We start from the raw sequence: 260,617 nt of genomic DNA, 5'->3' as shown, positions 1-260,617 counted from the left end.
GAACACTATAATGACCTTTCACTGTCGGTCATGCCCCAGCTCTGCGCGCCGATCCTTCTGGGCCTCAACTTCCAGAGTCAGTTCAGGAGTGTGATGATGGCTTTTGGAGGCTCACAACTGCCACTCACTGTGTACAACCTACAACTCACTGACCCCCCCCCCCCCCCCCCACCACCACCACAATCCCCAGCACCAGCCTGCGGCCTCTCCACTCTTCGGATATCCCTTCTATCATTATTTACTAACCTAACCCTGGACTGCAGACTCTTAGCCACCAAAAGCAAGTGCTACAGCACCGTGGATATGGCGTTCATCTGGGCCACGGTCCGGCTACTCCTGTCGGAGGGGATCATAGTCTCCAGCTTCAGTCCCTGGAGAGCCCAAGTATTGGTAGTCAGGGGTGGGAGCAAGCCCCGTATGGTAATAGACTACAGCCAAACTATCAACTGCTTCACGCAGCTAGATGCATACCTTCTCCCCCGGAGAACTGACATGGTCAATAAGATCACCTCATACAGAGTGTTCTCAACCATTGACCTCAAGTTGGCCTACCACAACTTCCCCTCTGCCCAGAATGACTGCATATATATGGCCTTGAGGCAGACGGCAGGCTCTTCCATTTCTTCAGAGTCCCCTTCAGTGTCACAAACGGAGTCTCTACCTTTCAAAGGGTGATGGATCGGATGGTTCCTCAACTTGACCTATAATAAGGACAAGTGTGTGTTTAGCACTAATTGCCTGGCCCTGCTTGGATGAGTCGTGGCATATGGTGTCATTGCCCTGGACCCTGACCGCATGCGACCTCTTATGGAGCTACCCGTCCCAAACAACCTGAAGGCACTGAAGAGGTGCCTGGGGCTCTTTTCATACTATGCACAATGGGTGCCCAATTATGTCGATAAAGCCCACCTCTGGTAAAGTCCACAACCTTCCCATTATCGGCAGAAGCCCAGGCTGTTTTCAACCAGATCAGAGGAGACATTGCTAAAGCCACGACGCATGCCGTGGATGAATCCATACCCTTCCAGGTGGAGAGCAATGCCTCCGACTTCGCACTGGCCACCACACTCAACCAGGCAGGCAGGCCAGTAGCATTTTTTTTCCCACACCCTTCATGGCCCTGAGACACGTCACTCCTCTGACGAGAAGGAGGCACAGGGAATCATTGAGGCAGTGCGCCATTGGCACCGCTATCTGGCTGGTAAGAAGTTTACCCTGCTGATGGACCAACGAGCCGTCGCCTCATGTTCAACACAAAACTGAGAGGTAAAATAAAAAACGACAAGATCCTTAGGTGGATCTACAACTACGACATCTTGTACCGGCCAATCAGAGAACGGGACCTCGATGCCCCCTGGCTGGCAACTCCGGGTCCGGTCCTTCTCCGAAAGCAATGAGGGGGGGTCATAAGACGGACCCACTGGTTGAAGAGGTATAACTCTCATATGCCAACCCCCAGTATGCTTACGCGCTGTATCCCGACAGTCATGAGGACCCAGTCCCCATCCAGGATCTGGCACGGGCTGGAGAAGCCGAAACCACCCCACCCATCCCGACCACCCCACCTTTAACATTGCCCTCCCCCGATGGGATTCATCACCAGGGACCGAGATGTCCAGGACACACCTCCTGAAACACACCTCAGCAGCCCCCACACACAATTTTTCTTATACACCCCTTGCACAGACAGTCCTGCCCCCAAAGCAGCCCCATCTCCAGACACTCGACCAGCAACAGAGCAAACAGAGCAAACAAACTCCACACCCGCTCCACGCCGGTCCCCCAGACAGAGGAAAACGCCATCACGGCTAAACCTCTAGGAATGAGGTGATTCAAACACAAAAAGGGGGGGGGGGGTGGTTCTGTTTTTAAAGAAAGGGTGAATGTGGTGATACGTATTCTCCTTGTACATTATTCCCTACCTGTGCTGTTGTATGTCTGATGCTGGCTCGCCCACTAATGACTCTTCTCCTTTGTCTCCGCCCCTTATGACCTGGCCATAAAAGTCGACCTCCCTCCCTGCCTTCCGGCATTCCTGTACCTGGATCCGGGCCAGCCAAAGTCTTGTGTTTATTAAAGCCTATCATTCCCCAGCTCTAAACTTCACGGTTATTGATAGAGCCTATCAGTACCTCTTCAAGAAAAGACAGCTTGCTCATCTGCAATCAGTTTAGGGCGCATCAAATGAAGAATGTGGTTGATGAGCTTTGATTACAAAACATTCACGTGGCTGTAATTCCTGGCAGACTTACAAGTGTTTTGCAACCAATGGATGTTAGTATCAATAGGCCATCTAAGAACACGATGTGAATAAGGTGAGTTACTAGTTAAGGGAAGGAGAGAAAAACATGCAAAAAAGGAGGCTGCGTGCAGGCTCCATCACAGAGTCAGATCTGCGACTAGATTGTTGAATGAAATGAAAACTGACATCATTGTCAAATCATTCAGGAAAGGTGGAATTTCGAATGCATTGGAAGGTACAGAAGATGATTGTCAATGGGATGATGAAGACTCACAGACTACAACACGGAGGATGAAGATGAAGAGGATTCGAACTATGATATCATTCATACTGTGAATGAAAACTGACCACTGGCAATTATTTTTATTTAGAGCAATGGTCCTCAACCTTTTCCTTTCCACTCACAGACCACTTTAAGTAATCCCTATGCCATAAATGCTCTGTGATTAGTAAAGCATTGCTTAAGGTGGTCTGTGAGAGAGAAGGGAAAGTTGAGAATCACTGCTCTGGACCCAATTGTTACTGAAATATTTTGCTTGAGAAAAATTGTCATTGGCCCATTTCCTTTGGAGTTATGAAACTATGCACATAACGAGTCAATTAGGTACGATTAAAACAGTGGTTTTCAAACTTTTTCTTTCCACCCACAGACCACCTTAAGCAATCCCTTACTAATCACAGTCCACCGATGGCATAGGGAATGCTTAAAGTGGCCTGTGAGTGGAAAGAGAAAGGTTGAGTACCCACTGATTTAGGGAAATAAGATGCATTGAAATTTGTAGCAGACGTTTTATCTGAAGGCTGCACCTGGCAATTGGAGTCAGGTGACTCAGGCAGTTGGAGTTGAAAAGCTCAGATCAGCAGGAGATCAAGTGATCCAGGGAACCTGTGACACAGGGCGTGGTATTAATTCACTTCAACTCAGAAGTCTGGGGAGTTGGTACTATTGACTGGAGTTCCACACAGTACATGCAGCAGTGAGTAGGAGATTTACAATGAATTAGATTTTTTTTTCAACAAATCCATTAAAAACGAAAATGCAGTAAAAATAATGATACTGTAGTCTTGAATATGAAATTGTGGTTAAAGCTTGTGTGATTTAAGCAGGTATGGTACAGTTAAGGCAGAGTATTAATGGTAGTTTTGATGTTTTAGCTCTTCATTATTTTAGAGATCATTTAGAGTCTACTACAGACATGGTATTTTGGATTCTTGTGGGAATTTTAGCCCCTTAAAAGTGTGAGCCATATAATAGTGGACATCGCTCTCCTCCATTTTTGTTTTTTGGCCTGAAAAAATGGTCCAAAAAAATTTGACATGAGCATACATGGTATTTAAGGTGAGGGGAGGTAAATTTAGGGGAGACATCTGTGCTTTTAACACAGAGAGGTGAGTCCTTGGAATGTATAGGGGGGTAGTGGTAGAGACTGGCACAATGGGGACATTCAAAAGACTTTTGGATGGACACATGGATGAAAGAAAATTAAGAGGGTTATGGATGAGGGGAGGGTTGCATTATTGTGCAGTAGGTTTATATAGGTTGGCACATTGTGGACTGAAGGGCCTGCACTGTGTTATAATGTTCTCTGGTCTATGTTTATATTTGTTAGCAAAAACTCTGGAGGCAAGTATGTGAGAGAAGGAGGTTTTGGTGGAGAGTGCTGGATGAAAATATATGTGATGCCAGGATTCTGAGCAGAACCAATAGTGTATTTGTGAATGTGTACCACCTTGTGGTGGCATGATGCAGAGCAGAACTGAAATGGTAACTAACAGAGTGAAACACAAAGGTCTGCAGAAGCTGTGTTGTAATGAAATACTGAAGTGGTGGAGGAACTCAGCAGGCCTTTCCATGAAAAAGATACATTGCTGTCATTTCAGGCCCGAACCCTTCTTCAAGAAATAAGCCAGAAGCAGGAAATCTCAGAATTCAAATAACGGGGGAGGAATCCAGACCAACAAAAGGGGTAAATTGGACATGATAAGGGACGAGGTAAGAATTTATTGTGTTTGAGTGAATGGAGAGACAGAGTTAAGGAAAGGTGACGGTCGGCCTGGATTAACCATTAACCAAAATAAGCGCATGCTTGGGGCACCCAGGGAACACCGGAAATTTTGACACCCGCAGTTTGGCGCTAGATCCTTTGGCACTTGCATTTGGTGACTGTCATGGCATTTAATTTTTTTTGTATAATTTTAATTAAATATAATAAATATAAATATTAACAAATATTAAATATAGCAAATATGTGGTGACATCTCTGCACTCCCTACAGTGATGTCTCTGAATTGCCCTCACCCCACGGTGACCTCCACCTGTTAGCGCCAAAATGTCCAATGTCAGTTTTTTTTTCCCTCGTGTTGGATTTACCATGGTACAGCTGAACTAGTTGTGGGGTCTGGCCTGAATATTTAATCACATTCAACACTATAGAGTCTCAATGTCTTGTCAGTTAGACAATGGAAGGGTCGAGGGGGAAACCATTGTGGGGCTGTGCTTGGGGCCTTAATCTGGCCAAAGGTGATGGGGGAAGGGGGTGGGGATTTAGTGAAAACCGGAGAAATCACTATTAATGCCATCCAGTTGGAAGGTACCCAGTCGAAAGATGAGGTGTTGCTCCTCCAATTTGCCGGTGGTCTCAGGCTGGCAGTGCATGGGTCCATGGACAGACGTGTCAGCAAGGGAATTGAAATGGGTGGCCACTGGCAGATCCATGCTCTTGCAGTGGACAGAGTCAGTGATCATTTCAGAATATAAATAATTCATGCACAGTTCACCTCAGTGGTACCAGTCATGCACAAAATGTTATTACTGAAGCATAGGCATCTCCTGAGCACCGAGGATGTGTACATTTGATGAGATATCAAGTTAATTAGCCATGCATTCAAACATCTAAGCATATCAAAAGAAGGAACTGAGTCCATTGCTATTCCCACAATGCAAAACTCACCAGAGTCAGTAATTATAGCCTTTTAATTACTCCAGAATATTTATATTTTTGATGATGATCTCAGTGAACTTTGTGGTGCAATTTGATCAAGTTTCAGGTTTCTCAAATGGCAGAGGACAATTTCTGGGTGCGTGCATGCATTGCATCCTGTCAGCATATGAACTCCATTACCAACACAGCACTATTTTAATAAAACTCTCACTGATTTCTGGTGGCAACATCTTCCCTCTATTCATCACTATTGATTGAAGGGTCTTGTATGATGAAGTTCATACAAAATTCTTATGGATGGGAACTGGCCCCATAAAATAATAGTGAGAAAAACAACATTTCACCAGCCAGCAGGAAGTACAATTTACAAAGATTTGGAATAGAGACTCAAAGAAGACAGCAGGGGAGAAAGACCCAATCATCTCTCTCCCACAAATAACACAAAAAGAATTGGGAGACGTATGAATTTAAAATTGGGCACAGTATTACATCAGTGTGCACAGGCCCAATTATAATCCACTGTGCAGTCCTCCTTCACCTGAAAACCACTCTTGACTCTGATTTTCCCTGAGGGTTGCCATGGGTGACCTGCCCTCAGTCGTTAATTCAACACTCTTAATATTGCAATATTATGCACATGAGGTCTCTAGGTTCAAGGACAGGTTTTCTCCAATAGCTATTAAGCTCTCGAAGCTCCCCTCACTACCATAAACATCTCTGGGACCACCAAAAGGAACTGGCTGCACTATTAAACTAAGGAGATGATTGTGGACTTCAGGAGAACACAATCTCGTCCTCATCGAGGGCTCAGTATACATCGGAGGGGAGGTGTATCACCCCACATATACATCGGGGGAGGGAAGTTTATCACCCCCCCCCCCCCCATATACATCTCACAGATGAATTCAAATAAATCAACAGGGCAGGATGGTCTTCCTGCTGAGATCTACAAAGCTCTAAGCCCAAAAGCCCAAGACATCCTGGAAGACATCTGGATCACAGAGGAGATGTCTGACAACTTCCACGATGCCCTCATCATGGCTCTCTACAAAAATAAAGGAAGCAAATCAAACCACAGAAACTACACAGGCATCTCACTGCTCTCCGTTGCAGGCAAGATTTTTGCCCACATCCTCCTTAACAGACATCACTGTCTCCAAAAGGAATCTCCCAGAGGAGCAGTGTGGCTTTCAGCCAGAACAGAGCGCAGTGGACATGATATTTGCTGTGAGACAAGCTCAGGAGAAGTACATCGAGCAGAACAAGCCTCTTTACTCTGTCTTCATTGACCTGACAAAGGCATTTGACACTGTAAACAGGGAGGCTCTCTTGACAATCCTGAGTCGTTACAGATGCCCAAGGAAATTCATAAAAATGATTCAGCTGCTCCCTGACGGAATGACAGGTCAGGTCTTCTGCAGTGGTGACACATCAGCTGCATTTGCCATTTCTAATGGGGTGAAGCAGGGATGTGTACTCGCCCCAGTCTTGTTCAATCTGTTCTTCATTTGCATGTGGTCACATGCTGTCTAAGGTCTGGAGGAGGGGGTGTATGATGAGACGGCTCTCTGACCTTTGCCGAGTTGAATGCACAGAGAAAGTGCCTCTACAGTCATTCAAGAAACCCTTTTTGCTGATGACTGCGCTCTTGGCGCACAAAGTTAGTGATCTACAGTTATTACTGAACAAATTCTCAGATGCTGCTACACTCTTTGGCTTGACCAGCAACCTGAATAAGGTTCTCCATCAGTCCCTGCCAAACTCCAATATCATAGAACCAAAAATCACTGTTGACGACACCCAGCAGACAATTACTTGGGGAGCATCATTTTGAGTCACATCAACTGGAGAAATTCCACATGTGCACCCCCCCCCCCTCCGTTCCATCCTTGGCATCCGTTGACAAAACCGTGTCTCCCACCTGGAGGTTATGGGTCGCGTGAAGTCCACCAGCATTGAGTCCCTGATCATCAGAGCCCAGATGCGGTGGGTGGGACACGTCATCAGAATGGATGACCACCGTTTGCCTTGCCAGCTGCTCTATAGTGAATAGGTCCAGAAGGAGACCTCAAGGTCATCCATGCAAGCACTGGAATAACGCTGTGAAGGAAACCGTACACTACTGTGGCTTCCAGCCAAGAGAACTAGAAGCTGCAGCTGCTTACAGATCCCGTTGGCGAGCCCTGTGCGATGAAGCCTACACCAGTTTTGAAGACGGATGCTTCCAAAAAAACTGATGGAAAACCATGAACGGCGTCACAGAGCAGCAGCCATAGTTATTACAACAACTGACTTCCAGTGCCCCCATTTCTGCGCTTCCAGACTGGGACTGCAGTCACCTTCGTGTCCACAGATAAACTGCACAACAACGTGTCTTCTTCGAAGCGAAGGACCACCAATAATAATACTCAGAGGGGAGGTGTATCACCCCTGTATACCCAGGGTGGTGTGTCACGCCTGCAGTGTGCAGGGAATTGTTTTGTGCCTTCACACTCTACCTGCTCCTTGCATACATGCGCCATCTGCTGGACAATTCTCAACCACAATTTGCCTCACACAAGTGTAATGAGTTGCCTTTAAGTTAAAATTCTGCTCTGCAAGTCTGTATAAAGTTCAATCAAGCATCGATATGGGAAAGTCAGACATTTCTGAAATTGAATGTGCTCTTTACAATGGCATTGGTGAAGAATTGAATAGCCTTCCTCGTCATTTATATTTTGCATATATAAATGAGCCAGCATTACCTTGAAGGCCCAATGGCCACCTTGCATGATTCGCTGAGCAAATGATTTCCTGTTCTACCTTGACGAATAGTTCAGGACCGAAATGTCGGTTATATATCTTGACCTCCAATGGGTGCTGCAAAACCTGCAGCACTTTTTTTTTAACCCATTTCTGACCCCGCTTGAGACACAACCAATTTCTGAATTCACACTCTGGGCAGGTGGAGTTACTGGGGAAACTCACAATGTGCACGTCCTGAGCACATGAAGTCAGAAAATTATCCCAGCCATGTGAATGACATGTTGGGATGGACATCTACTCAAACACAGCACGGATAAAGGAGAATTTTGAAGGCAAATAATTATTGTTGGAATGGGTTTGTGACACATTTGACATTTTATAGTGGACCTTAATTCTGGAATGTGTTGATACCTGCAATCAGGATGTTTCCTCCAAAGCTCTGTAATCAGTGCTGGGTCCAGAGTTGTTCTTCGTCTCTATTTGATAAGAATGTGATTGACACGGTCTGTCACTTTTTTAAAAAAATACTTACAGCACGGTAACTGGCCATTTTGGCCCACAAACCCGTGCCACCCAACTTGCACCCTATTAACCTACTCCCTGGTACGTTTCGAAGGGTGGGAGGAAACCGGAGCCCCTGGGGGGAAAACCCACACAGACCCGGGGAGAACATACATGCTCCTTACGGACAGCGTGGGCTTTGAACCCCAGTCCTGATTGCTGGCACTGTAAAAGCATTGGACTAAAATGCCAGGCCAAACGCGATGCCCTGGAAGATGAGGATGACAGAGAAAAATAGCTGTCTCAGATTTCAACAGGATCGTCTGGGAAAGTGGACCAAGAAAAGGCAGATGGACCTCGAGGGCAAAGTGTCATATTAAGGGAAGTTGAACTGGAGTAGGACTTGCACAGAAAGTAAATGGCAGGAGAGCAAAAGAGGAAGACCAAAAGGAGGTACAAGCACATAGATCCCTGAAAGCGGCACGACAAGCAGAGAGGGCAAAGCAGGGAGTTCCCACACTTGCTTTCCTTGGACAGAGGGTTGAGTGCAGGAGTTGGGACATCATCTTTCAGCTGTACAAGACTTTGGTGAGACTCATTGTTTGCAGCTTTGGTCACCCAGTTGTAGGGAGGAACTGCTGTTGGAAACGGTGCAGAAAAGATTCTGAAGGATGTTACTGGGACAGGAGGGCGAGAGTTATAAGGAGAGACTGGAAGGACTGAAGTCTAAGGTGAGAGGGGAAAGATGTAGCAAAGCTGAGGGGCACCGTTTCCACAGACAGTGATAGATGAGTGGAACGAGCCACAACAGGAAATGGTGGAGGTCAATGCAAAAGATTTGGGCAGGTGCATGGGTAGGTGAAGGTTTTGAGGGATATGGGCCAAATGCAGGCAAGTGGGACTAACTCTGATGGACCTTGGCTAGTATGAACCAGTAGGGCTGAAGGGCCTGTTTCTGTGCTATTTCACTCTCTGACCCTAGTGCTGAACGGAATCGAACTTGCTGCTGTTTCCTCCTCAGCCAGCAGATGGGCCACTTCTGTCAGACGGAAGGAGAGGGCCTGCAGAGTCCAGACAGGGGTGGGAAAGGCATGCAGCGTCTTGGGGCCGGACATTGAGGGTCAGAGCCCAAACAAGCTTCCCGAAACTCCAATGCAACGGAACCTTGGCAGAGGTGTAAGCAAGGCTTCCCTGGTCACGCCCTGGACCGTGTGGTGGTGGGAGGATATTGGAGCCGAGTAGTGCCCTGTCTCAGGTTACCCAAGACAGGCCTGCCATGTCCTGGGCCTGACCAGCCAGTGCGACTGATGTGTGGGACCTTTCTGGCCCTGAATTTCCTCCCATTCCTCTCCAAGTAATTGCAAAGCTAAACCTCAGTGGGATGAGCAGCACTCCCTGGTCACTTACTGCACGCTTACCTGTGCTTCAAGCTGCTTTATTGCAGGTGATTTGTCTTCAGCAGCCACGGTAATGCATTACATAATAATGAGTTTATTGTCATACACATTGGACAATGTACAGATGCACTGAGACTTGCAGCAGGTGAACAAGTTTGTTGCTAAAAACAACCACACAAAACCACTACAATAGTTAATTGAATTAAAAAGAGACAATAATATAGAAAAATAGTTAGATGATAAAAATTCACACTTATTCTTTTGCAAAAATAAAAGTGACTGCCCTTTTGAGGTGTCAAAACAGTCCCTGATTAGTGTGACAAGGAGACATTTCAGGGCCTGATAGCTGTTGGAAAGAAACCGCTGTAGGAATGCTGAAGACTCTCAAAAACGTCTACAGATGTACCGCGGAGAGCATTCTGGCTGGTTGCATCACTGCCTGGTATGGAGGTGCCAACCCTCAGGCCCAGAGGGTTGTTCACTCGGTCTCCAACATCACAGGCACCAGACTTCACTCCATCGAGGACATCTACAAGAGGTAGTGTCTCAAGAAAGCAGCCTCCCCACCACCCAGGCCATGCCCTCTTCAGTCCGCTACTATCGGGGAAAAGGTACAGGAGCCTGAAGATAAGCACTCAGCGGCACAAGGACAGCTTCTTCTCCGCTGCCATCAGATTCCCAAATAATCAGTGAAGCAGAGACACCGCCTTACTTTGACCGTCGTGCACTATTATGGTATGGAGTTGAAACTGAGCTCATTTGTTCTGTCAAATGTTATGTTTACATTGGACCTTCAGGTGTCTAAAGACAAAGATGGGGAAGGATTCAGATACATTTGTTACCATTTACTTCCTAAAGGTGCTGTGACCTGCTTTTTTTCCTTTTTAAAATATTTTTATTAATTTTAATAAAGAACTTATACAAACAAAAAAGGTACAATTCAATATGATATGGACAGTTACACAAACTAAATAAGGTTTTCTGTATAATCACTAACACACATGAATTGTAAATCATATCCATAGTTCATATTTTCTAAATAGTTACACTACAACTCCAATTATCTGAAATCGGATCCTCCAAAATCCTCATTTATCTGAAAAAAAAAATCAGAAATCCTCATTGATCTGAAATTTTTTCGGAGCTGAACTGACCAGGGACGTCGGGCTGCTGGTGGCAGGAGCGGGATCCTCGGGCTCCCGGCATGAGAGGGGCCTCAGTGGGGAGGTGTCAGCAGCCAGCATTTTTTTGGTGAGAATGGAACATGATTTTAGTGATTTGCTGTTGCTACTGGGCGATTTAATTTTTAAAAAATTATTAAATGACCAATTCCCCGGGGGAAAAAAAAATATATATATTTATCCAAACATAGGCCTGGACCTGACCATTTTGGATAATCGGAGTTGTTCTGTATATACCTTTTTTAGAAAAAAAAACTCGAACAACACATAAAAAGAGAAGAAAATAGATTAAGCGAGAAAAACTCAAATCCCTTATGCCAAATGCCGGTATTAAAAGAAAAACAAAGGTAGAAAAAAAAATTAACATAGAGAATGTGGAATGTTTAATTACAGCAAACTGCATGACCTGTCAGCATGTTTGTGTATTACAATCGACCCCAGCGCCAGGCCGTGAACACTGACAGGCCTCACTATCAATGGGAGAGGAAAGAAGGAAGCTTTGATGGTGAGATGACTGAGGAACTAAATGCAGGCACAGCGGTGGAAAGGTTCGGGTGCGCTTTCTCCCTTGAAATTTGATAAATGTACCAAAAGTTGGGGAATCTTGGGGGGGGGGGGGGTGGTGGTGGGGGGTTCAAATGGGAAAATAGAAGCGGAGGAGAAATGTGTTCACACAGTTCTATAACAGGCCCTTCAGCCCATCTTGTCCATGCTGATCACGCTTGCCCCTTTTGCCCTTATCCCTCGAAACCTTTTGCCACATGTGTATCTGTTTAAATGTCCTTTGAGCATTCCCAGTATCCCTGCATGCACCACTTCTCTGGCACCTCAGTCTATATGCCCACTACCCTCTATGTGAATAAGCTGTCCCACTGGCTCCTTTTAAATCTTTCTGCTCTCACCTTAATTAAATCCATGCCCATTTCTACTCTGGGGGAAAAAACAGACCGACTCATCTTCTATCTAAGGAACACCCTCGATCCTCAAAGACCCCCCCCCCCCCACCACTCAGGCCATCCCCTCTTCTCTGTTATCATCGGGGAAAAGGTACAGGAGCCTGAAGACGAGCACTCACTGGCACAAGGACAGTTTCTTCCCCTTTGCCATCAGATTCCTGAATGATCAATGAACCAAAGACCCTGCCTTGCTTTTCGTGCACTATTTTTTAAATGTATTGTTGTAAGGTGGTTTATATGAATGTTTGCACTATAATGTTCCTGTCAAACACTGTATTTTGTCACTTGTTCATGATAATAAATTCTGATTCCCTTTGCTCCCTTCTATTTTCTAAACTTCCATAACATTCCCCTACCTCCACCCCTTAGCCTTCTATTCTCTAGAGAGAACAGTCCCCCCCCTATCCAGCCTTTCCTTCTAATTCAAGCCCTCCCCCCACCCAGCAATGTTCCCATCAAAGCCAAGGACATGTAGGTTGCCCAGGATGAATTTCTAAGATGCATTGAAAGGAGCTGCTTTGCAAACAGACCCATAGATACCTTGTATGAGTAAGACACTGTGCAAAGATGCAGTTACAGAGAGAGATCAGTTTGTATGGAGCAAAGGCAATTTTGGGGATTTACTCAGGAGAAGGAACTGTCCTTGAACTCTCTGACTGGAGGGAGGAGAAGAGTGTGTGAGTGTAAGCCTTTTAATCTGTTTTTCCAAAGCAGCAGGAGTCGTAGATGGAATGGATGGAGGTGGGGGGGGGGGGCGGAGGGTGTGTGTGGCCTGGGCCATGTTCACAGCCCTGCGCAGTTTCTTGAGGTCTTGTGCAGAGCAGTTCCCATCCCACACAGTGATACACCCTTCAGACAGGAAGAGGATCGATGGGTGGCAGGCAAGAGAGGGAACAGGGAGGCAGAGCATGGTCCTCTGGTGGGTGTCCCACTGAAAAAGAGACAAAGTTCCCGAGACTGAAGGCTTTTATTTGCAAAGAGATGGACGGCATCCCTGTGTTGGTCACCCACACTGATCCGGACCTGAACTGGGGGCAGGGTTGTGGCATGATCGTCTTTATGGGGAAGAAAGGGGGGGGGGGCATTATGAGCTGGCCATTGAGAGCAGGGTCAACCAGGAAAGGTTGTGCCATTTACATATGATGAATATGTACAACAGTGGTTTCACCACATTCACCCCCTCTTTTAAAAGAGACTCCTGGGTATTTGGGGTGGTCAGCCATTCCTCATGTTCAGTCTCTCTGGCAGTCTTCTTTGGTGTCGTGACCAGCGAGTTCCCATCCGGGGTCTGTTGCAGTCTCTGATGGTTTCCTGGTTGGCTTGGTGGGAGCGCTTGGCTGGGCCGGGGGCATGTGTATCAACTTTCAGATTGGCAGGAGTGGTGAGGGTTGGGAAGGTGGTCCCTAAAGATCTGGGGGGAGGGGGCATACCTGTCAGCTGGTTGGGGGTGGGGGGGATGTTGTCCAGATGCTCCTGCATGTGCCAGGTCCTGGATAGATACCAAGTCCTCGCGCCTGTCCAGGAATGCCACGTAGGCATACTGTGGGTTCATGTGCAGCTGAACCCTCTCGAGTAGGACCGGCCCGGAGAACGTCAGCCAGGTTGGTTCGGTGGTTCCTGACGCCGATCTCCTGGGGAATGTAAACAGTCTTTCATGAGGTGTTTCGTTGGTGGCCGTACACAGGAGGGACCAGATAGCGTGGAGCACTTCTGGAAGGACCTCTTGCCAGTGGGGGGAAGGGGGGGGGGGGCTGGGGAGGCCCTTGGACTTTAAGGGCAGTCCTACTGTCTTCCAGACCATGCCATTCTCCAGCTCCACCTGGCCATTCCCTTTGGGGGTTATAGCTGTTGGTTCAGCTAGAGGCAATGCCCTTGGACAACAAATATTGGTGCAGCTCATTGCTCATGAAGGACGAACCCCTATCACTGTGGACGTAGCAGGGGTATCCAAAAATGGTGAACAGTTTGTTCAGAGCCTTTATGATGGTAGCTGCAGTCATACCTTGACAGGGGATGGCAAAGGGGATCCACAGTACTCGATGACGTTGATGAAGTATACGTTGCAGTTTGTGGAGGATAGGGGTCCTTTGAAGTCCATACTTAGATGTTCAAAGGGGCGAGATGCCTTGATCAGGTGTGACTGGTCAGGCTGGTAGAAGCATGGTTTCCACTCCATACAGACCTGGCAATTTTTGGTCAGCGTCCTGATGTCCTCAATGGAGTAGGGGAGATTACAGGCCTTGAAATGTCAAAAAAGTGATCCCTGGGAGGCAGAGGTCATCGTTCAGTGCCTGCAGTCGATCCATCTGCACACTGGTGCAAGTCTGCCAAGACAGGGCATCAGGGGGCTCATTGAGCTTTCCGGGCTAGTACAGAATGTCATAGTTGTAGGTGGAGAGCTCGATTCTCCACCTCAGGATTTTGTCATGTTTGATTTTACCCCGCTGCTGAATGTTAAATATGAAGGCGGCTGCCCATTGGTCAGTCAGCAGGTAAAATGCTTACTAGCAGGGTAATGCTCCAGTGTGCCGTATCACTTCAATGATAGTCTGGGCCTCATCCTTGATGGAGGAGTGCTGGATCTCGGGGCCCTGGAGGGTGTGCAACAAAGAATGCTATGGACCTGCCCACCTGGTTAAGTGTGGCGGCTAGGGCAAAGTCCAACACATTGCTCTCCACACTGCGTGCATCGTTGCCTTGGCAATGTCAGCTTTGAACCAGTCAAATGCCTCGCGGGCTTCTTCCAACAGGGGTTAGGCTTTCTCCGTGGGGACCCAATAAGCGTAATAAGAGAAAAACCCAGGCACCTTTCCAAGGCCTTGAGGCAGTGGGGGAGTGGGAGTTCTAACAGGGAGCGCATGGAGTCGGGGTTGGGGGCTGATGATTCCATTCTCCACAACACAGTAATTGCTTGGCTTTACTAGTGCTGAAGTCACACTTCCTTGTGTCACATTGAGATATTTTGTGGTGTGGAGGAATTTCTGGAGGTCCCTATCATGGTCCTGCTGGTCATGGTTACAGATGGTGACATTGTCGTGGTTTGGGAAAGTGGCTTACAGGCCATATTCATTCACCATCCGATCCATCTCCCTCTGAAAGACTGACCCTCCATTCGTGACTCCAAAAGGGACCCTCAGGAAATGGTAAAGCCAACCATCTGCCTCGAATGAGGTTTACTGGCGGTCTTCAGGGTGGATGGGGAGCTGGTGACATGCAGGTGGTGAACACCTTGTATTGTGTAATCTGGTTCATCATGTTGGCTATGCGAGGCAGGGGGTTCACATCCAGCTGGGTGAACCTATTGATGGTCTGGGAGTAATTGATTACCATCCGGTGTTTCTCCCCACTCTTCACCACCACTACCTGGGTTCTCCAGGGGCTCGTACTCTGTTCTATCACCCCCTCAGCAAGGAGGCATCTCGCCTCTGACTAAATAAACGCCCTGTCCCCGGTGTTATATTGCCGACTTTTGGTGGCAATGGGCTTATGGTCAGGGGTGAAATTGGCAGGGGAGGGATCTGGAGCATGGAGAAACTGCATGTCGGACATGGTGCTTGGGTTTGGGGCTGACGGTTGGCCACATGGTGCGCGGGGTGGTGGGCAGTTTAAAAACTGTTCATTGCAGACCGTGAGGGGATGGTGGGGCCCATTGTGTCCATGGTGTCGCTCTTCAAGTTGCTCTGGAGGTCTAATCCCAGAAGGATGGGTGCAGGGAGCTGTGGCAGTACAACTCACTATATACCATGCCCTGGACAGTCAGTGTGACTGTGCAACTGTGACAAATCTCTGCTGAGTGAGATTTGGATGCCATAGAGACACTGTGGCTCGCGGGCTTCACCCCAAGGGAGTGGTGCTGTACAGCGTCTGGGTGAATTAAGCTTTCGGTGGTTTCACTATCAAGCGGTGGGGCAGCTGTTTACCTGAATGTCCATCATGGCTCTGGAGAGTTGTTGGGGTCTGTCCTGATCTAGGGTTACTGATGCCAACATCACCTTGTCATCTGAGGAGTTCCATTGACTGCAGGTGGTCCAGTAAGATGGTGCCCCCCCACCCAACCATGGCGTGGAGGCGGACCCATTCACCGGAAGAGAAAGGGGAGAAGGCGAAAGTGACATCATTGCAGATGGCGGTCTCCATGGTGTGCATGCGTGGCTGTCCTAGGTCCCCAGACATAATGGCGGAAGTGAATCATCAAAGATGGCTGCCCCTGCTCACACGCAGCGCTGCAGGAACTTGGGATTTGTTTGGACTTGCAGACTTTCACGGAGTGTCCTTTCTTCCCGCAGTTGGTGCAAACAGTGTCCCTGACAGAGCAGCGTTTCCTCAGGGGCTTAGCCTTCTGGCAGAAGTAGCACGTCGGATGGTCGCTAATGGCAGTGGTGGCCACCTCAGAAAAGGAGGGGGCTTGTGATTCCGCCTCCCAAGATGGCAGTCCCTGTGTTCGCTGGAGAACGATTCAGCGTTGTGGATGGCTACCTCGAGAGTGTTCGCCCGTTCTATGGTTTGAGGTTGGCTCAGTTGTCTCTGTTCGAGTAGTCTCTGTCTCACGTAGTCGGAACGAACGCCGGTTACACAGGCATCTCTGATCAGCAGCTGTGTGTGCTGACCTGCACTCACAGCCTGGCAGTTGCAGTCCCTCACAAGCTCCTGCAGAGCCCTGACGAAGTCATTGAAAGTTTTTCCCATTGCTCCCTGCATGAGTGGAGTATGTGCCGCACATACATCTCGTTCACCTGAACTTTAGGATGGCCATTGTGGCTCTGTATGTCTGGCAGTCCTGGACCATCCAGTAGACCCAGTGCCCAATGAATGAGTATAGTAGGTGGAGCTTGTCCTCGTTCTCCTGGATCACTGCTGTGGAGGCTGAAAGGAACTTTTCGAAGCAGCGGCGTCAGAGCATAAACTTGTCGGTTGCCTTGGGTTCTCTTGGGTCGATTTGCCGACGACCCAACTTTTTTTGTATTGAGCAGGCTGTGCTGGAATGTCTATTCATGGACGTGATCCAATTACTGATGGGCACAGGGGCTTTGATCAGCTCAGTTTCTGACCTGGGCTGATTCACCCCTCTTTACACCACCTAGTGGTGGTCAATTGCTCCGGAGACACCATACTGGTACCTAACTTAGTGAGGACACTCGCTCAACACAGGCCACAGCAGCTCAGACCTTCCGATCTCAAGCGATCCAACGGCCTCAGCCTCCGAGTATCTGGATAACAGGTGTGCGCCACCGAGCCTGGCTGAGCAATCCGACTTCATGTACCTGTCCATGTTTTGCAAAAGAATTCTTGCAAATACAATTGATGCACAACCAATTACACAAAGACTGAAGTTGCTGAGACTGAAGTGATGGACAACATGCCTGTGTTGGTCGCTCACACTGACCCGGACTTCAACTGGGGACAGGGACTTGAACTGGGGACAGGCTTGTGGCATGACAGCCTTTATGGGGAAGAAAGGGGGAGGAGTCACAAGCTAGCCAGTGAGAGCAGGGTCAACCAGGAAAGGTCATGACATTTACATATGACGAATATGTACAATAGTGGTTTCACCACAACCATTTTGGATACCGTTGAGGGGGTGATACATGCCATGGCGATAAGGTCTCTGGCATGGAGTCAGGTACTGTGGCTAAGAAGGGAAGCGGTGGGGGGGGGGGGGAAAAGAGGTGAGCTGTAGTGATAGGGGATTTGATAGTTAGGAAGGTAGATGAGAGGTTCTGTGGAGGAGACTATGAATCCTGGATGGTATGTTGCCTCCTGGGTCCAGGATATCTCCGATCAAATTCATGATATTCTTAGGTGGGAAGGTGATCAGTTAGATGTCGTGGTCCATATAGGGACCAATGACATCGGTAGGAAGGGTGAGAAGGTCCTGCACGGAGAGTTCACTGAGCTAAGTGCAAGGTTGAAGAAGAGGACCCCTAGGGTAGTGACCTCAGGATTGCTTCCCATGCCACGTGCTGAAGAGGTTAGAAATAAGAGGATAGGGCAGCTTAACACGTTGCTGGGAACATGGTGTAAGAGGGAGGGTTTCAGGTTTCTGAATCACTGGGCTCGGTCCCAGGGAAGGTGGGATCTGTACCGACAGGACAAATTGCATCTGAACTGGAAGGGGATTAATATCCTTGTGGGTAGTCTAGTTCCGATGGGTTTGAACTAGATTTGCGGGGGAGGAAAACCAGAATATTAGAGCAGTTTGTAAGGAGAAGGAGGATAAAGGTCGTGCTAGGACTGCATGTATAGACAGAAATCGTGATAGAAAATTTCTTGGGTGTATTTATTTTAATGCAAGGAGTATTGTTAGAAATAATGACAAGCTTAGGCCATGGATTGACACATAGGATTATGATATTATTACTATTAGTGAGACTTGGTTGCAGGAGGGGCCTGGCTGGTATCTTAATGTTCTGGGGTTCCATTGCTTCAGACATGATAGAGGGGGAGGAGTGGCATTGCTAGTCTGGGAGAATATCGCAGCTGTGTGGTCAGGACAGCCAGGAGGGCTTAACTACAGAGGCCATATGGGTGGAGCTGAGGAACGGGAAAGGTGTGACCGCACAGATAGGATTGTATTACGGACCGTCCAATAGCCAGAGAGAATTGGAGGAGCAAATCTGTCGAGAGTGTGTAGACCGACACAAGAACCAGAAAGTGGTGATAGTGGGAGATTTTAACTTTCCACATATTGACTGGGACTCCCATACTCTAAAAGGGCTGGATGGCTTGGAGTGTTCAGGAAAGTTTTCTAAATCAATATTTCAAGGTACCAATGAGAGAGGATGCAATACTTGATCTCATATTAGGGAAGCAGACAGGACAGGTGACAGAAGTATGTGCAGGCAAACATTTTGGGTCCAGTGACCATAACGTCATTAGCTTCAAGAATAATTATGGAAAAGTATAGGTCTGGTCCTCAAGTTGGGATTCTGAATTGAAGGAAGGCAAATTGTGTGGAAATGCGAAAGGATCTAGGAAGAGTGGATTGGGATAAGTTGTTTTCTGGCAAGGATGTGTCCAGTAAGTGGAAGGGCTTCAAAGACGAAATTTGGAGAGTGCAGACTTTGCATGTCCCTGTTAGGATTAACGGCAAAGTTAGCAGGCACAGGGAGCCCTGGTCTTCAAGGGATATTGGTGATCTGGTTAAGAAGAAGAGGGAGTGTAGAGCAGGTATAGACAACATGGAGCTAATGAGGTACTTGAAGAGTATAGAAAAAACAAGAAAACACTCAAGGAGGAAATTAAGAAGGCACAAAGAAGACATGAGGTTTCTCTGGCAGATTCTTTGGCTTGGCTTCGCGGGCGAAGATTTATGGAGGGGGTAAAAAGTCCACGTCAGCTGCAGGCTCGTTTGTGGCTGACCAGTCCGATGCGGGACAGGCAGACACGATTGCAGCGGTTGCAAGGGAAAATTGGTTGGTTGGGTGTTGGGTTTTTCCTCCTTTGCCTTTTGTCAGTGAGGTGGGCTCTGCGGTCTTCTTCAAAGGAGGCTGCTGCCCGCCAAACTGTGAGGCGCCAAGATGCACGGTTTGAGGCGTTATCAGCCCACTGGCGGTGGTCAATGTGGCAGGCACCAAGAGATTTCTTTAGGCAGTCCTTGTACCTTTTCTTTGGTGCACCTCTGTCACGGTGGCCAGTGGAGAGCTCGCCATATAATACGATCTTGGGAAGGCGATGGTCCTCCATTCTGGAGACGTGACCCATCCAGCGCAGCTGGATCTTCAGCAGCGTGGACTCGATGCTGTCGACCTCTGCCATCTCGAGTACCTCGAAGTTAGGGGTGTGAGCGCTCCAATGGATGTTGAGGATGGAGCGGAGACAACGCTGGTGGAAGCGTTCTAGGAGCCGTAGGTGGTGCCGGTAGAGGACCCATGATTCGGAGCCGAACAGGAGTGTGGGTATGACAACGGCTCTGTATACGCTTATCTTTGTGAGGTTTTCAGTTGGTTGTTTTTCCAGACTCTTTTGTGTAGTCTTCCAAAGGCGCTATTTGCCTTGGCGAGTCTGTTGTCTATCTCATTGTCGATCCTTGCATCTGATGAAATGGTGCAGCCGAGATAGGTAAACTGGTTGACCGTTTTGAGTTTTGTGTGCCCGATGGAGATGTGGGGGTGCTGGTAGTCATGGTGGGGAGCTGGCTGATGGAGGACCTCAGTTTTCTTCAGGCTGACTTCCAGGCCAAACATTTTGGCAGTTTCCGCAAAGCAGGACGTCAAGCGCTGAAGAGCTGGCTCTGAATGGGCAACTAAAGCGGCATCATCTGCAAAGAGTAGTTCACGGACAAGTTTCTCTTGTGTCTTGGTGTGAGCTTGCAGGCGCCTCAGATTGAAGAGACTGCCATCCGTGCGGTACCGGAAAACAAGAAAACACTCAAGGAGGAAATTAAGAAGGCACAAAGAAGACATGAGGTTTCTCTGGCAGATAATGTGAAGGTAAACCTGAAGAGTTTCTACAAGTATATCAAGAGTAAAAGGATAGCTTTTTCATATCAAATGTCAAATAAAAAAATCATTCATTGTAAATGGAAGAAGTTGATTTTGTCTTAATGTCAGTTGAGCCAACTGATAATTTCTTATACCATTTTCTACATGTATCCCATTCAGAAAATTCATGTATACAGAAAATTTGAGATTGTTTGAGGCTCAATTTTCATGACATTTGATCAAATAAAGGAGAAATATGAGACATCACAAAATACAATATTTATATAATCAAGATCATACTTGAAGAGGAAAATAGGAAAAGATTTGAGACTTGGAGCAGAGTCAATTTGAATATGTTATAACATACCTTTCTTATTTGAAGGTTCAGAAGTTTAAGTCACTAAGTATCCTTGGAGAGGTTGTAAACTGGATTGTGGGAGTTGGCTGTATGGGAGAAAACAGAGAGTGGTAGTGGATGGTTGCTTACCTGACTGGAGGCCTGTGACTAGTGACATGCCTCAGGGATCGCTGTTGGGACCATTATATCAATGATCTGGATGATAATGTGGGAAATTGGATCAGCAAGTTTGCTGATGACGCAAAGACAGAAGGTGTTGCGGACAGCGAGGAAGATTTTCAAAGCTTGCAGAGGAATCTGGACCAACTGGGAGAATGGACCAAAAAATGGCAGGTGGAGTTTAATGCAGACAAGTGTGAGGTGATGCATTTTGGTAGGACATACACAGTAAATGGTTGGGCACTGAGGAGTTCGGAGGAGCAGAGAGATCTGGAGATAGATACATTGTTTACTGAAAGTGGCGTCTCAGGTGGACAGGGTTGTAAAGAAAGCTTTTGGCATCTTAGCCTTTATAAATCAAAGTATTGAGTACAGGAGTTGGGATGTTATGTTGGAAGTTGTTTAAGACATTGGTGAGGCCAAATTTGGAATATTGTGTACAGTTCTGGGCACCTAACTACAGAAAGGATTTCAATAAGATTGAAAGAGTGCAGAGAAGATTTACTAGGATGTTGCCAAGTCTTCAGGAACTGAGTTACAGGGAAACAAGTTAAGACTTTTTTCCTGAGAGTGAAGGAGAAAGAGGGGAGATTTGATAGAGGTTTGCAAGATTTTGATAGGTATTTTGAGAGGCTTTTTTCACTTAGATTAGGGGAGATAAATACGAGAGGTCATAGCTTTAAACTGAAAGGTTTAGGGGGAATATTAGGGGAAAGTTCTTCACTCAGAGAATGGTGGGAGTGTGCAATGAGCTGCCATCTGATGTGGTGAATGCAGGCTTGATCTTAAGTTTTAAGAATAAATTGGATAGATACATGGATGGGAGAGGACTGGAGGGTATGGAATGGGAGCACGTCAATGGACTAGCGGAATAATGGTCAACACAGACTAGCGAGGCCGAACGGCCTGCTTTCTGTTCTGTAGTGTTCTATGGTTCAGTGGTGCACCTGCAAAAGTTGTTAAGGCTTAAAGGTATTGCTCACCAAAAGGGAGTGACAAGCAATATTCCTACAATCACAATTATTGGAAGCTTTCAAGTAACATTACTCTGCACCGAACAAAGATCTTACGGGGCAACATGGTTAGTCAATGCTGTTACAGTGCCAGCAATCGGGACCTGGGTTCAAATCCTGCGCTATCTGTAAGGAGTTTGTACGTTCTCCCCATGTCTCTGTGGGTTTTCCCCGGGGGCTTCAGTTTCCTCCCACTGTTCAAACCGTACCGAGGGTGTAGGTTAATTGGGTGTAAATTGGGCAGCATGGGCCTGTTACCGTGCTGGATGTCTAAACTCAGTTCTGTGATTTCCCACCTGGTTTATTGTTAGAGCACACACAAGTTCCAGAAGTAATTTGTCAGATGTTTAGGCTTTGGCTGGGGACTGTTCAGCAGGTTTCAGACCAGAGCAATCGAATGAAAAGGACAGAATTCACACACAGCTTGACTGAAGTCAAACTAGGCCAACACTTGGTGAAACGAGACACTCGTTATCAAAACAGATCAGAAGGGCTTTTTACCACCCAAATGCACCTGAAGTTACAGGAGGGCTCTCTCTGGAAGCCACATCATTTCCTGTTATTGCCACAATGCACTGATAGAAACATTTGCCAGAACTTACCTAAAGTATTTTATTGCAGAAACCTTGCAGTTTTATTCGCCTTTTTAACATTGAGATGTCATTAAAAAGCAAGGAGTTACTGTTGACTCGATGAAAACATTCCAAATCAAGGTAAATAGAATTTGAAAAAGCACGTCGACTGAAATACAAGCTGTGACAAATGGCCTGTTTCATTTTTTTCTTTTGCTAAAAACTGTGTCGCCTTTATTTTGTGACTTTATTGTATAGACTCACCTCTGGGCATGAAGTGAACAATGGAGACATCGCGTCTACTTCCTCAGGAGTTTGCGACCGTTTGGTCGGACATCAGAAACCTTGGCAAATCTCTCACAGACCCGGAGAAAACGTGCTGACCGGCTGCATCACGGCCTAGCCATGGGGGACACCGGTGCCTCCGGGCAGAAAAGCCCTGCAAAAGGTAGTCCAGGACATCACAGGCAACAACAAAAAAAACCCCCAATCTGCCAAGAATCCACACCACCCGAGGGAAGAATCACTGCTCCAGACCCAATTCTTTCTGAAATATTTTGCTTTGAGGGGAAGAATGGTCATTGGCCCATTCCCTTTGGAGTTGGGCAACGGTGCACATAACGAGTCAACGAGGGGCGATTAAAACAGTGGCTTTTCAAACTAATCACAGATGGCAGAGTGGGAAGAAAAAGGTGCTCTAAAAGATGTTAACCATCATTTTATTCACAAGTCCAGTGCTCCTTTTAAACTTGCCCACCTGCTCTTGGCACAGAAAGTGTTTAGAACCCGGACGCCCCACTTGGCTTCACTGCAGGTTCATCCGATCGTGCAAGCGCTCCCGAAACCGCGCTCCCGGATCCTCTGCGAACGTTAAACGTGGTGCCTGAACAGGCAGCAGAGCCCCCCCCACCCCGGGAGGGGCTGCACCAGCTGCCGGGGGAGGGAGGGGTGGGCGCTGCACGGGGATTGCCAGCGCTGCCCCGGCGCGACGGGGAATGTAGCAGAAACAGCGCGCAGCGGAGCCCCATTGGCTGCCGGGGCCCCCACGTGGTGTCACAGCTGATTTCCTCTCGCAATGTTTATGTCAGTTTCCCGAGGCGATCGGCGAAGATGAAGCCATAAAGAGAGAGGGGGAAGCGGCGGCCCGGAGCCGAGATGGGCGAACCCAGTGCGATCCCGGTGCAGGACGAGAACGACTGCCCCATCAGGGTGGTGCACGACCGCCGCAGAAGGCAGTTCCAGGTGCGGCTGAACGGTGAGCAGACCGAGCCTCCCTGGCGTCACCCATTGTTTTCGCCCGATAGGAGGGGGAAACGATGCCCCCCCCAAGTGGGCAAGCGCCTGTTCTCACACGCTGCTCGCTCCCCACTCGGAACCTGACTTCCTTTGTAGCTGGGTGTTCTTGCATTGTGTGTGTTCAAAGTTAAACCGTGTTATTGACTAAGCTATTTATAACCGCACGGGTCGACGAGTTAACTCTTTATTTGCCCACTTCCTAATTAGCCACCTCGCCCCATAAAAAGGTAGCCAGGACTCTCTCTCTCTGTGCATTGGGTATAACGCTGATGCCTGACTGCGTGCCAGTTGATCTAGCCTTTGTGGTCTGCAATGTTTCTTCTTGAGGTGGCCACGGTTCAGGCGTGGAAAGGCTGGCAATTCATAGGGCCTGTGGCCACCCTTTCAGAGCCTCCCTGAACACCCAAACGAAGTACACACCAACTCTCCACAAGCTTGTCACAGGCAGGGGAAACCTGCTGGGAGCAGAGCACAGGAAGGAATGACCAGCAAGTCGGCTGTGAAGGCAAGGGGTCCCACCTCGCACTCGGTGATGCTGCCATCAAGCACAAGCCAGCCCCCACCCCTCCGCTGAGCCCACGGCCAGGTCAGCTGTGATCTTGTGGAAATGGCGGAGCAGGCTCGGTGGGCCCAGTGGTCTGCTCCTGCTTCTTGTGGTGGACAGCGTGCTGGCCTCGCCTTTACAATGACTTTTGCCTCACCGGCGCGGAGATCTGGCAGCGACACATATCCCCAACGAGGCCAGCGCAGCCCCTTTGTAAATGGTGGTCATCGATTCCTTCCCCGACCAACAAGTCACAGCACACAGTATCAAATAGAAGGGGGAATCCTTACCCTGCTGGGCACCTGAGGACACCATGGTCTGGAGAAAAGTGGATTATAGGTGCATAGGCAGATGATAATAAACTTGATCTAGATGGGCATTGGCATCAGGCAGAGCATAGGCCCTGGACAGCTCAGGCCTGTATTCTTTGCTAGACCTTTCCAAGAATGTTTGGTCTAAATCAGTAATTTTTCATACCTTTTTTTTCCCACTCTCATCCCACCTTAAGCAATCCCTTATTAATCACAGAGCACTGATGGCATAGGGATTACTTAAGGTGGGATGTGAGTGGGAAGGGAAGGTTGAGAATCACTACTCGAGTCCCAATTGTTCCTGAAATGTTTTGCTTGAGAAAAATTGCCACTGGCCCATTTCCTTTGGAGTTATGAAACCATGCACATAATGAGTCAGTAAGGTAGAATTAAATTTTCAACCTTTTTCTTTCCACTCACATACTACCTTAAGCAATCCTTGACTAATCACAGAAAACCTATGGCACAGGGAAAACTTTAAATGGGATGTGAGTGGAAAGAAAACCACTGGTCTGAATGTACATGTGTGCTGGCCATTCTGTACCCCCTATGGCCTGAGTCTGTGCTGACCATTAACAGCATGCCCACATTATCCTTGCATTGATCTTGGGTTTTCCCCTGCCCCTTCTTCTCTCCTCTCCTCCACCCCTGCTTTTTTATTCAGGCCCCTGCCTGTTTTTGTTTATACCCGACGAAGAGCCCAGGACAGAACTATTGGTTACCCTTTACTTCCTATGAATGACCCACTGAGTTTCTCCAGCATGTTTGTGTATTGCACTAAAGCCCAGCATTCTTGTGCAATGTTTCAGCAGACATTTATTACTTTTTATAAAAATATCCCTGTACATGATCCTTTAACCGGAACCCTTGGGGGACTGTGTGTTCCGAATTTTGGATTTTTCCGGATTTAGGAAAGCCCACCCGAATTGTGCTGCCATATCCACCCCTAACCCCTTCCAGTCGCCCGACCGCCGGTCCCTCGGCCGCCTCCCCCGACCGCCGGTCCCTCGGCCGCCTCCCCCGACCGCCGGTCCCTCGGCCGCCTCCCCCGACCGCCGGTCCCTCGGCCGCCTCCCCCGACCGCCGGTCCCTCGGCCGCCTCCCCCGACCGCCGGTCCCTCGGCCGCCTCCCCCGACCGCCGGTCCCTCGGCCGCCTCCCCCGACCGCCGGTCCCTCGGCCGCCTCCCCCGACCGCCGGTCCCTCGGCCGCCTCCCCCGACCGCCGGTCCCTCGGCCGCCTCCCCCGACCGCCGGTCCCTCGGCCGCCTCCCCCGACCGCCGGTCCCTCGGCCGCCTCCCCCGACCGCCGGTCCCTCGGCCGCCTCCCCCGACCGCCGGTCCCTCGGCCGCCTCCCCCGACCGCCGGTCCCTCGGCCGCCTCCCCCGACCGCCGGTCCCTCGGCCGCCTCCCCCGACCGCCGGTCCCTCGGCCGCCTCCCCCGACCGCCGGTCCCTCGGCCGCCTCCCCCGACCGCCGGTCCCTCGGCCGCCTCCCCCGACCGCCGGTCCCTCGGCCGCCTCCCCCGACCGCCGGTCCCTCGGCCGCCTCCCCCGACCGCCGGTCCCTCGGCCGCCTCCCCCGACCGCCGGTCCCTCGGCCGCCTCCCCCGACCGCCGGTCCCTCGGCCGCCTCCCCCGACCGCCGGTCCCTCGGCCGCCTCCCCCGACCGCCGGTCCCTCGGCCGCCTCCCCCGACCGCCGGTCCCTCGGCCGCCTCCCCCGACCGCCGGTCCCTCGGCCGCCTCCCCCGACCGCCGGTCCCTCGGCCGCCTCCCCCGACCGCCGGTCCCTCGGCCGCCTCCCCCGACCGCCGGTCCCTCGGCCGCCTCCCCCGACCGCCGGTCCCTCGGCCGCCTCCCCCGACCGCCGGTCCCTCGGCCGCCTCCCCCGACCGCCGGTCCCTCGGCCGCCTCCCCCGACCGCCGGTCCCTCGGCCGCCTCCCCCGACCGCCGGTCCCTCGGCCGCCTCCCCCGACCGCCGGTCCCTCGGCCGCCTCCCCCGACCGCCGGTCCCTCGGCCGCCTCCCCCGACCGCCGGTCCCTCGGCCGCCTCCCCCGACCGCCGGTCCCTCGGCCGCCTCCCCCGACCGCCGGTCCCTCGGCCGCCTCCCCCGACCGCCGGTCCCTCGGCCGCCTCCCCCGACCGCCGGTCCCTCGGCCGCCTCCCCCGACCGCCGGTCCCTCGGCCGCCTCCCCCGACCGCCGGTCCCTCGGCCGCCTCCCCCGACCGCCGGTCCCTCGGCCGCCTCCCCCGACCGCCGGTCCCTCGGCCGCCTCCCCCGACCGCCGGTCCCTCGGCCGCCTCCCCCGACCGCCGGTCCCTCGGCCGCCTCCCCCGACCGCCGGTCCCTCGGCCGCCTCCCCCGACCGCCGGTCCCTCGGCCGCCTCCCCCGACCGCCGGTCCCTCGGCCGCCTCCCCCGACCGCCGGTCCCTCGGCCGCCTCCCCCGACCGCCGGTCCCTCGGCCGCCTCCCCCGACCGCCGGTCCCTCGGCCGCCTCCCCCGACCGCCGGTCCCTCGGCCGCCTCCCCCGACCGCCGGTCCCTCGGCCGCCTCCCCCGACCGCCGGTCCCTCGGCCGCCTCCCCCGACCGCCGGTCCCTCGGCCGCCTCCCCCGACCGCCGGTCCCTCGGCCGCCTCCCCCGACCGCCGGTCCCTCGGCCGCCTCCCCCGACCGCCGGTCCCTCGGCCGCCTCCCCCGACCGCCGGTCCCTCGGCCGCCTCCCCCGACCGCCGGTCCCTCGGCCGCCTCCCCCGACCGCCGGTCCCTCGGCCGCCTCCCCCGACCGCCGGTCCCTCGGCCGCCTCCCCCGACCGCCGGTCCCTCGGCCGCCTCCCCCGACCGCCGGTCCCTCGGCCGCCTCCCCCAACTCATGCTGCTGTCTCTCTCCCCACTTGCCAGATTTTGGAGCTTTTCGGATTTTAGATGTCCAGATGAAGGATCATGTACCTGTAGTTAGTTATAAGATCAACAAAATTTTTCGTTAGCCCAGCTAACATGTATCAATACACCTACAAGGCTAAAACTCGATGCTAATTTACTTTTTGAACCTTCTAATGTGCTCTGGTCAGAGTCCCATGTGTGCTCTATCCCACCCGCCCCCCACCTCAACCCAGCTCAGTGCTGTCACTGCTACCACGGACATACAAGAAACACACACCTGTTTTTTCTATGCTCGGTACACTCAATCCATTGGAAGGGGGGTGGGGGGAAGTGGAACACCATGAGTTACGGCACTGGGTGGCACCATCCCTAGTGACACTATCCTTCGTGACACCATCCTTCGTGACACCACTCCTGAAATCACTGTAATCACCAGTGCGTTACTGAAGTAATCAAAAACATCTTTTGTGAAGTCTCCGGCTAGGAAGGGTGCTAAATAAACTGACTCTATCGTTGTTCTTTCTCAGTCACTCCCATTGTTAACGTCCTTTACACTTGCCAACAGTTTTGCTTCCATTCATTCTCATAGCTAAAACTATTTTGGATGGAGGGAGGGATCTGAATCATTTTCCTTTGGGAAAACGGTCTGCTGGCCTTGACTGCAGGAGCAGTGAAGTATTGTTCTAATTGTATAAAGCCCTGGTGAGACCCATCTGCCGTTCTTTATTAAGAAGGAGCAATCCTATTCTTCCACTTGTTTCCCTGGAGCTGTTCTCAGGTACTGCCCCATCAACTCCCCTGTACAGACACAGGGCAGCATACCTTTCAGCACAGTACAGTCCCTTCAGCCCATTATCTACGTACAGTGTATCAACCTACTCCACAATCTAATTTTTTTTGCTACCTCACGCCCATAACCCTCTTGAGTCCACTTCCTTTTGCTGGGCTTGGGGTTTCCATACCAGGCTGGTTAGCACATTTTCCACTACACATCTATAGAAACCTACCAAACCTTCACAAATGCCTGAGGAAGAAGAGACACTGATGTGGTTTCTTCACGATGACATTAGTGTGTTGGGTCCTGGAAAGGTCCTCCGAGATAATGACTCCCTTTTCACCTTTTCCACTGCCGATCTCCTGGATCATACACCTTTGGTTTTTCCCTTCTTCAAGTCCACAATCAGCTCTTTGGTTTTGGTGACATTGAATGCGAGGTTGTTGTTGATGCACCATTCAGCCAAGTTTTGTGACTCATCATCCCATTTTATACAACCCGTGTCTGTGATATTCTCAGCAAATTTGCAGATGGTGTTAGTTGTCGTACTGAGCCACACAGTCACGGGTGTAGATGAGAGGCTAATTGTGCAGCCCTGTGGTGCTCCAGTACTGATGGAGATTGTGGAGGAGATATTCTTACCAATCCTCACTGATTGGGGTTTGGAGTGAGGAAATCTATGATCCAATTACAAGTGGGCTGGGTATTGAGGCCCAAGTCTTGGAGTTTTCTGTTCAGTTTTGATGATGGTCGTTAAAGAGCATGTATGCATCCTTGCTGTCTAGGAGTTCCAGGTTTTTTTTTCAGAGCCAGTGAGATGGTGTCTGCCATCAGCCTGTTGCTGAGGTAGGCCAATTGGAACGGGTCCATGATGCCGCTCAGACAGGAGCTGATATGCTTCAACACCAGCCTCTTAAAACATTTAATCACTATGGATGTGAGTGCCACTGGTCAGTAGTCATTTGAGCAGGTTACCACAGACTTCTTCAGCACCAAGTCCTGTTTGAAACCAGTGGGTATCACACCTTGTAGAGTGAGCTGTTGAAGGTGTCTGTGAATACATTGGCAAGTTGGTCAGCACAGGGTTTTAATACTCACCCGAGCACTCCGTCCGGACTAGAAGCTTTCCTTGGATTTACTCTCCTGAAGGCAGCCCATGTTATCTTTGGACACTGATCAGGGGATGTGGGAGTGTGCAGTGGTTCTCCTTTGGTTCTGGTCATCAAATTAGGCATGGAAGGCATTGGGTTCATCTCTGCTTTGCTGTCTCCTATTGAGATGGATTTGGCTTTGTAGCAAGTTATGTCATTTAGGCCCTGGCACAACTGTCTGGTATCCTTATTATTTTCATCTGGAATCTTGGCTTTGCTGGGGAGATGGCTTTCCAAGGTAGCACCTGCTCCTTCTCTAGTGATCGGAGTCTCCGGACTCAAATGCCTGTGATCTGGCTCTCAGCAGGTTCCGGATTTCATTGTTCATCCAGGGCTTCTGGTTCGGTTAAGCCCTGAACGATTTGGTGGGGGCACACTCATCCGCAGCTACCCTGGTGTAATCACTTAGATCCTCCGTGGAGTCCTTTAACCATTTGTCAGCCTCCTGCGACCACCTTCTGGCTGTCCTGATCTCCGAAGCCTCTCTTTTTAGCCGACGTCTGCATGAAGGCAGAAAGATCATCGCCAGGTAATCTGACTTGCCAAATGGCAGTCTCAGGCCCTCCTTATCTTAGCGCAGCAGTGATCGAGTGTGCTGGGAACCCTGGTGCAGCAAGTTACGTGCTGGTGATAATTGGGCAGCTCTTTCTTCAGACAGGCCTGGTTAAAATCTGACTATGATTTGTAGTGTATCAGGGTCAACCATAGGAAGTCGCAGCTAACCAACGTCTCGGGCCTGGCCTCTATGTCAGGAATTTGTCCAAGCCTGCAACATCCATCCATCAGAGTCGACAGAAACACCACCTCACTACCTGGTCCTTAATTGAGCGGATGTTCATTAATGTTTCCTTTGCTTCCACAGCGGCCAGACTAAGGGGACTACTTGGAGCAGCCACCGCACAGTGCAAGCAATGCTGCTTCATTCCTGATCTCCCATGCTGCCTGTGTGGAGTTTTCATGCTCTCGCTGTATGGGCTCCCACCAGGAGCAGTGGTCTTCTCTTGCATCATGAAGGGGAGTGGATTGCTATGCCAATTGGACCCTAAAGGGTCATCCCACAACACCATCCCATTCATCAGGAAGGCGCAGCAGGGCCTGCACTTCCCAGGGAGGTTGTAAAGCATGACTACAGGAGCACAATTGAGAGTGTTCTATTCTGGTAGCTTCAAAGCATCGGACAGGAAATCAATATAGAGGGTCATCAAAACGGCAGGGAAGATCTCGGTTTCCTCTATTCCAGAATCCAAATTTATTGTCATGAACACCATGTCACGAAATTCATTATTTTGCGACAGTGTCACAGTGGTAATATTGCTATAAATTACGTTACAAAAATAAAAGGAATGCAAGGAAATAGGTGAAAGTGAGATAGTGTCTGTGGTTCATTCTCCATTCAGAAATCTGATGGCAGAGGTGAAGAAGCCGATTTTACACCACTGGATGTTCGTTCTCAGGCTCCTGTACCTCCTTCCCGATGGTAGCAGCGTGAAGAGGGCAGGGCCTGGGCGGTGGGGGTCCTTGAGGATAGAGGCTGCTTTCTTAAGGCACCCCCCCACCCCCATCCCTCCCGTAGATGTGCTTGATGGAGCAAAGACTGGTGACTGTGATGTCATTGGCCAAGGTGACAACTCTGTCGTTTTTTTTTCCTGCCCTGTGCATAGGCACCTCTGCACCAGGCAGTGATATGACCAGTCAGAATACTCTCCACGGTACACCTGCAGTAACCTACCAAATTTCCTTAAACTCCTAATGATGTCCAGCCACTGGCGAGCCTTCATCATGATTACCTCATGGAGGCCCCAGGACAGATCCTCAGTGATGTTGTCACCCAGGAATTTGAAGGGTTTTAAAAAATTTTTAAAGATTTTCTCAATCCATGCAGTAGCCAAAGATTAATAATGCAAATTGTAAAATAGAAAGCCAGCTAAAAACTACATACATGATGGTATATTTCCCCCATAACACCCCCTCCCAAAAAAAACCCACCCTTAAAATAATTAACATAAAAGATACAATAGAGTTATGTAAAAGATAAAGAAACTTAGGATTGCACAGAGGGATGTCGTCTAAACAGGGTTCTTTAATACAATTCAGAGATTTTCACAGGTCCAGAGTCACAGGAAGCAAAACATTACAAATTTAAACCCATGGTGAGTATGTGGGCACCACATTTGTAAAATTATATGTCACTTTTTTCCTCAAAGGAATACAGCTTTGAATTTCTGCGTTCCATCTTGCCGTACCCAAATGTGTATCTGATTTCCAAGTAACTGCAATACATTTCCTTGCCACCCTAATGCAACTTTAACAAATTCCAATTGATATATTGACAGATTTAATTTTGGTCTTGTTCCTTCAATATTTCCCAGTAAAAATAAATCTGGATTTTGCAGAAGTACAACACCTGTAACTTGTTCCAAAAAGTTCTCTAAACCCATCCAAAAAGGATTTCCCTTGGAACAAGACCAAGTTGAATATAAAAAAAAAGTTCCTACATTTTTCCCCCCACCTGATTTCAATTCATTCCATTTTTGTGGTGTAAGATATAACTGATGTAGAAAATTATACTGAAATAAACTCTACCTACATTAATAGCATTAATTACAATCTCTGCAAAAATCTTCCCATCTTTGCTTGTCAAATGAAATATTCAAATCTAGATTTATGAACTCCACATTCCTACTTGTAATGAAGAATACATTGTAGAAGTAAACTTCTTAACAATTCCTCTCCTAATAAGAATTTCTACTTCACTACAACCAGGCCACAACATGGTTGAAATTTGAAGTTCTTGACCTTCTCAATTACTGACCCCTCGATGAGGACTGGTTCAATTTTTCCTGAATCTCCCCCTCCTGACGTGCACAATCAGCTCATCGGTTTTGCTGATATTGAGTGCAAGGTTGTGGTGACACCACCCAACGAGCTGATCTATCTCCCTCCCATACACTTCTTTATTGCTGTCTGTGATTCTGCCGATAACCGTGGTGTCATTGACAAACTTGTAGACAGCATTTGAATTGTGTCTAGCCTCACAGTCATGGGTGTAGAGAGAGTAGAGCAGTGGGCTAAGCACGCATCCTTGAGGAGTGCTTGTGTTGATCATCAGTGAGGAGGAGACGTTGTGTCTCATTCGTACTGACTGTGATCGTTTGATGAGAAAGTCAAGGATCCAGTTGCAGAGGTGGGTGCAGAGGTCAAGCTTTGAAGTTTGGTGACCAGCACCAAGGGAGTAATGGTGTTGAAGGCTGAGCTGTCGTCGATGAAGAACAGCTGGATACATCTATGGCTGTTGTCTTGGTGATCCAGAGCTGAGTGGAAAGCTGTGGAGCAATTGTGATGGTAGGAAAATGGCAGTGGGTCCAGACCTCTACGTGTTAATTCTGGCCACGACCAACCTCTCAAACCATTTCACCACAGTAGGTGTGAGCGCTATGGGCGATAGTCATTGAGGCAGCTCACTCGGCTTTTTTTGGGCACCAGGATGATAGATGCCCTTTTGAAGCAGGTGGGAACTCCGACGGCAGCACCGAGAGGTTGAAAATGTCCTTGAAGACTGCGGCAAATTAGTTGGAACAGATTATCAGGCTCCTGCCAGGTACACCATCAGGGCCGGACGCTTTGCGAGAGTTCGCCCTCACGAATGACGTTCTAACATCGGACTCACACGAATGACGTTCTAACATCGGACTCAGAGATGGATATCACAGGACCTTCAGCCTCTGCAGGGATTCTCGTGGGCACTGCTGAGTTCTCCTTCTCAAAGTGAGCATAAATGGTGTTGAGCTCGTCGGGTAGTGAAGCATCATGGCTATTTATGGTTTTTGGCCTCATCTTGTAGGATGTAATGGCCTGCAAGCCCTGCCATAGACGGTGAATATCTGACTCTGTCCCTAGTTTCCCTCAGAATTGCTTTATTTTCACTGAGGTGGTCTTCCAGAGGTCATACCTGGACTCCCTGTCGAGATCTGGATCACCAGCCTTAAACACCCTTGATTTTGCCTTCAGCAAGTTGTGAACCTGATTCATCCACAGCTTCTGGTTGGGGTACTCACAGTATGCACACTTGGGCACACTCATCCACGAAGGTCTTGATGAAGCTGGTGACAGGCCTGAGGATGAGTCCTTGAATACGTTCCAATCCACTGATTCAAAGCAGTCCTGCAGACACTCCTCCGCCTCCCTCAACCATATTTGACCACTGATGCTGTGGTCCTCTCTCTCTGCTTGTACTCCAGGGGTGGAGGTACAGCCAAGTGATCAGACTTGCTGAAGGGCAGTCATGGGATGGGTCAGTAAGCATTCTTCATAGTGGTGGAGCCGTGGTCAAGTGTGTTGGCTCCTCTGGTCTTTCTGGTGATGAACTGTTGGCAGTTTGTTAGAGACTTCTTCAGGTTGGCCTGATTGAAGTCTCCCGCATGATTGGGAAAGCATCAGGATGTGTTGACTCATGGCTGCTCATCAGTGCTTAGCCCCTCCAGTGCTCATGTGATGCTCGCCTGGGATGGAATGTACGCTGCGACCAGGATGTTGGCAGTGAACTCCCTCAGCAGGAAGAATGGGTGACATGTTCCGGGTCAGGGGAGCAGGACTGGGATTTAATAGTCACGTTTGTGCACCATGATGAATTGATGATGATGTAAACCCACCTCCCCTGGTTTTGCACGCATTGTGGAGGGCGGTAGCACTGAGTCTGGAATGCCCTTGTTCAGTCATGTCTCAGTGAAATACATCCGATAGTTATCCCCAATGTTTCTCTGCTGCTGTAATCTGGCTCTGAGTTCATTGAGTTTATTACCTAAGAATTGTTTATTGGCCAGGAGGATGGTAGGGATTGGAGAGTTCAGGGTTCAATGTCTTAGCTTGACCTATAGATCTCTCTGCATACACATGGTAGGGTCTTCTTTAAAAGGCCTGTGGTCGGCTGCATGATCTTTAAATTGTCCATGTGCATGGCCGGCGCCAAGGGGTGGGGGGCATCCATGGGCATTTCCCCCTCAAATGAGGTGCTGTGACCCTCCCATACAGTCGCGGCCATCACTCGCCGTCAGACCAGCTCCCTTCCCTCCCGTGTGTCACTAGGGTCTGACTTGACACGCGAGCGACTCTCCACCTTCCCCTGGCCATGTCATTAGAGTGTGCCAAGTGTCCGCAGCATCTAGTGACGCTTGATGCGTCCCCCCCACCACCCCCCTTGCTGGATGAGCTCCCCTCTAGCATTATTTACAGGTAAGTTGTTTTCTGTGGCTGTGGGTTTGGCTTGTATTAGTTCTGAATGGGAAGATGTGATCATTCCCTTCAGATCTGCACGCAAAGAGTTGCCGCTGTAAGGCGACATTTTTTTTTTGACGAGTTCACCGGTGGGGGGGTGGGGGGGGAGCTGCTTAAACAGTATTCCAAGAACGATCAAGGACCCTTTCCATCCAGAACACAAGATCTTCATCCCGCTACCATCAAGAGCATCCACATCATCTGCTGGGCTAGGGAACGGCTTCTTCCCATCCTCTGTGAGATTGATGAACAGGTCCAAGCTATTTCTATATTTTACATTAGAGCATAACGTTTGTATGTGATTGTTATTTGTTGGGTGTATGTGCATGCACCATGGTCCAGAGAAACACTGGAGGTTGCATATGTACAGCCAGATGGAGTGTAGAATCTGGAGAAAGTCGATGGAAATGTGGGGAAAATGAATTGAAATTAGTGGGGCTAAGTGCTGCGGGTTGGCTGAAGAGCCTGTCTCCATGCCGAATGACTGGACAACTATGGGAATGCTACGAGATTTAGTGCATTCAGCAGTTTTGAAAGATACCTTATCCAAGGCTTTGTACATTTTACTGGTACTCACGGTCTCCACATCCTGCGCTGTGGTCGCGCCTTTTGCAACACTGCAGTTGTAGGAAGATGGTGTGGTGATATGTAATGACACCACTAGGTCACCAGGGATCATCTCGGTGACCTTGTATATAAAGCAGACAAGAGCTACAGTCTAGCCTTCCAAGTTCGTCTTGCAGAGAGACAAGACCTCTTAGTGTACATATTAATTTATTAAAGCTGTCTTATACTCGCACTGCTGGTGTGGTTATTGTAAGTACAGATGGATCAATGTCTTCTCATCCCAACGTTGGAGGTAGGGCAAGTAGAAAAGGCATAGCCTAAAGCACCCACGGTTCATAAAGTTTATAATGCACAATGGACTGGCCAAGTCCATCACTGGCACTGACCTGCCGTCCATTTGAAGCTATCTCAAGAAGGCAGGCAACATTACAAAGGGCCCCCATCACTCTAGGGTAATCGTTGCCTTCGGGATGAAGGTACAGGGGCCTGAAAGATCAATACACTAGGTTCAAGAAATTTTTTTTCATCAACAAGGGTGGCACGATTAGCTTGGAGGTTAACGTGACACCGTTAGAGCGCCAGAGACCAGGGTTCGAACCCGGCGCTGTCTGTAAGGTGTGTGTACGCTCTCTCCATGTCTGCGTGGGTTCCCTTGAAGGCTCCGGATTCCTCCCCCCATTCGAAAAGTACCAGGATTGTGGGTTAATGGGCGGCAGGGGCTCGTGGGTCAAAAGGGCCTGTTTACATCATTCCTTTAAGGTTATCTTTATTAAGTTTTGTCAGCAAAGAAAATAAATAGGTAATAAATCCATTGCATCGAGGCTATTACACATGTAAGATAAGTAAATTTAATTATCAGGCACTTAAATCTCCCCAAACTACCTCAACCATAAACTACTCTGGGACCACCAGAAGATGAGTCCTCACTATTGACTAACCACTTTATGTTTCCACATTAACTGCAAAAGTGAATTTTTATCTATCCTTTTATACTTATTGTCTTTGTCTGTCTCATGACACGATGGCCATTTCATTTATTGCACTGCTGGTGCAATTTTGCGCACCTGTGCATTGTATATGACTAGATTCTTGTATCATACTGTTGCATCTCCAAATTTGGGGCCTTGCCTGCACAACATGAAAGAAATGAGTCCCCCTGGCATTGGGAGTAACTGCTAATGGTGGAACTGAACCACCGTCATTTTGGGCTTGCAGGGCATCAACCTACTTGCAATGGTGACCTTTTCCACTGTTGTTCCTTGCCAGATTCACATGAGCGTGCAGTGCTGTTGTACGAGTATGTGGGGAAGAAAACCATTGACCTACAGCATACGGAGGTCCCTGATGCCTACAGAGGACGAGGAATTGCAAAGCTAATGGCTAAGGTATTGCATGTCCCAGAGGACTAGCAGCCAGCTACCTGGTGCTCGAAGGAGGAGGTTACTTTGGGAGCACCAGGAATGGTGCAGGAGAGTTGATTCTTTTTTTTTAACGGCCACATATATTGAGATACACAAAAAAGCTTTATTTATTGTGCTATCCGGGAAAGTCAACAGCAAGGAGTGTAATATTAACAAACAAGATAAACATTCGGAGAGTAGTGTTACAAGATAAATAGAGAAAAGTACAAGCACCGAGTGGATGGTACGGGGAAACGTACGAAAGGAGAGGGTGGGGGGGGCATGGAGAACAGTGCGAAAGGAGAGGATGGAGCACAGGGAACAGTGCAAAAGCAGAGTAATGGGTCCAGAAAAAAAGTGTACAATCAGAGTACGGGGCATGGGGAAAAAATACCGTTAAACTAGTGCCAGTGAGAGATCAATCTAATTACGCAGTAATAGACAGAAGGCAACTCTCTGTGAATCTGAAGGATTTGAGCTTGTGTACCATCTGTCTGTCAGAGGCAGGAGAAGAGTGCGTGACTGGGGTGGGACAGATTCTTTAATGGTGGTAGCTTTCTCAGTCCAGGTGGAGCTGTAGGCGGAGTCAACGAGAGGAGACTGAACATTCCTTAAACTTGTTGTTTTCCGATCAATAATTCAGTCATTTAATCGCAATCTGACTGAACCACAAGGTGGTTGATTGGGTGAGGTGATTCAGAATGTTTTGACATAGAATTGGTGAGGGCAATGCCTGGTTGTCTGGAGCATCTGAAGTCATTCCATGTTCATCATGTCTTGTTGATGGCTCAAGATAAACTGTGGTGCTCTTGAGCTCGTTTTTCTCTGAAAGAACATGTTCAGAGTGGGGAGTTTCCTGTGACATTGTGCTACCCAAGTTAATTAGGGATGGATCTCCTCCTCCTCATTTATCCACGATACTAACACTGTATGATTCAGTGCTGTTAATGGGGGCTTTGCTGTGCCCCATTCAGTGGCCATGATTTTCTCCACAATGCCATCAGCAGTGTTTGAAAAATAATTGGCTGTGGAAGATCTGAGGCCACGGGTTCTGTGGAGATGCTCAGGTTTCTGTACAGCGGCACACCTGATGGCATCTTGGCTCAGAGAGCAGTGCGACTGCCTCCCCCTTGCTACGGAGAGGCCTATTCAATCCTGACCTCGAGTGCTACGTGTGTGGAATTTGCACGTTCTCTCTGAGATCTGGGTGGAAGATTATTTGGCTCTGCAAGTTGCAGAATCTGGGGTGGGGAAGAACGAAATTGGGGAGCGGATGACCAGAGCAGGTGTGATGGGCTCAAGGGCCTGTTTCGTGTGGTAGGATCCGATGACTTAGTCTGTGTTTCCGCTCGATGGACATTAGCAGAACTCCAATACATGCTTGAGTTCTTTCCTTCCCGTCCTGAATCGCACAATACCTAAATGACCACCTTGTGGTTCAATCGGTTTGTGATTGTCAATGAATTGTTAATCCTAGATCACAACCACAGCTGGAGAATTTTGTCATATTCAAATATTTCAAAAAATTTGAACGAAAAGACTAGTGTTGTGTTCAAGAGTAGGTTCGACGGGTTCAAAGAGAATCAAGGCTGGACACGTGTAATGAACAAACACTGGTCTTTATTTACACACAGATTCCACAACTCTCCCACAAAATGGGGGCATCTAGAACCTAGTAAAAATCCATCTGATTTCTGAATGTCATTAAGGTAAAGAAGTCTAACATCAAATGTAGCCCACACGTGACCTAACAACCATCACTGTGGGGACGCCCAATGAACCAAGTTCAAGTTTATTATCATCTGACAGTACATATACAACCAAATGAAACAGTACTTCTTTTGGACCATGTGTACACAGAACAGAATAAGCACATGAGATTTAATTTAAACTAAGTACAGGGGAGGTGCCAGAGGGCTGGAGGGTGGCTCATGTCGTCCCGCTGTTTAAGAGCTCCAAAAGTAAACCAGGCAATTGTCGGCCAGTGAGTCTGATGTCAGTAGTTTGCAAATTATTTGAAGGATTTCTGAGAGATAGGAAATATAGATATTTGGACCATCAGCTGATTAAGGACAGTCAGTATGGATTTGTGTGTAGTAGGTCGTGTTTAACAAATCTTGTTGAGTTATTTGAGGAAGTTACCAAGAAGGTTGATGAGGGAAAGGCTGTGGGTGTTGTTTACATGGACTTAGTAAGGCCCTTGACAAGGTTTCACATGAATGGTTGGTTCAGAATGTTAGAACACTAGGTAAACATAGAAAGGTTGCAAACTGGATTCGAAATTGGCTTGATGGAAGAAAACAGAGAGGTGTTGGATGGTTGCTCCTCAGACTGGAGGTCTGTGTCGAGTGATGTGTCTCGGGAATCGGTGTTGGGACCGTTATTGTTTGCTATATATAAATGACCTAGATGATAACGTGGTGAATTGGATCAACAAAGATGACACAAAGGTAGGAGGTGTAGTGGACTGTGAGGAAGATTTTCAAAGCTTGCAGAGGAATCTGGACCACTTGGGAAATTGGGCCAGTAAATGGCTGATGGAGTTTAATGCAGATAAGTGTGAGGTGCGGCACTTTGGAAGAGTGAATCAGGGTCAGACGAACACCGTGAATGGTCGGCAATTGAGGAATGTGGATGAGCAGAGAGATCTGGGGATACGGATACATTGTTCCCTTAAGGTGGCGGCGCACGTGGACAGGGTTGTAAAGAAAGCTTTTGGCATCTTAGCCTTTATAAATCCAAGTATTGTGTAGAAGTTGGGATGTTATGTTGAAGTTATTCAAGTCATTGGTGAGGTCACATTTAGAACATTGTGTGCAGTTCTGGTCGCCCAGCAGCAGGAAGGATATCAATAAGATTGAAAGAGTGCAGAGAAGATTTACTAAGATGTTGCCGGGTCTTCAGGAGTTGAGTTACCTAGAAAGATTAAACAGGTTCAGACTATACTCCTTGGAATGAAGAAGAATGAGGAGAGACTTGACAGAGGTTTATAAGATTATGAGGGGTATAGACAGTGTAGATGTGAGTAGGATGTTACCACTTAGATTGGGGGACATAAAGACGAGAGATCGTAGCTTTAGGCTGAAAGGAGAGAGGTACAAGGGGAACATTAGGGGAAAGATTTTCACTCGGAGAGTGGTAGGAGTGTGGAATGAGCTACCCTCTGATGTAGTGAATGCAAATTCAATCTTGAGTTTTAAAAAAATAAATGGTTAGGAGAGGTCTGGAGGGTTATGGAATGGGAGCAGGTTAGTGGCGCTAGCTAGTTTTATGGGTCAGCACAGACTGGAAGGGTTGAATGGCCTGTTTTCTGTACTGCAATGTTCTATGTATAAATATTTTGGGATGATTTACAGTTACAGGATACCATTCATCAATCTCACAGCGTGTGGGAAGAAGCTAATTCCCACCCTGGCAGTTCTGATTTTGATGCTCCTGTACCTCCATCCTGATGGTCGTGGGTCAGAGATCCTGTCTGCTGGTTGGCAGTGTCTTCGATGATTCTTTGCAGCATGGCAGTTGGAGATGGAGGATAAAGGCTTGCCTCGTCTGCACGCAGTGAATAAATAATCTCGTCTCCCATTGAACCTGCCTGTGAATCCCAATCATTGCTACCCTGTTGAAATCCCGCCAAGCAGCTGGACTGCACTGATTCCTGCAGAATGATTACATGTCGAGTAAAATTGTCGAGAAACTCAAGCAACTGGCAAAAAAAAATTGCGGGAGATAAATGAGGTTTTTTTTAAAAAAGTTTAAAATTGGCACGCCTCGCCATTAGTTCTCCATTTACATAATCGCAAGCAACTGGGAAATTCACTTATCCTGCATCTACCAATCCCTGAAGATGCCGGCCTGTCTGAGGTGGGAAAGGTGTGAATCAAAGCCATTGTTAGATATGGTAGTTGCTTGCATGGAGGTCACTGGGGGAAAATGTATTTAAGTTGGGCTTGTTGTTGGATGAGGAACGATATGTATTGATGTACATTGGACACTGGCACCAGGATGGGGAGATGGCTATGAGTTGGGGTTCAGTCATTGGCCGTTCTCATAATAGCTGCATCGTTGAACAAATATTAAATCCACCCCACGTGTCTGATAGTCATCCCATGGGCACTAATTTCCCCACATTGCTACAGGCGCTGTGCCATGGCAGCACAGGTACCTTGCTTTGTTCAAGGCTGTCACTGTGGTCAATGGTCCCTTTCCTATTCATTGGATCCTGCGCCCTTTACGCTGCATGACTAGTACACCCCACCACCCCACTTCCTCCCTCATAACCATCTCTGATCAAAACAAGGCAAATCCCTGGGATTGGGGGTAGGAAGAATTTTTAGACAAAGGAAAATAGCCAGGAGCGATTTGGAGGAAAGGGGCGGCCTCCTGAAGCTCCACATGTTATAAAATAAAGGGAAAATAATTTACAGTAATTCAAACAGGAAGAAAAGGAAGAATATACCTTTATCGTGAAGATGCCGAAAAAGGATCAGCATCTGCCAACGACTTTAAACTCCCAATGAGAAGCAGTTTTTCTAATGGAAAAAGGGCCTACTTACAGTAAGAAACTGGGGATTGTGGTTTGTTCTGCCTCCCATGCAGTCAACCCGCCATCTAGGAGGAAACAATGGAACATCTTTGGCTTTGGAACCAAGCCACGTTGTGGAAGGAGATGAGAAGAGGCTGGGCATGCGCACAATGAAGGAGAACGGGAAGAAACAAGAAGGAGCTCCCTCCCAAAATGACTGTCAAGGTGCAGGAGGATGAACTGGTAAATGTTAAACCAGTGAGTCAAGTTTAAAAAAAAAAGTTAAAGTACAAACTAAAGGAAAATGTACGAATGAAGATATAATGAGAGTACTTTTATTGAAAGATAATACTAACAAGAAACTTGATCATATTTTAAAAGCAGTGACCAGGCTACTTGGGATTTTAAATAAAGAGAAGTGGAAGAAAAAAACAGATGAAACTACAGACGGAGTGTTTAAAGTAGAAAAAGAATTAAATGAATGGGCTACGGAAAAACCTAAAATATTGGAAAAGCTGGATTCTTTAGAAAATTTTACTGGACATAACAATGTTAAAATAGTGGGATACCTGCTGGAATCTTGTGCAAACAATGAGGGGTTGGGCCAGGGAGCATCCGTGGGTAGAAGTGGTTGGGTTTGGGTCGGGACCCTTTGTGGATAAATAGCGTCTGCGTGTGCAGGGGTTGGATCCTTCTTGAAATAATTAGTCTCACTTCACAGGGAGGATGGCCTCTGAGTGAGATTCAAAGAACGGCCATTAACAGAAATCATTTCTCCCCCATTGAATCCCAGAGCCCACGTTCGGGGTTTATGAAGGACCTTCTCAATTAGTCGATGCACCTGCCTCACGATGACATGGGGTCAGGCCTGACCTTGGGTGTTGTCTGTGTGGAGTTTGCAGGTTCTCCCTTTGACTGAGTGGATTTGTCGAATGGTAGGTGAGGTGGCCAACTGTAAATTGCTGCTAATGTCCAGGTGAATTTGAGGGCAGTTGATGAGAATGCAGAGATTTAAAAAAAATTAATGTAGGATTAGTGCAAGATCAAACGTGTACACAATCGAGAGAGAGAGGAATAGATCGGGTGAACGGAGAGTGTTGTGTCCAGAAGGAGCAATCAGTAACTAGAGGATATAAGATCAAGGTGAATGAGGAGAGATTGGCAAGAACTTGAGACACAGGACGGTGGGTGTATGGGACAAGCCGCTGGAGCAGGTAATTGAGACGGGTACTATTGCAATGTTTACATGGGTTTAGAGGAGATGTGGGCCAGACACAGGCAGTGGGACAAATATGGATGGTCAGTGGGGCCGAAGGGCCGGTTTCTCTGACTCTTTCTTGTATCAAGGGATGTTGTGGGAAGCAAGAAGAGACATTGCTGGGGCTCTAATGTAGATGTTTGTCTCTTCATTAGGTATTGGGTGAGGTACCAGGAGGCTGGAGGATGGTGAGTGGTGGGCCTTTATTTAAGAAGAGGTGCAAGGACAAACCAGGGGACTTCAGGCCGGTGCCAATGGTTGGTGAGATATTGTGGGGGACAGGGTCCATTTGTAGTTGGAAAGGCAAGGACTCATTAGGGGCAAGGCTTGGCTTTGTGCATGAGAGACCGATGGAGTTTTTTTTAAAAAAAGAGATGCCCTGGAGGATTGATGAGAGCAGGGCGATTTCAGCACATTCTTTGTAAAGCCTTTGACATGGTGGGCCGGTCTTGAAGAGTGGAGTGCATGAGTGGATCAAAATTAGATTTGTCACCTGGTACAGTGAGAATGGTTCTTCCACGAGCAATCAACTCTAACAGTCATTGTTCATACAGCCGTATAAAGTGGAAAAGCAAGAGCACAGTTACAGAACATGGTGTTGCAATCGAATGTATTCGAGGAGGAACATCTTTAACAATGAAAGATTTGCATTTTTTAAGTGCCTTTCGTGGAAGTTACATCCAATGCGGTAATTTTTAAAGGCCCAGTAGTTATGTGTGTAAAACAGTCGGTGGTTTGCATACAATGCGCTCCCTCAAACATCAATGAAATCTGAATTAAGGCAAAATAATTCTGTAAAATACTCAGCAGGTCAGGTCGCGTCCGTTGGACTGAAATGTTAACTGTGATTCACCATAGGCACTGTCCGGTGGAGTAAATGGTGCTTGGGGGCTGAGAAGGTAGTTTGGTTTGATGGGAGAAATGAGGGGATGGTGATGGAGTTCGGAGATGCAGTGGGTGATGGAGGGGATGGGTGTTCGAGGTGTGCGAGGGTGTGGGGAATGGAGGTAGATAGGTGTAGGCTTTGCCCAGGTTCCACGGCGGGGATGGGATTGGTGTCCAGTGATGTAAGCAACCCTAGTTTGGTCATCTCATGTTCTCTAATGCAGGCAACATCCTGTTAAATCTCCTTTGCACCCCTTCCATAGTTGCCACATCCATCCTGTATTGAGGTGACCAGCATTGAACTAGATACTCCCAAGTGTGGTCTAACCAGAGTTTTATAGAGCTGCAACATTGCCTCACAGTTCATGAACTCAATCCCCTGACTAATGAAGGTCCGCACACCATTTGCCTTCTTAATCACCCAATATTCGAAGCAAAATGTTGGAGGTTTTCAGCAGGTCAGGTGGCATCATTTATCAAGAGTGAGAAAGATTTAAAGATGAGCACAGGGGAAGGGAGAGGAAGATGGAGAAAAACCAGTGATAACCTAGGATAGGAAGAAGAGAAGGAGAGATAAATAAGCGATGGAATCAGGCAAAAGGCAATGGTAAAGTCACATGATTCGAGTCTGGAGAAGATGCACATATCAGAATCATTGTTTGAAAGAACTGAACTGGGTTGAAGGAGAACTACTGGAGAAAATCCAGATGGAAGGTTGGGTGCTAATCCTGGAACTCCAAAGGAATAGTGAAAAGGGCTTGGGACAGAGAGGTCCATGGGCAGGGAATCAAAGTGACAGGCAATTGGAAGTTCTGGATCTTGCAAAATGGTCATCCAGACAGGAGTGAGGACTGACTTATAGTGAGAGGAAGGCAAACAAACGGGATGGAGGAGGGTGGTGGAGAGGAGGGGGTGGATGGTGGGGGGGGGGGGTTGGAGAGGGGGCGGAGTTGGGGGGGTGGAGAGGGGGAGCTGAGAGACAGCAAAGTGGGAAAGATGAGAGAAGGAGAATCAACAAGAAGGGAGAGATGCGAAAGGGGATAAGAAGAAGGAGGAGGAGGAGAGAGAATGTGGAACAAGGGTGGGATTGTAATACAGAGAAAGAGAAGGAGGGTGAATGGGGATGGTGAGAGGAAGGGGGAGAGGGAAAGTGAAGTCTGTGAAAAGGAAAGTGAGAAGACTATGTTGGACAGCACGGTTAAAGTAGCAGTTAGTGCAATGCTATTACAGCGCCAGCGACTGGGTTCGAATCCGACACTGTAAGGAGTTTGCATGTTCACCTCGTGTCTGTGTGGGTTTTCCCCAGGTGCTCTGGTTTCTTCTCTCCCTTCCAAAACATACTGGGGTTGTAGGTTAGTTGGGGTATTTGGGAAGCACCGGCCCATGAACTAGAAGTGCCTGTCGCCGTGCTGTATGTAAATGTTATTTAGAATTGATGGAATGAGAAAGGAGAGGGAGTGTTGGGGAGGGGATGGATGAGAATCAGCTCGGCATCAGGATATCTGGCGCTCCTCCCCCCCCCATCTCTCATCCCTTCCTCCATCCATCTGTCACTCCTCCTTTACCCCCGTCTCTCACCCCCCACCACCTTCCGCCCTGTCTCTCCCCTCACCACTTCCCACCCTGTCTCTCACCCCCTCCACTTCCCCATCGCTCCCTCCCTCGCCCCCACTTCCCAGTTGCCCCCTCGACCCTCCAGATCCCCTCACCCCCCAATTTCCCCCATCGCCCCCTCACGCCACCCCGCTTCCCCCCCATCCATCTCTCATTCCCCCCTCCAAACACTCTTAAGCTGAGCAGCGAGGGCAGCCAAGATCTTTTCTGATGGGCCTTGAGTCCATCCATAGTGATAGTCTGTGGGGTGGGGGGGTGGGGGGAGGGTAACTGGACCCACACAGTAAGGCCGTCACTGCCATCTGAGAGCTGTGGCGTGGAAAGAGCTATAATGTGGTGACCAGAATTTAAATACAGTTGAGAATTTCACATAATATCATTGGAAATTAGTGAACAACTGGAACACAATTCAAAGATCAAAGGCAGAGCTTGTTGACTGTCAAAACTGCTGTTATTATTGTTCAACAATGAGATTTAAACCATGATTAATTCTGCCTGGATTCTTTAATCACTCAACAGCCATTTTAATTAATCTAATAAATAATTCAGGAGAAATGTCTCCAGCCAGAGGCTGGTTTGGATGTGGAGCTGTTCCCATGGGAAGGGTGCAGGAGAATATGAATATAAGAGGCAAAATGGTCACTCTTCGGAGCTTGCCATTAAAGGTTGGTGTTGCTGACCATGGGATGGAGCTCAGAACTGGCTTTTTGGCCAGTTGAGTCTGTGCTAACCGTCAAGCAGCCTTTTGCATCACGAATCGAATCAGTCACAGTCAAATAGTTCAAGCTTATTGTCCCACATCAAAAATGCACTGATAAAGGTTATTTTGCAAGCAGAGCAAGGCAGAAAAGTGTAATGTTACAGAAGAGATCAGTTGGTACGGAGCAAAGGCAACACAATTTCTGGCAGATCATCTCCTCAGCCCCTTCTCCTATCAAAGAGTGACATTTTGTAGCTCTCTGCCTTGTCCCCCGAACATACCCTCCCATCTGTTGGCCTGTGCTCCTCCCCCACTCCTACCCCTTTCCCCCTTTTCCTTCAGGCATCCAGCTGATTTTCAGCTCTCCTGACAAACGGCTCTGGCCCAAAACTTTGACTTCCTGGTGCTGCGTGACCTGTTGAGTTTCTCCAGCATTGCATTAGGTCCCAGCATCTGCAGGGCTTTCGAGCTTGCCTCCCATCCTCACATTCTCAACAGCGTTCTCCGGATCCTTCCACGCACCTGCGCAGGGGCCAATGAACTGATGTGGGAAGAAACCGGAGCACCTGGGGAACCCTGTGGGATCACCGGGGAAGATGAGCAAAGCCCACTATAACAGCGCCCAAGGTCAGCTTTGAACTTGGCTGACGAGACCTGTGCGATAGCAGCTCGACAATCTACACCACCCTGCTGTTGTTCAGGTTCATGAGGATCCCACAGTCTAAGAACCAGGCCAAAGTCAAGGTTCAAAGCACACATTTATTTTGTGGATGCAAGTGGGACAACAGGGTCAATATGCTAGGCAAACCTACACACACAATATGCAAAGGGTAAATATACACACTTTGGACAACGAGGGAGGAACCGACAGAGACTAGGGGAAATTACATGAACATACACATTCAACAGTCAGGATCAAGGTGATACTATGTTGCGCCCACCCCTTGACCTGTATGGACTTGGCTCTAGCAACTTAAGCTCGGGACTCACACCAACCCAGAGTGAAAGATGATACTTGTGTGCCACAAGGGGTCAAAAGAGGCAGAACAAAGGGGCATATGGACCTTTATAGTGCTTCAGGCAGTACTGGAGGGGGCCAATCACTCGGGGCAGGCTGGGCTCTTGGCTGCTGTGGCCAATGGCTCGAAGCCAAGACCAGGGGCTCAGCTGAGGTGATTCACCTGGGCAAATTGGGTGAAGGTCAGGGCTGAGTCTGGGCGGGCGGCCTGGATTGCAGTACCTGGTGATTTAGGTGGGCCAATCGCAAGGGTCACTTTGATGGTTTAGGGTGAGTTTTGACCTTGATAGTGTGTCCTCCGAACAGGAACGCAACAGCGCCACCAGGTGGTGGATGCTGCCTGTCCATTACACCTGCCTCCTATGGAAATTACAAGGGAACCATTTTCTTGCTGGCATCGTGGGATCTGAACATGTTTTTGGATCAGTGGTTTAGGTTCTGACTGCCAATCCAGCAACTTAACCGCTATTCAGCCACAGCAAGGGGTCCTAGAGCTGCAGGATGTACAGGCCACTTGGCCCCCATGAGTCGAGCTGACGAGCCTACGTCCCCCTTCCCTCACCCATGCCATTCCAAACCGTGTGCAGCCAGTCACACTGTCTCCATCTCTTGAGGGCTGCTTTTTGCTCCCATTGATGTCGATAGCTGCTGTGCAAACACTAGATCCACAGCAAGATCAAGTGTGCCGAGCTAATGTGAGAGGGTTTGTTTAGTGAACAGTCCAGATACTCAAACCATGTGTAGTAGAGCAGTTAAATACGTAGTGCAGAGTGCAGACGGGTCAGTTAAAACCGCTCAGTGGCAAAGTTATTTTACCAGTGTGGAGCAATTAGTAATCGTGGAGATGGGACGGTGAATGGAGGGGTGGGGTGGGGGGGAGCAAGTGGGCGGAGAGGGATGGGAGGGTGGTGCAGTTGGAGAGACATCTGCTGGGAACAGATCGTACAATATTGTCTTGAAATCTTGGAGGTTCAGCCTTCCAGGAAGGATGAGCAACCCAGGTTTGTCTGCCTGGTGAAAACCGAGTGAAGGAAATTAACGGTCTTCCCCCACTCCTGTTATTCTGGGAAACCTTGAGACTGAATCGACATCACTAAAGTAAACATGCTTGTTATTATTATTGATGAGTGTGGGAGTTTGCTATTCACATTACTGTTGTGTTTGCTGCATCACACGTGTCTACACTTCAAACACAGCTCGTAAAATTAATTCCCTTCTCTCCTCTTTGCCGAGCTGTGCCCACAACCTTACTGTTAACAACTCGCTGCTCATACCTGAAGCTCGATGGACCACTTAAGTGCCGTCATTGAGCCATATTGTCTCGTCCTATCACTGACATCCCCTTTGTTCTACGCACCCTTCTCTTGTACTGGAAACTAAATTTAAATGTTTTAAGCTTTAAATTTAAATTTAGACATAAACACGGTGACAGATCATTTTGGCCCACAAGCCCGCTCTGCCCAATTACGCCCAGTTAACCTACATCCCCCCCGGTACGTTTCGAATGGTGGGAGAAAACCAGAGCCCCTAGGAAAACCCATGCAGAAACGTGGGTACAGACAGCACGGCATTTGAACCCCGGTGTCCATCACTGGCGCTGTAACAGCATCATACCAACCGTTCCACCTAACCTAACTTGCGTCTCTCTCTTTCCCGGTCCTGACAAAGGGGTCAGCGACCTGAACTGTTGCTTCGGTTCCTGCAGATGTTGCCCACACGTGCCAGCTTTTTCCAACATTTGCTTCCCTCCTCCCCACTGCCCCCTCTCTTTGCCCTTTTCCCAGCTCACTTCAGCTGTGCTCCTCTGTACCCAGGCTGCCTTGGATTTCGTGGTTGAGGAGGATCTGCGTGCTCACCTGACCTGCTGGTACCTTCAGAAGTACATCAAAGAAAACCCACTGCCCCACTACATGGAAAGAATTCAGCAACGGGCACCCACGGATTTTCAACTTCGCTAGAATCCTGCCCACAGGGATGACTGTTACGTACTTGACCTTTCTTTTTTCATGGTGGGGGGGTGGGGATGAAGGTGTTGGTTGTCGAATTAGTATTCGCCGTGCAATTAAAAATGAAAATATATCTTTGAATGCGGGGACTGCAGATAACATTTTCCGAGCCCTCTGTTACATGGCACAGGGCGCTTCACCTCAAGTGGATTAGAATTCCTTCATCAGTCAGATCTTATGCTGCCCAGGATTTTACTCCCAAAGTCATTACTGAAAAGGATTTCTACTCCCTGCAAATGCACTAATGTGCTGGAGAAACTCAGGAGGTCACACAGCAACCACAGGAACGTTCCGGGCATTCCTGAAGGAGGGCCCAGGCCTGAAACGTTGGTTGTCCTTTACCTCTTTAGGATGCAGTGTGACCAGCTGAGGTTCTCCAGCACGTCTGTGCATTGCACCCAACCTCAGCAACTTCAGACTTTCCGGTTTAACATGCTACCTTCTGCACCTATCCCAGGGGAGTGGTGGAGAGGGATGATGTGGAAGGAGAGAGAGGATCGAGATGGTAAAAGGTGCTCCAGGTCAAGGTTAATTTTATTCAAGGGTTAAATTTAAAAAAAATAATTCAGCATCGACCACTCTGGGGCACTCGTCTGCATGCACAATGATGCAAATTGTGCTGGGGATCCAGAGCTTTGAAAGCATTGATGAGCACCCAGTTATTCAGAAGAATGTGTTTGTTGAGTAGGTAGATTTGGCCCTTGTGGCTAAGGGGATCAGGGGGTATGGGGAGAAGACAGGAACCGGGTACTGATCAGCCATGATCATATTGAATGGTGGTGTAGGCTTGAAGGGCCAAATGGCCTACTTCTGCACCTATTTTTCTATGTTTCTGTGTTGAGAATTGGATGACACAGGCACTCTGGAAAGGCAAGGCCGAAACCGAGACTTTAACTGAGGCTATACTGAATTACCTGTGTCTCATGTTGGAGAAATCTTCAGTTAATGATGGCCATCTGGTTGTTCCTCCTCAGTTCCTGTTCATTCTGGGGTTTGCCTTGTCCTTCTTGCTAAGTTCTTTATCTACTTTCATGTTTTTACTGGGGAACTGAGAGTGAACAACTCGCTGGCAGAGCAGACAGTGGGGGTGCCTGATGCAATGACAGTGAGTTTGTGAAATGTTGAGCCCCTTCGCTCCATCTGCTGCAACCTCCAGGACCTCCCAGTGGCCAGCCACTTCCCATGCCCATGCGGACTGTCCATGGCCTACTGTACTGCCTCATGTAATTTAGAGGAACAGCATCTTGTATTCCATCTTGGCAGTCTTCAATCTTCATCAACCTCAAATTTCTGTAACCTTTCTCAACCTCTCCCCCCTTCCCATCTCTCTCTCTCTGTCTCATCCCATTCCTCCTCGTCACAGAGCACCTTCCTTAACCCTCAGCCCCTTCCTTCGAGCTTTTTACCTCTTTCCCCTCCCACCTGCATTCATTTATCGTCTGCCAGTCTGTGCTCCTTATACCCCCTCCCCTTTCATTCAGGCCCATTCCTGATGAGGGGTTTTTGGCCCAAAACGACCACTGTCTGTACCCTTCCAGGGATGCTACCTGACCTGCTGAGTTCTTCCAGCACTTTGTGTTGCTGTGCAATGTCGTTGGCTTCTTGAATTCAACCAATGCCCCTTCACCTCCAATTGACACATTAAAAGCTCGTGTTTGAAGCTATGGACGTGAATGGCTACTTGACCCTTTGAACTTGATATATACAATGTGTCCCCCTTTACCTTCCCCTCTCAAGTAACACACACACACACAAAATCGCCTTTTTAACTCTTCCTAATTCCTTACACTTTTCACCCTGGGCTGATTAATGGCAGGAATGTGGGTTGGACCTTAGAAAGCTACAGCATAGAAAACAGGCCACTTGGCCCTTCTAGTGTGTACCGACCACTATTCCGCTGGGTTGATGGATCATGAAGTGACGTGAAATAGAGAAGTTTCCTTTTTCCCTTCAATGTAGGAGTAAGCCCCGATGCTAATCTGACAGTTGATGGGATCTCATTAAGTGGCTTTACTCTCAGTTAAAAGAGGGGTTTAAAATTTGCCACAGATAGCAGTTTAACTCAAAATTGTCTGGTTAACAAAACACCTCTCGTCACGGAGAGCTTCCGTTAATGATAGTCTAATTATTATGGAATTTCCCATGCTTTCCTTGCTAAACTCTTTATCTACTTAATATCACTGGATGGGAACCAATTTGTAGGATTCAATTTTGCCCTCCGAGCAGATGGGGGCAGGAAATAATTGCCTGCTTTGTGTTTAAGCCTCCTGAACTATGAAAATTGCCCCCGAGACCGAAAGCAGCCACGTGCTAGTTTCTTCTGCACGTGTAACGTGTCCCCAGGATTTGCCGCACATCCACTTTTTTTTTAAAGCTGAGATCAAGGGTAGAGGGGCTACCCTCAAATTGGAGCGACACCACCTTGTATTCCATCTGGGCACTCTCCAATCAGAAGGCATTACCATGTAACCTACCTCCCCTGGGGGGGGGGGGGGGTCCTCTCTCTCTCTTTCCTCCCCACCCCCTATCAGAGAGCTACCCTTGAGCCTCTCCCCCAACACATCTCAGCTTTTTTTTCCCTTCTATCCTTCCCCCGCCCCCCCCCCCCCACTCTATTCAAATACCTGCCCGTTTTTGCTTATCCCTGCCACCAAATGTTGGTTTCCTTTTACTTCCTATAGATGCTGGGTGACCTGCTGCATTTGTGCATTGCCCTCGATCCCAGCAGACGCAGACTTTCTTGTTTAACGGAGGTTTGTACTCATTTACTAGTTATTGTATCAAAGGCGGCGACAGCAGAATGGATTGATGGGGCTAGGATACAACTCAGGAGAACCCTGTTCTAAACAGGCTTCTCCACTATCTTGGCCAGCAACCCAGAGCCCGCCCTTCCGAAGCCCCCGTCCGTTGTGTACAGTCCCTCCAATCCTGCACACTGTTGATGCTACATCGTGTTTTCTGTGGTGAGATGATCTCTCCGATGTAAACTTTCTGAGCGTTATTTCATACCTTTTTATGTATCTTTTATGCACAGAATCCAATAATTTAGTCTTTAGTTTTTCAAAGAAAGCAAATAAATTTCTAGCAAAACTGCACCACGTTGGTTGTCCTGGACTTTATATCCGTCATGTAGAAACTTCTGACTGTGCCGAAGGAGCTGAGCGTCAGGAGGATGTTTCCCTAGCTGTTGGGTTTTAGAACTAGGGCTTAAGATCCAGGGCAGGACATTTGGGAAGGAGCTGCACAGAAAATGCTGGAAGAACTCAGTACGTCTGGCAGCGCCATGGAAGCTAAAGACCACAACGTCGACTGATCTCCTGACCTGCTGAGTTCCTCATGAGGTGTTTTCCAGCATCGGCTAGACTCTCGTTTGCCTTCAGTTGAGAGCGAGACACGCAGTAATGTCTTAATGGGTCTGTGGAATGCTCCACCGCAGAAAATATTGAAGACCATGGCACTGAGGGGATAGATCAATGTCTTGTGCAAGGATCGAGCAGTCGGGGGTGGGGGGGGGGGGGAGAGAGAGTGGAGCAAATGGTGAGGTGCTGAGGAGCTCTGCGTGCGGGGACATATCCATGGGTAAAATCTAGTCAAAAAAAAAACTTTGACTGATGAGGGTCCCAACCCAAACTGACTGAATGCCAGATGCTGGAAGAACTCAGTGGGTCAGGAGCATCCAGAAAAAAACCCAGCTGAGGAGTAAGAAAGGGACAGGCAGCCAGTTACTAACATCTGCAGTCTCTCGTTTAACCACATGAACTGGCTATTTCTCCCCAAGGTCAGGCTGATGCCACTGAATCCCTCCAGCAGCTGTGCTCCAGGTTCTGGCTGCTGCACTTTTTAATCTCACAGAGGGAGGGACTGAGGCAAAGGGTCAGCAATGATCTTATGGTCCTGCTACTCCAGCTAGTTATCTGATGCCAGTCAGGATCCTGCTGTTGGGTGACGGTTTAATCTGAGGATTAGAAAACAGTCCTCTCGTTCCAATAAGTCCACACTGACCATCATCCAGACCATGTTCGATTTTTAATTTATTTATTCCCACTTTCGAAGCAACTCTCCTTCTCCCCCCCCCCCCCCCCCCCCCAGGTTTTACCACTCACCCACACACTAGTGGCAATTAACCTCCCATCTGGCAGGTCACAGGGACTGAAGTGGATTGTCTGGAAGAAACCTGTGTGATGACAGGGAGAACGTGCAAATTCCACAGTCAGTACCCGAGGCCAGGAACCAACCCATGCCTCTGGTGCTGCAGGTCTACACGGCTGCCCACACCCACTGAACAACACGATGGAAGAAAGGACGGACTGGCAGGCGAGGTGGGCTACAACATTGAGTTGGGTGGTCCCGCCAAGAGCCTCCTGCTCTCAGGTCTCTCTGTACCATTGGACGCTGGGGTTGGAAGAAGCGACCATGGTCAGAGGGGCCCACCGCAGACTGGGATCCAGCGAGATTTCCTTTTCCCATCAAGGCCAGGGCTGCAAGAGGGACAGGTGAAATTTGGGGAAGGGCAGTAAGATCCAAGCAGGTCAGATGCTGAGCGGCAACATGTGCCTGGGTCTTGTGGCCTTCGTCCTGTGGATATTCAGTTAGGGGCGGGCAGGAGGAGCAGGGGCTCTCTACACCCAATAAAATACAACCAAAAGTATTCAGGCAGCAAAATCTATTTTGACCAGTGTAATCAATGTGACAAAATTTACATTTTGATTTGATACTTTAATTGCAGTGTGCATCAACATGTTCTGCAAAATTCACCAAATGATCTTTGGAAATTATTGGCCTCAAAGGCAGGGGAAAGGAACTACCAGACTGGAGAGGTCAAGTGCACTTGGTTCCTTTTCAGCTCCAACTGGAATCCAATAGCTGTCGGAGTCCAACCTCTGGTTCCAGAAGATGCATCTGAGCATGTTTGGAGAAGGAAGAAAATGCAGTGTTACAACTGCAAAGGTGGGTGACATTGGCAAGGCCAGCAGTTACTGCAGCTCAGTACGATCCACTGGAGGAACTTCATCAGGTGTACATAAAAATACAATGCTGGAGAAACTCAGGTCAAAACGTTGAACTTTATATAGGAAAGATATATAACCAACATTTTGAGCTTGAGCCCCATCAAGGTATGAGAAAAAGGTCGGCAGGCACCCGAACTGGGGGGGGGGGGTGATGCAAATAACACATTTCCCAGAGCAAAACTCAATGCTTGCATCACTCCAAAAATTCCACGTACTTTCCAATGTGAGTCATCAATTCCCTGGCCAATGCCCAATCCTGCTGGAGCACTGTGAAGGGAGACCCACTTGTCCCCCACAAGTGCTGATTGTTGGGTTCTTCTGGAGAAACTATGCTTGGCTAACCCTGCATTGTATTGGAACCCTTGTAAGGAGTGCCCTTAACCCACCCCCAAGAGTGAGGCAATGATCCCTTTCTTACCTCTGACCCTCCCAACCAGTCAAGGCCCAACCTCTGCTGCTCCAAAGAGGTTCACTGGAGTTTCCCAGGGCACAAGGGGAGAATCTGGGCAAGGGGTTGAAGAGAAGGGTTTTAAGGAATGTCTAAAATGCAAAATGCACGTTAAGAGCAAAGACATTTTAGAAGAAATGGGTCAGCTTGGGGAAATGGTAATGGTCAGTGAGGCAGGCAGCACTCATGGAAAGAGAAACCAAATTATACTAACTCTTCTGACTTGAAACAGTTTCTCTCTCCACAGAAGCTAAGTATCTCCAGCACTTTCTGTTGTCACTTGAGATTTCCAGCGTCCACTGGTTCTTGATCTTTATTTACTGGAGCCCACGTCCTTGGGAGTTGAAGACACCGCGGCCAACAGTTGAGCAAAGGCTGTTGGGTGTGGGGCACAGCTCCAAGTCATTGCTGCTGTAATTGAAGGCAGAGGGTTTTTGAGAGAAGACCCAAGGTAGCGGTTCCCCAGCAGAAGAGGGAAGGAGACTGGAAAACATGGCCCAAGAGTGTAGGGGGAGCACAGTCGCTCACTGAACACCGTCAGCGCCTCAACTAATAGAATCACTCAGGCTTACAAGGGCATCTTACAAGTGCTGGAAGATGGGGTTCATAGGGGTGAGTGGAAGCATGGGCATGGTGGGCCGAAAGTGGATTTATCAGCAACCCTGATTGCAATTTAGTTTTTGATCTCTTTTGGATGCACTTCCTCATTGCTCTACACTTAGAGATCACTTAATCCCGGAATTGGAAACTTCGACGCAAAGCTCTCCACCGCCTCTCTCACTTGAGTAATCTTGTTCTGATAGGTTTTGTCGGTCAGCATTTTCTCCTTGAAATCTTTCAGGGGAGCTTTTGACCCGATATCCTTCTGGATTTCCAGTGCTATCCTGATCCCTGTGGAGGGAAAAAAAAATGCTGTGAATTTCAGAATTCGGCAAGGGCTCTGGCTCCAAAATGCCAGGCTATCAGATACACAAGAGTCATACACCATTCTGCAAGGATCTTTAGCCCACCAAGTCAATCTGCCCACATGTCCACCATGGGTAACACTGCACAAGGTGCCTATCACAGAACCCTCCCCTTAGCAAGTACCTCGCAACTAGATTGACGTCGACTTGGACCACAACCTTTGCTGGGGTTAGTGCCCCTCAGCCCAACTCAATGGACTGCCAATCTCACCCTCATTTCCAGCTTCTCCTGTAGCTCCCCCCACCCCCCAACCCTACCCCTGCTTAGACTCCAAGCCCATCCCATTCGCTCTCCCTCCCCACCTCAGATTGGTGAACAACTAACTACAGAGCTGTCGGTTTTTCCATCAATGAGTACATGGTGAATGGAGATGGTCACTGCCCCAAAAAATCCAGATGCAGCACTGGGTATCTCACTGCTCTGCAGAGAATGCCAGAAAGCACAGTCATGATCTGGAGGATCAAATCACTCTGCTGGGGACCCTGCTCCCAATCCCGCCAATTTCTGCAACATTCCCTGGCATTACCTCTGTGAATGAAATCTGCCACCGTCTTGAAGTCCTCCTGCAGTAGCCCCCGGGAAGTGAGTGCTGGTGTCCCGAGCCTTAGACCACTGGGCCGCAAGGCACTCTTGTCACCTGGCAAGAAAACAGTGGGTAAGGCTAGGACATTCTTTCTTCATGGCCATGCACCTATTTCATTGTGTCAAAGATTTATCTGACTCTTGTGAGTCTTTCAGCTCAGGGACAGCCCTACTGCTTTGACTTTCAGGCCTGTTCCACCTTCAAAGGTCCTGTTGCTCCCATCAATCCCCTTGGTGATATTGCTCTTGACCACTTGATTGTACAAACATCAACCAGTGTGGTAGAGCAGAGGGATCTTGCATACATTGCCTTGAAAATGGCGTCACAGGTGGATAGGGTGACTAAAATGCCTTGGGCTTCAGAGTACTGAGTACAGAAGCTGGGAGGTCATGTCGCAGTTGAACAAGACGTTGGTGAGGCCTGCGAGGAATATTGTGTTCAGTTTTGGTCACCGTGATGTTGTCAAGCTGGAGAGGGTGCAGAGAAAATTTTTGATGTAGTTGCCAGAACTCTGGGGCCTGAGTTATAGGGAGAGGTTGAGCAGGCTGGGGCTTTATTCCTTGGAGCACAGGGGGATGAAGGATGATCTCACAGAGGTGTACAAAATCACAAGAGGAGTAGATCAGGTGAACGCAGAGAGTCTTTGGACCAGGTAGAGGAATTTGTAACCAGAGGACACAAGTTCAAGTTGAGGGGGGAGGGAGCCGGTGGGGTAACTTTTTTCTTTAAAAATAGAGGGTGGTGGATGTATGGAAGAGGCTGACGGTGAAGGTGGTACAGGCAGGGACTAATGCAACATTTAAGAAAAAAATGGATGCATACATGGATAGGATGGATTTAGAGGAACGTGGCCAGATGAAAACAGGTGGGACTAGAGTGGGTTGGACATTTTGGTCAGAGTGGGAAAGTGGGCTGACAGGCCTGTTTCCACGCTGTATGACTAACAGCAATTTGATAACAGAATTCTAGATGTGCTCTGCCCTGAATGCACACATCTGGAGGTGCTTTCCAATAGCTCAACAGTTTGGTGGATTGATCCCAGTGTAACTGTGATTGCTTTCTCCTCTACTGGCTATGGCTGCTTGCAGAAGAACCTGTGACACTAAACTTGAACTGCTGTATGCATCCAGGACTCCCCCCTCCCCCCGATCCTGCTTGTTTCTTTACCCTTCCTCATTACCCTACCAACCCCAATTTTTGCCTTCACTGATGTTCTTGAACCTCTCCTGCCTTCAGTGTGATCACCCTCCATTCTACCCCCCAGCTCCAAACCTCCCAGGAGGAGAAGGTCAAAAGCAAGATGTACCAGGCCACCATTCAATCAAGGATCGACTATTCGCACTGTCTGGTATCCACACAGAATATCCCAACTGACCACCAGGGTCCAGCAAACCTTTAGACTCAACCACCGAAATGTGGCCCATCCCACCCATGCTCAGCAGCCTATCAGGGCTCTTGTTCAAAACTCCATATCCCCAGCTTTCCCCATCTCTGCAGTTCTCTCCACCTCAAGCCCTTCCCTTTTTCACACCCAATAGCCAGTTGTCTGGGCATTCGTTCAGAAGCAAACCTCCTCTCCAACTTCCTCAAGTCATTCACCAAAGACTACATGGCAGACTGAAGCCTTGCCAACGCTCTAGGGCTTGGCTTCATTTCAGATTACCCTGCTTGCGCTTGATGATGTTTAACTGTGCTAACCCAAGCGGCAGCCTACCTGGACAAGTGTTCTTGTTGCAAGCAATGGCGCATTGTTCCAGAATCTTCTCGGCTCTGCTCCCGTCAATTCCTTGGTTCCGTAGATCAATCAGGAATAGGTGATTATCTGAACCACCTGCACGAGGACAAAACAATGCATAATAGTTTTCACACCACAGTCTGGTACAGTACCTAATGGATAAAGGTGTGGTGTATATCACCATGAGAATAGAAGGGCTGATTGGGTTGAGTAACTGAAGCAAACTGTGATCACACACACTATTCTCAAGAAAATATGAAGATTCAGTTTACAACCGTCACTCTGAAGACTTTAAATTAAAGAAAAACTTAAAACTAACAAAACCCCTCATAAGGATAAGCTTATAAATTTACTGTATATACTCCTGCAAATGTTGAGAATTTTGGAATAATTTGCCAGATCAAACTTGTGGGGGGGGGGGGGGGTCAACTTTTACACGGGTCATACTTTTGACTGCAGTAGGTACCTGCGTCGTTCAAGGAGTTGGGAGCTCGGATGGCCAGGAGCGAGCGGTAAGTCTGCATTTGGGGCATCGAGAGCTCAGATAGGCGGGAGGCCGTGGCGAGGATCTGCGATCGGATGGGCGAGTGGCTCGAGATATGTGGTCAGAAGCTCCTGTGGGCATGGGTCAGGACATTGGGAGCTCCAGTGGGAGGTCGTCCAGGGCGAGGATCTGCCATCCATGTGTTGGGTGCTCCAGTGGGCGTTGACGGTGTGAGGATCCATGGTTGGGGCGTCAAGAGCCAAAATTGGGGGGAGGTGAGGGGTTGACTATTACACAGGATCAACCACTACATGTACATATATGGTAAATGTTTTGGATAAATTTCAAATTTAGAGATACAACATGGTAACAGCCACTTGCAGCCCACAAGCCCATGCTGCACAATTCCACTGATGTGACCAATTAACTGATCATCCCATGTTTTTGGAATGTGGGAGGAAACCGGAGCACCTGGAGGAAACTCACGCGTACATGTCCAAAACGTACAAACTCCTTACATATGGCAGCAGACTCAAACGCAGGTTGCCGGCGCTGTAAGTGTTGCATTCATGATACCACCCTTAGAGTCTTCAACGATGGCCTCCTAAAGCAGGAAGACTGGGTGCACAACAAAACCCAGGGACACCCCTGCTAAACTGGAGACAGGGGAACAAAGTAATGGGGTCTGACTGAAACTCCAGTGGGTTCCCAGCAGTCAGTGCCTTTTAATGGCTGCAGCTAAAGATCCATCATGCCCAAGTCAACACACTTTCCAGGACCCTCCGATGGAGGCAAACAGCTCATTGGTCACTTCCTTAAAATGGCCTATTACCCACTCCTCCACAATGCAATCTCTTTACATCAACAAGACACCATGCTCCATGGCTTCTTGGGGGTGCGAGAAGGGACGGCTGAGGTGGAGGGGAACATGAGGGAGGGCTGCGAGGGGGGTTGATCTGTGGATGGGAGCGCTGAAGTTCGTCCGCTGCTCCCTATCCCTGTGATCTTCTCCAGCCCTGTAATCAACCTTCACACTCCAAACCCCAATTTTCCTGGCCATTTCCGATTTGAACTATTCCACCGGTGGCAGCTGTGGTTCAAGTTCACCTGTACAACCAGATGAAACAGCGTTTCTCCAAACCATGGTGCCCACACATAACACGTACTGGAACTATCAGATATATACACAATATAAATAATATATAAATATATTGCAATAAAAGATGCGAAGGCCCTAAACTCCAACATTCCCTTTCCAAACCGGCCCGCACTATCGACTCTCGTTTCCAAGAGCCTCCTTCAAGTTTCCCCGTACTCGAGCCCTCAAAGACCTAGTCCAATGTTTTATACACCACATTGTGGATTTTTTTTTTTTTTAAAGAGCCCTTGCAACCTGCTCCTGGGAATATCCACCTACAGAAGGCACAACGCAAATACAAGCTGCAATGGCCGAAGCCGGACATATTTCGATGGGACTATTAACCACAGGGAAGCGAGGGGCAGTCGTATAATCACAGTCTGTTTCCTCATCCCTCTTGTAGCCAGAATTTACCAACAGGTTTCTCCCTCAACTCCGCTCCCCACCCCCCCAACCCTATTGATGACTTCATTGCAACTACGGCCCAGCTTTTTGCCACGGACAGATTAGTCCAAATCGGGTCTCCAAAAGATGTTCCAATTCTCCCCATGGATGCTGTATGACATGTTGAATCCCTCCACTTCTCTTTCTTTGCTTGCTAATCCAAATACTTTGTTGGAAGCTCCTGGCTAATGCTTTATTTCATTTCTCTATTTACCAACACATCAGAGATGGCCTTAAATGTGAAACAGCACGGTTAGCAGTTACAGCAAATCCCTTGTTGTCTGTAAGGAGTTTGTACGTTCTCACCATGTCTGCATGGGTTTCCTCCAGGTGCTCTGGTTTTCTCACACCATTCAAAAATAACATACCAGGGATTGTAAGCCAAATGGATGTACAGTAATTGGGCGGCATGGGCTTGTGGGCCGAAAGGGTTGTTACCATTTTTAATAATTGAAAGCTTAAACTTAAACAAAATTAGATGATTGCAGATGTAAATCTGAAATAAAAATTAATAACGTTGCAAACATTCAACAGGGCAGGCAGCATCTGCGGAAAGAGAAACAGGACCCACTTGATTTCACCTCTGCAGAGGGAGCTCTACTCCCAAGGAAGCCTCATCCTTCCCTGGCTCCACTCACCGGTAACAATCTTGTATCCTAGGTCCATGAGGGCAGTCAAAAGAGCCTTGCAGTTAGACAGAATTTGCTGCTGGTAGAATTTGAACTCTGGAGTCATTGCCTGCTTGAGTGCCACTGCGACCCCTGGCCAAACAGACACGTGAAACGATTCAATTAGAACAGCACAAAGCTAAACCTCCAATGTTAAGTAACCGAGCAAATTGCAGAGTTAATCGGAACAGATCAAAATACAGTAGCTGCCATCAGGGGAAGGAATGCACTGATGGAAGAGAAGGGAGAGAGACTACAAGGGAAATAAACCAAGAGAAGCACATGTATAAAATGAGCATGCATTAAAATCAATAGACATCTGTGGAAAGAGAAACACTTAGTATTACAGGTCGTACTCAGTTTTCCTCTGCACAGATCCTTCAAAGTTCTTTAACAAAAAACAATTTACTGTTGTGGATTTTTTTTCAAGACTGGTCACTGTGTTTGAAATTAGAAACACAAATTCACTCTAAAGTACTGCCAGGAAATCTGTGTCAGCAATGTCTGTCCCACCTATGGAATGGGAATTGGCCGGAGAGCAGTGGGAATCTCTTCACCTGTGGGCCCTGCCTGAGGGCGGTGACAGCTTCAAGCCAGCCTCGGGCCACAGTGAACATCAGCGCCATGGTCACAAGCTCAATGGACAATTACCCGTGGGTTCTGTCGCCATTGATCCTGACAGACCAACACCAGACCATTACACGAGTGATGCCAGGAATTGATAAAGAGTTTATTGTCATACACATAGTTTTATTTCTGACAAATGGGGGCTCGTCCGGGATCTACACTCCAGCCGTGGGGGGAGGCGAGAAGAGGGACATCGGAGGCAGTGCACCCCGCTGAGTTCAGCGGCTCCTAGTCCCTTGCTCGTCGCTTCGGGCGGCTTGAGCGAGTGGTATCCGGACAAGGTGACACGACAAGACGGAGAGGAGAAGGGTGACGGTTCAATCCCCGGGAAGACACCGGTAAGTGACGACTTACGATTGTGGTGTGGGGATTGGGTAACAGGTGTAACGGGATACACCTGTTTGGATAAAAAACCTAACGTAATAGATCAGGTATAGAGCTTTTGTCGTGGCGTGAGGACCCTGTCGTGGGACTCTAGGATAGACCCCAGGGAAACCTCGGCAGTAACCGAAGGAGGGACAGCACCTCCGACGAAGTGCCGAGAAGAGAGGGGTCAACCCCAGGGAAACCTCGGCGGTAACCGAAGGAGGGACAGCACCTCCGACGAAGTGCCGAGAAGAGAGGGGTCAACCCCAGGGAAACCTCAGCGGTAACCGAAGGAGGGACAGTACCTCCGACGAGGCGTCTGAGAAGAAGGGAGTAGGGTCCAGAACGAGAGGGTCCTCAGCAACGATAAACAGATCTAGGTGGGAAAATGGGAGGATCAAAATCTAAGGGCTCATCTGAAAATTCAGGACAATTCCTGGGAGTTCCCCTTGACAGCCCTTTGGGGAGAATGTTTGAAAATTGGGATAGTAAAATATATCGAGACAAAAACAAGAAAAAGATGGTCCAATATTGTCTCCTTTGGTCGAAACAACCTATTAAAGGTTCCTCGGTCTGGTGGCCGAAATTTGGATCTGATGAGGATTGGGTTAGACAAGCATTAAACATATATGTAAATTCGAGACCAAAGGTGAATCAAGAAGAGTCAGCATATGCATTTTGTTGGGTTCCCTGGCCAGGATCCTTAACAAAATGTTTTAAATTGAGGGTAGCGGGAGAAAAGAAATGGGAACCTCTGGACAACCTTCCCCCTCCTTATATTCCCCCGGTGCCTACTGCGCCCGAGGAAAGCTCATTACCGGAGGGGAAAGGTGATGAATCTGATTGCCCCGAAAGGGGCCGGGAAAAAAAGGATGAATTAAGGGAGTCGGACCCTAAACTTCCACCGGTAAACCGACCCTGGACAAGATCCCAGACTGGTCCAGGACCATCAAAATTTTCAATAAGCCTAAATCCCCTGAGGGAAGTTCCTATGGGAGGACCGGGAGGGGGAACGGGATATGTGAATGTTCCCCTAACTAGTACAGAGGTGCGGGGATTTAAGAAAGAAATGAAAAAGTTATTGGAAGATCCTATAGGACTGGCCGAACAGCTCGACCAATTCCTGGGACTCTTAGGTTACTGTAGGTTATGGATAGAGGACTACTCAGCGTTGGTGAAGTTTATGTATGAAAAGCTAACAAATGAAAATGAATATCCATTGAAATGGACCCAGGAGGAGGAGGGATGGTTTGAGGACTTGAAGCATCGCCTGACACGAGCCCCGGTACTCACTCTGCCCTCTTTAAAACAGCCCTTCCAGCTATTTGTCACTCATAACCAAGGAACAGCTGTGGGGGTTTTAACACAGGAAAAAGGCGGTCAGCGACACCCAGTGGCTTTCCTTTCCAAAATGATGGACCCAGTGTCTCGCGGATGGCCGACGTGTATCCAGGGAGTAGCGGCTGCTGCTCTGTTGGTAGAGGAAGCACGTAAACTTACTTTTGGAGGAAAGATGACTGTGTACACCTCCCATTCTGTGAGTGTTTTATTAACACAAACTGCCCATCGATGGCTGACTGATTCTCGCATATTAAAGTATGAAACCATTTTAATGGTTGGAGAAGATCTACAGTTTGCAAAGATTAATAGCTGCAACCCAGCTCAGTTTTTATACGGCAGTGAAACAGAGAGAGAGGTGGAGCACGACTGTGTCGAGTTGACGGATCTTCAGACCAAGACCCGAGAAGACCTTTGCGATACTCCTCTGGGAGAAGGATATGAATTCTACATTGACGGCTCCGCCAGATGTGTTGACGGAATGAGAAGAAGTGGGTATGCTATAATAGGAGGAAATACTTGGAAAGTAGTAGAATCCACGAGACTACCCGGAAGCTGGTCAGCACAGTCCTGTGAACTATATGCCTTGCAGAGAGCCCTCAGAATACTGGCAAAGAAAACTGGAACGATTTACACTGATTCCAAATACGCATACGGGGTAGTGCATACCTTTGGTAAGATCTGGAAGGAGCGTGGTCTAATTACATCAAGAGGAAAGGAATTGGCACACGAACAAATGATTACTCTGACTTTAGAAGCCTTGACATTACCCCAGGAAATAGCAGTGGTCTACATACCAGGCCATCAGAGGGGAGATACCCCGACAGCAATTGGAAACAGACTGGCTGATGAAGAAGTCAAAAGGGCAACCATGCAACAAGAAGTCCGTTTGCTGACCTTAATCCCAATAAGACAAGGCATAAAGAAGGCTCCCATTTTCACTGCTAAGGAAGAAAAGGACATGGCTCAGCTGGGCGCAAGCCAGCTGCCTGATGGAACATGGAAGACACCAGATGGAAGAATGGTTCTAAATAAAGAAATAACTCGCAATATTTTAAAACACCTGCATCATCAGAGCCACTGGGGCACCCAAGCCTTATGTGACACAGTGCTTCGAGAATATGTGTGTAAGGGAATCTACATCTTGGCCCAACAGGAGGTGCAGAGCTGTCACCTATGCACAAAAATTAATAAAAAGGTAATGAGGACAGGGACCATGGGAGGTCAACCATTAGCCATACGCCCTTTTCAAAGTATCCAGATCGACTTCACAGAGTTACCTCAAGTCCAAAGATGGAAGTATCTGTTGGTGGTAATAGATCACTTTACCCGATGGGTGGAAGCCTTCCCAACAGTAAATGCTACAGCCTCTACAGTAGCTCGCCTCCTCCTAGAGCAGATAATCCCCAGATATGGTATAATGGATTCCATAGACTCAGACAGGGGTCCACATTTTTGTTCAAAAATCCAGCAATTGATTTGTAATGCATTACAGGTCTCTTGGAAATTGCATACCCCTTGGCATCCATAAAGCTCAGGGAGGGTTGAACGTATGAATGGAACCCTAAAAATGCAATTGACAAAATTAATGGTGGAAACTAAAATGCCTTGGATAAAGTGTCTGCCCCTGGCTTTATTGAGAATTCGTACGGCCCCACGAAAAGATGTAGGGTTGTCCCCTTATGAAATGATGTTTGGGCTTCCCTTCTGGAATACAGTTGAGGGGTGTCCCACCTTGGGGGAAGGGGATATATTTGTTAGGAACTATTTACAGGCACTGTCACGCTCTCTTGCAGATTTACGAAAGAGAGGACTATTGGCACAAACACCGCCTTTAGACTTTTCTTTACACAAAGTGGAACCAGGAGACTGGATTCTCATCAAGACCTGGAAAACTGAAAAACTCCAGCCCCAGTGGGAAGGTCCATACCAAGTTCTCTTAACTACAGAGGCTGCAGCACGAACAAGAGAGAAGGGGTGGACGCACGCATCCAGATTTAAGGGACCTGTAGAGGCGCCTCAGGACCCTGATACGAACTCAGATTGGACTTGTGTTCCTGGAGAAAAACCTCTTACCTTGCGATTTCGCAGAAAGACTTGATTCACAATGTTATTGTTATGTTCTTTGATTTTTCTTAGTTTGCCTATGTCTTTATCAGGTGTGAAATGTAAGAAATGCAGAGACACAGTGGTCCTGTTTCAGGACCACACTTGGGGAAGAAAGGAGGGTAATTTTATTTCCCATACCTCAGTTCCTGAGAAATGCTGGGCAGAAAATACCACCCAACATCCATATACCCCTTGTGTGGAAAAAGAAGGAAATAATATGGGTCATTATATACAGATTCCTAATACCACTCCTTTCCCTCTTAACGGTTGGAAGGGTGACTCAGGCCCACCATGCCCTGATGGACTCTGGTTTTGCATACACCAGCGTACTGTTCCAATGAGAAGTTCCACTCCACACTCGAAAGTGCCTGCCCCTTTAAGACAGCCGGACTTAGTTCGAGTCCATCCAAATAACCATGAAAGTTTCGGTCACGCAGTTGGGGGAGATAACCTTTTTGTTGATCTTGCAACTAGAATTGCAGGAACTTTTAATGTAACCAATTGTTGGGTCTGCGGGGGTCCACTTCAGCACGAGATTAATTTATCATGAAACGTTTCTCTTCCCCGAGTTAAAATCCCCATTCATATATATATATAATACACACATTTTAAAGAGAGAAAGGGGTGGATTGTTATATATATAGAATTTAGGTTAAAATGGCTTAAGTTAAAATGTGATGATTAATCATAAAAGGGGAAGCCAGAATAGACAGGGAGCTTACCATAAAAGTTCAGCTGGACAATGTTATAACAAACAGAGATCTTTCATGGTCACAAAGAGACATGTAGGAGCCAAAGATTGATAAAAGAGTGAAAAACAGAATTTAGTGTGTGCAGAGTTCGTAGTGTACTTGACTAACATGATAATTACAAATGCAAGTGTACTTAGAATGATTTTGCAAAAACTAACCAATTAAAACAGTGTTCAACGCTCGTGTCGGCAAAGACTCAGAAACCTGGCCAGGAATCCTGGGCAAGCATGGCGTCGGCAAGTGCAACGACAATGGGCGCCTCCTGTTGGAGCTCTGCGCAGAACAGCGGCTTGTCATTACAAACACCCTTTTTCAGCAGAGGGACAGCCTTAAGACCACCTGGATGCATCCCCGATCCAAACACTGGCACCTCCTGGACTACATCCTGGTGCGAGAAAGTGACAAACAAGATGTGCTCCACACCAGGGTCATGCCTAGCGCGGAATGCCACACTGACCACCGGCTGGTTCGCTGCAAGCTCAACCTTCACTTCAAGCCAAAGCCCAGGAACAATAAAGCCCCCAGAAAGAGGTTCAATGTTGGAAAACTGCAGTCAGACGAAGCGAGAAGAAACTTCCAGGCAAACCTCAAAGCAAAGCTCGACGTTGCAACCCGCCTCACGGACCCGTCCCCTGAAACCCTCTGGGATCAGTTGAAGACTACCATACTGCAATCCACTGAAGAGGTACTGGGCTTCTCCTCCAGGAAAAACAAGGACTGGTTTGACGAAAACAGCCAGGAAATCCAGGAGCTGCTGGCAAAGAAGCGAGCTGCCCACCAGGCTCACCTTACAAAGCCGTCCTGTCCAGAGAAAAAACAAGCCTTCCGTCGCGCATGCAGCCATCTTCAGCGCAAACTCCGGGAGATCCAAAATGAGTGGTGGACTAGCCTCGCCAAACGAACACAGCTCAGCGCGGACATTGGCGACTTCAGGGGTTTCTACGAGGCTCTAAAGGCTGTGTACGGCCCCTCACCCCAAGTCCAAAGCCCGCTGCGCAGCTCAGACGGCAAAGTCCTCCTCAGCGACAAGATCTCCATCCTCAACCGATGGTCAGAACACTTCCAATCTCTTTTCAGTACCAACCGCTCAGTCCAAGATTCCGCCCTGCTCCAGCTCCCTCAACAGCCCCTAAGGCTAGAGCTGGATGAGGTTCCCACCCTGGATGAGAATTATGAGGCAATCGAACAACTGAAAAGTGGCAAAGCAGCAGGTATGGATGGAATCCCCCCAGAAGTCTGGAAGGCTGGCGGCAAAACTCTGCATGCCAAACTGCATGAGTTTTTCAAGCTTTGTTGGGACCAAGGTAAACTGCCTCAGGATCTTCGTGATGCCACCATCATCACCCTGTACAAAAACAAAGGCGAGAAATCAGACTGCTCAAACTACAGGGGAATCACGTTGCTCTCCATTGCAGGCAAAATCTTCGCTAGGATTCTACTAAATAGAATAATACCTAGTGTCGCCGAGAATATTCTCCCAGAATCACAGTGCGGCTTTCGCGCAAACAGAGGAACCACTGACATGGTCTTTGCCCTCAGACAGCTCCAAGAAAAATGCAGAGAACAAAACAAAGGACTCTACATCACCTTTGTTGACCTCACCAAAGCCTTCGACACCGTGAGCAGGAAAGGGCTTTGGCAAATACTAGAGCGCATCGGATGTCCCCCAAAGTTCCTCAACATGATTATCCAACTGCACGAAAACCAACAAGGTCGGGTCAGATACAGCAATGAGCTCTCTGAACCCTTCTCCATTAACAATGGCGTGAAGCAAGGCTGTGTTCTCACACCAACCCTCTTTTCAATCTTCTTCAGCATGATGCTGAACCAAGCCATGAAAGACCCCAACAATGAAGACGCTGTTTACATCCGGTACCGCACGGATGGCAGTCTCTTCAATCTGAGGCGCCTGCAAGCTCACACCAAGACACAAGAGAAACTTGTCCGTGAACTACTCTTTGCAGATGATGCCGCTTTAGTTGCCCATTCAGAGCCAGCTCTTCAGCGCTTGACGTCCTGCTTTGCGGAAACTGCCAAAATGTTTGGCCTGGAAGTCAACCTGAAGAAAACTGAGGTCCTCCATCAGCCAGCTCCCCACCATGACTACCAGCCCCCCCACATCTCCATCGGGCACACAAAACTCAAAACGGTCAACCAGTTTACCTATCTCGGCTGCACCATTTCATCAGATGCAAGGATCGACAATGAGATAGACAACAGACTCGCCAAGGCAAATAGCGCCTTTGGAAGACTACACAAAAGAGTCTGGAAAAACAACCAACTGAAAAACCTCACAAAGATAAGCGTATACAGAGCCGTTGTCATACCCACACTCCTGTTCGGCTCCGAATCATGGGTCCTCTACCGGCACCACCTACGGCTCCTAGAACGCTTCCACCAGCGTTGTCTCCGCTCCATCCTCAACATCCATTGGAGCGCTCACACCCCTAACGTCGAGGTACTCGAGATGGCAGAGGTCGACAGCATCGAGTCCACGCTGCTGAAGATCCAGCTGCGCTGGATGGGTCACGTCTCCAGAATGGAGGACCATCGCCTTCCCAAGATCGTATTATATGGCGAGCTCTCCACTGGCCACCGTGACAGAGGTGCACCAAAGAAAAGGTACAAGGACTGCCTAAAGAAATCTCTTGGTGCCTGCCACATTGACCACCGCCAGTGGGCTGATAACGCCTCAAACCGTGCATCTTGGCGCCTCACAGTTTGGCGGGCAGCAGCCTCCTTTGAAGAAGACCGCAGAGCCCACCTCACTGACAAAAGGCAAAGGAGGAAAAACCCAACACCCAACCCCAACCAACCAATTTTCCCTTGCAACCGCTGCAATCGTGTCTGCCTGTCCCGCATCGGACTGGTCAGCCACAAACGAGCCTGCAGCTGACGTGGACTTTTTACCCCCTCCATAAATCTTCGTCCGCGAAGCCAAGCCAAAGAAAGAAAGAAAGAGGAGGGGAAGGACAAGCAAAAAAGGTATAAAAATCAATGCACTGTATGTATCGGGGCTTAACTGGTGAGAAGCCAGTTGAGTCCAACTCTGCAGACTTGTAAATAAAGCTTGTCGTGTCATCAGTTTTAAAGAGACTCATGTGTGAGAAGTTTTATTTCTGACACATGGTACAATGTTCAACCACCCAACTTTTCCCCGTCTTGATCCACTTTCCTCAAACTCCTGGGACAATAACAGAAAGCTGATGGACTTCACATCCCAGCAATGAGTAATGAGTTTAATGTCACAGACAAATACAATGTAAAGATGCACCAAAATTCCTACTTGCTGCAGCCTAACAGGGATGCAAGAAACACCAACTAAAATAATAAAAAGTGAATAGTAAAAGAGGTAATAAATATAAAGGATAGAAAACATTCACAGTTGCAGTTAGTGCAAAAAAGTGACGTTTCAAAAGTGCATGCAGATTTCTTGACGGTCGCAGACTAGCTTACGGTGAGGTTGGTATAGGGAGTTTCACAAATCTGATAGCTGTTGGAAACTATTCTTGAACCAGTAAAAGCACAATGCTGGAGAAACTCAGCAGTATACTTTATGTAGCAAAGGTAAAGATACATCACCGACGTTTCGTGCTTGAGCCCTTCATAATCACATGAGATGGGGAGGTTAAAACTGACCCCCAAATGCGCTGAACTTTGATAAATTGAATTGGCAAGATCCAGACGACATTCAATTAACACACATTTGACCATTTGTGGGTGGGCTCCCTGTGCAGTGTCTGGATGCAACACAGCTGCATGTGTTACCTGCAATGGCGTGGTTGTGGGGCCCACCTTGCAGCCCTGGGAAGACAGCCTGGTTGATGGCACTTTCCAGGTTGTAGACAACCTCCTTGCCCGTCTTTGGGTCGACACTGCGGATTCCTGAAGAGGGAGCAGAACCATACAGTGGTGTTCAATCATCCATCTTCGAATAGGAGTGTCGCCTGCAATATTCACTGAAAGGATGTTGCTGCCAACACTGTGGTAACTGCCCAACCCTAACTGACCCAGGGAAGGTACTGATGAGTGAAACAGGAAAGTCTGCAGATTGAGTGCAATACTCGAATGTTAGAGAGAAACTCAGCAGGTCACATAGCATCCTTAGGAAGTAGAGGGGCCCTTCGTCAGGTGTAAGAAAAAGAGGCAGGCATCTGAATAAAAAGATGGGGGTGGGGAGGGGGAAGGGACAGGAGGAAAGAGCACAGGTTAACAGATAAGAGATCACAGATAAGCCGCGTTCAGGTGGCCAGAATACCCCAATGTAAAGCCACCTAAAATACCCGAATGCGGCTGTTGGAAGGCCACCTGAGAACAGACTTACCCAAACCTCCTCGGGTAGGTGTTTTCTCCACTTCTGAGCACTCCCCCCCCCCCACCACCCCCGAGAAACCTGAAAGCAGACGGGACTACGACCACAGTCGACAGGAGCTGGCGTTTGCTCCGCAGCGCCTCTCCCCGCTGCGGACCTTTCGGGTGCCAGAACAGCGCCTTCGTGCACACCTGTAGCCAGCTGTGGAGACGTATTCTCCTGGCTATTCCACCTGAAAGCGGCTCTCGATACAGGTGGGAGAATAACAATTGAGAAATGATAGAGGGAGAGAGTAGCTCTTCAATAAGAGAAGGAAGGGATGGGGAGGTGGAGAAATGGAAAGAGAGAGTCTGGGGAGGGGTTAACACAAATTGGAAAGGTTACAAGGCGTTGAAGCTCTATAAGGCACTGGTGAGACCTCGAATGGAGAATTGTGAGTAGTTTTGGATTCCTCATTTAAAAAAAGAGATACTGATGTTGGAGAGGGTTCAAGGGAGGCTTATAGAATGAAAGGGTTATCAAACAACGAACGCTTGACAGCTCTTGACCTGTATTCATTGGAATTTATGAGAATGAGGGGGGAATCTCATTGAAACATTTTGAATGTTGAAAGGCAGACAGTGTAGATGTAGAAAGGTTGTATCCCACGGTGGGAGAGTCTAGGACGAGAGGGCATAACTTGAGGATTGAAGGGCATCTGTTTTGGACAGAGATAGGACCAGAGAACACTACAGCACAGAAATAATCCCCTACAGCCCTTCTAGTCTGTGCTGTACCATTTTTGTTTTGCCTAGGCCCACTGACTTGCACCCAGTCAATAATAGCCCTCCCGACCTCTCCAATCCATGAACCTGACCAAATTCTTCTTAAATTTTAAAATTGAGCCCACATTCACCACCTCAACTGGTAGCTCGTCCACATTCCCATCACTCTCTGAGTGATGAAGCTCCCTCTCATGTTCCTCCTAAACTTTTCCCCTTTCACTCTTAACCCATGCCCTCTGGTTTGCATCTCACCAGTGGAAAAAGCCTACCTACATTAATCTCCATTCATTCTTCTACACTCCAGGGAATGAAGTCTGAATCTGTTTAACCTTTCCCTGTAACTCAGTTCCTGAAGTTCAGGCAACATCCTAGTAAATCTTCTCTGCATTCTGTCTTATTGATATCTTTCCTGTACTTAGGTGTCCAAAACTGCACACAATTCTCTAAATTTGGCCCCACTAATGTCTAATATAACTTGACCATAACATTCCAATTCCTGTACTCAATACTTTGATTTACGAAGGCCGTATGCCAAAAGTTCTCTTTACGACACTATCCACCTGTGACACCACTTTCAGGGATTATGTATCTGTATTCCCAGGTCCCTCAGTTCTACCACACTCCTCAGTGCCCTACTATTTACTATGCATTTTTTTTTCTTGATTTGTCCTTCCAAAATGCAACACTTCACACTTGTCTGCATTAAATTTCATCTGCCATTTTACAGGCCATTTTCCCAGCTGGTCCAGATGCCTCTGCAAACTTTGAAAGCCTTCTTCACTGTCCACAACGACTCCAATCTTTGTGCCATCTGCAAAGTTGCTCATCCAATTTACTACATTATCATCTAGATCATTGATATAGATGACAAACAACAATGGTCCCAGCACTGATCCCAGAGGTGCACCATTACTCACAGGCCTCCAGTCTGAGAAGCCATCATCTACCACAACTTTCTGGCTTCCCCTGTCCAGCCAACATTGAATCCAGTTCACTACTTCACCATGAATACCTAGCGTCAGAACCTTCCTGACTAACCTCCCACGCAGGACCTTGTAAAAGACCTTGCTAAAGTCCATGTAGACAACATCCACGGCCTTTCCTTCATCAACTTTCCTGACAACCTCCTGAAAAATCTCGACAAGATTGGTTAAATATGACCAACCACGCACAAAGCCATGTTAGTTTCTAACTAACCAAATAATTGTAATTCTGATCTCTTAGAATACCTTCCAATAATTTACCAACTACTGACATCAGGCTCACCGGCCTATAATTTCCAGGGTAACTTTTGGAGCCTTTTTTAAAAACAATGTGAGCTACCCTCTAATCCTCCGGTACCACACCTGTGGCTAAGGATATTTTAAATATTTCTGCCAGAGTCACTGCAATTTCTACACTATGACTGAACATTAATTATTACGTTTATGGAATTGTTAATATAAATCTCAGAACTGGCTTGGTATCAGACAGGCAAGGCTGGGATTTTCTTGAGGGGAATATTTTATCCTTACCTTTTCTATAGAAGATCATACCGGACCTGCAGCCACGGAGGGTCTTGTGCGTTGTGGTGGAGACCACATCACTGTACTCAAAGGGGGATGGCACTAACCCGGCTGCTACCAAGCCACTGATGTGCGCCATGTCTGCCATCATATAGGCGCCATTCTCATCTGCAATCTGCCGCATCCTGGCATAATCCAGGTTCCGGGAGTAGCAACTGACACCTGGGAAGAGCAACCAAAAGTAGAGTGAGAAACCACAACATAAACCACAGCCTAGAGTGGCAACTCAAAGAAAGAACAAAAATGAAATACACAACGCTGGTTCAGCAGGTCAGGCACCTGTGGCTTTGTAGAAAGCAGCTTCCCCGACCACTATCCCTCACGAGATAACGTTGCAGCGCTACAAATCTCTGATGAGATTATGCTTAGAGTATTATCTGGTCACCTCATTATAGGAAAGAGGTGGAAGCTTTAGAGAAGGGGGCAGATATTTACTGGGATGATACCTGGATATGAAAATATGTCTTATGAATGAGGCAAGGATAGCAGAGTTTTTGGAGCGAAGGATGAGAGGAGACAGTAGAGGTCTACAAGATTATGAGAGGCATGGATAGGGTGGAGAGACAAAGCCTTTTTCTTTCCCCCCACAGTGGGAGGAGCAAACACCAGAGGACATCTGTACAAGGTAAAGGGAGGAAAGTTAAGGGGTAAGTTTTTCTTTTAAATACACAGAGCAGAGCATTGCAGGTGCCTGGAACCCATTGCCAGGGATGATGGTGGAGGCTGGAACAAAAAGGCATTTAAGAGACTCATAGACATGCTTATGGATGAAAGAAAAATAGGTTATGGGGTAGGGAGGGGTTCGTTTTTTTTGGTAGGTACATATGGGTCGGCACAACATTGTGACCTGTAATGTTTTATGGTTTTAACTATGGTGTCCACTCCTGGAAAGTTTTTTCCCCTCAACACCTCAGCCTCTCTCCTCCTCAAAGCCCACCTGGCTCGAGGGCCTCCTTAGGGTTCGCAGATGGTTCAGGCACCCTCAGCACCTTTGGCCTCAGACCTAATCTGTCATTTATAGAATCATGGAAAGATTGAGCACCAAAACAAGTCCTTCAGTCCAATAAATCCACGTTGATCAAATTTAAACATTCAGCACGATAACAGGCCCTTTCATCACCCGAGCCCGTAGCAACCAATTTTCCTAAATTCCAACACATTTTGAACTGTGGGAAGAAACCGGGACCCCAGGAGAAAACCCACGCAGACATGGGGAGAACGTACAAACTCCTGACAGACGGATCGGGATTCAAACTCTGGTCCCAATCGCTGGTGCTGCGTGGCGCTAACCCCTATGCTAACTGGGCTGCCCTTTAAAAAAAAAATCTCTACATTCTCATCAACTCCCCCCAAGATTACACTGCTCACTTACACACCAGGGCAGATTTAGAGCTGTCAATGAACCAGCCAACTGCACATCCTCAGGATGTGGGAGGATACCAAACACCTGAAAGACACCCACGTGGTCACTGGAAGGAAATGGAAGGTCCCACATCCCAGATTAGGACTGAACCCAGGTCTCTGGTAGTTTAAGGGAGCAGCTCCACCAACCTGTGATGCTCGTCAACCCACTTGCACAGGTGGCTTTGGACCTCTTGGGTAGCGCGCGGTTCCTTTCAGCCCACTTCGAACTGGGAACCTTGAGGAGACGTTTCCCTCCCAGCACTCGCCTAAAAGCCAAAGTTGCTGAGGATGCCGCGGAGGTCGAGACCTCGCCTTCTGCCAGTGACCATAACTCAGTGGGGGGGGGGGGGCTGTTACCTGCAATGATGAGTTTTGGGTGGAAGAGACGGGCGTTTTCAGCCAGCCTGTCATAGTCAATGTAACCAGTCTCAGGGTGCACCTGGAAAGAAGGAACAGCCAGTTATCTGTGAATGATAACCCCTGCAGCACGTTATGGTTGGATGAAAAGAGTTAAGAGTATTTGCATTTGTACATCCATGTAGCAAGTCCCAATGGAGCTTGTCAGGCAACCTGTCAGGCAACATGTAAACTCCATGGTGACATAGCATATACCAGCCAACTTACTGGGCTAACAAAGCAGGAATCCAGGATTAAATCCCTCCATTGCCAGCATGCAAGTTAAATTCAGGTCAACAATTTGGTTTGGTACCTACTCTCCAGGGAATGAAATATGTCATTCTCTCATGATGTCACCAACTGGAGGAATCCTGAAGACCCCCAGGAAATGGAAAACAATGAATGCAGACCCTGCAGTGCTGGCGACATCCCAAAGATCTCAATAAAAGGCCAGTATTTATGGTGGGCTCTCAAAGCCCACCCTTTCAGTTATTGGAGAAAGTTTCTTCAAAATAGTTCCATGGGCCTTTTGGAGAGATTTAGTTTAAATATGGGACTTCCAGTCATGGCACTGCCCTGATCTCTACCCTCAGGCTAGGACTGCAACCCTTCAGCAGGTCCCAATACGCAGTGGAAAAAAATTGTTTTGTGTGTAGTCAGGCTAAACATCTCGTACATAGTACAGCAAGTAAGACACAGATGTACAGAGTGACAGAGAGAGATCAGTTCATTCAGAGTAAAGGGAATGCAGTTTCACTGTGTGAGGCTCATTCAAGAGTCTGATAACGGCGGATCTGGTGGTGTGTGATCTCAAACTCACAAATCTTCTTCCCAATGGGAAGGGTGTGAAGAGAGTGTGGCTGGGCTAGGATGAGTCTTTTAACGTGTGGCTACTTTTCCAAGGAAGCAGGAGGTGTAGATAGAATTGATGGAGGGAGTGAGTGCACGATGGCCTCAGCCGTATTTAACTCAAAATTACCCACTGCCCAAGAGGAAATCAATGAAATTTCCAAATATCTGTACCTTCCAATTAAATTATATCTTAAAGTCATATTAAACAGTGGATGAGGGCAAATCCATCTTTGGTTGTTACCAGTAAATGTGTGCGAGATTCACCTGTCAAATGGAGGCACCAATTTACCCCCCCCTCCCCCCATCAGTCAATTGAACTAAACCCAGAAGTGAGAATAACTAGTGGCCAATAGACCTGTGGAAATTCATGACCAAAAGCTCTACATCATCCATTACATCTCGGCCTGGTTTTCTGGACTACGACGGCAAGTGACCACCCAGCCCCTCATGTCTGTTCTGCCTTCAGGAAGATCACAGATGATCCAATGCTGCCCTCAATGCTACTATCCTGTTCCACTCAGCCCGTTCCTGCTCTGAATATATTCAATGATTCCGAGTTCAGAACTCTCTTGGATAGAGAGTGAAAGGAGAAAATCCTCATCTGTCCGATTCTGAAGCTACGCCTCCTGATTCTAGATCCAACATTCCATTATCCTTCCTCAGCTGCCCCTTTCACATTTCCAGTGATCTTCTCGGCCATTTATTTGAATTAACAACAGCTCTTTGAGACCTCCTCCCAATCTGTGAATTTATGCTTCTTCAGCAAATCTGAATAGAGCATTTTTGGTCCCTTCATCTAACCTGGGAACGAGGCATCACTCCTCTGTGTGTCCAGTGCAAGCGAGGTTCCTCATGTTGAGCTAAATTAAGCCACGGGTCCCACTCCTGCCAGGGCCCTTCCATTAATATACATGTGAAACATTTGAATCTTTGCAGTGATCCTTGTGGTGTGACTTATTGCCAACCTGAAAAGGTTATCCTCTCTCTCTCTCTCTGATTTCCCTTAGATAGCCACTCCTGCATCCATGCCAATACATTACCTCCAATATTGTATGCTTTTAACTTGTGGATTAGCCACTTATGGCACAAATCAAGTCTTCCCGGAATCTAGCTATATTACAATTACTTGTTCCACTTTATGTACCCTAATTGTCAAAACCTCCAGAGAATTCTAGAAACAAAATGTCAAAGATGATTTATCTTCCATGAAACCATGTTCACTCTGTTTTACAATTCTCCAATGTCCTGTTGCTACCTCATTAAGAATGGAATCCAACAGCTCCCCAGTGGCACATGGTAAACTAACTGACTTAAAAGTTTCCTGCTTTTTTGAGTTATACTTTTGCTTTCCAATCCAGAATGCAGGGAATTTAAGATCACAAGAAATGCATTCACTTTCCGCAATCACCACCAATAAAATCCAAGGACGTAGTAGGCCATCTCGTTCAGGGCAGCGAGGCCCTTAGGTTTGCCAGGGTCTTTATCTCTACCAATAGAAATTATTTCAAGCTGTTCCCTCCTATATAAACAGTATGCTAACAATGGGCCTGGGGTGGGAGGGGGCTGTCCGCAGAACTGAATCAGAGAACAAGTTACAGGGCAAGGCTCCTGACCCTGAAAGCCGGGGTCAGCACAGGAGTACAAACAGTCTGCCAGAGACCTTCAGTGAGAGAATCAGCAGTAGCTTGAAACATTAGCTCTGAGGTTCTGTGGCTTCAAGTCCACAATTTTTTGTAAGTACAGAGGAGGTGTATACAAGCAGATGCTGACGGGTCTGGTCTAAGTCGACGTTGAGAGGTCACTTCCTCTTGTGGGAGAATTCAGAGCCAGTTTGCCGTTTAAAAGTAAGTGGTTGTCATTTAAGATTGAGAAGTCTATTCCTCAAAGAGCAGTGAAGCGGACTTTTAAGGCAGAAGTATTCAGATATTTATAATGGGGCAAATGGAAATGTGAAGCTGTAGTTGCTATCAGATTGGCCATGATCTCAGTGAATGGCAGAACAGGCTTGAGGAGATGATGGCCTCTATTCCATTCACTCGTGTACCTGTGACGGGAAACTGCCTTCGTAAATAGCAGAGTATGGAAATGGGACCTTCGACCCACTGTTTCCGAACTATCCTTTCTGTCCGTCTACCCCTAATTCCATTTGCCTGCTTTGATGGAATATTTGGGAATGTTTTGGGAGATAAATTGGTAAAATTAGAGTAGGTTACTTACATCCACACACTTTAAAACAGATTTTATTTGAAATACTGAAGAATTCATATTCGGTGACTTACAGAAACTATGGAGAATGCTATGCACATTTGAAATGAATGAACCATTGTCTTAGCACAACAACCAGAGCCAGGTTGTTTGCGTTGGACCTTTTTGCAAGGCTTTTGACCTCTCTGCAAAGTGCTCACTCAGAGGTCATTGAGAGATTATTGTTTACCTAAAACAACAGATGGGAGCAGAAGACTAACTTCTATTGCTTGATAGAGAAGGTCGGGGGTTTGCAAGTGAGAGAGAGAAGGACATGCAGCTGTCTCTCAGATAGAGAGACAGAAGGGAGTCTTTGACTGTGTGTGACACACACAGCTGTAATAAGCCAGGAGAAGCTTGTTGGAACTGAAACAGAAGCTCCAGAGTGGCGGATGGCTGGAAGTGCTATCTGTCTGATGTTTCTCTTGGAATAAGTGAAACAAAAAGAAACTCTGTGATAGCCTGAAAGAAAGAGGTTATCATCTGGAGAACCCTGATGGGGCAAGTTTCATCAGCAAGACATTGAGGTGACTAATGGTGGTACCTCAGTTGTGGAAATCCTGGAACCACAGATCTCTCTCTGCAAACCCTACGAGAACCTTCCAGAGAGGTAAACATTTACCTTTCAAGCAGTAAATTTATACATGTTAATGGTGAACTTTATACATGTTAAATTCTGCACAGTATAAGAATTGTCTGCAACCAGTGAACTTGAAAGAATGAGAAGCGAGATTAAACTGTGAACCAAAGAACTTTTCTTAAATTTACACACACATTACACACATGTGCGCTTAGAATTAGAAGGGGGTTAAGTTAGTTAGTTACGTTAATAGTGGTAAGTTAAAGTTTGATTCTGTTTACATGTTTAAAGATAATCAAAAACAACTTTTGTTTAAGTAACCATTTGTCATGGTGAATATCTATTGCTGCTGGGTTTTGGGGTCCTTTGGGCTCGTAACACTGCATTAGAAATAGTCTCCAGAGGAACCCCACCCATTCACATGAAGCTCCCACAAAAAGGCACTAGAGATTTTGCCAAACTGATATTGAGCAGAGGACAGAAAAAAGCATGGCCAAGGAAGGTGGGATAAACAATTTAAATTTTCTTTTTGTTCCTCCAATGTAGCTTCAACCTGGCAGCACATAAACCATGGACAGAAAAGTCAGTGTGGCAATGAGAAGTGGAGTTGGTGGTTGGCCACTAGGAGTCCTTGCTGTGGCAGCAGACAGAGCGAAGGTGCTCGACAAAGCAATCCTTCAATCTGTGTCTAGAATCCACAATGCAGTTTTTGTGATTCCTACTTCACGTTATGCTATCCAAGAATGCACTGTAGGGGAATTAAGGGTTAAAGGGGAAAGGCAGGTAGGTGGAGTCGAGTCCACAGCAGTGATCTTACATTGAAGATGTCTATGTGATGTGCTGCCTCAAGAGGCAATTCAATTTAGACGTACAGCATTGTAAAAGGCCCTTCCGGCCCAATAGACCCATGCCACCCAATTAATATGAAACCCCTATTCGTTTTAATCATAAAGGACTCCAATCACTATGGTCACACCCTCTTCCACTGCTGCCTTCGGACAGAAGGTACAGAAGCCTGAAGACCAGTACCTCTAGGTTTGAGAACATTTTATTTCTAACAGCTAACCTTCCCTCGTTACGCGAAGCAGGGAGTGCTCCAACACCAAAAGGGCTCCCGGCACTATTTGCAAAAGGATAACTGAATATTTATTATCTCCATCTTTTGTTTATTGACTCTATTTAATTCAATCTAGTCCACTACAGCAAGTTGTTTTATTTTTGTGAAGTATCTGTTTGGCTGCAGCAAGTATGAATTCCAGTGTATGTGTACAATGTGTATGACAATTAACTCATCATCATTCCAACTTGTGAAGTTGCATCAGATTTTGTGTTCCCAGATTCCCAGCCAGTCGTGGGGAAATGGAGACTGATGGCTCTCTTCTCATGTCATCACCTGCAGGAGTTGCTGTGATCAGGATTCATAGCCCCAAAGGGCAGAGGAACCAAATTCAATAAAGACTTTCTAAACTGCATTAGATTATGACCTGAAGAAAATAAAAACTGCTGGTAGGGCTACAGTTGGGGGTGGGGGCAGTGGAAAGGGGTGGGAGAGCAGCGGAGCAAGGCTGAAAGGATGAAGTAAAACAATTTGGAGAGCTACTTTGAAAATCTAACACATACATAATTGGCTGAAGGGTACTTTATAAGATGACTTTTAAAGGTCCATTGAGGTATTGACTGCCAAATCAGTGACGAGATGTTTCCAACTGTTTTAGCTTTTTAAAAAATGATACAGCATGGTAGAAGGCCCTTTAACCCATTAAATCACACTAGCTTACCAGTTCCATATGCTTTGGAGAGTGGAGGAAATCAGTATTCCTGGAGGAAACCCACATGGTCACAGGGAGAACATACAAGCACCTTACACTGGTATCTCAGTGGCGGAGACATCGCTGCGACCAAAAACAGCTTGTGCTCTCACCAAGGCAACGCCAGGACGACATCCGAGACGTCTCCAGACAAGGTGACAACCAATTCGCCCAGCAGTCGCAGCGACGTCTCCCCAGTCGCGGACAAAATTAGTCTCCGAGACCTGCTGAAGACTGGAAAAAGTCTCCAAACAAAATCGAGCATCTTTGAATTTCCCGCGACTCCCTGGAGACCCGGCTAGTCTCCAGGAGATGTTGCGGAGACTCGAGTCGCCATCAAGTCTCCAGGCCAATGAGATAGGTCCTTTACAGACAGTGGCAGATTTGACCCCAGGTGGCAGGCCTTGTAAATAGCTTGGCACCATCTGCTATGCCATCCGTGCTGCCCATCTCACCTTGTATGGCATGGACTCAAAAAAGATGGACGTGGCGGAGATTTTCTTCTTCTCTGTCATGAAGCCATGGGTCAAATGTCCACCATCAGGAAGGTCCAATCCCATGATCCTCCCATGTGGTTCCACAAGAGCGGTGTACACGGCGAAGTTTGCTGGTGAGCCTGCCAAAGATAAGAGTGGTGGCAGAGAATGCCATTAATTCACAACCTTACTAAAAATCTCCAATCACTTAACAAACTACCCAGGAGATTGCCCTCAGGTCTGGCTGGTTCTTCTAAAAGTGTAGTCTGCACTAGAGCAACCCCATTACTGCAGCCGTCATACTGCTGCCCGACTGTCCCTACACCATTGTGAGCAGCCCCAGCTGGAGCAGAGCCCTATCTTCAGGAGACTGATGGCCAGCACTCAACACCTGGGCTTATGAAGGAACTGTACCCAGTACACTTGCTGCTCTTAAATTCCACCCCTCTAGCAATGAAGGCTAACATTCCATTTGCCTTCTTGATTACCTGTAGCACCTGCAATTCATGTATGAATCCTCCCGTCCCCGCCTTGGGAATGGCATTATTCCTCGCATTAGAAATAGGAGCAGCAGTTGGCCCTCTGGCTCACCAGACCTGCCATCTAATTACATCATGACTGTGTACTCCCCTCCACTTTTGTACCCTTTCTCCACAACCCTTAATTCCTCCACTATGCAACAACGTAGCCATCCATGTCCTAAATATGTTTAATCAGGTAGCCTCTTCTGCTTCCTTTGGCGCAGAATTCAATTAGCCCCCCCCCCCCCCGGGAGAGCACCATTTAAATGATAATCTAATCATATTTTCCTTCCAAAGTGGATGTCCTCACATTTACCAACACCATGCTCCTTCTGCCAAACCCTCGTCCACTCACATAACCTATTGACGTCTTCTGCAGACTCTCCACATCCCTCCTGCACAATAAAGTTGGATAAAAATCACAAAAGGGCATTGAATGGGGGGGTAGGATGAACAATCAGAATCTTCAGTGAAACACCAAAGTCTGCAGACGCTGTGATCGTAGTAAAAACGCACCAAAATGTTGGAGGAACAGTCTTTTTAGTGTCTATAGGAGACTAAGATATATTGCTAACACTTCGGGCCTGAGCCTTTCTGAAGGACTCAGGCCTGAAACGTTGCCAATATATCTTTGCCTCCAATCAGAACCTTTACCCAAGGATAAAAGTATCACTCACTAGATGACATGAGTTGGGGGGGGGGAAGAAATTTAAGGAGATGGGGAAGAAATTTAAGGGAGATGTGCAGGGCAAATACTTTGCACAGGGAGTGGTGGGTGTCTAGAACAAGCTGCCAGGAGTAGTGGTGGTAGTAGATACAATGGTGGCGTTTGAGAGTCTTCGAGATAGACCCATAAATATGAAGGGGATAGTGGGACATCAGGTGCAAGCAGTAGTTTTAGTTCAACTCGGACATCATGTTCAGAACAGATATGTGGGTAGTGCTGTACCATTCTCGAGGTGCAGATAAGAGGTTACCTGAATATGGCTGGACATTGACACCCCATTTCTCTGGATCGAGGGAATACAGATCCAACGCTCGTTTCTGGCACAGTCGCTCCAACTCATCCACAAACTCTGTGCCGCCATAATACCTAGAAAGGTGATTCAATGGAAAAGATGTAATGGGGAAGAAATTATTTCTAGATAATGTAGACACACCAGTTCCTTCATGTCCACCACCTAATGGTCAGAAGAAATCTGGAACATCCTCCAGTGAATTTGCGGGGTGGTGATCAGAGATCCAGCTGTCCGTCATCTTTCACCCTTCTGACCCCTCCTGTCTTCTCCCTCCTTTCTCAGTCCTGAGGCAGGGTCTCAACGCAAAACATTTTTGTCCTTTCCCTCCATGGTCTCTGCCTGCCCAGCTGAGTTCATCCAGCAGCCTGCTCTCAGTTCCGACATCTGCAATCCTGTGTGTCAAGGGGGGCTCGAGATGGGTAGCAGAATCAGGGGATTTGGAACTTGGGCAGATAACTGCGACACAGTCAGGGGTCCTGGATCTGTGGAACTCACTGCCGCACAAAGCAGTGGAGGCCAGATCACTGGAAGTATTTAAACAGGAAACGGATAAGCATCTAATTAGTAAGGGTATCAAGGAATATGGGTCAGTACAAGTGTCCCAGACCAGTGCAGAAATGGAATTTATTGTCATGAACAAGTCACGAAATTTGGTGTTTTCTGCAGCATCACATACATCTTACAACATTAAAAAATAAAATAATATTAACAATAACAGTGGATGAAAAGTTAGGCAGTGTCTTCGGTTCATTGATTATTCAGGAATCCAATGGCAGCGGGGAAGAAGCTGCCCTTGTGCCGCTGAGTGCTTGTCTTTACACTCCTATTCCTTTTCCCTGATGGTAGCAGAGTGAAGAGGCTATGCCCTGGGTGGTGGGGGTCTTTGAGGATAGAGGCTGCTTTTTTAAGACACCACCTCATGTAGATGTTCTCGATGGAGTGAAGTCTGGTGCCTTTGAAGTTGCAGGCCGAGTTAACAACCTCAGGAGTTTATTCTCGTCCTGAGAGTTGGCGCCTCCACACCAGGCAGTGATGCAACCAGCCAGAATGTTCTCCACGGTACACCTGTAGAAGTTTGAGAGTCTTCGGGACAAACCGAATCTCCTCAGACACTTCACAAAGTGTAGCCACTGGTGAACCTTCTTTGTGATTGCATCAACGTGGAGGCTCCAGGACAGATCCTCGGAGATGTTGACACCCAAGAATTTGAAATTCTTGACCCTCTCCACTACTGAGCTCTCAACGAGGACTTGGGTTATGTTTCCTGACTTCCTCCTGAAGTCCACAATCATCTCCTTGGTTTTGCTGACATTGTGCGCAAGGTTGTTGTTATTACACCATTCAATGAGCTGATTTATGTCCCTCCTGTATGCTTCCTCATTGCCATTTGATATTCTGCCAACAACTGTTGTGTCATTTGCAATCTTGTAGATAGGAGAGGAATTGTGCCTGGGCACACAGTCATGGGTGTATAATGAGTAGAGCAGTGGGCGAAGCATGGATCCTTGGGGTGACCCTGTGTTGATGATCAGTGAAGAGGAGACATTGTTTCCAATTCGTACTGACTGTGGTCTTCCAATGAGAAAGTCAAGGATCCAGTTACAGAGGGGGTACAGAGACCTAAAGTTTGTTGCTTCTTGACCAGCAATAAGGGAATAATGGTGTTGAAAGCCAAGCTGTAGTCGATGAAGAGCAGCCTTGTGTATGAATTGTTTTTTTTTTTTAACTTCAGCAAATATGTTTACTTACATAGAAACATTAAATAAGTACATCATAAAACACAGTTCCAAACACATTAAGCTCTTCCATTGAACAATAGAAGCAAATACAGATTAGTTTGTGGCAACATGTCTTGCCAAAAAATAAGTACAGAAAGTTCCTGGAAGGCACCCTCTCAAGAAGATGCTGAATTGTCAAATGTGAGAAATATAAAAAATAAATTTATTTTACATTTGACTTTGATAACGTGAATGATGTAATTATTCAACATTATAAGGTAGAAAAATTCTTGTAATTCCGAAGCCTAGTTTATAAAACTAAAAAGTATCTCGAGTTACTTCGAGATTAAACATTCTCCTGGTATTGCAGCGATGTCACTGTAGGGTTCCCTTTGGCTTCTTGAGCATCAGGAGAGTGTAGAACTTTGCTGTAGCCTGTTTGCGATTGTTGTTCCTGCACAGCTCCAGAATGCGATGGGTTCGCAAGTTTCTCCAGCACCCTTCACACTTCTAGGTCTGGAGTGAAGCAGGGTAGTCCCAAGTTGGCAAAGAGTGTGTATGAATTGTTTTCAAAGTGATCCAGAGCTGAGTGGAGAGCCACCGATTTTGCATCTGCTCTGGAGCGATTGTGAATTACAGTGGGTCCAGATCTTTACTTAGGTATGTGCTAATTCTAGCCATGACCAGCCTCAAAGTATTTCACCTCTGTAGAAGTTAGTGCTACAGGGTGGTATTCTTGAAGCAGCCCACACTACTCTTCTAGGGTACCAGGATGATTGATGCGTTTTTGAAACTGTTGGGACCCTCGGACTGCCACAATGAGAGGTAGAAAATGTCTGTGAACATTCCGGCTAGTTGGTTGGCAGTAATTTTCAGTACCCTGCCAGGTACACCATCAGGGCCTGACCCCTAGTGAGAGTTCACCCTCTAAAATGATGTTCTGACATCACCCTCAGAGACCGACATCACAGGGTCCTCAGCCTTTTCAGGAATTCTAGTAGGCATTGTTTGGTTCTTCTTCTCAAAGCGGGCATAGGTGTTCAGTTCTATTGCAGCCAACTATAATGTTCACCTTCGCTTTATAGGCTGTAATGGCCTGCACTCCCTGCCATAGCTGGCGTGTATCTGTCTCTAGCCTCCTCCAGAATTGCCACTTTGCTTTGGAGATGGCCTTCTGCAGGTTGTACCTGGACTTCTTGTAAAGATCTCCATCCCCGCCTTAAACGCCCTTGTTCTTGCCTTCATTCAGTCGGTTGCAGATTCTCTGATTCATCCAGGGCTTCTGGTTGGGGAACACCTGGTATTTGGGTGTCGTCTTGATGAAGTCGGTGATACCTGTTGCATATTCATTCAAGTCCATGGATAAGTTCTTGAATATGTTCCTGTCCACCGAGTCAAAGCAGTCCTGCAAAAGCTCCTCTGGCTCCCTCTACCATACTTTCGCCATCTTGACCCTGGTGCTGTGGTCTTCAGTGCCTGCTTGTACATCGGGAGTAAAATTACAGCCAGGTGGCCAGACTTGCCCAAGTGTGATCGTGGTATGGCTTGATATGCTTTCTTCATGATGGTGTAGCAGTGGTCAAGTGTGTTGGTTCCCCTGGTCTCGCATGTGACATGTTGGTGGTAGTTGGTCAGAGACTTCTTCAGGTTGGCCTGATTGAAACCTCCCACAATGATCGGGAAGACATCAGGATGTGCCGTCTCAGGGCTGTTTATCACAATGCTCAGACCTCCAGTGCCTGCCTGATGTTGACCTGGGGCGGAATGTACACTTCAACCAGGATGATGTCGGTGAACTCCCTTGGCAGGTACAATGGGCGACACTTGATTGCCAGATGTTCCAGGTCAGGGGTGCAGGACTGTGATATGGCCATCATATCTGTGCACCACAATGAAATGGTGATGATAAATGTCGTCTCCCCGGTTTTTTCTCCAGATGCCGGTGTTCAGTCAGCGCAATGAAGGATGTAGCCCTTGGGCTGCAGTGCTGTGTTTGGAATGTCTGCGTTTAGCCATGTTTCTGTAAAGCACATCACACAGCACTTCCCGATGTCTCTCTGATGTTGAAATCTGGCTTGGAGTTCATCAAGTTTGTTCTCCAAAAGGAGGGGGGGGGGGGGGGGGGGGGAGAAAAAGTCACTGTATATGTGTGAAAAAGAAAAAGTGTATATCATGGCTAATGTGATTTATGGTGTGAAAAATAAAAAATTAAAAAAGTTTGTTCTCCAACGACTGTACATTGACCAGCTGAGCTCCTAACCAACATTCACCTGGTTCCTGTCACTCAAATTACCCAAACAGAGACCCTCCTCAACCCGACCGACCAATCACCTGACCAAAACAGTCCCCAACACCATCCACCCAAATTAAGTCCCCTCTGCCCCGATTCAGCAAACATCTGACCAAGCTCAAACATCAATGATCACTGGATGGAAACTCTATCCACCTTTGCTCCCCAAATCATATAAAACAGTACCAAGCAGAGCAAATTTCTCAGTTAATATATTTTTTAAAGAGGAGATCAGCTCCATTAATTCCACTCTCACAGGACAGAAAGTGTCCTATGAATCTACCCTGCTTTGGATTGTCACAGAGTGAGTGGATGCTCTTGCACCATTTACAGTGAATCGTCAGAAGGCAGATAGGAATTCCGTGAGGGCTTCTTCTCCATATATGGGGAGATTCTCCCAACCCCTTGGATCACTGACATCTGGTTGAGGGTCAGCTGATGGAACTAAACACCACAGCATATGCTGATTATGTGCAACCGATTTAAGCAGATATAATTAACACTTCAAATGGAGCATGCAGTGGAATGCAGGACTTCACACTAGGCAGATGCCCTGCAAAAAAAAAGCTATTTAAGGAATCGTTAAGTATTTGTTAGGGATTGAGTTACACTGAGCACTCTTCGTTAAACATACAAAAGAAGAGCAGGTGAAGATTAGCCCTTTGAGCCTGCTCCACCATTCAATACAGATTTTACGACCTCAGTATTGTATTCCTGCTTTCTCTCCACTCCCCTCGATCCCTTTAGCCAATGGAGCCACATCCAACGCCCTTTCAATACATCTAACAACTTTCTGTGGCAGGGATTTCCACAAAGCTCACATCTCTAAGTGAAGAAATTTTTCCTTATCTCAGTCCTCAATGGCTTCCCCCTTCTCTCGAGACTGTGAACCCCACCCCCCCCCCCCACCCCTTTGTCTGACCATCCTGAGAGATGGCAGTGGTGGAGGTGCGGTCAGTGTCAGGGTGAACACTGAGCTGAGGCTTCACAGCCTGGACAGTGCGACTATCTGTAATGGCCACACCTCAGAAGAGAGAGCAAGGTAGACTTGCAGAGGAGCCAACGGGCTCAGAGCTCAGGCTGGGACAGCCCATCCATTGGCAAAGGCTTCCAGGAATCTGCTCCATAAGTTAATTGAAAGATACAGCACAGAAAAATGTCCTAGAGCACATCGAGACCATTATCCACACTCATTCCACCTCAATTTCTTATTCTCTACACATTCTCTTCTATACACCCCTCAACTTCAGTCAGACTCTTCACATCTTGAATTGGGCCTTTCCCTTCCCTCAGGCACTCTCAACTCATACGTCTAACAACTTTCTGTGGCAGGGATTTCCACAAAGCTCACATCTCTAAGTGAAGAAATTTTTCCTTATCTCAGTCCTCAATGGCTTCCCCCTTCTCTCGAGACTGTGAACCCCACCCCACTCAATTCCTTTTATTAAGCAAACTTTGAATGAAATGAACAAGTTTAAATATATATGAGTCACCTGTCCGCAATGGAAATATTGACAGGTGCATAATTGACAATAAGATGGAATCGTGATGAGTATTCTCAAGTTTAATTTAATACACCTCAATAACAGAAAAAAATGGAGACATTTGTTCAGTCAATCTCAACAACAACAATCAGTGCAGGATCATTGAGGGCCAGACACAAGGAGGGTAAATTGACCCTAAAAGCTCCTTTCCTTTTCAACCTGAAATCACTGCTGACATCTATGGTTGAAGTCCATGCAGGTGCACCAAAGGTAGCACTGAATACAATCATTGATTTCTACCGTCACCGAAAACTGGCTGCTGAGATGGGAGAAGAGTGCTGGTCAAGAAGCTACAAACCTTGGGCCTCTGTATCCTACTCTGCAACTGGATCATTGACTTTCTCATCGGAAGACCACAGTCAATACGAATTGGAAACACTGATCATCAACACAGGCACACCTCAAGGATGCGTGCTTAGCCCACTGCTCTACTCTCTATACACCCACGACTGTGTAGCCAGGCACAATTCCAATGCTATCTGCAAGTTGTCGGCAGAATCACAAATGGCAATGAGGAAGCGTACAGGAGGGAGATAGATCTTTGAGTGGTGTCACAACAACAACCTTGCGCTCAACGTTAGCAAAACCAGAGATGATTGTGGGCCTCAGGAGGGAGTCAGGGGAAAACGCCCCAGTCCTCGTCGAAGGCTCAGTAGTGGAGAGAGTCAAGAACTTCAAATTCCTGGGTATCAACATCTCAGGGGATCTGTCCTGAAGCCTCCATGTTGATGCCATCGCGAAGAAGGCTTGCCAGCGGCTATACTTTGTGAGGTGCTTGAGTTGATTCGGTAGGTCACTGAAGACTCTCGGAAACTTCTACAGGTGTACCGTGGAGAGCATTCTGGCTGGTTCATCACTGACTGATATGGAGGCGCCAAATCTCAGGACAGAAAAGGAAAAACTCCAGAGGGTTATTAACTCCGCCTGCGACATCATAGGCACCAGACTCCACACCATCGAGGACATCTACATGAGGTAAAAAAGCAGCCTCTATCCTCAAAGACCCTCATACCACCCAGACCATGCCCTCTTCACTCTGCTCCCATCAGGGAAAAGGTACAAGAGCCTAAAGGCAAGCACTCAGCTGCACAAGGACAACTTCTACCCCACTGTCATCAGATTCCTGGATAATCAATGAACCAAAGACACTGCCTTACTTTTTGTGCACTGTTATTTTTATTTTTTATATTATTGTTGTAAGATGGTTATAATATGAATGTTTGCACTGTGACGCTGCCACAAAACACTGAATTTCACGACTTGTTTATGACAATAAATTCTTATTCTGAGATCTCCAGGATCTCACATGGACCTTGATTATCAGAGAGTCACGTTGTGCAATAGAGCAGTTGATAGAGAGCCTTTGACTTTTTAGTGCAAAGCCATTTTCCTTGTCCAGAAGGACTTCATGCCAATTCACCCAAGATCTACCACTAACCTAATCTGGTAGCTGAGATTTTCAAGACTCAACCTGCTTGGTCAACAGGGATGCTGACAAACTATTCTTCAAGGCAAAAAGAGACTGCAGAATATTGGAAGAAGTCAGCAGGTCACAGCATCTGTGGAGGCTGAGGGGTGATTTGATAGAGGTAGTTTATGAGAGCTATAGATGGGGTAAATAGTCAAAATCTTATTCCCCATGGCATCAAAAACAAAAAGGTAGAACTATGAGGTGAGATGAAGGAAGTTTAAAGCAGAGTTGAAGGGAAAAGTGATTTTAAGTGAATTATTTGAAGCTCACTACCAAAGGAGGTGGTAAACCAGACAGACAATAGACATTGAAGGTAATGGACCAAGTGTAAGCATATGGGATTAGTGCAATGGTTCTCAACCTTTTTCTTTCCACTCATATACCACCTCAAGTAATCCCTATGTGCTCTGTGATTAATAAGGGATTACTTAAGTTGGGATGCGAGTAGGAAGGGATGGTTGAGAAACATTATTCTACACCCAATTGTCTCTGAAATATTTTGCTTGAGAAAATTTGTCATTGGCCCATTTCCTTTGGAGTTATGAAACCGTGCACATAATGAGTCAATTTGGTACAATAAAAACAGTGGTTTTCAAACTTTTTCTTTCCACCCACATACCACTTCAAGTAATCCCTTACTAATCACAGAGCACCTACGGCATAGGGAATACTTAAAGTGAGTGGAAAGAAAAAGGTTGAGAACCACTGGATTAGTGTATGTGGCCAAATAGGTTGGGAGGGAATGTGCTGGGTTGAATGGCCTTTATCTATACTGTACGACACAATAGCACTATACACTGACAAAGCAACCAACACAATTTAAAGATGCTACCATTCACAGGCTTGTGCAAGGTTTGGCATGCCGCTTTCAGGTGGCCAGAATACCCGAATGTAAAGCCGTCTAAAATACCCCAATGCGGCTGTTGGGAGGCCACCTGAAAGCGGAAAACCCAAGGAGCACTTACTCAACCCACCTCAAGGAGGTATAATCTCTGCTTCCGAGCACTCACCCTAGGCACCTGAAAGCAGCAAGGCAAAGTGGCAAGCAGCTTTCAGGTGCCTAGCAGGGTGTAGGCTGATGACAGCCGGCAACCCAACTCCCCGCACCTGACAGCTCCCCTCCCTGTGCCTGACAGCCCCCCCTTCCCGCTGCTGACAGCCCCCCTCCCCGTGGGACTTCGGGGACCAAAGTCCTGCACCGGCCGCCCCAGCATCCCGTGCCGGGGGTCTGTCGGCGGCAGGGAGGGGGGCCATCCGGCGGCTGCCCCTGCCACGACTCAGGAGCCAGCGTTTGCTCCGTGGCACCTCTCCCCGCTGTGGACCTTTTAGGTGGCAGAACATCACCTTCAGTGCAGCCACCTGAACGTACCTTTGCAGACAACCGCAGCCGGCTCCGGAGCTTTCAGTACTAATTTGATTCAATTCAATATGAATTTCTAGCCCCACAATATCATCAATCAATGCAGTACAAATTTAAATTTAGACATCCACTACAGTAACAGGTCCTTCCAGTCCACAAGCCCATGCAACACAAATACACCAATTAACAATCCGTGTACTTTTTTTGAAAGGTGGGAGGAAGCCAGAGCACCCCAAGAAACAGTTCAAACTCCTTAGAAAAAGCGCCAGAGGCAAACCTGGGTCACGGGTGCTGTAACAGCGTTGTGCTAACCATTGCACTAACCGTGCCTCCCATCATATTTAGAGTTATAAAATATTACAAAGACGCTAAATATATACAAATGTGTGCAATATCTACAGTAACCTTGGGACTTTAGTGGTGCAGGACAAACAGATTATTCAGATGACAGGGTGTAACTCATGTTAATAACCACCACAATGTTCAATTTCATTTCTTTTATAAAACATGAAGCACCATAAATTACCTCGTGAGCATCGTGCATTTAAACGGAGCTGGAAAAGGACAAACACTCAGCTACAAGCTCCTGCCCTGAAATGTAGCCCGGTCCCTCGTGGTCCAGACCCTAACAGCACACCAAGCCCACAGTCTAAACCCCAGCCTCGATTCCAATCCTAGGACACTCTGCTTGCACCTTCGATGGCCCTGCTCACATTCAGGAGGTACTGGTCCACCAGGGTTCAAAAGAATTAGAAGCTGGATTATTAGAGTTTAACATGTTTGTGTTTTCATGGCATGGGGAAAGATTTGATTCAGCGCACGTTCCTTTAACTTTCACTATCAGGCAGTGTCACTCAAGGATGTTCCCATACCTCTGTCCAGGATAGCCTTCCGAATATTTGTTGTTCATGCACGAACCCAGAGCCTCCAACACCGCTCGGCTTGCAAAGTTCTCTGAGGCGATGAGTTCCAATCCCAGCCTCTGACGACTCTTCTCCTTCTTAATAATCTCGTACACCTGGCAAAGAGCAGATCAAAAATCAATATGATGGCCCTTTCTCAGCGCAGCTGGAAGGTCAGGAGCCCCTCCCACAGAATAAAGATTGTCCCATCTCATTCTCACTGATGATCCTGTTTCTCAGAGACTGTTCCCATGAATCAGCATGTCCTTTCTCCCTTAGGTGTTTATCCAGTTACCCATGTTCTACTCCCGAACTACTCCGGGTGACACTGTGTTACGTATTTCCATGACTCTGGGTAAAGACAAAATGGTACAGATGTGGCGAGATTTTGGGAGCTGCTCCCATACCAAATACAATCATTCCACTCTGCTTTTCTTGCACATCAAAACTTCCTGCATTACTATTGTTACGGGCCCAGAGGACCCCAAAACCCAGCAGCAACAGGAATTCACTAAGACAAATGGTCACCCAAACAAAAGTTGCTTTAAATTATCTTTATACATGAAAACAGGATCAAACTCTAACTTATTACTTAACCTAACTTAATCCCCTTCTAATTCTAAGCACACATGCATGTAATGTGTAAGGTTAGAAAAGTTCTTTGATTCACAGTCCAATCTCACTTCTCACTCCTCCAAGTTCACTGGTATCAGGCAATTCTTATACTGTGTACAGAATTGAACATTTATGAATTTCACCAGGCTTTGGTGCTTGAAAGGTGAATGGTTACTGCTCAGGAAAGTTCTTGTCGGTTTTCAAAGAGAGATTTGTTGTTTGCTGGACACAAACTGATCCCTTCTAATCAGCCACGTCAGTGTCTTGCCAAAGAAACTTGCCCATCAGGGTTCTCCAGATGATAAACCTCTTTCTTTCAGGTCACTATAGAGTTCCTTTTTGTTTCCCTGATTTCAAGTGAAGCATTAGGCAGCCAGTCCTCTCCTCTTGTATGGACCATAAGGGCTTTGACCAGGCTGAACTAAGCACTCACAACCCGTCTTCAAAATGGGGTTTTTCCACAAGCTTGCCAGCTTGTCCCATTCCAGCTGCTGCTGCTGAACTGAATTCTCTCTCAGAAAAAAACCTGTTTGCCTCTCTCTGATTGCAAAACCACATGACCCTCTTAGAACAGCAAACAGCACACAAGACAGCCTACAGTTTAATCCTCAGTTCTTTCGTCTGTTGCTTTCCAAAACAACAATCCATTAGTGAAGTCCCTTGGGCACTCCCCAAAGCTTTTGCAGAGGCACTCGGAGCCACTGTCTAGCTTGAGCAGAGTTTGGGTATTTTAAATGAGATCTGTTCTGAAATGTTTGTATGTGACCTACACTAAAACCCTTCCCCAATTTACCCTTTAAAACATATCTATACAATATAAAACACAACATAATCTGTCACACTATCATTTCTCTCTTAAATCTTCTTCCTGCCCTTTGTATGTACAAATTGATCTTTTCACTGTAACATTACATACCATAGCTTGCTCTTTGTACTGCTGTATTCATGTGGACTTGCTGAACTGCTCACAAAACGAACTTGAATTGTTTCTTCAGGAAGTACAGGTACACAATCCTTTATCCAGAACCCTTGGGGGTCAGTGTGTTCTGAACTTCAGATTTTTCCGGATTTCAGAACAAAAGCCAGCTGCCCCAGATTTAAGCCCACCCGAATTGTGCTGCCGTCTCTCCCCCCCGCCCTCCCGAGTCGCATTGCCGTCTCTCCCCCCACACCCCCACCTAACCTAGTTGCGCTGCTGTCTCTCTCTTCCTCCACTGTACCAGCACCAGGAAAAATTGCCAGCTTTTGGAGCTTTCCGGATTTTAGATGTTGGATAAAGGATTGTGTACCTGTATATTATTTAGTGATCATGTATTTGTGGCCCCTGGATTTGGACTTGCTTGAGTGGCCCACATTTGATCCTGCCCACAAGTTGCAAGTTGTCCCTGTACCCTGTGGGCTTTCTCGCACATCCCATTGACATTGTGATAGCTACCTAGCCTTTGGTGTCAGAAAAAAAACCTCAGAGAGGGTTCATTGGCATGCGAGAGGTTGTAGGGAAACAAGTCAGAGATTGCTCCAAATGACAAGGGGTTGACGGTAAAATCTTGGTGCGGTCAATGGGTCTCCAATGCCTCTGGGAAATGTGAAAATGCAACTTTGAACTCACGTAGCAACCCCAATTTAAAAAAATGTCTTCGCTGGTAGTTATCACTTCTGTTTGAGTACCCAGAATCTTCAAGTCAGATACCTGGATTCTGATGCAAACAGTAAACAAATCACTTCTCTGTAGGTATTTTTTTGACAATTAGGTTTTGTTTTATCTACCTCTGAGTCATTGGTGCAAAGGGGCTCCACCAGCTGTGCATTGTGGGATTCCCAGATGTCAGCATGGTCTCCAACCACATTTGCCATGATCAAAATCTCCGTTCCGAATCAGGACCTCTGCTGCTTTACATGTAAAAAAAAAATCACAAATGTAAACAGGTTTGAAGTTTACTTTGTCACGTGGCATCTTCAAAAATTTTTATCCCTAACTGCAAACAGAGTTTCAACAGTCCTGACTAATCATTCACAGGGCAAGGACACATCCAGTTTGCATTTTGCTATTGCAACAGTTTGACGCAAACCATGAAGATAACCCTCTCTGTCATAAACATCTCGTAAAAATCTTCCCATCAGCTTTGAGAGCACTGGAGGCCAGTCTGCCAATCCTGTGCACATTCATCACAGGACTCCTCCCCAGAAGCCTCCTTTTCAATATTTATCCTCATCCATTGAAAAATGTTTATGGATTCTGCTTCCAACTCAAGTGCCAATATTCTCTCATCTTCTGCAAGGAAATGAAGAATATGCCTCATCTGTAAGCACAAGACTTTGTGGGACCAAAGGCCTTACTTTGTGCTGTACTGTTCTACATAGACAAATCTCTTTCCTTTGATGTCCACCATCCAGTTGAAATTTCTTTTTTTTTCCAAGTCTACAACAATGAAACAAAATTAGCTTGAACACTTTTATCAAATCTCTCCCCAACAGTATATTTGCTTAAACAGGTAAGTTTTAATTAGCATTGTGAGAAGTTTTGAGGGTGAATTCCCCAACAGTAAAAAGTCCAGCCCACATCTTACCAGGGTTTTACAGCACAATTGAGAATGTCCTGTCTGGCTGCATCACTGTGTGGTATGGAAGCTGCAAAGCATTGGACTGGAAGTTAAAGAGGACCATCAAAATGGTTGAAAAGATCACTGGGATCTCCCTTTCCTCTATTGAAACATTCACTAGGAGAGTTACTTAAATAGGGCTCAACAAATTATGGAGGACCCTTTCCATCCAGCACAGTATCTTTGACAAACAACCATCAGGAAGGAGAAGGTGCATCAAACATCAGGACTGCCAGGCTCGGAAAGAGCTTCTTCCCACAAGATGCAGGATTGATGAACGGTATCCTGTAATAATCTCTTATTAATAATGTCAAGTGAATATTCTGGAATATTTATTAGAACCATATTCTACATTATTTTTCTATATAGGTATGTGACTATGCACTGTGCGAGAAATGTATTGTGCACACAGTGGTCCGGAAAAACTTCCGTCTAGTTGTATATGGAGTCAGTTGATCTTTTTTTTTTAAAGTTTATTTAAAATTTTTGCAATCATTTACAAAATTAAAAAAATACAAGTACAAAAGTAAATCCAGTACTTACTCTATGATGGTTGTACCCAAACCTCCAGACCCCCACCCACCCAAGAAAAGACCCCAAAGAAAAATATAGAAAGCAAAAAAAGATAAAGAAAGCAAGCAGAATGGATCACTGAAAAGTGCTGCACACTCCCACGGATTATATATTCTATTTAATTTTCTTTGGAGAAAATCAACACGGATCTCAAGGGTTAGGAAGAGTTATACATGAAAATTGTAAATATGGACACCAACTAGTAAAAATGTCATACTCATTTCTTAAGTTAGGTGATACTAGATTTGAACAAATTTCAAACTACATTTACAGAATGAGTCAACAAAATTGCGGTCAATCAAGCTCAGCTCCCATTATTTCCAGTTCAAGTTTTGTTCCCTGAACCTTACCAGACACAAGGGCGTGACATTCACAGTCCTCTCTGAAGGCAATTCTTCTCTGGCTGCTTGAACACTAGGCCTATTTCTTTACTCCACCATTGCATTCAAATCCCAAGAGAATTCACCCTCAAAACTTCTCACACTGCTAATTAAAACTTACCTGTTTAAGCAAATCTCTGTTCAAATGTTTCTGAATGTCCCTTGGTGCTGAATTGTTTAATGATGCTTCAGTAGGACCTCAGAGATTGTTTCACAATGTTAAAGATGCTACATTCATGCAAGATGTTCTGCAGACGTAATTTCCACGATCATCGGTGCTGCAGATCTAGCACAACGGAAGTATCTCTCCACCAGTACAACAATGGACCCAGTGTGCTCTGACTAAGATACAACTGCAGTTGGAGTCAAGCATATGTTCAGAACTAAGCCGTCAGTAGCTACATCAATTACTGGGAGGAATTCAACAGTTCACAGATCACATTTCTGTTGGCACTCCTTTTGTTCGAAAAAGCTAACTCTCCACACAGATTGGATTGCACAAGGCATGGGTAAATTATTGTTTTACCTTGCCACAGGAAAAAGGGAGTGTTCCTGCCTCAGCACATCTCTGCAATGGGATTCTGATCTGCAGGACGCAGTCCCCGAGGACTGACAACACCTTCTTCTCCACAATAATCTTTACCACCTGTAAGATGTGTACTCCGCCCCTTCTACCCGTGACAGTGAGCCCAAACACTGCTCCAAGATTGCAGATGGCACTACTATCACGCAAAAAAAATCTTACATAATGAGTCTTAGCATAGGCAGGATATTGAGAGCATGATGGCATGGAGTCAGGGATAACAACCTCGCCCTCAATGTCAGCGAAACAAAGAGACTGGTCATGGATGTTCTTTCCTAATTTCTGACATATTTGCCATAGAGTGTACCTGGTCTGGAGGCATCACAGCTCGTGACAGGAACTGCTTTTCCCAAGGCTGCGAGAAACTCTAGAGAGTTGTGAATCCCTGATAAAGGACTTGGCTTGAAACATCGACCATCCATGGACGCTGCCTGACCTGCTGAGTTCTGTCAGCATTTCGTGGGTGGCCACACAAACCAACCTCCCTTCCACTGACTTCATCTTCAGCTCCTGCTGGCATGTTAAAGGACACATCCCATGCTGGTCACACTCTAGTCTCCCACCCCCTTCAGGCAGAAGATCCAGGAATTTGAATCTGCACCCCTAGATTCACGAAGTTTTGTTCCTGCCATACCACTCTCACGCAGGATGATGCTGTGCACTGATTTACTCTCTCTCACTACATCCCGCACTTCTGATTTGCATAAGTTTTTATTCTTGCACTACCTTCTGTATCACGTAGAGGCTGACTTGGCTGGAAAGCATCCAAAATAAAAATTTCCACCATAATCACAGTACACGTCAATTAAGCAATTCAATGCAAACATGCAATAAATTTTTCACTGGGTCATTACCGGTCTTTAAAGAGCAACTGCGACCTGGTGAGGTGACCATGGGAACTCCTTAAAGAGAGCAGTCAAGCAAATCACAAGGCCAAGTCGCAAAACAAGATCTCAGGGAGGATCGTGAGCAATTTTATTATCCTCACAAGTTGCCGAATTAACTGCTCGATCTTCACTGGTGATGTATGCCATGGGTGACAGCAGGCTACTGCTCCTTGATGGTGGCAGTGGGGATTGATGGCATCTTCTCCTCGAGTTTATGGAGAGGTACAGCACAAGAACAGGCCTTGTTGACTTGATGAAAACAATTTACCCAATCTTATATCAACCCCGTTTATTCCCCCCACCCCCCATGTCCTCATCAACTCCCCAACAGGGCCAAATAACCGACCAACCTGCTGTCATCTGTCATAGGTAAAATAAATTATCACTCTTATTTGCTTAATCACAATATCCACCACCTTCAGAGAAGCATGGTTGGCGTAGCAGTTAGCACAATGCCTTTACAGCGCCAGTGATTGGGACCGGACCAGGATTCAAATCCTGCACTGTCTGTAAGGAGTTTGTACGTTCTCCACGTTTTGCGTGGGTTTTCCCCGACAGCTCTGGTTTCCTCCCACCATTCGAAACATACCAGGGGTTGTAGGTTAAATGGCTGCAAATTTGACACCACAGAATCGTGGGCCGAAATGGCTTGTTACCGTGCTGCATGTGTAAATTTAAAATAAAAATTTAAATCATTTTAAAATGTGTGGACATCCATATTTCAATCCTGTTGACACCTGATTGCCACCAAAATATATCCTGCTATTTCTTCTCATAAATCACTGTAACATACCCTTACTTTTTCAAATGCTTCAGAGCACAGGGGCAGAAAATGTGAGCATTACCTTAGCTCCAACACTGACACCTACCAGTCCTGGCAGTGTTGTTGTGGATCATTTCTGGATCCTTTCCATCTTAATCACACCTTTCCTATGGGTGATCAAGACTGCACACAACACTTCAAAGAGAACTGAGGGACTGGGCAGGTCAGGCAGCATCCATGGAAAGAAATGGTCAGTTGACATTTTGGGTCAGGCCACCAGGTTCGCATTTATTGTCACACTACATCTTGCACAACGAGAAGCGGTCTAGCAAGTCAACCGTAATCTGCATCCAGCCATTCAAACCAGAAAAGCAAGAGCACACAGTGTCACAATGAAAAAAAAAATGAATTAGTGATCAGCAAGTGCAGCATTAGAACACAGCTGTGTGCCTCCTTCAGGAATCTGATAACTGTGGGTAAGTAAATGTCAACCTGGTACACGATTTCTCACTCTTGATCAGAAACATCGACTACTTCTCCCTGTGGATGCTACATGATCTGTGGCCCTTCAGTTTCTCTCTGTTCATTCAACATTTCAGCATCTGTTCATCTCTGATAGATCTGGGCTATAAAGTTTGGAATGTCCCATGAAACTGCCGTGGCTCTGTGGGCATCCTGTACAGGCTTCCTTGGCTGCTTATTCCCCGGTGTTGGTGCCTTAGCTATCCTGACGTTACAGATTCATAAACAGAATTCTCACCCCATTCCCCCGAAAGTTACATCCACTGCCTCAAACACCAGCCTGCCTCCGACATGTAACTGGGGCAAGGACAATGGCAATCTGAGCAACTTCCAGGAATACGGGAAAGGCGCTAAAGAGAAGCTCCAGGATTCCTCCTCCAGCCCCAGTGAACCTGGACCCCCCAACCCCCATCCCATCCCCTGCACGCAGGCCCAGACCTCATTCCTACTCCCCCCAAGGCGGACCCACCTGGGAGGGGGTTAGGTCCGAGCGCAGCCCCCCCACCTCTCAGGAGGACCCGTGCCTGGACCCGCCTCCCAGGAGGACCCGTGTCCGGACCCTACCCCCCCAGGAGTGCCCATGCCCGGACCCTCCCCCCTCTCAGGAGGACCCATGCCCAGACCCTGCCCCCCCTCCACCTCCCAGGAGGACCCATGCCCGGACCCCACCTCCCAGCAGGACCCGTGCCCGGACCCTCCCCCACCTCCCAGGACCCGTGCCTGGACCCTCCCCCCCTCCCAGGAGGACCCGTGCCCGGACCCTCCCCCCCTCCACCTCCCAGAGGACCCGTGCCCGGACCCTCCCCCCCCCCACCTCCCAGGAGGACCCGTGCCCGGACCCCCACCTCCCAGGAGGACCCGTGCCCGGATCCCCACCTCCCAGGAGGACCCGTGCCCGGACCCCCACCTCCCAGCAGGACCCGTGCCCGGACCCCCACCTCCCAGCAGGACCCGTGCCCGGACCCCCACCTCCCAGCAGGACCCGTGCCCGGACCCCCACCTCCCAGCAGGACCCGTGCCCGGACCCCCACCTCCCAGCAGGACCCGTGCCCGGACCCCCACCTCCCAGCAGGACCCGTGCCCGGACCCCCACCTCCCAGCAGGACACGTGCCCAGACCCTCCCAGGTGGTCCCGTGGCCGGACCGCTCCCGCTCCCACTCCCACTCCCTGGAGGACCCGTGCCCGGACCCTGCTCCCCCCCTCCCAGGCGAGCCCTTCCTCACCCCAACATTAGCGATCGCGCCGCTAACTTACCCGCACCAACACGCTCCGCCTTTTCCAGCCAATCGTAGGTCCTGCTGCAACCTTACCAATCACAGGAGGAAACGGTTCCCGCACCCGCCCCAGAGCAGCCAATCACAGTTGAGGCCGGCTCTGGGCCCCCGTTTTGTGGGGACTCGCTGACATCCTAGCCAATCAGATCCAGGTTACTGGTGACTGCAGCCAATCAAGGATCATACGCAGAAAAGACGGTCTGAAGATCTCGGAAGAGTTGCGTTGTGACCCAGTTAACAAAGTGTTTTGATATCATGGCTCACGCTGGTTAAAATAATCTCTCTGTAACTTTGCTGCTCACTAAAGAAACTTTCTCACTGCATGCGAGCTTGGGTCAGCCGTGTAGCAAACTCCCACCAACATCAATGACATGCCACCAGGTTTTCTCAGTTGGTGATGTTGACTGTGGATCAGTGGATTATGATAAGACCATAAGACTTTGAGCAGAAATAGGCCATTCAGCCCATCCATTCTCCCACACCATCCAAGCATGAGTCATTTATTCCCCCACTCAGTTCTCTCCCCATAACCTTTGATGCCCCTAGCTAATCAAGAACCTCTGTCTTAAATACACCCAATGACCTGACCTCCACAACTGCCTGTGGCAAAAAAAAATTCACCATCCTCTGGCTAAAGGAATTTCTCTGCCCTCTTGTCCTAGACTTTCCCACCATGGGAAACAACCTTTCTCCATTTACTCTTGTTAGAAATTAAAGTACCTTTAAAGAAATTGCTCGAGACAAAAATTGAGAACAAAGAACATTTATTACTACAACAATGCAAAGTTGGGTGCTTCCCCTTACCCTAGGAATACACACATATACTGGGGCTCACCCAACTTTTATACAGTTGATTTCAGTATAGGAATACCCTCCCCCTTACATTCTTCTGCCTCCTGCTGGAGAGGTTTGGCATTAGGCAATCCTGCCTGCCTACGTGCAATTTCAGTATACTTGGAGGACCAGGGGGTATCCTGTCGGGGTCCCTTCATGTTATTGTCCTTATTCACACCTTCCTGATTCTCAGGGCTACAGTCTCTTGATATGCAGAGTTGGCTCATCCTGTCTAGGGTTGGCTAATTTAATATGTATAAATCTGTGTAAGGTTAGCTAATTAGATATGTAGGACTTGGTACTTCTGTCCAGGGCTAGGAGACCCTTATCTGATCCAGACTACCTCAACTTCCTACATTCTATTGTTCCTTACCACTCCTTATCTTAGTCTTATGGTCTTGTCACAAAGACTAGAAGATTCTTATGTTAATCGTGCTGACTCTGCTTTCCTGCATCCTAACCCCCAAGCTTATCCTGTTTGTACTGGTTACAGCCATTAACTGATGAACTTTAGTTTCTTCCATGTTCATAATTTTAGATCAATTTTCCCATCTCTCACACTCTGCTAATAGACAGTAGGCCAATTGGCTCATTGAGCCAGCACCACCATTTATCGGATCATGGCTGATCTTTATCTTTCAATAACCAATCCCAGCCTTATCCCCATAACCCTGAACTCCCCTGCCCACAAGAGCCTTATCCAACTCTCTTAAATCTATCCAGCGAATCTGCCCCCACTACTCTCTGTTGCAATGCATTCCACAGATCCACAACTCTCTGGGTAAAAAATATTCTCCTCATTTCTGTCTTAAATGGCCTTCCCTGTATTCTTAAACTATGCCCCCTAGTCCTAGTCTCTCCCATTACTGGGAACATGTACTCTGATTTAACCCTGTCAAGCCCTTTGATAATCCTAAATACCTCAATCATGTCTCCCCTCATCCTTCTAAACTTCATCACATATAATCCAAGTCTTTCTAACCTATCCGCATATGACAATCCTGCCATCCGGGAACTAACCTCGTAAATCTGCACTGCACTCCCTCTATAGCAAGTATGTCCTTTCTTAAATATGGGGACTAGAACTGGACACGATACTCCAGGTGAGATCTTATCAGGGCCCTGTAGAACTGCAAGAGGTCTTCTCTACTCCTATACTCCAATCGCCTCTTTATGAAAGCCAACATATTGTCTGCCTTCTTCACCGCTTGCTGAACCTGCATGCTAGTTTTCAATGACTGGTGAACAAGTACACTGAGATCCCTTTACATTACCTCAACTCCCTAGCTTAACTCCATTTAAATAATACTCTGCTCTCTTGTTTCTGACTCCAAAATGGACAACCTCACATTTACTCACATTAAACTTCATCTGCCATTTCTCTGCCCATTCCCCTAATCTGTCCAAGTCCCCCTGCAATTTCCTGACATCCTCCTCACACTTCACACTACCACCCAGTTTAGTGTCCATCCATGCCTTTCAAGATTCAAAATGTTTTAATGAGATCCCCCCCCCCCCACCCATTCTCCTAAATTCTACCAGGTACAGGCCAAAAAATCCCTTTCAACATTCATATAACATGCAGAGTCTGTATTTATCCCCCTTGCACCTCCCCAACCACCCTACCCCAATACATGCAGTCATATAAATTATACAGATACAAGTACTAGTGGGGTTCACGACCCCTGCAGAAACCTAGGAGAAAACCTACAGAAGCAAAAGGTAAGGAATGAAAAGAAAGAACCTAAAACAAAATTTATAAAGCACATCATCTGCGTCATGTCCTGCTTCCATAATTCCATTAATTTCCCTGCTGGGACAGATTGTTACAGTCTCCACATTTCAGTGGGTGAGGGGGTGGGGTGGGGGTGGAAGCTAGTCAAATCTGCATGCCAGTGTATTCAAATAGGGTTTCCACACTCTATCGAATGTATCAAATTTCCTCCTTAGATTATTTTTATTTTCTCTATATTCCATCATGTGGTATTTAATTGGAAGTTGGACTTCCACTTAACTCCTGGTTACTGACAGGCTGACATTCATGAACTGAATTTGATATTTGGACAATCTAAAACTCACATCCCCAATATCTCCCAGAAGATATAACTCCGGATCCTGAGGAAAATCCACCTTTGTGATTTTTTTCAAATGCCCCCCAGGCCTCCCTGAAGGATCTCACCTTTGTACGCAGCCAGGTGGAGTGGACAAAGGTTCCAATCTCCAAGCACACCTAAAGCACATTTCCAAAATTTCTGGTTTAGATTTAGGGTGCAAGAAGTTGTATTATACCAATCTGTATTTGGGATTGATGACTCTAGTCACATGTCCAGACACAGGTCTTTCCACCACTCTTCATTGATTGTTGTGTTCAAGTCCAACTCGTAATTGACCTGTGTAAGCCCAGGTTTGGGCCCTCTCTTTAGAACACGTAATATATCTTTGACCTAAATGTACACATGTTCTCCTGTCGAATTAGAATCTCCATGCTACTACATCTAGGTAGTGTGATAGATGGTCCCAATTTTTCCCTTAAGAAAGATCTTTAATGCAGATAGCAGAAGAATGTTTCTATTAGACAAATCACATTTGTTCCTCAACTGCTTGAATAACTTAAGATGCCTTCGCTTGTAACAATCCTTGATACTCCTGATCCCTTTCTGGCACCAGATGTCCAGTATTTTATTACCCAGAGTCAAGGGTATTAAGTTGTTCTGGCTCAAGGGCGTTTTGGGAGATATCCCCACCTTCCATCCAATACATTGGTTTATTCTTTCCCACATCTGAAGTACATTCTTTAGTATGGAGTTTATTTGTTTTCTTTGAAATTAACATGTCCCATTTATATATAAACTCTCCTGCTATCTTTTCACCTACTGCATGTGTGCCCAGAGTGGAGGGGGGGGGGGGGAGTCCCTCACAGAGATAGGTGATAAACCTTGTTTGGGCTGCCCAGTAATATTTTTTGAAATCAGGTAATTTTAAATTCCCCAAATTATAGTCCCACATCAACCTTTCCATGGAGATTCTTGCCACTTTACAACTTCACAGGAACCTTCTGACACATTCGTTCAGCATCTTAAAAAAGCCCTGGGGCAACAAAATTGGCAATGATTAAAAAAGATACTGGACCCTTGGCATCACCTTCATTCTGACACAATTAACTCTGCCCACCAGTGTTATGGGCAGAATCCCCCATCTAGCAAGGTCCTCCTCAATCTTCCAGAGCAAAGGGAGATCATTAACTTTGCATAAGTTGCACAATCTTTGTCCACTTTAACCCCAGATATTTAATGCCTTCTTGCGGGCATTTAAATTGACTTCTCTGTTGACATTTTCTATAATCCCCGTTCGTCAAAGGCATAATCTCACTTTTGTTCAGATTTACTTTATATCCAAATCCTTCAGTGTGGTCCTCAGCCTGGCCAACGACCTCCCTGGGGTCTGTCAAACATACAAACATATCATCAGCGAAAAGGTTGATTTTGTGTTCCACCTGGCCCATCCTAAACCCCTTTATGTCGGGATTCTGCTGAATGGCTTCTGCCGGAGGCTCATTTGCTTGTATGAACAGTGCTAGGGTCAATGGATAGCCCTATCTACTGGACCTTCTCAGTGGAAACACAGGAGACATCTGCCCATTTATAATAATTTTTGCTTGGGGTTTATAGTAAAGTGTCCTCGCCCAATTAATAAATGTTTGACCCAGTCCAAATTTCTCCAATACCTTGAACAAAAAGTCCCACTCCAATCTGTCGAAGGCCTTCTCAGCATCCAGAGCTACTGCCACTCCTGGATCCACCCTTGGCTGTGCCAGATGTACTATATTAAGCAATCCAGCTATGTTGTTTGCTGATTGTCTTCTTTCCACAAAGACGGCTTGGTCTGGATTCATTAATTTCAGCCAATGTTCTGCCAACCTATTGGCCAATGCTTTTGCAATGATTTTATAATCTGTATTCAATAATGAGATGGGTCTATAAAAGGTGGGCTTCAATGGGTCCCTGTTTTTTTTTGGATATCACCGTGATGATTGCTGTTGAGGAAGACCCTGGGAAGGAATGCGTCTCTGCTGCCTGATACACCACCTTCATAAGAAGGGGCATTAAAATATCTTTGAACACTTTATAAAATTCGCTGGGGAAACCATCCTCTGCCAGTGGTTTACAAGACTGCAAAGAGCAGTCCATGCAATCTCTTCTTTAAAGAAAGGGGCACTCAGCCCCTTTCACTTTTCCTGATCCAAATTTGGTAGTTCTAATGAAAGCAAGAAATCATCTATTTTGGTAGGATCTCCCCCTGACTCTGATTTATACAGCTCTTTATAGAACTTTCTAAATGTTTTGTTTATTTAATTTTGTTTATGCGAAATCTTGCCTTCCCCCATTTGAATTGCATTAAAGGTCGGGTCAGATACAGCAATGAGCTCTCTGAACCCTTCTCCATTAACAATGGCGTGAAGCAAGGCTGTGTTCTCGCACCAACCCTCTTTTCAATCTTCTTCAGCATGATGCTGAACCAAGCCATGAAAGACCCCAACAATGAAGACGCTGTTTACATCCGGTACCGCACGGATGGCAGTCTCTTCAATCTGAGGCGCCTGCAAGCTCACACCAAGACACAAGAGAAACTTGTCCGTGAACTACTCTTTGCAGATGATGCCGCTTTAGTTGCCCATTCAGAGCCAGCTCTTCAGCGCTTGACGTCCTGCTTTGCGGAAACTGCCAAAATGTTTGGCCTGGAAGTCAACCTGAAGAAAACTGAGGTCCTCCATCAGCCAGCTCCCCACCATGACTACCAGCCCCCCCACATCTCCATCGGGCACACAAAACTCAAAACGGTCAACCAGTTTACCTATCTCGGCTGCACCATTTCATCAGATGCAAGGATCGACAATGAGATAGACAACAGACTCGACAAGGCAAATAGCGCCTTTGGAAGACTACACAAAAGAGTCTGGAAAAACAACCAACTGAAAAACCTCACAAAGATAAGCGTATACAGAGCCGTTGTCATACCCACACTCCTGTTCGGCTCCGAATCATGGGTCCTCTACCGGCACCACCTATGGCTCCTAGAACGCTTCCACCAGCGTTGTCTCCGCTCCATCCTCAACATCCATTGGAGCGCTCACACCCCTAATGTCGAGGTACTCGAGATGGCAGAGGTCGACAGCATCGAGTCCACGCTGCTGAAGATCCAGCTGCGCTGGATGGGTCACGTCTCCAGAATGGAGGACCATCGCCTTCCCAAGATCGTATTATATGGCGAGCTCTCCACTGGCCACCGTGACAGAGGTGCACCAAAGAAAAGGTACAAGGACTGCCTAAAGAAATCTCTTGGTGCCTGCCACATTGACCACCGCCAGTGGGCTGATAACGCCTCAAACCGTGCATCTTGGCGCCTCACAGTTTGGCGGGCAGCAGCCTCCTTTGAAGAAGACCGCAGAGCCCACCTCACTGACAAAAGGCAAAGGAGGAAAAACCCAACACCCAACCCCAACCAACCAATTTTCCCTTGCAACCGCTGCAATCGTGTCTGCCTGTCCCGCATCGGACTGGTCAGCCACAAACGAGCCTGCAGCTGACGTGGACTTTTTACCCCCTCCATAAATCTTCGTCCGCGAAGCCAAGCCAAAAGAAAAAAGAATTGTTCTTGAGGCCTTTTCCACCCTCAAGACTTTATAGGCCCTCTCCCCCAGCTCATAATAGGGTTGTCAAGATCTTAAGATCAACTTTTCAGTCTTATATGTTTCAGTGTATTATATTTGAGTTTTTTATTCATTATTGGAGCTTTTTATCATTAAATTCTTGTATTTTTTCTTCTGAACCTGCTCTTTGATTGTCTTTTTTTCCCATTTGGGTTATTTCCTGAACCAAATTATTGATCTCCTTCATGTGCCCCTTTTTGATATCCAATTATCTGGCCCATTAAATAAGTCCCATATTTGGAACTTATTATCAGTAGAGGGACAGTCCATTTCAGAACAATTCTATCTGAGGTCTAAAAAAGCTATGAAATTCTGGTTTTTCCAACAGCAATGAGTTAAGGCACTGACACAAGCTTATCTGGCATTATAATGCACAGAGTCAAGGGTGAATGGTCAGACAATAGTCAAGCCATGTACTCAGTCTCCACTATCCTACCCTCCAATTGGGCTGATGCCAAAAATAAATCAATTTTGGTGTAGGAATCATGTTGCCTTGAGTAAAAGGAATAATCCCTTTCTCTCAAATTCATCCTTTTCCAGATACCTATTAAATTCAACTCTTTCATAAAGGCCAGGGTGGGCAGCCACCCTGGCCCTTGTTACTTTCTTTGCTGATGTCCATGACTGGATCCAAACCATGATTTGGCATATATTTGACAATTCATCATCCCGGCCTGATCGGTGACCACACCCCGGACCACCACTGGAACATTCTTCCCTATCATGATAGCCGCTCCCCTGATTCTGGAGCTAAAGGAGAATGATGCCACCTGATCCACCTACCCCCTCTTATATGTTCTTAATTTATAAGGTGGATTTCCTGTAAAAATAATATGGCCACCTGCATTTTTTAAGGTGTCTCAAAACTCTCTATCATCCCATTCAGTCCAGTCACATTGAAACTTACAAATGTAATTGTCTTATCCATTACCCCAGGACCCTTCTATCATTTTCCTCCCCTTCCTTCTTTTCCCTTGATACTTATCTTCCACCCCGTATGTCTGCCATGGATCTCTGGCACAGATGACCACACTCCAAACAAAACCTAAACAAGCTAAAAAAACTAAAACCAACAATTCATAAAAATACAAACATCCCACCCCCCGTGTCTACCCTTTTCCTTCCCCCCACCCATACCCGAAGTATTGATGCCAACTCCTCCACCAGTACCCCTCACCCCTTCTCCTCTTCCTTACTCTTCCCAGCACCCAATCCCACACAATTGGCACAAGCTCCCCCATTAATATGGAGTCTGCCTCCTGTACCCATCTACCTCTTACTCTGTTTCTCCCCTTCTTTTTTTCTTTTATTTCTTTTAAAAAAAAAATTTCTTAAATTAAAAAAACATTCTTCCCCCTCTTCTCAGAGCTCCCCATATTATTTCTTTATATATCTTTGACATTTATGTTTTTAACAATACAACAATAAAACATTCCCCTCTATGTTCTTATCCTTTACAGTATGTACAACCTATCATCTCCTTAATTTCTTTCCCATTTATATTTACATTTAATCCTGAGAGGGCGGCAGCTTTTTAAAATAATTAATTGCCTCTCTAGCATCCATGATGAATTTTCTCTCCCCTTCGGGCCTTGTAATTTTTAAAGTTGTGGGGTGAAGGAGGGTAGACTCTATCCCCTTATGCTTTAGATTTGTTTTAACTGGATCAAATTCCTTCCTGCGCCTTAATAGCACCTCACTAATATCCAGGAAAAATAGGACCTTTTGCCCCTCATATTCAGCTGCCCCCTTGCCGCCACCCATAAAATTCACTCCCTGTCCTAGCAGCGAAGGAGCTTGACCTGGACAGAGCAGGGTCTTTGATCAGGGTTCAGGTGGGTGGGCGAGAGACTGGTAGGCTATTTCTATTTCCAAATGATCCTCAATTTGGTCTCTCCCCAGTACATTTGGGATCCATTTTTTAAAGAATCCCATTGGGTCTCTCCTCTCTGCACCCTCCTTCACCCCCACTACCTTTATATTATTTCTCCTGTAATAATTTTCTAATGCCCATTTTGTCCCATATTTTTTCCTTTCCCTTATCCACTCATCCATCTCACTCTCCCTCTTTTCCAATCTCTCTCTTCCACCCTATCTAGATTGTCTTCTGTCACTGTTACCCTTTCAGTTACATTATCCAACCTTTCTTTAATTTCATTCTGGCTCACCACCAGTTTAACATTTTTTTTTAAAAATAGCTTCCATAGTGTCCCTGGTGGTGGGCACCAATCTGTCTGTCTCCTTATCCCCCTGCCTTTCTCTTCTCACAGCCCTTCTCTGGTTTTTTTCCTTCTCCTCTTCTTCTTTTGTCTCTTCCTCTTCACTATCAGAAGTTGTTGGGCTGGTGCTGTCCGCAACTCCCGACCTCTCCTCTCTCCACCGGGTGCCCACGCCTCCCCAGTCACGCTTGATGCCTCTTCCATCTGACTCTACCTCAATTGCTGTCCTGCTCCTGGCCCTCGCTTAGATCTTCCCGCAGCTTCCCTATCATCGTCGCCGCTTCCACTGCCGCTGCTTCTATGGGCCCAGGTCGCTCCTGCTGTCCGTGGGCCTCCGCCACCTCATTCCACTCACCCGCCGGCGCTCCTGCTGCCTCGGTCGCTGCCTTTCCCTGGCCCCCTCGTGATCCAACCTCTTCAGGGCCATCCACTCTCACCCTCCTGGGTGAATCTTCTTCTCATGGGGAGTTCCTTGGCTCCGCTGTAGCTGACGCTGCCATCGACATCTTAGTAGGCCCAGAGTCAGCCTCTGCACCTTCACTACGCAGTGTCCTTTTCCTCCTTCCAGATTCTTCGTTCTTTTTCCCATCTTCGTATTTCTTTTCTGTCTCACTCTTTCTTCTATTTGTATTTCTGGTTGTCTTCATTTTTTGGGGTTCTTTTTATTTTAGGGAATATCTTTTATCTTTCCTTTATTCTCTTTTCCTTGGGGAGCTCTTGGATCACCTTAGAAGCCCTTTACTGCCATCTTGGATCTCTCTGCATTTACCTTCTTCATCATTGTGTCAACCTGTAAGTTTGCCTTCAGGTTATCCTGCACAAGGACTCCCAGGTCCATTTGGATCTGGGAATTTTCAATTTTCTCCCCATAAACAGTCTGCCTGTATATTTCTTCTAGCAAAGTGCATGACCGGACACTTTTCAACATTTTATTTCATTTGCCACTTCTCTGCCCGTTCTCCTAATCTGTCTAAGTTCTCTGCAGCCTCCGTGTTTCCTCAACACTACCTGCTCCTCCACCTACCTGGCCATAAAACCCTCATTCCATTATCTAAATCATTGATGTACAACATAAAACAAAGCAGCTCCAACACTGACCCCTGAGGAACACCAGTAGCAACTGACAGCCAACAAGAATATGTTCTCTGTGTTCTAGCTCTCTGCTTCCTGGCAATCAGCCAATGCTCTACCCACGCCAGTATGTTTCCTGTTATGACCATGAGCTCGTATCTTGTTAAGTAACCTCATGTGCGGCATCTTGACAAAGGCCTTCTGAAAATCCAAATACACAACTTCCACTGCATCTCCTTTATCTAACCTGCTTGTCATTTTTCAAAGAATTCCAATAAGTTTATCAAGCAAGATTTTCCCTTGAGGAAACCATGCTATTTTTGGCCTTAACGTCGCATGCCTCCAAGTACTCCATAACCTCTTCCTTGTTATGTACTAAACCAGCAGCAATGAAAATATATACCAAGACAACAGTATTTTAAAAAATAATTTTTATTATTAATTATTACAAACACTTCTTATTTAACTCTAAACTTAACTCTAACTTAACCCTACTAAGTGCAAATGTATTTGTGTGGGCTTGTGGCAAAACCAAAACCTTTAAAGTTCAGGTATAACTCTGATTTTAAAGTTCAGTCTCAGAAAGCTTTTGTGTTGAAACTCAAAGCCTTTACTGTTGTTCAAAAGCAATTATGGAGTAAGTATGAGACCACAGCTGGAGTATTGTGTGGAGTTTAGATGTCCAAATTTGAGGAAGGACATTCTTGCTGTTGAGGGAGTGCAGCATAAGTTCACGAGGTTGGTTCCCAGGATGGCGGGACTGTCATGTGTTAAAGAATAGAGTGACTGGGCTTGTATATACTGGAGTTTAGAAGGATGAGAGGGGATCTGATTGAAACGTATAAGATTATTAAGGGATTGGACACACTAGAGGCAGGAAACATGTTCCCAATGTTGGGGGAGTCTAGAACCAGAGCCCACAGTTTAAGAATAAGTGGTAGGCCATTTAGAACGGAGTTGATCAGGCAGCGCCATTGCCTCAAAACTCCAAGGACCTGGATTTGATCCTGATCTCTGGCACCATCTCCGAGTGAAGTGAACATGCTCTCCATGTGATGAACTGACCACTGTAAATGACCTTGAGTGTAGAATGAAGTTCAGGATGAAATTGTTAAGTTACAGGGAGAAAGATTTGATGAGATTGCTCTGAGACCCAACGTAGACACAATACGACTGTCTGAATGTGGATCAAAACAATGGAGCTCATGTCACCATGTAGATATGTCAGTGTCATGGCAACCAAGATGTGTAAGACAGTACAGGTAGACCCCGACTTACAATAGGGCTATGTTCCGGGACTCACATTGTAAGTTGAAACGATACTGCGCTCTACTGTTTTTTATTATTTAAATTTAATTTAAACGCTGAAAACCTTTATTATAACACAATTTGACGTGAATCAAATTATACACGACATGAATTTGACGCGACATGACTCTGACTTGACGCGATGCAAAGTTGACGCGATGTGAATTTTACGCGACCCAAATTTTACGCGACGCACCGTGAATTTGACATGATGGCTGTTTTGCTGTACAGTGTAATCACGACTGCTAGTGTATGCTGAATGCTGCTCTCATGCGAGGCTGCAATTGCCCAGCATCAAGAGAGAGAAGCATCATTGCGTCTCTGTGTCACATATCGCAAGTGCGGGGAAACATCGTAACTTGAAGCCGAAAGTCCTGGAATGTGATTATCATTACTTCAAAATATCACAAGTTGGGGTCTATCTGTACACAGAGTTGTTCAGCTGAAGACAAGGAACAGATGTTGATTTTGTTTGGGATGTTTTCCTTGCATTTGCCTGGAAATGAAAACCATGCCCCTTCTGGAGGGAAGCTGTACTGGGTTTCTAGGTGGACCACTTCACTGATGGGATGAAGACTCTTCAAGGTGATGGGATCATGTAACAGATCGGTTTTTGTGTACATGCCACTCATTGTCATAAGAACCTAAGAAATAGGAGCAGGAGTTGGCCATCTGACCCATTGAGCCTGCTCTTCCATACAAACCCACGTCTTCACATGGAGGGGATGCTCACTGCTGAGTAGGCCATGGACATAGATCCACCTACTTGCCTTTTCCCCACAACACTTAAATCCCCTACTGTGTAAAAATTGATCTAACGGTGTCTTAAATATATTTAATGAGGCAGCCCCTACTTCTTCCTTGGGCTGAGTATTCCATGGATTCAACACTCTCTGGTGAAAGCAGATCCTCCTCATCTCAGTCCTAAATCTATTCTCCCAAATCTTGAGGCTGCATCCTAAGTCACGCATAACACTCCTCTTGATATTTGCTTTTCAAGGTGAAGCCTATTATTTAATACTGAATGGATCATTTACGGCAGTGACCTTATGTTTAATATTTTATGTGGATTGCAGAAGGGAACAGCATCAGGCATATCTATAAACAATGTGTACCAACTTAGTAAAGCTGTGTTAAAGGACTATTTGCATACTGAACAGGGGAAACAGGATGCCACAGATGATTTCATAACCAATCGATCAAATCAAAGTTCTTTCTAATTTAAACCAGGAGAGGTAACTTCTAGAATATCTGAAAGCTTAATAATGGCAGGGCCTAGGTTGTGAATATTAAGAAAAAGGATTCATATCGGGGGGCATGGCAAGATGGCGTAAGGATCAGACGTGCCTTCCCGTCCTCTCCTGACTCTATCTTATTGTTTTGTCTAGAAATGCCCGTTAAAATTCTTTAAAAGTTTAGATAATTTCAGTGCTGTTAATTTAACTTATGATGGTACAATTGGTGAAAAAGAGCAAAATAAAACGACAACAGATCATCAAAAAACTACATTTTCCAAAAGTTCAAGTTTTGGAGCCTACCTGCAGGAAAGACACCGGGACTCAGCGTGAAATGGATCCCAGGAGAGAGGTACAGTGTTCGGATGTAGAGCTCTATGTTACATCGGTAGAGCCCCCTAAAGAGGGTGCCAAACAGCCTTTAGAACAAAGAGTTACTCAAAGGCATTTGTCAACTGTAGAGGTGGCGATGCAAACTGCACCTCTTGAGATAGAAGAACCTATACAACTTGATGTACTGGGAGAACTTAATACATTATGGACTGGGGAAAACCCCGGGGCCAGCATCCTCCAGTCACTGCTGGAGAGGCTGTGGCTGGGGTTTCCACACGCAGTCATACTGTAGCAGCCAGAATGAAGGAAGGAACAGAAGATCCTTTGGTTATGCAGAAGAAGCAGGAATCTGTTGAGCCAAAATCTCTTCCAATTGAAAAGATTTTTGTGAATCTTGAATCTAAATTATCTTATACAATGCAGGGATTATCCAAGATTATGACTGAACTTGGTACTAGGTTTAATACTCTGGTGAAAATACATTCTCAACAGATGGCTGAGTTTGGAGCTTTTAAGCTTGAAGTGAGAGATAAATTTAATTCGTGTGAAGAAGATATAGACGAAATACGGGATCAAGTTTTTGATGTGACCAAAATGGTCGAAGACTTACAAACTCAAAATAAAAATTTGGTGAAAAAGATTGATTATTTGGAAAACCAATCCAGACGGAACAATATAAAGATTATTGGTTTTCCGGAAGGTATGGAGGGACCAGACCCAAGAAAATTTTTTACTGAATGGATTCCACAGGTGCTGGGTCAAGAACATTTCCCGGAAGGTATAATACTGGAATGTGCTCACAGAGCCTTGCGTAGAAGACCTATTTCAGGTCAAAGTCCAAGACCTGTTTTGGTTCGTTGCTTGAATTATTACGACAGAGAAATAATTTTACTAGTGGCTATTAGAAATGCACAACAGAGAAAATCACCCTTGATGATTCAAAATAATCGAGTTTTCTTCTATGCGGATTTGAGTCAAGAAGTTATGTCCAACGACGGGAATTCAATCTTGCTAAAGAGTTGTTGTGGAAGAAAGGTTACAAGGCAACCTTTAGATATCCAGCTGTTTTGAAGGTTTTTCAAGATGGTTACCAACCAAAGTTCTTTGATACTCCAAAGGAAGCTATAGCATTTGCTCAAGAGCTGTCAATTACTCAGTTTCAACAGAGACATAGTCCGCCGCGATCTCTAAGGAGACAAGAGATGGAAGAAAAGAGCCGTGCTCCAAGAAGGAATGGTTGTAATGGTGACTCGGCAGTTGGAGCTGATTAAAATAAGAGTTGTCTTTTTTTTTCTAATTTGTTTTTTTAAAAAAAAGGGATATTAAATAATGATGATGTTAGTTTAAGATGAAGTGAGAGTTGGGGGAGAGAACTGGATAGACACTATTTCCTGAAAGTCATCTGCTACGTGTGAGTTATCTAACACCCACTTTTTTTTGGGGAGTTACCACATTGCGCAGTTTAGATGGGAGGGGGTATTTTTAACCTCCTACCCGGTTTTTTTCCTTTTTTTTGTATTATTAGATTAAAGAGTGAAGGGGTTTTTTTTGTTTAAATATAAAAAAAAGCATAAGAAAGTATTTGATTGTTTAAAAAACTAAAAATTGATGTGGTTTTTTTTTGTAAAGTTTATTCAGTAGATAAGGAATATCTGAAATTTAAATGTGAATGGGATGGATAAGTTTTAAAAAAAAATTTTCTTTAACTTTAAGGTGAAAGGAGTGGTAATTCTGGTGTATATTATTTTGCTATTTTAGTTATAGAACGAAGGGAATAATGGTGAAAGTTATAAATTGAATTGTACAATTCTTTTTTTTTGTTTATATATTTATAATTTTTTATTTTTCACACCATAAATCACATTAACCATGGTACACACTTTTTACTTTTCACACATATACAGTGCCATATATTATTAACTTTATTAATTCTTCACTCTTTATTTTGGGGGGGAAAGGGGGGGTTGGACTAATTTGAGTTGGGTTATTAATGTGTAATAATTATTGGGGAGGGTATAGTTTATTTAGATTACTGATACTGTATTGTAATTTTATTATTTTATTCTTAATTTTTTAAATGTAATCCTATATGTTATTCATGTTATAAAATCTTAAATAAAGTTTAAAAAAAAAGAAAAGGATTCATAGCCATGTTCAGCTGGGTGATGAATCATCTTGGGGCAGCACAGTTAGCATGGCGGTTGGTGCAAAACTATTACAAAACCAGCGACGTGGGTTCAAATCTGCTGCTGTCTGTTAGAGGTTTGTATGATCTAACACTGTTCACATCAGTTTCCACTGGTTGATTAGTTTTCCTCCCATATTTCAAAGCCGTATTATGTGAGAAAGGTTAATTGGTGTCATGGATATATTTGGTTGCATAGGTTCATGGTTTGGTGTAGTTGGGTGTTGTCTGGGACTGGTGTAGTTGTGTGCTGTTTGGGTCCGATGTAGTTGGGTGTTTGGTCTGGGTCCAGTGTAGTTGGGTGTTGTCTGGGACTGATGTAATTGGGTTTTGACTTGGATTGGTGCAGTTGGATGTTCGGTCTGGTCCAGTGTAGTTGGGCATACGGTCTGGGTCCAGTATAGTTGGGTGTATGGTCTGGGGCTGGTGTAGGTTGGGTGTTGTCTGGGTCTGGTGTAGTTGGGTGTACAGTCAGGATCTGATGTAGTTGGGTGTATTGTCAGGGTCCTCTGTAGTTGGGTGTTCGGTCAGAGTCTGATATAGTTGGGTGTACGGTTAAGATTGATGTGGTTGGGTGAATGGTCAGGGTCCCCTGTATTTGGGTGTTTCATCAGGGTCCACTCTAGTTGGATGTTCGGTCAGGGTCTAATGTAGTTAGATATATGGACAGGGTCTGATGTAGTTGGGTGTTCGGTCATGGTCTGATGTAGTTGGGTATTCGGTCACGGTCCCCTGTAGTTGGGTATACTGTCAGGGTCCCCTGTAGTTAGGTATATGGTCATGGTCTGATGTAGTTGGGTGTACTGTCAGGGTCCCATGTAGTTGGGTGTACGGTCATGGTCAGATGTAGTGGGGTGTACTGTCAGGGTCCCATGTAGTTGGGTGTATGGTCAGGGTCTGTTGTAGTTGGGTATACGGTTAGGGTCTGGTGTAGTTGGGTGTACAGTCAGGGTCTGGACTGGTGTAGTTGAGGGGTGCATCGTCAGAGTCTGGAGTAATTGGGTGTACGGTTAGGGTCTGGTGTAGTTGGGTGCTCAATCTGGGTCTAAGTCTGGTAAGGGGTAAATTCTTTCTTTCAAGAGACTGATTCTCTCCAATTTGACTCCTTTTCTTGTTTCTTCCTACCTCTCACAATGACTAGCTTATTGACGCCATGATCAATTCATGGAGTTGTTGTTTGCACAGAATGATGTGGATGTAGATTGTGCGGGTGCTGCAGGTTGGGCAAAAGGACTTTTTCTTGGGATCATTACAGCCTTCTGAAGCGCAGAGGGTGGACCATTCTCTTGCCACCCCCCCCCCCCCCCCCCCCCCCCCCCCAAGTATGTGGTGCTGCACTGAAGGATCAACAAGTGTTTGAAACTCGTGTGTCATAGAGAGGGAGTCAAACTGAACCCAGCTGAGTCATGAACATATGACCAGGGCACATCCTCATGACAGTGCATTTTACACAGGAACAGGAACTTTCTTTGAACTTTGGTTTAATGAGTGACAGTGCACTTGGTGACGTTGCATTTCATGCATTGATGAAAAAGGGTGCGTTTTCGGCGTAAACGTCGGTGAACTGAGGCTGCCAGCGAATGGATGCAGATAAACTCCGGGCTCTGGATCCCTCACTGCTCCCAGGCTGGCCTGCGGCGTCAGCGGCGAGAGCGCGCGTGCGGGGGAATGACGTCATCTTTGTGACGTCATTCGGACGCGCCCATCTCGGTGCGCCGCTTCTTGCCAAATGGACGAACTTTGCAGCGGTTCCACCCTGACGGAGAGGGGAGGCGGAGGGCGGCGGCTGGCCTGGCCGGGTACCGCCCCGGGGCGGAGCCGTGCTCTGGAGCCCGGCCTGCGGCGTCATAAGCGTGCGTCGGCGTGTAGGCGGAGCGGCTTTCGAGGCGGCGGCCGAGGTGGAGGTAGGGTCGGGGTGAGTGGTGGTGGGGGGGGAAGACCGGGGCACCGGAGCTGGGAGGGGATCCAGGAGGGATTGGGATCCAGGAGGGATTGGGATCCAGGAGGGATTGGGATCCAGGAGGGATTGGGATCCAGGAGGGATTGGGATCCAGGAGGGATTGGGATCCAGGAGGGATTGGGATCCAGGAGGGATTGGGATCCAGGAGGGATTGGGATCCAGGAGGGATTGGGATCCAGGAGGGATTGGGATCCAGGAGGGATTGGGATCCAGGAGGGATTGGGATCCAGGAGGGATTGGGATCCAGGAGGGATTGGGATCCAGGAGGGATTGGGATCCAGGAGGGATTGGGATCCAGGAGGGATTGGGATCCAGGAGGGATTGGGATCCAGGAGGGATTGGGATCCAGGAGGGATTGGGATCCAGGAGGGATTGGGATCCAGGAGGGATTGGGATCCAGGAGGGATTGGGATCCAGGAGGGATTGGGATCCAGGAGGGATTGGGATCCAGGAGGGATTGGGATCCAGGAGGGATTGGGATCCAGGAGGGATTGGGATCCAGGAGGGATTGGGATCCAGGAGGGATTGGGATCCAGGAGGGATTGGGATCCAGGAGGGATTGGGATCCAGGAGGGATTGGGATCCAGGAGGGATTGGGATCCAGGAGGGATTGGGATCCAGGAGGGATTGGGATCCAGGAGGGATTGGGATCCAGGAGGGATTGGGATCCAGGAGGGATTGGGATCCAGGGTTGTTGTACGGATCTGGGGGGGATGAAGTGGAAATTCTGGGTGGTCGGGGGACCGGATATCGGGGGTTGAACGGGGTTCCGGGAGGTTAATGATCCAGGGGAGGTGAGTGGGGATCCGGGGGTTGAGTGGAGATCCAGGGGATCCCGGGGAGAATGGGCATCGTGGGGGGGGGGGGGGAGGTGAGATCCACAGGGTAAGAGGGGATCTAGGGGTTGAGCAGGGTCTGGAGGGTAAGAAGGGATCCAGGGGTTGAGCGGGGATCTGGAGGGTGAGTGGGGATCCTGGAAGGGAAGTGGCGATCCAGGGGGTGAGTAAAGATTGTGGGGGTGGAGGGGTCAGGAGGTGATCCGGGGTACATGAAGTGATTCAGGGGATGAGTATCCGGGGGATTGCTGAAGGGAATTGGATTGGAAGTGGACAGGGACGGGTGGCTACATCAAGAGGGGTATTTAAAAGATTAAGTACTGGAGGAGTTTTGTATGGAGCCAGGAACAGGTTAAATAAAAGCTGTTTACTGAATAGTCAGATAATCTGTCAGCCAGTACTCTTGAAGTGTGGCTGCAAATATGTCCTTCATAACAAACTCCTGAGAGATAAGTACTTGTCTCTAGTTTCATCCTTTCTTACATAACTCTTGGATTTGCTTCCTTCCAAAATGTTGAGATTGTTCCAGAACCCAGACATTTTTGAAAGATCATGCAGTGACATTGTGTATGTGAATGTTTGTGTCTGCATTGTTCTACAATGTATCTATTATGTAATAAAAACATAAAATACTTGTGCGGCTCAACTTGTCCATATTTTTATAGTCTCCAATCCTCAATTTGACTGTTTATCTTTCCACTGATGATGCCTATCTTGCTGGCAGTTTCCAGCATTTGTTTCAGATTTGCAGCCACAGTTTTCTTTCAAACTTTCTCATATTCTATATCTTCCCAAGATCATTATTAATAAACCAACCTTGAAAAGAGCAGGTGACCACTCACCTTATACTGAGAATCAGAATCAGACTTTACTGTCATGAACAAGTCTTGAAATTTGTTGTTTTGCAGTAGCATCACAGTACAAACATTCATGTAAGCCACCTTATGCAAAATAAATAAAAATAGTGCTCGAAAAGTCAAAGTAAGGCAGTGTCCTTGATCATTCAGGAATCTGATGGCAGCGGGGTTGAAGTTATCCTTGTGCCTCTGAGTGCTTCATTTCTGTGTTTCAGTTTGTGAGAGAGATGTGGAAGTGAGTCTGGTGATCACATGATCATAGAGTCAAGTTTATTGTCATCGGATGAAGCACCATTCTCCAGTCCTCCATGCAAAACATGTAGACACACAACCAGACTAAAAGCACACATGTAAGACAAGTATTTCATCAATACAAATAAATAAATATTGTTTTGGACATAGGGGAGGCTTAGATGGTTAGCGTGAGCTGTTCCTTTGGTCATTCAGCGTTCTCACTGCCTGTGGGAAGAAGCTGTTCCTCAGCCTGGTGGTGCTGGCTCTGATCCTCCTGGATCACTTCCCTGATGGGAATAGACTGAAAGATGCTGAGTGCAGGGTGGAGGGGATCCTCAATGATTTTGCACGCCCTCTTCAGACAATGATCCCGATAGATCATGTCGATTGGGGGGGTGGGGAGGGAGGAAGACTCCATTGATCCTCTCTGGCACTCTTATGGTCCTGTGGATTGACCTCTGATCCAATTCAAGAGCAACAGGGTTTTAAGCTCATGGTTTTTACGTTAATAATCTCTTGGTGCCTGCCACATTGACCACTGCCAGTGGGCTGATCTCGCCTCCAACCGTGCATCTTGGCGCCTCACAGTTCGGCGGGCAGCAACCTCCTTTGAAGAAGACCGCAGAGCCCACCTCACTGACAAAAGACAAACCCAACCCCAACCCACCAATTTTCCCTTGCAACCGTGCCTGCCTGTCCTGCATCGGACTTGTCAGCCACCAACGAGCCGGCAGCGGACATGGACATACCCCTCCATAAATGTTCGTCCGTGAAGCCAAGCCAAAGAAAGAAGAGAATCTCTGTGAATTCTGCTTGATGTGCGGAGTGTTCCTGTCATTTTCTGTTTTATTATTTCAAATTTCCAATGTCCACTTTTTTTTTTGATTTTCAAAATATGAAGTTCACATTTGCTATTAGCATTTAATGCACATTGTGAAGGTTCAAGCTATGACATTCCACTCCACTGTGGGAGCGTGTTCCAAAAATTCTGAATGTTGTATGTAATTTTGAAGAGGTCCTCTTGCTGGGATGTTGTGCAGAATAAAAACAGACCTTTGTTGATTGGATAATAACCTGAGACTTGCGCATAACATTTTTAACAGTGAACATTTGTAATTTTTTTTCTCACTGCATTTGGTTTTGCAATATGAAGGTAGCTCTGAATTCATTTAGGCTATCATATTCAAGTTGTTTTGGTCATCAAATTACTTGCAGCAGTCTGGGTGAATTATTTCTAATCTCAAATTGCAAACAAATAGCCTATATTGTTTAATAACTTTACACCATCACCATTTTCTACCTGTTCTCTTCATTTCCCCATGTGTTTGATTTTTAGACTGTAAGGAACTGTGGGACCAATTTTTATGCCAGGAGAGATGGTTGGGGCATTAGCACAACTGCATCAATCCTATCACCTTTCTCAATAGTGTCTCAACATTTGTGGAAATCTGGAAAAGCAAACCAATAAAAGGAAAGTAATTGGCTGCAAATTTGAACTAACCATGTTATTTTGGACTTGAAATAAGGAGCCTTAGCACTTGCAAGCTTTTGAATTTGTACATGTTTTTAAAATTGTGGGAAGCATTGGTTTGGGGAAACTTTGGAGCAACAGAAGGATAGCAGAATGGGAGTGGAGAGCACAAATGCAAGTCAGCATATTCATCAGTACTGTTCAGACATTTTGGTTTTAATGGCCAGTAAACACTTACTTTTATTCCTTTTGAGACTTCCAACGCTACTAGTGTTCAACTACGGATATGTTGTAAACATGTTTGTTAAAGTTGAAATTTTAGCTGCTACAGAGGTGATCGGCAAACAAAATAAACACTTAAAGTTCTGCCCACAGGTGCTGAGTCACTTGGCCACCAGAGTTCTAAGTTCCTCTGTATTTATGAATATGAGCAAACTGTTCGCAGTCGGAAAACAAAATAATAGTCAGATTGGGCAAACTTGTTATTCCTACAGTGACCTCTTTTATGATCAGCGTTGAAATGTTTGGAGTAAATGAAACTTCTGTCCAATGAACCACGTTGTGGTGGCATTAAACATTGACAGCTTGGAACATGGGTTCTTCAGCCCAACTGGTCCATGCTGATCAGCTTTTTCATCAATTCAGACCCATTTTCCTATGTTTGACCCACATGCCTCTAAATCTAATCTTTTTTTTTTGTAAAAATACAATGCTGGAGAAACTCAGCTGGTCAAACTGTCCTTTATACAGCAAAAGTAAAAATACATAACTGACGTTTCAGGCTTGAGCCCTTCATCAAGGTATGGAAAAATGTCGGTAGGCATCTCAACAAAAGAATAGGGGGCAGATGTGGCTGCAAAGGCGGGAGGTGATAGGTGGAGAAGGGAGGGAGGGGACAGCAGCGATCAAAGGGAGAAGGGATGGCTAGGTGAAGGGAGAGGGAAGGGAGGGAGGAGAACTGGGAAAGGAAGGGGGGGAGGGGGAGCAGGTTAGCAGAAACTGGAAAAGTCTATGTTAATGCTGTTTGGTTGGGAGAGTGCGGAGATGGAAGATGAGTTGTTCCACCAATTTGCGGGTGCCCTCAGTTTGGCGGTATGTGAGGCCAGGGACAGATAGGTGAGTATGGCATTTGGGCTGTGGAATGGTTGTCCACTGGGAGGACCTTGCTGTGGCAGCAGACAGAGCTAAGGTGCTCAATGAAATGATCTGCGTACAGACTCACTGATGTTTGGAACACTGGATACAGTAAATGCCTCTGCAGATTCACAGGTGAAGTGAATGATAATGAGGGCAGAGGTAAAAGTGCAAGTGTAATACTTCTTGGAGTCATCGGGCTAGTACCAAGAGGGTAATTGGGAGAAACATGAATGGATGAAGGAGTTGTGGAGGGAGCGATCTGTAGGGAAAGTGGAGAAGGGAGGTCTCTGGTGGTGGGATCCTTGTAGGTGGTAGTAATTGCGAGGAATAATCTGTTTGACGTAGAGGCTGGTGGGGTGGTAGATAAGGATGAAGAGAATCCTGTCCTTGAAAACCTATTCTATTACCTTTTGCCTGTTAGCATGTGCTGATTCCCCCTTCTGCTTCCTTCCTCTTCTCCTGCCCCTCTGTTGCCTTTTTATTCAAGTCTTTTTCCATTTTTGTAATGAATGGTTCAAGCCCGAAATGTTGACTGCCTTTTGTTTCCTCTGGATGCTGCGGGACCAGCTGAGTTTTTCCAGCAAAGTTCAAATTTGTTGTCGTCACATGTAACTCTTTTTCCTGTGGGCCAGGCAGAATTTATACTTACCGGTAGTGCAAAACTAAACTGTATTCAAGAAAAGATATGTATATAAAAGAAAGAAATGTAAACAAGAAGGAAGTGCAAACAAACATACGGAAAATAAATATTCAATAATGAATAAAGTGCAAAGTAAGAGCCCTTAAATGAGTCCCTGATTGAGTTTGTTGTTAAGGAGTCTGATGGTGGAGGGGTGGCAACTGTTCCTGAACCAGGTGGTGCGAGTCTTGTGGTACCCATAACTCTTTCCTAATGGTAGCAATGAGAACAGGGTGTGGATCCTTGATGATTGTTGCTGCTCTCTGACAGTAGCGTTCCCTGTAGATGTTCTCGATAGTGGGGAGGGTTTTGCCTGTGGTGTCCAGGGCTGTGTCCACTCCCTTTTGCAGGGTTTGCTGCTCAGAGGTATTGGTACCCCCACATTAAGCAGCCAGTCAGTACACCTGCAACTACACATCTGTAGAAGTTTGCTAAGGTGGTTGATGTAATATCCGACCTCCACAAATTCTTAAGGATGTAGAAGCACTGACGTGCTTTCTTCATGATGACGTTAGTGTGTTGAGTCCCAGAAATGCCCTCTGAAATAGTGACTCCCAAGAAGTTAAATTTGCTCAGCTCACCCTCTCCACTTCTGATCCCCCAGTGATCAGTGAATTTTATATTTTTGGTTTCCCTTTCTGAAATGAACAATTATTTCCTTTGGTTTTGGTGACATTGAATGTGAGGTTGTTGTTGGTGCACCATTCAGCCGAATTTTAAATCTCCCTCATATATGCTGACTTGTTTCCCCTTTTTATACAACCTTCTACCGTGGTATCGTCAGTGAATCTGTAGATGGTGTTGTTGATGCTGCCTTCAGAGACCAGCAATCATCAAGGATCCACACCACCTAGCACATCCTTTGTTCTTGCTGCTACCATCAGAAAAGAGGTGTAGATTCCACAGCTGCTCCCCCTCCAGCATCAGCCTCTTCAACAACAAACTCAATCAGGGTCTCTTTTAAGGACTCTTACTTGTGCACTCTATTTTTTTTCTCTCTCTGTATTGCTGTCAATTTGTTTACATTTTTTCATTTGGTTACATGTGTACATTAAGAACTGTTTTTTTTCCACTACCCGCTTCGCCCGCAGGAAAAAGAATCTCTGGGTTGTGTTTGATGTCATGTATGTACTCTGATAATAAACCTGAATTAAATAAATATATCTTGATATTGTTAATGCAGAAATTGTCAGCTGCATTGAGGCAATTTTACTATCAATTGTCCATGATTTTTGTTTATAAAATGAAATAGTAAGAATGTGACTGGAATTTTGTAATAAATTGAAACTTCCATCAGTAGATTTTATTATGATTTTTTTAATAAGCTGATTCATTGTTTACAAAAATGCCTAAACTTTAGACTTCATTCTCTCTACATCCTTCTCCAACTTTGCCTCCGTCCATCCCATGTGGTTCAGGTTCCCACACTCACAATGATCTAATCCTGCCTTTGCTCTTTTCCTTTCCCCATTACCTCTCTGAATACATAGTTCAATGTCTTGGCTGGATCCTTCCTACCATCAGTCCAATGCCAGGGGATGTGTATGCAAAGTGAAATTTTTCTGAGGTCTTCTGAACTTGTGTCGCTCACCTTGGAAAAATCTGAAATTCAGAACACACTGTCCCCCAAGGTTTCCGGATAAAGGATTGTGTACATAACATATAACATAACAATTACAGCACAGAAACAGGCCATTAGGCCCTTCTAGTCCGCACCGAACCAAACACCCCTTTCTAGTCCCACCTCCCTGCACAATGCCCATAACCCTCCATCTTCTTCTCATCCATATACCTGTAGTTATTTTCTTGGATCACTTTCTGTCTGCTGAAGTCCTCTGAGTATCTTATCCCAAACAACTTTTTGATTTTGTTTCAGCAAAGATTTAAGTTTCCCTTGCAAAATCTCCAGCAAAAAAAAGGGGTGTACATGCATTTTCTCATCTAGCTTCTGATAAACCTTTGGTTGAATGTTGGTCCATTACATCCAACTGTCTTTCGTCTCTGCTGCCATGTTAAATATTCTAATACATAATACTGGCGTAAATTGTGTAGTAATAATTAATGTTTCTTGCACTGTTGTAGATAACAGCCACGTCCATTTCACATTTGGATACACAAGTGTGTGAGCAATTGTACTGAGGGCATACAGTGTGAAAATGGAGTTTCCTGACCTGGGAGGAAACTGTTCTGAAAATTCCTGCAAACGGCTGGGTAAGGGTTAAAATTTTATTATTTATGTTCCAAGCATTGTTTACGCTTTGTTGGAAGGTGATGATAAAATTTTCAGCAGGACATGCCCAGAGAGGGGGATGTCTGTCAGATCTGTGTAAAGTGAGGGGTGTGTCAAGCAGATACCTGAAATAAGTGAAACATGGAAGTTTCACACAGAAATGCTGGATGAGCTCAGCCAGTTTAGCATCAGCCATAGGAGGTAAAGATATGTTTCAGGCCTGAGCCCTTCCTCAAGGAATAAGAAAGAACAGGAAGGTGTAAGAATAAAGATTGAAGAAGCCTAGATGGGGGAGGTGTCCAGACCAACAAGTTAATTGGATATAAGGGGAGAGGTGAGAATTGGTTATGTCTGTGTGAAAGGAGACGGGGGGGGGGGGGATAAAAGGGAGGGAGAGTTTGGGAAGGTGATAGGGGAAGAAGTGAGTGAGAGGGGATTTAATGAAAACCAGAGAAGTCAGTATTAATGCCATCTTGTTGGAGGCTGCCCAGTTTGTGGGTAGTCTTAGTCTGGCAATGTATGAGACCATGGACAGACATGTCAGCAAGGGAATGGAACGGGCAATTGAAATGGGTCGTCACTGGGAGATCTGCACTACTGCGGCGGACAGAGCCAAGGTGCTCAATAAAATGATCTCCCGGCCTGCGTCCAGTCTCTTTGACGTAGAGACCATAGTGGATCACTGGATGCAATAGATGACCCCTGCAGATTCACAAAGAAAATGTTGCTTCACTTGGAAGGACTATTTAGGGCTCCAAATGTGTGGGTGCAAGTGGAGCATCTCCTGTGGTCACAAGGGTAAGTGTCAAAGGGGATGATTGGTGGGAAGGCATGAGTGGACAGAGGGAGCGGTCCCTATGGAAGGTGGAGAGGGGAGGAGGGAGAATATGTCTAGTTGTGTGATCATGTAGTTGGAGGCGGAAATGGCAGAAGAGGATATGTTGGGCATGGAGGGTGTGATGTGGTAAGTGAGGATGATGGGAATCCTGTCCTTGTTGCACTTGGGTGCGGAGGTGGCCAGGGCCATGTGGGGGTAATGGAGGATATGTGGGTGTGGGCTGAGTTAATGGTGGTAGAGGGAAAGCCATATTGTTTGAAGGAGGAGGAAATCTCTAATGATCTGGCATGAAAGATCTTATCCTGGGAATTGAGGAAAAAGGAATGGAATCCTTACAGGGGACAAGGTGGGAAGAGGTGTAGTTGAGGTAGCTGTGGGAGTTGGTGGGTTTGTAGAAGACGTCTGTTGACAGTTTGTCTCATGTGATTGAGACAGAGAGATCAACAAAAGTGAGAGTTGTCCTGGAGATAGACCAAGTGAATTTGAGGTCCAGGTGGAAGTTGATGAGCTCATCATGGGTGCATGAGACAGCACCAAAGTAGTCATTGATTTGGTGGAGGGAGAGTTGAGGTGCCTTGCCCGTGTAGGCTTGTAGTATGGATTGCTCCACGTAGAAAATAAAAAGGCAGTCATAGCTGAGATCCATATGGGTGCCCATGGTTACTGCTTTAACTTGGAGAAAGTGGGATGAGTCAAAGGAGAAGTTATTGAGGGTGAGGACAAGTTTGGCCAACCAGAGGAGGGTGGTGGTGGAGGGGAACTTGAAAGATTGGGCAGTTATTAATTGCATTTTGTTTCTGCCACTTTTACAAAGAAAACTCTTCTAAATAAAGTTGGTTTGCTGAAATGCACAACTCTCTGTGCCTTGATGTTTCTTCACTTCTTAGAATTTACATATTCACATATTTCCTGCTAACATTTAGTTCCCTCTTTTTATTGTGATTGGCCCCATTTGAATCTTTAGGATATATTCCCTCCTCACAGATGTGTTGTTTCCGTAACCAATATTTATACATAATCTGTTTTTCTCCTCTGAAAACTCTCCAATTGTCTTTTTTGCTGCTAAACTTAACTATCTTTAAATCAAAATGTTCACAGTCCTGCTCATACATGCAAGGAATAGGTGATCCTCCAGAAAAAAATATTCCCCAGTTTTTATTTCTTTTGCTTTCCTCCACCTCAACTAATTTTAACCTCTTTCCTTCCCATCCCTTCACCACCTCCCACAACCTAGTTATCTCCCATATTCTCTCTCTCTCTCTCTCTCTCTCTCTCTCTCTCTCTCTCTCTCTCTCCCCCCCCATCCTGCAAGTTACCCAGCCATTCTTTGTACTGTACTTCTGGCCTTCTCCCCTTCTCCTCATGATGTTGGCCCCAACTGACTCTACAATGGAAGATGATTGAGGAGGAAGGGATTTAGATTTGTTTTGGATATAAATATATTTTGAAATGCCAATGTCTATGGCAAGGCCGGAATTATTTTTTTGAAGTGGTGGTGTTCTTCTGGTAAAGGATCTCATGTATTTTAATTACAGACCATACTTCAGACCTTCTGTTCTGAACCACCAGGTTTTGTTTGTCTGTCAAAGCATTGAGCTTTATTTAAAAAAGATATTCTTATCTTATTTCCCCTTCCTTCCAGCCCCCCATTCCCAAACTTTGTGTGATCTTTCAGCTATTCCCGTCCAATACCTCTTAAGTAATTCCTTAAAACCTGGTTCTGACCTACCTTTTGGTTACATAAAGAAAGAACATCTAGTTTTAGATTTCAGATTTGTAATCACATAAAACCCTGAGATTCTATTTCCTATGGGCGTGGCAGAATTACCACTTATTGGTAGTGCAAAAAATAAACTGTACACAGCATAAAACATGTAAGCAAACAAAGAACTGTAAACAAACTGCAATACAGAGAGAACAAAAAGAAAATCAATAAAGTGCATGAGTCCTTAAATGTGTCCCTGATTGAGTTTGTCGTGGAGGAGACTGATGGTGGAGGGGTGGCAGCTGTTCCTGAACTTGGCGTTGCGAATCTCGTGGCACCTAGACCCATTTCCTGAGGGCAGCAGCAAGAACAGAGCGCGTGCAGGGTGGTGAGGGTCTTTGATGATTGCTGCTGCCCTCCGACGGCAGCGCTCCCTGTGGATGTGCTCAATAATGGCGAGGTTTTGCCACTTAATTGGCAGAGCAAAAAAACAGACTCAATGTGCACATATCAATAAAGAAATGTGAACAACTGTGCAATACAGAGATGGGGAAAAAAAATCAATCACATGCAGAAGTAAGAAAAAAAAGTTAAATAACACACAATTACAATAGTGGTTAGTATACAGCAATCGGGACCAGGCTTCGAATCCTGCACTGTTTGTAAGGAGCTTTTCCAGTTTATTTCCACTGCTCAAAACACGTTCTGGGGGTTGTAGGTTAATTGGGTGGCACAGGCTCATGGGCTATAAGGGCCTAGTACTATGCTGTATGTCAAAAATTTTAAAAATTAAAACTAGTCCCTGATTGAGTTTGTTGTGGAGGAGTCTGATGATGGAGGTGAAGCAGCCGTTCTGAACCTGGTGATGCGAGTCTTGTGGCACCTACTCCTCTTTCCTGATGGCAGCAGCGAGAACAGAGCGTGTGCAGGGTGGTGAGGGTCTTTGATGATTGCTGCTGCTCTCTGACGGGAGCTGGTCCTGTAGATGTTCTCGATGGTGGGGAGGGTTTTTACCTATGATGTCCTGTGCTGTGTCCACTACCTTTTGCAGGGCTTTACGCTTGTGCATATTGGTGTTCCCATTTCCAGAACTTGATGCAGCCGGACACCACACTTTCCATCACACATCTGTAGAAATTTGCCAGGATTTCTGATGCCATACTCAACCTCCACAAAACCCTGAAGAAACAGAGGTGCTGACAGGCTTTCCTCACGATGCCCCGGTTGTGTGTTAGGTCCAGGAAAGATCCTCCGAGATAGTGAATCCCAAGATAGTGACACTTAAATTTGCTCACCTTCTCTACCTCTGATCCCCCAATGATCATACGCCTCTGGTTTCCCTTCCTGAGTCAACAATCAGCTCCTTGGTTTTGGTGACATTGAGTGAGAGGTTGTAGTTGGTGCACTATTCAGCCGAGTTTTCAATCTCCCTCCTGTATGCTGGTTCATCAGCCCTTTTATGTCACCCACTACTGTGGTATCGTCAGCAAATTTGTAGTTATCGTATCAAGCCGCACAGATCTAGGCACAGAGCGAGTAGAGCAAGGGAGGAACTCAGAAGATTGAGCAGTATATTTGTAGGAGAGAGAAGGAATTGCATGGTCAATTTTAACTTGTTCTAATCCACCTTACTTTGATTTTCTCAAATGTTGAAAGTTAGGAGTCGTACATTTGATTCTTTTTGAAGAAACTTGGCGACCTTTCATAAATTATTTCCACATGACTTCATTAGTATAATTATTTTCCCTTCCGGACAATATTTAATTTTATTGTTGGTGCAGACCAGATTATTAATTTTATTAATAAAGTCTCAGGATAGGCTGCCCAGTCTTTTTTTCTTAGATTAGTTGGAGTTTTATATAATTTTATTTTGGGGAAAATTTCAGTTTGAGGAGATGAGAATATATTCGGTATTTGTAGTGTATACAATATATTATATGATGTCATGTAGTGATGTTTTTTTCCCTGCTTGATTATGTGTTACTATTCTCCTCATGTCTTGTTTACCTATAATATGATTAATAAAAAGATTGAAAAAGAAAGAAAGAATTTTGATTTGGTCTGGCTGTTAGTTGTTCACTTGGTTAATAAGCATAATACAGAAAAAGTAGATTTGCATAATGCTTTTTGATACTGAATCTACATTCAGATTGTCTTGTTAAAATCACTCTTGTCTCATTTCAGATTTTCTTCCGATGAAGTGTGATGCATGTGTACAGATCTTCTGCAAAGACCACATCAGCTATGCACAGCATAAGTGTACCTCCTCTTACAAAAAGGTGTCTGCATTGTTCTCAAATATTTGCATATACATTCACATTTGTAAAGAGATCCTTTGTGTAATTTTGCATTAAATTATTTTGTTGTCGGATACTTTCCTCCAACTTATTGGCCTTCCTAAAAATCAACAGATTTTTGGATAATGAGATGGGATTAGAGGAAGAATGTGAGGTTAAAAGAACAGCCATTGAACGCCAGGACAGAGTCAGCATGTGGAACCAGTGGCCTACTCCTGCTTCTGTTTGTTTAGTTATATTTAAAAAAAAAATATTTAGCATGGTAACAGGCCATTTCAGCTCACAAGTCTGCTGCCCAATTTATACCAAATTAACTTGCAACCCCTGATACATTTCAAATGGTGGGAGGAAACTGAAGCCCCAGGGGAAAACCCACGCAGACAGGGGGAGAATGTACAAACTCCTTACAGGCAGCGCGGGATTCGAACCCAGGTTCCGGTTGCTGGTGTTGTTAACGTGCTGCACTAACCACGACGCCATGCGTGCCACCTGTGCTGTGTTCTTTTAATACTCTGGAATATGTCCAGGAAAATGGAGCCTGAACAGAATTTTTTAATTCCCTTTCCATATATTTCGACTGTGAATTTCCCACTGTAGTTTGTTTCCATAGATGCCTACAGTCCTTTGTTACCTTGCCCAAATGACATTTCTTACTGTGAGTGTTGAACTGAAGGGGCACCAATATGCTGACAGGGAGATTTGCCAGCGCACTTGGGAGGGTTTAAACCCGTCTACTTGGGGGATGATGGTGAAATCGTTAGTAGAGCACATGAGCAAGCTGAGGCTAACTTGGATGTTAATGTGAGCAGCTCGGTAGATAGGACAGGCAGGGGCAAGTCAAAGAGGGTGGAAAGCCTGACAGACTTATCTACATTTATTTTAAGAAGTCTGACAGCTGTTGGGTGAACATGGGGCATTGATTGATATATGGAACATTGATATGCATTGATATACAACACAAACATGGTGAAGAGAAGAGCAGGACTGACAGTTCAGTGTTCAAAGATACAGTTCGAGGTAATGGTGGAGTTCAGAAAAAAGGGGGGGCATTGTGTTTTTGATTGGGGAGAGCATCATGGCAGTACCTGGAGAGGATACTCTTGTGGCTACATGGATGAATACTTTCATGGGGCTTTATTCTAGGCCCCGCCACAGAAGTGGCAATTGGAGGAGCAAATGTGCAGGGAGACCACAGACAGCTGTAGGAATAATAGGATCATAATAGTGGGATTTGAATTTTAAATTAAATTTAGACATATAGTGCAGTTACAGACCCTTCCAGCCCATGAGCCCATGCCGCCCAATTAACCTACAGCACCCGTACGTTTTTGAAGGTTGGAAGGAAACTGGTGGACCCGACAGACAGCACTGGATCAGTCCCCAGTCACTGGTGCTGTAACAGTGTTACGCTAATCACTATGCTAACTGAGCTGCCCCTACGCAGAGGACTAAGACATGGCAGAATTTATTAAATGTGTACAAGAATGTTTGCCCGGCTGTACAAGAGAGAGTGCAGCTCTGGACCTCCTCCAGAGCACCAAGTCAAGTAAGTGAGGTGTCAATAGGATTGTGTTTTGGGACCAGTGACCGTAGTTCCATTTGTTTTCAAACTGTTATGAGAAATGATCCACAAGTCTTAAATTGGGGCAAAGCTAATTCTGATGGCAGTAGACAAGAACAGGGCAAATTTTAATGCCATTAAAGGTCGATTGGGAGAGGCTGATTGCAGGAAAAGGGATGCCTGGCTAGTGGGAGTCCTGAGAGATGGGGAGACTAGCTTTTTACTGTTAGAGTGAAGGGCAAGGCTGTCAGCAATAGGGAACTCTGGGTGATCATAGAAATAGGGGCTCTGATCAATAAAAAGGAGGCCATGTTAGTTATGGAGAGGTGAGATCAAGTGAATTCCTGAAGTACAGTGGGTCTAGAATTTCACTGAAAGGGGAAATGAGGAGGCTCTGGAAGTCAAGGTAAAAGGAGAATCTTAAGAGATACTACAAGTACAAAGTGTAACTAGTGAGAGAACCGGGCCTCTTCAAGGTCAACAAGGCCCTGTGTAGAGCCACAGCAGAGGGGCAAGATCCTTTTTCAGTATTTTTATTGGTTTTCTCAAATAAATGTTCCACGGGTGCATAACAATAAGATAAAGAATCTCGTATAGCAAAACAAATAGTACTGAGACCCTATGTTACATTAAAAAGAAAAACACGGCACTAAATATCTAATTCAATCCCCTCCCTTTAGAGGCTACTGAATAACACAAACAGTCCACTACTAATTTTAAAAAAAAGGGAAGGTAAACATTGGGTTCAAAAATCTTACAAATTTTGAAAGTAATTAAGTAAAGAACCCCATAAAGAAACAAAGTTAAGATTCAGTTCAGTAGTGGAACAACTAATATTTTTTCTAAAGTCAGACTTGTCATCATATTGGACAAGCATTGATTATGAGTGGGAGGGGCAGCTTCTTTCCATCTCATTAAAATGGCCCTGCTTGCCAAGGATGGCGAGGGCAAGATCCTAAACGAGTATTTCTCACCGGTATTTACCAGAGAACAATATGAAGGTGAAGGAACTTGGGAAGTAAATGTAGGGTTTTGAAGTTTACCTTGCAGAAGAGGAGGCACTGGAGGTCTTAAAAAATATAAAAATAGATAAATCCCTGAGTGCTGAAGGGTGGCTTTAACTTTTAAAAAGGCTGAAGGATAAGCCTCGGAACTAAAATCTTAACATGAGTTGTAAGTTTCTGGCAGGATTGTGAAGGACAGGGCCTACATCCATTTGGAAAGGCACAGAATGATCAACAACAGTCAGCATGGTGTTTATGTCTAGCAAATTGTTTATTACAAATTCGATCGAGTTATCTTTGAAGAAGTGATCAAGGAAATGATTGGGTGGGGAAGGGAGATAAATATCTACATGAACATTAGCAAGACGTTTGAGGTTCCACGTGATAGGCTGTTTCAGAAGGTCAGATCACACAGGATCTGGGGTGAGTTGGCCAATTGGATATGGAATTAAAAAAACAAAAACTATTTATTTATTTGTGGTTCAAGATTCTTTTATTTCAAAATTCTTTTATTGTCATGTTAAAAAAAGCCAAACTAATATTATATTAAATTTCCTCTAGTCTACTGTAAGGCAGATAAAGATTTACTGTTGGGAGAAATTGCCTGCTGCCCTTTAGTCAGAAAGGGAAGCAAAAGAGAGTCTAGGCCAGGGTCACTGAATGTCCATGGATTTGCCTCCAGAGCTCATTACAGCCATACAGTTCAAACCATAGGCAACCCGAGCTCCAGTTGGATACGGAATCTTGATGGTAGGAGTCAGATGGTGGTAGTTGAGATTGGACCAGTGATGTGCCACAGGGATTGGTGCTGGATCCATTGTTGTTTGCCATCTTTATTAATGACTTGGATGACAATGTAGTGAAAAGTTTTGAAAATGATATCAATATTGGTGGTTATGGTAGACTGTGAGCTAGCTTATCTGAGAAATTCAACAGGATTTAAGTGAAAGCTGGGCAGGACTTGCACAGTAAACCGTCAGTTCCTGGGAAGAGGTGTAGAATAGAGAGACTTAGGGTACAGATACACTATTCCATAAAAGTGGCAATACAGACAGACAACCTGGAGAAGGTGGCTTTTGACCTTCTGGTCTTCGTCAGTCAGGGTATTAATTACAAGAGCAGGGATGATGTGCTGCAACTGGACAAGACATTGGTGAGACCACACTTGGAATACTGTGTGCAGTACTGATCACCAAGCTAGAAGAAAGATATTAAGATGGAAAGGTGGCAGAAAAGATGTATGAGAATTTTGCTGGGACTGGTGGGCTTGAATTATAAGGAGAGACTGGATAGACCTAGAGTGTAGAAAACTGAGGGATGATCTTAGAGGTTTGCAGAGTCATTTACAGGCATGGATAAAGTAAATAATCATAGTCTTTTACAGAGCATAGGGGAATCTAAAACTTTTGGATATAGATTTAAGGCAAAGATTTAAAAGCACAGGGTGATAGGTATATGGAATTAAGTGGTGCTGAAGGAAGTGACAGAGGCGGGGATAATTGCAGTGTTGAAAATAAATTTAGATGTGGATATGAAAGAGTTCAAGGACTATGAGCTGAGTACAGGGAAATGGGACTAACTTAAGTAGGCAATGTGGTTGGTCTAGACATGTTGGGCCAAAGGGCCTTTTTCTGTGTTGTAAATTTCTTTGTATATAAAAAAAAAATTAGTATTGACGAGAGAGTTCTGACCAAATCTGTACATCCTCCAGTACTTGGCTGCAGTCATCTTTGGCTTGTGATTTAAAAAAAAAATCTCTTGTTCAAATGCTATTTGAGATAGTCTTTGGATAATTCATGAACAACTCCAACTAGCATGCAGTTTGTCTCCCTTCTGCAAACACTATTTAAGGGGGTGGAACACTTGGATGTTTTTCTTTGCTCCTTGTTTGCTTAATAAGCCTTATTTCAGAAGCTTGGTGATTTTTACTTGATTGCAATTAGATGGTGGTATCTGTGATTTGAAGCGGAGCATTAATTAGTCCTGGTTTAATATGTATGATTCATTTTAGGACATACAGGTACCCGTGTGTCCACTGTGTAACACACCTGTTCCCGTCAGAAGGGGAGAAATGCCAGACATTAGCGTTGGTGAGCACATCGACAGGGAGTGCAAGTCTGATCCTGCCCAGAAGAAGCGCAAAGTGAGGCCATTTTTCTCTATTTATATTCATTGGATTGTAAAATTAATCATTATTTTTCTACCACTGAACTAAAATGTGGTGTGATGCTGGTTGTCATCCAGAATCTTGCTGAGATTGCATTCTTTATGGGTGAGATTGGGTGCTATGTCTGAAGCTGGAAGCTGTTAGCTCAGTCTTTGTTCTCTTAAATTAGTTTAAATCCCATTTAATCAGGAGCTGATGTGAAGATCTTGTGACTATTTCAACATGTGGAAGCTCTACCCGTGTTCTGGCTGATATGCCCTTAAATCTACCATTTTTTTTTCAATCCGAGTCGTAAAGTTTCTCAGCACTAAAAACAGGCTATTCAGCCCAACTGGTCCATGTTGACCTTGGTATCTACTCGAGCTTGTCCCATTTTCCAGCATTTGGCCCACCTTTCCCATCCATGTATCTGAATAGATGTCATTTGAACTCACCTCCAGCTCATCCCACATTCCTCTGTGTGGAAAAGGTGTCCTCTCACCCCCTTTACTTAGCATTTTTTCTACTTCTGCCTTTAAAGAAAACATTTAAAGACTCTGCCTTCATTGCTTTCAGAATCAAAGATTTGTGATTCTCTGAGAGAAAAGAATTGCTTGCTCTGTCCTCTGGGCAATTGCTTTATTTTTAAACAGTTTATCATACAAAAGAAAACATTCTTTCCCTCTCATCACAAAACTTTTTTTTTGTAATTTATTGCACTATGAACCATATCAACCAATATATTTACAGATGCATCTCTTTAAATATTCACAGTGACATTTTCTCTTTTTTCCCCATCCCTCATTCCCCTTCCCACCCCCTCCAAAAACAGTAAAAATTGAACATATAAAACAATATCTTTATGCAAAAGAAATACAAACAAAAAAGACGTATCATCTACTTATTCACATTAAATCTGATCGTGTATCTTCTTATCATTTTAGGTGATGGTGGTCCTAGGCCTGCTCTTTCTGTTATGTTCCATATATCAAACATTGTAACTTTGTCTTTTAAATTATATGTGATTTTTTTTTTCCCAATGGGATACACTTAAACTTGGTAATATATTCCATTAATGTTTTAGTCATTTAGTCCAAAGTGACCATCTTATATCTTTATTTTCACTTCTTTTCTGCCTCTTCACCACTCCATCCCTCTTTTCCATTAGTTTTTTAAGTTTTCCTTTTTAATCTCAATATATGTCAACGCATTTAAGACATGAAATACCCCAACAATCCCCATAAGCAATAACCCTTTAACCCCAAATGAACCTCCCCTCCTTGGATTGCCCCTTGTCCCTTGACGGCATCCACAACTCTCCTTTCCATTCGTTTTGTGAACTTACTCGTAAGCGTCAACCGATTTCGTAGTGACCATTATTCTCCCCCCCCCCAGAGAATGCTATTTTCCTATACTTATAACAAAGCTCTCTTTTTTTTCCCTTCTTCCCCTTCTCTTATCAATCTTTAAATCTTTATATATACATTATCTTTACTTTATATTTTTACATATTTTTGTATATTTTCTTGCCGGTCATCCTTCTTGTCACTCCTCCTCCTTCTCCTCTCTTCTCCTGTCCTGCAAATGTTCAGCAAATTCTTGGGCTTTCTTTGGGTCCAAGAACAGTCTATTCTGTTCCCCAAGAATAAATACTTTGAGTACTGCTGGATGTCTTAATATAAAGTTATACCCTTTCTTCCATAAGATTGTTTTCACTGTGTTGAATTCCTTCCTCTTCTTTAAAAGTTTGAAGCTTATGTCCAGGTAAAAAAAATATTTTTTGTCCCTTGTATTCCAACGGCTTATTGTCTTCTCTAACCTTCTTTCTCGCCTGCTCCAGTATATTATCTCTTGTTGTATATCTTAGAAATTTTACCAATATGGATCTCGGTTTTTGATGTGGTGGCGGTTTCGGTACTAGCAATTTCTATTTCTTTATGTGAATCAGTCGTTCCCAGCACTTTTGGGATCCATCCTTTTATAAATTCCTTCATATCTGACCCTTCTTTGCCTTCTTTCAGGCCCACTATTTTTATGTTGTTTCGCCTACTGTAGTTTTCCAATACATCAATTTTTTGTGACAATAAATCTTGTCTCTTTAATTTTTTTTCGCTCTCTTCCACTTCCCTCTTAAATCATTTATCTCTATTTCTACAGCAGCTTCTTGTTCCTCCACATTTTCTACTCTTTTCCCTTTTCAGTCATGACCAACTCTAAGCTTTGCATCTGTCTTCAGCTCTTTTCATTTTTCTTTTGATTGAATTAAATTCTAATGATAGCCATTCTTAATGACCCCATTTGTTCTTTGAAAAAGGCTTTATCTAAACTTTGTTCTATTTTACCTTCTTCTTTTCTTTGAAATTCTTGGTCTTCTTCCTCTTCTTCTGTGTCTGTATCGATGTCTGTGTCATCTTCTTCTCTTCTCTGTATCTGTGTATCTTCATCCATCTCTGGTGAGCTGCTTCTGTATCCTTACTGGGCTTCCAGCTGCTGTGTCTCCTGCTGCTGGGCCCCCCGCCGCAGGTCGACCCGCTGCTGGGCCCCCCGCCGCAGGTCGACCCGCTGCTGGGCCCCCCGCCGCAGGTCGACCCGCTGCTGGGCCCCCTCGCCGCAGGTCGACCCGCTGCTGGGCCCCCCGCCGCAGGTCGACCCGCTGCTGGGCCCCCCGCCGCAGGCCGACCCGCTGCTGGGCCCCCCGCCGCAGGCCGACCCGCTGCTGGGCCCCCCGCCGCAGGCCGACCCGCTGCTGGGCCCCCCGCCGCAGGCCGACCCGCTGCTGGGCCCCCCGCCGCAGGCCGACCCGCTGCTGGGCCCCCCGCCGCAGGCCGACCCGCTGCTGGGCCCCCCGCCGCAGGCCGACCCGCTGCTGGGCCCCCCGCCGCAGGCCGACCCGCTGCTGGGCCCCCCGCCGCAGGCCGACCCGCTGCTGGGCCCCCCGCCGCAGGCCGACCCGCTGCTGGGCCCCCCGCCGCAGGCCGACCCGCTGCTGGGCCCCCCGCCGCAGGCCGACCCGCTGCTGGGCCCCCCGCCGCAGGCCGACCCGCTGCTGGGCCCCCCGCCGCAGGCCGACCCGCTGCTGGGCCCCCCGCCGCAGGCCGACCCGCTGCTGGGCCCCCCGCCGCAGGCCGACCCGCTGCTGGGCCCCCCGCCGCAGGCCGACCCGCTGCTGGGCCCCCCGCCGCAGGCCGACCCGCTGCTGGGCCCCCCGCCGCAGGCCGACCCGCTGCTGGGCCCCCCGCCGCAGGCCGACCCGCTGCTGGGCCCCCCGCCGCAGGCCGACCCGCTGCTGGGCCCCCCGCCGCAGGCCGACCCGCTGCTGGGCCCCCCGCCGCAGGCCGACCCGCTGCTGGGCCCCCCGCCGCAGGCCGACCCGCTGCTGGGCCCCCCGCCGCAGGTCGTCCCCCTGCCGGCTCACCCTCTTCTAGCCTTTCATTTTCACCACTCTTCTTTTCTTCTTTCTTGCTTGTTTCCCCCCAGCCGAACGCCCCTATACTGGGCATCTCTCAGCTGGCCACTCCCCAGCCGAGTCCCCCTCCTGCTGGCATGAACCTTTTCTTTTGCTTGTGCACGGCGAGAGCCATTTTCGGAGTGCTCCGGTCAGGAGGACACCGACCCCCTGGGGACTCACAAACATCGAAGCTCGGCCGCTCCCCTCCACGGTGGCTCTCTGCTCCGACGTGCAGGTAAGGGCTTCTTTTTTCTTCTCCAGTGATTTTCCTTCTTCCCTTTTCTCTGTTATTCTTACTTTCTCTCTTTTGGGTGCCATCTTCTGTCTCTTCTCTGTAACTTTATCTTTCTCTTCCTGTGTTTTATGTTTTTTGAGCTCTGCTTTTTCACACTTTTTTTCTTTTCTCTGGAGAGGGCTGTTTCCCCCCAACCATCCACTCCTCCATCACGTGACTCCTCTCCTCATCACAAGACTCTTCAGGATCATGTTTCAATTCACCACTTTCTCTTCTAAATTCCACCGATAGCAGCCCAGCTTGAGGCAATATGCCTATTCGAAGTATTAATCTAGTAAACCACCAGACTGCTTCCAACTGTTTATATGTTCAAAAATATTGAAGCCACACCACTGAAACTCGTAGCACAGATCTTGTTGTATCTCACCAGAAAATGACTTGTTTGTTCCTAGTATTCCTGGTAGTCAGCCAATATGGTATCTATGCCAAAATACTACTTCCTACACGGTGAAGATTTATTTTCTGCATAGCCTTTCACACAGCATCTTATTGATGCTGGAGATACACAGGAGAATGTAGGAATCTCACAGGAGGCAGCTGGAATCTGAAGCTCAGCGCAACCCAGAAGTTAAGCACATTCTCGATAAAGGGTTTCCGCTTGAAATGCCGACTCTTTTCCTCTCGCTGTTGAGTTCCTCCAGCATATTGTGTTTACCTTATCGAATTGTGTCTGGAAATCTAAGTACTGTGTTTGCCATTGAATAGGACGACCCTCGGAATTTCCACCTAAAATGTTGGTTTTGAGTGATACCCTTTGAACAAGATGACCCCTAGATCTGGCACTTACTGCTGACCACTGGATGCTATTCAAAGCAAATCACAGTATCTTAATAACAAATGATCATTTAAAAGTTTAAATTTTATTTGGATATTTTATAATAAACCACTGTCGGGCCCTGTAACAGGGTGTTTAAAGCCTGCACAGAGCCAACAGTTGTTGAACCGGGCGAATGAACCCCAGGAATAAATGCTGGGATTGTGTTGGAGCTGGCAAGAAGATGGCAGTGGTATTGCGACTTTGTCGTCAAGGCAAGAATTTTAGTCTCTTTGTTTAGGGCATCCCACTGATTTTAAAGTGAAATTTTTAAGTTTCGAAGATTGTCCTATACAACGGCATATACGGTACATCAGCTGTTTCCCCTTTATCCACGGTACAGGTGACTTAAAAAAATGCTAAATTGGTTAAGCACGTTTTGTGAAAGGGAAATGCATGTCTACTTTGACTGTCTTAAACATTTCGATGTGTCTGCAACTGCATTAAATGGAAATGTGAGCTAATTATTTTGGGATGTGACCAAAGAAAATGAATGTGTTTCAGATTTTTACAAACAAGTGCTCAAAGTCCGGATGCAAACAGAAAGAGATGATCAAAGTGATCTGTGACCGGTGCCACTTAAACTTCTGCTTAAAGCACAGGCACCCTTTGGATCATGCATGTGAAGCTGATGGAAAACCTCTCTCCAAAGCAGGGTAAGGAGCTATGGATGAACAAATCTTGCTAATAAAAAAAAAAGAGTAATCTAGTGAGGTACAGAGTGTTGTGTGAACAAATGCTCTTAGTTATTGAAGATGTTTACAATTCGACCACTTGTAGGATTCTACCCAAGCAGTATTTGCTCATTTAATAGATCTGGTTTGACAGCATAAGAACAACTGTTGAATTAAATCATTGCCTTGCCTTAAAATTGACATGGCAGAGCTGATGCGTGAGATGAGATGAGGGAATTTTTTTTCACTGAAGGCACTTGCTCTTTCTTCAAACTGAGATTCTTTATCTTTTAGATTTACCACTTGAAAGGCTGAAGAAGCTCATTATTCAGAAATACTGGGCTCTGATATCCTGGCTTATGGGACTGGTGTAGTTTGTTGATTTCACCAAAGATGCTTTTCTCTTGAAAATGCCGTGCAAGTAGCCAGGGGTCTCCTCATCGGCTCGATGCTGGCCAGTAGGGGGAGTATATTTTGTTGAATTTGTTTAGGCAGCTTTGCATTGAATCGTAGATGCTCTTTCGAAAGAACTTTCCTCTTGAATATACCTGTGCTTGAGTGGGCAGTTCTGTTTATCCGATTGGTATGTTGTCTTGAAGATTAGCTGCGGGAGGGGCCAAAACATTATCTAGGCTATTCCATTTTTGTTTTGTCTTGAGGTTGCTTTTGTAATGTTTTTTTCCTCAAGTGACTGTGTATAATTAGCACCAAGCATAGAATGCAGAGAAAAATAAAACTAATCAGTCCAAGGAAAGCTGATGGACAGGAAGGGTACAACTAAACAAATGTTTAATGGCTTGAATTTTGCTGTGAGGCCTGGCATTTGTGAGGAAAACAAGTTCAATTTGTGGACTTTCCAAAGTTTTTCTTAGATAACTTGCACACAATTGAAAAAATTTGACTGAATTTTCCCAATTGTGTACAAGTAATCTAAGAAGATTCTACTGTTACTTGAGGCATGCTGGACAATGGTGATGTTTACTGAGAGTCCATACGAAAACATATCCTGTGACAGCTAACATTACGATATGTGAAATAACCTCTTGTTTCTTTCTGAAAGTAATACTGCTGTTGTGAGAGCAAAGGGTGCACCAAAGCCTAGTGCAGCACCATCTACGAGCAAAGGTGCAGCCAGCAGCCGACCAAACAGACTGAGTGCAGCAGCGCCCGCACGCAACACCAGGTAGAGTCAGATTGGCATTGATGAATTTCGCTAACATAGTAAAGGGTATAACTAAAAAGAAAAACATGAAATGGAAGCAGGCTGGGTGGCTGAGTTGAGAATTTACCTTCTCTTGTGTGCACTATATTTCATCGGTGACCAGGTTTCCAGCCACCTTCGGCATTCATCTATTTTAAGATGTCCTGTAACGACTACCTTTCGACTTGTTTAATGCCACAGCTGCAACAGCAGTTCAGAAGCTGTGGGTCGTGCAGCGAATAACTCACGACCTGACGTCCCAAATCCATCCCTCCATCCACAGGGCATCCAGTTAGGAACAGTTCTCTTCACTTATCTAAATGAGTGCAGCTCCAACAAAACTCAGAAGCTCAGTACTAGTCAGGAAGTTCATCACTCTCCAGAGGAAACACTAGCCCTTTTGATACCTTGTCCAACATATTAACTGTTCATTTCCTCTGCCAATGCCCAGGGGCTGCAGTGAATGCTTAGACCCCTCTGGCAGGTTCTGCTCCAAGGGGAGAAACTCAGCATGTCACACATGGTGACATGTAAAGGGTAATGTTTTGGGCATTGGTTACCCTTTACTTTTCATAGTTGCTGCCTGACCGATTGAGTTTCTCCAGCAGATTTGTGCATTTCACACAACCCCAGGATCTGCAGACTTTAACTCTATTGCTGTTCCTTGATTCAAATCCTGGAATTCCCAACCAAACAGTGTTGTATTAATCCTTTCTCCAGATAATTTCATGTGTTCAAGAAATTGGCCTACCACCACCACCACCATCATCATGTGGGCAGTTCAGGAAAGGCAATAAATGCTGGTCTTGTTAGCAATGCCTTTATCCTAAAACATGAATCAAATCTTCAGTGCCTGGTGTGCAATTTTGTTTTTTAATTCCCTGAAGTTCATTTACTCTTGATTGGTTTTGTAAAGTTGCTTGTCCATTTAAACCCCATGCCACCCAATTGCACCCAATTAACCTACAATCTTGTGTGTTTTGGAGGGTGGGAGGAAACCAGAGCACCTGGCGGAAACCCACGTTGGCAGGGGGAGAACTTAACAAACTCCTTACAGACAGCGTCAGATTCGAACCCAGGTCGCTGGCTCTGTAATAGCGTTGTGCTAACCGCTATGCTCACCACGCTGCCCAACAACAGTTGCGTCCAATTTATACTGCTTAGTTATGCTCCAAAAAAGTGTATCATAGGTTTCAACCTTTTGTTCTTTACTGGGGAATATGTCTTAAATGATTTCCTGTTTATTCCTACCAGTCCACATGGAAATCTCTCTCTCAGTACTTGTAACATTAGGGTTTTGGGATCAATAACCTTTTGTGCTATAAACTGCTACTCTGCTTGTCCTTTACGGGGCTGACTTATGACAGATTTCAGAGACATTTAATTCAAAGGCCATGCAGAATATTTTCATTGAGCTGTCTGACGACTGACTTTTCAAATTTGTTTTGCATTGTTTCCCCATTCCTGCCCAGTCTTCTCCAGTCCAAGAAACGGAGATGTTCAATGTCAGTAGTAATGCACGCCTGCCCAATATCAACTAACATCGATCAAGATTTGAGACTTTTCCCTGTCAGCCCGACGTTGTATTGCAATTGACTGTACACATTGAGTCTTGCCTGATTTGGCAGCTGTCGCACTTGAAAATCTGAATGTCTTTAAGTTTAGCAATTAATCTTGCGCTTTCTCATTGACAGTAACAACCCACCGAGAAACATCCCTACATCTGCATCTCTGCAAGCAGGATTGGTGAGTTCATCATTTTGTGATGTATGATGAGCACTTTTGTTTCAGGGTTATGTGACTAATGCAATAGGGTAAAGGTTGTGCATTAGATATTGTTTGATAAAAGCTAGTGAAATTTCATGTCAATTTCCAGTGCTATGGCGATATAGTGGGGGAGTGGGAGTATACAGATTGCTTTATAAAGTGTGAGCATGGGGATAATGAATGGTCTCCAGGGCCATATCAATCTGTGGTTTCAATTCGGTGAGCAAACACTGTGTGTTTCAGTGCTATAAACACATATTCAATGTATGTTCATTGGTCTCACTATAGAAGTGGAACAAAAGCAAAATATTTGAGGTACAGGATATCTTAAATAAAAAATAATGCTGGAAATACTCAACTGGTCAGACAGCATCTATAGAGAGAGTTAGCTGGTAGTACTTCAGATTGGCTGAATCTTCAGGGTGAAAGGAGATAGTATTAGGGAACAGTGATGTTTTGAAGGAAGCATTACTGCAAAATATCATAGAACCATATAACAATTACAGCACAGAAACAGGCCAACCTGGTCCTTCGAGTCCATGCCGAACATTTTCTCCACCTAACCCCACTGACCTACACTCAACCTGTAACCCTCCATTCCTTTCCCGTCCATATACATATCCAAATTCTCCTTAAATGCCAACATCGAGCCTGCCTCCGCCACTTCTTCTGGAAGCTCGTTCCACACACCCACCACTGACTAAGTAAAGAAGTTCCCCCTTCAGGTTTCCTCTAAACTTTTTCCCCCTGACTCTCAACTCATGTCCTCTTGTTTGTATCTCCCCCTTTCTTTCTTTTCATATTTTATTTATAATTTTAAATCACACAACATTAATTATAACATATTGATACAAACATTACATAATTACAAAATAAAATAAAATCCCTCCCTCCTCCCACCTACAAAGAAAGAAAGAAAAAGCAACAAATAATCAACTTCTTGGGTGCGGAGACCGAGTCATCCACTCGAGCAGACCAGGAGATTTACATTTTAATACCGAGAATTTTTAAATATGGGCTCCATACTTGTACAAAAAATGATATTTGCCCTTCAAAATATACCTTATCTTTTCGAGAAGAATACAGGATTTCATTTCCACATGCCATCTTTGCATTCCTAAAACTAAATCAGATTTCCAAGTAATAGCCAAACATTTTTTTAGAAACTGCCAAAGCCAAACAAAAATTCAATTTGGTACATAGTCAATCTCAATCCTAAGAAATCGACTTAATATCCCGTGATAAAAATAATATTGGATCAAACGGTAAACTTACTTTTAATACTCGATCCAAAAACAATTGAACTTGTAACCAAAACTTCTTAGTCGAATGGAAAAAAAGTACCTATTTCTTGTCCACATCTAAAGCATAAATCTGAAGAAATTAATTCAAATTTCTTTAATTTCTGAGGAGTTGCATACAATTGATATAAAAAAATTATATTGTACTAATCTATATCTTACATTTATAATCTTAATCATACTGTCCTTGCACAAGTTAAATAGAAAGATAGATGAAAATGTTTATCTCCCCCTTTCTTAAAGGAAAAAGCCTCTCCACATCACAAGAAGAATTAATTATGCAAAAACAACAATTATTTGCACTTTTGAGATTTTTTTTAAGACTTGGAGCACAGTAACAAGGCATTCTGCCTCAAGAGCCCGTGCCACACAAATATCCCAATTAACCTGCGACCCCTGTATGTTTTGAACGATGGGAGGAAACTGGAGCACCCAGAGGAAACCCATGCAGACACGAAGAGAACATTCAAACTCCTTACAGACAGCACCTGGGTCGCTGGCACTGTAATAGCGTTGCGCTAACTATGCCGCGCTTTTTGTTAATTTGAGAAAACTATATAATAAGTAAAAGAGGAATTTCTGAACTTGTTTGAAGTTTAGATTTCAGATTTATTGTCAATACATAAATGGCATCACATACAACCTTGAGATCCTTTGTTCTGTGGGCGCGGCACAATTACCGTTAATCAGTAGTGCAAAAAATAAACTCTACACAGCGTATACACCTAAACAAATATAGAACTGTAAATGGATAACAAATGTAAAAAAACTGACTGTTCAATACAGAGAGAATAAAAATAATCAGTAAAATGCACAAGAAAGAGTCCTTAAATGAGTCCCTGATTGAGTTTGTTGTTGAGGAGCCAGATGGTGGAGGGGTAGCAGCTGTTCCTGAACCTGGTGGTGCAAGTCTTGCAACACCTACACCTCTTTCCTGATGACAGCAGCGAGAACAGAGCATGTGCTGGGTGGTGTGGATCCTTGATGATTGCTGCTGCTCTCCGACGGCAGCGTTCTCTGTAGTTGTTCTCGATAGTAGGGAGGGTTTAGCCTGTGATGTCCTGGGCAGTGTCCACTACCTTTTGGAGGGCTTTATCCTCAGGGGTTTTGGTGTCCCCATACCAGACCACGATGCAGCCGGTCAGCACACTTTCTACCTCACCTTTGTCAAAATTTGCTGGGGTTTCTGGTATCATTCCAAACCTCTGCCATTTATTGGTGAACTTTACAGGTTGGAGTTGAAGTGGAGTAGAAAATTAAATTTGGAATATTTGAAGCAATTCTCTGGCTTCCAGAAGTGGTGAAAGGGAATGAAGTTGAATTCCCTGCAGTTGCACAGGGAGGTGCTTTGGAGAAGGTTTTACAGTTGGTGAAAATGGGATAGTGAGCTAGTGCACCTTGGAAAGAATGGATGCTCATGTGATGAAAGGGAAAAGGAGCATCAGGTGGGATGTCATAGATAACCCTAATTGATCATGTGTGAAGTTCAGAAATTCCCTGAAATCTTTTGTCTCATTTTGATCCTGACTGTCCTTTCTTCACATCCATCCTTACCCCCACACCCTCCACTATGACCGCAAATAGGATAGTTATAACCTTTGAACAGATACTATTCATTGTCATATATTAAAAAAGAAATGTGATATTACACAAAATTACATTAGTCTGCCCTATGTTTGTCATTAGCATTGCCCAGTGCCCCTTACTGTCAGGTAGAGAAGAAAAATAAAAGACCCTCAGGGTCACCAAGTCTGTAGATTTGCCTCCAGTGCTTCCACAGCCTCTGCAGCCGCATCAGACTCCAGTTTAGTTCAAACCATCGGCAACCAGACCCCAGATCCAAATTTCTGACACGATGAGGAATTCTTCGGCCCCCAGGGCCCTTCGAGAACCCTCCTTGCCCTCTGCATCCTCTCGAATCCCTGTTCTGATAAGCCAGTCTCTAGCATCCTGCAGCCTGGCATGATCCTTTGACCTCAAGTCACCAGCAGCCTGTGTGGGTTCCTCGCCCGTAAATCACCCACAGCTCGACGCCTGGGTGTATCTTTCACCCACAGAGCCCCTCAGTGGTCTGCCACCATGTTTACCACATTTAGGGTTATCTCCTCTGCTTCTCCTTCTCTTCGAGGGGTGTTCTCCCTGTAACTAGTTCCCTGCACCAGTCTGCTGCTCCCCTGGAGTCTTCAACTACTAGAGGCTGCTGCCGAACACAGGCATCACCATCTTGGGGCCCAGATCCCACGGTTGCAGGATTTTAAATAAAATACCATCCTCTTCTTTAACAGCCTGTTTAAACCCTGTACAGAGCCGTTGGCAATTGGATTGGGCAGTAGAACCCCATGGGGGAGTGCTGTGTCTCCACTTCGGTTTCCTCCCACCCTTCAAAAAGCATACTGGGAGTGTAGGTCAATTGCTTGTAATTGGGTGGCACGGGCTCGTGGCCTGTTACTATACTGTAGATCTAAATAAATTTAAAAAAAATTAATTACCCCGGTGTGAAAGAGATGATGTATATAGAAGATAATAAATGTTCACAGTTACAGTTGGTGCAAAATAAAATACAGGAGATGAAATGGTACAATAATGCAGACAAGTCTTTTAGTGTGCATGGTGTAGTTTATGGTTAGAGGTGGTGTAGTAAAGGGAGATTCAAAAGCCTGATAGCTGTTAAGGGGAACAATACTGTTCTTGAAGCTGGAGATGCTGGTGTTCAGGCTTCTGCCCGAAGGTAGCAGGGAAAAGAGGTTGTGACCAGGTTGATTGGGGTTCTTTATGATGTTTGCTAACTTCTTGAGAGAGTGCCTCACGTTAGATGCAGCGGGACCTGATTAGTTTCCCCGCGCACTGTTGTGTATTAGCCTCGCATTAGATGTGGACAGTCAGACCCTGTGATGGACCTGGCTACCTTTACTACTTTTGCCTGGCTTTTGCATTCCTGGGCACTTGAATTACCAGGTTGAAATGCTTTCCATAGTGCACCTGTAGAAGTTCAGAGTATTCGACAACTTGTCAAATCTCCTCAGACGTCTCAGGAAATATAGATGATGCCTTTTTCCCAGTTACCTTCACGTGCTGGGTCCAGGGGAGGTCCTCCGATATGTGGATTCCCAGGAACATTTGCCAAATTTCAGGGCTCAGCATTGGACTAAATTGATTCGTGGTGATAGGATGCACAAATAGGGTTTCACTGATCTTCCTCTAGCCTTCACCCCTGTCCTCCTCTTTGCTCCATCAGCCCTGTCCCCCATTTTTTTTTTGCCTTCCCTGTTTTCTTTTTCCCCCTTATCTGCTGTCATCTGCCACCTGGATCCATTTGCCTGTCATCCTTCATTCCTCGGAGTTGAACACATACTGGAGAAACTCCACAATGTACTTTATAGAGCAAAGATAAAGATGGTCAATGGTCACATAACCATTGTTTTGGGCTTCAGCCTTTCATCTAGGTATGACAAAATGGTGGGCAGATGCCTGAATAAAATGGTGGGCGGAGGGGCAGGGGTGGGAGCACAGTCCCAAAGGCAGGCGTTAATAGATGGATATGGGAGGGAGGGCAACATCCTTCACTCCCTCCTTGGCCTACCTATCACCCACTGACCCCTTTCCCTCCCTTCGGTACTGCCTTCCTCCCCCTCTCATCCCTGAAGCAGGGTTTCGACCCGAACATCAACTATCTATTTCCTTCCACGGATGCTGCCCGACCCACTGAGTTCCTCCAGCAGTTTATTTTTTTCATAAATATGCCAAGTCAAGAGGCTGGAAATTTAACTTTCTGCGGGACTGCCAAATAACTGTGCTGACAAATCATTAATTTATTTCCTTACTCAAGATGCTGAAGTGCACATTTGATCTATTGGGTACATGAAGCCAGCAATTTAAATCACAATGGTCATGGCTCTGATTGTTGGTGGGATTTTCAATATCTCGGATGTAATGGAATTTCCCTGTAAATAGGGCTGTAAAAATGGCCTAAGCTGTTTCCATCTGGATAGGAAATGACCTGCTCCTGTTCTCTGCCTTGCAATTTGGTGACATGATTTGTATTGCAGTCAGTTGATGGGACCTTAAAAACTAGTATATTGGGGAAAAGGCAGCCAAAATGACCTGCTATAACCTTGAATTGTGCAGTAATTGTGGTTGCTGAAGTGTACACCCTTTTTATAAGTACATAGTCCCTTGGGTCAGGGCTGAAAAGTTGCTCGTTAAAATTCAGTCACTGAAAAGACATGGGAATTTGTGATATGGGTGGTTTGGAAGGAAGCATAAAAGAAACAAAGAAAACCCTGAAACTTCTCAGTGGATCAGACTGTATCTGCGGAGAGAGGGATGGAGTTAACATTTCAAACTGACCTTTTTTTTCCAGAAGTGGAAACAGGAATTGACTGATGAGACAGTTGCGCAAGATAAGAAATAAAATGTAGAGAGGGAAGGAATGGATGAATCCTTGCAGCCACTGGAGTATTTTTGTGTGAAGAAAAAATACCCTTGCAAACAAAATAGATTCTTGATATTGGTCAGTTCTGCCCAGTTCCATTTAGTTTGCATGGTTTCACTCTGTCAGCTAGCTAGAGGTTTTGGCAATAGCAGTTTCTGGTCTGACTGAGGCAGGTTGTATAGGTAATGTTGTACCTTCTTTATCGACAGTATCTCTGATATTCCCCAGACGTTAACTTTATTGTGGCCAGGTCGTACAATTAATACCAAGTATACCATGGTTGGCATAGTAATTGGCGCAACGCCTTGACAGCATCAGTGATCGGGACCGGGGCTTGACTCCCACGCTGTCTGTAAGGAGTTTGTACGTTTTCCCTGGAACTTTGTGGGTTTTACCTGGGGGCTCCGGTTTCCTCCCACCTTTCAAAACCTACTGGGGTGTAGGTTAATTGGGTGTAAATTGGGCGGCATGGACTTGTGGACTGAAATGGCCTGTTTCCGTGCTGTATGTCTAAATTTAAATTTAAAAGATGTACATTCACAATATTGAGTGGCCACAGAGTTTTACATAAATTCTGAACGATTTTAACTTTAAAGTAATTTTATAATAGGATTTAAAATTACAATTTGGAATGGCAAATTCAGAATACCTTTTGAAAAGAAACGATGTTTTACAAATTATTGTTCTGATTCAGCTCTATTAATCTACAGCTGCAGAAATTGTATTGCTGTAAGGAAGCAAATTAATGGGAATTAATCAGATTGGTTGGGTTTATTTCCTGCCATTGATTTCCAGTGAATGTGCCTGTTTTTGATTTTTATAGACGGAAGAGCAAGCCCTGCAGAGAGCTTTGGAAAGATCACTAACTGAATCTTCCAGAACTGCGGTTCCCAGGTAAAAAAAAAAAAGTTCTGAAAGCCACTTGTCACATTCTGGTCAGCCTTGAGGATGTTTGGACCTTGGAGTATTCTCTCTCTGGGCATGTGTAGTACAAGAAGTTCCTTGAGTGAAAAGTATTGATAATGTGTTTAAAACACTGCATATACTTGTGTAATAGTCAATCCCGTGTAACAGTCAACCTACCTTTTTTTGGCCTAAAAATGACTTATTTTCCAGATATCCCATGTAAAATTAAACCCCCCCCCCCCCCCCAATTTTTGGCCCCAACTCACCCATCTAAGCTCCTGACATGTTGAATGCCCTCCCATATGAGCTTCCAATGGCCCAACTGCAGATCCTCACCCGGCCCACTGGAGCTCCCGATCACAGATCCTCACTCCAGCCACCCGCCCGCTTGAGCTCCCGACGCACCAACCGCGGATCATCACCCCGGCCGCCCACTCACCAGAGCTCCCAACGCCCCAACCTCAGATCCTGGCCCCGGCCACCCACCCACCAGAGCTCCCAATGGGAGCTCTGCCGGCCATTTGCCCATCAGAGCTCCCAACGTCCTGGCCACAGACTTTCTTCTAGACACTGGCTGCCCGCCCATCTGAGCTCCCAACACCCCAAATGCGGATTTACCATCCGAGCTCCTAATACCTTGAACAGGTACTTACTGTGATCAAAAGTAGTATATAAGTCAACCCCCCTAAATTTGACCTGAAAAAATTTGCTCCCCAAAACGCAAGTATATATAGTAATTACCTGACTAATGCCAATTTTTGCTGACATTGTGATTTTATTACAAATGAAGCTTATTACTTGATAACTGAACCATCAAGGGTGCCCAATTTCATTTTCATAGTCACACTGCGCTCCTGCATTTTGCCTTCACTGTGAGACACTTTGGAGGTAAGAATCCCTGGATCATGTACATCCCTAAATGCTCAATATAAAATATTGCATCAACTGCATAGTAAGTGGCTGCAAATGGAGTAAAATTAGCACACAACTGTGGTAATAATTTCAGATTGATGGTGTAAAAATATTTATTGCTTGGGGCTAATTGTGGCCCAGTACCTTTTACAGATAAGTAAACAATGTTCTTCTGGGTGTCTGAACTGATGCACTTTGGACTGTTTCCACTTTCTCATTATCACATTGGGAAGAGGTGGGGTGCTCTGCCAACCTCAATTGAGAGGATCCACAGAGTTGGGAAGGCTCTGAGACTTTTAGTTTTTTTTTCAGCTGTCCATTTCCAGTGTGGTATAATCTGATTGGTGCACAAATAAGGCCTTAGTGTAGCTTCCAATGGGATTCCTGGATGGTGAGTTGCAAGCTTGATGTGAGGTAGAAGGAAAACACGGCTGTTCTATGTTCTAATTTCCCATTGCTGATTTAAGCAATTGCAAAAGTGAGCCAACACACAAATCAGGGTGAGGTGGAAAGCCTGAACAGCAAAGTCTTCATATCTTCACTTGTTCTAATTGGGAGGGAAGAAGAGAGAGCCTCTTTCTATTTGAATGTTTTGATTGACCACTTAGATGAAATGCCTTGAGGATAGCTAGTCCATCTGCCTCAGACCCAGGCTATGTACTTCCTGCTGAACCCTTTTTAATGGAGTCAGTGGTGTGTGCTGCATTGTCCTCTCAGCTGGAGTAGGTTGGTTTGGAAGAATGTGACTGAAGTTAGTTGGCAATGCAGCCTCCCTATCTACGAGTGACCGCAATTTATTTTAGTCCAAGTTTCGCATTTAGATTTCTTTATTAGCTTGTGCGAGACATTTTGAAAGCGAAAGGCTTGTGTGGTGAAGCTACCTGTGGAGCCTCCGTAGCATTTTGCTTGGGGCTGCATGTTGTAATTATGTGACTCCACACTGTCTAATTCAAATGCCCTTCATGTGCTTAATCAGACTAAGATTAATGTTGCAATGTAATTTGTATGTACGTGGACTCTAAGCGACTTCAAGTGGCCTGCTCCACTGTAGTAGTTTGTATTCCATTTTCAGAAGCATTACGCAGATCGGTACATTGTGCTCAACGTTCGGCATGAATATGTGTGATTGCAATGTTTCCTTTCTCATAATTAATGTTGCACCCCTCTCTCCCTCTCCTAATGCTGTGCATCCTGTATTTAGCCACCAAGAGCAGGACGATTTGGCCTTGGCTCAGGCTATTGCAGCCAGCGAGGAAGAATTTTGTCGACAACAGCAGCAGGTAATTATGGTGTGAAGGACTGCACTGTAACTTTGCCAAAGGCCCGTGAGACATGCAGGATGTTCCCTCTATTGCATTTAGGATGAAAAGATTACTTCCTTTAGGACTAGTCTAGTATATAAAAATAATTTTCCACTTCTGTATTTTTTAATTAAATTCACAGGCACAGTGCAATTGTAGGAACTAATTTAGAGTTACCCAGCATTAATGGCTGTTAAATTTGTTTGGCTATGTGTGCAGTGCTACTAAAACACTCCATTGGTCATCTTAATGACCAGATCAAGTCCCAGCCACAATTGGCCATTTAATTTCTACCCTACTCGCCTATTATGTAATTGGTAACCACAGTTTAAACAAAAATAATCCAAAGTAAAGCAAATCTTGAAGTTAATTACTTTTTAAAAGGCTCTGATTGAAAATCAGGCTACATTTAAAAATGCAAAGGGAGGAAGGATGGCCAGAAGATGAAGGCTTTTTCTCTTTCTGTGTGTAAATCATGAACAATTCCCTGCTAAGCTGCCCCAGCTGCCTGTCAACTACGTCCGATAATTCTCCGACATCAGTGAAATTCACTGAAGCGTTAAATTAATAAAATCAAGGAGTCTAGTTTGAATTTCAGATGACTTCAGGAGCAGGCAAAATTCAACTTAAATTCTTCTCTCATTTTCCATGTATTATGGGCAATCAAAAGCTTAGGGAGAGAAGTTTTGGTGGTACATTTTAATGATTTGACTTTGTTTTGTACTTTACCTCTTGCTTTATCTGTGTGATACCAAACATTGATATGCTGTGAGATGCTTTCCTTTGAATCTGAAATGTGCGTATTGAAGAGTATCAATATTCACATGAATCTAATATTCAAAAATCCATCTGCCCTCTGGTAAACCTTAAGGAACTCCAGGGATATGAGGGTTAGTGCAGGAAATTACTACTGAGGTGAAAGATCATTTAGGATTTTATTGAATAACGGGCAGACACAGGGGTGACTGCCCATTCGCACTTCTGTTTCTTATATTTTGATGAGAATTTAAAATATAAATAAATCAAACCATATTGCCAGTCATGCTGACATTATCTTGATATTTGTTCACAGCTAGCAAGTAATACTAGTTGTAAATCTAGCTCCTGGCTGGAACATGGCTAAAAAGTTGGATCTGATTTGTCTTCCATTTCTCACACCTGACCACATTGTCTCACCTGAAGCCTGCATGCCAATAAAAGGAGTGAAGATTGCCTGAGACACTGACGTTGGGGTGAGGTGTTTGTCCAAGATTCAAGACTCCATTTATTGCCACATACATGAAGTGCACAAATTTTGCTTTCCTTTGTTTGCCCGGTGAAGGCACACAAAGAGGTGCCACTAGTCCAGGGCCCCTGTCGAGTCGAGAAAGAGAAGCAAAAGAGAGTCCCTTCAGAGACAACAGAGTCCATGGATCCCACAGTCTATTTTTATGTTAAGATATATAGCGTCTTTCTCAACCACAGGTTATTACACATGGCTTTACTAGTTTAAGGTGAAGTCCCTATTGTAGCTTAAGCAGAGAGCTGAGTTGTGCACAGCAACATCCCCCTCACATTTTCCATTTCTTCCAAAGCTACTATCGTACCAGGGTAGATGACCCCCCTCTCTACCTTAGACACTCTGGGAAATGAATGCATGTAAGATGTACTGTTGTTTACAATTACCAAGTTGTATTCTGAACAGAATAATCTCTGCAAGGATGGATAACCAGCATTAAAAGGCAAAACAATTTGAAATAACCTTCCTCAACTAAGCAGGTTAATTCTCTTGTCTCGTGGCTGTAAAGTGTTACAGACTGGACTGACAACAGTGTTGGTTTGTGATTCTCTGTGTCCCACTGTGTATTTTACATGTTGAAACTTTGACTGGACAAAACCCCCGTATTTATTATAAGCCTTGTTGAAAGAAAGTTATTGTGAAACAATTTGCAGCTAAACCTCCTGTTCCCAGAAAATAGTCATCGGATGTGGCGAAACGGGTAGCACTGTCGGTGTAGTGGTTCGTGCAACACTGTTCTAGCACCAGCGACGCAGGTTCAAATCCGGTGTTGTCTGTAAGGAGTTTCTCTCGTTTCCTCCTACCCTCCAAAACATACGGGGTTAGTAAGTTAATTGGGTGGCAGGGATTTTAATGGGGTGGAAGGGCCTTCTACCGTGTAATAAATACATTTAAATTTTTTAAATTTAAATAAAACGAAAAATGAGCAAATTGGTGATGGCTGATTTCCCCTCCCAAGTTTTCCAGAATTTGGTTGTAACTTCCTAAATTTAAATTTTAAATTTATAACGTTAACAGGCCATTTCAGCCCACAAGTCCATGCCATCCAATTAACCTACACCCCCCACCCCGGTTCATTTTGGAATAGTGGGAGGAAACCAGTGCCCGCGGGGAAAACCCACGCAGACAAGGGGAGCGAACCAACTCCTTACAGACAGCGCGGGATTCAAATCTTGGTCCCGATCGCTGGCGCGGTAACAGCGTTACACTAACTGCCGCGCCAGTTGTGTTGCCTAGGATCGTTTCCTTGGGATAATGGGCACATTTTGTTGATCCTAATTTTCCCATGTTCCTGTGCTCACCAATACTGATTGTTGTTTCTTTTGTTGTTTCAGACACACCAACGAAGTTCTAGGACTTTACCATGTAAACTGTCGTGACCCGGATCTCTAGAGCAAAATAGGGCTTTTGGTTTAGTGAAATAAATGTCCTCAGCTCAGTGAATGCTCCTATAATTATGATTGTTTGCCTCCTATTTCCTATGAATTTTCCATTGAATTCCTATATAAATTTATATGTAATACATTAATAAAGAGAACATTGTATAACAGCAGAGCACGCAAGTTGCAGTTATAATATTTAATCACGTGTATTGTATTGATTTCTAAAGAATAAAGTATTTTAAAATTGGTGCATTAAGTAAATCAAGTGGTCAATAGAATGTTTTGTGCATCTGCCTAAGGCTGATTTCACACCCTGCACCTTTAACTTGACATAGTGCTGCATACAGGGTGATTTGCATTTTCAGTTTTTTCTGACAGCACGATTGAATATTTCAGATTAACTGCATAAAAGAAATGGCCTTTAAAAAAAAGTCCCTAGATTGATTTAACCAATTAACACTATCAGTAAAATTGAATATGAAACCTATTCAAATTGGGTTATCTCTTGACAGACGTGAAATTGTTTGGATTTTTATGAATGTTAAATTGAAATAGTTTAACTCTTTTTATCAAAGGTAATGATTTTTAGACTGCATTTATTTAAGTAGACATTTCTGGATTTGTGACAAGAAAATCTATACTCATATTTTGGATATTAAAATCGGGCTGCAATAACCTTCCCATTCAAGACTATTTACAAACTGATTAACTACCATTTCTTTCTGCTTGCCAGGTATGGTAGCAACGCATTGTGTAATTAACCTGAACAAAGCACAGGACTATTGACTAAATTGGTTGGGTGGTTGAAAATTCGAATCACATCAATTGAAAGTGAATCCATTAACAACAACGGTGAGACGTGCCAGTAACATTAGATCAATAGTTTTGTGTGGATCAAGACCTGCAATGTTTTTGGACTGTACAAAATTATTGAACTAATGTTGCTGACATACCTCACTGTTATTTTTAAGAAACTATTAGAGAGGTACATGGAACTAAGAAAAATGGAAGGTTGTGCAGTAGGGAAATTCTAGGCAGAGCAGATTATCAGGTTGATATAACACTGGGCTGAAGGGCCTGTTCTGTGCTGTAGCTTTCTATGTTCTATGGATAATGACCAAATTTTATTTGATACGATTTGAATTTTCACTCAGTTTTCCCAGCAGGTAAAAGAACAAAGATTTGATTTCTCCTTTTGTCCTCTAACCGTTATTGAAGCGCTTCATAATAAACGAATCACATACAAAAGAAAAGTGAAGACACAAAAGCTGGAAGCAAACATTTAAAGGGGTGGGGATGAAATTGATTGGTGTGGGGGTTTGGATGTGCATGGGAAATAGGAACAAAAGTTTGGTGTTTTGATCCATGTGCAGCAAATAAAGATGATGAATTAGCAGCACTGTTGTTCAGCATGTGTCAAAGCCTTTTTGAAACATGGCTTATAAGGGGAGCAGGGATGCCTGCTAAAAAAGTTTGCGATTGAATTGGGGTTGTTGTAACGAGTGCATCTACATGAAGGAAGGTGCACTGGAACAGTCAACAAATTAGAAGGACATGAGGAGCAGGAAAGGGGTAGTCGCAGTTCAGGATCAATATCGACCGCAAATAGAGGGGCCAATGGTAAACACCCTGCAAAATCCTAGTAAGTGAGATAGAAAGAGTTGCTAAGGAAGGCTCTCAGCATGTGTATTCAACAAGTCAGGGCCCCTCTTCTAGGCAGCTTTGGGGCTGGATTGGGCATTTGGAAGGGATGGCAGCGGTTTAACACCAGATAGATTTGATGTGGCTAGGGGCAAGGACAGAGAAATGGAAATGCTCTACTTCGGGATTACTGTTGAGATGTGGCTTGTGGGTGTGGGCATTGGGAAGCATTCAGGGAGGAGAATGTGCTTTCAAATCAAATATTGGTTAATTGCTCATAAGAAATCGATAGGGGAAAATGGTGAATCTGAATCGATCACTTCCTTTGCTGGCTGGTTCGGCTGACGATGAAGTGCATCTCTTGGGAAGACCAACATCATGTTGCCCTTTAGTATAAGGAGGTTGAAGTACAAAATTTGTGATTCGTCCAGCCTGAGAGTCTTCACAGACACTGTGTGCAGATGTAGCCTCTGCACCTCACCACTGATCATGAGGGGATAGGCTGAGTAAATGTAGATGGGCCTTTTCCCACTGAGGGTAGGTGAGGACATGGGTTAAGAGTGAAAGGAGAAAAGGTTTAGGAGGAACATGAAGGGGAACTTCACACAGAAAGTGGTGGGGGGTGTGGTACGAGCTGCCAGCTGAGGTGGTGAATGCGGGCTTAATTTTAACATTTAAGAAGTATTTGGACAGGTACATGGATGGGAGAGGTATGGAGGGCTATGGTCTGGATGGGCACGTCAGTGGGACCAGGTTTAAAAAAAAAAAGTTCAGCACAGACTAGATGGGCCGAAGGGGCCTGTTTCTGTAGTGTTCTACGGTTCTATATCTGGATCTTGTTGCTTGAGCATTGAAGTAGAAAGCCTGCAACTCAATATCAGCACTTAGTGCATAATCTATCAGGCAACAATGAGCCAAGAAGTGAGAACAGCCCACAAGCCTTTGGTCCAGCATGGATGCATGTCAAATTAAAAGCTCCTGTGGTAGACTTCCTAGACATCAGCCAAACTCTCGGCAGGGAATCAGGAATGTAACCTCTCCTTATGCCTATCAAGTCAGAGAGAAGGCTGTGGGGGAGGGGGCAATGCTATTGACACATCTTTATATGCCTTTATAGCTGGCAAAGGTTGACAAATTGTATGTATTAGTGCATGACAATAAATGAATCTTGAAGCTTGAAATTCTGTAGCAGGGAGCTTCATTTAAAAATGAACTCAAGGCCTTCAATGCCCGATTTGACCAATAGACCAAGGAAGAACCATTGTGTGCACCCATGTCCTCTGACGATCCTCTACTGTCAGCATCTGAAGATATCGTAGGGGGTGCCTTCGAGAGAGTGAATCCTCAGAATGCAACTGGTCTGGACTGAGTATTTGGCCGAGTACTGAAAATCTGCACTGACCAACTGGCCAATAGTTTCACGGATATCTTCAACATCTCACCAGCGGGGAGTGGTACCCAGCTGTTTCAAACAGGCCTCAATCGCATTAGCGCCCAAGAAGAGCATGGTAACCTGCTTAAATGACCACCGGTCAATGGCACTCGAATCCACAGTGATGAAGTGTTTTGAGAGGCTGAAGCATATCAGCTCAAGTCTGAGCAGGAACATGGATCTATTCCAGTTTGCCTATCACAGCCACAGGTCTGTGGCGGATGCCATCTCACTGGCTCTACACAATACCCTGGAACACCTGGACAGCAAAGATGCATACATCAGGATGCTATTTATTGACTACAGTTCGGCATTGAACACCATCATCCCCTCAAAACTGATTAGCAACCACCTGGGCCTGAATACCCAGAGTGTAATTAGATTCTGAATTTCTTCGCCTCCAGACTCCAATGAGTGTGGATTGGCAAGAACATCTCCATCAGCACCAAAGAACCACAGGGCTGCATACGTAGCCATGAGTGCGTGGCTCGGTACAACAACACCACCATTTACAAATTTGTTGATGATGCCACAGTAGTGGGCTGTATTGTGAAGGGACAATGAGTCAGCAGATTGTAAACTTAGCTGAATTAGTGTTTAACGAATCGTGTCAAGATTTTCGAAGAGGTTACCAAGAAGGTTGATGAAGGAAAGACTGTGGAAGTTGTCTACATGGACTTTCATAAAGCCTTTGAAAAGGTCCCACATGGGAGGTTAGTTCAGAAAATTAAGACATTAAGTATCCATGGAGAGGTTGTAAACTGGATACGAAATTGGCTGTGTGGGAGAAAACAGAGAGTGGTAGTGGATGATTGCTTCTCAGACTGGAGGCCTGTGGTTAGTGGTGTGCCTCAGGGATCTGTGTTGGGACCATTGTTGTTTGTTGTCTATGGTCTGGATGATAATGCGGGAAATTGGGTCAGCAAGTTTGCTGATGACACAAAGATAGGAGGCGCTGTGGACAGCGAGGAAGATTTTCAAAGCTTGCAGAGGGATCTGGACCAATTGGCAGAATGGGCCAAAAAGTGGCAGATGGAGTTTAATGCGGTTTAAGTGTGAGGTGATGCATTCTGGAAGGGCAAATCAAGGTCGGATGTGCACAGTAAATGGTCGGGCACTGAGGAGTGCGGAGGAGCAGAGAGATCTGGGAATACAGGTACATCGTTCCCTGAAGGTGGCGGCACAGGTGGACAGGGTTGTAAAGAAAGCTTTTGGCATCTTAGCCTTTATAAATCGAAGTATTGAGTAGAGGAGTTGGGAAGTTGTTGAAGTTGTATAAGACATGGGTGAGGCTAAATTTGGAATATTGTGTGCAGTTCTGGTCACCTAACTACAGGAAGGATATCAATAAGATTGAAAGAGTGTGGAGCAGATTTACCAGGAGTTGAGTTACAGGGAAAGATTAAACAGGTTAAGACTTTATTTCTTGGAATGAAGAAGAATGAAGGGAGATTTGATAACGGTTTACAAGATTTTGAAGAGGTATAGACAGAGTGGATGTGAGTAGGCTATTTCCACTTTGAATGGGGAAGATAAATACGAGAGGTCATAGTTTTAAGATGAAAGGGGAAAGGTTCAGGGGAACATTAGGGGAAAGTTCTTCACTCAGAGTGGTGGGAGTGTGGAATGAGCTGCCGTCTGATGTGGCGAATGCAGGTCAATCTTAAGTTTTAATAATAAATTGGATAGATACGTGATGGGAGAGACCTGGAGGCTTATGAAATGTGAGCAGGTAACTGGGACTAATGGAATGATGATTAGCACAGACTAGAAGGGCCAAATGGCCTGTTTTCTGTGCTGTAGCGTTCTATAGTTCTATAGAATGGTGTAATAGTAACAACCTTGATGAAGGGCTCAAGTCCGAAATGTTGGTTCTGTATCTTTATCTTTGCTCTATAAAGGACAATGCTTTTCTCCAGCTTTTGTCTTTTTATTTTATCCTCTCACTCAATGTCACCAAAACCAAGGAGCTGATTGTGCACTTTAGGAGAGGTAAACCAGTGGTGTACGATCCAGTGATCGTTGGGGGAATCAGAGGTGGAGAGGGTGAATGAATTTAAATTCCTGGGAGTCACTATCATGGAAGACTTTTCCTGAACCCAACATACTAATGTCATTGTGAAGATAGCACGCCGGCACCTCTACTTCCTCTAGGAGTTTGTGGACGTTTAGTATGATGTCAGAAACATTGGCAAACTTCTACAGATGCGTCGTGGAAAGTGTGTTAACCGGCTGCATCACAGCCTGGTGTGGGGTCACCAATACCTCTCTGTGAAACCCCTGCTAAAGATCGTGGGCACAGCCCAGCACAACACAGGCAAAACTCTCTCCACTATTGAGAAAATTTACGTGGAATAGTGCTGTCGGAGAGCAGCAGCAATCATCAAGGATCCATACCAACCAGGACATTCTCTCTCCTCGCTGCTGCCAGCAGGAAAGAGGTCTCGGTACCACAAGACTCACACCATCAGGTTCAGGAACAGCTGCTCCCCCTCCACCATCGGACTCCTCAATGACGAACTCAATCAGGGACATCATTTTGCACATCATTTATTACTGAATATTATTTCTGTATTTTCACAGTCAGTTTGTTTACATTTATTTCTTTTGTATACATTTTCTTGAGGACAGTTTGCAGTTAGTGTGAAGTCGAAATTTTGCTGGCCTGCTGGAAAAAGAATCTCAGAGTTGCATGCGATGTCATGTATATATTGTGACAATAAATTTTGAATTTTGAACTTGGATCTCAATGCTTTAATTTGACGACGTTTAAGCCTACGTTTCTGCATGGACTTGTTGATCGCCGCCAGACTTCCTAACACATTTTGCAGCCAGGTTGTTAGCAGGCAACCGCAGCCTGAGACAGATCACGTAATCTGTCTTATTGGTGGGACATGCTGAGATTGCCTAAAACACCAGAGAAATCTCAATTGTTCTTCCAAACATTGGCACAGGAGAACATTGAGCAAAGCGATCTCTCCACTTGGGACCTCATCCAAAATGGCTACACGCTGGTGCCAGTAATTGCATGCTTCTAACATGGCTGTGGGCCCCACCTTGTCACTTGAGAGATGAGAAAGAGAGCTACCAGCTGAAACCCTTTCCAATCACTCGCTGCTTGTGCCTGTGTCAAGTCGCTAAGTCAGTTTGTTTACATTTCTTTCTTTTGTATACATTTTCTTGAGGACCGTTTGCAGTTAGTGTAAAGTAGAAATTTTGCCTGGCCTGCTGGAAAAAGAATCTCAGAGTTGTAGGTGATGTCATGTATATATTCTGTCAAAAAATTTTGAACTTGGATCTCAATGCTTTAATTTGACGACATTTAAACCCACGTTTCTTCAGCCTCGAGAACAGAACCTCAAATTTACAAGAATCTAGCCTATATGATCATTAATTTTTTTTTTAGAGACACAGCATGGGTCAGGCCCATGAGTTTGTGCCACCCGGTTACACCCAGGTGACCAATAAAACCTCAACCCCTGTATGTCTTTGGAACGACAGAGGAAACCAGAGCAGCAGGAGGGAAACCCTCATGGAGAATCTAAAACCTCCTTACAGACAGGGGCACATTTGAACCTTGCTCTCTGTTGTTGTTAAGTGTTTCCCCCAACCATGCCACCTTTTAGTTTTGGCTGTTGCTTTGACGATGTTAGCAATAATATTTGAAATTGAGATTTACAAGTCTACGTTCTGGTATCTGGATTTAATTTTAGACACAAAGGCCAGTGTGTCCAAGTCCAAAGCTCGGTAATAACTAGTGCCTGTAGGTGGCCTCAGCAAACTGCAATACTCTGAGACAGTCATGCCACATACCTGCAGGGGGTTAATGGTAGTATCCATGGCAACTGCTATTAACAATCCAAATTAATTATAGAACAAATGTGCATTGAAAACAAGGTGAAAAATGATCAGCATAGAAGGTAATATGCACAATCCAGCATAATTAACTCAGAGCTTCACAGAAGAAATGCTACTGAACCCCCACCCCCAACCCACCCAACACATTTATTCACACTTTGTGTCATTGCCTACAATTATTCCTGTTGAGTTTATACTAATATTGTACAGAATTTAAAAAAATACACTGATGGGGTGGGGGGGGGGGGGAAGAGATGAACTGTTCAGGCGTGATTTGAGGAGATGGTTTAATGCCGCTCAATCTTTCATCAGATTGTCCAGGTTAGGATTTATATTAAGCCTGCAAAAGGAACACTGAGCTAATTAAATATTGCCAGATAACATATTAATACTTATCAACTTGCTGCTTTGACAGTCAAGTACATGAAAGGATTCAAAATTGTAACCCGTGATCCGGCATCGATCAAGGTGTTCGGACATCGACAGGGTGGAGATGTACTTGAACCTGTAGGGGCTCTTGCCAAACCAACACACAAACTTGTAAATGAGGGTTTACCAGCTTCTGGCCTTGGAAAAAACTACATGTTGGAGTCGCATTTAAAACCACATTGTCATCTGCTTGCATAATGTTTTAGCCAAGGCTCATTTCAAGTACTCTTGCCACTTCAGTTCCACTTCTCATTGCCACACTGACCTGTCTGATCATGGCCTGATGTACTGCCAGCTTGAGGCTGTGGGCAAATTGGAGGAACAGTGCCTTATATTCCATCTCAGCAGTCTTCAACCCAGTAGCGTCTTTATCCCCCTCTCCTCGCCCCTTAACCCTCAGGCCTTAACCCGCCTCATCTTTTCCTTCTGCCTCTCCCACCCTCCCTACATGCCAGTCACCCACACCTTCCCTTCTCCAGCCCCACCTCCCCAGTCCTTCCTCCCGTTGGAGAACATCTTCCTCAGCCCTCTTGCCCCTTCCTGAAGTGCCAGTTGATGAAGTAGACAAAGACGATGTGGTCAAACAATAATCATGGCTTTTATTAGCAGAAACTCATGGTACAATAATGAAAGACAATAGGTGCACATACAGTTATACCCAAGGGGAGTGTCCTTAACAGTAGAGATAGTACACAGTCAATGTTAGTACAGCAAGGCTCACCAGAGGGGAGACAAGCAGCTTGGCAGACATTCACCACACTTCCCCGTCATCTCCACTCTTCCCCGTCCTGCCTGCACCCCACACACACCTGCCAGCAATGAGTTCCCCCCCTTTCACATCATGTTTGGGATCTGGGATCTCTTCCTCAAAATCACCTGTGGCCCACTTCTAATTGCCTTTGGGAGATGGTGCTGAACTCTCTGCCCATCCTGCCTCTGGTGAAGGCCTTCCATTGGGTAGGGAGTTCCAGGAGTGCCGGTAACGAACACCATCTCGGGTCCTGCTTTTGATGTAATCGAAAACAGGCTCCATCTGCTTGGTGCTATTGAAGAATGATATTGACCGTCTATTTGATTAACAGCGCTGATGAACTCAGTTTGAGAGGGCGTGGCAGGAGTTGGGGGCCTGAAATACAGGGAGAGGTTGAGTAGGCTGGGGCTTTATTCCTTAGTGTACAGGAGGGAGACGGGTGATCTCACAGAGGAGTACATATCGTGAGAGGAATAATCTAATGACTGTAGAGAGTCTTCTGCCCCAGAATAATGGCAGTGCTGGAATGGCTGTAACGGCTGCACTGCTGCTTGTGCAGACCCAGGGAGTGGAGTCACGGTGCTCCTCCGCGTGGTCCCATCACCAAGACCAACAGCCATCGGCTTGGCACAGACTTTAAATGGCCTGTTGAAAGAGCCGACAGTGCTTTATTTAAAATCCTGTGACTGCGGGGTGTAGCCCCCAAGATGGCAATACCTGTGTTTGGCAGAGACCTCGAGGGGCTGCAGACTCTGCGGGAGCAGAGGTCTGGCGCAGGGCACCGGTCGGGGAGGAACACTTCCCACTGTGAAGGAGAAGCAGAGGGGATGACCCTAAGGACGGTGGCCACGGGTGGCGAACCAGCAATGGGCTCTGCGGCTGAGGGTCACACGCAGGGTGGTGAGCTTTTGGCAACGTGGGCAAGGAACACACACAGGCTGCAGGCAACTTGAGGTCAAAGGGTACACACAGACACCCCAGACTTCAGGCAGCTGAAGATTGGCTCCTGAGAATCAGGTATCGGAATCGGGATTCAAGAGGGCGCTGGGGGTCAAGAAAGGCTCCCATAGGACCCTGGACGCTGAAGGCTTCCTCATCGCATTGGAGGATTGAATCTGGGTTCGGGTTGCCGATGATTTAAACTGAACTTGAGTCTTCTGATGCTGCGGAGACTACGGGAGCGCTGGAGGAGAATCCACGGACACTTGGTGACTCTGGGGAACTCTGCTTTTTCTTCTCTGATTGCAAGGGGTGACAGGAAATACTAATGATGAATCTTTGTCTGCCTCAGAGCAGACTAAAGGCAATTTCATGTAATATTACATTTCTGTTTTATTACATGACAATAAATAATATTTGTATCTATATCAGAGTAGGAGAATCAGAAATACAGATTTAGCAGTGTCTCTCAACCTTTTTCTTTCCATTCACATCCCACTTTAAGTATTCCCTATGCCATTGGTTCTGTGATTAGTAAGGGATTGCTTAAGGTGGGATGTGGGTGGAAAGAAAAAGGTTGAAAACCACTGTTTTAATCATCCCGAATTGACTCGTTATGTGCACGGTTTCATATCTCCAAAGGAAATGGGCCAATTACAATTTTTCTCAAGCAAAATTTTTCAGGAACAAATGGGTCTGGAGCAGTGATTTTCAACCTTCCCTTCCCACTCACATCCCACCTTAAGCAATCCCTTACTAATCACAGAGCACCGATGGCATAGGGATTACTTAAGGTGGGATGTGAGTGGGAAGTAAAAGTTGAGAACCACTGGTTTAAGGTGGAGGCGGGGGGGGGGGGGGCGGCAGTGGGAGAGATTTAACAGGAACCTGAGGGTTAACTTTTTTTATACAGAGGGTGGTGGGTGTATAGAATGGGTTTCCAGAGGCAGGTACTATTGCAATGTTTAAGAAACATTTGGATTGATAATAGATAGGATGGATTTAGAGGGATATGGGCCAAACGCTGGCAGGTGGGACGAGTGTGGGTGGGACATTTCGGTTGATGTGGGAAGGATGGGCTGAAGGGGTTGTTTCATGTTAGGTGTCTCTGACTAGTTGGCTTTGTTTGATCTTTTAGTTACTGCCTTCAGTCATTTAGCAATTTCTCTTCCTCAAAATAAGCTCATTGGTTACGAGTTGTGCCGTGATGAAGCATAGATGACGCAGTGATGCAGCAGTTAGTGCTGATGTCCAGGGACCCAGCTTTAACTTGGGCCTTGAGTGCTATTTCTGCAGAGTTTACACGCTCTTCTTGCAGGCATGTGGGCTTCCTCCCTCATTTCAAAGACCATAGATCTCAATGTGCTGCAAATCATATCAAGTTGAGCAAGGGGAATTGTCGGGCCTGTGAGAGGGAATAAGTTACAGGTCTACAGGAGAATGGTGGCCGGCATGGAGCTGATGGGAAGAATGGCCTCAAAGCCACTGGCGTTGATCCGGGGAGGACAGGAAGCGGAGAAATACCTCTCAGCTGTTCTGCCCGACAGACCTGCGCAGGTTCAGATTGGCTGTAGAATGGGGCCGACAGCACCTTTCAGATCGAACTTCTTGAAGTGGGGAGCCCACAGTTGGCAGAGTGGAGATCTAGGGTTGTGGGCTCAGAGGGTCAGCGGACTAAAGTTGGAGGATGCACTCCTCCCTCCCAAGTCCCCGAAGCGGAGAAGTCTGGGAGAGGACCCCGCAGGGTAGAGTACCACTGCATTGGACCAGGTTCCAGTCAGGCTCAGCTGAAGTCCTCACAACAGGTTGCTGGAAACCTGGTATCGAGATCAGGATCTATGAGGATGCTGTGGCGAGCATGGGTCCTGACAACTTCCTGATCATATCACAGGGTTGGGAACAAGGTGCTGAGGAGATATTTAGATATACATACATCAAGGTTCAGGGTTAGGGTTAGGCCCTCAAGCCCAATCACACCCAGTTAACCTACAACCCCCGGTACGTTTCGCACAGTTGGAGGAAATTGGGGACCCCCTCGGGGAAACCCACGCAGACATGGGGAGGACGTACAAACACCTTACTGACAGCGCGGGATTCGAACCCTGGTCCCCATCGCTGTCGCCGTAAAGGTGTTGCACAAACTACTACGCCAACCTTGCCACCCTAAGGGAGACAGACACCTGGAGCTCGGATTCACCGCTGGTACAGACAGGAGGCTGTAAGGCTAGGGAAACTACAGGGGTGCAAGAGGTGGCGGGATCCATGAACTCTCGGTGTCCCTGAGAGGACTCTCTTCTCCTTCTCTTTCTTGTCTTGGTGGTACTGCTGGACCGGTGCCTCTGTGTGGGACACTAAAGGACCAACAGCGGAAGAAAGATTTCTGTGCTTTCTACGTATAAGGCAATAAATATAAACTTGAAGCTTGGGGTGGAGTGGAGGGATTATACAACCTGTAAAGGCAACTGTCACAATGCAGTCATGTTGCAAACCTTCAGGGGGCAGCACTGAGCCCAATCCTGGAAGACAGTGAGCACCATTACAATATTCCCAATCACTCACTCACATCATTACTGTTTGATGAAAGATTTTTCACTTAATTATGTTACAAAAACAAATATATATTCATCATGCTTCACATACTTAATAATACAGCTTCTGTTCAATTTGAGGCCAAACACAGACTGGAGTGGAAAGTGCCCTAACAAGTATCAATAACCAGACACTGCGACAGATGTAAAATAAAATCTGAAAATGCTGCAAATACTCAGCAGGTCAGGCAACCTCTGTGAGAAGAGAAACCATAAATATAACCATATAACAATTACAGTTCGGAAACAGGCCATCTCGGCCCCTTTAGTCCACACCGATTTAAGTGAAACTCCACTAGTCCCACCTACCTGCTCCCAGTCTGTAAACCTCCAATCCCCTCGCATCCAAGCACTCATCCAACCTTCTCTTAAATGACAAAACTGACCCTGCAGCAACCACCTCTTCTGGAAGGTCATTCCACTCAGCCTCCACTCTCTGAGTGAAAAAGCTCCCTCTCATGTTACTTCTAAACTTTTGCCCCCTAACCCTTAACTTATGACCCCTCGTTCCAATCTCACCTACCCTCAAGGGGAAGAGCCTATTCACATCTACTCTATCTATCCTCCTCATAATTTTAAATACCTCGATCAAATCCCCTCTCAACCTTCTACGCTCCAATCTTTCTCTGTATTTTAGATACCACAATCCAGGCCACATTTTAGTAAATCTTCTCTGCAACCTCTCTACCTTATTGATATCCTTCCTATAATTTGGGGACCAGAACTGCACACATTATTCCAAATTTGGCCAGATGAACAATGTAAAGGGTATGATTGTTTATTGAGTTTTAAATGATAGACAAATAACAAGGTAAGTGCGCACATTTTGGCTCTTACATGCCCTGTATCCCTGTTATGGTTTGTGAAATGCAACATAAATCGTGTAACTTTTATATATTTTTTATATATATTTTGAAAAATTTGGTCATATGTGAGGATGATTGTAAAGCACAGAGGTTGTAAGTTGGGGACTACTTTACACATTGTACAAGGCAGATATGCACTGAAATTCTTACTTGCTAAAGCTGGGCGTGGACTCTGTTAAAAAAAAATTACAATTGTATGCCTGAATTAAGTTAAAGAGAGATAATAAATACAAAATATGGATAGATAATAAATGTTCACAGTTACTATAGTCCAAGACCAAATGATGTTACAACAGTCATTGTTGTGGAGTTGGAGTAGTTTATTATTAGTGTAGTAAGGGTGAGAGCTGTTGGAAGGAAACTGTATTGCTTTGTTACAATGAGCAATGTATTACATATAATTGTACGATTGGGCACAGGCCACTCACTCCCTTGAACCTGCCCCTACCATTGCCGATCTGATTGTAACAAAATGATACCATTATTGTCATTTAAGACCAGTCTGTGAAACAGTACACAGTAATAAATGAGATAATGCTCCTCCAAACTATAATGCGACCTACACGTTACGAGTTCACATGAAAACAACGCAGACAATACAAGACTACGCCATTCCTACACTGGACAAAACACAGCTACACGAGACTGAAACAATCCTACACAGAGCCACAAAGTGAATAAAAACCAGTGCGAACAATACAAGAAAACTTGACAGTCATCTTAGTGGAGACAAGTTACATTTTCGTAGACTTAGAATTTTAAAAACGTCTAGTAGCTTGAAGAACCCGCCACACAGTTCACACGTGCATACGGGCTTCGGCACAGTAGCGATATAGAGAGTCCCAACAACTTCCTCACCAAGCCCACTATCCACCACAGGGCCCCGTTCTCCAAAACGGCACAGCCTCCAGAACCTCACCTCTGGTTACCTTCCACCTCCTTGCAATATTTACATCTGCTTTAAAAATGCTAAAAAAAACCCCTCTATGTTGAACTGCCTTTTCAGGAAGAGAACTCCAAAGGGCCGTGATCTGTTGGGATGAGAAAAAAAGTCTCATCTATCTTAAATTGCAATCCCTGCCTTTCAAACAATGAGCCCCTGGCTCTATACTTTCCTGCAAGTAGAAACACCCTCTCCACATCCACCTCATTATGAGACATGAGGATCTTGCAGGAAGTTCAGAAATTATAATGATAGGCTCTACCAACAGTTAAGGCAAAGGGTTGATGGATCTAAGGGGTCTAAGACAAGTTGGTTAAAGGGGTAACAGATGAGGAACTTCAAAAACAAATGTGGATAGCATACGGATGTTTGTATGATGGATATACCATGTGAAAGAAAAGAATCAATACATTCTTAACAGAAGAAGATAGGAGGCAACAAGTTGGTAGAGCTAGTAAATGTAATAAGGTTGATACTGTTGTATTGAATGGGGAGTGCAGAAGCTTAGTGTAATGGGTGAGTTAGTGTTAACAACAAGAGGGCGTGTGATACGTACATGCATAAGAAGGGAAATTTAATGGAGGTTTTAGTCATATAGTTGGAAACAGGCCCCTTGGCCCGACTTATTGATGTCAACCAGGTTGTCTATCTTCAGATTGCTTGCACTCAGCCCCGTGCCCCTCACAACTTTCCTATTCATGTGAAAACACACAGAAATGCTGGAGGAATCCAACTGGTCTCGCGGAGTCCATAGGGTAAAAAGAAATATTATCGAAGTTTCGGACCTGAGATCTTCTTCATGGCAAAAGTGAAAAAAAACAGGCAGGCATCAGAATAAAGACTGGACTGACAGGGGGTGGAGCCCAGACCAACAAGAAATGTTATTTGGATATGATAAAAGGAGAGGTGCGAACTGATTTTGGCTCTATGAAAGAAGACAGAGAGAAAGGGGAAGAGAGAGAGAGAAAGAGAGAGAGAGAAAGAGGGAGAGAGAGAGAGAGAGAGAGAGAGAGAGAGAGAGAGAGCTGGGGGAAAGGCAACAGGGGAAAGGTGAGAGTGGTTAACAGAATACAGAGAAGTCAAATGTTAATGCCATCCAGATGGAGGATGCCCTGATGGAAGCCTCAAAGCCCTTCATTTCTTTCTAGACAATAGACCCAACCAGCTCACCTCCATCACCACCCTATTCCAGTTGACAGAACTCATCCTCATTCTCAATAACTTCTCTGTTTTTTCATCCCATTTTCTCCAGGTCAAAGGGGTAGCAATGGGTCCTTGCATGGGCCCCTTTTTGTTGGCTGTGTGGAGCAATCCGTGATACAAGCCTGCACAGGCAAGGACCCTAAACTCTTCCTCCGCTACATCGACAACTACTTTGGTGCTGTCTCATGTACCTATGATGAGCTCATTAACTTCATCCACTTTGCTGTCAACTTCCACCTGGATTGCAAATTCTTGGTCCATCTCTGGGACCACTCTCATTTTCCTTAATCTCTGTCTCAATCTTGGGAGACAAACTGTTGACAGACATCTTTTACAAACCCACCAGTCCCATGGCTACCTCAACTACACCTCTTCCCACCCTGTCCCCTGCAAGGATTCCATTCCCTTCTCTCAAATCTTCTGTCTCTGACACATCTGCTCCTAGGATAACATCTTCCATGCCAGATCATCAGAGATGTCCTCCTTCTCCAAACAACATGACTTTCCCTCTACCATCATCAACTCAGTGCTCACCTGCATATCCTCCATCACCTACACTTCTGCTCTGGTCCCCTCTGCCCCCCTTTTTCTCGCCTACAATCCCTCCAGCCTCCTCATCCAACACATTCTCCTCCACTATTTCCACCACCTACTACGTGATTCCACCACTAGACATATTTCCCTCTTCTCCCCACTCCACCTTCCACAGGGACCCTCCATCTGTGATTCCCTTGTCCACTTCTCCTTCCCCACCAATCGTCCCTTTGGGTCCTACCCCTGTGACCACAGGAGATGCTCTACTTGTACCAACACCTCATCCCTCACCCCCATTTGGGTCCCCAAACAGTCCTTCCAAGTGAAGCAACATTTCACTTGTGAATCTACAGGGGTCATCAACTGTATGTGGTGCCCCTGTTGTGGTCTCCTCTAGATCAGAGAGACCGGGCACAGACTCACTTTGTTGAGCACCTCGGCTCTGTCTGCCCAATGGCATGGATCTCCCAGTGGCCACCCATTTCAATTCCCCATCCCATTCCCTTGCTGACACATCTATCCATGGTCTCATGTACTGCCAGACTGAAACCGCCCACTAATTGGAGGAACAACACTTTATCTTCCATTGGACGGTGCCCAACTGGACGGTTCTCTGGTTTCCATTAACCACTCCCCCCTTCTTCTCCCCCCTGTCACCTTTCCCCAACAAGGGCACTCTCTCTCTCTCTCACACATACACACACACACACACACACACACACACACACACACACACACACACACACACACACACACACACACACACACACACACACACACACACACACACACACACACACACACACACACACACACACACACATCCAATTAACACTTTTTGTTGTTTATTGATCTGGACACCTCCCTCAGCCAGCCTTCAGTCTTTATTCTGATTCCTTCGTGTTTCTTGCTTGTACCTTGAAGAAGGGTTCAGGCCTGAAAAGTTGGTCTTAGATCTGCATCCTATGGACACTGCAAGCCCGGCCAAGGTCCTCCAGCATTTCTGTGTGTTTTTATTTACTACAATCACAGTGTCTGCAAACGTTCATGTTTCACTCTTTTCTATCCATGTACCCATTTAAATATCTCTAAGGGTATAATTGTACCCACCTCGTCTATTTCCCAGCTCCTCTTTAATTCTTTTCTCTCACCTTAAATCTCTGGCCTCTAATTTTGGACTCCTACCCTGGGTAAGAGTGTGACTATTGACTTCACCAATATAATTTTACAAACCTGTTCAAGGTCACTTCTCAGCCTCTTACATTTCAAGAAGAAAATGTTGTGTAATAGGGCAGACCATGACATGAAATTGCCTTTTGCCTGCCCTAATGCAGGCAGAGTTTCCCTTATTGCTGCCCTATGTAGGGATTGCATGCAAAATGAACTTTCTCATTGCCTCTTACAGTACGAGAGAAAGAGAAGCAAAAGCGAGTGCCTTGAGAGTCACTGAGAATCTGTGGTTTCGCCTCCCACCCCCCAGCAGCCTCTGCAGCCGCACAGACCCCTGTTCAAATCACTGACAGCCCGAGCTCCAGATCCAAACCACCGACACAACCAGGAAGGCTTCAGCGGCCGCAGACCTATGGGAGCCCTTCTTGCCCTCAGCGCCCTCTCCAATCCTGGCCCCAATACCAGTTTGCCACGCGCCAGCAGGCCGCAGCCCGGGTGAGTGTCTCCCCCCCCACACCTGATCGCGTTGCCCGCAGCCTGTGGTCACTGTCTTGTAGGGTCATCTCCTCAATTTTGGGGTGGGGGGGGAGTGTTCTCCTTATCTCTCGTGCCCTGCACCAGACTGCTGCACCTTGGAATCTGCAACCCTTCATGAACTGCTGCCAACCTTGGGCACAGACCCCGTGGTTTCAGGATTTTACCTACGAACACCGTTGGCACCATTAACAGGAGTAAAATATGAAAGTCTGCATAAGTAAAAACACAATGCTGTAGAAACTCAGCAGGTCAGACAGTGTCCTTTATCAAGATAAAGATACATTTAGTAAACCACTGTATGTATGTTTGGATGGGCTAGGATATGTCCCTTGCTGACTGTGCCTGAGGCTCTTCCCACTGACCCCTGACTGTGCCCCGGCCCCTCCTCAGTCCAGGACAATTGACCAGCGTGGACGGATATCCATTCTGTTATGAATAAAAGTCAATCAGTTCCTCTACAACCAAGTCTTTGAAGTTATTGATGGTGCATAATACATGACCAACGTTTGGGGCTTGAGCCCATCATTATGAAGCCCTACATATCTTGTTGAAGGGCTCAATCCTGAAACGTCGCTTATATATCTTTATCTTAGCTACACTGTTTGACCTGCTGAGTTTCTCCAGCATTGTGTTTTTTGCTATGACTTCTTTACCAGGCCAAGTAAAGCCTGCAGGGAGACATCAGCATTAGGACTTGGTGATTGAACCCTTTGGAGCACCACTGTATCGCCACTCCCCGTTCTCCAGAGTCCGCATAATTGGCAGTGCTGCTGGTTTATCTAGTTGTTTTAGTTGAGTGGAAGATGCTCTTCAAAGGAGCAGCAAGTTAATTGAAATACATGCAGTGAGGAAGTATATTTTGCGTGCAATCTGTACACTGTGCAACAATGACCACACAATACAGAGGGCAGAGTTCCAGGGAGAAATCAGTTTGGACATTTATTTTACCAGTGTAAGGTTCATTCAGGAGTCCAATAATGGTGGGAAAGAAACACTACTTTAAATCAGTGGTTCATGAGCTCACCCTTGTGGTTTTTCTTCCCAAAGGGAGAAGGGAGGAGGCTAGGGTGGGCTGTGTCATGATTTAGCATGGAATCTGTAGAAGAAAAAATTGATCTTATTGTATATGCAGTTGAAATATTACAAGTGTGGACTTCTGTTTCCTTTGTAAACTAAGAAACCAGCCAGCCAGTTTCTGCTGGTTGCAGAACCATACCCATGACCTAGTGCCTAATATACATAGGAATGTGCTGTGAGTGCAGAAGAATGATAAGAGTGGTTTGTTCTCCTGTATAAAAATGTGCTCTCTGCTTACAGAAGGCAGAGTTCTATCCTGGTGTAGATCAGGACAGTCTCTCCATGATATCACAAAATAAAGCTCTTGAAGCAAACTCTGAAGTCTTCGCCTGAGTTATTCTGGAAAAGAGATTTTCCCCTACAGAATCTGGCGACGAGGATGGGATCCCATTGACGGGATTCCTAAAGAACCAAATTTAAATTTAAAGGGGAATTTGCGGTTTTCCTAGCTGAAAGGGGGAAAGCCGTTGAATTACTCTTAGTTGAAAGGGGGAGTGACAAAGGGATATTCCCCGACAGAATCTTTTACATCCCTGGATCATGATTTAACATCTCCAGCACAAAAGCAGACCTCCCAATGGTCTCCCTCCCTGAGCAATGTGGCAGGCAGGGAATGCTGGACGGAGCACACATCGAACAAGTGCTAGTTGGTGTCCTGGTGAGGGATTCCAACTGTTCTTTCTCTCCCATTGATTGTCCTTGTTCCGCTGAGTTCCTCCAGCAGGGTGTTTGTTACACGGTTGGGTGAAAAGTCCGGAGAGAAAGCCTTTGCAAGCATTTATGTGCACCTGTCGGATGGAGGGGTGCTATTTAATAAAGTTGGTTTGATGCATGGGTACGGAAGGGCCCACCCTCATCCTGCACATCCTCTACCCCTCCCCAAGGACCAATAGCAGGGGTGGTCAACCTTTTTTAAAAAAAACTCATATTCCACCTTCAGTAATCCCAAGCCACGTGCTTTGTGACTGGTGGTCTGTGAGTGAGAAGGGAAGGTTGAGACCTGCTTGAGACCCAATTGTTCCTGAAATATTTTGCTTGAGAAAATTTGTCATTGGCCCATTTCCTTTGGAGTTATAAAACTGTGCACATAACGAGTCAATTAGGTATGATTAAAACAGTGGCTTTCAAACCTTTTTCTTTCCACCCACATACCACCTTAAGTAATCCCTTACTAATCACAGAACATTTATAGCACAGGGAATACTTAAGATGGAATGTGAGTTTTAAAAATAAAGTTGCCCACCCCAGCCCTATAGCAGGGTGCAATAGGAGAAGGAGCAGCACATTTTCCTGGGATTGCTTGAAATTCTTGTCCATTCCACACGGTGTCACCCTGGCATAGTCTAGTTCACTGCAGGCCTGTCACACAGATGAGGGCCAGGCTCATCACACTGACTGTCCCTACAACTTTTTGGGCCACCCCCCAACAACTAGCTCGGCAAACAAGTTTGGAGAAGGTGGCACAAAACTGAACCTCGCTTAAAGGATAATGGGGTGAAACACGAAAGTCTCCAGGTGTTGAGACTGTAGTAAAAACACACAGAAATACAGGAGGAACTCAGCAAGTCTCGCAGCATCCATAGAAGGTAAGGATATATTACCAACATTTCGGGCCTGGGCCCTCCAAGGAATAAGCAAAGAACAGGAAGGTGTCAGAATCACAACAAAAACTGGCTGGCGGAGAAGTCCAAGCCAACAAAAGGTGTTAATTGGATATGATAAGAGGATTGATTTTAGTTCTGTGAAAGGAGTCAGAGGGAAAAGGGAAGAGAGAGAGAGAGAGAGAGATGGGGGAACGACGACAGGAGAAGAGGAGAGGAAGGGTTAATGGAAGTGGTTGGAGGTCAATATTAATGCCATCTGGTTAGAGAGTGGCCAGATGGAAGATGAGGTGTTGTTCCTCCAATTTGCGGGTGGTCTCAGCCTGGCAGCGCATGTCAGCGAGGGAATGGGACGGGGATTTGAAATGGATGGGCAGTGGGAGATCCACATGGCAGCATGGGCCCCTGATATCAGCCTCAGGCAATGGGAAGTAAACGAGAAAGTCTGCAGATGCTGGGGTCCAGTGCAGTGCACAAACATGTTGGAAAAATCCAATAGGTCTCACAGGAAGTAAAAGGTAGCCAATGTTTCGGGCCTGGGCACTTTGTCAGGTATCTGGAAAAACACGGAGATGTCTGAATAAAAGGTGGGGCAGAGGAGGTAGGGAGGGACACAGGCTAACAGATATCAGTGTTAGGTGGATACAGGTAGGATGGTAGGTAACAGAGTTAAAAATGGGTTTGTAGTGGCTACTACACTACAAGTTTTAATAAATTCTATTCTCATTTCTATATTTGTGAATTTTATCTCAATGAGTTACTTGTATTTACTGTCATTTTAATAATGTTTCTGATGGGAATGAGTTTGTGGTGCCCATCTCTTGTGCACCTCCTAAGCCCTCCCTTCCTGTCACTCACACTACTCTTACCTTGCTCAGGGGAAGTAGGGGAAAAGATTTCTACTGGACTATTTCAAATGTTTTCCTTGGAAAATGAATTGGTTATGCCATCAATCTTCATGTATATTGTTCATTCCTAATATTATTATGGTCTACAGTTGGTTTTATAATGCTTTAACCATTAATGTAAGTTTTATGGGTGTTTTTATCTCACTGGTGTTTTGACTTCATTACCATGTGCTTGTCATGTGATCAACATAGCTTTGGTGAGATTTCACATCGTAAATTCTGTAATTTTGGATGTTTAGGAGCAAAAGGATGAATAAAAGGAAAGCCCATAAGACAATGATGGTGGTATTGTTTTGTCTTCTAAAGATACAGAATTTCCTTGTGAAATGTATGCTTCTAACAAGTTAATTTTTCTATGCATTTTTTAACTTGCCCACCAGGTGCCACTGTTTTCACCTTGTAAATATAGTTCTTTTTAAATAGTTTGAAAATATTTTAAAATGCAAAATGTTTTTGGGCAAACCTTAAAATCTCTCAGCTAACACTGTGTACACTGAGTTGAGTATATATTGAAATGTTAAAGTACATGTGTGTAGTTGAGGAAAAGGATGAACAGGATACACACTGCTGTTTTGGTTGCCAAGTGGAGTGAATTAATGCTGGAAAACAATTCCATGAGTTGTCTTCTACGCCTTTACAGGTAGAAGAGAAAAAAGTTGAGAAGTGATGGGGAGAGGGCAGAAAGTAACTCTCTGTTAGAAGAGGTGGGGAGCTGGGACAAAAAAGGCAGAAGGGTAGTGAGGGAGAGAGAGATACCAGGGAAGGAGGTTGAATAGAAATTGGAAGTCAATTTTGATGCCGTCTGGTTGGAGACTGCCAGTACACAAGGTTCTCTAATGTGCACTGGCCTCAGTTTGGAAGAATACAAGGTCTTTCCTATTCTTTTGCCAGCGGTGATTTTATATTTTCTTTGCATCCCATCAGGAGACTTTTTCTCTCAAGGCACCTGCTCTCCACCACTAATCCATCATCCAGGCCCACTGTCTTCTTATGGCAAGTCAGATGAGGACGAGCTATCACTTATCCAACCTGATTGACCTCATGAGTCTGAAAACAGATCAATGTTTTATAAACTTTAAAAGAAAATGCAACAAATACAGTTTAGGAATACAGTTTTTTTGACTGGGTCTTGGAAACATGAAGGTGAGCTTTTGTTATTAAATAAATAAGCCAAATGGGCATTATGTTCAGTGCAGACATTGTTGGGTGATGGGCTTTTTCCTCTATGGTACCTACTGTATGTTCTATGTTGAAGGTTCAATATTGTATGTTTTAAATTTTAAGTTCTGTGTCTATGTTTTATGTTTGATGTTCAATGTCTATGTTCTTTGTCTATGTTCTGTTTTCTATCTCTGTTCCATGTCCATGTTATATGTTCTGTCAATGTTAAATATTCTATGTTCTCTGTCTATGTTCTATGTTCCATTTCTCTATGTTTTATATTCTATGTTCCATGTCTACATTCTATGTTTGAGGTTCTCTGTCTATGTCTATTTTCTGTGTTCCATGCTCTAAGTTCTATGCTCTGACAATATTCTCAGATCAAGGGAAAGGCTACTTTGCAGACTTTGATCACTGATTAGTCATGGTTTCATTTAGCAGCAAGCCAGCTCACAGGATTAAACAACGTCTTTTCCCTGTGCTCCAGTGTCCTCAGTCTGAAGCATTTAACAATTCTTCTAACTGCCCATAAACTTTGGGTAACTTTTCGTTTTGAAGGGACAGAAGAGTCCATTTCTATTTCACAATATAAAATCATCTGGATGTTATGGCCAGTTGGATAATGAACAACATTAAATGATTTGGGAGGAGATGGCTTGTCGAGCATTTGGCAAACAGATTTTGCATTTGAAAGCAGTCATATAATCAGGTGCTGACTGACCCAATCAAGAGATCTGCACTGTTGTGGGGGAACAGATTTCAATTTTAATTTTAATAAGCTCAGCCAATACATGCAAACAAAGGGGGTCAGCTGTAGCAGTTTACACAGGGTGCATGGGGAAGGGTTGGAAAGGGAATTAAGCAACTCAGGTGGAGGTGAGATGCAGACGAAGAAATTGGAACGTTAAGTGAAAATAAATTTCCTTTTCATTAAATCAATCAAATTTAATTGGCAATTTGTATAAGCAAGTGACCAGTATAGCTTCAGCAAAAACTATTAGAGGAAATTGGGGTTGGTATTGAAAGTCCTGCTTAGCTAATTATTGGCTGTACTGTGGCAGATGAGATGCTAAGATTTACTATCTACAAAGAGAGGAGCAGCAGACAATTCATTAAGCAGACGGCTTGTAAATTAGAGCTAAGTTAACCTGATTTCCCTTAATTAAAACATCTTTTCTCGTTTACGATGTGGATATAAGTAGATCTCAAGGGTTTTGAATTTCCTACAACAGCAGATGGTCAGGGGTAGTCATAGATAATGGTTAACGCATTCATAGGACGTGCACAGTCAATCCACCAGCGGATTAACTTCACAACATAAGGAATTAACACCATCGAGACTGCAGGGAGAGGGAGAGCAAGACCAGGCTGACGAAGGAGAGAGTGTGTCACTTCAGAATGGCCCAGCTCATGCGAGAGAAAGAGCGTGCATGTGATTATGAATTCACTAGCACTCACCCACTCAGTCTGAGAGTCTGTGTACCATTACCAGTGGGTGCAGGACTGAGAGAGAGAGAGAGAGAGAGAGAGAGAGAGAGAGAGTGTGTGTGTGTGTGTGTGTGTGTGTGTGTGTGTGTGTGTGTGTGTGTGTGTGTGTGTGTGTGTGTGTGTGTACATGTACATATGCTGGATTGAGTACATATGCTGGATTGAGTGTCGGTGTGAATAGTGTTTTATTGTCAGAGTACATACATGACATCACATACAACCCCCAGATTCTTTTTTTCCTGCGGGCGGAGCAGAATTACCACTAATTGGTGGAGTAAAAAAATAACCTGTACGCAGTGTAAAACATGTAAACAAAGGACTGTAAACAGAAAAAGAATGTAAACAAACTGTGCAATACAGAGAGAACAAAAAGAAAATCAATAAAGTGCAAAAGTGCGAGTCCTTAAATGAGTCTCCGATTGAGTTTGTCGTTGAGGAGTCTGATGGTGGAGGGGGAGCAGCTGTTCCTGAACTTGGTGGTGCGAGTCTTGTGGCACCTACACCTCTTTCCTGATGGCAGCAGCGAGAACAGAGCGTGTGCTGGGTGGTGTGGATCCTTGATGATTGCTGCTGCCCTCCGACGGCAGCAAATGTACTCAATATTGGGGAGGTGTGATGTCCTGGGGCTGTGTCCACTACCATTTGCAGGGCACTATGCTCAGGGGCATTGGCGTCTCCATACCAGACTGTGATGCAGCTGGTCAGCACACTTTCCACCACAGTTCTGTAGAAATTTGCCAGGGGTTCAGGTGAAGTAGAGGAACTGAGTGAGTGTGAAAGTGAGAATGTTTGATTGTATGTGTGCGGAGTTGGCATTGCCTATTCAGGTGAGCACATTTTCCAGTGAGTCTGTGCGTCCATATAAGTGTGTGGGGTCATTTCTGGGCAAGCACGAGTAGGTACAAGTGTACAAGAATGTGCAGAGTGGATTGTGAGCGAGTTTGGGCAATTGTCCAAGACATCTGTGTGATGCACTTCCTCAGGAAGGCAGCCAAGGACCCCCATCACCTCGGTCCCAAACTCTTCTCACCACTGCCTTCGACAAGAAGGTACAGAAACCAAAAGGCCGCCACCTCTAGGTTCAAGAAAAGTTTCTTTCCAACCACTGTCAGTCTTGAACCTCCCCTTGTCACGAAAGTCGTAAACTACTCCGATACCACAAAAAGGTTGTTTGCTCTCCTTCAATGCCACTTTTCTCCCCCCACTATAGTTTATCTTTTATGGCTATCATCTCTTTTTAATTGAATGTAATATGTATAACTGTAGTTGTTTTTTTTTGTGTGTGAAGTACCTGCTTGGCTCTTTAGTATTTCACTCATGTTGAGGGGATGTTGTGTTGGCAGTAACATTTTCCGAGAGCTCCTGAGTAAGATGAAGTGGTAATTTCAATTGTAGATCCTCAATCATAGCGAAATTACACTGCCAAATGAAAATTGCTTTTGAATTGGATTAAATTACCTGAGCATAATTCACCATCCAGATATCAGCCTTGATATTAAGCTTAATTTGGGAAATGTGTGGTTAAGAATGGTTAATCAATCTTGGAGAAGACCTTACGTTTTAAGAGAACTACTTTTGCTGACCTGACCTCCATACAGGGCATCAAGAGTCAAGCCACTCCCGCTGTACTCAGGGTGGACAGAAAGTCAAGGAATGAAATAGGATGGCTGGGATATTGGCTGTGAGTGAAGCAAAGAGCCAGCGGAGGAGTTTTGGTGACTTCGACCTGATGCACGGATTTCAGGCAGCAAGCATGCTTGGCTGACATATTACACAGTGAAGTGGCTAGTAGCTCAGGAGAGACGGGGGAGAGGGCACAAGGGAGCGAAGTGGTCAGATTAGCGAGACGTTGACCAATAAGGGAAGCTGATTTTGAAACAGCCATGTTCAGGCCAAACTATGTGAGCATCACGAGGCTGAATGGTCAGCACAATGCTATCATCGTGCCAGCGACCTGGGCTTGAATCCACCAGTCTCTTTCGGGAGTTTGTGTGCTCTCCCTGTGTCCACGTAGGTTTTCTCTGGATGCTCCCACATCCCAAAACGAACTGGATTGGAAGGTTCATTGGGGTGTAAATGGACGGTGTGGATTTCATAGGCCAGAAGGGCCTTTTACGGGTTCTCTATCATTAAAGTTAAAGATAATGATGTCACCATTAGATTGAAGATGGTGCTGTTGCTTCAGACCCATGAGGAAGAGCAGGCCATAGCCTCACCGCTCTCCTCCGCAGCATCCTACTGCACTGCTGCCTTACCCAGTCATCACCGGTGAAAGTCTAATCACCTGTAGAAATGGGAAAGGTGGGTGGATTTTGCGTTGACAATCCTCGGAGGTCCACAGACGACAAAGCCCACCATCAGCAGCCAGGTCTGTAGGGCAGCAGTAGAAATGACAACCCCTCCAGCCAAGAAGGCCAACATCCCATATCAGAATCAGAATTTATTGTCATGAGCGTGTGCCACAAAATTTGTTGTTTTCAGGTGGCGTTGTGAATTACTATAAATTACATTTCTGTCAATACTTTATTTATAACATAACATAACATAACAATTACAGCACGGAAACAGGCCATTAGGCCTAAATAAATGAGTGCAAAAGAAGGTTTAAAAAAAAAACAAGGTCGTGTCGGTGGTTCATTGTCCGTTCAGAAATCTGATGGCAGAGGGGAAGAAGCTGCTTTTCTACCATGAGGTATTCATCTTCAGGCTCCTGTACCTCTTTCTGGATGGTAGCAGTGAGAAAGGGCATGGCCCGGGTGGTGAGGGTCCTTGAGGATGGAGGCTGCTTTCTTGAGACACCACCTTTTGTGTGAAAGAGAAATTTTTATAAATATGCCTCTCAAAGGGTTAATGGATAAGGCAAGGATACAGTAGCTGCTTGTGCAATGGTGGAAATATAATTACCTTCTTAACATCTGTGCTGTGGTAAGATAGTAGCTGATTTCACAAGTATCAGTAAGCTTTGGATTCAGGACCCTCTGACTTTCCCAGAACATTTGCAGATATTACAAGGTAATATGTAATGGTAAATGCAAAATGCAGGTGTGTGAAACTTGTGTAAAAATTGTAAGGGACTCATGCAGACCCCTGCCAAAATTGTGTATAAATGCATGATGAACACTCCAATGCTTTGAGTGTGGGGCTCAGTGCAGTGAATGGGTCTCTGAACTCTTTCTTGAATCCACTCTCCTGCCAGCGCTTAAAGAGTTAAATAAAGAAGCTGTTGTCTGTTTACTTGGTTCTGCAGTGTTTCTGCTGTTTGTTTTCTTACAGCGCGGGCTGACTTTAACACTTGTCAATGTCCTTAATGGAGTGAAGACTGATGCCCACGATGGCAAGTTTACAACTTTCTGTAGACTTTCCCTGTCCTGTGAATTGTCATCTCTATACCATACAGTGATTCAGCCACTGAGGAAGCTCCCCATGGTAGAAATTTACAAGCGCTTGGTGCTTTTCGCACTCCTAATGAAGTATAGCCACTGGCAAGTCTTCTTCATGATTCATTATCAACATGAAGGTCCAGGATAGATCAGAGATTATGATATCCAGGAATTTGAAGTTCTTTACTTTTTCCACTGCTAAACCCACCCCCTAATGAGCACTGGCTTGTGTCCTCCCAATTTTCCCCTCCTCAAGTCAACAATCAGCTGCTTAGTCATGCTCACGTTGAGTGCAGGGTCAGCACCAGAACCAATGTTAGAGGGGCCATTAACGTGTTAGAGGGGGGCTCGTTTGGGGTGGGGTGCTAACCGGGACAAACCTTTCGATGGTGGGAGGGGGGTGGGGTGCTATTGGATGCTGGAACCTACCTGTCATCAACACCATCCAGCCCTCCAACGTAGGAGACGAGGGCTCTCCTTTTATTGCTTGACATGTACTTTTGACACGGCCAGGGGTGGGTGGAGAGTCACTAGCTTGTGTCAAGCTAGACGCTACTGATGCGGGAGGAGGTGGGGATGGGTCTGACAGCCAGAAATGGTATTGACCATATGGGGGGCACGGCATCTCATTTGGTGCGGGGGGCAATGCCTGCAGATGCCCCCACCCCCCCTTGATGCCAACCCTGGTTGATTGCAAGGCTGTTGTTGTGATACCATTCAACTACCTGATCTATCTCCCTCCTGTACTCCTTCATGGAGATTGTTGTGATTCTGCCGACAACCATAGTGTAATCTGCAGATTTGTAGATGGCATTGGAATTGTGTCTGGCCACACAGTCATGGGTGAGGTGCATCCTTGAGGTGCGCCTGCATTGACTGTCAATGAGGAGGAGACCTTATTACCGATTCGCACTGACTGCGGCCTTCCAACTTTGTTTAGATTTTCTTTCTCAATGATCTGCTGCATGAGAAGTAGGAAAAAACTAGAGCACGTAGATTAAATGTGATGGGTGCGAGATTTAGTGTCGATATCAGGAGCAGGCTTCTTCACCCACTGGGAAGTACTGGAAAGTCCGGCCTGCAAAAATGGTGCAACCTGGGTCACTGCTGGCATTTATGAATGTGTGGATGAGCACTCAAATCACCTGGATATAGAGGGTACTCACAGGTCAGCACGGACAAGCTGGGCTGAGTGGCAAGTTGCCCTGCTGTACGATTCTATGACTTGAATGGAATTGAAACCAAGCAAATCCCACCTTTTGTGACTGACAGTATGACCGGGAGATGGTTGGTAGGTAAGGGACGGAGAGTGAAGTTGTCACATCTAGTAAAAGGGAACTCATTACAAGGAGAAGTAGTAGGCCCAGCTTGCTCACACTGACCACAATGCCCCACCTCACATGAGTCCCACTTGCCTACGTTGGTCCATCTCTCTCTAAACTCATCCTTTCCATGTATCCAACCAATTGAAACATTCCAACAGGACCTACCTCAACTATCTCCTCCAGCAGCCCATTCCACACACCCACCACCCTCTGTGTAAAAGAGTTATTCCTCAACTTCCTGTAAAATCTCTCCGTCCTCATCTTAAACATACAGTTATGTGGCCTGATCATCAATTCCTCCACTTTCGGCAAAAAAACTATGTGCATTCTATCTGATCTACGTCTCCCATGAATTTTGTACACCTCTATGATTTAACCCCTGATCATCCTCCTATGAAAGCAGGGTCTGCTCTGGGATAGTTAGCATACCTTTGTGCAAGGGAAATCCTGTGTCACTAATTTAATTGAGTTTTTTGAAGGAACAAAGAAGATTGATGAAGACAGGACATCGATGTTGCCTGTTTAGACCTTGGTAAGGTCAAGTTCAACTTTATTATCATCTCACTGTACATATACAACTTGTCAAAACAGTCTTTCTCTAAACCATAATGCACATGCAGAAATATACACACAATACACAGCATATAATTAACACATACGTACATAAAAATCATCATCATTCTGGTGCCTTTTCGTTGGGCGAGGGTGATCATGTCTCTCCATCCATTACGATCTCTAACCCTCCGAATTGTAGTTGTTGCTTTGGTGAAGGCTCCATCTTTGATTTGAGACTGTAGTCGATGTTCATGATTGTACAAGGGAAAAATACTGGCGTGATTTCTCGTTGCCTTCTTCAGTTGCAGTGTCCACCCTGGACGGGCCATTGATCTGCAGATTCATCTGCCCAGCGTTTTTAGCTTTACAGCCATAAATTCCAATTTGTAGAATCTGCTCGTAAAAACCATCCACCATCTGCAATCCATGGGGTCACGTGACCCTGATTGGGAGGCTAAACAGGTGCTACACCTCGCCCAAGGGTGACCTGTAGGCTATCGGATGGAAGGTGCACCTTACACCACCTTTTACTAAGTAATTGCGTAGGACCGACACTGGCATAAAGATATACAGTAATTTAAAATAAATATATATATATTTTGGCTTGTATCTTTTCCATGTTCCTTATATTAATTTTTTTACCTTCATTTATCTTTTAATACTTGTGACATATAAGGTTCCATTATTGTCACTTTATACTACATTTGGATTGAACATACATGAAATCTTTAACTTTCTTTACTGTAAGAGGGTGACAGTGAGTCACCTCTTTGTCCAGCGCCCCTCACAATAATGTGACCCCAGCAAGGAATTAACTCGTGACCCCTGGTTTACAAGGCCAATGCTCTAACCACTGAGCCTCTGGTAATGCATTTAGGTAAGGAGTTTGAGTTTTTCTCCTCTACTATTTTCTTCTTTCCTTTTTTTTATATTATTAGTCCCCCCCCCCCAAAAAAGTATATACTATTTAGAATATGAATTATGGATATCATTTACCATGTATGTTATTGATATACAGGATATCTTATATGACTGTCCATACCATTTTGTTGAATTGTACCCTTTTTGTTTGTGTAAGTTCTTTATTAAAATCTATAAAATATTTTGGGATGATTTACTCAGTTACAGGATACCCTTGCATTCTGAGGGAAGAAGCTATTTCCCAGTTTGCTAGTCCTAATTCTGATGCTCCTGTTTCTTTGATGGTCGTGCGTCAAAGATCCTATGTGCTGGATGGAAAGGGACTTCTATAATCTTGTCGAGTCCAATTTAAGCAATGCCTCCAGTGAACGTTGTCAATAGAGGAAAGGGAGACCCAATGATATTCTCAGTAGTTTTACAGGATAGGTCGTCCTTGAGTGCACACCAAGGAACCTGGTGCTCCCCCCTCTCTCCACGATGGAACCATTGATGTGTAATGGAGAACAGTTGACCTTTGTCCTCCTGAAGTCCACGATCATCTTCTTTGTCTTGCCCGCGTTGAGACTCGGGATGTTGTGCTCGCACCATTTTATGAGCCGCCCGACCTTCTCCCTCTACTGTGACTTGTCATTGTTGCTGATGAGGCCAACAATTGTATCATCTGCAGTCATGATGGTTCTGTTAGAACTGAATCTGCAGTGCAGTTGTGAACAGCGGTAAGGTGAGCCTACAGCCCTGAGGTGTGCCAGCGCTCAGCATAATGGGGCACGAGGTTTTGCTGACTTTGGTCTTTACGTACAGAATCCAGTTGGAGAGAGGGGTGATAAGTCCCAGTGAGAACAGTTTATCCACTGGCCCCTGAGTGAGGTATGATCATATTGAATGCCGAGCTAAAACCAATAAACAGCAGCCTGGTGTATGAAGCGTCATTCTCTAGGTAAGTCAGGACGCTCGAGGCTGCAGCATCATCTGTGGATCAGTTGAGATGACAGGCAACCCCAATTTGACAAAACCAAATGTGTGCAGGCTGCTCCAGAAGGATAAGGCACTTGGGATCCAAGGTGAGCTGGAAACAGCTTGGTGATAGGAGGCAGTGAGTGCTGGTGATAAGGTGCTTCTCTGCTTGGATGTCTGTGATTAGAAACATAGAAAAATAGGTGCAGGAGTGGGCCATTTGGCCCTTCAAGCCTACACCCATTCAGTATGATCAAGGCTGATCAGTACCCGGTTCCTGCCTTCTCCCCATACCCACAAGGGCCAAATCTAACCTACTCTTAAATATTGACAAGAACCGGCCTCAACAACTTTCTGTGGTAAAGAATTCCACCAATCTCTGAGAGAAGAAATTTTCCTCATCTCAGTCCTAAAAAACTTTCCCCTTATCCTTAAATTGTGACCCCTGGTTCTGGTTTTTCCCAGCATTAGAAACAATCCACCTGCATCTAGTTTGTCTGAACCCTTAAGAATTTTATATCTGTAAGATCCCCTCAATCTTCTAAATTCCAGAGAATACAAGCCTAGTCTATCCAACCTTTCTTCATATGCAAGTCTTTCCATCCCCGGTATCAGCCTAGTGAACCTTCTCTGCACCCCCTCCAAGGCAAGGATATCCTTCCTCAGATAAGGCAACCAAAACTGTACGCGGTATTCCAGATGTGGTCTCACCAAGGCCCTGTACAGCTGCCGCACGATCTCCCTACTCCTGGACTCAAATCCTCTCACTATGAACGCCAACATACTACTCGCCCTCCTCCCCACCTTCTGCACCAGCAGGCCCACTTTCAACGAATGATGCACAGCAACACACAAGTCTTGCTGCATCTCTCTTTTTCTAAACAGATACCATTTAAATAATAATCCTCTTTCCTGTTCTTACCTCCAAAGTGGATGACCTCACATTTATCCACATTATACTGCATCGGTCACGTCCTGGCCCACTCACCGAACTTGTCCAAATCACTCTGCACCCTCCTAGCATCTTCAACACAGCCAACCCTGCACCCCAATTTCGTGTCGTCTGCAAATTTTGAGATATTGCGATCTATTCCCACATCTAGGTTGTTGATATATATTGCAAACAACTGTGGCCCTGCGGTAGCCCACTAGTCACTGGCTGCCATTCCAAAAAGAACCCATTTATACCTACTCTTTGCTTCCTGTCCATCATCCAATTCTCTATCCACCTTAATACCATTCCACCTACATTTTGCTTTTTAAGTTTGTACGCTAGATTGATGGTGTGCTACACAGATCTATATTGGGACTCCTGTTGATTGTGATATACAGTGCTGTGCTATTGGTTTAAGATGTTTTAGTGCATTGGGAAATGTTTTATATGCACTTAAAAAGTAAAATATGTACTATAAATTCTATATACAAAGATAAGCATTTAACTAACTGATGTTAAATAAGGACCGTATGTACTGGTGCTGACTTAAATGAAAATCCGGGTTAAAGACAGACCTAGGTAATGGAACTTGCATTTAACCCATGGGCTGCCTGTATATCAACAACTTAAATTTAAATTTAGAGATACAGCACGGCAGCAGGCCCTTCCACCCCACAAGTCTGGGGTGCCCAAATACACCCCATATGACCAATTAACCTACTAACTCCGTGTGCTTTTGGAGGGCGGGAGGAAACTGGAGCACATGGAGGAAACTCATGCAAACATGGGGAGAATCTGAAAACTCCTTTCAGGCATTGCTGGTGCTGTAATAGAAATGAACTAACCGTACTGCCCACTTTGAGGTGAATGTCGGAGGCACGATTAGTAAGTTAGTGGACGACACGAAAATTGGTGGTGTTGTGGACAGTGAGGAAGGCTACAGTAGGATAAGGATCTGTTGGAAAGTCGGATGGAACATTGGCAGATCGAGTTTAATCCCAACAGGCATAGTGTGATACATTTCGGCATGATAAATACTGTACAGTAAATATAGTTGCTCAAGTATGTTGGCAGACAGACCTTGGGGTCCAAACCCATAATTACCCGAAAGGGGCAACACAGGGTGGTGAAGAATCATAGTGATTAGCGCAACCTTGTTACTGCGCTAGCAATCGGGACCGGGGTTCGAATCCCGCGCAGTGTAATTAATATTAGGGATTTTCTGCCATATACATAAATGTAAATTGATTCCTATTATAACAAAAATGTAAAATTAATTAGAACTGCACAGATCCTCTGTTGGCTGATAGGGACCCTGTTTGGGGGTTAACTTGGACAGCATGTGTAAAACGTTTTGAGTGTAAAACACATGAGATTTGAGGAAGACTGCCAAATTATCGTCCTGGATAAAAATGTTTAAATGCAAAACCGAAACTTTGAGAAGTGTCTGTGGAAGGTGTTACAAAGAGATTGGAAAATAATGTCAGAATCTCATCAAAATCCTCTTTTGTTTCTTTCAGTCGTCTGGGTTTCATTTTAGTCTCGCCTGGGAATTTATCTATTTTTAAAAATTCCCTGCACTTTTTTGGTAATGTTTAACATACCCTTGCCTTGAACTACTATACGCTAGGGGTGGCACAGTTACACAGTGCTATTATAGTACCGGTGACCTGGGTTCCGATCTATTGCCGTCTGCAAGGAGTTTGGACGCTTCCCTTTGACCACATGGGCTTTCTCTGGGTGCTCCGGTTTCCTTTCATGTTCCTAAGACATAAGGGGGTGAGTAGATTAATTGGGCACATGGTTATATTTGGGCAGCGAGGGCAGGAAGGGCTCATTACTCTGCTGTATTTTGAAATGATCCCCTCTTTTGTGGCAAGTTCAGCTATAAAGTTTCAGTGTGCATTTGTCACTGTTCATGATACTTTAACGTGCAAAGATATTCTCATGGTGATGTACAAGAAGCTTCAGCAAAACACAAAATTAAAAAGATGCCTTTCTGTTTTTTGCTTGTACCTTGGAGAAGGCTCAGGCCTGAAATTATGGTAATATGGACGCTGCGAGACTGGCTGAGTTCCTTCAACCCTGAGGGCCCACAACCTCCCGTATTCGGAGGAGGAGATCAGAGAGCTGACCCTTCACTGCTCAGTCTGCGTGGAGTGCAAGCCGCACTTCTACTGACCAGAGAGAGCTCATCTGATCAAGGCTACGCCCCCTTCGAACGGCTCAGTATGGACTTCAAGGACCCCCTCCCATCCACAAACAGGAACGTGTACTTCCTTAATATCGTGGACAGGTACTCCCGCTTCCCATTTGCAATCCCCTGTCCAGATATGACCACGCCCACGGTCATTAAAGCCCTCCGCAACCTCTTCACCTTGTTCGGATACCCCAGTAACATTCACAGTGAGCGGGGGGCCTCCTTCATTAGTGAGGAGTTATGTTAGTACTTCCTCTACAAGAGTATAGCCACAAGCAGAATGACCAGCTACAACCCCCGTGGGAACAGGCAGGTGGAAAGGGAGAACGGCACTATCTGAAGGGAACTCCTCTTGGCCCTCAAGTCAAAAGGAATGTTCATCTTCCAGTGGCAAGAAGTTCTCCCGGAAGCGCTGCATGCCACCAGGTCCCTACTCTGCATGGCCACAAACACCTCCTCACATGAGAAACTGTTCTCCTTCCCTAAGAGGTCGGCATTGGGAACCACACTGCTGGTCTGGCTGACGGCCTCTGGACCTGTGCTTCTCCGCAGGCACGTTAAGACCCACAAGGCAGACCCACTGATCAAGGAAGTTCACCTCTTACATACTAACCCCCAGTATGCCCATGTACAGTACCCAGATGGGCACGAAGTCACAGTGCCTGGCTCGAGCATGGGAGGTGCACCCAGAAGCCCTCGTCAGCAACCAGCCGGTCCCAGGTACTGTCCAGGTAAATGATCACTTACAACCACCACCATCACCATCACAACCCTTCAGGCCCCCGCCCCTAACATCCTTGCAACCTCCAGCAGAACATCTGACGTTCCCACCCCCCCCCCCCGGAACTGGTTCACACCGCTGCGGTTCTGCTCCCGGACACTCAGCCTGCCAGATGGGTGGCTGCGCTGCAGGAGCCAATGACAACAGCGCCAGTGCTTCAGCATTACAGGAGCAGATAAAAACCACCAGATTGGCTGAATCTATGAACTGGTATAACCTGCATGACTGGAGATATTAGACACTGTTCCACTTCACCCCGCAGGACTCTATCCAAAAGGAAGGGATGAATGTGGTGGAACACAGTAATGCAGGAGGGAAACCTCACTGGACTGCTCAGGCTGGCCCGCCTCCAACCAGGTAACTCCTCCCTGTAGTTTCTCAATAAAAGCTGAGAACCCTCCCTCATTTCCAGCCTTGGATTTGGGCCAGAAGCATGTATTGTATGCTGAATGTTTCAGGACATTAAAGCCTTTGGCCACATGCTTCGTCTCTGTGTGTGGACATTGATTGCGCTACAAATGTTACCAAAAAAATAAATGAAAGCCCTCATGGGAGGCTGGCCCAGGAAGTTAGGGCACTGGAATTGAAGGTGCATAGCAAACTGAATCCAAAATTGGTTTGGTGGGAAGAGGGTAGAGGGTTGCTTCTGTGACTGGAAATCTGTAATCTGTCCTGAGATCATTGTTTATCAGATACATGGATGGCAATATCTGTGGTCTGATAAATAAGGCACAAAGGTTGGCAGAGTTGTAGATAGCGAGGATACCAAAGGACATCGATCAGCTGGATAACTGGTCAGAATGGTGGCTGATGGAATTTAATCCTGACACAGTTAGCGCCACACTTTTACAACACCAGCAACTTGGGTTCAAATCCCACACTGTCTGTAAGAAGTTTGTAAGTTCTCCCTGTGTCTGCGTGGGTTTCCTCTGGGGGGCTTCGGTTTCTTCCCACCTTCAAAAGGTTCAGAGGGTTCAGGTTAACTAGGCGGAACAGGTTCATGGACCACAAGGCCTGTTACCGTGCTGTATGTCTAAATTTAAATTTAGAATCCATATTGATCAAAGGAGATTGGGGGCGGGGTGGGGGGGGGGTGTCACCCAATCTTTTTCCCAATGTGGAAGTGTCAAAAGCAAGAGTGCTCATGGGTCAAAAGGACCTGTTTCTGTGCTGTAAACTTAAATTTAAAAAGTGTAAGGTAATGCTTTTTGGGTTGTTCTAATACTGGCTGGACATATATAATTAAGAACATTGCAAGTAGCAACAGGTACAATTACAACTAAAAGACAATTAGACAGGTACATGGATAGGAAAGGTTCAGTGGTATATGGGCCAAAGTCAGTCATATAGGACGAGCTCAGGTAGAAGGTGAACAACTTGGTCAGCATGGACATGTTGGGTTTTCTTCTTCACTGTAAAACTTTGACTACAAATCATCATGAAGTCATAAGTGGAGATGTAACATGGAACGTAGAATGCTACCGCACACTAAAGGCCCTTCAGCCCATGATATTGACCTATTTAAACCTACTCCACAACAATCAGAATCAGGATTTATTGTCGTGAACAAGTCATGAAATTTGGTGTTTTGTGGCAGCGTCATAGTGTAAATATTCATATTATAACCATCTTACAACATTACTATAAAAAATAAAATAATAATAAAAGTGCATGAAAAATTATTTGGTTCATTGATTATTCAGGAATCTGATGGCAGCGGGGAAGAAGCTATCCTTGTGCCACTGAGTGCTCGTCTTCAGGCTCCTGTTCCTTTTCCCCAATGGTAGCAGAGTGAAGAGGGCATGGCCTTGGTGGTGGGGTTCTTTGAGGATAGAGGCTGATTTCTTAGGACACCATCTCATGTAGATGTCCTCGTTGGAGTGAAGCCTAATGCCTGTGATGTCGCAGGCCGAGTTAACAACCCTTTGGAGTTCATTCTTGTCCTAAGAGTTGGTGCCTCCACACCAGGCAGTGATGCAACTGGCCAGAATGCTCTCCATGTTCTACACCTGCAGAAGATTACAAATGTCTTCAGTGACCTACCAAATCTCCTCAGATACCTCACAAAGTATAGCTGCTGGTGAGCCTTCTTTGTGATTGCATCAACATGGAGGCTCCAGGACAGATCCTTGGAGATGTTGACACCCAGGAATTTGAAGTTCTTGACCCTCTCCAGTACAGAGCACTCAATGAGGACTGGGTCATGTTCCTCTGGCTTCTTGAAGACCACAATCATCTCTTTGGTTTTGCTGATGTTGAGTGCAAGGTTGTTGTTATTACACCATTCAACAAGCTGATCTATCTCCCTCGTGTATGCTTCCTCATTGCCACGTGATTTTTCCCTTCATCACACCTATAACTCTCTGTTTTTATTACATCCTTGTACCTATTGAAGAGTTTTTGAATGTCCCTATTGTTCACCATTATTCACCATCACTCCCTGCAATGCATTCCAGGTATCCACTATTCTCGGTGAAAAATACTTACCTCTAACGTCTCCCCTAAACTTTCCTCCACTCACCTCTGGTGTTGGCTATTGTTTCCCCAGGAATAAAGGAATATCCACCCTATTTATCTCTTTCTATTTCTTACCTCACCTGCACATGGGACTGGTAGCAGTCCTGAAATTGCTATCCTGGAGGTCTTATCCTTTTAACCTCGCTCCATAAACTCACCCTGCATGACCACCACACCCTTCCTCCCCATGTCATTGGACATAGTCCACATAGTGGTCCACATGGACCACTATATCTGGCTGTTCTCCCTTCCCCCTCAGTATACTATGGACTTGATCTGTAATATCCTGTACCCTTGCACCAGGGAGGCAACATACCATATGAGATATCTGATCTCCTCCACAGAACCTTCTCTCTGTACCCATAACTATAGAACCCCCAATCACAATCCCTCTTATCCCTTCCCTTCTTAGTCATAGGACAGATTCCGTGCCAGAGATCTGATCACTACAACCCGTGCCCAGCACATCGACCCCCTCAACAGTAGCCAAAACGGCAGACTTGTTCTTCAGGGGTCTCCCCCCCCCGGAGAACCCTGCACTGCCTGTCTATTACCTTTCCTCCTGACCGTAATCCAACTACCTTCCTCCCTACTCCTAAGTATAACATTATCCCTATAGCTACTATCTATTACCCCCCCTCCCGAATGCTCCTGAGCCCATCCAGTTCCAGCTCCAATTCTGCACCCCATTCATTTAGGAGCTGAAACTGAATGCACCTCTCGCACCCTGGGGTCACTGCCAGGTCCCCAATCTCCCACATCATACAAGAGGAGCATTTCCTTGCCCTATCTTCCATCTTGTCTTTCTCGAAAGCCCCTCTTAACTTTAGCTGTTTTTCTAACTCTCCCTCAACTCTAACTACTTCGGTAGCTCCCCAAACACAAACAGCTCCCTCCATCCCTATTTCGTATCTTTTTTAACACTAACTTCTTCTGCTATCTCTAACTCTCATACTCTAACTCATCTCTCTCACAACTCCAATCTGTAACCAAACTTTTCTTCCAAACTCAAACAACCTCCTACCCATAAATCTTTTTTGAACTCTCCCCCCTCTATTTTTTTTAATCTAGCTCTTATCACCTGTCACCTTCTCTTTTACCCTCTAACTCTCACTAACCTTCTTTTGCACCTTAAAACTTCACACTAACAAAAAAAACTCCCTAACTTTTCCTATTATTTATTTATAACACTTCCTCCCAACTTATATTGGAAGTATATCTCCTGGGGGAGGCAAAAAACCAAGAAAAACCTTTAGTCAATTTAGGAAAATTTCTCCCTGACTTCCTAATGGTAATTAAAAATCTCAGGAGATCACTGTAACTTATTATTCAAGATCAAGTTGCTGTGACATATACGCGCCTGTGATAGTACAGATCTATCACCAATGTATATAGTGTATATAGTTACAGTATCTAGACTGTGCTTACAGCGATTGGCTGAGAGCTAAGCCACGCCTACTGTCTGGGCCTTAAAGGGTTGTGTCCCTAGCCAGGTCTGATCATTCCGGACTGGTCGGCCACCTGTGAAGAGCTCCTTTCTTTTGCTAATAAAAGCCTTGGTTTGGATCAACAAGTCTTTGATTCTTTCGACGAACTCTACATGCACTAATGTCCTTTTATTAATGATTTATCTTAATATATTTAATTATCTTAATTATTGACACTCCCTTTATAATAATTGACACCCCCTTCTCCGTTGCTTCAACTGGGCCTTGTCGATTCTCCCTCCACACTGCTTGCTTCAACCGGACCTCATCAGGCTTGGAGTCCCCCACCGCTACTTGCTGAGATTCCTGCCTCGACTCCTCACTGGCTCCGTTCCTCCTGCATACTCTGTCCCTCTCCTCCCGCTGCATGTTCTCCAGTTCAGGCAATGTCCTGATGATTGCTTGATGTTCAGTTCCATTCACAAGCCCTCAGCAATGAAGCAGCCTGTGTTGACACGCAGCAAGATCTAGATAACAATCTGGGTTGGTGAACAGGATATTACATTCATGCGAGAGAAGTGACAGGTAATAACCATCTCCAACAAGAAAGTCAACCAAATTGCATCAACATTGCCTTCCTCAGTCTCTGGCAACCCCCCCCTTGCCTTTCCCTTTTCATATTTCACTGCCACCTTCTACTTTTCCTAATCTTTCTGGTCCTATTTCTCTTTCTCTTTCCCCTCTCCTACTATTTGTTGATGCTTCGAATAACCAGACAATACAAAGTGGCAACCTCTGACGAACACTTTGCTGATAAATTCAACAGTGCAATGTATAACAGGAGCCCTTGGAAATGGTGCCCGCCAGCCACCAAGCTCCGTCTCCTTTTTCATCCAGCGCACTTCATGGGGACTCGCACATGCGCATTAGCATCGTAGCAAGTACAGTGGCTGCAGCGGGTGCAGGCAGCCAATAGAAATGCTGTTCACCCCTCCCCTCCCTACCTGCCTGTTACCCTACCTTCCTTCCTCCAGCCCTCATCCTCTTCTCTTCCATCCTACTATCAGCTTTGTCAGCCTTCCCCATCTCTTCTTAGCTCCTTTTGCTTTCTTCCCTTTCCATCCGCCACCTGTGATTCCACCCATCCCCCTCCACCCTTTTATTCAGGCACCTGCCTGGTCCTTGCTATTCCTCATGAAGGATATTTGTCCGGAGACGTCGACTGTCTATTGCTATCCACAGATGCTGCCTGACATGCTCAGTTCTTCCACCTGCCCTCAATATTCAATGGTAATACTATTATCACCAATAACGTCAGTGTCACCATTGACTGGAAGCTCAACTGGATCATCTAGATAAATGCAAGCATATTCAGTAGCTGACTCAGTTACGGCAAGTTACTCATTTCCTAATGCCCTACCTGCCATTGCCCACAGTGTGGTGGAACACTCCACGTTGACCTGGATGATTTTTAAATGTAGACATGAAGCATGGTATAAGGACCTTCAAACTCCTTACAGACAGTGCCGATTGGAGCATGGGTCACTGGAGCTGTAACAGCGTGGCACTAACTGCTACGCGAACCGTGCGGTGGATGGGTTCAGCGTCATCCAGGTCAAAGCAATCCACTTGATGGGTGCCTTCTCCACCACCTGAAATGTTCATTGCTTTAGCACCTGGTGCCAAATGGCTGCAGAGTCTATTGTCTAGAAAATGCACACAAGGGTCACTTAAGCCACATTGAAGGACAGCAGTCCCATGGAAACGCCACCACCCGCAGGTTCCCTTCCAAGTTGCACACTATCTTGGTGGAAATATATTACTGTTCCTGCATCGCCTGGAACTCTGGCAGCATGACGGCTCGCCTTCTCTTTCTCAATAGCATTTAGGGTGAGTAAATAAATATTGGTTTATTGGTACACATTCCAAAATATTAATAAGGAAAGCACACATAAATTAATTCAGATTTCAGATTTATTGTCAGTGTATATCACATTCAACCTTGAGATTCTTTCCTCTGTGGGCACGGCATAATTACCAGTTATTGGTGGTGCAAAAAAAAAACTGTACACAGTGTATACATGTAAACAAACCAAGAACTGTAAACAGATAATGAATATAAACCAACTGACTGTGCAATACAGAGAAAATTTAAAAAAATAAATTGCACAAGTAAAAGCCCTTGAGTTGGTTGTTGAGGAGTCTGAGGGTGGAGGGGGAGCAGCTGTTCCTGAACCTGGTGGTGCGAGTCTTGCAGCACCTACACCTCTTTCCTGATGACAGCAGCGAGGACGGAGCATGTGCTGGGTGGTGTGGATCCATTTAGCACCTTTTGTTGGTCTGGATTCCTCTCCCGTGGTTTGAATTCTAAGATTTGCTGATGAATCCTGCTTCTGCCTTTTTTGGTTTTTCCTCGAAGAAGGGCTCAGGCCCGAAATGTCGGCAATATTTCTTTGTCTCCTATAGATGCTGAAAAGACTGGCTGAATTCCTCCAGGATTTTGGTGTATTTACTACAATCACAGCATCTGTAGCTTGTCGTGTTCCTCCCTGGATCCTGTTGTAATCACGCTGCAATTAATTATAATAACAATGAGTTTCTTGACATATACATTGTACATGTTCATATGCACCAAGATTCTCACTTGCTGCAGCTGAACAGGTACTTGCAAACAGTAAACTAATTGAATTAAATTAAAAGAGGCAATAAATACAGAAGTTAAATCATTAATATTCAGAGTTATCCTCATACAAAAAAAGTGATTTGCAGTAGTGCCAACAGTCCTTTTGTGGTGTCAGAGTGTTAACAAGGAGAGGTTCAAGAGTCTGATAGCCGTGGAAGAGAAACTGTTCTTGAACCAAAGAGGTGCTGGTCTTCAGATCTATATGAAGAAAGCACTGAGAAGAGGTTGTGTCCAGGGGAAAGGGGGCCCTTTATGATCTTGGTTGCCTTCTTAAGGCAGCGTCTTGCATGGACGTCAGCAATGGATGGGAGATTGGAGCCCGTAATGGACTTGGCTGTGTTTGCTACCTTCTGCAGCCTTCAGCATTCCTAGCCACTGGAATTCCCAAAACAGGCTGCAATGCACCTGTAGAAGTTTGATCAAGTACCCAGTGACATGCCAAATCTCCTCAGACCCTTAGAAAGTAGAGGCATTGGTGTAATTTCTTCCAAGCTGCCTTGACGTGCTGGCTTCTGGAGAGATCTTCTGAGATATGGGCTCCCAGGAACTTGAAGGTTCTGACCCTCTCCACCTCCATTCCATCAATCAGACAGGTGCAAGGTCCCTCAGCCTCTCCTTTCCCAAATTATCCATATTTGTGCACAATGAGGTCTGTAAATGGTGGTTGTTTAGCCCTTCCATCTGGGATGAATTATTAGTGCCTTACTGCTGACCAAAATGTAACACAATGGCTGCTCACACACATGAGACACTTGCACATTCGGAGATATACATAATCTCTGAAGGGAAATCCACGGAGTGTTCTTAAAAAGGAATTGTGCCAGCATAGCATAACGGTAATAAAAAATGTTATCATATTCCCTCTGGTGCACCGCAATAAGATAACACTTTGATGGATCAACAACTCACACTGATGGCCATGGGTGTGAACACAGATTACTCTGATCACCACAGTTTAATATCCATGCTCAGAATGTATCTCAACTTTAATCCTTGACCCTATACTCCTCATCTCCTATGTGTCCCCTTGCTGTCTGTACACTCTGCCTTCGCCGTCTTCCCGCTGTGACCTCCTCTTTAAACTCTTTCCCTCTCAACATTACTAACGCACCACACTCCACCCCAAGTGCTCACATTAAATCCCCACTCAGTCGATGATATCAGAACTTGGCTGAAGCATATATTTTCCCAAAGTATGGAGAGGAACTCCATGGAAATGAATTGAGAATTGAAAAACAAGCAGAACTCCAGTCAAGTCCCCTTTATTTATCGCTTATACCATGCTCGCCAGGTAAAGATGAGATAGCATTTCTACAGGGCCACGGAGCATATTTACATAAATACAAGTTAAGATAGAAGTTAAACACATAAAATATTAAATATTAAGACATATACTATAAGAGTCCCCGGTACCAAAATACTCTAAGAGTATTCAAGAGTCTGATGGCCTGGGGGAAAATAACTGTTGCCCAATCTAGACATAAAGGCCCGGGTGCTGCAATACCTCCTACCAGATGGCAGAAGGGAGAACAGTTTACGAGAGGGGTGTGTCGAGTCCTTCACAATGGTTATTGTCTTTTGTCTGAGTCGAGTGTTGTCGATGTCCTTCATGGTAGGAAGAGAGCCCCCAATGATCTTTTCCGCTGACTTCACCATCCTCTGCAGGGTCTCGCAGTCAGAGGAGCTACAGCTTCCAAACCAGGCGGGGATGCAGTTGCACATGTTGCTCTCGATACATCCTCTATAGAATGTAGTGAGGATGGAGGGTGGGAGATTAACTTTCCTCAGCCTTCACAGGAAGTAGAGGCGCTACTGGGCTCTCTTGGCTCTGAAGCTGGTGTTAAGGGACCAGGTGGGATTCTCTGACAGGTGCACTCCAAGGGACTTGATATGCTTGACAACCTCAACGATGGAACCGTCAATGATCAGTGGAGTGTGGTTCCCCGGGCCCTCTTGAAGTCGACAACCATCTCTTTTGTTTTATTAACGTTCAGATACAGGTTGTTGGCTCTGCTCCAGTCCGTCAGTGACTGCACCTCATCTCTGTACGCTGGCTCCTCATCCTTACTAATCACGCCCACCACGGTCATGTCGTCAGCAGACTTGATGATGTGGTTCGAGCTGTGTTTAGCTACATAGTCATGGGTCAGCAGAGTGAATAACAGTTCACTCAGCACGCAGCCCTGGGGGGGGGGGGGGTGGTTTTGTGGTGCAGTTTCTGATCTGGACTGCCTGAGGTCTCTCCGACAGGAAGTCGAGAATCCAATTGCGGAGGGAGGTGTTTAGACCCAGCAGGTTCAACTTCCCCATCAGGTACTGAGGTATGATCATGTTGAATGCCGAGCTGACATAAATAAACAGTATTCGAACATACAAGTCCGTGTTTTCCAGGTGGGTGAGGGCTAGGTGGAGGGCGGTGGCGATGGCATCATCCGTGGAGCAGTTGGGTCTGTATGCAAACTGCAGGGGATCTAGTGACGGGGGCAGCAGGAGCTTGATGTGACCCATGAACTATAGGCAGCACTGGATTCAAACCTATTGTACTCACCGTGCCACCACAATTGGGCTGTAAATTAAGGAGTCCTGTCTTCGAACTTTGAAAAAGACATAAAAATGATTGTTATTTGTTATTATAGCTTGTTGTTAGTATGTTGTGCTGAGCAATGGCAGGTGAAATTTAAGCCTGAGGGTGAGGTGATGTATTTTGGAAGGACACACAACATTAGGACAAACAAGGAGTATTGAGGAACTCAAGGACTTGGCAGACAATTCAAGGATCCCTGAAGTAGATGAAGTGTTGAGGACCATGATTGCCTTCGTCAGCTGAGGCACTTACAGACAAATTGTTAATAATATATCAACCAAAAGCAAGTGTCACGGGCTTCATACACAAATACAACCATCACCATCGCCCTCTGTCTACAATTAACAAAGCAATTTTGGATGTAATTCACCATCTTGCCCTGGATCCCAGTGACTTGAAATTCTTGATCCAATCTTCCCCTGTCAAAGGTTTAACTGAAGCCCACGTACACTATATCAACTATCCTGCCTTAAGAGTTGGGAGGTTATGATATAACTTTATAAAACATTGCTTAGGAAGCAGCAGTTCTTGTCTCAGCGCCATGTTTGCACTAGAGCGGGTAAAGAGGAGATTCACCAGGACATTACCTGGGACTGGGTGCTTCAATTATGAGGAGACATTGGATAGGCTCATCTTGTTTTCCTTGTAGTGGGGAAGCTGAGGGAAATGCCTGATCGATATATAAAATTATGAGGGGCTGAGATAACGAGACAGTTTCCCCATGTCAGTGGTGTTTGAAACGAGAGAGAATGGGGTAAGGGTAAGGAGTAGGAGGCTTAGAAAAATTTCCAAGGAAGGATGGTCCGCACAGAAGGTGATTGGGATCAGGAATGCACGGCCTGAATCAGTGGTGGAGGCTGACGCGATCATAATATTCGGGTGGTATGAAAGTGAGCAGTTAAATCGCTGTGGTAAAACCGCTATTGTATATATTTGCCACATGTAAATATCATGACCTTTCCTGGTCGGCCCTGCTCTCACCGGCCGACTCATGACTCCTCCCCCTTTCTTCCCCATAAAGGCTGTCATGCCACAAGCCTGCCCCCAGTTAGGGTCCGGGTCAGTGTGAGCGACCAACGCAGGGATGCTGTCCATCTCTTGCCCGTTTTTCAGTCTTTGATCGTGCATGAATCAGTGTGGCACGGAAGGGTAGGGACCAAATGTTGGATTAATAAAGATATGTATGTGATGGGCCTAGTTCAATGCTGAATGACTCTCTGGCTCTTTGCTCCAGTCCTGACACTTTCTGCTCTGTTATCAACAATCCGAGCTCCAATATCAAAGGGCTGAGCTTCGATGTCAATAGCCCTGTGTGCCAGTATGGTTTGATATTAAGAATGGATGTGTGAAGCAGTCTCCCATTTACTATCAAATTCTCCACCCTTAGAAGTCAAGTACTCTGTGCTCCACCGGAAAATAATCATCCCTCCGATATCAAACCCTCTGCAATCTGATGTCAAACCTCTTGCGTTCAGACATGAAAGCATCTGTACTCTTAATACTAGGCACTCTGATCTCCGATACCAACTCCTTATCATTCCAATATCCACACCGATGCAATTTGATATCAAATGCTCCGTTCTCTGATATCCATTGTCCTGGGTTGCATATTAAACGTTCTTCAGCAATTGCAAAATCTCAGTGCTATTTGCTCCTTCATCAAAATTCTCTGTACTTCAGTATCAAGCACTGATAACAATCCCACTCTGCTTCCCAGATCAACCTCTCCACATTCTGATGTTAAATTCTTTGAGCTCTGATGTGAAACAAACTGCTGTCTGATCTCAAACCCTTTGCACTGCAATGTACACTCTTTTTTAAAAAAATTCTGTTATCTAATCCCTTGCAATCTGACATCAATAGCAAGGCTCTGCCTTCCGATACCAAATCACTGCCCTGTGATATTAAAGCCCTGATGCTCCAGTCTTCAATACTAAACCCTCTGGACTGCAGTATCCAACCCTCTGTGCTCTGGTATCAATCCCACTGCTTTCCAAAATCCGTCCTCTTCACTCAGACATCAAATCACTGGAATTCCAATCGCAAGGCAACTGCTCCTTGATATCAGTCCCTCGGTGCTCCATTACCAAGGACTTGCGCTCTGAGATGAATCGTTCTGTAGGGTCACAAATGTGTGTACACCAATCACTGACACGGTTCACAGAGTGGTAGTTCCATGCAAAGGAATACCTGCACTGCGGCATGTAATGTTAAGTCACCTGATGTTGAACACACTTGCAATGCCTTGCATTATAATAGTAGCTATTTTCTGGCAGCAATTTCTCCAAACTCCGATACCAACAATTACCATGCTGATATGAAAAGATCCATGTTCTGTGTATTGATAACAGAAATCTGCATTGGTGAAATTTGAAGATACGTGGCAACCTTTTATGTCTTATTTACATTTGATGTGATGTTTTTAATGTGATTAGATGTTCTCACTCTTCCAGTTGAGATATAGTCTTACCTTTGTTTTGTGATCCACAGTATGAATCAAAAGCTACAAAATAGATGTAACCCTCAGCATAAGATGCTCAGGATTATTTTATGGTTAGTTTTTTTTAATATAGAGTGGGGGTTTAAAAAAAATATATAATATTTTTGATGTCTGTTCTGTCTTCATCCAGTGCAGTGGAGAGGGACCGAGTTTAGACTGCTTGAAGTTTTATCTTGAGGTTGTGTTCTTAGTATTTTCAGTTTTGTTCCCTTTTGTTCATTGTACTGTGTTTATCTTAAAAACCAATAAAAAAAGATTGAAAAAAAAAATCTGTTCTTTTTGTTCACAGCAACATTGTTCTGTTCACTGACCACGGTGCTCAATACTCCCATATGAGAGGGTCTGCTCTCAAAAGCATTACGGCACTCTGCATACTGGGATTAGACCCCTTGCCTGTCGAAAGGTTGCATTCTGACATTAAGGCTCTGTACTCTGTGTCAGTATGTAGGCCAGGAGTTTGTGTAACAATGGCGTCATGTTGATACGTGTGATCCAAATCTCGGCACTGATATAAGCCTTCTGCACTCTGATACTGGATCCTTTGTGCCCCATACACAAGTTACCCACGCTCTGACATTGGAAACTGTATTGTCCCCTATCCAAATTATCTGTACTCTTCTACTGGAAACAACATCAGTGTAGCGGTGAGCGCAACGCTGTTATAGCACCAGCAATCAGGACCGGGATTTGAATCCTACACTGTAAGGAGTTTGTACATTCTCCCTGTGTTGGTATGGGTTTTCCCCAGGGGCTCGGTTTCATCCCACCCTCCAAAATGTAATGGGGGTGGCAGATCACTTTGGTGTGATAGGGCAGCGTGGTCTCGTGGGCTGAAAGGGTCTGTTACCATGCTGTATGTTTAAATTAAAAAATACAGAGAATTTATCTGTACTCTGACAGTGACATTGGAAACTATATGCTCCCATATCCAAGTTATCTGCCCTCTGATATTGCCTACTATGTACCCCCAGGTTATCTGCATTTTGACACTGGACACTATGTTCTCCCATACCCATTACCTTCACTTTGATACAAGGATACTATGTGCTTTAATACCCAAGATTCTGTACCTACATACACAGTACTATGTGACCCCTCCCCACCCCCACCAATATCCAAGTTGTCTACACTCGGATAGTGGATATCATGTTCCCTGTTCCCAAGTTATCTGCAGCCTGTGCTCCCGTACCCAGGCTATCGGCAGTCTGATATTGGCTACTATGTGCCCCATGCCAATGTTATCTGCACTCTGACACTGGATACTGTGTGCTCCTATACCCATGTTATCTGAACTCTAACAATGGAAACTATGTGTTCCCATATCCCATATTCTTGCTGTTACCATCAGGAAAGAGGTATAGGTGCCACACCACCCAGTTCAGGAACAGCTACTATCCACCCCCCCCCCCCCCACCCCCACCATCAGACACCTTAATTACAAACTCAATCAGGGACTCATTTAAAGAGTAAAATTTTTTAATTTTAAAAGATTTGGACAAACAGCAGGGTAACAGGCCAGTTTGGCCCAAGAGTCCGTGGCACCCAATTTACACCCAATTAACCTACTCCCCAGGTACGTTTTGAATAGTGAGAGGAAACCATAGCCCCCGTGGAAAGCCCATGCAGTCATGGGGAGAACGTACAAACTCTTTCCAGACAGTGCGGGATTTGTACCCAGGTCCCGATTGCTAGTGTTGTAAAGGCATTGCGTCTTTCTTTTGCATTTTTTCTTCTTTTCTCTATTCCACAGTCAGTTTGTTTACATTTCTTTATTTGTTTATATGTGTACGTTGAGTGAGTATTTTTTTGCACTGCCAGTAGGTGGTAATTCTGCCTCACCCACAAGACAAAGAATCTCAGGCTTGTATGATAATGTTATGTATGTACTATGACAATAAATCTGAAATCTGATCTGATACTGGATACTGTGTGGCTTCATACCAGGTTATACATACTGCAAAACAGGATACGAAGTTTCCCATAACCAGATTATCTGCATTCTGATATTGGACACTATGGGATCCACATACCAATGATATCAACAGTCTGATATTGGATACTATATTCTCCTGCACCCATGTTATTAGCACTCTGTTACTGGATACTAGGTGTTTCCCACACCTAGGTTTTCTGTACTTGATACGAGATACAAGGTAACTGCACTCTGAATCTATATACGATGTGCTTCCATACCCGTTAACTGCCCTCTGATACTAGATACTGTGCCCCTTACCCACATTTTGATATGGGCTACTATTGGCTGTTGTTACCAGCACTCTGGGTTCCACCCAGCGGATCTTCGCTCCCGGCTAGGAGAAACCAGAGCACCCATATCGCCCTGACAGCTGTGGGCTTAACCCGGGCCAGATCCTCCAATCACCGGGCTCCGCAAGGAGCTGCCAGGGATCTATATTCTGTTCACCAATGCCCAACGCGCTACTCCAGAGACATCGGGTAACGCGGCAATAGCCAACGCTTCTGCTCTGCTGGGCAGCTCAGGGCTGTTGCTGCCCCTGTTGCTCAGCTCTGTGTCCCAAAAGCAGCGCCGGTGCCCCACTCACTGTCAGACGTCCTCTGCGCCCCACCAGCGAACCTTCCGACTGAAACAAGCGCAACCCAGCATGGTATCAGCCTCCTCTATTGCTGGGGTTCGGCGACATCACCCATGCTCTGGTCAAACACTGGTGCCAAGTTTCTGCTCCAAATGGCAGGTGCAGCAGGGCATCCCTATCGTGCCCGGTGGAGTGCCAACTCATGATCGGCGCCCCTGTGATGCTGGTGAGATAGCTGCACGCTGATCCAAGAGCAAGCACACTGCTCCCCAGCACCAACAGTGAGGGCACAAACACTGCCCCCATCCCCCCCTTCTGAGACCCACTCCGATATCACAGGCGCCCCAGCACCATACCAGCTTTCCACACTGCAGTACAGAGCAGGCCCTTCGGCCCACATGCACTGACCATGATGTCAAGGCAGACTAAAATTCTGCTGCAGGCAGTGGGGAGTGGGGCCGAGGGGGAGGATGATTCAGCTCATGATTAGAGTGGCGGAGCAGACTCCATGGGCCAACTTCTGCTCCTATATATTGGGATCTTGTGATATGATTTCCTTCATATTCATGTATCAGATCGTTTCTGGCATTGTCACCCCATTCATTAGTGTGATCACGACCCGCTTCACTCTCATCTCAATGCTCTACATACCAATACCTGATCTAAGTATTGCTATTGTGTTAAACAGGGACAGTCCCTTCCCCACCTGGATGAAGAGGCGGATGGGTCAGTAAGTTTGCAGATGACAAGTTGTGGGTGGAGCTGAAGGTTGTCAGAGATTAGAAAAGGATATAGACAGGATACAGAGTTGGGCAGAGAAGTGGCAGATGGTGTTCAATCCAGATAAGCATGAGGAGATGTATTTTGGAATGACAATGCAGAATGCTGAGTACAGGGTTAATGGTCGGTTACTTAAGAGTGTGGATGAACAGAGGAAACTTGGGGTTAAAATCCATGTATCTCTCAAGGCAGCCACATAGGTTGCTAGTATAGTCAAGAAGGCCTATGGGATTCTGGGCTACATTAAAAGGGGGATTGAGTTCAGGAGTAGAGAGGACATGTTGCAACTCTACAAATCTCTGGTAAGACCACACTTAGAGTATTGTGTTCAATTTTGGTCACCTCATTTACAGGAAGGATGTGGGAAGCTATGGAGAGGAGATTTACCAGGATGTTGCCTGGATTTGATAACAAGTCTTGTAAGGCAAGGTTAGCAGAGCTGTGACTTTTCTCTTTGGAGCGTAGAAGGATGAGAGAAGACTTGATAGAGGTCTACAAGATTATGAGAGGCATAGATAGGGTGGAGAGCCAGCACCTGTTTCCCACAGCAAACACCAGAGAACAAAGTGAAGGGAGGGAGGTTTAGGAGAGACATCGGGGCATGTTTTTTATGCTGAGAGTTGTGGGAGGCTGGAATGCCTTGCCAGAGATAGTGATGGAGGTTGAAACATTCGGGGCATTTAAGCGACCCTTAGACAGGCAAATAGAAAAGTAGAGGGGTAGGGAGGGCTTAGTACTTTTTTTAAGGAATATGTGGATCGGCCCAACATTGAAGGCCGAAGGGCCTGTACTGTGCTGTAGAGTTCCATGTTCTATACCAGTGCTCTGTGTGTTGGCCTCAAACTCTCTGAACAAAGATATTGCACGACAATACCAAACACCAGGTGATGTATTAACATTCATGAAGATTGTGCTCCAACACCCAAAGTTCAGGTTGCTATGGGAAACAGTCCAGCACCATAACAACTGCACTTCCATCCCAACTCTACATTTATATATATCAACACTCTCACACTGGTATCACTCTCCCTCTGATCAGAGAAAAACACTGCTCCATGAGCAATGGCCTCTGTTCAGGCCCCAGATTGAAGTTTATTGTCATTTGTACCAAGGTTCAGAGAAGCAACAAGGACAAGATTCCCCTTGTCCTTCCTACCACCCACGAGCCTCCACATGACAACGTATTATCCTTCTCAATTTCTGCCACTTCCAACATGATCCTCTATCTCCTCCCTTCTCCATTTTCCTCAGAGACTGCTCCCTGCGGGATTTTCTTATCCACTAATCACCCCCTCTGCACCTACCCCTGTGAATGCAGGAAATACTCATACCCATCCACACATCCTTCCTCACCACCATTCAGGGTCCCAAACAGCCCTTTCACATGAAGCAACACATCACTTGAGAATCTGCAGGACATAAGAAATAGGAGCAGAGTCGGCCATCTGGCCCATCGAGCCTGCCCCATCATTCAATGAGATCACGGCTGATCTAATGATCGGCTCATTTCCACCTACCTGCCTTTACCTCAAATCTCTTAATTTCCCCTACTATGTAATAATCTATCACCTACTGCATCCAGTACTCCTGTTATGGCCTCCTCTGCATTGAAGAGACAGGATACAGACTGAGATTGCTTCGTTGAGCTTACCCCTTTGTTTATCAGTTCTCAGTTTTTTTTTCTTTTCTTCCCTCCTACTTATGACCTCTTACCTTTACCTTATGCTCCTCCCTCCACCCCTTCTTCACCCTCCTCATGTTTTTATTCAGGTGCCTGCTAGCCTTTTGCTCAGGACTTGACAAATGGCTCAGGGCTGAAACTTCTTATAGATGCTCCATGACCTGCAGAGTTTTGCCAGCCCCACATCACTTGTGATCCACTATCACAAGCTCCACCACAGACATGAGGGAGTTTATCTAAGGACCAGAGGCCAGGGCTGTCTCCAATATGGAGGAGGGACAGGGATTGCCAGGAAATAAAACCATGGATGACTTTATGAATTTGGACAAAAGAAGGAAACATTTGTAAGGTTCAGAAAGTTAAAATCAGATGGAGGTCCTGATGAATATAAAAACTTCAGGAAAGAGCTTTGGACATGGGCAAACCCAAAATCTTTGTGTCCTCACTAACATAGCAGCCAATCAAAATAAGATTCTTCTATTCCCACTCTTTGTTTCCTGCTCATTAGCCAGTGTTAGTATCTTTCCTGTAATTCCATGCACTCTCATCTTTTGCAGCAACTCCTTGTGCAGCACCTTGCCAAAGGCCTTTTGAAAATCCAAATACACAAAATCCACTGCGTCTCCTTTGGCCTGTTTGTGGTTTCCTCCAAATAAAAAGTGCACTAGGGTTTTCGTTAATGAAAATATGCTGACTTTCGCCCATCCAGTCATGCACCTCCAGCTACTCCATCACCTCACCCTTGGCATGGATTTCCAAACCACCAAAATGCGAGCCTAACAAGTCTATAGTTAACTTTCTGCTGCCTCCTTCCTTTTTTAAATAGTGAGCTGCCTTTGCAATTTTGCAGACCTCAGGAAATGTGCCAGAATATATTGATTCTTGGAAGATCATTACCAAAGGTTCGACAATTTCTATAGTTTCTTCTTTCAGAACCTGAGGGTAAATCTGGTAATTTACTAACTGGACAATTAAAAGGAATTTCTGCTGGAAAAAAAAACCAAATATGTAAGATTAATATGAGTGATGGTAATATGACAACAGATTATTTCAAAATAAACGAGACCTTTAGAGAATTTTACTCTGACTTTATACCTCTGAATTTAATAATGATTATGGTTCAATGTCAGAATTCCAAGATTGGTTGAATTTACCAGTACTTCCCCAAGACAGATGTGCAAATTTGGGCAAACCTATTTCACAGAAGGATATAGCTGTGGCTATTTCCTCAATTACAATCTGGTAAATCTCGAGGACCTGATGGCTTTCCAGGAGAATTTCATAAACCCTTCTCCAAACAGCTTGTGCCCCACTTAAGCTTGGTATTGGAAAACTCATTTAGAGAAGAGAAGCTTCCTTTATCATTTAATGAGACATGCATCTCTCTTATTCTAAAAAAAAGGGATAGAGCCAAGAGAATGTATATCTTATTGATGTATATAGTTACCTAATGATGATATGAAGATCCTATCTCAGGTTTTAGCACATAGATTAGAAAATATTTTACGAATTATTATAGATACAGACCAAACTTATTTAATTAACAATCATTATTCTTACTATAACATACATTGATTATTGAATATTTTATATTTACCCTCCCTCCATCAATAGAATGGAGTGCTCTACTCATTATACACTCACGACTGACTGACAGCAGACTCACAAGCGGCAATGAGGAAGCGTATAGGAGGGAAATAGATCAGCTCATTGAATGGTGACATGACAACAATCTTGAAATCATCGTCAGCAAAACCAAGGAGATTATTGTGGACTTCAGGAGGAAGTCAAGAGAACATGATCCAGTCATTATTGAGGGCTCAGTAGTAGAGAGAGTCAAGAACTTCAAATTGCTGGGTGTCAACATCTCCAAGGATCTATCCTGGAGCCTTCACAATGATGTGATCACAAAGAAGACTTGCCAGTGACTATACTTGTGAGATGTCTGAGGCAGTTTGTTATGTCACTGAACACTCTCATAAACCTCTACAGGTATACTCTGGCAAGCACTCTGGCTGGTTGCATCACTGCCTGGTGTGGAATCTCCAAGAAAAAACTCCGGAGGGTTGTTAACTTGGCCAGCATCATCACAGTCACCAGACTCCACTCCATCGAGGACATCTACATGAGGCAGTGTCTTAAAAAAACAGTCTCTATCCTCAATGATTCCCAACACCCAGGCCATGTCCACTCCACTCTGTTACCATCAGAGAAAAGTTACAGGAGCATAAAGACAATCACTCAGTGACACAAGGATAGCTTCTTCCCTGCTGCGATCAGATTCCTAAAAAATCAATGAACCAAAGACACTGCCTTATTTTTTGTGCACTATTATTTTTATTTATATATAGTAATGTTGTAAGATGGTTATAATATTTAAAAACAAAATACAATCAAATAACAGCAAGAAATTTTTAGATACATTAAGAAAAAAAACCTCCCCACCCTCCCAAACCTTCAGTCAGCTCCCTTATAACAATAAATCCTGATTCTGATTCTAAGAATAGGTTCTCTCATTAGATGCTGAAAAAGCATTTGATCAGTTGGAATGGGAGTATTTATTCACTATATTAGGAAAATTTAATTTTGGTCCAGTTTTTAATAAATGGATTAAATTATTGCATTCATGCCCTATGGCATTGATTTGCTACATATTACAGCAGTTTAAAAGGGTTAATCTTAATAGAGGAACACAGCAGGGTTGCCTGTTGTCCTTTGCTTTTAGATATAATACTGGAACCATTAGCGATTGCTTTCCAACAGTGTGGAGAATTTAAAGGAGGAATTGAATTACTTTATGCAGATGACATTGATTTTATTTCAAATCCTGCTTTCTATACCAAAAATATTAATTTTGTTTGATCATTTTAGCCAATTTTCAGGTTATAAATTAAATTGACACAAGAGTGAACTTTTACCCTTAATAGGTGCTTTTGCAGATTATTACAATTTTCTGTTTAAAATAGTGAAAGATCATTTCCAATATTTAGGAATTACAATTAGAAAAAGTTAGAAAAATTTAACAAAATAATTTTTTTTTGTTATTTCTCAATAAGATTAAACAACTTTTATTGGATTGGTCACCCTATCTATTACAATTAAAATGAAAATTTTACCTACATTTTTGTATCTCTTTCAAGCATTACCCATTTTTATTCCCAAATCTTTTATCAGTTTTCTAGATTTGGTTATTTCTACTACATATGGCAGTGGAAGAAACCATGTATTAAAAAAGGTCCATCTTCAAAAGACTACAAGGAATGTATCACTTCCAGATTTTATTATTAACATACATAATTGACTTTTACTATTACATTTGGATAAGTCAGTGAATCATCCCTTCTGGGTTGAAATAGAACTGCAGTCCTCCAAAAAATCTTCTATGTTGACAATTTTAGGTTGTATTTTTTTACTATGTTCCTTCTCTACATTTTTTGGGAATAATTTATCTTTGTTTTTTCCCATAAATATATATATATATATCAAAATATTCAATTTTCAAAATATTCAATTTTCAAAATATATAAATATATATGTATATAACTTTCTTTTTTCCTTACAAAACAAAACAGAACACAACAACCCTTTCTCTCCCACCCCCTTCACAGTATAAACCCATACACCATCAGGACTAACAGTTGGGGTTAAAAAAAGACAATCTTCCTATATATTTTTATGATATAGCACCTTTTTATATATGGTCCCCTAATAGTCCAGATATGGTTTCCATATTTTTATAAATACATCATATTTGTTCTTTAGATTGTATGTGATTTTTTCCATAGGTAAACAACTATTCATCTCTGTCTTCCATCATGTTATCTGTCGAGGAGGGTCAGATTTCCAAGTAATAGCAATACATTTTTTAGCCACAGATAAGGCTGTTTTAACAAATGAAATTTGGAATTTAGTTAATTACTTATTTTGATGAAGCTGCCCAAAAGATAAAGCTCTGGGTCATCCATGAAGGCCACCTCTGTTATCCTGGTTAGTACTTCCTGCAAGAATGGACTCACCTTCACACATGATCATGTAGCATGTACAAATGTTCCAATTTCTGTCTGTTCCATATCAAAAACAGATCTCTGATATTTCCAATTTTGATCTGTGTAATTTCTATGGTGTGAGGTATAATTGGCGTAGAAAATTATATTGTACCAATCAATATCTTGCCTTTATAATTGACGTCATGTTATCCAAACACCAATCAGATCAGCATCTTTCCATTATTGGAACTCCCAAATCCAACTTCCATCTCTCTCTCGATCTCTATAAACCTGGCATTTGCACTTCCATTTTGGAAAGCAAAGTACATCTTAGTCATAAATTTAGGTGCCTTCCCAGCCAGATCATTCATTCTATTTCACTAATTTCAGGTGGGCCAAGTTTTGTCCCCATCTTTTTCTTAGTAATGATCTCTACTGGAGAAAGCAAAAGAATGTCCCATTAGTTACTCCATACTTATTTCTTAATTGTTCAAAAGACATAAGTGATCCTTCTATATACCAATTATCAATATATCTTATTTCTTCATCATGAATTCAAAATTTTGTTACCCACCTTCATAGGCAGTAGTACATTTTTACACAATGGTGGCTTCAGTGATATACCTGTTTTATTTGTGATACATTCATTTATTTCTTGCCATATTCTAATCATGTGTATTAATATAGGATTGTCCATTTTTTGTTATTGACTTAACATCCCACTTTTAAATAAAGTCCTTCATTGTCTCCTCTTTTATTGAATTCAGTCCCATTCAAATCCAAGAAGGGGGACTATTTTCTGATAGATAATACTTCTTAAAATCCAGAAGTCTTCTCAGTTTATCATCCCATGTTAACTTTTTCAGTGCCATTCTTGGTACTTTGTTATTCCATAGGAATTGTTGTACACAATAATGTAATAATTTAGACAAATTTTTAGTTAGTACAACAGGCAATTATTAAAAGGATACTGAGTTTCGGCATTACCTTCATTTTAATACAATTTACCCTTCCTATTAATGTAATCAGCAGATCTTTCCATTTCTGCTAATCTTTTTCTATTTTTTTTTCTAGAGGGGTATAATTAAGCTTAAATACATTCTGTAAATTATTATCTGTCATTATTCCTCAGTATTTAATTTGATCTTTCTTCCATTTAAATCTACTACCTTTATGGTATCTTTCATAATCAAAATTTTGTAATGGCATTATCTCACTTTTATCCATATTTATTTTATATCCTGATATTCTTCCATATTTTTCTAATATTGTTTGTAACCTTATCAGTGATTCAGCTGGGTCAAACATATGTAACAGCACGAAATCAGCAAATAAACTAATTTTATGTTCTTCCTGTCCAACGTTGAAGCCCTCACTATTTGGATCTCATCTTATAATCTTTGCTAGAGGTCCAATAGCTAGAATGAATAATGATGGTGATAGGGGACACCCCTATCTACTCGATCTACTCAAATGATAGATGATATTTGGTTATTAGTTATAATTTTAGTTTGTGACTTATAATGGAGAGTTTTTATTCAATTTATTAATTTCCTCCCTACACCAAATTTTTCCAATATATAAAAGATCATTCTAGTCAGTCAAATGCCTTTTCTGCATCTAAAGAAATAGTTATATTTGGATTCAACTTTTATTTTGCCATATGCATGATAGTGAATAATTTACCTGGACTATTTGAAGATTGTCTTCCTTTAACAAATCCCACCTGATCTGGATGTACTCATTTTGGGAAATACTCACCCAATCTATTGGCTAGTGCTAGAATTTTAAAGTTTGCAATCAGAAGTAATATTGGTCTGTATGATAAGGTTTTTACTGGATTTCTACCTTTTTTTGGTAGCACTATAATTATAGCTGTTGAAAAGGTTTCTGGGAGGGTTTGGGTCTCCACCACCTGGTCCAACACATCCATCAAAAGGGGCATCAACAAATCTTTAAGTTGTCTATAGAATTCAGGAGGGAACACATCTTCCTCCGGGAACTTATTAGTTTATAAAGTACCTGGAGTTTTCTCTATTTCTTCCCTTGTAAAAGGTGTGTCTAAATCATCTTTTTTTTCTCTCTTCTCATTTAGGACATTCAACATTAAAAAAAATCTTCCATCTCATTTTCATCTCCTACTAATTCTGACTCACGTAGTTTCATATTGTGTTGTCTAAACACATTATTTATTTATTTCTGATTATCTGTGATGGTATCAGCTTTTGTTTCTGTGGCATTTATCATTCTGGATTACTCCTCTGCTTTGACCTGCCAAGATAACACTTTATGTGCCTGTTCTCCTAGTTCATAATATTTTTGTTTAGTTTTTAATATCATTCTATGTGCTTGTCATGTATTATATTGCAACTTTTTATTCCCTAATATTCTTTATTTTATGTGTTCCTGATACCTGATATTGTTTTCCCAATTTTGTTACATCCTTCTCTAGACCTTCTAAATCTCTTCTATACCTCTCTTAAGATTTTTAATGTAAAAAATAATTTGTCCCCTCAAGTAAGTTTTAAGTGTACCCCATATTAGAAAACTGTTGTCAGTAGAAGGAAGATTGTTTTCATGAAATATTTCTATCTGTCTCTTAACAAATTCACAAAAATCCTTCCTCTTTCATAATGTAGCTTTAAGATGCCATCTGTACATATTTTGTTGCTTTTCCATTATTGTGATAGTTAACATTAATGGCGAGTGGTCTGATAAAGGTCTTGCCAAATTATCCATTTTTACCACTCTACTTTGTAACTGAGCAGACATTAAAAACATGTCAATCCTTATATGTGAATAATGTACCATTGAATAGAATGAGGGGATGAACCACTTCCATATTTCAATTAAATGTAAATCATTCATAAATGATAATGTTGTTTTGAAGTTTTCCTTCCTGTTATTGTTCTTGGTGACTTGTCCAATATTGAATTTAAATATAAATTGAAATCTCCTCCAATCAATATATTTTATCTTCCCCCTGCTGTTTAAAAAAAAAGATATCCTTCATAAGACTTTATTGTCAAAGTTTGGGGTGTAAATATTCATAAACGTCCATGATTCTGCATAAATTTTGCAATTGACCATTACAAATCTTCCAACTTGATCAGTTAATGTCCCTTCTATTATTATTGGTACATTTTTATTAATTAAAATCGCTACACCTCTTGCTTTTGATCCAAATGAAGATGATATTACTTGCCACACCCATCATCTTTTTAATTTTGCATGTTCTAATTTGGTAAGGTGTGTTTCTTGTAAAAATAAATTTTCTGCCTTTTTTAAGGTATGCCAAGACTCATTTTCTCTTCACTGATCCATTAATTCCATTAACATTAAAACTAATAAATTTTAATGTTCTATTTATATTCTTCTTTAAAACAATATTTTTTGACAGTAAAATCTCTGACTTTTTAAATAATAATATAATCCTTCCCCTTTAGTAAAAACAGACAATGTCCCTGCCCCGATGGTGACATATATGTAGAGCCCCGAAAGCCCGCGAAAAAAATTACGGAATCTCTCGAGGAAGAAGAACCCCTTTAGTGCCATCTCTTTTTGTTACTCCTTTCTAGGCATCATTCTCCCCTTTGACCAGAGTCTCCACCCTGCTACTACTTTTCCCAGATTTTTTTCTTTACTGAGTTCTCAGTGAACATTTCTATGCATTTTACTTTTAAAGAATAAATACAAGATGGTTAACAAAAATTACAAAACTACAACTTTTACTTATTTCCATAATAAATATTTCCCTCAGAAACCTCAATATTTTTTTACAAACTTCGCAGAGAATCTTCCACGTCCTTGGTCTTGAAAAATCACTGGTTTCCTCCTGCTACTTCAACCCCCAAAGCATGGGGTATATCATTGAGTATTTCAAGTTTTTAGCATGTATTTGTCTTTTCACATCTTCAAATTCTTTTCTTTGTTTAAATAAAGTCTTGAAAAAATAGTACCTTTTCATGATCAACCTTGGGCAGGCCATTATTCTGCTTAGTGTAATCATATGCTGCTCCCAGAATTATCTCCCATTCTTAGTAGCTAAAAAGCCTCACCAGAACTGGTCTTGGTTTCTGATTGCTTGATCTACTGGAACCGAGTGTTCGGTGAGCTCTTATGCAGTTTTTATCCAAATGAGTCTCTCACAGCACTTGTGTGATCCATTTTTGAAAAATGTTCACCGGGTCTCTTCCCTTGATTCCATCCTTTAGTCCAATAATTTGGACATTATTCTGTTTACTGAAGTTTTCCATATGATCAGTTTTGTCTAGCAGTCCTTGTTCATCTGACTCCCATTCTTTGTTTTTTTTTTACCAAAGCCTTAGGATTTTCATCCATTTTCATCAATTTAATCTCTGCTCAACCCATTCTCTCCATCATGTCTTCAACACTCATAATCTTTAGTCATTTTCTCCATCATCACTATTTCAACACTTAAGAATTGGTTACTCACATTCTCCATGTTTTCCAGGATGATGCTCAATTCTTGACCTGACTCCCCAGTTTCACCTGGTTCTGCCGGTACAATCGCCATTTTTGCACCACTCTCTTTCAGACTTTCTCCTGAAGTTCCCTGTTGAATAGGAGCTTGTTCAATCTTTGTTCTCGGCTGCCTTGGCTTCTTCATGCTAATTTTTATCCATTTCTGATGAAGAAAATTTAAATTTTAAATTTTAACCATCCATTTAGTACTCTTCACAGAGAGCTCAACCAAAACAAGTCTAAGTCCTTCTCATTGCCACATCCCCTTTCCTTCTCTACATTGACACATAATCTATTGATGTTGAGAATATGGGCTCAATTTAGGAAATTCTTTGGACTTAACATTTTTTTCATTAGCTAGTCCTATTATAGATAAACATCTTTTTCAGCCGTCCTTGCTGGAAGCAGGTTTCAAGAAATGGCATAGATTAGGCATCCAAAGTTTTAACAATCTTTTTATTTGAGATAATTTTGCCTCTTCTGAACAATTATCAGCCAAACTTAATCTTTCTAACAGACATTTTTGAGATATTTACAAAATAGACATTTTGTTAAGTCTAAACTTTCTGATTTCCCACAAATTTCAAATACTAATATTTTTGATCTATTTGTTTAACTTACTGTTTTATTTTCATGGTGAATTTATATCATGTACTTATAATAATTTATTGGATTTAAAATCGATCTCCATGGCTGGGATCAAGAGTGATTGGGAATGAGATTTGAACATAACATTTTCAGATGAAGATTGTTACTCTATTGTACAATTTAATAGACTTTTCTTTCAGTAGGGTAAAGGTAGGGACGTGGGAGGGGGAGATAAACACAGACACTGTATGAACATTGGAAGATTATACTGTTTGTTTGAATTTTGTGAGTCTATGAATATCAAACATTAAAAAAGATTGGTACTCTGCTCTCAGCTTAATTAATGATTCCTCCTTTTGTGCAAGACACTGCTCATTACAATTTAAGGTGGTAAACAAAACTCATATGTCCAAACTTAAATTATCACATTTTTATGCAGACATTGATCCACTATGTGAGAAATGTAAAAGTTTTGAAGCTTCACTGATCCATGTGTTTTGGGAATGCCAAAATTTAGAAGACATTTTCCAAACTTTATCAACAGTTCTTCAAATTAATTTAGAAACTTGTCTGTTAATTGCTCTGTTTGGTTTTTCTTGAGACCCAGATTATCCCATGCCTGCATCTCAGGAAAAATGTTTAGCTTTTACCATATTGATAGCCAGACGAGCAATCTTACTGAAATGGGAAGATGATTCGTCCCCCTACTCATACACAGTGGATATATATGATGTAATGTTGTATTTAAGTTTGGAGAAAATTAGATATAATATTTAAGATAGAAAGTTTCAATTTATAAAATTGTGGGGCCCATTCTTCGTATTTTATTTTAATTGGAAGAATTAAGAATTATTGTGTTCTCCAGTGATTCACTGTCTGATGTCTGGGGGGGGGGGGGGTCACCATTGGATCCACATTTTCATTTTTATTTATTATATAAGCTAACCTTGATTAGAGGTAGATTAGATGTAGTTTTTAGTTTTTTTTTTCTTTTTTTCACTTTTCTTTATTTGGCTTAACTCAGCAAATGGGTTTTACAGATCAATATTGTTCATGTTTATTAGTGAATTCTCGACTGTTTCATCTGGTTTTCTTTTTGTGTGTTTACATGTATACAAATGATTTGCTATGTGCTTCCTTTTCTTAAACTCTGGATGACAGCTTATATATTAAACAATAAAAATCTTTTAAAAAGAAAAGAACCCGACGGTGCATTCCATCTGGTCTGGGAGACTTATCTCCCCTTAGACCATTCAGCTTCCCAAACACCTTCTCTCTGGTGAATGACACTGCCTTCATCTCTCTTCCCTGACAGCCTTGAAAGTCTGGTGTACTGCTAATATGTTCCACAGAGAAGATTGATGCAAAATATTAATTCAGTTCCTCCTCCATCTCCTAGTCTCCCACTACAATTTCTCCAGCATCATTTTCTAACAGTCTTATATCTACACTTACCTCTTTTTAACTCTTAATATACCCTTCCTAATCACCTTATGTGTGCCTTAAAAAACTTCCCAGTCCTGTTTCTTCCCTCTAAATTTTGATTCCTTTAGCCACAATTGTATTATTTTTCCAATCAAATGTTTTTGTTTCTTTTTTTGGAATATACTGTACAGAACCCATCCTGAATCTTCCTTATTTCTCAAAGAAACTCCAGCCATTGCTACTTTGCCATCCTCCCTACAAGTGTGCCTTTCCAATCAACTTTGGCCAGTTCCTCTCTCATATCTCTGAGGTTGCCTTTATTCCAAGGGTGTGCGAACACATCTGATTTTAGTTTTTCTCTCTCACAAACTGCAGGGAAAAGTCTATCATGTTATAATCATTGCCTCCTAGGGGTTCTCTTACCTTCAGCTCCCTTACATAATACCCAATCCAAATTTGCCATTTCCCTGTTCAACACAGCTACAATCTTTTTGAAGAAGACATCCTCATTCAATAAATTCCTTCTCTTGGGCTCCAGCATTCATCTGCATATTGAAAATCCCCCATGACCAATGTGGTCTTGTCCTTTTTGCATACCTTCTCTATCTCCCTCTAATTTGTATGCCACATCTTTTGTAGTGTTTGGAGACTTGTATACAACTCCCATCAGGGTATTTTTTTAAAATCCTTACAGTTTCTCAACTCTATTTATTCTGATCCAATGTCTCCTCACTCCAAAGATGTAACTCCATTTTTAACCAACAGAACCACCCCACCCCCTCTACCTACCTTCCCGTCCTTCTGATGACACTGTGTATCCGTGGATATTTAGTTCCTAGCTGTCATATTATTTCAGCCATGACTCAATGTTGGCCACAATGTCATACCTGCCAACTTCCAGGTGCATTGCAAGATCATCAACCTTATTTTTTATACAGTGGGCATTTAAATCAAGACCTTAATTGCTGGATTCATTACCCTTTTCAGTTTTGTTTCCAAAGTTCACTGTTAAAACCTTAATCTGATACTTGTAATTTTGCCCCATTGACTGCCTATCCTTCCTTACAAACTCACAACATAGAGGATCTACTTGTATTTCTTCTGATCTATTCACTGGGCTCCCACCTTGCTGCCAAACTAATTTAAACCCTCCCCAACAGCTCTAGCAAACTTGCCTGCCATGATATTAGACCCCCCCCCCCCCCCATTCAGGTGCAACAATCCTTTTTTGACCCACCATACCTTCCCGAGAAGAGATCACAATTATTCATGAATCTGAACCCCTGCCCCGCATTCATCTGCCTTAACTTCCCTCACTGGTGCGTGGCAGAGGCAGAAATCCAGATATTACTTCCCTTGAGGTCTTGCCTTCCTCATTCCCAATACTCCCTCTTCAGGACTTCATCCCTTTTCCTGTCCATGTCATAGATACTAACGTGGGGCATGACATCTAACTGCCCATCTCCCAACTTGAGAATGCTGTGGACTCGATCTGAGACGTCCCTGACCCTGACACCTGGGAGGCAACATACCATTCGGGAGTCTCGATCTTGTACACAAAACCTCCTATCGAATCTCCATTCCCTATGAGCTCTCCTTGTTTCCCCCCTCCTTTCTGAGCAGAAGGACCACACTCTGACGCCCTTATTAGACAATTCCCCTCCCCCAGACAGTATCCAAAACATACACATTGTTGAGGGGAACGGCTACAGGGATGCTCTGCCCAATTCCCTCTCCTGTCCTAACAGTCAACCGGTTACTTTCAAAGATCTTACCTGCGTTACTCTTGACAGAGTCACCATCAGGTGATGTCAAAACCAAGAACTCTGCGCTCTGATGCCAACTCAAGGTACCACTCCGGTCCTAATACGAACTGGCCTGAGCTCAAGGGGATGTAAACTGCACTTGAATACTCAACAGGAACGGCCAGTGCTCTTGTCTCCGCGGTGGCGATGTCAGCACTCGATCCCATCAACCTGTGCACTGTTGTCAAGTACTGAACGGCCAAGGAGCGATGTTCCGAGGACACCGCTCTCCGTTCCAAACCCTGCTCTGCGCGCCAGCAGAAATCCCAGCCACGGTTCTCCTTTCTCCCTGGGCGTCCCAGCAGCAGTGATATGTGCCTCGATGCTATAGAACCACAGAGCCCTCTCTTCGCCCGATCTGGTTGCCGATAGCAATAGTCTGAGCGTAACTCTCCGCGCTCCTACTCCAGCGCCCTGGTGCCAAGGCTGTCAACTCCCATAGCATAAGTCCATCACCAGCTCGCTGCCCTCATACAGCTCTGTACGTTACCGGCAGACACTCTGTCGCTCGAGAAATGCGCTGCGCACGGACAGCTGCTCTGGGGCATGCCAAAATCCAGCGCACTCTGCACGGGTGTCCATGCACCCCCGTCTCTGACAGTCAGCCCCGTGCCCCGAGAGCCACGCTCTCCCCTCTGATGACGGTGCGCGATGTCAGCACCCTGCAACCCCCATTCTCTGTGCTCCAAGACCCACCAGTCTCCGTGATCAAGCACCCTGTCCTCTGAAGCCAGATTTTCCACGTCTCCCATCCCAATAGAAGTCGCAGCAGGTCTGATATCGGCGCTCTAACACTCCATGCCCTCCAATATCAAGTCCTCGGCGCACCTGCATCTAGACTCTGCACTCCGAGAGCAACCTGTCTAATGGATGCAAGCGGCGTTCCGCCACGCTTTGCGCCCTGTGGGCTGGTAGCCACATTCGGTTCTATCGACCTCGACAATCCTCTCTGGGTTCCAATACAAAGACGCCCCAGTAAGGCTATGCGCCCCCACACCCATGCTCTGCATTATATTCTGATTTGAACACCGAGATGGCCCTGCGCTCTGAAACCCGTGGTTTAAGACTGAGTCCAATAGCAACAGCCTCAAAAGTGGCACGATTTCTGAGCTCTGCGTTCTACACAAATGATGTTAACACGATGCTTCGTGATACTAAACACTCCATGGTAACAGAGTGCAGTGACATGCTGGTGAAATGTAGAAGTAGTGTGTTGAGAGAAAGCTATTTGCTGAAATCAGGGTGCAGACCATGGAATCAACTTGTACCTGGTGCTGAAAGTAGATCCCAGGGTTCATGGGGTTTGCAGACGGCTGATAGTGTAGCTGTCAGAAATAAAACTTCTCACACATGAGTCTCTTTAAAACTGATGACACGACAAGCTTTATTTACAAGTCTGCAGAGTTGGACTCAACTGGTTTCTCACCAGTTAAGCCCCGATACATACAGTGCATTGATTTTTATACCTTTATTATTTGCCCTTCCCCTTCTTATTAATACTGTTTTAATTGGTTAGTATTACAAAAACATTCTAAGAATAACTGCATTATTAATTATCACGTTCGTTACGTACGCTGTGAACTCTACATTCACTGAATTCTGTTTCTCACACTTCTTATCAATCCTTTGTCTCCTGCATGTCTCTCACTATGACCATGAAAAGATAGGTTTAAAAAAACATATTCAGCAGCTCCTTCTGTCCTTGACTGCTAGTAAACTCTCTGTCCGTTCTGGCTTCCCTGTTTATGATTAATCATCACATTTTAACTTAAGTCTTTTTAACCTAAATTTTCTATATCACAATCCACCCCTTTCTCTCTTTAAAATGTGTTCAATATATGTATAGATATGAATGGGGATTCTAAGCTAGGGAAGAGAAATGTTCACGATGTAATGTATCAAAGACCTTCACGCCTAATTTATGACCGTGATCGTGGGGTAGAAGGAAAAATTCTGGGCGGATTATTCCTAGGAAACAAGTTCCACTCCACTGTGAGGGAAGACGAGTATAAGCTTTATTACCACATACCCAGAATAATCCATTTGGGGATACTCCATACCCCCTTTCCCAAACTCTTTTAAGAACAGGATTTGATTGGTATGGTCCTGTGATGGTGGAAGTGGTACAATTCCAAAACTGAATACTGCTATTAGACAGGGGTAGGCAATTAGTTTTAAAAACAGTGGATAAGAACCAAGTCTGAGGTTTAGGAAACCAAGTGAAAACACCAGGCGAAATGCGAATCCATACAGCCTTGCAGGGACTTTCTCCTACTGGGTATTTGCCGGCTCGTGAGAGACAATAAAAACCAGAGGGGACGTTAGAGAGAGACCAGGTTTCTCTTGATCTCGTTCGGTTAGTTGTCCAAATGCGGGAAATCATGGTCAATGAATTGAGAGGTTCTCCCCACCAAGGCCATTGTTCTGACATCCGTGGACCCCCGCAGACCCAACAATTGGTTACATTAAAAGTTCCTGCAATTTTAGTTGCCAGATCTACAAAAAGGTTATCTCCCCCAATTGCATTACCGAAACTTACATGGTTATTTGGATGGACTCGAACTAAGTCCGGCTGTCTTAAAGGGACAGGCAATCTCGAGTGTGGAGTGTAACTTCTCATTGGAACAGTACGTTGGTGTATGCAAAACCAGAGTCCATCAGGGCATGGTGGGCTTGAGTCACCTTTCCAACCGTTAAGAGGGAAAGGAGTGGTACTAGGAATCTGTATATAATGACCCATATTATTTCCTTCTTTTTCCACACAAGGGGTATATGGATGTTGGGTGGTATTTTCTGCCCAGCATTTCTCAGGAACTGAGGTATGGGAAATGAAATTACCTTCCTTTCTTCCCCAAATGTGGTCCTGAAACAGGACCACTGTATCTCTGCATTTCTTACATTTCACACCTGATAAAGACATAGGCAAACTAAGAAAAATCAAAGAACATAACAATAACATTGTGAATTAAGTCTTTTTGCGAAATCGTAAGGTAAGAGGTTTTTCTCCAGGAATACAAGTCCAATCTGAGTTCGTATCAGGGTCCTGTGGCGCCTCTACAGGTCCCTTAAATCTGGATGCGTGTGTCCACCCCTTCTCTCTTGTTCGTGCTGCAGCTTCTGTAGTTAAGAGAACTTGGTATGGACCTTCCCACTGGGGCTGGAGTTTTTCAGTCTTCCAGGTCTTGATAAGAATCCAGTCTCCTGGTTCCACTTTGTGTAAAGAAAAGTCTAGAGGCGGTGTTTGTGCCAATAGTCCTCTCTTTCGTAAATCTGTAAGAGAGCGTGACAGTGCCTGTAAATAGTTCCTAACAAATATATCCCCTTCCCCCAAGGTGGGACACCCCTCAACTGTACTCCAGAAGGGAAGCCCAAACATCATTTCATAAGGGGACAACCCTACATCTTTTCGTGGGGCAGTACGAATTCTCAATAAGGCTAGGGGCAGACACTTTATCCAAGGCATTTTAGTTTCCACCATTAACTTTGTCAATGGGATTTTTAGTGTTCCATTCATACGTTCGACCTTCCCTGAGCTTTGTGGATGCCAAGGGGTATGTAATTTCCAAGAGACCTGTAATGCATCACAAATCAATTGCTGGATTTTTGAAGAAAAATGTGGACCCCTGTCTGAGTCTATAGAATCCATTATACCATATCTGGGGATTATCTGCTCTAGGAGGAGGCGAGCTACTGTAGAGGCTGTAGTATTTATTGTTGGGAAGGCTTCTACCCATCGGGTAAAGTGATCTATTATCACCAACAGATATTTCCATCTTTGAACTTGAGGTAACTCTGTGAAGTCGATCTGGATACGTTGAAAAGGGCGTATGGCTAATGGTTGACCTCCCATGGTCCCTGTCCTCATTATCTTCTTATTAATTTTTGTGCATAGGTAACAATTTTGCACCTCTTGTTGGGCCAAGGTGTAGATTCCTTTACACACATATTCTCGAAGCACTGTGTCACATAAGGCTTGGGTGCCCCAGTGGCTCTGTTGATGCAGGTGTTTTAAAATATTGCGAGTTATTTCTTTATTTAGAACAATTCTTCCATCTGGTGTTTTCCATGTTCCATCAGGTAACTGGCTTGCGCCCAGCTGATCCATGTTCTTTTCTTCCTTAGCAGTGAAAATGGGAGCTGTCTTTATGCCTTGCCTTATTGGGATTAAAGTCAGCAAACGGACTTCTTGTTGCATGGCTGCTCTTTTGGCTTCTTCATCAGCCAGTCTGTTTCCAATTGCTGTCGGGTTATCTCCCCTTTGATGGCTTGGTATGTAGACCACTGCTATTTCTTGGGGTAATGTTAAGGCTTCTAGAGTCAGAGTAATCATCTGTTCGTGTGCCAATTCCTTTCCTCTTGATGTAATTAGACCACGCTCCTTCCAGATCTTACCAAAGGTATGCACTACTCCGTATGCGTATTTGGAATCTGTGTAAATCGTTCCAATTTTCTTTGCCAGTATTTTGAGGGCTCTCTGCAAGGCATATAGTTCACAGGATTGTGCTGACCAGCTTCCGGGTAGTCTCGTGGATTCTACTACTTTCCAAGTATTTCCTTCTATTATAGCATACCCATTTCTTCTCATTCCGTCAACACATCTGGCGGAGCCATCAATGTAGAATTCATATCCTTCTCCCAGCGGAGTATCGCAAAGGTCTTCTCGGGTCTTGGTCTGAAGATCTGTCAACTCGACACAGTCATGCTCCACCTCTTTCTCTGTTTCACTGCCGTATAAAAATTGAGCTGGGTTGCAGCTATTAATTTTTGCAAACTGTAAATCTTCTCCAACCATTAAAATGGTTTCATACTTTAATATGCGAGAATCAGTCAGCCATCGATGGGCAGTTTGTGTTAATAAAACACTCACAGAATGGGAGGTGTACACAGTCATCTTTCCTCCAAAAGTAAGTTTACGTGCTTCCTCTACCAACAGAGCAGCAGCCGCTACTCCTTGGATACACGTCGGCCATCCGCGAGACACTGGGTCCATCATTTTGGAAAGGAAAGCTACTGGGTGTCGCTGACTGCCTTTTTCCTGTGTTAAAACTCCCACAGCTGTTCCTTGGTTATGAGTGACAAATAGCTGGAAGGGCTGTTTTAAAGAGGGCAGAGTGAGCACTGGGGCTCGTGTTAGGCGATGTTTCAAGTCCTCGAACCATCCCTCCTCCTCCTGGGTCCATTTCAATGGATAGTCATTTTCATTTGTCAGTTTATCATACATAAACTTCACCAAAGCCTAGTAGTCCTCTATCCATAACCTACAGTATCCTAAGAGTCCCAGGAATTGTCTTATTTCCTTCTTATTACGGGGTAAAGGCATTCTAGTGATTCCCGCAATTCGTTCAGGGGTAATCCGTTTCTGTCCTTTACTTATCTGGTGTCCCAGATATATCACAGTTTTCTCAACAAACTAACTTGTTTCTGGACACTCGTAGACCCTTTTTCCCCAGATAATTCAAGAGTCTAATGGTCTCTCTCCTCATTTCTTGTTCCTTGGGTCCTGATAATAGTAAATCATCCACATACTGCATTAGTTGGGAATCATCAGATTGTGGATAGTCCATCAGGATTTGTTCTAGCATTTGTCCAAACAGGTTTGGAGATTCAGTGAACCCTTGGGGCAATACAGTCCACCGAAACTGTCTCCGTCTACCTGTCCATGGATTTTCCCATTCAAACGCAAACATATCTCTACTTTCCTCTTCTAACGGACAAGTCCAGGAGGCATCCTTTAAGTCGATAACACTAAACCACTCATGGTCTGGGGGAATCCGACTCATAATAGTATAGGGATTAGGCACCACTGGGTGGCGGGTCTGAACAATAGCATTCAAACTTCTTAGATCCTGAACTAGGCGATAGGATCCATCTGACTTTTTTACTGGGAGTATAGGGGTGTTATAAGGTGACATGCATTCTTCTAATAGTCCGTCTCGTATTAAAGTCTCAATTACCGGCTGTAGCCCTTTTCTCCCTTCCAAAGAAATAGGATACTGACGTTTCCTTACCGGCTGATGACCTGGTATTAATGTGACATGTAAAGGTGGGATGTCCAGACCTCCTCGATTTCCCTCCTTATACCAGACTCTCTCGTCAATCTGCCGTTCATCCTCTTCCTTTAAAGCGCAGAGGTGGACTCGCACTTCTCCGTCCACAGGGAGGGCACCCAAACCTAGGAGAGCCTGTAAGTCCCTTCCTAGGAGGTTAAATCCAGCCGAAGGTAATAACAAGAGGTCTTGTACCCCTTCTCTTTCTTCCAGTTTTACTGTTACTTGGGGAATTATTGATACCATTCTGGGAGCTCCTTCTATCCCAGAAATTGTCAAATTACTTTTTATAGGCTCAGTTCCGATTGGCACAGTTATTACACTACTTCGTTCCGCTCCTGTGTCCACCATAAACACCACCTCTTCTCCCTTGGGACCAATTTTTAGTTTTACCAGGGGTTCCCTCTTATATTTGGTCCCTAACATTTGGAACCCCTGACACCCCTAATCTTCTTCCATAAGTTCGAGGGCACGCAATTCCCTCTTGTATCGGGGGCATTCCCTCTTAAAGTGTCCTTCCTCATTGCAGTAATAGCATTTAACGAACCTCCGGGGTCTTCCCTCTCTTGGATATTTTGGATTGTTTAGAGGAAGGTTTTGTTTTCTTTCCCCTCTGGATTCAGCATTCATCTGTCGGATAGTCTGTACCATAACCTTTGTCGCCTTCTTTTGATCTTCTTCTTCTCTCTGCACATATACTTTTTGTGCCTTTTTTAACAGTTCACTTAGGGGTTTTTCACTCCAGTCCTCCTCCTTTTCTAGTTTCTTTCTAATGTCTTGCCATGATTTGGAAACAAATTCAATTCGAATAAGCTGTTCACCCATTGGTGTACTAGGGTCCACACCAGCATACTGTTGGACATTCTTTCTCACCCTCTCCAAAAAATCAGTAGGGGACTCGTCTTTCCCCTGGTGGTTCCCAAATGCCTTGGTAAAATTGTGACCCTTTGGCACAGCCTCCCGTATCCCTTTAATTGTCCACTCTCTATATTGTCTCATACTTGCCAATCCCTCGGGTGTTCGTTTGTCCCACCTGGGTTCATTTAAGGGATATTTTTGTTCATGGGGTCTAGGGTCCCCAGGTTGTTCATATTCCCACATGAGGAGGGCAGCCCGTCGAATCATCTGCCTCTCCTGGGGTGAAAATAATGTTCCCATTATTGCCTGCATCTCTTCCCACGTATATGTGTTTGGTCCCAAGAATTGGTCAAGCTGTTCAGCCAGTCCTATAGGATCTTCCAATAACTTTTTCATTTCTTTCTTAAATCCCCGCACCTCTGTACTAGTTAGGGGAACATTCACATATCCCGTTCCCCCTCCCGGTCCTCCCATAGGAACTTCTCTCAGGGGATTTAGGTTTATTGAAAACTTTGATGGTCCTGGACCAGTCTGGGATCTTGTCCAGGGTCGGTTTACCGGTGGAAGTTTAGGGTCCGACTCCCTTAATTCATCCTTTTTATCCCGGCCCCCTTCGGGGCAATCAGATTCATCACCTTTCCCCTCCGGTAATAAGCTTTCCTCGGGCGCAGTAGGCACCGGGGGAATATAAGGAGGGGGAAGGTTGTCCAGAGGTTCCCATTTCTTTTCTCCTGCCACTCTCAATTTAAAACATTCTGTTAAGGATCCTGGCCAGGGAACCCAACAAAATGCATATGCTGACTCTTCTTGATTCACCTTTGGTCTCGAATTTACATATATGTTTAATGCTTGTCTAACCCAATCCTCATCAGATCCAAATTTCGGCCACCAGACCGAGGAACCTTTAATAGGTTGTTTTGACCAAAGGAGACAATATTGGACCATCTTTTTCTTGTTTTTGTCCCGATATCTTTTACTATCCCAATTTTCAAACATTCTCCCCAAAGGGCTGTCAAGGGGTACTCCCAGGAATTGTCCTGAATTTTCAGACGAGCCCTTAGATTTTGATCCTCCCATTTTCCCACCTAGATCTGTTTATCGTTGCTGAGGACCCTCTCGTTCTGGACCCTACTCCCTTCCTCTCAGACGCCTCGTCGGAGGTGCTGTCCCTCCTTCGGTTACCGCTGAGGTTTTCCTGGGGTTGACCCCTCTCTTCTCGGCACTTCGTCGGAGGTGCTGTCCCTCCTTCGGTTACCGCCGAGGTTTCCCTGGGGTCTATCCTAGAGTCCCGCGACAGGGTCCTCACACAACGACAAAAGATCTATACTTAATCTATTCCGTTAGGTTTTTATCCAAACAGGTGTATCCCGTTACACCTGTTACCCAATCCCCACACCACAATCGTAAGTCGTCACTTACCGGTGTCTTCCCGGGGATTGAACCGTCACCCTTCTCCTCACCGTCTTGTCGTGTCACCCTGTCCGGATACCACTCGCTCAAGCCGCCCGAAGCGACGAGCAAGGGACTAGGAGCCGCTGAACTCAGCGGGGTGCACCGCCTCCGATGTCCCTCTTCTCGCCTCCCCTCACGGCCGGAGTGTAGATCCCGGACGAGCCCCCATTTGTCAGAAATAAAACTTCTCACACATGAGTCTCTTTAAAACTGATGACACGACAAGCTTTATTTACAAGTCTGCAGAGTTGGACTCAACTGGTTTCTCACCAGTTAAGCCCCGATACATACAGTGCATTGATTTTTATACCTTTATTATTTGCCCTTCCCCTTCTTATTAATACTGTTTTAATTGGTTAGTATTACAAAAACATTCTAAGTATAACTGCATTATTAATTATCACGTTCGTTACGTACGCTGTGAACTCTACATTCACTGAATTCTGTTTCTCACACTTCTTATCAATCCTTTGTCTACTGCATGTCTCTCACTATGACCATGAAAAGATAGGTTTAAAAAAACATATTCAGCAGCTCCTTCTGTCCTTGACTGCTAGTAAACTCTCTGTCCGTTCTGGCTTCCCTGTTTATGATTAATCATCACATTTTAACTTAAGTCTTTTTAACCTAAATTTTCTATATCACATAGCTATAAGGTGGTATCAATGTGTGGTCTGCTGCTGCAGTCTGCAAGGTTTTGACATCAAGGGCGAAGAGTTGCACTGATGTAAAGAAACTCGCGCTGCTCCTGTCCGGCATCATTTGCCCCACAAAGGTTCTCAACCTTTTTCTATCCACTCACATTCCACTTTAAGTAATCCCTATGCCATCGGTGCTCTGTGATTAGTGAGGGATTGCTTAAGGTGGGATGTGGGTGGGAAGGGAAAGTTTGTTTTAATCGTACCTAATTGACTCATTATGTGCACGGTTTCATGAATCAAAAGCAAATGGGCCAATGACAGATATTTCAGGAACAACTGGGTCGAGAGCAGTGATTCTCAACCTTCCCTTGTCACTCAAACACCACTTTAACTTGACGTCACAAATCTACACCCTTCGATCAGTACTCTGCAGACTGCAGGCAAAAATCTGATATAAATTCACCACAAACTAAGAGGAACATTGCAACACTGGATGTTGATATCAACACCCTATCCCTCCACATCAACACTTGGCAGTCTGATATCCACATAGTTGATCACATGGTCCAGAGTTGAATTCATGCCACACTGGAAGGCGAACAGGTCACAGTGTGTGATGTTGGCTTAAAAACGTGTCCCTGACATGTACAAGAATTAAGGTGATAGTGCCCTTTGAACAATCAAGGTGCTGTCTAGAGTGGAACAGGAATGGTGTCTGGAATATAGAGTGTTGGAATAGAGTTCGTGTTTAGATATAGAGAGCTGGAACACAGTTGGTGTCTGGAATATAGAAAGCAGGAACATAGATAGTTGGTGTCTAGACATAGAGAGCTGGAACACAGTTGGTGTCTGGATATAGAGAGCTGGAACACAGTTGATGTCTGAATATAGAGAGCTGGAACAGAGTTGTTGACTGGATATAGAGTGCTGGAACACAGTTGGTGTCTGGATATAGAATGCTGGAATTGAATTTGTGTTTAGATATAGAGAGCTGGAACAGAGTTGGTGTCTGGAATATAGAGAGCTGGAACATAGTTGGTGTCTGGACATAGAGAGCTGGAACACAGTTGGTGTCTGGATATAGAATGCTGGAATAGAGTTAGTGTCTGGATATTGACTGTTGGAACAGAGTTGGTGTCTGGAAATGGAGGTCTGGAACAGAGTTGGTGTCTGGATGTAGAATGCGATAACAGAGTTGGTGTCTGGATATAGAGTGCTAGAACATTTTGGCATCTGGATATAGAGTTCTGGAACATAGTTTCAAGCTGGATATAGAGTACTGGACCAGAGTTGGTGTCTGGATACTGACGGAACTGATTTGGTGTCTGGAAACAGAGGTCTGGAACAGATTTGGTGTCTGGATATTGAATGCTGGAACAGAGTTGGTGTCTGGATATAGAGAGCTGGAACAGATTTGATGTCTGGATACAGTGGTCTGGTACAGAATTGTTGACTGGAATATAGAGTGTTGGAACAGAGTTGATGCTTGGGTATATAGTACTGGAACCCAGATGGTGTCTGGATAGAATGCTAGAACATTTTGGCATCTGGATATAGAGTTTTGGAACATAAATGGCGTCTGGATATAGAGTCTTGGATCATAGTTGGAATCTGTATATAGAATACTGGAACATAGTTTGTGTCTGGATATAGAGTGCTGGAACTGATTTGGTGTCTGGATACAGAGAGCAGGAACAGAGTAGGTATCTGGACATAGACTCTAGAACATATTTGGCATCTGGATATAGAGTTCTCGAACATCGTTTGAATCTGGATATAGAGTACTGAACCAGAGTTGCTGTCTGGATATAGATTGCTGGAACAGAGTTGGTGTATCGATATAGGGAGCTGGAACAGATTTGGAGTCTGGAAACTGTGGTCTAATACAGAGTTGGTGTCTGGAATATAAAGTGCTGGAACATAGTTTGAGTCTGGATATAGAATTCTGGAAAAGAGTTGGTGACTGGATATTGATTGTTGGAACATATTTGGTGCCTGGATACAGAGGTCTGTAGCAGAGTTGGTGTTTGGAATATAGAGAACAGGAACCCAGATGGTGTCTGGATATAGAGTGCTGGAACATCATTTGAATCTGGATGTAGAGGTCTGGAACAGAGTTGGTGACTGGATATTGATTGTTGGAACAGAGTTGGTGTCTGGAAATAGATTGCTGGATCAGGGTTGGTGATGAGATATTGATTGTTGGAACAGAATTGGTGTCTGGATAAAGAAAGCTAGAACATAGTTTGAGTCTGGATATAGAGTGGTGGACCAGAGTTGGTGTCTGGTTATTGAGTGTAAGAATAGAGTTGATTTCTGGATACAGAGTTCTGGAACAGAGTTTGTGTCTGGATATAGAGAGCTGGAACAGAGTTGATGACTGAATATAGAGAGCTGTAACAGAGTTATATAGAATGCTGGAACACCGTTGATATCTTGATATAGAGAGCTGGAAATAGGCTTGGGTCTGGATATAGAGTGCTGGAACAGAGTTGGTGTCTGGTTGTAGAGAACTTGAACAGATTTGGTGTCTGGATAAAGAATTCTGGAACAGAGTTGGTGTCTGGATATAGAATGCTTCAACAGAGTTGGTCTGGAATATAGAGTGCTGGAACACAGCTGATGTCTGTGTATTGAGTACTGGAACCGAGATGCTGTCTGGATACAGGGTGCTGGAACAGAGTTGATGTTTGAATATAGAGAGCTGGAAACAAAATGGTGTCTGGTTATAGAGTGCTGGAACAGAGTTAGTGACTGGATATTGTTTGTTGGAACAGAGTTGGTGTCTCGATATAGAATGCTGGAACAGAGTTGGTGTCTTGATATAGAGAGTGGAACAGATTTGGTGTCTGGATATAGAGAGCTGGGCCATAGTTGATGTCAAGATATAGAGCGGTGGAACAGAGATTGTGTCTGGAATATAGAGTGATGGAACAGAGTAGCTGTCTGGACATAGAGAGCTGTAACAGAGTTGGTGTCTGTTATATTGAATGCTGGAACACCGTTGGTGTCTTGATATAGAGAGATGGAAAAAGGCTTGGGTCTGGATATAGAGTGCTGGAACAGAGTTGGTGGTTGGGTATAGAATGCTAGATACAAAATGATGTCTGGATATAGAATTTTGGAACATAGTTTGCGTCTGGATATAGAATGCTGTATCAAAGTTGGAGTCTGTATATAGAGTTGTGGAACAGAGTTGTTGACTTGATATGTAGTGCTGGAACAGATTTGGTGTCTGTATATAAAGTGCTAGAACGTATTTGGCATCTGTATATAGAGTTCTGGAACAGAGTTGGTGTCTGAACATAGTGTTCTGGATCAGATGTGGTGTGTGATGACAGAGAAACAGAACAGAGTAAGCGTCTGGACATAGAGTGATGGAACAGAGTTTGCGTTAGATATAGAGAGCTTGAAAAGAGTTGGTGTATGGATATAGAATGCTGGATCTGATTTGGTGTCTGGAATATAGTGTGCTGGAACAGAGTTGCTGACAGGATATAGAATGGTGTAGTAGAGTTTGTGACTGGAATATATAGTAGTGGAGCGGTGTTGGTGTCTGGATATAGAGTGCTGGAACATATTTGGCATTTGGATATAGAGGTCTGGAACATAGTTTGAGTCTGGATATAGAGTGCTAGAATAGTTTTGGTTTCTGGATACAGAGTTCTGGAACAGAGTTGGTGTCTGGACAGAGTGTTGGACCAGAGTTGGTGTCTGGATATGGAATTCTAGATTAGAGTTGGTTTCTGGACCCAGAGTTCTGGAACAGAGTTTGTGTCTGGACATAGAGCGCTGGAACAGAGTTGGTGTCTGGATATAGAGTGCAGGAACATAGTTGGCGACCGGATATAGAGTGCTGGATCATAGTTGGAGTCTGTATACAGAGTGCTGCAACACAGTTGGTGTCTGTATATAGAGTACAGGAATAGCGTTCTTATCTGGATACAGAGTTGTGCATCAGAGTTGTTCTCTTGATATAGAGTGCTGGAACAGAGTTAGTGTCTGGATACTGAGAGCCGGACAGAGTAGGCGTCTAGACATAGAGTGCTGGAACAGATTTTCCGTCTGCATATAGAGTGGTAGAACACATTTGGCATCTGGATATAGAGTTCTGGAACATCGTTTGAATCTGGATATAGAGTTCTGAACCAGAGTTGTTGTCTGGAATGTAAAGTGGTGGAACAGAGTTGGTGACTGGATATAGAGTGCTAGACAGATTTGAGATCTTGATATAGAGTACTGGATGAGGTTTGGTGTCTGCATAAACAGCATGGAACTGAGTTGGTGTCTGGATATCGAGTGCTAGACAGATTTGGCGTCTGGATATAGAGTGCTAGAACATATTTGGCATCTGGATATAGAGTTCTGGAACACAGTTACAGTGTGGATATAGAATTCTGGACCAGAGATGCTGTTTATTCTTGAGTGCAAGAATAGAGTTGGTTTCTGGATACAGAGTTCTGGAGCAGAGTTGGTGTCTGGACAATAGAGTTCTGGAACAGAGTTTGTGTCTGGATATAAAGATCTGGAACAGAGTTGGTGTCTGGATATAGAGGTCTGGAACAGAGTTGGTGTCTGGATATAGAATTCTAGAACATTTTGGCATCTGGATATAGAGTTTTGGAACAGATTTGGTGTCTGGATACAGCGAGCCATAACAGAGTAGGCGTCTGTACATAGAGTGCTTGAACAGATTTGGCATCTGGATATTGAGTGCTAGAACATATTTGGCATCCATTTATAGAGTTCTGGAACATGGGTTGAGTCTGGATATAGAGTGGTGGACCAGAAATAGGTGTCTGGTTATTGAGTGCTAGAATAGAGTTGGTTTCTGGATACAGAGCTCTGGAGCAGAGTTGGTGTTTGGACAATAGAGTTCTGGAACAGAGTTTGTGTTTTGATATAGAGAGCTGGAAAAAGGTTTGGGTCTGGATATAGAGTGCTGGAAGAGAGCTGGTGTCTGGAATATAGAGTGCTGGGACAGAGTTGGTGTCTGGAAACAGATCTGGAACAGAGTTGGATTCTGGATATAGAATGCGGTAACAGAGTTGGTGTCTGGATATAGAGTGCCAGAACATAATTGGCATTAGGATATAGAGTTCTGGTTGGTGATGGGATATTGATTGTTGGAACAGAATTGGTGTCTGGATATAGAGGTCTGGAACAGAGTTGGTGTCTGGATATAGAGTTCTAGAACATTTTGGCATCTGGACATAGAGTTATGGAACAGATTTGGTGTCTGGATACAGAGACCTAGAACAGAGTAGGTGTCTGTACATAGAGTGCTTGAACAGCTTTGGCTCCTGGATATAGAGTGGTAGAACATATTTGGCATCTGGATATAGAGTTCTGGAACATAGTTTGAGTCTGGATATAGAATGGTGGACCAGAAATAGATGTCTGGTTATTAAGTGCTAGAATAGAGTTGGTTTCTGGATACAGAGTTCTGGAGCACATTTGGTGTATGGACTACAGAGTTCTGGAACAGAGTTTGTGTCTGGATATAGAAAGCTGGAACAGAGTTGGTTTCTGGATATAGAGAGCTGTAGCAGAGTAACATAGAATGCTGGAACACCATTGGTGTCTTGATATACAGAGCTGTAAAAATATTTGAGTCTGGATATAGAATGCTGGATCTGATTTGGTGTCTGGAATATTGTGTGCTGGAACAGAGTTTCTGACTGGATATAGAACGCTGTAGTAGAGTTTGTGACTGGAATATAGAGTAGTGGAATGGTGTTGGTGTCTGCATATAGGGTGCTCGAACAGATTTGGTGTCTGGATATAGAGTGCCAGAACATATTTTGCATCTGGATATAGAGTTCTGGAATATAGTTTGAGTCTGAATATAGATTGCTGGACCAGAGTTGGTGTCTGGATATAGAGAGCTGGAATGAAGATGGTGTCTAAACATAGATTGCTGGAACAGAGTTTGTGTTTGGACATATAGTGCTGGAACAGAGTTGGTTTCTGGACACAGACTTCTGGAACGGAGTTGGTGTCTGAACATAAAGTGCTAGAACATATTTGGCACCTGGATATAGAGTTCTGGACCAGAGATGCTGTCTATTCTGGAGTGCAAGAATAGAGTTTGTTTCTGGATACAGAGACCTGGAACGGAGTTGGTGTCTGAACATAAAGTGCTAGAACATATTTGGCATCTGGATATAGAGTTCTGGAACACAGACAGAGTGTGGATATAGAGTTCAGGACCAGAGATGCTGTCTATTCTTGAGTTCAAGAATAGAGTTGGTTCTGGATACAGAGTTCTGGAGCAGAGTTGGTGTCTGGACAACAGAGTTCTGGAACAGAGCTTGTGTCTGGATATAGAGAGCTAGAACAGTGTTGGTGTCTGGATATAGAGGCCTGGAACAGAGTTGGTGTCTGGATATAGAATTCTAGAACATTTTGGCATCTGGATATAGAGTTTTGGAACAGATTTGGTGTCTGGATACAGAGAGCCATAACAGAGTAGGTGTCTGTTCATAGAGTGCTTGGACAGATTTGGCATCTGGATATAGAGTGCTAGAACATATTTGGCATTTGTTTATAGAGATCTGGAACATGGTTTGAGTCTGGATATAGATTGGTGGACCAGAAATAGATGTCTGGTTATTAAGTGCTAGAATAGATTTGGTTTCTGGATACAGAGTTCTGGAGCAGAGTTGGTGTATGGACAATAGAGTTCTGGAACAGAGTTGTGTCTCGATATAGAGAGCTGCAACAGAGTTATATAGAATGCTGGAACACCGTTGGTGTTTTCATATAGAGAGCTGGAAAAAGGATTGGGTCTTGATATAGAGTGCTGGAAGAGAGCAGGTGTCTGGAATATAGAGTGCTTGGACAGAGCTGACGACTGGATATAGAGAGCTGGAACAGAGTTTGTGTCTGGATATAGAGGGCTGGAACAGAGTTGGTTTCTGGAAACATGTCTGGAACAGAGTTGGTGTCTGGATATAGAATTCTAGAACATTTTGGCATCTGGATATAGAGTTTTGGAACAGATTTGGTGTCTGGATACAGAGAGCCATAACAGAGTAGGTGTCTGTACATAGTGCTTGGACAGATTTGGCATCTGGATATAGAGTGCTAGAACATATTTGGCATCCATTTATAGAGATCTGGAACATGGTTTGAGTCTGGATATAGAGTGGTGGACCAGAAATAGGTGTCTGGTTATTGAGTGTTAGAACAAAGTTGGTTTCTGGATACAGAGTTCTGGAGCAGAGTTAGTGTCTGGACAATAGAGTTCTGGAACATAGTTTGTGTTTTGATATAGAGAGCTGGAAAAAGATTTGGGTCTGGATATAGAGTGCTTGAAGAGAGCTGGTGTCTGGAATATAGAGTGCTGGGACAGAGTTGATGACTGGAAACAGGTCTAAAACAGAGTTGGGTTCTGGATATAGAATGCGGTAACAGAGTTGGTGTCTGGATATAGAGTGCCAGAACATATTTGGCATCTGGATATAGAGTTCTGGTTGGTGATGGGATATTGATTGTTGGAACAGAATTGGTGTCTGGATATCGTGTGCTGGAACAGAGTTGGTATCTGGAGATAGATTGCTGGAACAGAGTTGGTGTTTGGACATAAAGTGCTGGACCAGATTTGATGTCTGGATATATAGTGTTAGAATAGAGTTGGTTTCTGGATACTGAGTTCTGGAACAGAGTTGGTGTCTGGATATAGTATGCTTGAACAGATTTGGAGTCTGGATATAGAGTTCTGGACCAGAGATGCTGTCTATTCTGGAGTGCAAGAATAGAGTTTGTTTCTGGATACAGAGACCTGGAGCAGAGTTGGTGTCTGGACACAGACTTCTGGAACGGAGTTGGTGTCTGAACATAAAGTGCTAGAACATATTTGGCATCTGGATATAGAGTTCTGGAACACAGACAGAGTGTGGATATAGAGTTCAGGACCAGAGATGCTGTCTATTCTTGAGTTCAAGAATAGAGTTGGTTCTGGATACAGAGTTCTGGAGCAGAGTTGGTGTCTGGACAACAGAGTTCTGGAACAGAGCTTGTGTCTGGATATAGAGAGCTAGAACAGTGTTGGTGTCTGGATATAGAGGTCTGGAACAGAGTTGGTGTCTGGATATAGAGTACTAGAACATTTTGTCATCTTTATATAGAGTTTTGGAACAGAGTAGGTGTCTGTACATAGACTGCTTGAACAGATTTGACACATGGATATAGAGTGGTAGAACATATTTGGCATCCGGATATAGAGTTCTGGAACATAGTTTGAGTCTGGATATAGAATGGTGGACCAGAAATAGATGTCTGGTTATTAAGTGCTAGAATAGAGTTGGTTTCTGGATACAGAGTTCTGGAGCAGAGTTGGTGTATGGACAATAGAGTTCTGGAACAGAGTTTGTGTCTGGATATAGAGAGCTGCAACAGAGTTATATAGAATGCTGGAACACCGTTGGTGTTTTGATATAGAGAGCTGGAAAAAGGATTGGGTCTTGATATAGAGTGCTGGAAGAGAGCAGATGTCTGGAATATAGAGTGCTGGGACAGAGTTGATGACTGGATATAGAGAGCTGGAACAGAGTTTGTGTCTGGATATAGAGGGATGGAACAAAGTTGGTTTCTGGAAACATGTCTGGAACAGAGTTGGTGTCTGGATATAGAATTCTAGAACATTTTGGCATCTGGATATAGAGTTTTGGAACAGATTTGGTGTCTGGATACAGAGAGCCATAACAGAGTAGGTGTCTGTACATAGAGTGCTTGGACAGATTTGGCATCTGGATATAGAGTGCTAGAACATATTTGGCATCCGTATATAGAGATCTGGAACATGGTTTGAGTCTGGATATAGAGTGGTGGACCAGAAATAGGTGTCTGGTTATTGAGTGTTAGAATAAAGTTAGTTTTTGGATACAGAGTTCTGGAGCAGAGTTAGTGTCTGGACAATAGAGTTCTGGAACAGAGTTTGTGTTTTGATATAGAGAGCTGTAAAAATATTTGGGTCTGGATAAAGAGTGCTGGAAGAGAGCAGGTGTCTGGAATATAGAGTGCTGGGACAGAGTTGGTGTCTGGAAACAGGTCTGGAACAGAGTTGGGTTCTGAATATAGAATGCGGTAACAGAGTTGGTGTCTGGATATAGAGTGTCAGAACATATTTGGCATCTGGATATAGAGTTCTGGTTGGTGATGGGATATTGATTGTTGGAACAGAATTGGTGTCTGAATATAGAATGCGGTAACAGAGTTGGTGTCTGGATATAGAATGCTAGAACAGAGTTGGTGTCTGGATATAGCGTGCTGGAACAAATTTGGCACCTGGATATAGAGTGATAGAACATATTTGGCATCCGGATATATACAGTTATGGAACATAGTTTGAGTCTGGATATAGAGTGCTGGACCAGAGTTGGTGTCTGGATATAGAGAGCTGGAACAAAGATGGTGTCTAAACATAGAATGCTGGAACAGAGTTGACATCTGGATATCGTGTGCTGGAACAGAGTTGGTGTCTGGAGATAGATTGCTGGAACAGAGTTGGAATCTGGATATAGAGTTCTGGACCAGAGATGCTGTCTATTCTGGAGTGCAAGAATAGAGTTTGTTTCTGGATACAGAGTCCAGGAGCAGAGTTGGTGTGTGGACACACACTTCTGGAACGGAGTTGGTGTCTGAACATAAAGTGCTAGAACATATTTGGCATCTGGATATAGAGTTCTGGAACACAGACAGAGTGTGGATATAGAGTTCAGGACCAGAGATGCTGTCTATTCTTGAGTGCAAGAATAGAGTTTGTTTCTGGATACAGAGACCTGGAGCAGAGTTGGTGTCTGGACACAGACTTCTGGAACGGAGTTGGTGTCTGAACATAAAGTGCTAGAGCATATTTGGCATCTGGATATAGAGTTCTGGAACACAGACAGAGTGTGGATATAGAGTTCAGGACCGGAGATGCTGTCTATTCTTGAGTTCAAGAATAGAGTTGGTTCTGGATACAGAGTTCTGGAGCAGAGTTGGTGTCTGGACAACAGAGTTCTGGAACAGAGCTTGTGTCTGGATATAGAGAGCTAGAACAGTGTTGGTGTCTGGATATAGAGGCCTGGAACAGAGTTGGTGTCTGGATATAGAGTTCTAGAACATTTTGTCATCTTTATATAGAGTTTTGGAACAGATTTGGTGTCTGGATACAGAAACCTAGAACAGAGTAGGTGTCTGTACATAGAGTGCTTGAACAGATTTGACACCTGGATATAGAGTGGTAGAACATATTTGGCATCCGGATATAGAGTTCTGAAACATAGTTTGAGTCTGGATATAGAATGGTGGGCCAGAAATAGATGTCTGGTTATTAAGTGCTAGAATAGAGTTGGTTTCTGGATACAGAGTTCTGGAGCAGAGTTGGTGTATGGACAATAGAGTTCTGGAACAGAGTTTGTGTCTGGATATAGAGAGCTGCAACAGAGTTATATAGAATGCTGGAACACCGTTGGTGTTTTGATATAGAGAGCTGGAAAAAGGATTGGGTCTTGATATAGAGTGCTGGAAGAGAGCAGATGTCTGGAATATAGAGTGCTGGGACAGAGTTGATGACTGGATATAGAGAGCTGGAACAGAGTTTGTGTCTTGATATAGAGGGCTGGAACAAAGTTGGTTTCTGGAAACATGTCTGGAACAGAGTTGGTGTCTGGATATAGAATTCTAGAACATTTTGGCATCTGGATATAGAGTTTTGGAACAGATTTGGTGTCTGGATACAGAGAGCCATAACAGAGTAGGTGTCTGTTCATAGAGTGCTTGGACAGATTTGGCATCTGGATATAGAGTGCTAGAACATATTTGGCATTTGTTTATAGAGATCTGGAACATGGTTTGAGTCTGGATATAGAGTGGTGGACCAGAAATAGGTGTCTGGTTATTGAGTGTTAGAATAAAGTTAGTTTCTGGATACAGAGTTCTGGAGCAGAGTTAGTGTCTGGACAATAGAGTTCTGGAACAGAGTTTGTGTTTTGATATAGAGAGCAGGAAAAAGATTTGGGTCTGGATATAGAGTGCTGGAAGAGAGCTGGTGTCTGGAATATAGAGTGCTGGGACAGAGTTGGTGTCTGGAAACAGGTCTGGAACAGAGTTGGGTTCTGAATATAGAATGCGGTAACAGAGTTGGTGTCTGGATATAGAGTGTCAGAACATATTTGGCATCTGGATATAGAGTTCTGGTTGGTGATGGGATATTGATTGTTGGAACAGAATTGGTGTCTGGATATAGAATGCTAGAACAGAGTTGGTGTCTGGAAACAGGTCTGGAACAGAGTTGGTGTCTGAATATAGAATGCGGTAACAGAGTTGGTGTCTGGATATAGAATGCTAGAACAGAGTTGGTGTCTGGATATAGCGTGCTGGAAAAAATTTGGCACCTGGATATAGAGTGATAGAACATATTTGGCATCCGGATATATACAGTTATGGAACATAGTTTGAGTCTGGATATAGAGTGGAGGACCAGAGTTGGTGTCTGGTTATTGGGTGCAAGAATAGAGTTGGTTTCTGGAAACAGAGTTCTGGAGCCGAGTTGGTGTCTGGACAATAGAGTTCTGGAACAGAGTTTGTGTCTGGATATAGAAAGTTGGAACAGAGTTGGTGTCTGGATATACAGAGCTGGAAAAATGTTTGAGTCTGGATATAGAATGCTGGATCTGATTGGGCGTCTGGAATATTGTGTGCTGGAACAGAGTTTCTGACTGGATATAGAACGCTGTAGTAGAGTTTGTGACTGGAATATAAAGCAGTGGAATGGTGTTGGTATCTGTATATAGAGTGCTGGAACAGATTTCGTGTCTGGATATAGAGTGCCAGAACATATTTTGCATCTGGATATAGAGTTCTGGAATATAGTTTGAGTCTGAATATAGAGTGCTGGACCAGAGTTGGTGTCTGGATATAGAGAGCTGGAACAAAGATGGTGTCTAAACATAGAATGCTGGAACAGAGTTGACATCTGGATATCGTGTGCTGGAACAGAGTTGGTGTCTGGAGATAGATGGCTGGAACAGAGTTGGAATCTGGATATAGAGTTCTGGACCAGAGATGCTGTCTATTCTGGAGTGCAAGAATAGAGTTTGTTTCTGGATACAGAGTCCAGGAGCAGAGTTGGTGTCTGGTCACACACTTCTGGAACGGAGTTGGTGTCTGAACATAAAGTGCTAGAACATATTTGGCATCTGGATATAGAGTTCTGGAACACAGACAGATTGTGGATATAGAGTTCAGGACCAGAGATGCTGTCTATTCTTGAGTGCAAGAATAGAGTTGGTTTCTGGATACAAAGTTCTGGAGCAGAGTTGGTGTCTGGACAATATAGTTCTGGAACGGTGTTTGTGTCTGGACATAGAGGTCTGGAACAGAGTTGGTGTCTGGATATAGAGGTCTGGAACAGAGTTGGTGTCTGGATATAGAGTGCTGGAACAAAGTTGGTTTCTGGAAACATGTCTGGAACAGTGTTGGTGTCTGGATATAGAATTCTAGAACATTTTTGCATCTGGATATAGAGTTTTTAGAACAGATTTGGTGTTTGGATACATAGAGCCATAACAGAGTAGGCGTCTGTACAGATAGTGCTTGGACAGATTTGGCATCTGGATATAGAGTGCTAGAACATATTTGGCATCTGTTTATAGAGATCTGGAACATGGTTTGAGTCTGGATATAGAGTGGTGGACCAGAAATAGGTGTCTGGTTATTGAGTGCTAGAATAAAGTTGGTTTCTGGATACAGAGTTCTGGAGCAGAGTTAGTGTCTGGACAATAGAGATCTGGAACAGAGTTTGTGTTTTGATATAGAGAGCTGGAAAAAGGTTTGGGTCTGGATATAGAGTGCTGGAAGAGAGCTGGTGTCTGGAATATAGAGTGCTGGGACAGAGTTGGTATCTGGAAACAGGTCTGGAACAGAGTTGGGTTCTGGATGTAGAATGCGGTAACAGAGTTGGTGTCTGGATATAGAATGCCAGAACATATTTGGCATCTGGATATAGAGTTCTGGTTGGTGATGGGATATTGATTGTTGGAACAGTATTGGTGTCTGGATATCGTGTGCTGGAACAGAGTTGGTATCTGGAGATAGATTGCTGGAACAGAGTAGGTGTTTGGACATAGAGTGCTGGACCAGAGTTGGTGTCTGGATATATAGTGTTAGAATAGAGTTGGTTTATGGATATTGAGTTCTGAAACAGAGTTGGTGTCTGGATATAGTATGCTTGAACAGATTTGGAGTCTGGATATAGAGTTCTGGACCAGAGATGCTGTCTATTCTGGAGTGCAAGAATAGAGTTTGTTTCTGGATACAGAGACCTGGAGCAGAGTTGGTGTCTGGACACAGACTTCTGGAACGGAGTTGGTGTCTGAACATAAAGTGCTAGAACATATTTGGCATCTGGATATAGAGTTCTGGAACACAGACAGAGTATGGATATAGTGTTCAAGACCAGAGATGCTGTCTATTCTTGAGTTCATGAATAGAGTTGGTTCTGGATACAGAGTTCTGGAGCAGAGTTGGTGTCTGGACAACAGAGTTCTGGAACAGAGCTTGTGTCTGGATATAGAGAGCTAGAACAGTGTTGGTGTCTGGATATAGAGGTCTGGAACAGAGTTGGTGTCTGGATATAGAGTACTAGAACATTTTGTCATCTTTATATAGAGTTTTGGAACAGATTTGGTGTCTGGATACAGAAACCTAGAACAGAGTAGGTGTCTGTACATAGACTGCTTGAACAGATTTGACACATGCATATAGAGTGGTAGAACATATTTGGCATCCGGATATAGAGTTCTGGAACATAGTTTGAGTCTGGATATAGAATGGTGGACCAGAAATAGATGTCTGGTTATTAAGTGCTAGAATAGAGTTGGTTTCTGGATACAGAGTTCTGGAGCAGAGTTGGTGTATGGACAATAGAGTTCTGGAACAGAGTTTGTGTCTGGATATAGAGAGCTGCAACAGAGTTATATAGAATGCTGGAACACCGTTGGTGTTTTGATATAGAGAGCTGGAAAAAGGATTGGGTCTTGATATAGAGTGCTGGAAGAGAGCAGATGTCTGGAATATAGAGTGCTGGGACAGAGTTGATGACTGGATATAGAGAGCTGGAACAGAGTTTGTGTCTGGATATAGAGGGATGGAACAAAGTTGGTTTCTGGAAACATGTCTGGAACAGAGTTGGTGTCTGGATATAGAATTCTAGAATTTTGGCATCTGGATATAGAGTTTTGGAACAGATTTGGTGTCTGGATACAGAGAGCCATAACAGAGTAGGTGTCTGTACATAGAGTGCTTGGACAGATTTGGCATCTGGATATAGAGTGCTAGAACATATTTGGCATCCGTATATAGAGATCTGGAACATGGTTTGAGTCTGGATATAGAGTGGTGGACCAGAAATAGGTGTCTGGTTATTGAGTGTTAGAATAAAGTTAGTTTTTGGATACAGAGTTCTGGAGCAGAGTTAGTGTCTGGACAATAGAGTTCTGGAACAGAGTTTGTGTTTTGATATAGAGAGCTGTAAAAAGATTTGGGTCTGGATATAGAGTGCTGGAAGAGAGCTGGTGTCTGGAATATAGAGTGCTGGGACAGAGTTGGTGTCTGGAAACAGGTCTGGAACAGAGTTGGGTTCTGAATATAGAATGCGGTAACAGAGTTGGTGTCTGGATATAGAGTGTCAGAACATATTTGGCATCTGGATATAGAGTTCTGGTTGGTGATGGGATATTGATTGTTGGAACAGAATTGGTGTCTGGATATAGAATGCTAGAACAGAGTTGGTGTCTGGAAACAGGTCTGGAACAGAGTTGGTGTCTGAATATAGAATGCGGTAACAGAGTTGGTGTCTGGATATAGAATGCTAGAACAGAGTTGGTGTCTGGATATAGCGTGCTGGAAAAAATTTGGCACCTGGATATAGAGTGATAGAACATATTTGGCATCCGGATATATACAGTTATGGAACATAGTTTGAGTCTGGATATAGAGTGGAGGACCAGAGTTGGTGTCTGGTTATTGGGTGCAAGAATAGAGTTGGTTTCTGGAAACAGAGTTCTGGAGCCGAGTTGGTGTCTGGACAATAGAGTTCTGGAACAGAGTTTGTGTCTGGATATAGAAAGTTGGAACAGAGTTGGTGTCTGGATATACAGAGCTGGAAAAATGTTTGAGTCTGGATATAGAATGCTGGATCTGATTGGGCGTCTGGAATATTGTGTGCTGGAACAGAGTTTCTGACTGGATATAGAACGCTGTAGTAGAGTTTGTGACTGGAATATAAAGCAGTGGAATGGTGTTGGTATCTGGATATAGAGTGCTGGAACAGATTTCGTGTCTGGATATAGAGTGCCAGAACATATTTGGCATCTGGATATAGAGTTCTAGAATATAGTTTGAGTCTGAATATAGAGTGCTGGACCAGAGTTGGTGTCTGGATATAGAGAGCTGGAACAAAGATGGTGTCTAAACATAGAATGCTGGAACAGAGTTGACATCTGGATATCGTGTGCAGGAACAGAGTTGGTGTCTGGAGATAGATTGCTGGAACAGAGTTGGAATCTGGATATAGAGTTCTGGACCAGAGATGCTGTCTATTCTGGAGTGCAAGAATAGAGTTTGTTTCTGGATACAGAGTCCAGGAGCAGAGTTGGTGTCTGGACACACACTTCTGGAACGGAGTTGGTGTCTGAACATAAAGTGCTAGAACATATTTGGCATCTGGATATAGAGTTCTGGAACACAGACAGATTGTGGATATAGAGTTCAGGACCAGAGATGCTGTCTATTCTTGAGTGCAAGAATAGAGTTGGTTTCTGGATACAAAGTTCTGGAGCAGAGTTGGTGTCTGGACAATATAGTTCTGGAACGGAGTTTGTGTCTGGACATAGAGGTCTGGAACAGAGTTGGTGTCTGGATATAGAGTGCTGGAACAAAGTTGGTTTCTGGAAACATGTCTGGAACAGTGTTGGTGTCTGGATATAGAATTCTAGAACATTTTTGCATCTGGATATAGAGTTTTTAGAACAGATTTGGTGTTTGGATACATAGAGCCATAACAGAGTAGGCGTCTGTACATAGAGTGCTTGGACAGATTTGGCATCTGGATATAGAGTGCTAGAACATATTTGGCATCTGTTTATAGAGATCTGGAACATGGTTTGAGTCTGGATATAGAGTGGTGGACCAGAAATAGGTGTCTGGTTATTGAGTGCTAGAATAAAGTTGGTTTCTGGATACAGAGTTCTGGAGCAGAGTTAGTGTCTGGACAATAGAGTTCTGGAACAGAGTTTGTGTTTTGATATAGAGAGCTGGAAAAAGGTTTGGGTCTGGATATAGAGTGCTGGAAGAGAGCTGGTGTCTGGAATATAGAGTGCTGGGACAGAGTTGGTATCTGGAAACAGGTCTGGAACAGAGTTGGGTTCTGGATGTAGAATGCGGTAACAGAGTTGGTGTCTGGATATAGAATGCCAGAACATATTTGGCATCTGGATATAGAGTTCTGGTTGGTGATGGGATATTGATTGTTGGAACAGTATTGGTGTCTGGATATCGTGTGCTGGAACAGAGTTGGTATCTGGAGATAGATTGCTGGAACAGAGTAGGTGTTTGGACATAGAGTGCTGGACCAGAGTTGGTGTCTGGATATATAGTGTTAGAATAGAGTTGGTTTATGGATACTGAGTTCTGAAACAGAGTTGGTGTCTGGATATAGTATGCTTGAACAGATTTGGAGTCTGGATATAGAGTTCTGGACCAGAGATGCTGTCTATTCTGGAGTGCAAGAATAGAGTTTGTTTCTGGATACAGAGACCTGGAGCAGAGTTGGTGTCTGGACACAGACTTCTGGAACGGAGTTGGTGTCTGAACATAAAGTGCTAGAACATATTTGGCATCTGGATATAGAGTTCTGGAACACAGACAGAGTGTGGATATAGAGTTCAGGACCAGAGATGCTGTCTATACTTGAGTTCAAGAATAGAGTTGGTTCTGGATACAGAGTTCTGGAGCAGAGTTGGTGTCTGGACAACAGAGTTCTGGAACAGAGCTTGTGTCTGGATATAGAGAGCTAGAACAGTGTTGGTGTCTGGATATAGAGGCCTGGAACAGAGTTGGTGTCTGGATATAGAGTTCTAGAACATTTTGTCATCTTTATATAGAGTTTTGGAACAGATTTGGTGTCTGGATACAGAAACCTAGAACAGAGTAGGTGTCTGTACATAGAGTGCTTGAACAGATTTGGCACCTGGATATAAAGTGGTAGAACATATTTGGCATCTGGATATAGAGTTCTGGTTGGTGATGGGATATTGATTGTTGGAACAGAATTGGTGTCTGGATATCGTGTGCTGGAACAGAGTTGGTATCTGGAGATAGATTGCTGGAACAGAGTTGGTGTTTGGACATAGAGTGCTGGACCAGAGTTGGTGTCTGGATATATAGTGTTAGAATAGAGTTGGTTTCTGGATACTGAGTTCTGGAACAGAGTTGGTGTCAGGATATAGTATGCTTGAACAGATTTGGAGTCTGGATATAGAGTTCTGGACCAGAGATGCTGTCTATTCTGGAGTGCAAGAATAGAGTTTGTTTCTGGATACAGAGACCTGGAGCAGAGTTGGTGTCTGGACAACAGAGTTATGGAACAGAGCTTGTGTCTGGATATAGAGAGCTAGAACAGTGTTGGTGTCTGGATATAGAGGTCTGGAACTGAGTTGGTGTCTGGATATAGAGTTCTAGAACATTTTGTCATCTTTATATAGAGTTTTGGAACAGATTTGGTGTCTGGATACAGAAACCTAGAACAGAGTAGGTGTCTGTACATAGAGTGCTTGAACAGATTTGACACCTGGATATAGAGTGGTAGAACATATTTGGCATCCGTATATAGAGTTCTGGAACATAGTTTGAGTCTGGATATAGAATGGTGGACCAGAAATAGATGTCTGGTTATTAAGTGCTAGAATAGAGTTGGTTTCTGGATACAGAGTTCTGGAGCAGAGTTGGTGTATGGACAATAGAGTTCTGGAACAGAGTTTGTGTCTGGATATAGAGAGCTGCAACAGAGTTATATAGAATGCTGGAACACCGTTGGTGTTTTGATATAGAGAGCTGGAAAAAGGATTGGGTCTTGATATAGAGTGCTGGAAGAGAGCAGATGTCTGGAATATAGAGTGCTGGGACAGAGTTGATGACTGGATATAGAGAGCTGGAACAGAGTTTGTGTCTTGATATAGAGGGCTGGAACAAAGTTGGTTTCTGGAAACATGTCTGGAACAGAGTTGGTGTCTGGATATAGAATTCTAGAACATTTTGGCATCTGGATATAGAGTTTTGGAACAGATTTGGTGTCTGGATACAGAGAGCCATAACAGAGTAGGTGTCTGTTCATAGAGTGCTTGGACAGATTTGGCATCTGGATATAGAGTGCTAGAACATATTTGGCATCTGTTTATAGAGATCTGGAACATGGTTTGAGTCTGGATATAGAGTGGTGGACCAGAAATAGGTGTCTGGTTATTGAGTGTTAGAATAAAGTTAGTTTCTGGATACAGAGTTCTGGAGCAGAGTTAGTGTCTGGACAATAGAGTTCTGGAACAGAGTTTGTGTTTTGATATAGAGAGCAGGAAAAAGATTTGGGTCTGGATATAGAGTGCTGGAAGAGAGCTGGTGTCTGGAATATAGAGTGCTGGGACAGAGTTGGTGTCTGGAAACAGGTCTGGAACAGAGTTGGGTTCTGAATATAGAATGCGGTAACAGAGTTGGTGTCTGGATATAGAGTGTCAGAACATATTTGGCATCTGGATATAGAGTTCTGGTTGGTGATGGGATATTGATTGTTGGAACAGAATTGGTGTCTGGATATAGAATGCTAGAACAGAGTTGGTGTCTGGATATAGAATGCTAGAACAGAGTTGGTGTCTGGATATAGCATGCTGGAACAAATTTGGCACCTGGATATAGAGTGATAGAACATATTTGGCATCCGGATATATACAGTTATGGAACATAGTTTGAGTCTGGATATAGAGTGGTGGACCAGAGTTGGTGTCTGGTTATTGGGTGCAAGAATAGAGTTGGTTTCTGGAAACAGAGTTCTGGAGCAGAGTTGGCGTCTGCACAATAGAGTTCTGGAACAGAGTTTGTGTCTGGATATAGAAAGTTGGAACAGAGTTGGTGTCTGGATATACAGAGCTGGAAAAATGTTTGAGTCTGGATATAGAATGCTGGATCTGATTGGGCATCTGGAATATTGTGTGCTGGAACAGAGTTTCTGACTGGATATAGAACGCTGTAGTAGAGTTTGTGACTGGAATATAAAGCAGTGGAATGGTGTTGGTACCTGGATATAGAATGCTGGAACAGATTTCGTGTCTGGATATAGAGTGCCAGAACATATTTGGCATCTGGATATAGAGTTCTGGAATATAGTTTTAGTCTGAATATAGAGTGCTGGACCAGAGTTGGTGTCTGGATATAGAGAGCTGGAACAAAGATGGTGTCTAAACATAGAATGCTGGAACAGAGTTGACATCTGGATATCGTGTGCTGGAACAGAGTTGGTGTCTGGAGATAGATTGCTGGAACAGAGTTGGTGTTTGGACATAGAGTGCTGGACCAGAGTTTGTGTCTGGATATATAGTGTTGGAATAGAGTTGGTTTCTGGATACTGAGTTCTGGAACAGAGTTGGTGTCTGGATATAGTATGCTTGAACAGAGTTGGAATCTGGATATAGAGTTCAGGACCAGAGATGCTGTCTATTCTGGAGTGCAAGAATAGAGTTTGTTTCTGGATACAGAGTCCAGGAGCAGAGTTTGTGTCTGGACACATACTTCTGGAACGGAGTTGGTGTCTGAACATAAAGTGCTAGAACATATTTGGCATCTGGATATAGAGTTCTGGAACACAGACAGAGTGTGGATATAGAGTTCAGGACCAGAGATGCTGTCTATTCTTGAGTGCAAGAATAGAGTTGGTTTCTGGATACAAAGTTCTGGAGCAGAGTTGGTGTCTGGACAATATAGATCTGGAACGGAGTTTGTGTCTGGATATAGAGGTCTGGAACAGAGTTGGTGTCTGGATATAGAGGTCTGGAACAGAGTTGGTGCCTGGATATAGAGTGTCAGAACATATTTGGCATCTGGATATAGAGTTCTGGTTGGTGATGGGATATTGATTGTTGGAACAGAATTGGTGTCTGGATATAGAATGCTAGAACAGAGTTGGTGTCTGGAAACAGGTCTGGTACAGAGTTGGTGTCTGAATATAGAATGCGGTAACAGAGTTGGTGTCTGGATATAGAATGCTAGAACAGAGTTGGTGTCTGGATATAGCGTGCTGGAACAAATTTGGCACCTGGATATAGAGTGATAGAACATATTTGGCATCCGGATATATACAGTTATGGAACATAGTTTGAGTCTGGATATAGAGTGGAGGACCAGAGTTGGTGTCTGGTTATTGGGTGCAAGAATAGAGTTGGTTTCTGGAAACAGAGTTCTGGAGCCGAGTTGGTGTCTGGACAATAGAGTTCTGGAACAGAGTTTGTGTCTGGATATAGAAAGTTGGAACAGAGTTGGTGTCTGGATATACAGAGCTGGAAAAATGTTTGAGTCTGGATATAGAATGCTGGATCTGATTGGGCGTCTGGAATATTGTGTGCTGGAACAGAGTTTCTGACTGGATATAGAACGCTGTAGTAGAGTTTGTGACTGGAATATAAAGCAGTGGAATGGTGTTGGTATCTGGATATAGAGTGCTGGAACAGATTTCGTGTCTGGATATAGAGTGCCAGAACATATTTGGCATCTGGATATAGAGTTCTGGAATATAGTTTGAGTCTGAATATAGAGTGCTGGACCAGAGTTGGTGTCTGGATATAGAGAGCTGGAACAAAGATGGTGTCTAAACATACAATGCTGGAACAGAGTTGACATCTGGATATCGTGTGCTGGAACAGAGTTGGTGTCTGGAGATAGATTGCTGGAACAGAGTTGGAATCTGGATATAGAGTTCTGAACCAGAGATGCTGTCTATTCTGGAGTGCAAGAATAGAGTTTGTTTCTGGATACAGAGTCCAGGAGCAGAGTTGGTGTCTGGACACACACTTCTGGAACGGAGTTTGTGTCTGGACATAGAGGTCTGGAACAGAGTTGGTGTCTGGATATAGAGTGCTGGAACAAAGTTGGTTTCTGGAAACATGTCTGGAACAGTGTTGGTGTCTGGATATAGAATTCTAGAACATTTTTGCATCTGGATATAGAGTTTTTAGAACAGATTTGGTGTTTGGATACATAGAGCCATAACAGAGTAGGCGTCTGTACATAGAGTGCTTGGACAGATTTGGCATCTGGATATAGAGTGCTAGAACATATTTGGCATCTGTTTATAGAGATCTGGAACATGGTTTGAGTCTGGATATAGAGTGGTGGACCAGAAATAGGTGTCTGGTTATTGAGTGCTAGAATAAAGTTGGTTTCTGGATACAGAGTTCTGGAGCAGAGTTAGTGTCTGGACAATAGAGTTCTGGAACAGAGTTTGTGTTTTGATATAGAGAGCTGGAAAAAGGTTTGGGTCTGGATATAGAGTGCTGGAAGAGAGCTGGTGTCTGGAATATAGAGTGCTGGGACAGAGTTGGTATCTGGAAACAGGTCTGGAACAGAGTTGGGTTCTGGATGTAGAATGCGGTAACAGAGTTGGTGTCTGGATATAGAATGCCAGAACATATTTGGCATCTGGATATAGAGTTCTGGTTGGTGATGGGATATTGATTGTTGGAACAGTATTGGTGTCTGGATATCGTGTGCTGGAACAGAGTTGGTATCTGGAGATAGATTGCTGGAACAGAGTAGGTGTTTGGACATAGAGTGCTGGACCAGAGTTGGTGTCTGGATATATAGTGTTAGAATAGAGTTGGTTTATGGATACTGAGTTCTGAAACAGAGTTGGTGTCTGGATATAGGATGCTTGAACAGATTTGGAGTCTGGATATAGAGTTCTGGACCAGAGATGCTGTCTCTTCTGGAGTGCAAGAATAGAGTTTGTTTCTGGATACAGAGACCTGGAGCAGAGTTGGTGTCTGGACAACAGAGTTATGGAACAGAGCTTGTGTCTGGATATAGAGAGCTAGAACAGTGTTGGTGTCTGGATATAGAGGTCTGGAACAGAGTTGGTGTCTGGATATAGAGTACTAGAACATTTTGTCATCTTTATATAGAGTTTTGGAACAGATTTGGTGTCTGGATACAGAAACCTAGAACAGAGTAGGTGTCTGTACATAGAGTGCTTGAACAGATTTGACACCTGGATATAGAGTGGTAGAACATATTTGGCATCCGGATATAGAGTTCTGGAACATAGTTTGAGTCTGGATATAGAATGGTGGACCAGAAATAGATGTCTGGTTATTAAGTGCTAGAATAGAGTTGGTTTCTGGATACAGAGTTCTGGAGCAGAGTTGGTGTATGGACAATAGAGTTCTGGAACAGAGTTTGTGTCTGGATATAGAGAGCTGCAACAGAGTTATATAGAATGCTGGAACACCGTTGGTGTTTTGATATAGAGAGCTGGAAAAAGGATTGGGTCTTGATATAGAGTGCTGGAAGAGAGCAGATGTCTGGAATATAGAGTGCTGGGACAGAGTTGATGACTGGATATAGAGAGCTGGAACAGAGTTTGTGTCTGGAGATAGATTGCTGGAACAGAGTTGGTGTTTGGACATAGAGTGCTGGACCAGAGTTTGTGTCTGGATATATAGTGTTAGAATAGAGTTGGTTTCTGGATACTGAGTTCTGGAACAGAGTTGGTGTCTGGATATAGAGAGCTGGAACAAAGATGGTGTCTAAACATAGAATGCTGGAACAGAGTTGACATCTGGATATCGTGTGCTGGAACAGAGTTGGTGTCTGGAGATAGATTGCTGGAACAGAGTTGGTGTTTGGACATAGAGTGCTGGACCAGAGTTCGTGTCTGGATATATAGTGTTAGAATAGAGTTGGTTTCTGGATACTGAGTTCTGGAACAGAGTTGGTGTCTGGATATAGTATGCTTGAACAGAGTTGGAATCTGGATATAGAGTTCTGGACCAGAGATGCTGTCTATTCTGGAGTGCAAGAATAGAGTTTGTTTCTGGATACAGAGTCCAGGAGCAGAGTTTGTGTCTGGACACACACTTCTGGAACGGAGTTGGTGTCTGAACATAAAGTGCTAGAACATATTTGGCATCTGGATATAGAGTTCTGGAACACAGACAGAGTGTGGATATAGAGTTCAGGACCAGAGATGCTGTCTATTCTTGAGTGCAAGAATAGAGTTGGTTTCTGGATACAAATTTCTGGAGCAGAGTTGGTGTCTGGACAATATAGATCTGGAACGGAGTTTGTGTCTGGATATAGAGGTCTGGAACAGAGTTGGTGTCTGGATATAGAGGTCTGGAACAGAGTTGGTGTCTGGATATAGAGTACTAGAACATTTTGGCATCTGGATATAGTGTTTTGGAACAGATTTGGTGTCTGGATATAGAGAACTAGAACAGAGTAGGCGTCTGTACATAGAGTGCTTGAACAGATTTGGCACTTGTATATAAAGTGGTAGAACACATTTGGTATCCGGATATAGAGTTCTGGAACATAGTTTGAGTCTGGATATAGATTGGTGGACCAGAAATAGATGTCTCGTTATTAAGTGCTAGAATAGAGTTGGTTTCTGGATACAGAGTTCTGGAGCAGAGTTGTTGTCTGGACAATAGGATCCTGGAACAGAGTTTGTGTCTGGATATAGAGAGCTGCTACAGAGTTATATAGAATGCCGGAACACCGTTGGTGTTTTGATATAGAGAGCTGGAAAAAGGATTGGGTCTTGATATAGAGTGCTGGAAGAGAGCAGATGTCTGGAATATAGAGTGCTGGGACAGAGTTGATGACTGGATATAGAGAGCTGGAACAGAGTTTGTGTCTGGATATAGAGGGATGGAACAAAGTTGGTTTCTGGAAACATGTCTGGAACAGAGTTGGTGTCTGGATATAGAATTCTAGAACATTTTGGAATCTGGATATAGAGTTTCGGAACAGATTTGGTGTCTGGATACAGAGAGCCATAACAGAGTAGGTGTCTGTACATAGAGTGCTTGGACAGATTTGGCATCTGGATATAGAGTGCTAGAACATATTTGGCATCCGTATATAGAGATCTGGAACATGGTTTGAGTCTGGATATAGAGTGGTGGACCAGAAATAGGTGTCTGGTTATTGAGTGTTAGAATAAATTTAGTTTTTGGATACAGAGTTCTGGAGCAGAGTTAGTGTCTGGACAATAGAGTTCTGGAACAGAGTTTGTGTTTTGATATAGAGAGCTGTAAAAAGATTTGGGTCTGGATATAGAGTGCTGGAAGAGAGCTGGTGTCTGGAATATAGAGTGCTGGGACAGAGTTGGTGTCTGGAAACAGGTCTGGAACAGAGTTGGGTTCTGAATATAGAATGCGGTAACAGAGTTGGTGTCTGGATATAGAGTGTCAGAACATATTTGGCATCTGGATATAGAGTTCTGGTTGGTGATGGGATATTGATTGTTGGAACAGAATTGGTGTCTGGATATAGAATGCTAGAACAGAGTTGGTGTCTGGAAACAGGTCTGGAACAGAGTTGGTGTCTGAATATAGAATGCGGTAACAGAGTTGGTGTCTGGATATAGAATGCTAGAACAGAGTTGGTGTCTGGATATAGCGTGCTGGAAAAAATTTGGCACCTGGATATAGAGTGATAGAACATATTTGGCATCCGGATATATACAGTTATGGAACATAGTTTGAGTCTGGATATAGAGTGGAGGACCAGAGTTGGTGTCTGGTTATTGGGTGCAAGAATAGAGTTGGTTTCTGGAAACAGAGTTCTGGAGCCGAGTTGGTGTCTGGACAATAGAGTTCTGGAACAGAGTTTGTGTCTGGATATAGAAAGTTGGAACAGAGTTGGTGTCTGGATATACAGAGCTGGAAAAATGTTTGAGTCTGGATATAGAATGCTGGATCTGATTGGGCGTCTGGAATATTGTGTGCTGGAACAGAGTTTCTGACTGGATATAGAACGCTGTAGTAGAGTTTGTGACTGGAATATAAAGCAGTGGAATGGTGTTGGTATCTGGATATAGAGTGCTGGAACAGATTTCGTGTCTGGATATAGAGTGCCAGAACATATTTGGCATCTGGATATAGAGTTCTGGAATATAGTTTGAGTCTGAATATAGAGTGCTGGACCAGAGTTGGTGTCTGGATATAGAGAGCTGGAACAAAGATGGTGTCTAAACATAGAATGCTGGAACAGAGTTGACATCTGGATGTCGTGTGCTGGAACAGAGTTGGTGTCTGGAGATAGATTGCTGGAACAGAGTTGGAATCTGGATATAGAGTTCTGGACCAGAGATGCTGTCTATTCTGGAGTGCAAGAATAGAGTTTGTTTCTGGATACAGAGTCCAGGAGCAGAGTTGGTGTCTGGACACACACTTCTGGAACGGAGTTGGTGTCTGAACATAAAGTGCTAGAACATATTTGGCATCTGGATATAGAGTTCTGGAATATAGTTTTAGTCTGAATATAGAGTGCTGGACCAGAGTTGGTGTCTGGATATAGAGAGCTGGAACAAAGATGGTGTCTAAACATAGAATGCTGGAACAGAGTTGACATCTGGATATCGTGTGCTGGAACAGAGTTGGTGTCTGGAGATAGATTGCTGGAACAGAGTTGGTGTTTGGACATAGAGTGCTGGACCAGAGTTTGTGTCTGGATATATAGTGTTAGAATAGAGTTGGTTTCTGGATACTGAGTTCTGGAACAGAGTTGGTGTCTGGATATAGTATGCTTGAACAGAGTTGGAATCTGGATATAGAGTTCTGGACCAGAGATGCTGTCTATTCTGGAGTGCAAGAATAGAGTTTGTTTCTGGATACAGAGTCCAGGAGCAGAGTTTGTGTCTGGACACACACTTCTGGAACGGAGTTGGTGTCTGAACATAAAGTGCTAGAACATATTTGGCATCTGGATATAGAGTTCTGGAACACAGACAGAGTGTGGATATAGAGTTCAGGACCAGAGATGCTGTCTATTCTTGAGTGCAAGAATAGAGTTGGTTTCTGGATACAAAGTTCTGGAGCAGAGTTGGTGTCTGGACAATATAGATCTGGAACGGAGTTTGTGTCTGGATATAGAGGTCTGGAACAGAGTTGGTGTCTGGATATAGAGGTCTATAACAGAGTTGGTGTCTGGATATAGAGTACTAGAACATTTTGGCATCTGGATATAGTGTTTTGGAACAGATTTGGTGTCTGGATATAGAGAACTAGAACAGAGTAGGCGTCTGTACATAGAGTGCTTGAACAGATTTGGCACTTGTATATAAAGTGGTAGAACACATTTGGTATCCGGATATAGAGTTCTGGAACATAGTTTGAGTCTTGATATAGATTGGTGGACCAGAAATAGATGTCTCGTTATTAAGTGCTAGAATAGAGTTGGTTTCTGGATACAGAGTTCTGGAGCAGAGTTGTTGTCTGGACAATAGGATCCTGGAACAGAGTTTGTGTCTGGATATAGAGAGCTGCTACAGAGTTATATAGAATGCCGGAACACCGTTGGTGTTTTGATATAGAGAGCTGGAAAAAGGATTGGGTCTTGATATAGAGTGCTGGAAGAGAGCAGATGTCTGGAATATAGAGTGCTGGGACAGAGTTGATGACTGGATATAGAGAGCTGGAACAGAGTTTGTGTCTGGATATAGAGGGATGGAACAAAGTTGGTTTCTGGAAACATGTCTGGAACAGAGTTGGTGTCTGGATATAGAATTCTAGAACATTTTGGAATCTGGATATAGAGTTTCGGAACAGATTTGGTGTCTGGATACAGAGAGCCATAACAGAGTAGGTGTCTGTACATAGAGTGCTTGGACAGATTTGGCATCTGGATATAGAGTGCTAGAACATATTTGGCATCCGTATATAGAGATCTGGAACATGGTTTGAGTCTGGATATAGAGTGGTGGACCAGAAATAGGTGTCTGGTTATTGAGTGTTAGAATAAAGTTAGTTTTTGGATACAGAGTTCTGGAGCAGAGTTAGTGTCTGGACAATAGAGTTCTGGAACAGAGTTTGTGTTTTGATATAGAGAGCTGTAAAAAGATTTGGGTCTGGATATAGAGTGCTGGAAGAGAGCTGGTGTCTGGAATATAGAGTGCTGGGACAGAGTTGGTGTCTGGAAACAGGTCTGGAACAGAGTTGGGTTCTGAATATAGAATGCGGTAACAGAGTTGGTGTCTGGATATAGAATGCTAGAACAGAGTTGGTGTCTGGATATAGCGTGCTGGAACAAATTTGGCACCTGGATATAGAGTGATAGAACATATTTGGCATCCGGATATATACAGTTATGGAACATAGTTTGAGTCTGGATATAGAGTGGAGGACCAGAGTTGGTGTCTGGTTATTGGGTGCAAGAATAGAGTTGGTTTCTGGAAACAGAGTTCTGGAGCCGAGTTGGTGTCTGGACAATAGAGTTCTGGAACAGAGTTTGTGTCTGGATATAGAAAGTTGGAACAGAGTTGGTGTCTGGATATAGAGTGTCAGAACATATTTGGCATCTGGATATAGAGTTCTGGTTGGTGATGGGATATTGATTGTTGGAACAGAATTGGTGTCTGGATATAGAATGCTAGAACAGAGTTGGTGTCTGGAAACAGGTCTGGAACAGAGTTGGTGTCTGAATATAGAATGCGGTAACAGAGTTGGTGTCTGGATATAGAATGCTAGAACAGAGTTGGTGTCTGGATATAGCGTGCTGGAACAAATTTGGCACCTGGATATAGAGTGATAGAACATATTTGGCATCCGGATATATACAGTTATGGAACATAGTTTGAGTCTGGATATAGAGTGGAGGACCAGAGTTGGTGTCTGGTTATTGGGTGCAAGAATAGAGTTGGTTTCTGGAAACAGAGTTCTGGAGCCGAGTTGGTGTCTGGACAATAGAGTTCTGGAACAGAGTTTGTGTCTGGATATAGAAAGTTGGAACAGAGTTGGTGTCTGGATATACAGAGCTGGAAAAATGTTTGAGTCTGGATATAGAATGCTGGATCTGATTGGGCGTCTGGAATATTGTGTGCTGGAACAGAGTTTCTGACTGGATATAGAACGCTGTAGTAGAGTTTGTGACTGGAATATAAAGCAGTGGAATGGTGTTGGTATCTGGATATAGAGTGCTGGAACAGATTTCGTGTCTGGATATAGAGTGTCAGAACATATTTGGCATCTGGATATAGAGTTCTGGTTGGTGATGGGATATTGATTGTTGGAACAGAATTGGTGTCTGGATATAGAATGCTAGAACAGAGTTGGTGTCTGGAAACAGGTCTGGAACAGAGTTGGTGTCTGAATATAGAATGCGGTAACAGAGTTGGTTTCTGGATATAGAATGCTAGAACAGAGTTGGTGTCTGGATATAGCGTGCTGGAACAAATTTGGCACCTGGATATAGAGTGATAGAACATATTTGGCATCCGGATATATACAGTTATGGAACATAGTTTGAGTCTGGATATAGAGTGGAGGACCAGAGTTGGTGTCTGGTTATTGGGTGCAAGAATAGAGTTGGTTTCTGGAAACAGAGTTCTGGAGCCGAGTTGGTGTCTGGACAATAGAGTTCTGGAACAGAGTTTGTGTCTGGATATAGAAAGTTGGAACAGAGTTGGTGTCTGGATATACAGAGCTGGAAAAATGTTTGAGTCTGGATATAGAATGCTGGATCTGATTGGGCGTCTGGAATATTGTGTGCTGGAACAGAGTTTCTGACTGGATATAGAACGCTGTAGTAGAGTTTGTGACTGGAATATAAAGCAGTGGAATGGTGTTGGTATCTGTATATAGAGTGCTGGAACAGATTTCGTGTCTGGATATAGAGTGCCAGAACATATTTGGCATCTGGATATAGAGTTCTGGAATATAGTTTGAGTCTGAATATAGAGTGCTGGACCAGAGTTGGTGTCTGTATATAGAGAGCTGGAACAAAGATGGTGTCTAAACATAGAATGCTGGAACAGAGTTGACATCTGGATATCGTGTGCTGGAACAGAGTTGGTGTCTGGAGATAGATTGCTGGAACAGAGTTGGAATCTGGATATAGAGTTCTGGACCAGAGATGCTGTCTATTCTGGAGTGCAAGAATAGAGTTTGTTTCTGGATACAGAGTCCAGGAGCAGAGTTGGTGTCTGGACACACACTTCTGGAACGGAGTTGGTGTCTGAACATAAAGTGCTAGAACATATTTGGCATCTGGATATGGAGTTCTGGAACACAGACAGAGTGTGGATATAGAGTTCAGGACCAGAGATGCTGTCTATTCTTGAGTGCAAGAATAGAGTTGGTTTCTGGATACAAAGTTCTGGAGCAGAGTTGGTGTCTGGACAATATAGTTCTGGAACGGGGTTTGTGTCTGGACATAGAGGTCTGGAACAGAGTTGGTGTCTGGATATAGAGGTCTGGAACAGAGTTGGTGTCTGGATATAGAGTGCTGGAACAAAGTTGGTTTCTGGAAACATGTCTGGAACAGTGTTGGTGTCTGGATATAGAATTCTAGAACATTTTTGCATCTGGATATAGAGTTTTTAGAACAGATTTGGTGTTTGGATACATAGAGCCATAACAGAGTAGGCGTCTGTACAGATAGTGCTTGGACAGATTTGGCATCTGGATATAGAGTGCTAGAACATATTTGGCATCTGTTTATAGAGATCTGGAACATGGTTTGAGTCTGGATATAGAGTGGTGGACCAGAAATAGGTGTCTGGTTATTGAGTGCTAGAATAAAGTTGGTTTCTGGATACAGAGTTCTGGAGCAGAGTTAGTGTCTGGACAATAGAGATCTGGAACAGAGTTTGTGTTTTGATATAGAGAGCTGGAAAAAGGTTTGGGTCTGGATATAGAGTGCTGGAAGAGAGCTGGTGTCTGGAATATAGAGTGCTGGGACAGAGTTGGTATCTGGAAACAGGTCTGGAACAGAGTTGGGTTCTGGATGTAGAATGCGGTAACAGAGTTGGTGTCTGGATATAGAATGCCAGAACATATTTGGCATCTGGATATAGAGTTCTGGTTGGTGATGGGATATTGATTGTTGGAACAGTATTGGTGTCTGGATATCGTGTGCTGGAACAGAGTTGGTATCTGGAGATAGATTGCTGGAACAGAGTAGGTGTTTGGACATAGAGTGCTGGACCAGAGTTGGTGTCTGGATATATAGTGTTAGAATAGAGTTGGTTTATGGATACTGAGTTCTGAAACAGAGTTGGTGTCTGGATATAGTATGCTTGAACAGATTTGGAGTCTGGATATAGAGTTCTGGACCAGAGATGCTGTCTATTCTGGAGTGCAAGAATAGAGTTTGTTTCTGGATACAGAGACCTGGAGCAGAGTTGGTGTCTGGACACAGACTTCTGGAACGGAGTTGGTGTCTGAACATAAAGTGCTAGAACATATTTGGCATCTGGATATAGAGTTCTGGAACACAGACAGAGTGTGGATATAGAGTTCAGGACCAGAGATGCTGTCTATTCTTGAGTTCAAGAATAGAGTTGGTTCTGGATACAGAGTTCTGGAGCAGAGTTGGTGTCTGGACAACAGAGTTCTGGAACAGAGCTTGTGTCTGGATATAGAGAGCTAGAACAGTGTTGGTGTCTGGATATAGAGGTCTGGAACAGAGTTGGTGTCTGGATATAGAGTTCTAGAACATTTTGTCATCTTTATATAGAGTTTTGGAACAGATTTGGTGTCTGGATACAGAAACCTAGAACAGAGTAGGTGTCTGTACATAGAGTGCTTGAACAGATTTGGCACCTGGATATAGAGTGGTAGAACATATTTGGCATCTGGATATAGAGTTCTGGTTGGTGATGGGATATTGATTGTTGGAACAGAATTGGTGTCTGGATATCGTGTGCTGGAACAGAGTTGGTATCTGGAGATAGATTGCTGGAACAGAGTTGGTGTTTGGACATAGAGTGCTGGACCAGAGTTGGTGTCTGGATATATAGTGTTAGAATAGAGTTGGTTTCTGGATACTGAGTTCTGGAACAGAGTTGGTGTCTGGATATAGTATGCTTGAACAGATTTGGAGTCTGGATATAGAGTTCTGGACCAGAGATGCTGTCTATTCTGGAGTGCAAGAATAGAGTTTGTTTCTGGATACAGAGACCTGGAGCAGAGTTGGTGTCTGGACACAGACTTCTGGAACGGAGTTGGTGTCTGAGCATAAAGTGCTAGAACATATTTGGCATCTGGATATAGAGTTCTGGAACACAGACAGAGTGTGGATATAGAGTTCAGGACCAGAGATGCTGTCTATTCTTGAGTTCAAGAATAGAGTTGGTTCTGGATACAGAGTTCTGGAGCACAGTTGGTGTATGGACAATAGGGTTCTGGAACAGAGTTTGTGTCTGGATATAGAGAGCTGCAACAGAGTTATATAGAATGCTGGAACACCGTTGGTGTTTTGATATAGAGAGCTGGAAAAAGGATTGGGTCTTGATATAGAGTGCTGGAAGAGAGCAGATGTCTGGAATATAGAATGCTGGGACAGAGTTGATGACTGGATATAGAGAGCTGGAACAGAGTTTGTGTCTGGATATAGAGGGCTAGACCAAAGTTGGTTTCTGGATACTGAGTTCTGGAACAGAGTTGGTGTCTGGATATAGAATTCTAGAACATTTTGGCATCTGGATATAGAGTTTGGGAACAGATTTGGTGTCTGGATACAGAGAGCCATAACAGAGTAGGTGTCTGTACATAGAGTACTTGGACAGAAATGGCATCTGGATATTGAGTGCTAGAACATATTTGGCATCCATTTATAGTGTTCTGGAACATGGGTTGAGTCTGGATATAGAGTGGTGGACCAGAAATAGGTGTCTGGTTATTGAGTGCTAGAATAGAGTTGGTTTCTGGATACAGAGTTCTGGAGCAGAGTTAGTGTCTGGACAATAGAGTTCTGGAACAGAGTTTGTGTTTTGAAATAGAGAGCTGGAAAAAGAGTTGGGTCTGCATATAGAGTGCTGGAAGAGAGCTGGTGTCTGGAATATAGAGTGCTGGGACAGAGTTGGTGTCTGGAAACAGGTCTGGAACAGAGTTGGGTTCTGAATATAGAATGCGGTAACAGAGTTCGTGTCTGGATATAGAGTGCCAGAACATATTTGGCATCTGGATATAGAGTTCTGGTTGGTGATGGGATATTGATTGTTGGAACAGAATTGGTGTCTGGATATAGAATGCGGTAACAGAGTTGGTGTCTGGATATAGAGTGCCAGAACATATTTGGCATGTGGATATAGAGTTCTGGTTGGTGATGGGATATTGATCGTTGGAACAGAGTTGGTGTCTGGATATTGAGTGCTAGAAAATATTTGGCATCCGGATATATACAGTTCTGGAACCTAGTTTGAGTCTGGATATAGAGTGGTGGACCAGTGTTGGTGTCTGGTTATTGGGTGCAAGAATAGAGTTGGTTTCTGGATACAGAGTTCTGGAGCAGAGTTGGTGTCTGGACAATAGAGTTCTGGAACAGAGTTTGTGCAGGATATAGAAAGCTGGAACAGAGTTGGTTTCTGGATATAGAGAGCTGTAGCAGAGTTATATAGAATGCTGGAACACCATTGGTGTCTTGATATACAGAGCTGGAAAAATGTTTGAGTCTGGATATAGAATGCTGGATCTGATTTGGTGTCTGGAACATTGTGTGCTGGAACAGAGTTTCTGGCTGGATATAGAATGCTGTAGTAGAGTTTGTGACTGGAATATAGAGTAGTGGAATGATGTTGGTGTCTGGATATAGAGTGCTGGAACATATTTGGCATCTGGATATAGAGTACTGGAATATAGTTTGAGTCTGAATATAGAGTGCTGGACCAGAGTTTGTGCCTGGATATAGAGAGCTGGAATGAAGATGGTGTCTAAACATAGAGTGCTGGACAGAGTTGACGTCCGGATATCGTGTGCTGGAACAGAGTTGGTGTCTGGAGATAGATTGCTGGAAAAGAGTTGGTGTCTGTATGAAGAGTTCTGGAACAGAGTTGGTGTCTGGATATAGAGTTCTAGAACATTTTGTCATCTTTATATAGAGTTTTGGAACAGATTTGGTGTCTGGATACAGAAACCTAGAACAGAGTAGGTGTCTGTACATAGAGTGCTTGAACAGATTTGACACCTGGATATAGAGAGGTAGAACATATTTGGCATCCAGATATAGGGTTCTGGAACATAGTTTGAGTCTGGATATAGAATGGTGGACCAGAAATAGATGTCTGGTTATTAAGTGCTAGAATAGAGTTGGTTTCTGGATACAGAGTTCTGGAGCAGAGTTGGTGTATGGACAATAGAGTTCTGGAACAGAGTTTGTGTCTGGATATAGAGAGCTGCAACAGATTTATATAGAATGCTGGAACACCGTTGGTGTTTTGATATAGAGAGCTGGAAAAAGGATTGGGTCTTGATATAGAGTGCTGGAAGAGAGCAGATGTCTGGAATATAGAGTGCTGGGACAGAGTTGACGACTGGATATAGAGAGCTGGAACAGAGTTTGTGTCTGGATATAGAGGGCTGGAACAGAGTTGGTTTCTGGAAACATGTCTGGAACAGAGTTGGTGTCTGGATATAGAATTCTAGAACATTTTGGCATCTGGATATAGAGTTTTGGAACAGATTTGGTGTCTGGATACAGCGAGCCATAACAGAGTAGGCGTCTGTACATAGAGTGCTTGAACAGATTTGGCATCTGGATATTGAGTGCTAGAACATATTTGGCATCCATTTATAGTGTTCTGGAACATGGGTTGAGTCTGGATATAGAGTGGTGGACCAGAAATAGGTGTCTGGTTATTGAGTGCTAGAATAGAGTTGGTTTCTGGATACAGAGTTCTGGAGCAGAGTTGGTGTTTGGACAATAGAGTTCTGGAAGAGAGTTTGTGTTTTGATATAGAGAGCTGGAAAAAGGTTTGGGTCTGGATATAGAGTGCTGGAAGAGAGCTGGTGTCTGGAATATAGAGTGCTGGGACAGAGTTGGTGTCTGGAAACAGATCTGGAACAGAGTTGGATTCTGGATATAGAATGCGGCAACGGAGTTGGTGTCTGGATATAGAGTGCCAGAACATAATTGGCATAAGGATATAGAGTTCTGGTTGGTGATGGGATATTGATTGTTGGAACAGAATTGGTGTCTGGATATAGAATGCTAGAACAGAGTTGGTGTCTGGAAACAGGTCTGGAACAGAGTTGGTGTCTGAATATAGAATGCGCTAACAGAGTTGGTGTCTGGATATAGAATGCTAGAACAGAGTTGGTGTCTGGATATAGTGTGCTGGAACAGGTTTGATGTATGGGTATTGAGTACTGGAACTGAGATGGTGTCTGGATATTGAGTGCTGGAACAAATTTGGCACCTGGATATATACAGGTCTGGAACATAGTTTGAGTCTGGATATAGAGTGGTGGACCAGTGTTGGTTCCTGGTTATTAGGTGCAAAATAGAGTTGGTTTCTGGATACAGGGTTCTGGAGCAGAGTTGGTGTCTGGACAACAGAGTTCTGGAACAGAGTTTGTGTCTGGATATAGAAAGCTGGAACAGAGTTTGTTTCTGGATATAGAGAGCTGTAGCAGAGTTATATAGAATGCTGGAACACCATTGGTGTCTTGATATACAGAGCTGTAAAAATATTTGAGTCTGGATATAGAATGCTGGATCTGATTTGGTGTCTGGAATATTGTGTGCTGGAACAGAGTTTCTGACTGGATAGAGAACGCTGTAGTAGAGTTTGTGACTGGAATATAGAGTAGTGGAATGGTGTTGGTGTCTGGATATAGGGTGCTGGAACAGATTTGGTGTCTGGATATAGATAGCCATAACAGAGTAGGTGTCTGTTCATAGAGTGCTTGGACAGATTTGGCATCTGAATATAGAGTGCTAGAACATATTTGGCATCTGTTTATAGAGATCAGGAACATGGTTTGAGTCTGGATATAGAGTGGTGGACCAGAAATAGGTGTCTGGTTATTGAGTGTTAGAATAAAGTTAGTTTCTGGATACAGAGTTCTGGAGCAGAGTTAGTGTCTGGACAATAGAGTTCTGGAACAGAGTTTGTGTTTTGATATAGAGAGCAGGAAAAAGATTTGGGTCTGGATATAGAGTGCTGGAAGAGAGCTGGTGTCTGGAATATAGAGTGCTGGGACAGAGTTGGTGTCTGGAAACAGGTCTGGAACAGAGTTGGGTTCTGAATATAGAATGCGGTAACAGAGTTGGTGTCTGGATATAGAGTGTCAGAACATATTTGGTATCTGGATATAGAGTTCTGGTTGGTGATGGGATATTGATTGTTGGAACAGAATTGGTGTCTGGATATAGAATGCTAGAACAGAGTTGGTGTCTGGATATAGAATGCTAGAACAGAGTTGGTGTCTGGATATAGCATGCTGGAACAAATTTGGCACCTGGATATAGAGTGATAGAACATATTTGGCATCCGGATATAGAGTTCTGGAATATAGTTTGAGTCTGAATATAGAGTGCTGGACCAGAATTGGTGTCTGGATATAGAATGCTAGAACAGAGTTGGTGTCTGGAAACAGGTCTGGAACAGAGTTGGTGTCTGAATATAGAATGCGGTAACAGAGTTGGTGTCTGGATATAGAATGCTAGAACAGAGTTTGTGTCTGGATATAGCGTGCTGGAACAAATTTGGCACCTGGATATAGAGTGATAGAACATATTTGGCATCCGGATATATACAGTTATGGAACATAGTTTGAGTCTGGATATAGAGTGGAGGACCAGAGTTGGTGTCTGGTTATTGGGTGCAAGAATAGAGTTGGTTTCTGGAAACAGAGTTCTGGAGCCGAGTTGGTGTCTGGACAATAGAGTTCTGGAACAGAGTTTGTGTCTGGATATAGAAAGTTGGAACAGAGTTGGTGTCTGGATATACAGAGCTGGAAAAATGTTTGAGTCTGGATATAGAATGCTGGATCTGATTGGGCGTCTGGAATATTGTGTGCTGGAACAGAGTTTCTGACTGGATATAGAACGCTGTAG

At 44.8% G+C, this 260,617-nt stretch overlaps 3 protein-coding genes across 17 annotated transcripts; 2 read left to right on the top strand and 1 right to left on the bottom strand.

Moving 5' to 3' along the window:
• The first annotated feature begins 22,852 nt into the window (after positions 1–22,852).
• Positions 22,853–51,785, top strand: LOC138758862 (protein NATD1-like). Of its 4 annotated transcripts, XM_069928365.1 has the most exons (4): positions 22,853–22,934; positions 23,575–23,741; positions 36,554–36,672; positions 48,499–51,785. In XM_069928365.1, the coding sequence occupies exons 2-4, from the start codon at positions 23,642–23,644 to the stop codon at positions 48,640–48,642; spliced, it is 363 nt and encodes a 120-aa protein (XP_069784466.1). In that variant the 5' UTR covers positions 22,853–22,934; positions 23,575–23,641; the 3' UTR covers positions 48,643–51,785. The 4 variants fall into 4 exon arrangements, with proteins under 4 accessions (XP_069784466.1, XP_069784467.1, XP_069784468.1 ...); XM_069928367.1 differs by lacking the exons at positions 22,853–22,934; positions 48,499–51,785 and adding an exon at positions 40,044–40,274 and having other exon boundaries at positions 23,499–23,741; XM_069928364.1 differs by lacking the exon at positions 22,853–22,934 and having other exon boundaries at positions 23,525–23,741.
• A 1,553-nt stretch (positions 51,786–53,338) lies between these two features.
• shmt1 (serine hydroxymethyltransferase 1 (soluble)) lies at positions 53,339–98,820 on the bottom strand. Of its 9 annotated transcripts, none has more exons than XM_069928355.1 (12): positions 98,762–98,820; positions 92,966–93,085; positions 90,554–90,699; positions 81,257–81,372; positions 79,738–79,898; positions 73,760–73,841; positions 71,948–72,160; positions 69,126–69,242; positions 60,136–60,258; positions 57,411–57,527; positions 55,640–55,750; positions 53,339–55,038 (listed from the first exon to the last, which is right to left on the bottom strand). In XM_069928355.1, the coding sequence occupies exons 2-12, from the start codon at positions 93,050–93,052 to the stop codon at positions 54,866–54,868; spliced, it is 1,446 nt and encodes a 481-aa protein (XP_069784456.1). In that variant the 5' UTR covers positions 93,053–93,085; positions 98,762–98,820; the 3' UTR covers positions 53,339–54,865. The 9 variants fall into 9 exon arrangements, with proteins under 9 accessions (XP_069784456.1, XP_069784457.1, XP_069784458.1 ...); XM_069928356.1 differs by having other exon boundaries at positions 92,966–93,088; positions 98,762–98,779; XM_069928357.1 differs by lacking the exon at positions 98,762–98,820 and adding an exon at positions 95,278–95,301.
• A 16,468-nt stretch (positions 98,821–115,288) lies between these two features.
• On the top strand, positions 115,289–152,601 carry zfand2a (zinc finger, AN1-type domain 2A). 4 transcript variants are annotated; one of them, XR_011354512.1, is made up of 11 exons: positions 115,289–115,588; positions 122,930–123,058; positions 127,805–127,899; positions 132,494–132,625; positions 137,690–137,841; positions 138,920–139,042; positions 140,755–140,806; positions 147,384–147,454; positions 149,580–149,658; positions 150,752–150,911; positions 152,293–152,601. XR_011354512.1 is itself a non-coding variant. In XM_069928347.1 (10 exons), the coding sequence occupies exons 2-10, from the start codon at positions 123,004–123,006 to the stop codon at positions 152,335–152,337; spliced, it is 804 nt and encodes a 267-aa protein (XP_069784448.1). In that variant the 5' UTR covers positions 115,317–115,577; positions 122,930–123,003; the 3' UTR covers positions 152,338–152,601. The 4 variants fall into 4 exon arrangements, 1 of the variants encoding a protein (XP_069784448.1); XR_011354511.1 differs by having other exon boundaries at positions 115,290–115,577; XR_011354513.1 differs by lacking the exon at positions 115,289–115,588 and adding an exon at positions 117,579–117,676.
• The last annotated feature ends 108,016 nt before the right edge of the window (positions 152,602–260,617 follow it).

Source organism: Narcine bancroftii, chromosome 3 (assembly GCF_036971445.1).
Source record: "Narcine bancroftii isolate sNarBan1 chromosome 3, sNarBan1.hap1, whole genome shotgun sequence".
NCBI classification, from domain to species: domain Eukaryota; kingdom Metazoa; phylum Chordata; class Chondrichthyes; order Torpediniformes; family Narcinidae; genus Narcine; species Narcine bancroftii.
Note: the sequence above shows the minus strand (reverse complement) of the source record. Positions and strands in the feature narration are given on the sequence as shown.

Coding starts and splice junctions, on each gene's coding strand:
- shmt1 (XM_069928355.1), bottom strand. CDS start 93,052: ATGGCAAATGTGGTTGGAGACCATGCTGACATCTGGGAATCCCACAAT. Junction 72,161..73,759: donor CCCAAAACTCATCATTGCAG/GTAACAGCCCCC, acceptor TGCTCTTCCCAG/GTGTCAGTTGCTACTCCCGG. Junction 55,751..57,410: donor CAACAAGAACACTTGTCCAG/GTAGGCTGCCGC, acceptor TTTTCTTGCCAG/GTGACAAGAGTGCCTTGCGG.
- zfand2a (XM_069928347.1), top strand. CDS start 123,004: ATGGAGTTTCCTGACCTGGGAGGAAACTGTTCTGAAAATTCCTGCAAA. Junction 137,842..138,919: donor AAACCTCTCTCCAAAGCAGG/GTAAGGAGCTAT, acceptor TCTTTCTGAAAG/TAATACTGCTGTTGTGAGAG. Junction 139,043..140,754: donor GCGCCCGCACGCAACACCAG/GTAGAGTCAGAT, acceptor TCTCATTGACAG/TAACAACCCACCGAGAAACA.
- LOC138758862 (XM_069928365.1), top strand. CDS start 23,642: ATGGGCGAACCCAGTGCGATCCCGGTGCAGGACGAGAACGACTGCCCC. Junction 23,742..36,553: donor GTTCCAGGTGCGGCTGAACG/GTGAGCAGACCG, acceptor GTTCCTTGCCAG/ATTCACATGAGCGTGCAGTG. Junction 36,673..48,498: donor TTGCAAAGCTAATGGCTAAG/GTATTGCATGTC, acceptor CTCTGTACCCAG/GCTGCCTTGGATTTCGTGGT.